This window comes from Gopherus flavomarginatus, chromosome 6 (assembly GCF_025201925.1).
Source record: "Gopherus flavomarginatus isolate rGopFla2 chromosome 6, rGopFla2.mat.asm, whole genome shotgun sequence".
In the NCBI taxonomy this organism is placed as follows: domain Eukaryota; kingdom Metazoa; phylum Chordata; order Testudines; family Testudinidae; genus Gopherus; species Gopherus flavomarginatus.
Genome location: NC_066622.1, coordinates 21,129,289 through 21,417,646, shown reverse-complemented (window position 1 = coordinate 21,417,646; position 288,358 = coordinate 21,129,289). Strand labels below are relative to the sequence as shown.

Below are 288,358 nucleotides of genomic sequence, written 5' to 3'. Positions count from 1 at the left end.
ATAGTTTAGAGGAATATTTAATACAAAAAAATTAAAAGTCAGAAACATACTGCTAGGATTGCCCATAACCCCACCATAGAACAAGCCCACCCAACAGTCACAACTCCTCCTTGGATCAACCTCGCTGCATCTCCAACTCACCTCTGCCCAAAAACCCAGAGGAAAAAAATGCATGTAAAATTGGGTCATTAAGTCCAGCTGAACCTGGAAGGATGAGAAGAATAATCTGCTGATATTGTATAAGGATGTGCTGTTTAGAGAAGAGTCAATGAAAAGAGGGAAGTGGCTTTCATACTGCCAAGCAACACTCGGATAGATTTTTCATAAAACCTTCACGGATCCAGCCGTTCCTTTCAGGCTGCTCCAAAAGGAGAGAGAGATTGTAACAGGAGCAGAGCAGAATGTGAACTGGCTCAGGGTCCCAGTTTCTCCTCTGTTTCTTGCTTGTTTGAGAGGAGATGAGGCTGTTATTTCACCCCGTTTTTGTGGAGCAGCTTACTCCTTCCATACCCTCAGCTCTGGTCAATGAGTGGGAGACCAAGCCTGGGCTCCTCTAGATCTCTGCTCTTCTCTAGACTCTCCATACACACTTGTTTGCTGTGGAGCCCCTGCCTCCCTTCTGTGGCTAGAGTCCCAGTCTGAGCAGGATCACACATGGAAGCCATGTGGAGGGAGCTGTAATCCTCTGTGAGGCTGAGTCAGGGCTGTGAGAATCTAGCCCTTGGTGGACAAAGACCCATTCTCATGATCATGGTGTCGGGGTTATGGCAGAGGAGGGAAAGGAAGCCGAAGGGAATGCACGAGAAGAGAGGCGAGTAGATGGCTACCTGGTTAGACAAGGACGATGGAGTAACTGGGTGGAGCTGCGGCTATCAGAGGGGTGACTGGTCACTGGATTTAGAGATGGAGAGGACTGCTGGGCTGTGAAGGTGATAAAGAGGAGAGCTGGAACACTTTTGCATTGTATGAGCAGTTCAGCTTGGCATTCACGTTTCAGATGAACTTAACCAGTGTGACATATCCAAACAAAGTGTCCATTAAAACTCTGTTTATTGTGCCCAACTGAGCACATACCCCTCAAAACAAAGAATCAATGCAGAAAACATGAACTTCATGGACACAGGAGCCAAGGGCCCACATTGCATGGGATGCTCAGTATAAAAAACTCAGTAACCTGTTGACAAATACCATCCCTGATCTTGGAAACATTCTGTACAGTGCAGAATGTTCTCAACCCTGTCTTCAGCGCAACTCAGTAGGGTCTTTATACAGAAAGTAAATGACGAAGAGAAATCACTCACTGTGCTTCAGCAGACCTGAGGCCTAGTCAACATACAGTTCTTAAATGAGAAGGCCTGTTTTCAAACAGCACAATGTGGTTACCTCAACATACTTGGCACCAGAAGGGATTGGAATTGAAGGCGTTTGGTGGTTTTGGAGAAACAAATGAGCCCTTATTTTACAAAATATATTTCTTTTTAGTGTTTGTTTTGTTTTTTCAAATAGCAAACTCTCCTTCCCTCACCCCCGTTTTTGGGATGTTATGTCTGGAATGCATGGATTCCAAGGGTTTGTTTTCTTCCCTTTTCTACTCCTTCGGAATTTCATCCTCAGCTGCTTTTTTCATCAGAGGGATTTGCAAGACATTTTCTTTTTGTACGTCTTGTTTTTCTGTATGTGAATACACATTCTGGTGTACTGTTTATCAGAGATGCTTGCTCCCCCTGAACCCCAAGCACACACATTGCTTATGAGAAAAATAAACCCATTTTGTTCTGCGCTAGTTTACCCTCATATTAACATCTTACTATACTGGTTTCTTGTACATCATATTTATTTGCCTGAATGAGATTCAAGAACCCCCAGACAGGGAGTGGGTCTTCTATGTGTTTATAGAGGCATGTAATACATAGTAAATAAATCATATTTAATAACAATAAAGATTCTACTGGCAGGTTGGAACTGGTGCTTCTGTTTATTCAGCCCTATTTTAGCATAAAAGGAGATGCAGAAATAAGGAGATGTAGCCACAAATTGAACTGATTTTCTGGTTTTGGTATGTGTTTTCCCTACTCATTTGCTCTATATTACATTGGCCCCCATTCACTACCCAGTCATATGACCAGCATTGAAGAAAGCCAGATCCTTTTCATTTGGGAATTGCTGATAGTATCCAAGTTTTGATTCAAGAGTCAATCTGCCCAAGAGTGACATGTCTCTTTCCTAATCAGGTTTTATATACAGTATATTATATATACACATACATACACACGTGCACACACACAGATCTACACAACCGCCTGGCATCTATATGTGGCTTTGCTTCAGTGTTGCTTAAGTGAGGTTGCCATGAAGCTGGAACACAACCCAGCCCAAATGTGTCCACATCCAACCATTCCACCCCGGTCTCACATTTATACAGTATACCTCCTGCCCTGCTTATTGTAAGTTTCTCCTGGCTGGTTTCCCAGACTATCCCTTGCTTCTGGCAAGATAATTGTACAAGTCTGATATGCTGTCACCAGAGTCCTTAGCTACAGTATATGCTGCTCTTAATATAATCAGGGATTTGGAAGCTGGCAGAGAAGGAAGTGTTGTTCCATAGGAGTTAATTCTGTTTGATGTTCCAAAAATCACACACTTTAAAACTGTAACTCCAAGATGATCAGTCTATGTATTAAATAGAACTGGTCAAAAAATGGGGTTTTTGCCCCAGCAGAAACATAAACTTTTTGTCAAAAACCCCAAAATATTTATTTCTGGCAACTCAAAAGCAAACAATTGGGCTGTTTGGGTTTTTGACAGAAAATGGAGAAATTGAGGCGTAAACACACTTTGCAGAAAATGTTTTTAGCTGGATACCCAATGTTCCACCAAAAAAAAGTTTTGATGGAAAATGTTTGTCTGGCTCTAGTATTAAATTATCTGACCCAATCAAGCATCATCAAAAGGAGAGAGACGTATTGTCTTTCAGGTATAGATTCCTCTGTCCCTACTCCCCTTTTCGTAAATATCTTTTTAATGTAATAATAAGAGATGAGATGTGTCATAAACAGATAGCTAAGGGTTAATGTCTCTTTCACCTGGAAAGGAGTAACCTGAAATACCTGACCAGAGGACCAATCAGGAAACAAGACTTTTTCAAATCTGGGTGGAGGGAAGTTTGTGTGTGAGTTCTTTGTTCTTTGTCTTGTGTCTGACCCTCTCGGCTCTGAGAGTGATTTTTCTGTCTCCTGCCTTTCTAATCTTCTGTTTCCCAGTTGTAAGTATAAAGAGATAAGACAGTAGGTTTATATTGTTTGTTTTTTTGTATTTACATGTGTGTAGTTGCTGGAATGTGTTAAATTGTATTCTTTGTGGATAAGGCTGTTTATTCATTTTTCTTTTAAGCAATTGACCCTGTATTTGTCACCTTAATACAGAGAGACCATTTTCATGTATTTTTCTTTCTTTTATAAAGCTTTCTTTTTTAGACCTGTTGGAGTTTTTCTTTAGTGGGAATTCCAGGGAATTAAGTCTGCAACTCACCAGGTAATTGGTGGGAGGAAGAAGTCAGGGGGAAAATCTCTTTGTGTTAGATTTACTAAGCCTGACTTTGCATACCCTCTGGGTGAATAGGGAAGTACTTGTGTTTCCAGGACTGGAAACGGGGAGGGTGGAGTCCCTCTGTTTAGCTTCACGGAGCTTGCTTCTGTGTATCTCTCCAGGAACCCAGGGAGGGAACACCTGGAAAGGAGAAGGGTGGGGGGAAATGGTTTATTCCCCTTTGTTGTAAGACTCAAGGAATTTGGGTCTTTGGGGTCCCCAGGGAAGGTTTTGTGGGGGACCAGAGTGCCCCAAAACACTCTAATTTTTTGGGTGGTGGCAGCTTTACCAGGTCCAAGCTGGTAACTAAGCTTGGACGTTTTCATGCTAACACCCATATTTTGGACGCTAAGGTCCAAATCTGGGAAATATGTTATGACAAGATGTCACCAATAAAATGCCATGCAATGACATGATAGAGCTGCTCTACCATCACGCTACTAGGAAATCACATTGCATGTCCTTCACGAGGCGGATCCCCTCTTATTGCAAAACAACTTCCACTTTTCTAAGGAAAGGTTCCCCAGAGCTGGAGTGTTGTCATCCAGTTAGGAATATTCACTGGGCCAGATTTTTATCTTTGTACCATCTGTGTAACTTGGAGTCACTCTATTGAAAACAGTGGTGTGACTCTGGGTTTTTACCAATATCATTAAGATCAGATTCTGGTTTACTGTCCTATACTGCACTGTATTGCTTCAGGTCAATAATTGTCCAAATGACCTTGAATCCAAGTTTGAGAAGTATCCATTTTCTCTTTGTATTGGGACAAAGGCAGGGAGAGGAAGGATGGTCTTGTGGTGATGGCACAGACCTGGAATTAAAAATCTGAGTTCTACTGCCACACAGGGTGCCTCTGTGACCTGGGGCATGTTACTTTAGCTCTGTGCCTCAGGTCTCTACCTATATAATGGGGATGAGAATATTTCCTTTTTTAACCAATCTTTGTCTGTCCTGTCTATTTAGATTGTAAGCAATTAGGACCAGAGGCTGTCTCTGTTAAAGAGATTGTACAATACCTAGCAAAATGGAGCCTGATCTCAGTGGGAGCCTCTAGACACTACTGTAGTACAAGTAAATTACAATAATCCCATTGGTCCCCTGAACCTAGAAACTTAGCCACATCCAAAACCTTTCTGTTTACAGAAGAGCAGAGAGGACAGGGAGCTGCAGACGGGAATTTGAGAAAGTTTGACAGAGGGAGGCTTACAATGGTGAGGAGGACCCGCAACACCTGTGCCAGCACTGCTTCTGTCTCCTCCACCTGCGCCTGTAGCCAGACAGAGCACCAAAGCATGGATGCTTTTACCCAGATTCTGGTGTGGGTTTGCAAAGACTGTAATTTGCAGTTTCCACTTCCTGATATCCAGGCTGGGGGTGGCATCCAATGTGAAAGGTGCCTACTGGTGGAATCTCTCAGGCAGCAGGTGGGAGAGCTACAGGAGGAGGTGGCTAGGCTGAGGAACATCCATATCCATGAGCAATTCTTGGACAGTATCCATGTGGAGACAGCTGACGTAGCTGTCCCAGTTGACAGGACTACTGACACACCAGTGGAGGAGGAGATGCCTCAGGGTGTATCTGACACACCAGTGGAGGAGGAGGCTTAGGGTGGACACAGCCAGCTTGTTACTTCTAGCAGCAGGCAGTGCTCCACCCCTGCTGCAAACCCTCCTGCTGTGGTAAAAGATAACTCTTATGCTCTTCTTGATACAGGAGAGAAGGAATCACCCCCAGCAGTTAAGGAGGGGAAGCCTCGTACCCCTAAGGCTGGGAGGTCTGCTGCCACCACTGATAAGAAACGTAGGGTAGTGGTGGTTGGAGACTCTCTGCTGAGGAGGACGGAGACACCCATCTGTCACCCTGACCGTTCATCCCGGGAGGTATGCTGCCTGCCAGGGGCCCGTATCCGAGATGTTACAGAGGCATTGTCGAGGATTATCCGGCCTTCTGACTACTACCCCATGCTACTCATCCATGTGGGCACAAATGATACTGCGAGGTGTGACACTGAGCAGATCAAGAGTGACTACAGGGCTCTGGGAGTACGGGTTAAGGAGTTTGGAGCGCAGGTGGTATTCTCTTCGATTCTTCCTGTTGAAGGTAGGGGCCCGGGCAGAGACAGATGCATTGTGGAGGCGAATGCCTGGCTGCGAAGATGGTGTCGCCAGGAGGGCTTTGGCTTCCTTGACCACGGGATGCTATTCGAGGAAGGACTGCTAGGCACAGATGGCGTTCACCTTTCGAAGAGGGGAAAGGCCTTATTTGCGCACAGACTGGCTAACCTAGTACGGAGGGCTTTAAACTAGGTTCGACAGGGACAGGTGAGCAAACCCCACAGGTAAGTAGGGAACAAGACCTGGGAGATGGGCTGGAAACAGGAGGGAGCACGGGCTATAATGGCAGTGAGGAAGGAGGGTCAGGGCAAACCTGGGAGGCAAGATCAAACCAGTATCTTAGATGCCTATATACAAATTCAAGAAGTATGGGTAATAAGCAGGAAGAACTGGAAGTGCTAATAAATAAATACAACTATGACATTGTCGGCATTACTGAAACTTGGTGGGATAATACACACGACTGGAATGTTGGTGTGGATGGGTATAGTTTGCTCAGAAAGGATAGACAGGGGAAAAAGGGAGGAGGTGTTGCCTTATATATTAAAAATGTACACACTTGGACTGAGGTGGAGATGGACATAGGAGACGGAAGTGTTGAGAGTCTCTGGGTTAGGCTAAAAGGAGTAAAAAACACAGGTGATGTCGTGCTGGGAGTCTACTACAGGCCACCTAATCAGGTGGAAGAGGTGGATGAGGCTTTTTTCAAACAACTAACAAAATCATCCAAAGCCCAAGATTTGGTGGTGATGGGGGACTTCAACTATCCAGATATATGTTGGGAAAATAACACTGCGGGGCACAGACTCTCCAATAAGTTCCTGGACTGCATTGCAGACAACTTTTTATTTCAGAAAGTTGAAAAAGCTACTAGGGGGGAAGCTGTTCTAGACTTGATTTTAACAAATAGGGAGGAACTTGTTGAGAATTTGAAAGTAGAAGGAAGCTTGGGTGAAAGTGATCATGAAATCATAGAGTTTGCAATTCTAAGGAAGGGTAGAAGGGAGTACAGCAGAATAGAGACAATGGATTTCAGGAAGGTAGATTTTGGTAAGCTCAGAGAGCTGATAGGTAAGGTCCCATGGGAATCAAGACTAAGGGGAAAAACAACTGAGGAGAGTTGGCAGTTTTTCAAAGGGACACTATTAAGGGCCCAAAAGCAAGCTATTCCGATGGTTAGGAAAGATAGAAAATGTGGCAAAAGACCACCTTGGCTTAACCACGAGATCTTGCGTGACCTACAAAATAAAAAGGCGTCATATAAAAAATGGAAACTAGGTCAGATTACAAAGGATGAATATAGGCAAATAACACAGGAATGCAGAGGAAAGATTAGAAAGGCAAAGGCACAAAATGAACTCAAACTAGCTATGGGAATAAAGGGAAACAAGAAGACTTTTTATCAATACATTAGAAGCAAGAGGAAGACCAAGGACAGGGTAGGCCCACTGCTCAGTGAGGAGGGGGAAACAGTAACGGGAGACTTGGAAATGGCAGAGATGCTTAATGACTTCTTTGTTTCAGTCTTCACTGAGAAGTCTGAAGTAATGTCTAATATAGTGAATGCTTACGGGAAAAGGGTAGGTTTAGAAGATAAAATAAAAAAAGAGCAAGTAAAAAATCACTTAGAAAAGTTAGATGCCTGCAAGTCACCAGGGCCTGATGAAATGCATCCTAGAATACTCAAGGAGTTAATAGAAGAGGTATCTGAGCCTCTAGCTATTATCTTTGGGAAATCATGGGAGACGGGGGATATTCCAGAAGACTGGAAGGGGGCAAATATAGTGCCCATCTATAAAAAGGGAAATAAAAACAACCCAGGAAACTACAGACCAGTTAGTTTAACTTCTGTGCCAGGGAAGATAATGGAGCAGGTAATTAAAGAAATCATCTGCAAACACTTGGAAGGTAGTAAGGTGATAGGGAATAGCCAGCATGGATTTGTAAAGAACAAATCGTGTCAAACTAATCTGATAGCGTTCTTTGATAGGATAACGAGCCTTGTGGATAAGGGAGAAGCGGTGGATGTGATATACCTAGACTTTAGTAAGGCATTTGATACGGTCTTGCATGATATTCTTATAGATAAACTAGGAAAGTACAATTTAGATAGGGCTACTATAAAGTGGGTGCATAACTGGCTGGATAACCGTACTCAGAGAGTAGTTGTTAATGGCTCCCAATCCTGCTGGAAAGGTAAAACAAGTGGGGTTCCGCAGGGGTCTGTTTTGGGACCGGTTCTGTTCAATATCTTCATCAACGATTTAGATGTTGGCATAGAAAGTACACTTATTAAGTTTGTGGACGATACCAAACTGGGAGGGATTGCAACTGCTTTGGAGGACAGGGTCAAAATTCAAAATGATCTGGACAAATTGGAGAAATGGTCTGAGGTAAACAGGATGAAGTTCAATAAAGATAAATGCAAAGTGCTCCACTTAGGAAGGAACAATCAGTTTCACACATACAGAATGGGAGGAGACTGTCTAGGAAGGAGTATGGCAGAAAGAGATCTAGGGGTCATAGTAGACCACAAGCTTAATATGAGTCAACAGTGTGATACTGTTGCAAAAAAAGCAAACGTGATTCTAGGATGCATTAACAGGTGTGTTGTAAACAAGACACGAGAAGTCATTCTTCCGCTTTACTCTGCGCTGGTCAGGCCTCAGCTGGAGTATTGTGTCCAGTTCAGGGCACCGCATTTCAAGAAAGATGTGGAGAAATTTGAGAGGGTCCAGAGAAGAGCAACAAGAATGATTAAAGGTCTTGAGAACATGACCTATGAAGGAAGGCTGAAGGAATTGGGTTTGTTTAGTTTGGAAAAGAGAAGACTGAGAGGGGACATGATAGCAGTTTTCAGGTATCTAAAAGGGTGTCATCAGGAGGAGGGAGAAAACTTGTTCACCTTAGCCTCCAATGATAGAACAAGAAGCAATGGGCTTAAACTGCAGCAAGGGAGATTTAGGTTGGACATTAGGAAAAAGTTTCTAACTGTCAGGGTAGTTAAACACTGGAATAGATTGCCTAGGGAAGTTGTGGAATCTCCATCTCTGGAGATATTTAAGAGTAGGTTAGATAAATGTCTATTAGGGATTGTCTAGACAATATTTGGTCCTGCCATGAGGGCAGGGGACTGGACTCGATGACCTCTCGAGGTCCCTTCCAGTCCTAGAGTCTATGAATCTATGAATCTATGAATCCTTAGCACAGGTATTATCTCTAACATGCATAGTGGCTAGCACAACAGGGACCCAAATGTACTTTGTGCTACTGTAATACAAATAATAAAAGCACGGAAAGCATAACATCGTGCTGGGCCTCTTGTGTGTTCCTACAGGCTGAATATCATGCAATGTCTGAAAAATTACAGATAAGAAGTTCAATACATAAATGCCACGAGGGTTAGCTCAATTAAAGAATCCCATATATTTCAGTAGGTTCTGAGGCAGGAGTCAGCAACATTTCAGAAGTGGTGTGCCAAGTCTTCATTTATTCACTCTGATTTAAGGTTTCGTGTGCCAGTAATACATTTTAACGTTTTAGGTCTCTTTCTATAAGTCAATTATATATAACTAAACTATTGTTGTATGTAAAGTAAATAAGTTTTTTAAATGTTTAAGAAGCTTCATTTAAAATTAAATTAAAATGCAGAGCCCCCCAGACCGGTAGCCAGGACCCGGGCAGTGTGAGTGCCACTGAAAATCAGCTTGTGTGCTGCCTTCGGCACACGTGCAATAGGTTGCCTACCCCTGTTCTGAGGTATCTGAACTTTTGCTCTAAATCTCTTCCCATGCTGAGATTGTGAGCGCACTTCTTGTGATCTTTGCTTTGGCCCTGTAAGGCAATCTCAAAGCACTGACCTTCCTTCGTTATATCACTCCTTTACAGTACACCTGTCCTTCCGTACACCTGTCCTTCCATACAGGACAGATTATTGACTTGGAGCATCTTCCAGATCACAATCAAAGCGTTTGGGATGATGTCACTATACCAAAGCGGGTTGTTAACTGCTATCCAAGCCCCAGATCCTGTTACAGACTTGTAATCCGGAGATCAGCGTTAATTCTTGTCTAGAACAGATGCACACTGGAGCAAGACGAATTGCTTTCCTATAAATATTAAAAGAAGGCGTTTAACTGGGTTCTCTGCTGTAGCGGTCTCTAATTCTGAGCTACGAAGGAGAAAGTTATCAATTATTCATGTGGTCAAAGAAAGCAAGTGAGCGTCAGACTGTTCAGTAACAAAAGCATGAACTGAATGTGATTTAACCCTGTCCCGAAGGACGTATATTAAACACTACGGGCCAAATTCTGGTCTCAGTTGTGTCAGGGACTTCAGTGGAATTACTTTAGATGCACAACAATCTAACAGGGCAGAATGCAGCCCAAACACATACTCAACATCAGTATTTCTGTTTCCTAGATAGTTTCGTTCTTTTTCATATCTTTGGCCGTTGGACAGAACATGTGAGGTTTATTAAGTGTTGTATGGCAAAGCTGATTCATTGAATGCACGCTTGGAAATTTCTTGCTGACACTACTGTAACCTCAAAGCATTTAGGAGAACATTTTTTGCTTGTGTGTCAGAAAAACAAAACACAAATATTCCGTTAAAACATTTGTAGTGTGGGAGGGGAAAAAATCTAAATATTCCCTGCAATGCTGGAAGCCCAAAGAACAGCATTGTGTTAACGGAGAGATCCAGAAATGCAAATTAAACTGACCAGTCCAGCATCAATGCCCAGGCAGAGCGCAGTACAAACAAACAGGATAAATGACCAACAATGTGAGAGTATAACATTAACGTGTAGAGCTGGGGTAGGCAACCTATGGCACGCGTGCCGAAGGCGGCACACGAGCTGATTTTCAGTGGCACTCGCACTGTCCGGGCCCTGGCCACCAGTCTGAGGGGCTCTGCATTTTAATTTAATTTTAAATGCAGCTTCTTAAACATTTAAAAAATCTTATTTACTTTACATACAACAATAGTTTAGTTATATATTATAGACTTACAGAAAGAGACCTTCTACAAACTTTAAAATGTATTACTGGCCAGCAAAACCTTAACTTAAAGTGAATAAATGAAGACTCAGCGTACCTTTCCAAAAGCTTGCCGACTCCTGGTGTAAAGTATTCTCATTTTCCTAAATTGCGTGATTTATATGGCTAAGGAAAGTATTTCAGCAGTCCATGTAGTTTTAACTTTCCTATGTTCTTTTAACATGGATATTGAGTGTCATCTTTGTTGCCTCAATAGCCACATGCCTGGTCCTGTCTTCTGTGCCAGCAATATAGCTCTCTCTCTTATACGTCACATGCAATGGAATATAGAATTGAAATAACCATTTATGTTGCATCTTTTAGGATATGCACTGTCATAGTAGGAGCACGGGAAGCACTTTACCAGTCTGGGAGTTCCCCTATACGCTAAGGAGCGCACAAATGGATCCATCCCCTTAAGGAGTACAACCTACTCTCACAGTGTGGTTGGTCACTTGTGATGGCTGGTGCAGGAGAAAGGGAGTCATATTTCTGTCTATGCTCCCTACTCCCCTCCCCACCCATTCTAAGACCCTGTGACCCCTCTGGGCAGTAGTTAGAGAGCAGGGAGTTCTTATGCAGGACATGCAGGAGAGCTAGTGAAGGTGTCTTGTCTTCCCCCACACTGTACCCTTGTAATCTAGCTCATAAATGTATTAACTGAGTTGAAATGGCACAAGAAGGATCTAAGTCCATTTGACATTAAGATCACAAGATGAAAAGATTTAGAGGACATCAGTTTTTATTGTCTTTATGGTTTTCTGCCCATGACCTGTGTTAAGACAACCTAAAGACTTCTCCTGAATGTCTTCTAAACCCAAGCTTATTTGAGGATAAATTATTATAGAACATGCCAGCTCTATTCAACTGGGAAGGAGATGTAGAGAATCTCAGCACAGAAGAATGCACACAAAGGAAATCAGTTCTCCTCTACCCTCCTCCACTAACATCAGTTTTCACAGTCATGAGCAGAAGTGCTTATGGGGAAGAACACATGTGCTGGGCTAGTGGGGGAGCAGGGAGACGAATGACCACAGAGTGATTTATGATGTATTAGCCTTTTGCCTCTGGAGATCTTTTTGGAAAGTTGAAAATATCCACACATGAAATGAGTTTGGAAAGCTCTCAGCCTAGTTACTAGTTAGTGCCTGACACTAGAGATGCAGAGCATATCCAGGGTACTGCTGAAATCAATGGGAGTTGGTACTTAGCAGCTCTCCAGACATGCCCTGCACATGGCAAGACTGCTCTTACAAGGGCAAGTTATGAAACAACTCCCATAGAGTTTTCTGCTAAGGTGCTGGACTATTAGTGGGTGTTGAAGCCAAGGTAGTATCTCTGATTTCCATGGCAAAGTTTGCCCAGTACTGAATTCTACTCTCTGTGACTTCAGTGAAACTTCCTTGATTTGAATGCATTTGCCATTCACACACGCAAAAAATGTGTCAGCCTTCAAACACTCACTCCCGCCACACACACCTTCCCACTCTGCTGTGCAAGGTATATTCCTACCATATGCTTCTATTGATCTCTGAGCATCAGGTAGCTGAAGGAATCTACCTTAGTATATCTAGGTAATAACCAATACTATTACTCCTATCTAATTCTTATAAAATGCTTTTCACCATAAATCTCAAAGCACCTTACAAAAGAAGGTCTCATAATCCCCATTTTACAGTTAGGGAAGCTGAAGTACTAAAATGAGGTGATGTGGCTGCCCAAGTTCGCAGAGTTGGAATAGAATCCAGGTTCCCAGCTCCTCCCCTCATGTCCTACTCCCTTGCTACTGGGGATGGGGGAGACAAAAGAAGATTAAAAACAGAGCACTAGAGGCAATTAAGTGCTGGATTCTCTGCTGATGTAACTCCACTGAGACCAGTGGTTAGCCCACAGAAAAACTGACCCAAAATTGAATAGGGAGAATATTTTTATAAATGAAAGTGAGACTTTATCCACATTAACACTGAGTACTAGAGATGAGCCAGATTAGTGTTTGGATTTGATCCACACTTTTCTAAAATTCAGGAAAGTTTGGATCTGTGGGTATGGTTTGAGCCCAAACTCTGCGTGGAACTTGTCTACATGAGGTCTTCACTCTGAAGTTATTGAGACATAACTAGGGTGTGAATTCAAAAGCACAATAGCTCTTCTGTGTTAACTCTCTATGTGGACCCTTATTCTGCACTAAGCTAGCGTGGAAGAGCTATTCAGCTGTTCTAGTCTGCAGTAGTTATTCCAGGCTTTTCCCTCACAAACAGACAAGCCCTTAGAAGAATGTCACCATCAGAAAAGAATATATAACAGGATGTGTAGCCTACAAACAGTTAATCAGCCTTCGTAAGGCAATTAGGCTGGAGCAAGGAGAGGACTCTGCTTAGAAAAGAAGTTCTGCAGCAGATGTCACAGACGGTTTGTAGGTAGGTAGGTAGTGGCCAATCAGTATTTTATTTTGGTTTGAAAGTGTTGAGGGTTTTTCTATTTTGATTTGTTTGTCATTTCTTTCCAGAGGTTGAATCAAACCCAGCTCTGTAGCCATTTGTCGATTATGCAAGGAGCCCATTTACAACCCAAGATGGTTTTCATTAGAGGTAACATACAGTTCTTTCTTAGGCAGAGACAGGCATGAAAACAAGATTTAAGCTGCTCTGGGATGTTTGAAGACTACAGCGCTTCAACTGTGGGATTCTAGAACTAAGAAGTGGACAGACCACACTTAGCTCCTGTATGGATGTACATGTGTAGGAAAAGGTGCAAGGAGTCGACCCCCCCATATAGGGGCCAGACACAATCATGGTCTTTGGCCTGGCCTGAACACAACAATTATAGGGCAGGCTAGTACCTCTCACAGTCTGAGCCAACCCAAAGGAGTAGCCAGTTGTGGAGGACAGCACAAGGTACAGCCTCTTGACAGGTGGTGCAACAGCTGCACTCCCCTGGCTTGCCAGGTAGCTCCAGGAGGTACTGTGCTTTCTGGAGGCATAGTGCCTCCTAACATTCCCCTGGGCTCTGCAACTCTCACTACCCCCAAAGCACATGTGTCTATAAAACAAATCAGGGCCCATATACAGCACAACAATATCTCTCCACCCTATGGTTGCCAATTCTGGTTGGCATTCTTGGCCGTTTCATCACATGACATAATATTTAATTAAAGATTAATCTTTAATTCCTGGAGACTCCAGGAAAATCCTGGAGGGTTGGTAACCCTACACTGAGGCTTTATCTCTTTGGCAATTTCAGTTGAAGATTTATTTTCTCCCTTGTCTCTGCCTCTCTCCTATTGGTGCTATTTAAGGTTCCAGTCCTGCAAATAATTATGCTCATTTCAAATGCACTGCAAACTAAGTCCAGGTCTGTGGGACCCAACCTTGTGGGCTTAGAAACACCAAGCCTGTGCTTCCACACTGCATTGTAAACCTGGGTTTACAATTGCTGGACCTGGGTCTCACAGCTGTGCTAATGCACCCATACTGCACTATGCAGACTAGCTTGACCTGCACCCACACAGCAAAATGACAGGGCTTGCACCTCAGTCACAGTGGGACTCAGGCTCTGAACCAGCCCCCTAGCAACGTACTAGGACCCAGGTTCTGAGCATTTGCTGACCTGAGTCAGACTGATTTGTGTGTGAACAGAAGAGGTGGCTTGGGCTCAAACCTGAGTCAGAGCCCAGGCATAGTGTGCAATAGACACATACCCTATGGGACACCACATAGCAGTAACTACATATGTGAAGGCCACCATTTTGACTGACACAGAATAGAGTTATAGCTCAGGCTGTAGAGACTTAGGCTTCTGGGCCCCTCGGGTGCTGAAAGCATAAGTCTCTGCAGGTTGAACTCTAGAGCTAGGTTCTCAAGTCAAGTGGGTGAAGCACAGAGAAGAACACAGAACAAGGCTTAGAAGGATTGGATTGGTACTGGTAAATGTTAATTTCATCATACATATGCAAATAGGAGAGAAAAATATTCTCATCCATGATCATAAAAATTTACAGATAGGCACAGAAAGAAAAATGCTGCTTGAGAACGTATTTAGTGTTAATGTAAAGCTATTTACTTTGTGTATTTTGACATGTGATCTTGACCCCTCCTCTCCCAGCAAAGCTGTGAAAATGTACATTGATAAAATGAATAATTAAAAACACTTAAAAATAAACATTGATCTTATCTGTCGAAATTATTTTAAAAAATCAAATTGTGCCAAGGCTACGCATAACCCACTGTCACTGACCAGTGGGTTACATGTGTGTGAGAGTAACCACTGGCCTTATCAAGCCCTAACTCTGTAAAGCACTTTAGGATCCAGCTTGCCTAACACATGCAGTGCTCAATCCTGCATTCATTTTCCACCTCCCCTCCCAAACTCCTACTGATTTCAGCGGGGGTTTTGGGAGCAAGGAGAATGTAAGTTTGTGCCCTAAAATTGTATGTTTATTTCTAAACACTAAGATCCTCAGTTGTCTAATGTTGCTGGAGTGTTACGTCTGGGCTTTCACCTCCTTAAATACAGAGAGTCCTAATTTGAAAACACAGCAATCCACTGAACCAAGGTCATTAGTTTACAGGCTGTGTGTTCAGCCACTGAGCTGAAGATGATTTCTTGTGGCTTAAGACCAGCACATATTTGTGCTTTACCCACAGACCATACACAGTGCATTCCTGTAGCTCTCTTGGAGGGGTTGGACAAAGCAAGGGCTGGAAATCAGAACATGGGAATTGCAGCGTCCTGAATACAGACAAGATTCTTCTTGAAGAGGACCTATGCTAAGTAGCATAACACAGTATTTGTGAAAGTCCTGAACCCAGTCATTTCTATTGTTTACTACCATACTACGCGTGTAAGCCCCAACCGCTTTGTTCTCAGGGGTGAGATGGTGGAAATGCCTAGATCAGACAGACAGATGATAGCTTTTTCTTTCACCCTTACCTCCCACTTTGGTTTCTTGTCTTGTTGGTGGATAATAATAGGTGAGAGACAGGAACAGAGAATAGGATTCTGAAAGTGACATGCTTGCCAACAGTTCAGCTGAGTAAGGATGCCATTGTGGCTCTCTGAAAAATCAAATTATCTGGAAGAACTCCTGTTAAGATTATATTAATCAACAGCATGAAGGAAAAAAATGAACAGGAGACTCTGGCAGAAGCTGTCTGGGACGTTACCAATTATAGTTGCTTCTTCCTCCTGGAAGCCAATAGCATTCATGTTAGCTAACCTCCATTGCTGTATTTCTAATAGCCCAACATGCGATTACTGTGATAGCTGGCTGAATAATTTAAAAATATACACACATGAATAGTCCACTGGATGAAGGACAGGGAAAAAATTCAAAATGTTCTCTGCTGAATATTATTTGGCTACCTGTAGAACAAGTTAAATTATGGAAAAACATTTATGCAACAAACAAGTGCCCAAATCCTGAAGATCACTCTGAATTCATCTGAAATTATCCACAACAAATCAACCAACTCCAATTATTATGTTTACTTCAAAATAAAGTCAGCATTTTGCTCCATATCTATGTGTCATACATGTTCTCAGTTGGCCAGATCCTCAGCTAGTATAAATTGTCACATGTCCATTGATATCAATGTCACTAAAGAAGTGTCAGAATTTTATGCATCTCCACTTGAAAATAGGACCTAGAGCAAGGGGTCACATCCGCCCTACTCTTCCCATATTGGTAGATGGGAGGGGAGTCCAGGAAGGTAGTTGGGTGGAGGGGCCAAGAACCATTTACCTAGAGCGATCTATACCAATCGGTTTATTCCTCTTTGGGAAAGATGATTTTCGGAAATACATGGAAGGTCTGGAGTACGGCCGTAAAGCCATTCACCCAGTCTTACACTGAAATGTTTATTGCGACTTTCGCCCTGGGCATATCGGTCAGTCAATTCCATTAGGTCACTTCTGACTTCCCCATCTCATAACACAAGAGTAACAGACACTTACTCAATGAAACTAAAAGGCAAGACATTTAAAACTGATAAGATTTATTTTTTAAATATACACAGTGCATAACTAATCTGGAGGACTCACCACCACAAGATACCATTGAAGCAAAGAGACTGGCAGGAATCAGAGAAACATTAGACATTTATATGGCTATTAAGAATAACAACCACAGCGGCACTAGCTAGGATAAACATTTATGAGGGATATCAGCCCCCAGGCTTCAGGACATAAGCCAACCGTTAACTGCCAGGGATTAAGAAGAAACATCCCCCAAAGTATGTTACGGTACAGTCGTCTGTTATAAGGATTTTACACCTTCCTCTGAAGCATCTGGTACTCAGCACTGCTGAGAGTGGGATACTTAAATTGATGGACAACTGCTGTGATCAGAAATGGCAATTCCTTTATCCTTATGTTCCTAGCAAGAGCTTTACTGAGTGCTCTTTACTGCTACACATGTTGTATGTGCAGTTTCCATCAGACGCTACCAGGTATCCTCTGTAAGAGGCTCTACTCCATTACAAACTATAGTCTTAAAATAGTCAATCATAACATTTGCGGTATGTTGGCAACCACTACATTCTGGCAGTAAACTTAGGACGACTATTGGCAAAAACAGGACACCTGTTGTCAGTATACTGCTGAACATGATAGTTTTAACATTGGAAAAACTTGGAACGCCTCCATGCAAACCTATTTAATGCCAAATTAACATCCCAGCCAGCCAATAACTGTGAACTGAGGTAAATTTTCAAAATATTCTTTAACCACTAATTTGGAGCTAGATGTAAATAGTTTAGACAGGGCTATGGGTGCACAACAGCATGTCTGAACTTTGCAAAAATTGTGTAATCTAAAAATAGAAACTGAAAGACACCCAATGGCTGCAAGCAATCGCGCGCTTCTGAGGGAAGCCCCATCGGCTACAATGAATGACTGAAAGGAAATTATCAGAATCACTTAGTGAAGCAGATGGAAGGAAGTCAGTAAATGCACATTGGAGAATGAATACAAGGCTTTAAAGCACATGCTACTAACATTAAGCCTAATAAACAACTGGCAATAGTGGGAATTGCATTGTACATGGTCAGATATGCTTAGTTCCAATCTGTAAAGTGAGCAGCATTTGGCAATCTGCTACATGACCTTTTTAGAAACTAGTACCATGAATCTTTCTGCGTGTTGAGTCAACATGATGATGGTTCAAAAATGACTCCAAACTGAAGCCAAAGAAAATGAATCCATGAGACGCTCTGTAGAGTGAGTCAAATTTTGCAGCAAGGTATTATATTAATTACTTTAGGGAGAGGGCACTTGAAGAACAGAGCTTGGCCAAAAGCAGGAATAACCTGATCTATGAGGAAAGGTTAAAAAAAACTGGGCATGTTTAGTCTTGAGAAAAGAAGACTGATAACAATCTTCAAATATGTTAAAAGCTATTATAAAGAGGACAGTGATCAACGGGTCTCCATGCCCACTGCAGGTAGGACAAGAAGTAATGGGCTTAGTTTGCAGCAAGGGAAATTTAGGTTAGATATTAGGAAAATCTCTCTAACTCTAAGGGTAGTTAAGTTCTGGAATAGGCTTCCAAGGGAGCCATGTATCCCCTTAATTGGAGGTTTTTAAAACAGGTTGGACAAACACCTGTCAGGGATAGTCTAGACCAGGGGTGGGCAACCTTTCAGAAGTGGTGTGCAGAGTGTTCATTTATTCACTCTAATTTAAGGTTTCGCGTGCCAGTAATACATTTTAATGTTTTAGACGGTTTCTTTCTATAAGTCTATAATATATAACTAAACTATTGTTGTATGTAAAGTAAATAAGGGTTTTAAAATGTTTAAGCTTCATTTAAAATTAAATTAAAATGCAGAGGCCCCAGGACTGGTGGCCAGGACCCAGGCAGTGTGAGTGCCACTGAAAATCAGTTCGCGCGCTGCCTTTGGCTCATGTGCCATAGGTTGCCTACCCCCGGTCTAGACTAACCAACAGTCCTGGTTTCTCAGATTACAATACTGTGGATACATTATTACTTGGGGCATTATCTTTTGCTATAAATATACGTCAGAATATACATATAATATGCTACTACACATCACATACACTATTTCACATAAGAAAATGATCAATTTTATTACTTTTTTCTTAGAAATATGTGGGGGTTGAAATGTGTTAGAGAACTAAGGCCCTCATTTGATGATGTACTGAAGCACACGCAAATGCCTAGCTTTAAGCACATGTATAATCTCATAATGACTGTCATGCTATGAAGCAGTGACTGAAAAAATTTGGGGTTGGTGGTGGATAATCAGCTGAACATGAGCTCCCAGCGTGACACTGTGGACAAAAGCACCAATGCGATCATGGGATGCATAAATCGGAATTTCAAGTAGGAGTGTATGACATTGCACCCCATAATTCTTTATGGAAATATGCTTATGAATGTGTATATGACATAACTGGAATGTGTTTTATGCTACATATGCCATGTAACATATCTCTGTAAAGGTTATGAGCTACTGAATATATTCATCCTATCTGTATGCATGTGTCATTTTTGTACTCAAAGTTATGAATATTGGCTGTGTATTTGCTTGATTTTAAGTAGCCTTAGTAAAGCATTTGGTCAGCTTCTTGAGAAAGGAATATGCAAATTAATTGCCCAATAAAGAAACACTTAATGAACAATGGATCTTGGAAAACTCCAATCCACATAAGTCTTCCTGGAGACATTCAAGATAGCATGTGGGCAATGGCTGATGCCTGTAAAAACTGAGTCTTGCATGGATATGTGACTTGCCCATGTGACTCCAAAACTGCATCTGGGAGCTGGACTTTGCATAGGAGAGAGGAGAGAGTGTCCACCCACAAGAGAAAGTCTATTTAAACCCCTGGGAGACTCTTCCATTTCGTCTTCAGCTGGCTCAAGAGATAGCCTCTCCACTCCAAAGGACACCTGAAAGAAACTAGGACAAAGGACAGTAACTACAGGGGGTGTGAGTGATTGCTGGACCCAGAGTAGAAGAAGACTAGTCTGTACAAGGAAGCTCACTGGAATTTCTCGGAGGGTGAGATTTTATCTGTATTCAGTTTTATTACTGTATTAGGCATAGACTTGCGTGTTTTATTTTGCTGGGTAATTCATTTTGTTCTGTCTGTCATCACTTGGAACCACTTAAATCCTACTTTTTGTATTTAATAAAATCACTTGTTACTTATTAATTAACCCAGAGTATGTATTAATATTGGGGGGGGGCAGCAAACAGCTGTGCATCTCTCTCTATCAGTGTTATAGAGGGCAAACAATTTATGAGTTTAGCCTGTATAAGCTTTATACAGAGTAAAATTGATTTATTTGGGGTTTGGACTCCACTGGGAGCTGGGCATCTGAGTGTTAAAGACAGGAACATTTCTTAAGCTGCTTTCAGTTGAGTCTGCCGTTTGTGGGACGCAGTTCAGACCTGGGTCTGTGTTTGTAGCCAGCAAGCATGTCTGACACAATCAGGCAGGGTTCTGGAGTCCCAAGCTGTCAGGGAAAGCAGGGGCAGAAGTAGTCTTGGCACATCAGTTGGCAGCCCCAAGGAGGTTTCTGTGATCCAACCCGTCACAGAGTGTAGCAGTTATTTTACCTCTGTATTTGGCACCCGTGCAACTGCTGCTGGAATACTGCATCCAGGTCTGGTGCCCACAATCCAAGCAGGATGTTGATAAATTGGAGAGGGCTCAGAGAAAAGCCACAAGAATGATTAAAGGACTAGACAACATGCCTTATAGTGACAGACTGAAATAGCTTAATCGATTTAGCTTCACAAAGAGAAGGTTAGGCGATAACTTGATAACAGTCTATAAGTATCTACAGGGGGACTAAATATTTAATAATGGGTTCTTCAGTCTAGCAGACAAAGGTATAACATGATCCAATGGCTGGAAGTTGAAGCTACACAAATTCAGACCAGAAATGAGTAATTTTTTTAAACGGTCAGAGCAAGTACTTTGTTCCAATTGTTAATAAGGGTCATGGTGGATTCTCCATCACAGACAATTTTTAAATCAAGATTGGGTGTTTTTTTCAAACATCTCTCAAGGAATTATTTTGGGGAAGTTGTCTGGCTTGTTATACAAGGGGTCAGACACAATGGTCCCTTCTGGCCTTGGAATCTATGGATCTACTTTGCCGAGTCGGGGTCTTAATTTTTGAAAAAGTGTGTGATTGATAGGACTGGATTGAGCAAGGCATACTGCTGAGTATGTGCTAAGCACACCTCCCACACACCACTCTGCCAATACATCTCATTCCAGCCCTGCAGAACAGCCTGCTAGTAAGCCTGGATGCCTGGATCTATCAAACAGAGGGCACCAGTCATGCTAAATTGTGATCTGCTCAGTGGTTGTTTGGTGATATGCACCGGTTAAGTAGGATGACAGCCATCAAACTTTCTCACTTCAGACTCAAGTTTGGGACTTCAAACCAGGCCTTCTGTAATACTTACCCCTCACATTTTGCCATATTTAGAATTTCACAGATGGTTATGAAAAGCCTGCGGCATGCATGGTATAAAATATGATGCCATGCCACTGTCATGAACAATATGGAGACCCCCATTAATTAAACAGTGTCATCCCACAGTACTCTATTGATGAGTAGATGTAGAGCTTGATAAGATTAGACATTGACCTCACCCTAGACTAGGGCTGTGCGAAGAGAGGACTTCTGGTCAGCACAAGTATGCAAACCCCAGCTCCACATCCACTGGAAAGGAGATAACCTGGCAACATAGAGGCTTTTAAGCCTGATTCAACCCTACAGTTGTATGTCCCAACTGGAGTCACTGCTTACAACAAAAGTTACAGGACAGGTTTTGTTTTTAGTTAATTGAGTTTAACATCATCCTTGTCCTAGTTATTAATTTTATGGGTTGCCTTTGTTTTATAATTAACATCTCTCAACTATTCCAGACCAAGTCAGCAAAAACTTTAATCCGCAAGTCATCCATATAATGCACAATGCCAATTGTCTGGTTTAATTCTTCACTACATCTATTACCCTGTCCATCACTGATGAAAGGTGATCTTGCCCTATCCCCTTTGTTCTTCTTGCTGCTTTAGGCTCTGTCATACTACATTATGTTCAACGACATACTGGGTCCAGTGTCAATAGAAAACACACTAATGTTTATTTTGGAATAGAGAAGATAGATGTGATGTTCACAATTCTTGTGCATCCATGATCTCAAAGCGAAGCATTACTAGCCTAGCAGCCTGGATTTTAAATACTGTTACAGCTGGTAGCTGGACAGAAGGAATAGGAGGGCAGAAGAGGAGGAAAATACATTCTTCTCCATTTAGACTCATAGACTCATAGACTTTAAGGTCAGAAGGGACCATTATGATCATCTAGTCTGACTTCCTGCACAATGCAGGCCACAGAATCTCACCCACCCACTCCTGTAACAAACCCCTAACCTATGTCTGAGTTACTGAAGTCTTCAAATTGTGGTTTGAAGACCTCAAGATGCAGAGAATCCTCCAGCAAGTGACCCGTGCCCCACGCTGCAGAGGAAGGCGAAAAAACCTCCAGGGCCTCTGCCAATCTGCCCTGGAGGAAAATTCCTTCCCGATCCCAAATATGGCGATCAGCTAAACCCTGAGCATGTGGGCAAGAGTCTCCAGCCAGCACCCAGTTGTAGGTGACATTTTGGAACAGTAGGCCTGATTCTAAACTAGATTACCCTGGTAGAGTAATTTGGATCCAATGGCGTTACCTCTACTTTTATACCAGCGTGAGATCAGAATCTGACTCAACAAATTTACCCCAGTGTCAAACCTGTGTGAGAGAGATCAGAATATGGCCTAGTCATCTTAGTGTGGGATTCAGCTTGATCGCTCCTCAACTTTAACCATGTCTCCTTGCTTTTTTTAAATCTTATCTCTTAATATATTAATTTTCCATTCAGTGTTTTGGTTGACTTAGCTCCCTTATGTGTAGTAATAATGTGTTAATGGACAGTCGAGACAAAGCTATTCAGAACTCTAACCTAGTATCTGCTGCATTCTGTCTTAGCATAGCTGTTGTAGGATGAATTTGATATAGAGGGTTGTGTTTCTTAATCCTAACCTGCCACTCAGGAGCCACATTGTGATCTGAGTTTGCGTCAGTAAAAAGCTAGAAAAACAATTGGTTTCATTAGAGTGACTCCAAATCTACATCGGTGTTGCTGAGCAGAATTTGATCCTAGAGTTGTAGATTATGCAAACATCCAAAGCAAATAATAGGTTCTCACAAGTCTTCAAGCTGTTCAGCTATTCTGATACATTAATAAAAATTTGAGCACAAGAACCTTAACTCAAGAGATGCATGATGAATGTGGGATAGTGACTAAGGTGGAGAGATAACACAGAAACTAAGAAAGAAACTGGGTAAAAGCTATCAGAGGGGTGGCCGTGTTAGTCTGGATCTGTAAAAGCAGCAAAGAGTCCTGCGGCACCTTATAGACTAACGGATGTATTGGAGCATGAGCTTTCGTGGGTGAATACCCACTTCGTTGGGTGAAAGCTGAATCTCACAGGTGGCAGCTAGATGCTCTGAGCAGACTTAGCCCATTATTGAAGTTCTCCAACTCCTGGCTGATGTCTTATGTGTTTTCTAGCTACTGCCAAATGAGAATCCTCAATTCTCTGTGGGCAGTTGATTTACCTCCTAGGATAAAGGACAGTCTTAAAATGATCAAGTCAACGAGAACTGTGGTAATCCTACTTCAAAGGGTATCACTCTTGCACCGGTCAGTGTGCATTATGCATTCTCCTCTGTGCCTGATCCACAGAGGATGCAGGCTGGTTCACAGTTTACTGTTTAAGCTAAGCCTCAACCTCACAAGCTGTGGAGATTCATGCTTTTGACTCTGGAGGTCCTCAGTTCAGTACCTAGTATGTCAGGCAAGATTGCAGTCGCCGGATGTTTCTTATTTTCCACCTTTTCTTAGGGCTGATCTCACCCTCAAATCCAACTGTAACGTCTGCCAGCTGGAAGAGACACAATCACAGGTAGATACCAATTGGGAGACTGACGCTTCCATGGGTAAGTCTACATTGCAGTAAAACACTCTCTGCTGGTCCATGGTAGCTGACTTGGGATCGCTGGGCTTGAGCTATGAGGCTATGAAATTGCACTGTACACTTCTGGGCTCAAGCTGGAGCCTGGGCTCTGAGACCCTGCAATGAGGGAGAGTCCCTGAGCCCAAACATCTACACTGCAATTTTATAGCCTGAGCCAGTGAACCTGTGTCAGCTGACACAGGCCAGCTGTAGATGTTTTATTGCAGTGTAGACATGTTCTATAAGGCCCAAGGAGCTTATTTAATAATACTGGATATTTCATGAGAACAATAGCGAAGACAGGTGAAAGGATATAGGGCCCGCTTCTCCTCTCACACCAATTTTACACTATTCATTCAGTCCCTGGGCCTCTGAGTCAGAGATTCAGTTCTATGTCTGATATTAGAATTAGTGTTAGACAACTTATGTAACCATGACATTTTAAGTGGACAAGACACTTCCTATTTGAGCTTTTAATCAGTAACTTTATAGACTTTTCTTTGTGCTTTCCTTTTTTGGACACAGTTGCCTGTTGACATTATCTCATTCTGTTTCCATGACCTAAAACTTAAAAAAAAAGATATATAAACACCACAAGTCTCTGCGTAATCTTTTGTAGGAAAAAAATGGATGGAATTAAAACTTCTCTAACATGGCACATTCATTTCTTGTCCATTTTATTACAAGAAACAGATTTCCTGAACATAAAAATGTCCACAATTAATTGTTGGCATTCATCACACAAAAAGGGCAGAGTGTGATCTTGGTTATATTCATGTAAGACCAAAATAAGTCAATTTATTTCCATGGAGTTACTTGGAATTGTCACCACCATAACCAAGAGCAGAGTCTGTCCCAAGATGTACTCCTTTCAGTTAAGTGTGCAGTGCTCTTGTTTAAATATTTCTCAAAACTGTATACTGAGCTTCATGGGAATAGTTACAATATGACGAATGTATATGTAAACCCAAACGGGAACATCTAAGATGATCTCCCAAATATTACAATGTGTTCACTATGCATAAAGATTTCAGTAAAAGATCCATTCAGCAAATCTTAACATTTCCCATAAACAAAGGAACAGACACTGTACTGAGCAGAAGCTACACATTGTGATTTGTGGCATTTCTCCATAGTTCCATCCACTTCTGCCAATCGTTACATGGGCCTTGGGTGCGCAGTTACTCCTAGAAACACGACTATCCACTTGGTTTGCAAGTGAGGAATTCTCCACTGTGCTGTGTATTTTTTACTTCCCACCCTAGACCACCCCTAAAGTGAAGGGGCACAACTAACATCCCAAACTAAATGGCCAATCTTTCATCTGAGTCCTCTCAACTCACCCTTATTTCATCAGAGCTAACAATATCACTAGCCTGCCTGTTGTTCAGACCTGTAACCTAGCAGCATCTTACTCTCCCCTCCTCCCTTGCCTCACATGTCCAAATCTTACCAGTTCTTCCTCCCTAACATTTCTAAAACCCAGCCTTTTTTTTCTGTCCATGCTGCAAAACCCTCGTCTAGGTCCTCATCCTCATACCCCATATTCACCACCACTACCACTTCCTCTCTACTTTAATGCACACACACCAAGTCCATAAAAAAATGCAGTAGCTGAGATCATCTTCCAAGTCTGATCAGATTTCCATCACCCCTCTTCTATGAATGTCTCTACTGGCTCCCCTTTTGCTACTACATCACTGCCAAGCTTCTAGTCCTTACCACAACTCTGCCCATTCATACTCATCGCTGATTGTGCTGTCCTCCCCTGCCCTCTGCTCCACTAATACCACCAACCCTGGCCACTGTTTCTCTACTTGTCTCACAATCATAGAATCACACAGAGTTCAAAGGGACCACAAAGGTCATTCTAGCATAGCCCCTGCCAGGATATTCAGGATTTGTTGTGTCTAAACCATCCATGACAGATGGCTATCCAGCCTCCTTTTGAAAACCTCCAGTGAAGGTGGTTCTGTGACCTGCCTAAGCTGTCTGTTCCATTGTCCTATTGTTCTTACAGTTAGGGAGTTTTTCCTGAGATTTAATCTAAATCTGCTATGCTGTGGTTTGAATCCATTGCCTTTTATCCTGCTTTTTACTGTTTCCCATGCTACTTCTCAATAACACCCTCCCTGAACTAATGCATAAGGCCATTTTACCCTCCTTTAAATCTCTCTGCACACTTTTGCCATGAAGCATAAATAAAAATCAGCTTACGACGGATGGTTAGGTTATGCACCACTGTGGGATAACGGATAGTCATTCATATAATACAGGAAAAGTAAACTGTAGTTTTTCAGATCATTTATATATTTTATATCACCTGTATATTTTGCAAGTGGTCTTAGATTGTAAAATCTCTGTGGAAAGGATCTGGTCTAGCTATGCATTTACTGCAGCAAACAGAGAAAGGTCCCCATTTGTGGCTGGGACCTTTGAGTGATACTATAAAACAAACAATACTACCATCCCTGTGACGGACGGACATTCCCTCCACTGCAATCTTACTCACCATTCTAGACTGTTATCTTGGAAGAACCAAACCTGCAGCACCACCCACAGGTTGAATACCCTCAACTTTCATGCCAGCTAATGGATTTGAAGGCATTTAGAATCCATGCTATAGGAGATGCTCAATGCCTTCGGCTTTTTTTTTCTTTTTCTTTTTTATAATTTTGACAGTATCAATATTTAATTTTTAACCATTTTTTAAATTTTTATCAATTTAAAATTTTACTGTTGTGGGAAATTGTGAGGAAGGCAAGCAATTAGGAAGGGGATGGGTTTCAGACAATCATTTAATGCCAGTAGACGTCGCGATTCAAAAAGTTAATGCTTTAAAATGGTTACAAAAAACCAAACCATCAATATCACATGTCAAAATATACAAAGTAAATAGCCTTAATGTAACAAGTTCTCAAGCAGCATTTTTCTTACTTTGCCTAGTTGTAAATTTCAGCAAACATTGATGGAAATTTTTTTTGTCAGTTTGTGTCTGTACAGTGAAATCAATGTTTATTGACATTTATCAGTAAAAATCTAATCTTTGCAAGCCTATTTATATTTATCACGGGCCTGATTTTGCTCTCATTTACACCAGTTTTACATCCATGTATTGTCTCTGACTTCAGCGGACCTGCTTCAGATTCCCACTTCCACTGTAAGTGAATGGTGAACCAGGCCCTATATTTTTAATACATTATGAGTTACTGAGTCTGATCCTGCTTCCAGAGTGTGTGTGTGTGTGTGTGTGTGTATAAAAAAAATGGGAAAGAAAGGCTTCTGACAATTTAGGCATTGTTTTCATTATTATACACTGAATCATGGAATTTTATACATAGAAAATTATATAATATTGCATAGTTACTACTGACTCGTCTCATTGTTTGATGATTTTACATGTAAACACTGCATGTGAAAAACTATACTTCTAGTTTAGGTGCAAAATAATCCTGGGATTCCCTACAAATCTGGGAATTATTAATAATGCAAAAGTGTACATTTCTCTTTCTATTCCTCTGGACAGGAAAGGCACCATAGTTCATCACAAAGCAGCCATTGGCAATACACACAGGCAATATTTAGAGCTTTCTCAGCTTCTGTGAACTAATCTTGTATTGAGCAAAGTCAACACATAAACATCTGTGCGAAAGGTACCATAACATGGGCAGTAAACCTTGGCATTCCTCACCGGCAGCAGCCTCTTAATTCACTCTTCTTCATTAACAGATAAGAGACCAGTCCTTTGTGATCGGAGAGTTGTTTGCGACATATTTAAAGAAGCTTTCAGACTGTTCACTTAGAACTAGACACAAAACTGCTGTAAATTCTGACTTAAAAAAACAAACCAAAAATTAATACAGTGGAATCAAGTATTTAAGGACTGAGGATCAAATTTTGGCCTCAGACTGGTACAAATCTAGAATCATCCAGCTGAAGTCAGCAAAACTGAGATCAGAATTTGGCCCAGAGTCAACAGATCAGTAACGAGCCAAATTCATTATCACACTCTTTCCCTGCATGCCTGTGTATTAAAGGAAGAGAAAGATTTTGTTTAAAAGTACATTTCAGCCTGTCTAAAAGTACATTCTGTAATTTTGACAAAAATACTAATGCGCATTAAAAAGCTCCACAAATTCAATAATATTTTTGCTTGGAAATGGATTTAGAAATGAATGTGTTTTCTAATGCAGTACTCCTCAGCTCTGAATTAGAGCAAACATCTTCAAAGAGTAAATGGTGTCTTCCCTCCCCATGGTCTATTCAGTCTTCAGTTAAGAGCCTCTGCAAGGAAGAGAATTGTATTTGCCATATTGGACACGTGTCCTCTAAGAATTGGATTGAATGGAGTAGCTCGTTTCACACAGACATGCAAACAGTAAAGAGTTTAGAAGGTTCGATGCCGAATGTGATTCTGGGGTGTGAATGCTTCTTTATTTGGCCTCTTTTCTGGAATCTCTTATGTTATCAAAGGAATCTACAGTTTCATCCCTGGCTGCTGAGAGTTCCTTGTATCGAAGCATGGCACACAACAATGAGTTATTTAACTGTGAGCTTTATAGATCATGTCTGAAATGTATGGATAGTACACAGCACTGACTAAACTACCAAAGAGCTGCCCCTGGCATGCACAACACAAAAACACTGCAACAGACGCTCTGAGAAACAGTCTCTTATTTTGTTGTTTCATAGTTCTAGACAAGAACCACGGAAGGATGTCACAAAGACATCACATGTGCAATCAGAGATTCAGCTACACCTGCATGTATCTGGAGTGATTCCATTAAAGTTAATGGAGTGACTCTGGATTTACACCAGAATACCTAAGTTCAGAATCCAGCCCTAATCATCTAGTCATTGAGTTGAGATCATTGACACTAAAGTTACTTCACAGAGCTCAGGCCTTAACATAGGTGTAAATTACATTTATATTCACTTTATGGCCCTTTTAAGTTGCCAGAATGGTGTCAAATGCCCTTTTTGTAAATGAGAATCAGGCCCTAATAAAGCCAATTTTTGCTGCCTCATCGCAGCACACTTCATGTTTATGGGTATTTTTTAGGCACTTAGCTGCATGGGAGGAAAATATTTGCTAGTAGTTTCTACCACTCCATATGGCTTTCTCTGACTCAGTGGGCTCTCAAAATGCACAAATATTTTCCAATAAACAACTAACTAGTTCAAACTGCAGTCTGCTGAGAGTAAGAGGCTGAACGTAGACTATTTATAATGCCTTTTAAAAAAAATAGTGCCGCGTATACAAGACTCATGAACGCACTATGACAAATAGCAATTTAGGCAGCTAGAAGTATAATAATTCTTTTCCTTTAGGTTTTAAAATGCAGACAGCCTTAAACCAGATGGTAAAACATAACATTAAGCTTGTGGTTTTAAGAATTCTGAGAATACAGCTGAACTATACAACACATGGTTATCTCTTTGTATCTTACTAGTGTAGTACTTTAGAGAGGACACTGACCCACAGATTTGACTGTATTTGGAAATATATCTTGAGTATTAGACTTCCAGCACACAAATGGGTGATTATAAACACATCTTCCACATGCTTGTATCCAGGTCAATGAAAAGAGACGTTCCCACCATGGACTTCTGTTGGCAAACTACCAAGGGCTTTTCCTTAATTGGCCAAATTTCTTTTCTCTCTCTCTCTCACACACACACTTCCCAGCTGTGGAGGGAGAATAATTATAAACCCAGAAGAAAAACAGCCTGAAAGGAATCATACCATGGGCAAAATATCTCTGGGAGTAAATGGGCAAAATTCAACTGAAGTCAAATGACCTCTGTCCATTTACACCAGCTGCTGATGGGGTAGCAACAGTCTTACCCATAGAAGCTCTCGGTGACTAGGATCCAGAGGGTGGATGGACCATTATGTATAGGGGAGTCTCAAAGCTCTGGTTGGAAGCTGATTTCAAGGTTTGCTCCATCATGAGGAGTTCGAATTTTATCTCCAGGATTTTATGGGATCTCCTTTTAAATAAAGGGCAGATTTTACCTGTTGAGGGTATATGGGTATCCCTTAGCATGCAACACACGGTGTCTGTTGCTAACTAGGAAGGATTCCTGATAGGAAGAATTATGTTTAAAGTCTGGGGATCCCGGCATATCCCCAGTAATAAGAGTCCAAAACAACCCCAGCAATGAGGAAAAACATAAAACAAGGGAGAAAGAACTAACTAAAACTATGAAACTACTGTCTACTAAACACAGTAAAGTGGGCTCTGTCTCAGTCCGAAGGCAGTTGAGAAGGAACCAAGAGTGGTTCACCCATGCAGCCCAGTGTGTGCTCTCCATGGGACGCAAGGGATGAAGGTGGCACCAACACTACTTCTGCTTCCTCTTCCTCCAGGCATTTTGTGACTAGTCAAAATGTTTGGTGTCCAATTTATGAATAGTTCCAGGTTGACTAAGACTGCACTTTTTGTTGAATAAACTATTCATCTGAAAAAATGTCACCAAGCTCCAGCCTGCAGTGCACACATGAGAGAAAATTAAGGGTTGAGGAGAAACTAAGAATTGCCTCACTCTTTTTAGTTGAAGTCAAACTCTTGGAGTTCCTACAAGAGTATGTTTTGCAGCTTGTTGCCTTTGTAGTTCACATCTGATGGCAACAGCTCCCTATGCGAATGCAAGGGTTCTGTGCATTAAATATACAAATTACAATGATCATATCAATGGGCTTTAAGAAGAAAACATTCAATTATGCAAGCAAATATCTTGATGCTATTGAAGCACACTGCACAACAATTACTGAATTATGGCTTATATAATATGCAGCATACCTTGCAGAACTCAAGGGGTAGTATTTGCTGCACAGGTTCCTGACCTCTCCTGTAAGTATATTCCTGCATTTGTTTGCTTTTACGATGGCTATCCAAAACTGTGGACTAGTAACAGCCAGTATACTTGCATTTCTAAGAGGTGCAAAGATCCAAAATCTTCAGTACACCAAGATGTATTGCCTATTGCTTTTTTATGAAAGGGTTAATTTTCCATTTTTCTGGTCACTTTCCTCATTTTCTTTAGGGAGCTGAGGTTTCAGTTTTAATCCATTTCTACCTCTAATTAGGGCTGGTCAATATTTTTCCATTCAAATTGCTTTTCAGTAGAAAACTGGGTCTTTGACTAAATGAAATTTTTCACAAAAAGTGCCTGCTTTTCACTAAAAATTTCAAGTTTTCAAATCAAAAACTGAAAACTGGGTTTTCAAACAAAAATGGGGTGGGGTGGGGTTGACAGTCTAAATGGTGTGTGTATGGGTTTCGGGAGAAATTGGAAATCGTATTTTAAAAGAAACCAGTGAAATTCTACAAAGACTTAGTCTCCTGTCCATCTCCCCTTAACTCAGAAAAAACAAGTTCTCTTTATAATGGTGGTATTTTCTGAAGAAAAATATGTTTTGAGAAGGCTAAATTAGTTTTTCAGCAAGTCACATTCATTTATCTTTGTCTATACAAAACCACAACAGGGCTTAAATATGAGCTGCCAGTTGACTGAAGGGATTGTTCCTGCTAAAGTTCCTTTGTGTTCAGTTTCTTCCCATAACTGTAGTGTTTGTTAGGCATTATCATTCAGAGGGGAGAAGGGAGTAGAAAGGGAAGGAAGGGCCCTTTTGTTTACTTGATCTTCCAGCACACACACAACCTTAACAAATAACTAGAATTAAGGAGAGTAAAAGAAAACCATCTTGGACTCTCCCAGTACAGCCTGTAGTTTCATTTAATGCTTGAAGTCTTTGACAGGACATGGGCCCAAACCAAAACTCCCTATCTAAGCATCGCCCAGATTTGGGGAATGGATCCACAATATTGCCAACCCTCATGATTTTAATCACAGCTATCATGAGATTCACTCACTGTTCATAGACTCATTAAATATCGGTGTTGGAAGGGACCTCAGGAGGTCATCTGTTGGGTGCCTCCTTGTGGCTGAGTCTGGAGATTAGCTCTACTCTAGTCTGATGCACCTTTTCTTGCACCCCATGACTCCCCCGCCCCCTCTTTCTCTGGGACTCAGGTGCTCCCTCCTCCTGACTCCACCCTCCAGCCAGGTCACTGTACAGTCCTCCCCTTCCAGTGTATAAAAGTCCCAGTGGATCAGTTGCCCTCATGCCACTTCACACAGTCTTCCAGTCCAGGGCCCCCTTGTGTGCCACTTTCTGAGCAGCAGGTAGGGGAACCTGGGCCCACCCACTACTCCAAGTTCCAGCCCAGGGATCTTATGTCTAGCAACTATGGTCTGCTTGCTCCCAGATCCTGTTGCTAGTTCCATAGACTCCTTCTGACTTTCCTTCTCTGTCTTCTGGTCCCCTCCTCTAAGTATTTTGGCCCAAACACTCTCCTCCCAAGGAGTAACGGGAGGCTACTCTGTTCTTTGGCATCTTGTCAGATTCTGTAGTCCCAAACACACCTCCCTTCTCCCAAGGAGTGACTGAAGACCACTTACCCTGCAGCACTCTTCTATTCTCAGCTTTCTGCCTTTGTACAGGCCCAACCTGCTCCTTCCCAGCTGGGTTCTATCGTCACTTAGTGCTTGTCCTTCAAGCCTAAATCTCCTCTCAGGTGCAGCCTACCAGGTTGATTGACCTAATTTATCCTGCTGTGCCTTGTGTGGAGTGGGCACCCCATCACAGCAGGTCTTGTGATATTTGGCATTTTTCTTAAAGTCCCAGCTACTGGAGTCATGTGATTGCACGAATATCTCAGATTTCATTAAAATAAAAAAAAGTAAGTTTCTAGCTCTCAGGGTTGAAGAGAAAAGAATGAAATGTGACCGCAATATATCTTAATGGTTCAAAACCCAAAAGGCAAATAAAGAGAACCCAAAATATTTCTTCTTAAAAATCAGAGTTTTAAAAAAATCTCATGATTTGAGGGGGATGCTGACTCATGATTTTTGAACATTTAGGGTTAGCACTACTAGATTCAGACTCAGAAATAGGAAGGACAGATTCCAGATTCCAGACTGTGATTTGTGCTTTTCTGCTCAACTAAGTTCCGATTGTTACCTCATCTTTCCAGCTCACTCCCACCACATTTGTCTCTTTTGCCCTCCTATTGTGTCTTATCTGACATGTAGATTGTGAGCTCTCTGGGGCAAGAACAGTCTTTGTTTCTTATCTCTACAAGACCAAGCACAATGGGATCTTGATCTTTGATTGAGGTTCCTAGGTGCTACTGAAATAAATAAATTGTAAATTATTACAGAATCTAGTCAGGATGAAACAAGTGACATTCTGTAGACTCCTGTAAATAGTCTTCAGAGTTTCATAGAGAATTATGTCCCTGCTGCATAACTCCAATGAAATTCTATTTTATGGATGGCCTATCAAAGCTGGAAGATCTGAGCACCCCTAAACAGTGGGGAACTTCAGATCCATACCTGAATACTATGTCTTGGACTCATGTCTGTTACAAGAAAAGTAGTTAAACTTGGAAACAGATGGTATTTTGGCTCCACAAAACTGATAGTTTTTAAACAAAATTAGTTTGGAATTTCCCCAAACTAAATTTTCTTGAAATATTTTTTCCATTAATTGAAAGCCACTGTTTTCCAAGGAAAGTTTAATTAACCCCCCATGTGTTTTCTCATTTATTGGAAAGGTATGCTAAGCAAACAAAAACCCTCATCTCACAGTCATGCTCATCCCACTGCTGTTAGGGCTATCAGGGAATTAGAATGAGGAGTTTGTACTTTGTGCAGTTGGTTGATTAAATCTATGAAGTAGCCCAGAACTTGCTTTTTGACGCAACCATACTTTGGCATTTTCAAGCTCTAGTCTTAAATCTAGATGCCACAATATCAAGAGTTCAAGTATCGGAGGGGTAGCTGTGTTAGTCTGGATCTCTAAAAGCAGCAAAGAGTCCTGTGGCACCTTATAGACTAACAGACGTATTGGAGTATGAGCTTTCGTGGGTGAATACCCACTTCGTCAGATGCATATAGTGGAAATTTCCAGAGGCAGGTATAAATATGCAAGCAAGAATCAGGCTAGAGATAAAGAGGTTAGTTCAATCAGGGAGAATGAGGCCCTCTTCTAGCAGTTGAGGTGTGAACACCAAGGGAGGAGAAACTGCTTTTGTATTTGGCTAGCCATTCCCAGTCTTTGTTTAATCCTGAGTTGAAGAGGGTTCTGATTTTGGGAAAATATGTTATTCCATCTCTAAATGAAATCTTTGACAGCAATGGTCAGACTGAAGAAAGGAGTCTACTACTTCTGGTGGTGTTCACCTCCTTATGGTCCTTCTAAACCATAGGTATACTTCTGAAAAGCTCTGGATTGTGCCAAAGTGGAATGTTACTTTCAAACCCAAATCCCTGGTGACTACACCTCCAGACATCCCTTTATACCCCCTCTGTACAGTTATTTACACTGGTTAAAACATAGAAGGACTGCAGAGAGAAGATTATCTCCTAATTCCCGAGGATTCAGATTTGTCTAGCAGTGAGGGAGGAGAGTTTGTAAGTGAAGGATTAGTCTACATCAAAGCACTGCACTACTGGCCCTTGCATACAGCAGACCTGGGAAGTTTACTGCCTACCAGCTGTGCTATTCACAGATCAGGTGCCAGCTCATGCCAAGGTCCCCATGTCTGAAGTGGACACTAATAGATACATAGCTGGAATTTGTCTGGCTCACAAGTCCGGCGATATTGATAAAATGGGAATTAGAATGATAAGAAAATGTTTTGTGTTAGACTCTGTTGAATGCTTGTGAGTTGTTGCATACATTAATCTTACTTGTAATATCTGTGTTCCATATGGCAATGTAATATTTGAGCAGTTATGAGCATCTGTGACTGAATTGCCATGCCGGGAAGGGACATTAACAAGTGTGAAGAGCTGCTTTTCTACAAAAATTGTCATGTCCCTCCTGAAAGAGGAGACCCATTGATACAAGATAGTCAGATCTTACAATAGGATGCTCCCAACATCTGGACTGAGAAACCATCAACTAAGGACTAAAGACATTTATTGCTGTCCTGCTCTCCTCTCAGTGAAGATGAGTCAGGCAAGTGGACTCCTCCCATAAGCTGAGTTTGCAGCTCAGAGCACACAGCAGGAGGGGGATAAAAGCCCCAAACCAAAGGAACTAAGGATCTCTGTGCTGCTTGGACTCTGTGGGGGCAAAGATTTTTACCCATAAGAGACCCCTGTGACGCTGCACCCCATAAGGCTTTATGGAAATATGCTTATGAATGTATATATGACATAACTGGAATATGTTTTATGCTACATATGCCATGTAACATATCTCTGTAAAGGTTATGATCTACTGAATATATTAATCCTATTTGTATACATGCATCATTGTTGTATTCGAAGTTATGAATATTGGCTGTGTACTTGCTTGATTTCTAAATAGCCTTAGTAAAGCATTTGCTCAGCTTCTTGAGAAAGGAATGTGCAAATTAAGTGCCCAATCAAGAAACTCTTAAAGAAAAATGAATCTTGGAAGGCTCCAATCCACATTAGAAGTCTATCTGAGGACATTTAGGGTAGCATGTAAACAATGGCTGCTGCCTTTAAAAACTGAGTCAAGCATGGACATTGGACTTGCCCATGTGACTCCAAAACTCCATCCTGCAGCTGGGCTTTGCATAGAAGAGAGGAGGGGGTGTCCACCCACAAGAGAAAATGTCTATTTAAACCCCCAGGAGACCCCTCCATTTAGTCTTCAGCTGGCTCAGGAGATAGCCTCTCCACCCCAAAGGACACCTGAAAGAAACTAGGACAAAGGACAGTAACTACAGGGGGTGAGAGTGATTGCTGGACCCAAACTAGAAGAAGACTAGTCTGTAAAAGGAAGCTTACTGGAACTTCTCGGAGGGTGAGATTTTATCTGTATTCAGTTTTATTACTGTATTAGGCATAGACTTGCGTGTTTATTTTATTTTGCTTGGTAATTCACTTTGATCTGTCTGTTACTTTGAAACCACTTAAATCCTACTTTCTGTATTTAATACAATCACTTTTTACTTATTAATTAACCCAGAGTATGTATTAATACTGGGGGGGGAGGAGGAAGGCAAAGGGTTATACATATCTCTCTATCAGTGTTATAGAGGGCAAACAATTTATGAGTTTACCCTGTATAAGCTTTATCCAGGGTAAAATGGATTTATTTGGGGTTTGGACCCCATTGGGGGTTGGGCACCTGAGTGTTAAAAACAGAAACAGTTCTTAAGCTGCTTTTAGTTTAAGCCTACAGCTGTTAGGGGACATGATTCAGACCTAGGTCTGGGTTTGCAGCAGGCTAGCAGTTCTGGCTCAAACCAGGCAGGGCACTGAAGTCTCAAGCTGTCAGGACAAGAAAGCAGAGGCAGAAGTAGTCTTGGCACATCTGCTGGTAGCCCCCAGGAGGTTTCTGTGATCCAACCCATCACAACCCCCAACTGCCTGAGCTAGCCCTAAAGAACAAATACAGCCGGCTGGTTATGGAGACCAAAATTACCTATTGAAACCTAAGACTGTAACTCATTTGTGTATCTATGTTTCCTTGCTTTAACCTTGTAAATAACTCTCTAACTTCCTTTTCCAATTTCATAAATCTTCACAGAGTTTACTACAGGACTGGCTACAAGCAGTGTCTTTGGTGTGAGATCTAAGTGCAATTGACCTGGGGTAAGTGACCGGTTTTTGCAATTAGGAGTAACCTGACTATTGCTGTGATTCTTGGTGTAAGGAGCCATCTACTACAGAGATGTGCTCACCTGCATGGCAAGACAGAAGGGACTGGCTGTGATTCTGTTACGGCTGTTGAAGTGCCTGAGGAGTTTGTATTTGGTGCAATTGGTTCGTGAAATCTAAGGCTTGGTCTATTCTACATACTTACTTCGGTATAACTACGTGGCTTAGGGGTGTGAAAAATCCATACCCCTGAATGATGTAGTTATACTGACCTGAACCCCCTGCATAGACAGCGCTATGTCAGCAGGAGAGCTTCTCCTGCCTATTCCAGAGGTGGAAGTAGAGCGTCTTCACATGACATGCTTCAGCAGCGCAGTTGTGCTAATGTCCCTTTGTAGTGTAGACCTGCCCAAAGTTTAGAACTCAACCAATTTCCAGGTTGTGCCCTGGTTTTTAACTGTCTGCCCTGAGGCTGGTACTCAGGCTCTTGCATCACTGTTGTGAACATGACACCATCCTTTGAAGGATGCTCTGGAATATGTATCTTTAATTTTGTGGCCATCCCTTTAAACCCAATTCTTTCACTGTAGATCTGGATTTACTTAAAGTTATTGGGCTGGATCATGAATGTCTTAACTCAGACAAATCTCTCCCTGACTGGAATGGCAGCTTTCCCTGAGTGATGATGGCAGGATCAGCCCTGTTGAATGGGATAATACTACACACATTGCCCATGCATTTCCAGTTATGGGCTTCAGGAATTCTCTCAATCTTATTTCCTCCAGACATGGTAATCTGTACTGTGAAGACATGCTCGTCTTTCCAGGCTAGCAAGACCCAAACAAGAAGGATACAGCCCTTTTTCACGATTCTGCTTACCTTAATATCATTCATTCTATAGGACTTCAACAGAAGACAGTGGACCAAGGTTGGGGCCACCTAAGATTTATCACTATGTTGCAAATCGTGACCATTTGGAACTTAATGATGACAGTGGGGATAGAAGTTAATTAATTCCTCCTCCTCCTCCTCAAATAAAGATCAATACCACAAGAGCTAAGGAAGAATCTTCTCCAGCTGTTAGCAGCCCAGAACCAATGACAAAAAGCTGAGCAGTGCGAATTCACTGCAGTACTGCCAGTGGCAAATAAATACATAAAGGGTTCATTAAAATACATTTTAAAGATGAGTTCATTGTTCTCAGAGCTTTATAAACCAGACTCTTAAAGTGTCAGTCTCTGAATGGGCCCAGGTAAGATTAGAATTCCGAGGATGATAAACATTTGCTCAAGGGGAGAATTAGATTTCAGATATTAGCAAAAATTAATATCTGGTCACAAGTTAGCTTAGAGGAAGAATCAGTTTAACATTATACAGTATATGGTGAGATTACACAGCAAAGATCAGCTGAAAAGAATTATATTTATAATAACTTGTACATATACATTCATATCTTTCACCCCAAATGATCTCAGATGGCTTTCACAAGCTTTCCCTACACAGGAATCACACCGATTGCTGAAGTGCAGCCACCTCTGGGGGTGAAAAAGGGCAGAGAACAACAGAGACCACCACCTCTAGATTGCAACACGTCGCAGGAAGTGACGAAAACTCCATCCATCCCACAGAAAGAACTGAGGAAGGAAGAATGTAACCGTACGAAGAATCATTTGGCCCGGGCACTGGGGTTAGTGATTGAGAGTGGTCAGATCACTGTCCATGTCTACACTATAGGGACTATAATGGCACAGATATGGCACTGTAGCTATACTGACTTATCCCACAGTGTTGATGTTGCTGTAGAAGCACCACCTCCCCAAATGACAGGAGCTAGGTCGACGAAGGCATTTTTTCATCAACCTAGCTATGTCTACACTTGCTGTTAGGGCAGCGGGGCTCTGGTTGTCTTAAAAAAAGAAACGATTTTGCATCAGCAAAACTGCATTCTGAGCAAGGGTTCTGGCTGACACCATCCCTGCCGATCCTTAAGCAAGTGAGTTCTGCCTTCCTAAACCTCTTACTTAACATTAATTTCCTGGTGGTCTAGCTACCAGCAGAGCAAGATAGATATAAGGAGTTTAAAGTCTTAAGTTTAACAAGGCAGGAAGCATTTTGCTTTCCACCTAGATGTGTCTTTGTTGAGCCACATAGTTGTTTCCCATCCCAGCATGCCCTGGCTATGGGCTCCCTTTCTCCACCACCCTCATGTTAAGCGGATTTCTTCTGAATATTCTTCTTTAATCTGACAGCCAAATAGTGACTTACTCTGTCACTCGCTGCTTACAAAGATACAGAGACAACTTGTGTATTCATAAGTTCATGGAACAGAAACATTGAGCTTTGTAACAGCTACCTCAGATGACATTATCTGGGGGGAGGGAGGTGTGACATTGCACTCTATATGATTTTAGGAAAGTATGCTGATGAGTATGAATATAATGTAACTGGAATATGCTTCATGCAAAAGGTCTCTTGTAAGGTAACATTACAAAGCTTATAATCTACTGAGCGTGGTCATCCTATTTGTATAAATGTATCACTCTTGTATCTGAAACTAGAAATATAAGTATAACCCTGAGGGCCTATTGTAATTAGGCAAAGTGTGGGCCATTAATGGTGGTTTGGAATCTTGATGGCTCCCATCAACCAGGACAATTGACTGCAGATGGCTCTGTTTTACTTGTAAGTTTTCCTGTATAGGTGTGTGCTGGCAAGTGGGTAATGAAGTCTTACAGTGACATGTGATCGTGTCACCTGAACTGGAATCCATCTTTAACCTGGTGCTTTTCCATTGAGAAGGAGGGGGTGGGAACCCAGAGGGACAAAGGATTCCTACCTTATGCAAAAGATATATAAGTGGGTGGAACAGAGCCAAGGGAAGCCATCATGAGAAATCCCCTAGCTACCACCTGAGCTGGAACAAGGGCTGTACCAGGGGAAAGGATTGTGCCCAGACTAGGAAAGCATACAGTCTGGGAAATAAACTTACTGAAACATCCTGAGGGTGAGATTTTATCTTTATTCAGTTTTTATTACTGTATTAGACTTAGATTTTCATGTTTCATTTTATTTTATTTGGTAATTCACTTTGTTCTGTCTGCTATTATGTGGAACCACTTAAATCCTACTTTCTATATTTAATAAAATCACTTTTTATTTATTAATTAACCCAGAGTATGTATTAATACCGGGGGGGGGGGAGAACAGCTGTGCATATCTCAGTGTCAGGGATATAGAGGACAAACAATTAATGAGTTTACCCTGTCTAAGCTTTATACAGACATGCTGGTCTTTCCAGGTTAGCAAGACCCAAACAAGCTTTATACAGAGTAAAACGGATTTATATTGGGGGTTTGGACCCCCCTGTGAGTTGGGCATCTGAGTGTTAAAAACAGGAACACTTCTGTAAGTTGCTTTCAGTTCAGTCTGCAGCTTTGGGGCACATGGCTGAGACCCTGGGTCTGTGTTGGAGTGGACTGGCGTGTCTGGCTCAGCAAGATGGGGTACAGGAGTCCCAAGCTGTCAGGGAAAGCTTGGGCAGAAGCAGTCTTGACACATCAGTTGGCAGTTCCCAAGGGGGTTTCTGTGATCCAGCCCATAACAGGAGGTAAAATGTTCTTCTGAGAATTAACCTCAATGGCCACTAAAATAATAATTCTGTGAAGAACTAGCCTTTGTGCACATCACTGCCCTCTACTGGATGGAATTAGAACTGCTCATCTTTGTGTTTTACGCCCTATGTTGCTAACAGCTAGTACAGATTCTCCTACAGTGTAAGCGGTACGAATGCTTGTGCTTTTGGAACCAGATGAGCATGTTCTGCATTTGTGGTTGCTATGAAATTCCAAGGGACCACAGAATGAAGAAGAGTAACAATTGTTGAAGTTCCCAGGTGGGTACAGATGTTAGCCTTATTGTCTACCATAGGCTGATATGCAAATCCAGTATAACTGCAGAAAATATAAATCCTGGATTTGGTATAATTACACAATAAAAAGCTCTTTGGAAAAAGAAATGATCTAACTACTGTGTGGGGAAGTGTAGTTTATGGGGGCTCCATTGAAAAGACCATCTTCAGAGGACTCCCACAAGGTCCAATACTTGGTCCTCCATCCTGTTGCTATCCCTGATTTCTCTCTTGGTCACTTTATCTCTTCTACTAACTTTAGCTCCCACTTTTAATGCATGAAGAAACAAAATTCACAGCCAAGCAGCAGAGTAAACACCTCAGAACATATGAATACCTTGGATCATGCTTCTAGCCACAGACGCTCACTGCATGATGTGTGACCATTATAACCCCTACTGAAGGGCCAGCCATCAGCAGGGAACTCCAGCATAGGAAGGGAATAAAAGTCAATTCCATGTGTTCACATACTTTCTAACTCGTTTCTGTCTGCTCATGTTTGGCTAGCTCAACCTGTCTTCTCTCTCCTCTCTCTCTCGCACGCACACCTCAGCCCAGTCTTCACGCTCACATTGTTTCCAAGTTTAAAATAGAGCTGGTTGGAAACCTCATTTTTTGTTTGTTTTTCCAGTTGCAAAAGTTAATCATAACTGACATTTTTCTGTGGATAATACCTCTTCCAATCAAACCCCATTTCTGATGGGAAACTTTGTCAAAAATTTCTACTAGCTCTAGCTTAAAAAAAAAAGTTACCTTTGTCTGTCCATCTACATATGGATTTTGTTTTATTTTTACAGGGTACAAATACAAAGGAGGAAAAAAAGAGAAGAAACGAATACCCAGGATAAATACTTTGCATGGTTTCCTGAGAGTTTCACAACTCTCAGTATGCACACACTTCATCTCAAAATGTCAACCTGGGAATAGAACTCAGATCCCAAAGCACAGGTTCTTATCACTTGAGCTAAAGGAGAATCTCCATTAGCAGTTAGCAGCATAGGGCCTATGATACATAATGGAGCAATTATGTCTCCAATCAATAGAGGGCAATCTTACACACCCCTTCCAATTGTTAACGCTATAATTACAGATTTACAGGATAAAGTTATTGGAGGCCATGTCTTGCAATTTTATCATGAGTCTTGTTATATCTGGTGTTCTTTTTAAAGCCCCAGCTTACGGAGTCAAGTGATTAGGTGAGAAGCTCAATACATTTCCAGCCTTTGTGGTTGAGGAGAAAAGCTTGAAAATGTGATCTGACAGCACCTTAAAGGCTCAAAAACTAGAAGGCAAACAAAAATAACCCCAGGTGCATTATTTTTAAAAAAATCTCATGATTAAGCCACTCGTGATTTTGGTGGGGCCTGACTCATGGCTTTGGAACACCTGGGATTGGTAATATTGGATAACTGTAAATTATAATATATAATTTTGATAGATAATTACTTCTCCTCTTCAATCAGGTCTATTTGCCTTGAACCCTCTTGTTTTTACACTCTTTGGGCAGGCAAATAGAAGCCCATTACTTTACACTGGTGCGCATGTAGAGTCAACTAACCTGGACTGGTTAAGCAACATCCAGCACAGGAAGAAGTTCCCCATGCCCTAAATGCAAATGCTAGCTGCAATAATCATCCCACTGAGAAGATTAGCATCCAGCTACTCAGTTACTACTGATCACACAGGAACACAATTGATCCAGCCTTAAGGTACATAGGAGGTGGAAAGTCTAATTCAGTAGTTTCCAACCTGTGGTCCGTGGACACCTGGTGTTCCACAGACTATGTCTAAGGCCTGGTTTACACTGGGGAGGGAGCAGGGGGTCGATGTAAGATATGCAACTTCAGCTACAGGACTAGTGTAGCTGAAGTCGACGTATCTTACTTTGACTTAACTCCCATCCTCATGGCATGGGATCGACAGCCGCGGCTCCCCTGTTGACTCCGCTACCACCGCTCGCCCTGGTGGAGTTCTGGAGTCGACAAAGCGTGTTCAGGGATCGATATATCGCGTCTAGATGAGACATGATATATCGATTCCTGAAAGATCTATCGCTACCCGCCGATCCGGCGGGTAGTCTGGATGTACCCTAAGATTGCCAAAGGGATCTGCACCTCCATTTCAAATTTTTTAGGGGTCCGCAAATGAAAGGATGAAAACCACTGGTCTAACTGGTTAAGTCCATCGAGCGTCTGGCTAATAATTGGGAATCAAACATTTCTGCAACTCCAGAGTTTTTATGGTTTTGCTGCCTGTTAGTGAGCACAGCCAGAAAGTGGAGGGAACAGGAACAGGATCGCCCATCTCAAGCAGATGTGGGAGAGACGGAACTGCAATAAATAAAGAAAAATACACAAACAATGACAGGCATGTTGGTTTCCAAGTTATGCTGAAATCCAAGCGTGACACGTTGTCATACACAGACAAACATGTCGTTGGCAGCTGGGCTGCCAATCATATGCAGAGGGACAACTAACGCCAACCACAGCAGCATTGACCAGGCTCACAATCCCATGCAGATATGACCAGGATATGTCCCCGCACATGGGGTTGTCAATACCTTACAAAGACAGTTCTGATTTTTAAATGTTCTGGGGGCTGGGGCCCTGCACTCCTAATCCTTGTTCCCTTCACAAGCTTCACTCCAGGCCGTAGTCCTACTCTTGATGAGGCCTGGACCCACAAAGGGAATAATTCTCCTCTGCTGGACAGGGAGAAAGGAAGCAGGGTGTTTTGAAGGTATGAGTGCTAAGTATTATAAAGCACAACAGTCTTGTGAAATCATGTAATCCCAAAGGGAGAGTGACTCTGGGCTGTGCAGCAGAGACATTGTGTAGGCTAGCACCTAGGAATAGGGTGACCATATTTCCCAAAAGGAAAACAGGACACCCCCAGCCGCTCGCCCAAGGCCACACACACCCCAGTGGGGCTGGCCCTAAGTGCTCATCCTCCCACTGTGCCCCGCGAGGCTGTTGCTGGAACGCTACCCCTCCCATGCCCAGCCTACCCCCGCCCCGCCCTTGTGAGGGTGGCATCTCCACTCGCCCCTGTATGTTCCTCCACACTGCACCCCACTTTTCTAACACAAGTGGGCAGTTGTCCCATTTGCTCTTGCCAACTGAACAAGTCAGCAAGATCTAATGGAACAAATGCCCACTTTTGCAATAAATAAATAAATAAATAAGTCAGGACTGCTGGGACAGGCCTTAAAAAACAGACTGTCCTGGCCAAAACAAGACATATGGTCACTCTACCTAGGAAACAAATGTTGATTCACCTTCTCTATCAGTAACAAAGAGGTGGGTTTTACAGTGGCAATTAAGGCCCAAATTCTATCCTTCCCTCATTAGTTACAGCAACAAAATCTTTCTCCTCAAGACATTAACAGCAAGTTCCCACCAAACCTCAATTTCTTCCTCCAGTTTCCCAGAAACATACAATAGGATTTGCCATACAACATGAGAACACTGGTCTCTCTCGCCCTGCATCTTGCCTCCGAAAGAGTCCAATATCTGATGCTTCAGAGGAAGGTGAAACATGAATTTAGCCACACTCTCCAGTTGATAGGAATGTGTCTTAGAGAGGTCAATTTTAATGCTGCATGTTTATCTTTCTTTTCAGTTATCTATGTCGTTCATCTGAGGGCTCTCTAAGGTTTGGCAGGAGAAGAAATATCATAGGAATTAGAGAGGGAAAGTTCTCCTCAGGTCACCCAAACCCCTAGATAAGGCAGGATTGTTCCCAATATCCTACTCCCCAGTGCCACATCCAGTTCCACAGAGACAGGCCTGAACCATATCCCCCACATGCGTGTACCTCTAAACTTTGAGGAAGATCAGATCTGGATCCCAACTTTGTGGTCTGGGCCCAGCCTAGTTTAAAATGATTCAGTTGGATAGGATTACCACCATATTCCTTCAGGAGATATAATACCCTCCTGGAATTCACTGCTAGGATTCTTTTCTGGATAGTCATCCTTAATTTCTCTTACTCAATTATATCACATTAATTCAATGTATACTTCTTAGATATCCCTTGAACAAACTCTCTTCCCTCCCTGATGCTAAGATACTTTAGCATACCTGTAGATAGTCATACATATTTCTTTGCCCACCATCCCCCTAACCAGTGACAGATTAAGGCAGAATCTCTGGATTCTTTGGGGTCAGGACCCCCAGAGGCAGAACAGGCAGCAACATTGACTGGTCTGAGGCTACTGGAATGGGCTGGGACACATCATTACCAGCAAGATCAAGGACTCAGGAGTGGAAGAAAACAAGCACCTCCTCCTATGGGAGTGGAAGAAAGTCTTTCTAAGGGGAAAGGAAGAGTCAAAGGGCCAATTTAAGAAAGTTTGTCCCCTCTGGAGTCAATGGAGTCGCTCCTACTTCAACAAGACTGAATTCAGCCCTGAGAGTCTAAGGAAGCAGTGGCCAGAAAGAAGAGTTCAGACTGGGGTTTGTAGGGCTGCAAAGCTCCCTGCCTTGCACTGTTATATCCCCAGCAACCCCATCTCCCTAATGGCCAGTGCCTGCACTTTGCTTTTGCTCTGAGGGCGATGGGCATTGCCAGCAGTTACCGGGAACCACAGCTCCCTTCTTCTAAGCAAGCACATTTATTCTTAAGACAAAAACTTTACAGAGCAAACATATAAAAAATAATAAAAATTCCTAGACACATGCTAAACATTTACCAGGGAGCACCCATCAGTCTTACGGGGCCCTAGTAGGTCACAGTCTTCCCAACCCTGCCACAAAGGTTGGGGCCCTCCTTGGACAGAAGGTCCCATCTGTTTGCTAGATCCAACACAAGCCCTGTGGCAGTTTAAATGCAGCCCTTTTATACCAAAATCCCTTTCTTTGTCTGTTGGTCTATGAACTTTGAACCAGTTCCTCAGGGGGTAGTACCTTTCCAGACCTGCTTACACTTCCAGTGACTAGTCTTAGTCACCTCCCACCGTTTTTACTTCCTGGAGAAGCTGCGGTAATCCTCGCCCTGGAGTTACAACAATCCCTGGCTCACAATGATACATCGAAACCATTCAAGCACTTAACACAATATAGTCCCCAAAGATTTTGCATGCAGTTGCAATACCTGGCATAGTAACGTAGGTCATTATTGTTCACAATACTGAGCAATTATAGAGCACCTCATCTTTTCAAAGCGCTTTACAAACAGTAGCTCCATAGGGTCAAGCCCTATGCAGCCTGAATAAAGGGTCTGTGCATTGCAAAAGACTGAATGTCCCATTGCTAGTGGTTGCTACTCAGCCTCAGGAATGCAGCAGCCCGTGTGGCCATCCTGCCCAGTGTGGAAGGGATTCTCCGGTGGATTTGCTACTCCAAAGCAATGCAGGGAATGATGGGTCCCTTCAGCTTCACGGGTACACAAGGTGGCAAGAATTCCCCATGTGAGCTCCCCATGGCTTGGCTCCCTTCCCACACTGAAGCCACTCTTGTTCTATCCTCTGCATCTGTGGAGGGATGGGAGAGGAGGCATGATCTAGCAGACAATGCAGAAGCTGCTGTGGTCATTTTTTCTGAACTGAAAGCAATTAGAGCCATTCCCCTCTGGTGTGAGAATTTGATCCATGAGTCATTTGTAGGTTGTCACCATCCCTTAATACCAATGGAGCAGAATATTAGGCTGAAAGGGTTTGGGGCTGGGACACCATCCTTTAATCTTCAACCCAGATTAATCTCTGTCCTGAGCCAGTTGAAAGTCTCTGCCACAGGCAGGAGAACTCCGATTTCTCTAACTCTGCCATGCAGAACATGACGAGCTTTCAACTGGGAGGTGCGACAAGATATTAATGTGGCTTGCTTTGCAGAAGAAGTGAGCATCCACAGCTCCTGTTGACGTCACTAGGGGCTGTCCATGCCCAGAAGCTATGAAAAAAATCAGGCCACAGGTGTCGTCTGTACATTAGGAGGTGCTGTAGTGGTCAACCCTTGACCTGAAAGACTGCATATTGGGTTTTCCATTGCAGGAGATGAAGACAGATAGACAGAATGATGCGTTCCATACAGATTTTTGCATAAACAATGGGGTGGGAAACACTATTATGTTATCTAACACATCTCTTTGGTTCTCCTCCCACACCGATTTCTATTGTCTTTTTAAATTGTTATAGACAAATTGAAACAAATCTCATAGCACAGTTACAAACAGTCCAAGGTTACCTGGAAGGAACTGAGAATAAAACAAATTGACCTTATTAGTGCCACTCTGCTGAAATTAACACAATACCATATTTACTGCTGCTCCTAGAGGTAACAAGTTAAGCAAATAGCTCATTGGATTTCTCAACCATTGGTTGCACATTATTGTTTGAACTTATTTGGCTGACAAATGCCACTTTTATATTATGGTGATCAAGCAAAGTCACAGTGACATCTGCCTTCTACACATTGTGGCTTGCCACAGTTTTATTTGCTGGGTCATTATAACCCTATACTTCCTGCTTTGCTCATTGCACTATAGCAGGCCTGCACAACATGTGGCTCGCAGAGGCACACTGTGCAGCCCGCGGCGGGATTCAAAAGGCTCTGAGCTGCACGCAGTGGCGGGGAGCCCAGAGCTCTTTAAATCCCAGCCGCAGCCACGATTCAAAGAGCTCTGGGCTGCTCGCAGCGGTGGGGAGCCCAGAGCCATTTAAATCTCAGCCGCGGCCAGGATTCATAGGGCTCTGGGCTGCCCGCAGCGGTGGGGAGCCCAGAGCCATTTAAATCTCAGCCGCAGCCAGGATTCAAAAGGCTCTGAGCTGCCCACAGCCGCGGGGAGCCCAGAGTCCTTTAAATCCCAGCCCCAGCCGCGATTCATAGGGCTCTGGGCTGCTCGCAGTGGCAGGGAGCTCAGAGCTCTTTAAATCCGAGCCGCGGCCGGGATTCAAAAGGCTCTGGGCTGCCCACAGTGGTGGGGAGCTCAGAGCCATTTAAATCTCAGCCGCAGCCGGGATTCATAGGGCTCTGGGCTGCCCGCAGCCGCAGAGAGCACAGAGCCCTTTAAATCTCAGCCACCAGGGCCGGCTTTAGGCCAATTCATCCAATTCCCCTGAATCAGCCCACCCCTAAGAGGACCACATGCCCAAGCCCCAGTACGGTGTACCGGCAAAAGCCAGTGTGCTGTAGTGGGGTGACCCAGCTTCCCCAGGGGGCAATTTAAAAGGCCTGTGGCTCCCAGGCCCTTTAAATTGCCACCAGAGCACCACTGCTGGAGCCCTGGGGTAGGGCTGTGGGGCTATTTAAAAAGTTCGGGGTTCCCATCGCTTCCACAGCCCCGGCCCTTTAAATAGCCACCAGAGCCCCACCACTTCCCCAGGGATCCTGTGGCTATTTAAAGGGCTGGGGTGGTAGAAGAAGGGGAGCCCCAGGCCCTTTAAATACCTCCAGAGCCCTGGGGTAGCGGGGGGCTTTGGGGGCTACTTAAAGGGCCAGGGCTCCAGCTGCCTCTGCCGCCCCAGTCCTTAAATAGCAGCTGAAGCCACATCGCTTCCGTAGGGCTCCCTCGGCTATTTAAAGGGCTGGAGAGGTAGAAGCAGGGGAGCCGCGGGCTCTTTAAATAGCCCCCAGAGCCCTGGGGTAGCGGGGGGGGGGTCCTCCAGATGCCTTTGCTGCCCTGGTCCTTTAAATAGCCCCCGGAGTCCCACCACTTCCCCAGGGCTCCTGCAGCTATTTACAGGGCTGGGGCAGTGGAAGCAGGGGAGCCCCAGGCCCTTTAAATAGCTCCTGAGCCACGGGCTACTACTGCTACCCTGGTGGGGGAGGCAGGAGGAGGGGGCACTCACCATACAGGATGGGCTGTACCCCCTGTACCTGCACCAGTTGCCCGCACCCAACCCCTGCCACACCTCCTGCCTTGCCTGCACCAGTTCCTGTCTGCAGCCAGCCCTGCACCCGCTGCCCACAGCCAGCCCGTCTCCAGCCAGCCTCTCACCCCCTGCCTTGCCTTCAGCCCTGCACCAACCCGTCTCCAGCCAGCCCTGCACCCCCTTCCCTGTCTCCAGCCAACCCCTGCCGCACCCCCCTGCCTGAAGCCAGCCAGTCCTGCACTTCTTTGTCTCCAGCCCTGCAAACCCATGCCGCACTCCCCCTGTGGTCCTGCCTGAAGCCAGCCAACCCATCCCTCACGCCGTCTCCAGTCTGCCCCACACCCCTTGCCCTGCCTGCAGCCAGACCCTACCTCCAGCCACCTCCCGCCACCTCCAGCCAGCCCCATATGCACTGGTGCCCTGTAGTTCCCAGGGAAGTAACCCTGCACACCTGCTTCAATGAGGTGGGCAGGGAGCAGCTGGAACCCACACATGCACCCTAGCACACCCTCAGGGAGTGGCAGAGCTCATTTCTAGTTCAGACACATCTTTTTAAAAAAGAACTTTAGGTAGGGTTAACATACATCTGTACTTTCCCGGACATGTCAGGCTTTTTGGATCTTAAATCGCCATCCAAGAGGAAAATACGGACATATAGAAACCCTACTGGTACAAAAAATACATACTGTGGCAGAACTTTTTATAGGGAACCGGTAGCTAAGAAATGAAAGGCTTTTTTTTTACATGTGTTTTTTTTTCAGTCATCCCTGCCGGGGCCCCGCCGAAAATGTTTGAATTGGGCCCCCCACTTCCTAAAGCCGGCCCTGCCAGCTGCGGACGGGATTCAAAGGGCTCTGAGCTGCCCGCAGAGATTCTCGGCTGCAGCTGAGATTTAAAGGGCTCAGGGCTCCCCACCGCCACGGGCAGCCCAGGGCCCTTTGAATCTCGGCAGCGGCTCCAGTAGATGCTCTGGGGCTGGGATTTAAAGGGCTCGGGCTCCCCTCAGGAGCAGGAGCTCTGGGCCCTTTAAATCCCTGCCCCAGCCCCACAAAGCTCCGGGTTCCCGCAGCCGCTGGAGCCCCAGGCCCTTTAATTTGACCCAGAGGGCTCCCAGCCAGCTCTTCAGCTGGGAGCCCCTGGTTGATTTAAAATCAAATATCACCTCCCCACTCCCAACCTTCCTTTTTGGCCCACAGCTGTTTTGGTGGGGTGGCACTGGGAAAGGAGGGTTTGTTTCTGCAGGGCTGGGCGGTGCTGGGGCGGAGTGTTTCCGCTGGGCCGGGGGGGGGCGTGTTTCTGCGGGGCCGGGGGGTTTCGGCCCTCAGCAGTTTTCTTTGGAGTAATGAGGCCCTCACCGCTTTACAAGTTGTGCAGGCCTGCACTATAGGTTGATATTGGTTACTTAGCTAATCAGTTGAGTTTTAGTCCAGATTTATATCACTATAACCCAGATCAGAATCTGGATGTACATCTTCAAAATATGCATTTGTGTGAATGTAATGCTTCTGAAAGGTACAGGATTGACAGCTCCTGAGACTGAAGTCATCCATTTACACAACAAACATGTTCAGCCTTGGTAGCACTCCATTATCCCCAACTGACATGCCTTTGACTTCAGTGGGTTTTGGATCAGGTCCTGCAGGCCCTGTCTTCACTGGGGGTGAGGGGAAAGGTGTTTGTTTATCATGTGTTAGCTAACACATGGTAATTAGTATGAGGTACAGCCTAGTGGAGGCAAGGTAGTTTGTAGTTTGCATAGTGTGACCCTACACCCCATATTTTTCATTGAGATATGCTTATGATATGAATATGGCATAACTAAGGTATGTTTTATGCTAGATGGGTCATGTGAGATTAGGGTGACCAGATGTCCCAATTTTATAGGGATAGTCCCGATATTCAGGACTTTTTCTTCTATAGGCGCCTATTACCCTCCACCTTCTGTGCCGATTTTTCGTACTCTCTATCTGATCACCCTATGTGAGATATCATTGGAAAGGTAATGATTTATTGAATGTGATTATTCAATTTGTATGCATGTATCATTTCTGTACCAGAAGACTACCATTAACTATGTAACAATTACAACTGTGTTTTCACCTGGGGAATGATCACCAGACAGTAAGCATTCAGCCTGGAATGGGCCATTAGGGAGAACAACAGGATACTAATCACCCTCCTTCCTGAGAAGTTTTCTGAGATGCTGCTTTGACACTGCAGGGTCAGGTGATCATGTTACCTGGTACTGGACACCATCTTGGACTTCTAGTGTTTTTCCATTAAGAGGGGGTATGGGGTCAAACTGGGAAACAAAGGATTCCTGCCATATGCAAATCCTATTTAAGACTGGGGAGGGAATTAATCTTGGCTTTTCTCCACTGCCGCCTCCACTACCTCAGAAGGTAGACTGCTGAAAATTCCTGAAGAAACAAAGGAATTAAGATTGGGGACAGGGCAGGGGCAGGGGTAGGGGTAGGAGCTGAGCCCACATGAGAAAGGTCAGCCTGTGAAAGGAATACCTGAAAATTTAAGCTGAAAGCAGTACAGTTTATCTTCAAGAAACTCTGCAACCTACATAAAACAACATTTGGGGTGAGAATTTTCTACTATTAACCAGTTAATTTAGTGGGTTAAACTTAGTTTGCATGTTTTGTTTTATTTGCTTAATAATCTGCGTTGATATGTTTGCTCTCCCTTATAATCACTTAAAATCTACCTTTAGTAGTTAATAAACTTGTTTGTTATTTATTCTAACTGCAATTCATAACTGAGGGAAGGGCAAAAAACTGTGCATATCTTCCTCCGCATTGAGGGAGGGAGCGAATTTCATGAGCATATGCTGCACAGATCTCTGTACAGAGCAAGACAATATAATTTGGCGTTTCCATCCCAAAGGAGGTGTGCACTTGAGTGCTGGGCAATCCCCGGGCTGAGTCTTCCCACCCAGAGCTGATCTCAGTGTCTGTGTCTTTCTGCAGCTGGGTGTGTCCCTACCTGCATGTGCTGGAGGAGGCTTGAGGGCCTGGCACAGCAGGACAGGGTGAGGGAGCCCAGGCTGGTGGAACGGGTGGGCTCAGTGGGACCCCAGATATCAGGTGGCACCCCAGAGTGGGGGGGGGGGCAACCCATCACACAAACAATTTGGCAGGTCAAGTTAAAGACTACGAGGGGGCCTAGAGTTTCACCTGACTTGCTAACGCATGTTAGAACTGCAAACCGCCTTTGTCTTCACCAGGATTTTATTATGAGTTAATTACCACATTAGCACTCATATGGTAAACACCCTACAATACTAACACAGCACTCTATTAAAAATAGACTTGTATTTTATAGCTCTCATAGTTGCATCAGCTGCTGTTAGGGTTGTGTCATGATCATCCGGCCAACAAATTTACCCTAATTGTGAGCTCAGTTGTAAAAATGCATAAGATGTCACAATAATCTATAATAACAAATGTTTATGGGAAAAAGTACAAAAGGGAGACTGGATTAGTCTAAACAAAAAGTCCTACTGATGTAACTCATGACCCTTAAGATCATGCTTGGTAAAAAGCAGATGTGGAACTGGGAATTATTTAACCAAAATTGGTGTGTCAGCTATTAGGCCTAATGGACAAAATAATGAGGGGATGGGGTATTCCACACATCACTCCCTTTTTGGGTCCTTGAAGAAAGTCTTGGGAGGTGGGGTGTAACACAGAAGAACAGATGGAGGCTACTGAAGCAAGCTTCACCAACATGGCTGCCACCTCCCACTGTGTCTTAGGACCCTGGACCTTCTTCATCTTAATCCTGAGGAGTGTCCTGACCAGAGAGAGAGAGAGATCCAGATGACATTGTTACCCCTAACAGCTCCCACTGAATCTCAAATACCTCTGGAGATTAAACGGGATTGGACTTTAACAGCAGCAGCAGCGACAACTGCTCCAGCCCATCTCATCTAACTTCTTTTCCCCAAAAAGGACAGTTATTACCACCTTTGATACCATCTGAAACTGTCAGACAAGGAGTTTTTCCTTTTAAGACTCTTTCCAGCTAAAGGGAACGGGAACAAGGGTTGTTGTTAAAATGAAAGACTTATTTAATACTTCACATTTCAAATGTGTTAACTGTTTTTCTTTTTCTGTATGTTTAATAAAAGGTTAAAAGGATTTTTAAGGGTGTGTTTGCCACAGTACTAAGCAGTCTGAGGTCTCTCTATCTGAAACCCCCGACTTTGTTTAACGCAGTTTTATGTTGGACAGCAACTGGTTTGTGTTAACACTGTTTGCCCATTTATTCCATCTAAATTAATACAACAGTTGCTGTACCACTTTCAGTTTAACTCCCTTTTTGCTTGTCTATATTTTCTTCAAAAGTCTCCTATTTAGCTGAAACTTCCCAGAACTAGTCTCCACTCCAAGGTGATATTTTTTCCTAGTGTGAACCTAAGATCCTTGGGTGAAATCTTGGCCTCCATTGAAGTTAATAGGACTTTTGCCATTAATTTCAATGGTGGCCCAGGATTTCACGCCTGAAATATGAGAAAGCTAAGCCCTCACTCAACACCCCTTGAAGTCTGAGGGATTTGAGAGTGCTCAGCACCAGGGAGTAGGTATGCAGCACTTAGCAGGACTGGACTCTAGTTATGCAACTCCATAATGCTGCAGGCAATTCCAAAACTAAAATCCTAAGGGAAAATTTCAACTGCACATGCAAGTAAGCACGTATTAATTGTTACATTTCCCCCTCCCACCCCCCACCAGAGTTTATCACTCCTTCGTTGCTTATAAACACCTAGCCTCTTGTTAAGTTTGAAGATTTAAAATTCAGATGTTTGAGTTTTATGCCAGGGAGTTAGAATATTTACACAGAGACACTTTTCTGTATCATTTTCCTGCACTTGACTCATAAATAGCTGAACATCTCACCTCAGACTTTTTTCTAGAAAATGACACAACCTTGAAACTGGGAAGTTCTAACCCAATTGGAGAATTTTTGAGAAAATAGGGTCAAGTAATAAAGGAGTTAACATGGGAGTGGAGTTGCAACCCTAACTATAGCTATTGCCACTGTGAAATCTATAAATACATTTCCGTTTGTAATGGAGTGCTGTGTTCTCGTAGGTCTGCATTATAGAATCAAATATTAGGGCCTGATCCTGAAAATCCTGATGCACAGGAACAGTCTCTTATTCACAGAAGTGCTATTAACTTTACTCACATAAATAAGGTTATACAAATTCAGGTGCTGATTTACTAACCTTTACAGTACACTGGGCGTTTGGAATATGCTTAATCGGCATTGTTCATGATGATTTAAAATACTGTCCTGTATTCAGGGCCAGCTCCAGGCACCAGTGAAGGAAGCGGGTGCCTGGGGTGGCCAATGGAAAGCGGCAGCAGTGTGTCCATTGTTGGGGCGGCAGGTCCGGAGCGGTAGTGGCGGCACTTTGATGGCAGCTCAATCGGCCCACTCCAGATCGGCGGCAATTTGGCAGTGGCTCCTTCACTCACTGTCTTGCTTCTCGGTGACATTTCGGTGGAAGCTCGATCGGAGTTTTTTTTTCCGCCGCTTGGGGCGGCAAAAAAGCTGGAGCTGGCACTGCCTGTATTAAGGTGATTGGCCTTACTTCATAGCTTAAGAGATGTCTGAACTGTCCACAAGACCTTACAGCATGTGCTCTTCTGCATCTTTATTGCACAAGCAAACGTTGTGAAATAGGAATGACTACAATGGTTAAAGCAGCAAAGAGTCCTGTGGCACCTTATAGACTAACAGACGTTTTGGAGCATGAGCTTTCGTGGGTGAATACCCACTTAGTCTACTTAACCATTGTATCAGAGGGGTAGCCGTGTTAGTCTGGATCTGTAAAAGCAGCAAAGAATCCTGTGGCACCTTATAGACTAACAGACGTTTTGGAGCATGAGCTTTCGTGGGTGAATACCCACTTCGTCAGATGCATGTAGACAAAGTGGGTATTCACCCACGAAAGCTCATGCTCCAAAACATCTGTTAGTCTATAAGGTGCCACAGGATTCTTTGCTGCTTTTACAGATCCAGACTAACACGGCTACCCCTCTGATACAATGGTTAAGTAGACTATAGAACAGTACATACACTATTCAAATACCAGAAGCAACCTGCTATTTGCTTCCTGGTACGGGCTTATTTTACTATGAGCAGACAATACTTATTTTACTATGAGCAGACAATACATTTATGCTACATAATTTACATTTTGAAAAGGCTGTTAAAAATGTGTTGGTACTCTACAGAGCAAGTTACCGGTATATGATTTATCCCAAACTATGTTAGTTGTGAAACGATCACAGAACAAGGGTCTGGTATTGGTAATTTAATCCCAAAATGATGAACATAGATCAAAACCCCCGCTCCTATTTGAGCTGTGTTCCCAGTCTGGCTAGTGGCTCAACAAGGCAGTGGTGCACTGATTTATTAAGGGAAAAATTAAGACTGTGGGTCAGATCTTTAGCTGGCAGAAGAAGGTACAGGTCCAGTGAAATCAAGGTAGCTACATTGATTTAAACTAGCCAAGGATCTAGCCCTATATTTGCAAATGGAAAGCAGAACAAGGAATTTAACTCTCACCACATTAATGCTTCAGTGCCATGGTGAAATCTAGGCCCCACTGTCCTCAGTGGTTAAGTAAAACAATTTATCACCCTCCTCTTCATAACAACTTTTTATGTACTTGAAGACTGTTTTCATATCCCTCTTCAGTCTTCTCTTCTCCAGACTAAACAAAACTAGTTTTCTCAATCTTTCCTCATAGATCACGTTTTCTAGAGCTTTAATCATTTTTGTTGCTCTTCGCTGGACTTTCTCCAATTTGTCCAAATCTTTCCCGAAGTGTAGTGCGCAGAATTAGATGCAATACTTCAGCTGAGGCCTAATCAGCACTGAGTAGAGTGGAAGAATTACTTCTTGTGTCTTGCTTACAAAACTCCTGCTAAACCATCCCAGAATGATGTTTGCTTTTTTTTGCAACAGTGTTACATTATTGGTGCATATTTAGTTTGTGATCCACTGTAACCTCCGATCCTTTCCTGCACCATAGGTGCTGCCTCCGTGGGTGCTCCAGGGCAGGAGCACCCATGGAGAAAAATTAGTGGATGGTCTGCACCCACCAGCAGCCAAGCTCCCCACTCCTCGCCTCCTTCTCCCCGCCATCCAGTGTGCCGTGTCCCTGCTCCTCACCCTCCCTCCCAGCACTTCCCGCAGACCTGTCATCTATCAGCTGTTTGGCAGCACATACGACTTTCTGGGAGGGAGCGAGGAGGAGCGGGGACACAGCACACTTAGGGGAGAAGGCAGAGAAGAGATGGGGCAGGGTGGGGACTTGGGGGAAAGGGATGGAATGGGGGCAGGCAGGGGGCAGTGCAGGGGAGGGGAGGGGATCTAGCACTCACCGTGAACAAGGGAAGTCGGCACCTATGTCCTGCACTACTCCTTCCTAGGAGTCATTTCCCATTCTGTATCTGTGCAACAGATTATTTCTTCCTACGTGTAATACTTTGCATTTGTCCTTATTGAACTTCATCCTATTTACTTCACACCATTTTCCATTTTGTCAAGATCATTTTGAATTTTAATCCTGTCCTCCAAAGCGCTTCCAGTCCCTTCCAGCTTGATATCATCTGCACACTTTATAAACGAGTAATTTCTATGCCATTATCCAAATCATTTAAGATATTCAATAGAACCAACAGAACCCCACTCAACATGCCCTTCCAGCTTGATTGTGAACCATTGATAACTACTCTGAGTATGCTTTTCCAATCAACTGTGCAGCCATCTTAAAAATAGGTTGATCAAGGCTCTATTTCTCTAGTTTGTTCCTGAGAAGGTCATGTGAGACAGCATCAAAGTCTACTAAAGTCAAGATATATCACACCTACTGCTTTCCCCCTACCCACAAGGCTTGTTACCCGGTCAAAGAAGAATATTAGGTTGGTTTTCAGGGTGACCATACGCAGGGGCATCTCTAGGGGCATGCGGGGCATGGGACATAGAAGCCAAGTTTCTATCTGCTGGGGGGTGCTTCCCCCCAGCTTTGCCCCAGCCCCGCCCCCATTCCACTCCTTCCCCCAAGGCCCCACCCTGCCTCTTCCCTACCCAGTTATGTTCTGACCATACATTCCATTTTGGCCAGGACAGTCCCTTTTTTAGGCACTGACCTGGCCGTCCTGACTTTTTTGAGAAAACTGGGCCTTTGTCCCATTTGCTCTTGCCAACTCATCATCAGTCGGCAAGCGCAAATGGGACAAAGGCCCAGTTTTCTCAAAAAAGTGGGGTGGGACCCCTAGCGGGGCGGAGAGGAATATGCAGTGGATAGGCTAATGGCAACGCCAGCCCTGTGCTGGAGGGAGGGCTAGGGACAGCGACTCAGGCTGGCCAGCCTGCCCCACATGCAGAGAGGGAGAGGGGGGTCTCAGGTGGCTCTGCATGTGGGCGGGCGGTGGGTGGGTGGGCTCAAACCACCAGCCCCGCATGGAAGGGGAGCTCAGAACATCCCCATGTGTATGGGGGAAGGGGGCCGCAGCCAGGTGGTGGCAGAGAACGGGCTTGGAGGACCAGCCCCACATGCAGGTGGGCAGCTGGAAGGGGACTAGGATCAGCCCCCTGTGCAGGCAGGTGGGGGGGTCAGGGGTGGGCAGCGGGGGGGTGGGGAGGGGAGAGCTCTGGCAAACCCCAGGCACCAGTGAGGTCTCGGAGAGAGACCTCAGGCTGGCCATGGGCGGGCGGAAGGCAGAGAGGGCTCAGGCAGCCCTGTGCACAGTGGGGCTGGAGCTGACCCTGGAGGGAGGGGGACCTCAGCATGGCCCCACTCCAGTGGGAGGAAGGGCGGCCTTGGGCTGGCCCTGCAGAGGAGTGGGGGGGTCTCAGGCCGGCCCAGGGGTGTCCTGTTTTCCCTCTGAGAAAATATGGTCACCCTATTGGTTTGACATGATTTGTTCTCGTCAAATCCATGTTGACTATTATTTATCACCTAATTTTCTTCTAGGTGCAATTCCCAGATACCATTGCGATAGGCACAATAGAAACAGATTAGATACAGTGCTGGAAAGGCACAGAATTTTGGAAAGGCTTTTTCTTTTACAGGCCACTCCAATTTATGCTGGTTTGCTACAATAAAAGGAAACGTCCCAGTAGGAATCACTGAAAGAGAGCAATAGACTAACTACTAGATGCATGGTTTACAGGGGCACGATCAGCGTCAGCTTTACCGCCACCTCTTCGTGCTTCGGCAGCAATTCAGCAGCAGGTCCTTCCCTTCCAGAGGGACTGAGGGACCCGCCACCAAATTGCCACCGAAGAGCTGGACCTGCCGCCCCTTTCCGTTGGCCACCCCAAGCACCTGCTTGCTGCGCTGCTCCCTGGAGCCGGTGCTGATGGTTTATTAAGGGAGACCTGGGGCAACTGGGAGAAGCAGATGCACAATAAAACAGACCAAGTCTGTAGGCACATCATTGCTTTTCCTCCACTTTCAGTTCCACACAGCTCCAAGATTCAGGACTCACACACATTGACCCCCGTGGAGCAGGCATTTCAGACTACAACATATAGGTGACAGTCTGGGCTATCCTCTGACTGATCTATGTGATTGGTTTTCCTGGAATATCTGTCATGAGGGTAAACCTAGTCAAAAGCTATAAACAGCCCTAATAAATTAATACACAAGTATCTGCTGAGCAGTTCTCCAAGAGCCACATCCAGCAGGAATCAGGAGACATCTTCTTCTTGAATGTACCATTACACTTGTTTGTTCTTAGCAGCTTAAAATGGACTCCTATTGACCAGAGACCCTGGATTTATGGCTAATCACTGCTTTTTGTCCTATGACTGCAGATGTGTTAACAGGCCACTCTACCCTGATAGATCCTTTAAACATGTGCTAACTATTTATGCTAGACAATCTGTTCCACCTCCCATTTAGCTGTGATGCTCAGAATCGTTCCGAAACCTAAAGAAGAGTGTGTGTGTCTGGAAAGCTTGTCTCTCTCACCAACAGAAGTTGATCCAATAAAAGATATTGCCTCACTCACCTTGTCTCTCTAATATCTGGGGACCGACAGGGCAACAACTACACTTCATGTCTCCCCTTCTTGTCATTTGTGAGCCCAGATTTTAGGAACAAGTGTGTAGAGGGGAATGGCAGGAAATCTATTCGGTGGAGGCAAAGTAGCTGGGGCTGGTTGAATTATGTATTTCAGATTAATTTGACTTTTTTCTGTTTGCAAATTGCTTGCAAATGGGTTCATATTTATGCGAATGTCTTATCCGTAAGGAGCTGCCAAATCATTTGGACAAACGGTTTCCAGCCTACAGGGTGTTCATGGACTGTTCATTTGTGATGTGTGGCTAGCCACCTAACTCATGTTTATTCTCCCTGACAGCATGGCAAACTCTTTAAGAAGAATAGAGAATAAAAAATAAAGAGAACAGTGAATACTCTTCTGTGAACAGCTATCCTTGTGTATATAGAATATTCTAATTATATGGAAAACAAGCACTGTTCTCCAGCCATCCATGGAAACAAACACTCATTTGCAAATAGTGGAGGAAGAAAGGTGTTCATACAGTGCCTAGCGCAATGGTCAATGATTAGGGCTTTCATTTCCCATAATGGCCTGACCTGGCCTTCCATCACACTCCCAATACTGGGAAGTTTGCCTGGGGCTCTGAACTTTGCAACCAAGGGCTAGCTCAGTGGTTTGAGCATTGGCCTGCTAAACCCATGGGTTGGGAGCTCAATCCTTGAGAGAGCCACTTAGGGATCTGGGGCAAAATCAGTACTTGCTCCTCCTAGTGAAGGCAGGGGGCTAGACTTGATGACCTTTCAGGGTCTCTTCCAGTTCTAGGAGATAGATAAATATATCTATCTATGTTGGGGAGAGATAGTTCAGTGGTTTGAGCATTGGCCTGCTAAACCCAGGGTTGTGAGTTCAGTCCACAAGGGGGCCATTGAGGGAACTGGGGTAAAAATCTGCCTGGGGATGGGTCTGGCTTTGAGCAGGGAGTTGGACTAGATGACCTCCCTGAGGTCCTTTCCAACCCTGATAGTCTATGATTCTATATTTAACCAAGTCCCCTCTCTAATCCCCAGAGTGTCAATCCTGTGACTATTCAATGGTTCTAGAACTCACTTAATTTAAAACCAAATACAATGTGATTCATCCAGCATTGCTGGAAAAGAATACAACCAACTAATTAAATCACATACCAAAGAGTACAACATTAAAAAGGATATCAGACAGTTTGGGATGCTGTCAGTTTAAGCCTGTAATCACCACTCTGTCTGTTAGTCACCATGTACAGCACAGTCTTTGGAGATTCAAGAATTCCTGCTGAACTACATAATAGAGGGCTAGTTCAAAGATCACATGGCAGAACAGACTCAGAATCTAAGTGGCCTTTTTTGTTTTGTTTTGTCTTGTCATTTGCAGCTTTAGGATCAGCTTGCAGAATTAGAGCTCAAGCATGCAGCATTTCTCTGCCCAGGAAGCCCATTCTCTCTTAAGCAAGTCATTCTTTTATATATTATGTATATACTCACACATCATATTTAATTTTAAAAGCATTTCAGCCACTTCAATGGAGAGCAGTTGCAGTTGATTTCAGATTTTCATATATTTGGTTCAGAGGTCATCTTGGCAGGCCTCTTTATTAGCTCTCCAATCCACATTCACCTCAGGGACATATTATTTCACTGGAGTGTTGGGGAATTATGTACATAAGCCTCCAGTGCATCAGGAGGAGTTTGAACAGGACTCCATAAGGAATAATAAAGTTAATTACTTCATCAAATTAAAAATTAATTTTTCCAAAGAGTAACTGTCATCGAGACCTGCACCTGCACTTGTAACTCTTTCATTTCCAATCAATACCTTACAGAAAGATTCAGGATGTGGCAAGAGTGGGGAACCCTACAGTTCAGGAAAGGATCCACAGTAAAACACATCAGACTGTTAAAACCTGAATTTATGAATGCTCAGGAATATTCTTGGCTTTTGTTCACCAAAGCTGCAATCCTGCAAACACTCGTGCACATGCTTAACTTTACTATCATGAGTAGTCCTGCTAATTTCAATAGGACTGCTCAGAGATGTAAGACTACACAAAAGAATAAATGGACACAAATCAGACGTCAAGAATTATAACATTCAAAAACCAGTCAGAGAACACTTCAACCTTCCTGATCACTTGATTACAGATCTCAAAGTCACAATACTCCAACAAAAATACTTCAAAAACAGACTCCAATGAGAAACTGCTGAATTGGAATTAATTTGCAAACTTGACACCATTAAATTAGGCTTGAATAAAGACTCGGAGTGGATGAGTCATTACACAAAGTAAAACTATTTCCTATGCTTATTTTGCCCCTACTGTTACTCATACCTCCTTGTCAACTGTTGGAAATGGACCATCCTGATTAACACTACAAAAGTTTTTTTTCTCCTGCTGAGAATAGCCCACCTTAACTGATTACTCTCTTTACAGTTAGAATGGCAACACCCATTTTTCATGTCTTCTGTGTATATATATCTTCCTACTGTATTTTCCACTGCATGCATCCCATGAAGTGGGTTTTAGCCCACAAAAGCTTATGCTCAAATAAATTTGTTGGTCTGTAAGGTGCCACAAGTACTGCTCGTTCTTTTTGCTAAGACTAAGTGTATTCATGTTTGTTAATCAGGGCCTAAGTTCACATTCTACCACTCTTACTCCGGTTGAGTAGAACTTTATTCCACAAGAAATCCCACTGAAGTCGATGACACCAGACAAAGTGAGGTCAGACATAACTGGAGTAAAGGTGGTAGAAAACAGACAGTCATGTAGTAGCTTCGGAATTCTAGGTTAAAACTCTAACAGCGACATCCCTCTTCATCATAAATATTATTAGGGGATTCTGACAGGGAGCAGCCTAGCGAGTGAGATCCTGTAGGAATCAGGTAAGACTCCTGTCATGAAGTTCAACAATCTACCATATATACCAACAGCAAGCCAAAATCTGAACTCAGGCATTTCTAAATTGGGCTGGTTGCTAATCTGCTGCTGAAACTTTTTAAACAGGAAATTGGGGTTTTGCCAAAACGAATGTTTTTGCAGGAAGTGTTTCTTTTCTTTGAAAAACTCAAAATTTTCATTGGAAAGCCAAATACCTGAAAAATGAAAAGTTTTTTTGTTTGTTTGGGTTTTTTTGTTTTTTTTTTTTTAAACAAAATGTCAATGATTTCTGTAGAATCCCCACCTTCACCTCCATGTTTGCCCAACTTTGCTTTCAAGGAAGATTTTGAGAGGCTGCTTTGCATGCTGCTGTAAGTAGCATGCAAAGTGAACTTGTCAATATCATGAAACCTATAGGCTGGGAAAACAGAACTCCATTTACATGCCACACACATGTAAACTCATGCACATGCTTGCACTCTCTCTCCCTCACACACATCACTCTCTGCTTATGGGTTATTGCTATGGAGTTCAAAGCTCTAAAAGTTGCAAAGATCATTAGATGCCTAACCATCTATACTTAATCAGAATGAAACCATCCTATTCACAGGGACATTCCCTTTTTCCTAAGAAGAACAAATGGAACGTTGATTGTGTTTCAGCATGCACCCCGAAGTTTGGTGAAAGGAATAACAGGTTTGTCCTGAAGAAAGACAACATGCTCATGGAAGTTTTAATGCATTTGTATGTGCAATTCTTTTCTGGATGTAGCCAAACACACACTCTTTGACCCACAAATGCTCATCAACACTTGCCTCTTGGCTAGTCATTAAAGATAGTCATTGAGTCCCATATTAATATGAAAATCATACCATGGTATAATTTCTCTTGTTGCATCCATCACGGGCCTGTCAAGTGGTCGCCTTAAAGTGGCAAGGTCTGTTATAAAGTAACATGCGTAAGGTGCATGCAAAAGGCAGCATTCTAGAGTTTGTGGCAACATGTAACATCTCTTGTTCAGGGGTTATGTGCTTGAAGACAAATGGGGAGGAGCTTTCTTACAGATCACCAAGCCTCCATTCTCACCTGCATGCACCAATGGAGGAAAGGAAAATCTGATTCTCAGTGGCAGATCCCACACATCAAGGTTATATGGGGGGGAAGGTGCTCCCGACAGCAATTCCTCCTTAGTAAAGGAGTGAAGGGAGTTGGAGTAGAAAGGGCTAAGATTTTTCAGAACTAAATAGTTATTCTAAGCGGCTCAGCTTTGGGTGTCCAGCAGAGAAATCTTAAAGATGCCTCGTTTTCAACATGTAAGTGCTCCCCACTTTTTCAAAATCAGGCTCCGTTAAGGTGTCTCAGGTTGGGCACCCAAAATCACCAGTTCCTTCTGAAAAGCTCTCTCCAGAATTCAGAGGTTGTATTCCCAACTCTGCAACTGATTCGCTGTGTAACCTTGGACAACTATTTGAGCCTCTCTCTGCCTTAGGTTCCCCAGCTGTACAATGAGAATGATAATACTTGTTTGCTGGAGTGGAAAGGAATTTTTTTTATGTTTTGCACAAGATTTTCCCCCATTCTGTTTTATGCAAGACTCCAAAATGTTTCATAATCCAGATCTACCCAGAAGCATCAGGCTTTCAGAAACGCAGGCATATAAAATTTCACATGGGCACACCAAACCACCTCAATTTTTGTTTCCATGACCACAAGGAGGAAATGCATTTTTTTAAAAAAGCATCGTCCCAGTATTGAGAAAGGAAGGATAGTCCGAGGTTAGAGCACTAGCCCAGGACTCAAGAGGCCCAGATAAAAGTCCCTGCTCCAGAATTTCTGTGCGACCTTGAACGAGTCTTTTAGCCTCTCTGTGCCTTAGTTGTTCCATCTATAAAATGTGATAATAGCATTGTCCTGCCATGTAGCAGCATTGTGAGGATAAACACATTAAAGACTGTGAGGTGCACAGATACTATGGTGATGCAGGCCAAACAAGAACCTAAAGTAGGTGGTATTAACAAGGCCAAATGACATGCAGTCTCAGCACACAGCAATCAATTTTCACATGACAAAGCTACATATAAATCCAGCGAAGGGGGATTCTGAACCAAAAGGCTCATCACTGGGATGCTCCCCCAGGCTTTCCAAAACTGTGAAGGACCCAAGCAGACACTTTATGCTCCTCCATCCATCCAATACACCCTGTGACAAACCCTGGCCCAACAAAGCAAGCACTTAATACCAGGCACTATACAAATAAACATTATATTAACAAGCTTCTCTCCACACTACCTGGTGTCTTCTTGCAGGGAACGATGGTTGGCCAGTATGTCCTCCAGCATCTTTGGTGGAAGGGCAGCCTTCTCCTCTGACATGAAATTTCTCCAGTGTAAACAAGAGCAGAATCAGAGCCTAGATCCTTGAGAGTAGTAGCTAGAAAAACGTCAGGCATTCAGGTTTCTTTCCTAGCTAGTTCAGAGACAGCAGATAACTCTTTCTGAGAAAATGGCTTCCGATGACTCTCCTCACCACAGGAGTTGCATTCAGCCAATCAAGGAAATTGTATCAACATCATGTGATGGGTGTGATCATTCAATTCCTAACCATCCCTAGTCAAAATTTAAAAAAAAAAAAATCATTGGCACAAAATGTTCACAGTCTTCAGAAGTGTGGTGAGATGGTGCTATGTTCTGGGAATTAGCATGGGCTGCAGGAATTAAGCTATGTGGCTGTGAATTCCATTGCTGCATCTGCTTTAGATCATAGGAGAAGTCCTTTCTGGCTTTCTGATCTACAAACACTAAATCACCTAAAGTGAGAATTCATTGCACATTTTGAAAAATTGCTCCACTTTTGTGACTGCTCAGTAAGCTCAAATGCAGCAGAGCTGATCGAAACTCAGAATTTCCATTTTCAATATCCTAGAAAAATGATTCCAAGCTAACACAAGGATAATGAAAACAGCTGCTCCTCTGATTCATACACTTATCTTATTGTCTAGATCAAAGTTTCCCTTGGATATCTGTTTCATTCCCACACAAACAGGCGACTCTTTCATCTAACAAAGAAGATAAGATGGTTCACTCAGTACAAAGTAGCAGCTGCCATAAACAATTTTAAAAATAAGATAAATAAAAATAACAGAATATTTCAACTAATATATTATGTTATATTATGACGTGCCAATAAGTAGTGCATATTATTATTATTACTGATGGCATGAAATAACGTAAAAATAATAAAAATATATACAAATGAAAAAACAAAAAATTTCAAAAACTTGAAACAAAATTTCAAAATGTTCCAAAATTTTCCAAAACATTTTTTTTATTTCCAACAGGAAATTTTTCCAACAGGAAATTTAATCAAAATTTCAGTTTCATTGAAATAGCTTTTCCTGATGAAAAAAAATATTTTTACAAAAAACTTCTGACCAGTGTCAAAAATCAGGCAAAATTTCAATGAAAAACACATTTTTGCTACAAGTATTTGCTTAGCTCTAATATTTATCTCCCTGATGATAAGCTCACCACGAGCCTTCACTAATGTTTACTTATTAAACTACTTTGAAATCTTTGGGGAAAAGGAACTATAGAAATGCAAAGTGCTATTAGTTCTGATTTATCACACTGCCTTAAAAATTGAGCTCAAATAATTTTTCAGGCTAAAAGGGGGACAAGACAGTTTCCAAACTCACTACATCTCTCATGTTCCAGATGGTGAATGAAAATCCCAGGCGAGTGATTAAATTGCCAGCAGCAAGTGTAGAAAACAAGCCTAAACACATGAGTATATCCGAAAGAATTCAGAGCAGGAACTGGGCAGCAGGCACAGAGATTTCACTGGAATAGAGAATGCAAGGTTATTTCTGAGCATGGTATTAGAGACTTCAAGGCCTCAGTTCCGCAGAGAGCTCTCAGGTGGACCTCTGCACCCTTTTGAATTGCCCCTGACTTCAGCGAGGGCCACCCACATGGACTCTTGTGGATGTCATTAATACAGTTTTTGGCCTCCTAGATTTCAGGATGACAGAGAATGCAGGGCTGGTTGTAGGTAGCAGCCCCAGAGACTTTGGTGTAATGGAGAATGGAGCACTGTTTCTGAGCAATGACCCCTTGAATTTCAGAGGGTTGTTTAACATTCAGTGTGCACAGTTCAAGCAAGTGATATAAGTTGTGTAATGTCACTGCAAATCCATGAGTCATTGAACTTCTTTAGGTCCTGCTGGTAGTACTGATAAAGTTGCCAAACCATCAGTCCATCTCTGCCTCTTTTCCCCCTTCCCAGATTATGAATGCAAAAAGAATATATTTTACAAAAGTTGTTGATAAAAAGAGTAAAGATAAAGCTATATCCTAGAAAAAAAACAGGGTCCCATCCTTTTTCTTTGTCATTCAATACCAGGCATCTTTCTGGAACACCAAAGTGAGTGGTGCCAATTTCTGAAAATGTATTTAGAGCCAGTGGAAAGTGTTGGCATATTTGATGTCCCATAAAGGTAGGCAGAGTCTACTTATAACTGAAGACCTTCCCCCTTAGTTGAGGGCAGGACAACAGGACCATCAGTTAATTCTGGAGGGGGTTGGGGGTGGGAAATGAAAAGGACAGGAGCAGATCATAGGCATCAAATGAAGGAACTGGATGGGGATGCTGAGCAGAGAATTTAGACAGTGCTCACTGTTCTGAGAAGAAATTCACCCAAGGAGGCAGTGGATGCCAGACAGAAGAACTCCGCCTTGGTACGTGAAATGAGTAGGGGCCAAAAGTAGCCACAGAGGACCTCCAAACTGAGCTTCCTCCTCCTGGGCTAATGTGTGGCCATCTTAGCCATTGCCAGAAAGTGGCTGACAAGGAAATTCCACTTCTCTGTGGAGCCACAGACAGGGAGTGCATAAAGGAAGAGATGTAGGGAGAAGTGCAATCGAAACCTCAGCAGGAGCTTCTGGAGAAGCTGAAAGATGGTTTGCGCCCTGATGCACGGGGAGGTAGGTGAGTGCTAGAGTCTCCCTCTTGATGCAGGAAGAGTAGTTGTCAGGGGGACCCTGTGAACCATGCCAACACCATGCCCATGCTCACCATTCCGTGGTGAAAGATGTCACATGGACAGCCTCAGAGACTGACGTTCTCTGCCTATTTACTGGACACGCAGAACGCAGACACAGGCAGCACATGCTTTTTAAACATGCTACCCTCCTAATGCATTACAGTGGTAACCTGGGGAAACAGATATGGCTGGGCTAACAGGGTTACTCACCCACACATGCCACACAAGCTACCAAATGGCTGCCAGATGGTAATGCAGTTTCTATTAACTTGTGCTGGGTTTGAACCTGGGAGCTGAAAGGTTCTCTATCCCACTACCAATTCCACAAGCCAGACAGCTCCCAAAAAATTCCACTGTCCCAATGGTTTCACTTTTTTTTTTAATGGTTTGAATTTAAATTTGATGATGGCCCATCTTTCCAATGAGACAGCACTGCCTGTGTTAGCCAAGGTAAATGCAACTAGTTATGTGAACAACTACAGCAAATCTTACTGTAAGGGGATTTCAGAGGGATGGTGCATGAGCAGACATCACTAAAAGGTGATCGATCTCTCCTATTTCTTATGGTATTTCTAATGCACTGATAGCACCTGCACAGTGCTTCCATAATAGAGTCATAGAATCAGGGTTGGAAGGGACTGCAAGGGTCTTCTAGTCTAACCCCCTGCCAAGATGCAGGAGTTGTTGTATCTAAACCATCCAAGGCAGATGGCTCCAGCCTCCTTTGGAAACCCTCCAATGAAGGAGCTTCCCCCTACTCCCCTCCTAGGTCGTCTGTTCCATTGTCCTACTGTTCTTACCATTAGGAAGTTTCTCCTGAGATTTAATCTAAATCTGCTGTGCTGTAGTTTGAATCCATTGCTTCTTGTCCTGCCCTCTGTGGCAAAAGAGAACAACTTTTCTCCATCTTTTTTATGGCAGCCTTTCAAGTATTTGAAAACCACTATCATGTCCCCCCTTAATCTCCTCTTTTCCAAACTAAACATATCAGCTCCTTCAGCCTCAGCTCAGATGACTTGCATTCCATCTCTCTGGTCATCTTTGTCACTCACCTCTGGATCCTTTCCAGTTTCCCTACATCCTTTCTATACATTGGTGACCAAAACTGAACACAGTACTCCAGCTGAGGCCTAACCAGTGCTGAGTAGAGCAGTACTGTCACTCCTGTGGCTTGCATGCTATGTCTGTGTTAATGCAACCTAAAATTGCATTTGCTTTTTTTGCAACAGCAACTCATTGCTGACTCATGGTGAGGTTGTGATCCACCACAACTCCCAGATCCTTCTCAGTAGTACTGCTGGCCAGTCAGTTCCCCCTCATTCTGTATTTGTGCATTTGGGTTTTTTCCCTCTAAGTGTAGCACCTTACATTTGTCTTTGATGAATTTAATTTTGTTGTCTATAGCCCAGTTCTCCAATTAATCAAGATCCCTCTGAATTTTAGCTCTACCCTCCAAAGTATTGGCAACTTCCCCCAGCTTTGTGTCATCTGTAAACTTGATCCATATGCTCTCTACATCTACATCCAGGCCATTAATAGAGGTTAAACAAGACTGCCCCATAATAGATCCCCATGGAACCTCAGGATCTCAAAGTGCATTAGAGGCAATTAATCAGTTTATTTTCACTGCACTCCTACAATGTTGGAAAGCAGTATTGCTATGCCCATTTTACAGATTAAAAGAAACTGAGGCATAGAGGTGGTGGCAGTGCTAGGAACAAAACCCAGTCCTTCTGCTTCCTAATGTTGTGCCTTAACCACTAGACTCTCCTGCCTTCTGCCAACACCTCATCTGCTGGATAGAATAATACAGAAAACACTTTGACCAGGGTTGCTTGCTTAGCAATAAGTTTCCAGCTGTTGGTGACTATGGGTATGGTTACACTTGCAGCTGTACAGCACTGCCCTGGGAGCGCTCCCGCGGCAGCGCTTTGAAGTGCGAGTGTGGTCGTGACGCCAGCACTGGGAGAGAGCTCTCCCAGTGCTGCAGGTACTCCACCTCCCCGTAGGGATTAGCCTACAGCAGTGAGAGCCGCGCTCACAGCTCTGGGGCAATGTTTACACTGGCACTTTACAGAGCTGTAACTTGCTGCGCTCGGGGGGGGGGGTGTTTTTCCACACCTCTGAGTGAGAAAATTGCAGCTCTGTAAAGCGCCAGTGTAGCCAAGGCCTTTATGTTTAGTCTACGCCATCAACATTCCAAGGTGAATCTGCTTTGCTAGAATGTAAAATTTAGTCACACACACTAAGTTCTTGATCGGATAGGCCTATTAGGTATTACACTGGGGGCTTTGTTCAGAGGGTGTGGAGGAAACGTAGTTCAACCTGTTGTTAACTGAGCAAAAGGTCCTTTGAACTGTAGTTACCCCTTGGCACAGACATCTGATCTGGCAATCTTAATTGTTTATCTTTGATTATATATATAAAAAATGTGCAGTTGAGTCACTGTGAGCTAACAAATTTTGTCAAAGACGCAGATAAACAGCTCCGGCATACACAGAAGTGCACCTACAGCTCTCTACCAGGAGAAAAACAGGTGAGATCAGCAGGACAGCCTTTCCTATCCAACCAGTCATTCATCCATTCGTGCCATCGCAATCCTTTTACTTTTAAGAGGTTTTTCACACTGCGAGGGGGAGATGAGTCAGATTACAGATATGAGGACCAATCTCTGGGAGAGGGGAAGAAGGTTAGGCTTGGCAAATTTGCAGCCCAAATGGAAAATCTTTGCAAATGTAACCAGTTCCTCTTGGCCCAATAGCAAGACATGATCCTGGGATCATCAGCAGTAAAAGCATGGGTCTCTGCCACCTAAGGTAAAGGAGTAATTACATGGCCTAGCTGGTAGCAGTAGCAGATTCATGAATCTCTTAGGTGAACCAGACGCTGGAAGGCGATGAAGACCCACTTCCAGGAGCATGGGTTGCATATTTCCCTCAGCCTGCAACGCTTATCCCATGTGTCTGTGATCTCCTGGAGTTGAAGTCCCATATTAGTTGTACTCCTTGTATCCTCTTCAACAGAGCATGGGGATTGAACTCAGGACCTTCTGTGGTTAAAAGCACACACCTCTACTGCCTGAGGTAGGTTATATCACACAGACGCTTCAGCGTTCAGTTTATGGAATCTGGCACATGAAACCCCCAGTTCTGTTCACAATGATTGGGAGTAAAACCAGCCCAGGATGGAAGGTGGAGAAAAAGAAGAAGATGTGTGACCACAAAGGGTTCAGTGCAAATCCCAGTTTTTGGAATCAGCCCTTTGAGGTTCACCCACCTGTACATTGAATAATCCCTGGCCTGTGAATATGTTCCTGTTTTCAAGATTTGAAAGCTGCACCGATGAAACAGAAAAACACGAGAGAGAAAAATGACATAGTTCGGTGAGCTCTTCTAAGAGTATTCTTGAGTATTTGTCGTCATTTTTAGGCTGATTTAGCAAAGAGGTAAGGCCAGATTCTGATCTCCTTTACATCGGCATAAATCTGGACTGACTCCACTGAAGTCAATTGAATTCCACCAGATTTACGCTGGTGTAATTGCGGTCAGAGCCAGGACCAATGTTCTCTACTTTTCTAGTAGACATTTTGAATGACAAGCCACAGAACAAATTAAATCAGTGGGTTTGGGGCTCATCAGTCAAAGTCATGCATATTTATAACGGCAGCTTGCTGAAACCTGGCTCTGCCTCCTTACATTACAGTAAGTTGTATGCACTGACAAAATTTTTCTTCTTTCAAAATGCTTATTAAGCAGATGTTTCACAGAAATAGAGACAATTCCTTCAGCCTCTTTAACAGCTGTGGCCAGCATTCAGAGAAGAGGCCCTGTATTCCTACTGCCATGCAGCCAAGGCCTTATGCAACTTGATTTTAATTGCCTTTTGGGATTCTGTCTTGCCAGCTCGAGTAAGTGGCAGCCATCCCTTTCCGTGTGGATAGAATCAGCCTTTGTAAGATATCAAGTTGTTTTTCCTGGGGTTCAGCTCTTTAGGAACTATTTATTTTTCCTTTTTAAAATTGTTTATTGTGCTGTGATGTCCAAGTACCTCCAAACACAGGCTCTCTCGCCATCCACTAAGCTCCACCGAAGCTTGCACCTTGTCAGTGCTTCGACTTGGAGGCAAACTAGCTCTGCCTCAATAGGAGCACAGAGCTTTCGTTTATTCCTTCATTTAGGGCTGCCATTTTTCCCAATTCCAGCCCACATCCTCCCCACCTAACACTGTGCCTGCATGCACGCTAGATACTCCGAGACTGATTGATAGACAGGACCTTAGCAACTCCATTTCTGGAGCTAAACCATCATTCTTTGACCATCAGGAGAGACGTCATGCAGAATTCTACAGAACATTCTGTCCACTGAGCTTGCACACCCAAGTTCTGAAATTAACAGAGGTCCCTATAACTCCATTCACCATTTGTTAGGTAACGCAAAGGCCTTCTGGAGCTGGAACATTTCACATGTGGTTTTATCCTGGGGTTCCTGGAAGTAATAGATCACCTAGAGAGGACATGCAATAGCTGACATCAAAGCACCCAGAACTAATTCACTGATCTTTAAACTAGGAGGGGCTGGAAAAAACGTAGGGGTAAAAAACACTTCTGTATTCTCAGTGAGGAGCAGTAGGGTTGAATTAAACTTCTGGAGCCTGCACATAGATCTCTTTAGGGTGGATTGTCCTTGAAGTGGCCATCACAAAGGCAGATCTAGGAACCAGAACAAGGACTGTGTGATGTTCAGAATAACAGTACATGATCTCATTTTGCAAACTTGCATACAGGAGTCATAAAATGTTGAAGGAAATAATAATTCTTTGCCCTTCCATTGCACCTCTCTTCTGAGGATCTCAAAGCACTTTGCAAGTTGAAAGGACCAGATTCTGATGTTTTTACTAACGCTGCTGAGTAGCACCTTACTCCATGAGTAGCCCCATTGACTTAATGGAGCAAGATAATACTCAGCATAAGTAAGAGGATCAGAATCTGGCCTTTGCTAATTGCGTCACAACACTTCTGTGCAGCAGGTCAGTATTTTTAGTTTTATGGCAGACTATGCAAAAAACCCTTGTCATCATCGTTTTCTTTCTTCCTTTTAGTCTTCATATCCACATTCCAATATACCATCAAAACAGAAATATGTAATAATGTCAACGTGTTAATTAAAAAATACTGAAGATTGACGTGTTTACTAAAGTAAAATGGGAATCTCTTAGTATGATACTATATAACCTTAGGCTCCGATCCTGCAAACTGCCACAGTCAGGGTGGACCCTTGGACCCACGCAGATCCCCATTAAGGGCATTTTACTTCAATTTAAAGATAGTAAAAGCTTTGGCCACATCTTGCAATTAGATGCACACAGGCAGATCAGATTGCAGGAATGGGACCTAAGGCTCTTGATCCTGCTTGCTGTTCTCTACACCCATATGGAATTCATGGAAGCACCATCTGTGTTAGATCCATTTTACCAGTGGGTAAACTGAGACATGGAGCAATTAAGTGTAAAGGAAGCTTTTGGTTGTGATTACATAAAGGTCATCAACAGAACTTGGAAACACCACTCCAAATTAGTAGTTTCCCCTTAGTCTGAAATACTCCCAGCCTCCCATTAGTAACATGGTGCAAATGTTCACAAGGATATCCCTGAGTACATTTGTCATTAACAAAGATTTCCTGGTGCAGAGAGACTCAGTTAAACAATAATTGCAATTGCTAAAGGTTGCCGGATAATTCACCTATTGCAGGAGCTGCATGGGACAGCACACATGAGACACCAAAATCCATTGTTAATTAACCTAAAGTAGCAAAGATTGTGTCCTTTAAGACTATTTCATTGAAAAAATCTATCTAACAGAGGAGACAAATAGATTGATCTGGCTCATATCCTAGGAGATCTGCAGGATTTGGGGATGGAACCCCCTCCTCTATGAAGCTGACCCATTCCCCATGGAGGAATTCTAAGGGGAACCTCACTCATACAGTTTCCCTCCCCATAGGCCTGCCATCTGTGGCCTCCACCTCTCCATCTTCTTCCTCTTATTATTTATTTATTAAGTGCTGACAATAGGCTTAGTCTCAAAGGAAGTCACGGTCATAGAAAGACTACCCAAATCAGACAGCCAGGGACTTTGATTTAGAGGATGTCTAAAGGGCAGTGATGTCCAACCCACAGCCTGTTCACTGGATCCAGTCTGCATGCCATATTCTGATGCTCCAGAATCTAAGATTTTGGGGTTTTTTTTTTAAATAAGTTCTTAGCACTCAGGGCTGCAGAGATTACCATTCAACTGCCAGCCAGGTGCAACCACAGCAGTGATGTCAGCCTTAGACTGCAAACGACCTGAAATAACGACTCAGAGCAGAGAACTTCCTTTTCCTCTATGAATCTGACTGGACGATCAACTGTAAAGTTGACACATCAGTGTTAACATTAACTACTTTGCCATTTCTCATTTCTGCACATGGAATGGGGAGAGGGGGTGAAAGGGAAGCAAGATGGATTGGAACTTGGGAAGTGCAACAGGGAAGGAAATGCAGAAAAAGGAAAGGTGGAGACTCATAATGACAGAAGAAGGGGAGAGAAACGAGAAAGGAGGATGGGAAAGGAAGAGAAATAAAAGGCAGGAATAGTGGTCGCCTTAAGGGGAGTAGATTTTCTCACTGAGTAATGAATGCAATAACTAAGCATTTTGTTACTACAAAAAGGCCATATTCAATGGGACCTGATCTCTTGATCTACATCAGTAGGCATTCCATTGCGATTTGTGGGCAGCACGTAGTACTGTGGCCCATAGACCAAAACTAAACATAGAATTCGGAGCTTGTCCAAAGAAGGAATTTGACACCCCTGATGCAGAGTGTAGGATGGTGGTTGTTTGGGTGGATGGCGGCATTTGTGTTGACATGGATTATTGTTGGTGAACTTCATGAAGGAAGTTGGTGTGACAGAGTGGGACAAGGCTCTATCAGTTGTGAACTGCATTTTGTACTGCACCCTCCGTCTTGGCTTGTGACCTTCACCGTGACCTTCATTTCACAGTGTAACCTACACTATTGGATTAGAACATCTATTTTGTATCAGGGGGCTGGCACCCTAGTTGAAGGACTATGGCTGAGAAGCCATCATGGAGCAATCTAGGGTCATCAGCTTTGATTGTCTTTCAACTACCAGCCCATTGCCATGGGACAATGGACTCTCTACACAAAAGCCTGATTGAGGGAAGGGGCTAGGATTTTCCAGCTGGAGCTCATGGACAAAGAGGGACAGATTATTTAAGGTGGGGGGGAATGACAGAGGAGTTTCTGAACAAGGGGGCCATACACTACCACGTGCCAGAAAACCAGGCTATAAAGAGAGCGAAGGCAGGAGGGCTCTGCCTTTCCAGAGTCACTGCCAAGACCTCGAATTCAGGGAAGGGGTGAGATCAGACTGGGAGGCTGCATCTCAGAACTTGGTTATTTTGCAAAGATCTGTAACTCTCTAGTGCTTTTTGAGTAAAGTGCCTGTGGTGAGAAATTATTTTGCTAACAGTGTTCCTTGCTTGTTTGCCACATTGTAACTGAAGTGGTTAATCAAGAAGCTCGGTGTTCCTCCAGGGAGGTGGAAGCCGGGATGAGCGTGTATGAGTAACTGGAGGCTCAGTGGGGCTGGGACACTCGTTTCAGGGTTCAAGGAAGCTGGGCTATGGAGCTCCATGTCCCAAAGAAAGGTGGAAGACGTGGAGTCCGCACCTGCACCTCAGAGACCCAGAGCAAGGAACAGAGGCCTGACTCCATCCAGATACAGAGGGTTTAGAAGCATGTGGGATCTAGAGGTTGAGTCCACTCATAACGGACTGGTGGCCACCCAAAGAGGGGGACTGGGAGAAGTTCTGACGTGTAGGTTTTAAGGAGGATCTGAATTTACAGCTTCACTATTAGACTATGATGTAGCCAGGATACATGTGGGTTTAGAATCCTGAAACAGGAATAAAAGTCACAGAAGTGAAGCTTTTATTGACTAAAAACTTTCGAGGGGTAAACTTTGTAGAAGGGATCATTTTATGACCAACCATTTGTACCTCAAATGATAAGGGTCATAATGCAATGTCATGCCTCTGTTCACCTGCAGAGGAGTAAAAGGGTCCAGAAGTAAAATATCCCCCTACGTATGTCACTGCACAGTTGGTTTTTCACCTACCTCTGAAGAACCAGGTATTGGTCACTACTGGAAGCTGGATGCTGGCCTGGGAGGACAATGATGTGTGTGGTACAATAAAGCCTTCAGTCAGCTCTGATCAAGCTGTTTGAGGCAGGGACTGTCTTTTTGTTCCATGTTTTTACAGCACTTAACACAATGGAGGCCTGGGCCATGACTGGGACTTCTAGGTGCTACTGCAATACAAGTAAATAATTGTACATGTTATTATCATGACAATGTCAGACCTGACAGTTCTGGAAGTAGGTATACCAGTTGAAAGTAGGTATAGGTCTGTCGCATCTTACGCTGGGGCTCATTCCGCAGTCAGCGCATAAAGCGAAAATCGCGTATAGTCAAAATTACATTGAGGGTATGGCTACATTTGGAATTTCAAAGCGCTGCCGCGGCAGTGCTTTGAAGTGTGAGTGTAGTCAGAGCAGCAGCTCTGGGAGAGAGCTCTCCCAGCGCTGCATGTAAACCACATCCCTTACGGGTGTAGCGTGCAGCGCTGGGAGCCGTGCTCCCAGCACTGCTACCCTGATTACACTGACGCTTTACAGCGCTGTATCTTGCAGCGCTCAGGGGGGTGTTTTTTCACACCCCAGTTGCAGCGCTGTAAAGTGTGAGTGTAGCCAAGCCCTCAGTGTAATGGTGGGCAGAATCACCCGCACTACAGGTACAGTATTAAAATTGTTATTTTTCTCTTTTTTTGTTTTGTTTTTGCTGACCGTGCAAAGCTGAAATCACGCATGTTAAATCCGCGTTAGATGCGATAGACCTGTATACCAGTCTTTGAGAAGTTAAAGCCCTCTTTCCTATGAACTGAAAGAGGGTACCTCCAGTTCCTTAGGGACATGGGAGTCTAATTAAGGGTAGCCTGTGACTTTTAAAAATCTTTCAGTGAGCACTGCAGAAGAGCTGTGGGCAGTGAAGGAAAAAGGCTTCTCCTAGGTGAAGAAGAACTGTTTTTTCCCCGTAAGGGAAATCTTGGGTCTATTTCTGTTTGGTGAGAGGGCCTTGGATCCCTGCATAGTAAGGCCCAGAATGGATTAGAAAGGGTGGCTGGTGATTGGTAGCCAGCACAGGTTGAGGCAGTATTCCAATGGGAATTAAGAAATGTACTTTTTGGGGGTTTTGTTTAAAGAAGCCCTCTCAGCTTACCCTGTAAATATTGTAAATAAATCAAAGTGAAGAATTAAACCTCTACAGTAAGACTGATTTAGCCTAGGCCCCTCCAATGCCAGAGGGAGAAATGCTGAGCCCTGATGTGATAAAAGAGGTCTGTTTTTAAATATTTTTAATAATAATAATTAATAAGGAACAAACTGAGCTGGAAACATTTTCCAATGCTTTTTATCCTGGCCATTTTTTTTCCTTATTCTTACAGTAGGGCTTGTCTACTCTGCCTTGCAGTTTGGACAACAGAGATGTGAATAGTAGTAAGCACCAAAGTGCTGCACTGGAACTCCTCCATGTGGACAAGGCAGATGTGAACTTAAAGGTTCCTGGTGCATGTTCATGAAGTTCTCTTCAAACAGGATTACATGTGTGTGAACTAGGAAACGCTGAGTTCCCATCCACATGGGTCAGGCACAACACACCACTTTAGCATGCCCTGCTATTTATACCCCCATAGTCTGAACGGCACAGGTAGGTAGGCCTAGCCTTAGTTCCTTTACTGGCAGCAAGTGCAGACTGGTATGACTTCATCCAGGAATTCTTGCTCCTGTGGGTTTGTCTCTGACGGTGGCTCTGGGGAAGAATTCCAATTAACACAGCACCTGGAAGTCTCAGGCAATAACCCTAAGTCATAAGCCAAAGAGTGCTGCTAAAATGCTGAATGAGAGGTATGGAGTCCTCTCATCAATACATAGCAACTAAAACCATAGCTCCCCTAGACGTTGACAAAGAATGCTTTGAAGCACCAGTGCAGCCCTGGGAGCTGTTTCACAGCAAGAATCCTCATTTCTATGTTGATCGTTAATCAAGCATTCCAGTTGCAGTTGGATCTTGCTGCTTGGTTTCAGCTTACAGATGAAGAGAGCCATTCTGAAGAACAACACCCGCTGTCCAATTGCTTGACACAATCCCAATATTAAGTCAGACTGTTTATTAGCCAAGGACAGAACTTGGTCTCTTGGTGCCAAAAAATTATATTTTGAACTCTCGCGCAAGCAGATTTAGGGTCAGACGTCTAGCTGATATATTTAGAAATGACTTTCCACGGACTCCAGTTACAGTGAATCACTGTGTCCAGCGTTAATGAACTTAGAAAATTATTGTTTTGAGGATGATTGCGCTGACAATTTTAACATGGGTTTGTTTGTTTTTTTCTGTTCGCCTTTGGAAATTTCACAATCATCAGTTAGCCAAACTCCAAGTCTGAGCTGGGTATCTTGCAACACTGATTTATCAGTGTCATTGAAAAACAAATCCCTACAGCGTCATACCTTTCATTGATCCACCATATTGGATTCAATTCAAGCCTACAGTCTGTTACATAAGACCCAAGAAAAGTAAAAGCCTTGTTGATTTATACTAATCCCAAATCATTGTTTGGCTGCATATAACCCACTGACTCAGCTAGAATTCCAACTGGGGGCTTTAGATGTACACCGCTACCTCAATATAACGCCACCCAATATAACACAAATTTGGATATAAAGCGGTAAAGCAGTGCTCTGGGGGTGCAGGGCTGCGCACTCTGGTGGATCAAAGCAAGTTCAATATAACGCGGTTTCACTTATAATGCAATAAGATTTTTTGGCTCCCAGGACAGCGTTATATCGCGGTAGAGGTGTATTACACCCCTTTCATACCTCTTCAGCCTGCAGCACAGGCTGGGGATAAAGCCACAATCTAACCCTAAAAATGTAGTAACTCCATTGTCTTCCTTGGAATTGCTCTGGATTTACATCAGCAAACCTGTGCTCAGAAACTGGCATATATGTATCTGGGCATTCTGGCATGTTTGCATGGTGTCACATCCATTCACAGTGCTGTATACAATATTCTTATTATGAGACAATAATACACATCACTGTTTACAAGCATCTGTATGCATAAGCCTTCATCAAAGTGTCTCATGCTTATTAAGTATACAGAAGGTAAGATAAGGTGCTGAGTGCACTACCCTGATCTGGAAAAGCACTTAATCATGTACTTAACTTTAAGCACACACACGGTATCATTGATCTCAGTGGGACTCTCACATGTTTCAAGTTAAGCATATGCATAAGCATTTTTCTGGATCCAGGCCAGCATACTCAGCACATTACTGGATCAAAGCCTATGTGCATTGGACAGAATTTGTTCCCCCTGAAGACCAGTGGAAGCTTTTCCCACTGACTTCAATGGGATCTGTCATAATTTAGGCTCACCTAAGGGTTCATTTAGGCACCCAATTTTTCAATTGCGCTGCAAATTCCAGGTAGGAGAATCATGACGGCACCATTAAAAGACTTGTATCTGGCTTTTAAAGTGTGACTTCTGCAGCAGATAAAACTTGAAAAAAGGGACATGTAAGCTAGAAGAAATGGCCTCAGATGGTATTTCCCAACATTCTTTGCTAGTATATTTATGATTTATTTTAAAATAAGAATGGTCTTCGTTCACAGTGCAGTTTCTTCCCCTGCTGAATCTGGGATGTAAGTCCTAGGGCTCGGTTCTCTTATACACCCAAACTCCACTTGGTGTGGAGTTGGAAGTCCACTAGGGAGCCAGTGATATTTCACTGATTCTTTGCTGGCCCAAGCCTTGTATGAGTTATGCCACAGGCATATGGTACTTAGGTGGTTTTTGTCTTTGTTTCCAGTTACTGTGCCAGTGGAGAGCTAACCATCCTCGTTGTCTTAATTTACAATGGCGTACAATTGAGATAGCACAAACAGGATCATAATTCCAGATGAGGAATCAGATGCAAGATCAGATTAACACCCAAGCAACAGGAATCCTGTTTAAATGCAGAACGTCCCTAAATAAGACAATATAAAGGAAGAACAAACTGACATGTATGAGAAACTACATTCAAACAGATGGTTCTTTCTTACAGCTGTATTTAAAGCTCCAGCACTGAGATTTTTAAAGAGACTCCATATGGGCCTAACAACTCACCTCCTTCCTCTTTTTTGGGAGAGTGAGGTGCTAACTCGAATTTCTGGAACTTCTACTTCATTTCCTGGAAACAAGCCTTCGGTCACGTGATATTGTTTTGCTACTCTAGGAATTCCAGCTCCTTGTTTGGACAGATTGTAAACAAGGAAACCTGACACCTTGAGGACAAAATGAGGGAGAGAACAAGATGTCCCTAGACAAATATTGGAGAGTGCTCAAACATGTAGTGTTTTTTATTTTTATATACTATAATTTCTTACCCAGCACCACTAAATGCTATACAGAGAAAGTCAATCATAAACAAAGGGAGGAGATTTTAAAGTAGGGAACAGGGCCTGATAGTTAGCCCAGTCTTAAATGTGTCTCTGTCTCTGCAATTTTGTGGGTGAAGTTTTGAACCTATAGTTATTTCCAGGCACAGTTTTGCTACTGAAGGACCTGATTTGTGGGTGCAGGCAGGTTCCGTACACAGGCAGGTAAATGAGCACCCGCAATCTGCTGTACAAAACCAACAGCCAGTTTTTAAACAATCTGGCCCTTAAAGAATGGAAATGACTTGGTGGCTTTGGGAGAGGATGGGGGGCTGTTCCAGATAGATGGGGTAGCACAACTGAAAGAGAAATTCCCGATTTTGGAGATTCCTAGGAAGGGTACAGGGAGGAGGGCATAACTGAAGAAGTTGAGTATGCACAGGCCAATCAAAGGGGAAGGATGGAGATTTTGTAGTGGTAGAAACTGGGGGAGTGAATCCCTAGGAAGTTTTAAAAACTAAGAGGGCGGTTTTGAATTCAGCCCTTCTGCACCATGTCCGCTGCAGTGGGGGAGATATTTCTGAGCTATTTGCTCATATTTCTTTGCCGTGATAGAGTGGGTTTGAAATTATAATCCAATCTGTTAGGTACAGTATGCATAGGACAGCGGTGCAGAAGATGAGATGCTACCTCTCGTGGTTAGATACTGTCAGCTTTTAAAAACGTGTCCTCCCCAGATATGTTTGTTCTTCATATTCTCTCTATTCTTGGCAAACACAGATGAAATTTACCCTTAGCCTCAAGGCTCCCACTATGAATAGTGGACACAGAAGCAAGCAGGGCTCTAGCTCTGCACATTAGAATCACTGGGACCCTTGAGCAAAAATAAGATCGTAACCCTAAACTAAGCCCTATCATTAACCTTAACTGGGACCCTCATGTACACTAATTCTACACTGATTCTAATCCAATCTGTAACCCTAAACCGAGCACAGCTTATTGGCAGCCTCACAGCAGCTGGGAGAATAAAATAGCTTAAGGGCCATGAGCAGAAGGAAAACAGTGGACTGAGCGGGTTCCCCTATCAACCCCTGAGAGACGTAAATAATGAGGAGGTTTCCAGATCCCCTGGGCACCAGAACCAGCTGATCCTGTCAAGAATAAGGAGGAAGTGCACACCCTCTAGCAGGAGGAACTGACTGATCACCAACCCGGACTGAGTGAACCCTGGCACAACATTTCTCCTGGCCAAAGGGGGCACTGTTGCAGCAACACACCAGCCTCACACCTAGTCAAACAATGGGTCCTAAAATGTGTATTTCACGCTCCAAAATAGAAGCTTGGAGTTAACAAGCTTTTGCCCATCAAATTTGTCCTTTTGAAAACTGCTGAATTTTGCACCCTCCACCAATTTTCTTTTCCCAGGATAAACAATGTAGCTCTAGTTCATTTACTTCCTTTTTAAGGGCATATGCTTCACAGATAATGTTAGGAGGAGCATGAACAACTCTGGCAACAGGGCCTAGTATTTAAAAGCCAGATCCAAAGCCCAGTGAAGTCACTGGAAGGATTCCCTTTGACTTCAGTAGGTTTTGGATCAGGCCCTAAATGTTGCAGTGGGACCAGAAAGAGAAGCTCATACACAGAGTTGGGAAGGAAATGGTTCTCTCATCCAATGAGAGTTGAGACTTTCCCATCCCAAATTAGGACAAAAAGTCAAAATCGCAAAATTTTTTGCAAACTGATCATCCAAAATATTTTTTCAGATTGGGTCCATTGTAACGTTCTATTTCAATTTGGACCTCTAAAAATATCATCAATTTTTCAAATATTTCAAAAAATATTTTGAAAAATATTTTTCATATTTCAAAATGAAAAGTCATTTCAAACAAAAAAATGAATTTCATTTTGAAAATGTCAAAGCAGAATGTTATGACAATTTCAAGACTTTTTTTTTCTAAGAAATGTCTAATTGGGAGATTTGAATTCTTGGGGAGATACATAATAATGATTGTTCTTCTAGGATGCCTGATGCTCTGCCAGCTCTTGTTTCAAGTTGCACAGCTGGAGGCAGGGCCGGCGATTCCATTAGGTGACCCTAGGGTGCCAGGATTCAGGGGGCGGCATTTTATGCGCTCTGCATGGGGCGCACAGGAGCTTCCAGTTCCACTCCCGTTGCGCTGCTAAAGAAAGACCTTCTGCCGATGTGCCGCAGAAAACAGCTGCAGGCAATTGAGTAGCTCAGTGACCGCTGCTGTTGCCTGCGGCATTTCAGCGGAGGGTCCTTCTTCGGCGGCGTGATGGGAGTGGAACCAGAAGCTCCCATGCGCCCTGTGGGGAGTGCACAAAATGCCGGCCCTTGAATTCTGCCTAGGGAGCCAGAAATCCTGGCGCCACTCCTGGCTGGAGGGTCTCCATTAGGTCTCCATCCACTTATGTGAATAAATGCATCAACAAACAGAGCACCTTTTCATCTTTGGCTTTCCAGAGCCCTTCACAAATTCTGCAAAATGGAGCCCGCAAGGGGATACTGAAGTGCTGATTTCTCCATGAAGATGACAGAGAACACAACTACAATTTTGCAGCAGATACCCTCTCAGTTCCCTGTTTCAAACAGCTTCCACTTGGGACCTTGATATTCTATTTTGGCGGTTTTGTAAGAAAATGGAATGGGGCAACATAATCCACCCATTTATATACATACTGAAACCTTGCAAAACATTTCACGTAACACCAGTCTTGAATCTAAACATAAAAGTTTAAAGATTTTACCACCTAAACTGAGAATAAGCCTATATACACGGTTTTGTGCACTCAGCTGCAACAAAGCACTTTCTCTGCTGGAGTCTTGCAAACCGGTTGTTACTGTTGCAAGATACAGCTGAAATGGGTGCTATGAGGTGACATAGCTAGGTCTGACAGTGCAACCCCATTGGAGGTCTGTAAACGATTCTGCAGTTTGTGATACAATCCTCTGATCTGGACTCCACTTAAATGAAGCCAAGGACAAAGTTCAAGGGTAAACCAATAACCCTTGGGTTTTTTTATGTAGAGAAGCAATTCCTTACAGCACCTTCTAGAGTTGATTCACCCAGTCATTCTCTCTCTCCTTAGGCCAATTGCCATGTTTCCTTTTCCCTCACAGCAGCACGAGCCATTTATACATACTTCAGACAAATCTGCATTCCCCCTACTAAGCCCACGTCCAGACTAACCCGCGGCATCGGCGGGTTAAAATCGATTGCTCGGGGATCGATATATCGCGTCTAGTCTGGATGCGATATATCGATCCCCGAGCGCGCTTACATCGATTCCGGAACTCCATCAACCCGAACGGAGTTCCGGAAGAGCCGCGGACATCGATGCCGCGCCGTCTGGACGGGTGAGTACCTCGATTTTAGAAATTCGACTTCAGCTACATTATTCACGTAGCTGAAGTTGCGTATCTAAAATCGATTTTAATACCCTAGTCTGGACGTGGCCTAAGTCATTCTGTTGTCTCCTTCCCTCAGCCAGGTGCAAAGCCCAGGACAATCTCCTCTCCGGCACCTGCCCTAAATTCCTTTGCAATGCCACCTGAGGACGGTGGTCGTAGGGGTCTGGGTGATGTAGTGTCCTGGGTTGAAATTGGGGAAGCAGTTAGGCTAATCATGGACGATCTATGTTCAGTACTCGAATATGGCACCCATCACCACAGTAGCTGAGCCCCTTGCAAGCTGTTTTTTCATGTATTTATCTTCACAATACCCTGGGGGAGGCAGGAAGTGCCATTTTACACCTGAGGAATACAAAGACTATACGACTTACCAAGGTCACACAGGAAGTCTGTGGCACAGCAGGGAACTGAACGCTGCTCCCCCAAGTCCCAGGCTAATCTATCGCTTCACCAAGTTTCCTCTCCAAGGAGCTGCACTAATTAACCCCCCACTGCTCTCAGTCAGAAAAAGGATGCTCACACGCCACCATATGCAGCACTGGAGCAGGGGCCTGGACTAGGCCTGTAGGTGACACTGCAATATAAAGAACATCACACTCAGGGATGTGTGCAGGAATTTACACCTGATCGCTTTTGGAAGGGCACTTTAGAGAAGCAGCTGTGCGCTACGTCAACGGTCGGAGCTGGTTCCAGGGCCTGAGCGTGGCTGGGGCTGGATCAGTGGTTAGGCTGGATCAGCGGGCATGCTCCTGATCACACTGATATTTCAACTTGTCCCTGGCACTGGGAGCCCCCAAATACCAGGTGGCTGTAGCTTTAACAGCGTTATCCAAACAGGCTCTGCTTATGCAGGACACAGATCTTACCAGAATAGTCCCAGCAAGTAATGGTAGGCTTCATTGCAGATGCTGCCCCATCCCAGAAATTCACAACACAGTGAAACTGGGCTTGCTTTACTGAAATCTAACAGGAAGCTAATTACCTGACTTGGCTGAGAACACTTCTGAACATACTTCATTGAATCTGCACTCAGTGCCATCCAGCCTGAGTCCACGTAAAGCAGCCTTCTTGGTGTGCTCCTTTGTTTAGTGTTATAAATTGGATTGGCCCAGAAAGCGGCTTACCAGGGCTTGAAAACACCACTTACAGTGCAGAACAGTCCCCTACTACACTGAAACGCCTGGCGAAGGAAAACACCACTCATGTCTGTCAGTATCGATGCATTGTGTGTTCTAGTAGTTAGAGTGCTAGACAGAGAAGCAACACTTGCATTCATTCCTAGTTCTGCCGCTGACCAGCTATGGAGCTCTTATAAAATTACTTTCCTTCTCTGTGCCACTCGTTCACCATCTGTAAAATGGGGCTGATGATGATTATTACTACACCTCTACCTCGATATAACGCTGTCCTCGGGAGCCAAAAAATCGTACCAGGTTATAGGTGAAACCGCATTATAGCGAACTTGCTTTGATCCACTGGAGTGTGCAGCCCTGCCTCCCCGGAGCGCTGCTTACGGCGTTTTATCCAAATTCGTGTTATATCGGGTCACGTTATATTGAAGTAGAGGTGTAGTACCTTGCAAACAGAAGGGCTGTGAGGCGTAATGCTTGAATATTTGGAAAGTGCTTTGAGATCTGTGATGAAAGATGCTAGAAAGCTGCAAAGGATTATTATTATTACTTATAATATAGTCCAAAGTTTCAGCTATCCACTCCGAAACTCCAATGGGGCTAAGATAACATACGTATGACTGTTTGGGCTCAGACTGTGTTTTAAATCTCTGTATTCTCTCAGGTGGTTGTAACAGCCAGAGACACTTCAAATGACGATTAAAGAAGCCCCATGTTCTGGAGTAACTTGGCCACATGCTAAGTTTCTTCCTACCTCCCACGAGTTAATTGATGCATGAGGGTTACTCTCTCTTGTGATTATTTTACCCTAGTTAATATAACTATGAATGTTTTCATTATTCATACCGTATGATTTCCAGCTCATCATTCAATCTTTGGTTTCAATCTTTGCTCATCAAAGCTGCATTTAAACTGAGATTAGCCCATTTGAAATCTGTTCGCTGCCGTCATTTCCCTTGCTACATATATTTATTTATTCCTAGCTGTATTCTTTTTGGGTAGCCTTGCCAGGTAGTTTTGATTAGTAACATATTGTTCATGCATCACTGTCATGTAGCCAGCAAAGGCCCAAAGATGCCGTAGAACATACAAACCAAGCCATTGTACGATTGTGAAATGAACTTCTCTGAATGGCAGCATGAGCTTTTCATGTCTAAAATCTTTCTCCGTGTAGTTCTATCTGAGCCTGTTTGACCTCTGTTTGGAATACATACTACTTACCCTGACAAAGGTACAGGGCCTTCTGATCTCACGTGAAGGAAGCCAAATGACCATACTGGAAAATAAATGTACAGAATTCACTTTTTTTCTGAAGCATTAAGAAAAACACTAGAAGGTTTTAGGAAGGAAATACCCTTTGCTCAGCTAAAGCTCTCTTAGCAGATTCTTCTCAGGCAAAGTGGAATGCTAGGTTAGGGGGATAGGAATAGAACTGAATAGTCATTGAAGCAAAGAGAGAGATAATGACTGTAATCTGGTGGTTTGAGTACACACCTGGGTGGGAAAATACCTGGATTTCAATCCCCACTCCAAAGAATATTTAATTATTTATACAAATTGGATCAGCTTGAACAGGAGAGATTGAGGGAGACTCACTTTACAACACCCAGTAATCTGAGGGCTAGAGTACTCACCTGGGATGTGGGAAACCCAACTTTCAAAATGGGGATTCGAACCTGAATGAGTGGTATTGGGCATAAGGAGACCATTTGTACCCCTTCTAATTTTGCAAATGGCACCTTGTGAATGCAACCATTCAGGAAATGTCAAGTAGTTTGTTTTAACATTTCTGGTTTTCTTCTTTTTTCATTTTAACTGAAACAATTAGCCAGTATTGTCACAAATTCACAAAAATTACAAAATCTGCATTTTTCAGTGAAAAAAAGTTTCAGCTGAAAAATGTCACCCATCTCTAGATAGGAATGAACTGAAGGAGATGAGAGGGCCAAATTTTCAAAGTTAGGGACCTAGAGTTGCATGCTTTCAGTGTGATTGCAAATATTCAGTGTGCATGTACAAATCAGATATTTTCACAAGAACATAGACCATTTATTGTCCAGCTGGCTGTGTGCACACACAAAAACCTGATTTGTATACATACACACATAGCATTTGCAAGCATAAGTTCACTGCATGCAAATACGCATATGCAATTGAGTGCTTAGCTTTGGAAATCTGACCCAATGTATATGTGGAGTTGGCCAGTTCAGCTGATTACATGTTCAACATAGATAATAAATCAGGATCATTGCTCAATGCCCACAGGGGCTCTGACTAGAAAGAGAAAGGGAAGATAGCATCAAATTGCAGGCACGCATTTGTGTGTAATATTTCACAAAGACAGAAGTATTATGCAGTTTACTGGCTTCCCCTGAGTAGCGTTTTGTCATCTAGTTGCTCAAGAGTCAAAGGAAAATTCCAATAAAGCTGATTAAGCCTCTAAAGTTCCTGCCTTAAATATAGACAAATAAAAAACAAAAAGGCACTATTGGGAAAGCTGAAATGTGAATTGCTATTGTGACAAAGTTCCTCCTCTACCTTGGTGGGTCCTGCACTTCTTGGCAGATTTGCTCACCTCAGTGATCTTCCCCACAGTCCGGATCAACTCCTCCTGTGTCTGAACAGGAGTTGGGAGGTTTAGGGGGAACCTGGGCCCACCCTTTACTCCGGGTTCCAGCCCAGGGCCCTGTGGATTGCAGCTGTCTATAGTGCCTCCTGTAACAGCTGCATGACAGCTACAACTCCCTGGCCTACTTCCCCTTGGCCTCCTCCAAACACCTTCTTTATCCTCACCACAGGACCTTCTTCCTGGTGTCTGATAATGCTTGTACTCCTTAGTCCTCCAGCAGCGCACCCTTTCCCTTTCCCTCTCCCTCTCAGCTCCTTGTGCCTCTTGCTCCCAGCTCCTCACAGGCACTTCCTCTCCTCTGGCTCCTCCTCACCTGACTGGAGTGAGCTCCTTTTTAAACCCAGGTGCCCTGATTAGCCTGCCTTGATTGGCTGCAGGTGATCTAATCAGCCTGTCTGCTTTAATTGGTTCTAGCAGGTTTCTGATTACTCTAGTGCAGCCCCTGCTCTGGTCACTCAGGGAACAGAAAACTACTCATCCAGTGACCAGTATATTTGCCCTCTACCAGACTCCTGTATTCCACTGGCCTGGGTCTGTCACACTATGAATAATATCTAACAAAAGAAAATACACGGTGATTTTTAAAAATTGATCAGAGGCCATTGGAAAAGGTTTCTATGGGAATCTGCATGGCAAGTAGGATAACCATGAGAGAAATCATTAAGTCCTAAACTCAGATAAAGTTCCATTTTGGGGTAGGAGGGTAGCTGGGACAAGAACTAATGAGCTTTATCTGCAGGAAGGGAGATTTAGGTTAGATCTTAGGAAAAAAATCTAACTATACGGGTAATTAAACTCTGGAATTGCTTCCAAGGGAGGTTGTGGAAACCCTTTTATGGAGATTTTTAAGATCAGGCTGGACAAACACCTGTCAGGGATGGTCTAGATTTATTTTGTCCTGTCTCAGTGCAAGGGGATGGACTTGATGACTTCTCAAGGTCCCTTCTAGCCCTGCATTTCCATGATTCTATTACTTCAACCCAGGAGTCCTGATTCCCAGTCCCTTGTTCTAAGAGACCACCTATTTTCCCTATGTGGTAACAGTGACCTATTTCCTTTGTTCTGCACGCTCACAGGATCTCTGTTGTCTGTGATGGTTTGCAGTTAGGGGCCATGACTGACATTTTGCTCCTGGCTGGAGTTAACTATGAAGTAAAAAACCCAGCTGGCTAATTTGCCAAGTCTGAGAGCTATGGGAAGATACCTTGTCCACCATCTCACTGCCAGACCTATTTCTGGTCTTCCTTTTATAAAACCCAGTTAAAGGTGATGTGCTGTGTGTGGCTCTTTGATGAAGTCCTCCCCCTTTCCTTTGACAAAGAGTCAGAGAGGGCCAGACCACATCTTCACTTATTGGTGGGGTGGAAATGGAGGACAGAATTTGGCTCAGCTTGTTTTCCACATGTTTCATCAAAAGAGCAATGCCTCATATGTACATTTCCCTGTGTCACCACTAGACCTCCTACACACAGTCCTCTGTGGTTTTAAACAAAGAGAGAAAGAGATAGGGTCCAATCTTGCATGGTCTTGAGCTCTTACATGCATGTTAGGACCCAGAGACAGAGGGTCAGATTCTGCTCAAAAGTCAATGATGCTATTCTAGATTTACAGTGATGCAAGAAATCGAATCTGACCCAGGAGGGAGGGAGAGGTGAACTCCATGGCTGTTTATGATAAACCGTAAAGTTTGTTTCCTTTATGTGATTCCTCCTCAGCAGGGCTTGATCACTGGAGCTCATTGTTCCAGTACAGGCCGTGATTCACAATGTTACAACAGGGCTGAGTTTTTAATTACCTATCATTACAATCGGAACTTTTTTTTTCCAATTTGGATCAGAAATATGTTTTCTTGGGAGTATTATATTTTATAACATCAGTTCGTCACTGTTTATTAGATTCATCATCTAGAGACTAAGGTAATATCATCTCTGATTGCTTAAACACAGCCATAGAAAGAAACATTTCCAAACAGAAAACGGAATGGGCAGCAAAAAAAAAAAGTGGGAATTTTTTATGTCTTGATCCTCACTACCTTGAAAGGAGGAGAGACTGCTTTATTTTTAATAGGTAGGATCCTCAGCTGGAAAAATTGATGGCATTCTATGAAAGTCCAACTCCACTCCACTGGAGCTATACCCATTTACCCTAGCTGAAACTCTGGAGCAACATTTCTTTCTTGAAAACTCTCTTAAAAAAATAGGTACAGTAGAATTTAGTGAACAGGGACACCTGCCTGGACTGAGAAACCCAGATACTGGAGGCTTGAACTTAATCTTATTGAAATCAGTAGCAAAATCCAGTGGTGCTGAAACAGTTTGTGTAGTGGGGGTGCTGAGAGCCATTGTACCAAACTGTAAACCCTTGATATAATGGAAACCACTGCAAGTCAGGCGGTGCTGCGGCACCCCCAGAATCCCTAGTTCCAGTACCGATGGCAAAATCTAATTGGCTTCAATAGTTCAGTAGTGTAAAATCTGGTTCTAGTTGTGCCTAGGCATGATGGTGATTTGTGGCCTATAAACACGATAGCTAGATAGCTAGATAGATCCCTAACAACAGAATTTGTGATTTAGATTGTAAGTTCTTTGGGGCAGGGACTTTGCTTTCCAATTTGCTTCTATAATGCCTCACCCATTTGGAGCACTTATAAAATAATAACTTTTTATAAAAGTTTATAAAAATAATAACTTATAACAACAACCAGCGTCAGGCAATCAGAGAATAATAGAATAATAGAATATCAGGGTTGGAAGGGACCTCAGAAGATCATCTAGTCAAATCCTCGGCTCAAAGAAGGACCAATCCCCAACTAAATCATCCCAGTCAGGGCTTTGTCAAGCCTGATCTTAAAAACCTCTAAGGAAGGAGATTCCACCAGCTCCCTCGGTAACCCATTCCAGTGCTTCATCGCCCTCCTAGTGAAAAAGTTTTTTCTAATATCCAACCTAAACCTACCTCACTGCAACTTGAGACCATTACTCCTTGTTCTCTCATCTGCTACCACTGAGAACAGTCTAGATCCATCCTTTTTGGAACCCCCCTTCAGGTAGTTGAAAGCAGCTACCAAATCCCCCCTCATTCTTCCTTCCGCAGACTAAACAATCTCAGTTCCCTCAGCCTCTCCTCATAAGTCATGTGCTCCAGCCCCCTAATCATTTTTGTTGCCCTTCTCTGGACTCTTTCCAATTTTTCCACATCCTTCTTGTAGTGTAGGGCCCAAAACTGGACACCGTACTCCAGATGAGGTCTCACCAATGTCAAATAAAGCGGAATGATCACCTCCCTCGATCTGCTGGCAATGCCCCTACTTATACAGCCCAAAATGCTGTTAGCCTTCTTGACAACAAGGGCATACTGTCGACTCATATCCAGCTTCTCATCCGCTGTAACCCCTAGGTCCTTTTCTGCAGAACTGCTGCCTTGCCATTCGGTCCCTAGTCTGTAGCAGTGCATGGGATTCTTCCATCCTAAGTGCAGTACTCTGCACTTGTCCTTGTTGAACCTCATCGGATTTCTTTTGGCCCAATCTTCTAATTTGTCTAGGTCCCTCTGTATCCTATCCCTACCCTTCAGCATATCTATCACTCCTCCCAGTTTAGTGTCATCTGCAAACTTGCTGAGGGTTCAGTCCATGCCATCCTCCAGATCATTATCTATCATCCAATCAGGGCTACCACCCTCAGAGCCAACGTTCCGGGGCACCAAATCCCCATTTGTGTTTATTTGTTGTTTTGCTTGTGCCTTTTGTGGGAGAGAAGGGCAGGTGGACACTGAAAATGTTTTCCTCTTTGGGTGATAAGGCCAGCCCTGGTAACAACTCATAGCAAACTCCTCAGGAAGTATTAAGGGAAACTTCTACCCTCTCACCCCCAAATAGTCCAAATGAATTGTGCACAGATTTGTAAGGTCTGAATCTCCTCTCGCACCGCTGTTAACAGGAGCAGCTCCAATGAAATCAATGGGTCTACAATCTATTTGGCCAAAGCCTGAGGTCTTTTTCCAGCAAAACTTCCACTGAAGTCAATGGGAGTTTTGCCTGAATACAAACAGAATGAAAACTGATCCTGAGAAGTGAGCAATCCTTACTCTGTGAGTAGGTCCATTGTCTTCAACCATGTTTTGCATGTGGGTTAAGGACTAGTCATGTGAGGAAGTGTTGCAAGATCAGGCCCTGGAACTTGGTTCTTGGAGGGCCTGATCCAAAGCCCATTGGATTCAGACGGGAATATTCCCCTTGACCTAAGGGGCTTTGGATCAGGTTCTAATTGCTCTGTTATTGTATCTGTTTGTATAATTAAAACACAAATGTAGTTGTCCTATACTACATGAAACAAATGGCTACACAAATACATTTTTTTAAAGTTAATATAAAGAACAATTTCATGGCCTTTGTCCTATCAGGCCCTTTAAAAATTGCATTTTTTTTATTCCTTCTCAAGATCACATAGAAATTAAAAATATCAGTTCACATCCATTCCTATTATCCAGCACGAGGACCCATAAATGGATTTATGCTTATTAAGCATACTCCATGAAACTAGTTTACAGCAATATATGGGCTAGAAACTTTAATTCTTTCAGACAAACTGAATGCTTAAGATCACAAGCCATTTAAAAAGATCTTTGATTGTGTTTAATCCATTTTTAATACAACTATTTGTCTGCCTTGAATTGTGTGGTTTATAGAATAAGATACTTTAGAGACAGAAAAAAGGCTATTAGAGTATCTACTTAATCTCTCTTTGCAAGAGTCTATTCTTCAGTACCTTGATCCAATCTAATTTGAAAAATGTCTCAGAATATGAGGTTTCCCATTTCCACCATTTCCCTTATGGGAATATTCTACAGTGTAATAGAAATCACTATTAGGAAACTACCTGATATTTAAGCTTAAATTTTCCATTGGTTAGTCTTACCCTATTACTCTTAATTGTTCCACTTGTAGCACCCTAAGTCCACTTTCTCTCTCTCTCTCTGATGTTTACAGACTTCAAATATTTGCAGATGGTTAGAATGTCCTGCCTTAGTCATTGCTTCTCCAAGCTCCCCTCTGTTTATTGATAAGGATGTAGTGCACTCCTCCTCCACTACTTCCTCCAGTCTGAGGAACCATCCTACAGGGCACAAAGCTTTGTCAACAAAAGAGAAAGAAAAAGCAACAGAGTGAGAGAGGGTTGTTAGGTCAGATCAGTGGCCAAGACAAACACTCATGCTCACACTAGGGAATTGTTTGCATTCAGTTTCTTTTATGGATGATTTTTCCCTTCTGCCCTTTTGCCCCCATCAGCTGTTCTATTCCCTTCTCCTTGTTTGACCAAAAGCACAGACGAGGATGCAAGGGCAACCAACCAAGACCCTCAAGCGCTGGTTTGGAGCTGGAGTCTGCTCCTATTCTGTCATGTGTTTCCTTCCACTTTCTTGCAAAAGCCCCCAGTATGTCATGGGCATAGCATGGTTGGGTCTGAGGAGAATGAATGTGTTTATTAGATGCCTAGCTACATGCTCCCCTCTTTGGCTCCTACTTGGTAGCTGTGAAATGGGGTCTTTCCTTAATGCAGGATCAGGCTGCCCTGTGCTCGTTCTCCAGCTCACCCCCTTTTTTATCCTGCACTTAGTACATGCAAACACTTCTCCCATGTTAAGGCTCAGTGCTCTCCTGGGGACAGAAGGTGAAATGATAGCCTCATTTAAGTCAATGGCAAAACAACCATTGACTTCAACTGGGACAGGATTTCAGGTAGAATTACTGTTCTTCAGAGGCAGTGAGGGATTAAAAGTGTGCCACATGAATGCTCTGGTTAAAGTGAAAGACTTGCTAAGCAGATATAAGGTCCAAACACAAAAGTTACAGAGGGTCAATGTTCCAGTTCAGTGAAGTGTGGCAACAGTTCCAAGACAATGAATTGCTTAAAGAAACTAAGCAGCTATCAGTGTGCACTGTCAAGAGCCTAAGGCTGAGATTTTCAAAGATAAGGGATTTGGACACCTCATTCCCATTCATTTTTGTTTGGAATCAGGCATCCAACTCCTCTTGGTGGGCTTCAAACTCACAACCTAAGAAAGCAATAGCCATGCTCCAAGCACAGTGCGGGCTGGTGCCCAAGATCTCCTGATGGATGGCACTGCTGTGGAAACTCGACTCCTGGAGACAAATCCATTCTGAAGTCAATGGAGTTACACCAGGGATAAATTTGGCCTCCTGTATTATGCAAGCACTCATGGATTAGTGGCATACTGGTAAACACAGGCTGTGATGGTGACGCAATAGGTGGTATTTCTACATGGGAGAACCAGGCACAGGAACTGACTTGAGCCCAAGGTGTGGCAGTCAATGTGCAAAGCTATTAACTTGTGCAGAAGAAGCCAAAAGCAGGGAAGTCAATAATATAGTAAGTTTATATAATCAATAAGTGACAGGAAGAAGGAATCTGATACAATGAGAAAAACTTCTCTTTTTTTCTCATAACACAAAAATAGGGGTCACCAAATGAAATGAATAGGCAGCAGATTTAAAACAAACAAAAGGAACTATTTCTTCACACAATACATAGTCAACCTATGGAACTCTTTACCAGAGGATGTTGTGAAGGCCAAGACTATAACAGGGTTCAGAAAAGAACTAGATAAATTCATAGATAGGTCCATCAATGGCTATTAGCCAGGATGGGCAGGGATGGTGACCCTAGGCTCTGTTTGCCAGAAGCTGGGAATGGGCAACAGGGCATGGATCACTTGATGATTACCTGTTCTGTTCAGTACCTCGGGGGCACCTGGCATTGGCCACTGTCGGTAGACAGGATACTGAGCTAGATGGACCTTTGGTCTGACCCAGTATGGCCATTCTTACATTCTTATATTCTCTACGCCCTCTGGCTGATTAGGAGTTGGCTGTGGAAGGAACTGGAGCAGTTGTGATGACAGCAGCACAACAGTTCCAGCTGGGTGTGAACAAGACAACTGTGTGCACAAATTAAGCATACAATTTCATGCATAGTTTTGTGCAGACAATTGCACCTGTACAGTTAACATTAGACTTATATCGTGCATCAAACTGTTTCATTTTATCAACCATTTAACCACATTTTAAATGCATGTGACACAGAGGACAATAGCCAGCAAGCTAATTTCCTTAAAGTTTCCTAAACTTTAGCAGTTGTGCCACATGAGACAGCCTTTTCCTTTTTTTCATTCTCCCTAACCCCTCACCTAGGGAGGATTCACTTCTCAGACACCACAGTCCAGTCCTCAGGCATTGGCCAACCATCCTGCCCTCTGTATGGAGATGCAACGACTGTAGGCAGTGCCTACAAAAGGATGCAATGAAATCATAGATCTCACCAAGACCACTGCAATGTAAATTGTCAGCTGAGCCTCTATCCAGCCTCTACTCCACTGGACTATGCACTAAACTGTGCACACACTTACTTACATCTGCTCTTTGCAGATGGAAAAACCTGTTAAAAATTCCAACCCTTGTAAGCACCCTTTAAATAGTCTAACAGCTGTGCACAAACAAGCCTCTGCCTTGCACCCACACTCTGGCCCCACTCCAGTACGTGCAAGCTGGTGCTAGCATGTTTAAAGGGTGCAAGCAAGTATTAATGCAAATGCAGATGTTTGCAACTGCAAAGTGTGGGTGCAAGTTGATACAACTGCAACTCATGGAAAATTCCACACAAAATGGCTCTACATTGATTTGATTCTGAATTCCTAGGAAGGAAAGTTCTTAACACACAGGGATCAGAGGTGCAAAGGTCAGCTCTAGATCCATATCTGAATTTTCCAAGTTCAGGGTGTTTGGATCCAGTTCTGGCAGAGTTGGACATGCTGTTTTGTTCAGGCTGAAGATGTGGATTCCTATCCAGCATGTCACTAACCCCTGTCTGAAGCTTTCAAGTTGCTGAGACTCACCAGGACCCATGCCCCTGCCTTACAGCCGAGCCAGCAAACAACTGTCCCCGCAATAATACGGCAGCGAGAGGATATGAAATGTGGCCTGTCATCTGTACAAGGTATTTCATCAGTAACCAGATGGTTCAGAAATGTGCTTAACAGCAAAATTGTGTAAGGGCAAGAAAAGTGAAGGCAAAGAGCAAGTGTGGCAATCTCCCCTCTCCCCACCCCCGAGATAATAAAGGGAATGAAGAATGGAAAGGGGAGCTGCCATTCAGTTCAGATTATGGAACCAAGCAAGCAAAGGCCCTATCACAGGCTGTTCCTTTATTACGTTATTTACTGTTGACTGGCTGATCTGGCTGATTATATATTGTAAAGAGAGTGTAAAGTTTCATGTGTGTTGTTTCCCTTGTTTCTGGAACTGCTATCACTAGATAAAATTGTGTTTTATGATACTTTTATCAGGAGCAGTACTTTCCTTAATTCAGAGTAGTTTCTGCAAAACAACAGCAGCCTCCAGTGCGCAAAGCCAGGGAACTTGTGCAGAGCGTGGATTTAATTAACTACAGAGCCAATTTTCAGTCTAACTGAAGCTAGTCTCCTGTGTCATTAAACCCAATGAGGTCTACTCTGCTCTCCACACTGAAGCCCAAGTAATGTGCATGGTGTCTTCTCCATGACCAGCTGAAAAACCCATTTCATTTGCACCCATCCACTGTACTTTTACTAGGGTGGATGGGCACAACAAAAGCTGACAGTGGTTTGCTCAGGTGGACAATGAGTGATTTGTTTTCAGTATCTTATCTGTGGTGTTTCGGTTAAGATATATGTTGTGCCTCACACAGAATGGATGCAAGCAATCTGGCTGCATAGACAGGGACGGCTCTAGGTATTTTGCCGCCCCAAGCACGGCAGACAGGCTGCCTTCAGCGGCTTGCCTGCGGGAGGTCCCCAATCCTGTGGATTCAGCGGCATGCCTGCAGGAGGTCATTGAAGCGACAGGCAGAGCGACCCCCGTGGCTTGCCGCCCCAGGCACCCGCTTGGTGTGCTGGTGCCTGGAGCCGTCCCTGTGCATAGATCCTCACCCTGAGAGTGAATTAGCTTCATGGCACCCTTTGTGAAAAATCCATGTCACTGTTGTTGTGTCTCTAATGTTCCCCGCTGCATCTGATTATCATGGGAGTCTCTTAGATATTTGGGATTTATATCAAACTCCATAACATCCAGGTGCTGATGAGATTGTTTCTCATAAGAAGTAGCCTGTGCACTGATATATGTGGACAGAACAAGGCAGAATTCCAGCCTTCCCTTTGAATACCTTAGATATGGTCTCAGGTTACAGCTTTCTGTAATGTTGCATCCCCGTCATTTAAAAAATAGAATGTCTGTGAGCAGAATGCTGATGGAAGGTGCTAGAATGAGTGAGTTGGAGTCTGAACTCCTCTATTGAGCCACAGAACAGGCAATGGCAATGCGATGTGCCTCAGCCCTGACCTGTATGGACTCTCTTTAGGCCTAAAAGAGGAATTCACTCTATTCAACCCTTGGCCTCTCTACTGGGACTGCCAGCAAAGAATCAATTAGAATTAACTGTGTTGGTGGTTTTTGTGAGGAGGACACAAGTCCACTTGGAATTGGAGCGAGACCCATCAAGAGGAAATTGGCCCTGTTCTGAGTTTTCAAAGAAGATTTCAGGGCTTTGACTTTGGCACCTTTCACCAGCCCCACCAGTCAGTTTGAATAGTGTGTAAATAACCAGTCACCTAATAAGGTGCTGCCTGGAGTGAGTAATGGGTTGTGAAGCAGGTAAAGCAGGTGCTAAACATTTGCCCCAAGAAGAAGACTGAGATCAACACATCACGTGATGCTGTGATATTTTATGTCCCATTGCCCGGCAATGCCATACACCTCCTCAATGGCAGCTCACTGGGTCCCTTGGTTTCTCTATTAGCAAAGGCTTTCATGTTTGTTATTCTCAGGCTGGCAGCATCTCTGCTGGTTAACTGAGTAACCTACCTCTAATTAAAGATTAAAATAATTAAGAGCTAGCTCAGAGATTTGGAAACAAGATACGAAGTTTTTCTCCTCTAGGTAACTGTTGTCAATCCAGATCGGGTCAGTAGGAAGTGAAGTCGTTACCACCTGACAGCTGCTCAGTGACCCCTCTGTGAATTGAGATTGGTCATCTCAGTCCAGTTCCTAATGGAAAGGAGTCCATGTCATGGAAACCACAATTGTGTGTGACATTAACAGGCGCCCTTGTCTGTGATCTCAGCAATGAGGCCCATCACTCATCAGGGCAGAAAAACTGATCTTCAGAAGGTAGGTCCCTCTGCACTGGAAATGAGGCACATCATTATTATTCACCTAGCACCCATATGAAAGGTGTTATACAGACTGATTTGAAGACAGAGCCCCTGCTCATTAGAGCTTATACTTTATACAGACATATAGAAATGGACATGGGAAGAAACAAAAAACAACAGGCACCCATCTGCAGGAGGTGTTCTGGGGATACGTGCCTGTGCTAGACCTGTTCTGTGGCTCCAGAAAAGATTCCCGGGCTTGAATTGGGCACCTTTCCCCAGCACCATCATTCAGTTTTAATATTGTAATAACCAATCGCCTACAAAGGGGCTTCCTGGGGACATTTAGAGTCCCTTGTGGATAATAGGTTTTAAAGCAGATGAGGGAGAGCGTGGGTGTTCCCCCCAATGAAAAATGAATAATTATATAACTAAGTCTCTTTGCTTTCTAATGCAATACATATTGGGAACCTTGCATATGGACTACAGTGTGTGCATTGTTCCATGTCAGCAGATAAATAATTCACCATCTGAAGACTTGGAAGCTTTTTCTTGCAGCTCAGGATTATTGTTTCACTTGACGCTGGAAGCTAGCTCCCTTTCTTTCCCTTCTTCCCAGGAGAATGTGGTCACTTTGCACCTTGAGTGGTATGCAGGCCAGTGCTCCACCAAGCTTGCCTGGCCATCAACGTGTGCATCTGCCAGAGTTATATGAAGAGCTGATTTCATCTGGACTTAATTGTATTTTGGTTTTTTTGTATTTTGCTTCACAGTGGTTTTACAGCTGTTGCCTTTTGAGCTTTTTCCAACCTAATTTAAAAGCTAAGGCTAACTTAGGGCCAAATATGTGTGTGTGAGGGGGTTATTTTTGTTGTTTTAATCACAGAGTGGATGTGTGTGAAAACACATCTGACAGGGATGTCTCTGTGTGGTGTCCTTTCAGAGTCTGTTCCAGCCAAATGAAGAAATCAATAAACTCCTCTTGGAAGAGAGAAACCAAAACCAAATCCCCAGATCTGAAGATCATCAAATTCTGGAGAAGCCTGGTGATGCCAAGATGGTCCTTTTTCTGTTCTTTGGTATTTCAGGGAAGTAGCAGAATCAATGCAGACCTCCAGTAGGAGTGGCAATATCTTAGTGTAAGAATATATGTGGCTCCAATATCTTTAATATCAAAAGACTAAGGGTCTGAGCCAAATCCTACTGAATTTATATAAAGTTTTTCCTTTGACTTCCAATGGCTTTGGATCAGGCCCTAAAACTTTATGTTAAAAGTCAAATGTGAAACGTGGAATAAACCACATGGCCCTGAACCTGCACCATTCAAATCAATGGGCACTTTGCCAGTGACTTCAATGAGTATTGAGCCCTGTATCTGTAGCCTTCCGTTTCAAAAAGGTATCGACATCTACATCAGAGCTGTCCAAAGGGGCTGAAAGAGAAGGGTGTAGGTTGTGCATGTACCCATGTTCCACATCAAGTAGACCAGCAAAGATGTAGGTGCTGCACAATAGGCAGGGCAAATAATTGCAATCTTGAAATAGACTCAAACTGCAACATTTTGATCAAAAGTTAAGGGAATTCCTTTGGCGCATATTAAAGATGGAGGGCCAAATGCTCAGCTGGAGTAAATTGGTGCAGCTGCATTGAAGTTAATGGGGCTACGCTGCTGATTTACACCAGCTGAAGATCTATCCATTAATGCATTTGCAAAAGTAGGTGCTGGATCCAGGACTGAGTTCTAATGCCTCACATTTTGGGTTGCAGGGAGTGGGGTGTGTCCTTCATACCTGGAGTTTTGTTTTCTGCCCATCTCTAATGCAAATCTGATACTTGGAAACACAATGAGTGAAAGTACATATTTTGAGGGAGAAATTTATGAGCCCACCGTTTGTAAATTCAGTCCATCCAGCAAATGTATGTTTCACTAGTGCAACAAAGAGGGCATACATGTTCTTTGCACAATTAATTTGTGTACTTTGTGATTAATGAACTATTAGATTGCTAAATCACACAGTGGGTGTCACTCATTTTGTTTAAGAAGAAGAATATGAATTAGAAGGTATTTCATTTTTACAGTGTTGAGGCTCTGAAACCAAACATCTGGGTAATATTATGCAACAATTGCATTAAAACACACATTAAATTTCCAACAGTTCCAGGCCTTGTTTGTCTGAAAATTGACTTGGACCACAGACACTTATCAACAGAGGCCCAAACAAATTTCAGCACAAGCTTTATTTTTTTGCTGACTGAAAATCAAGGTCTTCTAGGGCTGCAGTTGCTGAGGCAACAAAAAGGAGAACATTAAATGATCAACATGAAGGCCAAAGCTATCAGAGTTGGAATGACCAAAAGTTAATATTTAACTTGAACCTGCTATTTGTTTAAAAACCTTTAGCTCAATTTATGTTACCAATTGCCTGGTGGAGCTACTTCAAAAATAACTGTGGACTATAGAAATTTTCATAGAAGTTCAGACCATAGGTCCATATATTTGGGTATCCTGTCTCTGATAGCAGTCAAAACCACCATAATGGGCAATTTTGCAATAACATGCGTATGTGGGAAGTTTTTCCTCTAATCCTATGTGTCTGATGGTCAGTTTATATCTTTAAGCATGAGCAATGATATTGTTTGCCCTAATTAATATAACTGTGGATGATATTTTTAGTATCTATCAAAATGTCTAATTCTTTTTAAATTTTATCACGCTCTGTCATGCGGCAATGAATTCCAGAGATTAATTACTCTATGCACTGAGCCCAGAAGACATGGAACAGATGGTGGATGAGTTTGATGGAGGTCAGGGTATATGGAAATGGACTAGAACTAAAGATGGAGCAGAATGAAATGACCCACCTACCTCCAGTGCAGTCAGGTGTTTTCCTCAAATGCCATCTTCAACCAGTGCTGTCTCAAAGATCTGGCAGTTCGCTGCCTTCCCAAACTCCATGCCGTTTTTTTCACCCAAGGAAGTGCCACCTCTGAAAAGCCAGTAGGAACATAGTAGCTTTGCCACTTAACAAGCCTATTGCTAGTTTAAAGGTGGGGTAAGGAGGGTCACAACTGAGCTACCTGGACAGATCTGCAGCTAGTGTATATCAGTCACTGAGGTCAATGACGCATTGAAATCGAAGGAGCTATGCTGCTTTACATCTGGTCCCCTATTTCTTTTAGGATATCTATCTCTTCTCGAGCTGATTCACCCCATTGCTTAATGAAAATATCCAGGAGGAAAACTGCCCATTTCTACTCCCAAGCCTATCAGAAAAGTCTCACCCAGCCCAAGAAAACATTCTTCAAAAGGTCTGATTTTCTGTGTACCACCATCTGGCACTAAACATTCATTCTGTCTGGTGATTTATTGATCCATACTGGAAATCATCAGAATAGCTATGCACCATCACGGAGACAATGCATTCATTTCTAGCATACATTAGCACAGACTTTCCTTGGGGAGTGGTGAGATGTTGCCACTCCATTTCAAGTTTCCCAATCCCTCTGAAGATTTCAGTTCAATGGAAATATGACAGTTGTCTGCCTTGTGACTCTGACTAAGTGTCAACAGACCCTGGGCAAAAACTGTTGGGTCTCTGAGGCTGTTGCCCACTCACATCACTCCACTGAATCATGTCCAATTCTTATTGTCCTTGTCATCTTCCTGTTTTCCTCCCTCTGTTCACCAAACCCAGAGGAAACTGGAGATAAAACTGCGTTCAGTCATTTCAACATGGGACAAAGATTTTGAGCATTAAGTCTCTGCAAAAAAATAAAAATATAAAATCATATGCAACAGCGCTGTGACACACAATTGTGAGGCCCAGCCATGTTATAAAATGATCCTTTCCTGTCAATGCATATAGAAGAAAACCTACCCTGCATGTTACAAATATGTGAAGGAACCCTGGTTTAACCATGTTTATTTTCCACTGCCCCCTAACATGGGCTTAGATTGTGCTAGGGTGTATGCCTTCATGCATGGAGCTCACCTTTCCATCTGGAAGGACATATGTGCTGTTTCTTTAAAACTTTAGCAGGAAGTCAGTTGGGAGGAGCTGGGAAGGTGACAGAGGAAGTCCTGAATTCCCTGGAATCTTTTAGGGCATATGGGTGGAGCTGCCACCAAGGATCTGATCCTAAGGATTTGACTCAATTATTTTTGTCTGAGCAAAATATAACTGGAGCTGCCATATAGGAAAAAAAAGGGTATGTGCACAATAAAATTGCTGAGTTTGGTTTGCCTTTATTGATGGAGTTATAGTGTTCATAGATCTGTGGATTGCAAAAGTTTCACAAATTTCAACATAAATCATTATTTGCCTAAAAATGCTATTTCCTCTTTGTTGTTTGTTAGCCTCCCGTTCAGCATGTTTCAGTAACCTGATCAAGGAGCAAAAATAATATCATTTGACTTGGATACCACCACTAACAGACACTGAATAGTTCAAGTCAGTGCCCTGATAATTATTCATTCAAACTATTTGGCAAATATAAAGACATTCAAAGAAAATGTGAATGACTTGCCAACCCCAAAGGGGGAAATCTCATAACTAAACACTATTTGTAACTAATAGGTCTACGAGTTCCAGGTCTGAGTGAGGGCTTCGGGATTGGGGAAAATCTATATCTATACATAATATATTCAAGATTCATTCACCCACCGCTGACTACTGCTACTCTGGGATTAAGAACAAGAGGTGTTTAACAGTGCACAGAAAAGTTATGCTGCACTTTAAGACTATTTCAATGGACTCCCATTCAATAAGACTTCTACATCATAAACACAGGAGACAATCATTATTATACATGCTGCTAATTACTTTCTGTGGGAAAGGGGGTGCATGGACACATCCCCTCATCCATCTAGCTGTCTTGCTTTCTAAGCAAATGCACCATCTTCATCACCATAATATTTGAATGCCAGCTCTTAGGCTTCCCTTCTCAGGGACCTTAAATGAGGCTTATTTTAAGCACTCAGCATGCTCTTTCCAGAGTCTCCTTCCATGCGTTCTTTACATCTTCACCACAATAGTAGGAACCTGTCACAAAGGGAAAGAAATGATCAAAAAATACATCTGTAATAGGTATGATGCTGGCAGACCAGGTGCCAGTCTATTCCAGAGCCCCAGGCCAATTCTCTTGTGTATTAGTATAGATCAAAGTGATTGTTAAATTTGTAAGTGTATATTTGTTGTTTAAATTTCATGAAAACTAGTGGGATGTTACTTACATTGCTTCCACTTATCTGTATCCCATTTTATAATGTAGCAGCAAGCACTGACATTGTGGATACCCCAGTGTGATGGGTTCGGTCACAGAGACCCCCTTGGGACTGTCACCTGATGTGCTGAGACTACCTCTCAGCCTGTTTTCCCTGCCAGCTTGGGTCTTCAGAAGCCTGGCTTGTCGAGCCACACACATCAGTCTGCTCCAACACAGACCCCGGGGTCTGAACCACATGCCCCAAAGCTGCAGATTTAACTGAAAACAACTTAAGATCCTGTCTTTAGCAACCAGACACCTAGCTCCCAATGGGATCCAAACCTCAAATAATCCGTTTTACTCTGTATAAAGCTTATACAGGATAAACTCACAAATTGTCTGCCCTCTATAACACTGATAGAGAGATATGCACAGCTGTTTGCTCCCCCAGGTATTAATTACTTACTCTGAGTTAATTAATGAGCAAAAGTGATTTTATTAAATATAAAAAGTAGGATTTAGGTGTTTCCAATAGTAACAGACAGAACCAAGTAAGTTATCAAGCAAAATAAAACAAAACACGCAAGTCTAAGCCTAATATGGTATGAAACTGAATACACGTAAATCTCACCCTCAGAGGTGTTCCCATAAGCTTTTTTCACAGACTAGACTCCTTCCTAGTCTGGGATGAATTCTTTCCCCTAGTACAGTCCTTGTTCCAGCTGAGTGGTAGCTAGGGGATTTCTCATAACTGCAGCCCCTTTTGTTCTATTCCACCCCCTTTTAAAGCTCTGGCACAAGACAGGAATCCTTTTTCTCTCTTTGGGTTCCCACCCCTCCTTCTAAATGGAAAAGCACCAGGTTAAAGATGGATTCCAGTACCAGGTGACATGGTCACATATCCTGTGAGCCCTGCTTCATTCCTCCAGGACTGGCCCGCACATATGCAGTGGAGACTTGCAAGAAAAGAGAGCCATTTACCACCAGTTGTCCTAGTTGATGAGCTCCATCAAGATTCAAAGCCACCATTAATGGCCCACACTTTTCATAGTTACAATAGGAGTTCAGAGTAACACTTCATATTTCTAGCTTCAGATACAAGAATGATACATTCATACAAATAGGACAAACACACTCAGTAGATTGTAAGTTTTGTAATATTCCAATTACATTATAATTACACTCATAAGCATATTTCCATAAACATAGAGAGTGCAACGTCACACCCTGTAATCAAATAACCCATCAAATAACAAAGAAGCTTTGTGGAATGCAAATGAAGAACTTTAACAGAAAAGTGCTAATTTCAAAGAAAGCAATCATTGTGTGTGATGATCGGAGGTCAAAGACTGTAACTGCATTCCTTACTCTCTGTCATCAAAGGAAGAGCCCATATGGGTAGTGTCACTGTCTGCTTGGTTTCTGGGAGAAGCAGCTATAAGTATGGATTCAAGGACAGAGCCTGCATCTCTGGACTGTTTGGATTCTTATAGGGAAGTGTACCAGATGCAAAGTGGAGATCTCCAGAGACAATCTGGGTATCCCGAGAAGACTTTTGGGAAACTGGCAGCTTATTACATCACTGTCACCATTTTGAATTACAAACTGTGGCTCACTTGTGCATATATTTTATCTGCTTTAATCCCTCAATCACTCTCATTTCCTTTTCTAAACTAATACACTTTTAGTTAGTTTACTATAGAATTGGCTTCCATCATTGTCTTTTGTGTAAGATCTAGAGTACCAATTGATCTGGGGAAAGTGACTGGTCTCTTGGGATGGTCTCTTGGGACTGGAAGCAATCTAAATGTAATGTGATTTTTGGTATAAGTGACCTCTTATCACAAAGTCCAGATTGTCTGGGTGGCAAGATGGACTGGAGAGTCTAAGAGGACTGTCTGTGACTCCATGGTAAGATTGGTATAGTGATCATGGTGTTCACACTTGTTACTGGCTTGGTGAAATCTAATTATAGATCAGACCACCAGTTTAGGGTGTCTGTCCTGTTTTCTGACAGTCTGCCCTGAGGTAAGCACTCATGGTCACAAGCCACTCTAGACGCCTGACAACAAGTTGGAAATGTTTACCTGAAACACCTCTGCTTTTTTAGCTGGTGTTAATCTTTCTGGAAAAAGATAAAGAGGGTTTTGCTGACTCAGTGAGGCAGGTGGCTCTAATAACACCTGGATATAAGGAAGTGACTTTTTGGAGAGAGGAGACTAGGGTACATCTGAGCAAGGCACCCTAGGAGCAGTGAAGCCTGAAAAGAAAGTCTGAGCTGAACTTTGCTGTTGTGTTATCTTCTTGCTATTTTCTAAAGCCAAGCCCCAGAGACGGAAATCAGTTTGGACTTACACTGCTTGGTCTGTTGGTGTGAGCAGGTACCTTTCCCAGCCTGGTCTACAATCTTTAAAACCACCCCTAAAAGCCTAAATTTAACTGCAAAAAAGTCATTTCCCTACGTGCTTTGTAAACTGAAGCTCTGAAAGTGAGCAGCAACAGTAGTTCACTGCTCTGACACGTGCTCCCACCTCTCCCTGCCTTCCTAAGGCAGCACTTGTTCAGCAAACACAAATATGTTTGCGGTGGAAACTGTGCACTTGAGCTGCCACACACAGTGCTCTGCTAAGTGTTTTTACATACACACACACACAGATCCTTGATCCAACATAGAAATATAGGTTCATATGCATTTGTTTATTAAAGACAAAGGGCTGACTATATTAGCCGACTGTCTTCTTGGTCTGATTTATCCATTTATTTTTAGATCTGTGGACAGATGACACATTAATTAGCAGTATCTGCGGTGGCTACTGTAATTCATCTACACTACACACAAAGCCTGATCTGCCAACGTGCTGAGCACCCTCCAAAGACAATGGGCGGTCTGAGTGCTCAACACCTGCTAGGATTGGGCCCAGCTCGACTGACTTCAATGGTGTGAGTCCTGATTGACAGAAGGGTAAATCAGCAGCGAATCAGGTCCAGCAGGACGATGGGCCATGACTACGCAGAGGGAATCACGCCTTTAATTTGTCATCTTGAGAGATCTGAATTATAGCCTACTTGGTCCGTTTTTATAACATTTTTCAGAAACCAGAAAAAGCTCACGCTAAGTCAGTGCCCTATTTTTAGCCTCAGGGTGGTAGAAAAAGACTCTCGCTTCACTATATACTAGATTCTGTAAAAAGCGACAAAGCGTCCTGTGGCACCTTATAGACTAACAGACGCATTGGAGCATGAGCTTTAGTGGGTAGTTAGTCTATAAGGGCTGGTCTACACTGGGGGGATGGGGGTTTGATGTAAGATAAGCAACTTCAGCTAGGGGAATAGCGTAGCTGAAGTCGACATATCTTATTTCGACTTAACTCCCATCCTCTCGGTGCCGAATCAATGGCCGTGGCTCCTGCCATCTACTCCACTACTGCTGCTCACTCTGGTAGAGTTCCGGAGTTGACGGGTAGCGCGTTCGGGTATCGATATATCACGTCTAGACGAGACGCGATATATTGATCCCCGATAAATCGATCACTACCTGCCGATCCGGTGGGTGGTCTGGATGTACCCTAAGATGCCTCAGGATTCTTTGTTGCTTTTTACAGATCCAGACTAACACAGCTACCCCTCTGATACTAGATTTTGTGTAAGCCCATCTTCTTATTACCCAGGGGAAATTGGGAAGTGAAATAACAATTCTGCTCTCACAGATATCAGTCCATGCAATACTCCTACAGCCAAAACACCATAGTCTTTGCCAAATGTGATAGAAGATTTTTCTTTATATGAAAGTTGCTGAGCACTGCACTACCCATTCTGTCCCCTTCATGTTGCTCCCAACTGAAGAGCGTTAAATGTACAATTCTAATCAAACATAACCTAGGAGTCTGAGGGATTAATTTATGAGGAAGGATCACAACAAAAGGAACTAAATATGTATAACTGCTCTAATGATGTCTAAGAGGTGGGATACAACAACAGAGCTCCTGGCTGCTTACCTTAGGGCTTCTAGGCACTATGATAATACAAATATTAAATCACAATAATAATCTCACAGAAATGTTCACAACAGTAGGAGTGTAAACACTGGATCCTTAGCTAACTCTGGTTTGGGTAACTACATTTTGATTCCTTGAATTTCCTCCATAGATAGAGCCAGCTATTTCAAACATGTGCACGTGTACTCTGTCTGATGCATTGACTCTCCACTTTCTATTCTGACCTCTCCCGCTTCCCCACAACAGAGACACCGACCTCTTCCCAGACTAGAATAGTATATACTGTTAACAAAAGGAAATGAAAAGCGTAACCCACATGAACATACCATATGCCAAACAACACCCATGAACTGGATATAGTATGCGTTGCTTCCTATCCTAAACTATTGTGCAGTGTTGTCATGCACTGTTATAAAACAACTGTCATGTTCGATCCAACAGAAGGCTGCCTGTCAGCAGATGGCATGGCACTTCCCATGTCCTTTAGGATGAAGGGCACAGTATGAACAAACAATATTGTTGTTATTGTTATTATACTATTACATGGTTGCTGTAAACAAATCTAGTTGGGAATTGCAGCCAAATAAGCATAAATGCCAATAAAACAAAAACATTACATACATCTCATCTGGAAGTTATTTTTATTTTTATTTATGTTGTTGCATTTTGTCATGGTGATGTTTGGCCTGTAAGTAGGAAAATCTGGACCCTGACATGTACTAGAAATCTCTCCTGTTCAGAGGCCCCAGACTTTTATTCCACTCTTATAGTTTTGTTTATGACTTTCAGCACATGTGGTTGGACAGAGCTGTGCCTGGGGTTCTGCACTTTATATAACCAGTATTTTTTTTCCAGCAGAAAATAATTGATGCTTGTATTTTAAAAAGAATGAAATAAAAACACATGGAAAACATTTCACTTTTATAGCAATATAGATCAGGCCACAGAGAGATGTGCAAATAACCCCCCAGTGCCCCCAAATAATCTAATATGCTAAGTCACATTTTGTGCCCAATAACCCCTAGAAGTTGTTGCTGTAAGCTGACAACTGCTGGAGTACCTGCCCTCCCCTCTGGTGATCAAACACTTGTGTAGATTTCCAACCTCACTTATTTCCATTGGGTCCCTTCTTTGCTTTGCTCTTCACACACAGTGTAAGGCCACTGAGCTAACTCAAAAACTTGCATATCAAAGAACATTTTCCAGCTGTAGGACTCCACTCCCTTTTCTTCAGAGACTGAGTTTTATTTCTTCAGAAGAAAAATACTGAATATAAGTTCACCATGTCATCTCTGTCCTTTCCCCTTGACCCACTGGCTTCTGTGTGAGCCTATCTACTCCCTGTAGGATTACACTCTGCAGACCATCTGTCTGGGAGGCTCATATAAACAGAATTCTTTCCCCTGAGCCAGAGACTCCTATATGATCATCATTATCCACCCCCCCCCCCCCCCCTACAGAATTCCCTCTTCTACTGAGCTACCTGCTGGCTTTTATGAGAATGATGAATCTTCAAACTATCAGCTGATCTCTGGCCTCATTGCCTCAGCTGGGAGGCAGCTGATTCATCACAGGTGGGGTTGGGTCAAGCAGCCCTTAAAGAGTCAGCCTTGTGGTACAAGACCATAACCTGAAGCCTTGAATGGGAGTTTTGCTTGAGTAAGAACTAAGGGTGAAATCCTGTCCCCCCCTTAAAGTCAATGGGAGCTTTGCCATTGACTACACTAAAGCTCATATTTTATCCTGAATAGAAATTTTAGTATGTGCCCTACACACATATGCCCTGAGTGAGATGGTCTCCAAAATGTGCCCCTTCTATCAAGTGCAGGGCTGTGGTCTAGCAGAATAATTATGGGCTGGGTGTTAAGAGACCTGGGTTCTGTTTCTAACTCAACCTAGGATTCAAAGAGCACCCCATGCACACCACTGCATTTGTTTCCTTGTTTGTACAATGGAGGACAATATCACTTGAACAGCATATGTGTGAATTAGGGAAAGCAAGAAGGGACTGTGTACTACAGCCTACATGTGAAAGCTAATTAGGACCCTGACTATCTGCAGCAGCACCTGAAGCTGATTGTGGTGCTGGAGTTTCCTTTCCACTAGTAACTAAGGTGTTTTTCACACAGGTAGCAATAATCTTCAGTTATACTGTTCTCTTCTTGCTGCCAGAAAACCCTAGAGCACTTAGCTGACTTTGAGCTATTTTTTAGTCCAATTGTACTTATTCAGTGTATGCAAATGGCCTTGATAGACTCTTCATTGCTGAGCTCTGTGGAATTTTCTTAGCAACGTGAGTCAGCTTCATTGATCCATTGAAGACAAATTTCTTTTGCCATGTTGTTGCCCTGAGAGGTTGTTGCCACACGGCTGAGAATGGGATATTTGAAGAGATGTGAAAATTTTCTATAGAACTATTTCTGCTTTCAGCAAAAATTTTCTATGAAATTTTTCATGGGGGGTGAAAAATCAATTTTTTTTTTGGTTCCTGAAAACTGATCATTTTTCAGTTTTTTGACCGTCCTCCCTCCCTGAAATGTTCCACACAGAGAGACATTATCCCTGGAAACCTTCATATTGTCAAAAAAAACCACAATCTTGCAAACAAACAAATGAAACCATCCTGATTTGATGGAAAATTTTTGACCAGTGAAAGACCTTCGACTCCAAGGACAGAGAATGAGTGGGAAGAGCACTGGAGGAGAGAAGTACCTTCCTCAGGCACAAGGGCTGCTGTTAACGTTAGATGCACCAGTGTTTACAACCTCCTCCATTCTAGGGACCTGTGTTAGATGGAATCCTGATGTTGCCTAATGGAGTTTGTGGAGACAACTACTGTGAGGAGAAGTATGATCTTGTGTTTGAGACACTGAACTGGGGCTCAGGAGTTCTGACTTCAGTTCCTGGTTCTACCTGTGCAAGGCACTCAATTCCCCAGCTGTAAAGTGGGGATAATAAAAATTCCTTTGACTGTCTTGTCCAGTGATATTGTAAGCAGTCTGGAACTAGCTCTTGCTATGCACACATCAAGCACTTAGCAAAATAATGCCCCAGTTTCTAAGTACTACTGAAATAGAAAAAATAATAATACTCATGATAGGTAAGAGAGGCAGAATCTGGCCCTAAGTAGCATCTCTCTCTAGACACCAATTGGTTATTTATTGACCCAATAAACCTGCCTTAAAAATGCAATTAGAATTGTTCACAACAAAGGATGGAATTTGTTAATTTTAACACAATTTATGTAGTTACAGAGATTAAATGGAAGATCAGACTAACCACCAGAAACTGACGCCAGTGAAATCCTCTGTACTAGCTTTCAAAACGGGAACTCTTACTCAAGCAAAATGTTTGTGTTAATAGATAACAACTTAGCCCACAGACATAGTGAATGAATGACCAATGCTGGTGTTTTCTGGGGGCAGAGGGTTGGGGTTTTTGTAAAGAAAAGTATGTGTGGGCACTTGCAAGCAGCAGAAAGTATCAAAGATGAAGAGTGAGAATAGCAGCTGTAAGGAATAGAAGGGAAAAGAGAGTTATGATTCCAGTGTTAGCTAAGATAAACCTTTGAGGGTCACGGCCACATTCACTCGTTCGCATGTAGGATTAAAGATTAAACTATTGCTGCTGTATGGTGCAATGTACATTCTAAATCAAGGGCCAGATTCATTCCTTGAATAGGCACTGGTATAGGAATGGAGGGAAGTTAGTTGGTGTGTCCTCTGTTCGAGGACTGTGGGGGCCAATGCAGCCCGTAGCATAAGGCAGAGAAGCCCTCGGGCCGGTCCAAACTTGAGCTCCTCTTGCAATGGCCATTATGAGCTACTTGGTGGGCTCAGAATTGCCAGGGATCAGGACAACCCTGGCTACTCCCTGTCTTTCCCCCAGGCCTCCTTGAAATGCCCCTCTGCTCCTCAGATTCCTGCAGAGGTAGCAGAGTTGGTCCTGCAATATATGGGAGGGACAGTTCTTAGATGAGTTATGCCTTTCCTAGGCTCCTTTGTGCCACAGGGCTAGAATGAACGGGGCCCCAAATAGTCCACGTGTGGATATAGTTAATGCAGCTTTTTCCATCCACGCAACTGGGAATGTGGCCATAGCTCACATTTGGTAACTTTGTCATATCATGGTAATATATAGTGCAGACCTCTAGCCGAACTCAAAGAACAAAAAGTTCTATTCCTGTCACTCTCTGTTTTGCCTGAGACAATTGTATTTATAAGATCAGAGAGGAGTTAAAAAAACACCAAGTGATTTTTAAGAAGTACAGGCTAGTGGCTAAGGCACAGGCCTGGGGCAGGGAATCAGGACACTTGGGAGCAAATTCCTATGTCTGCCGCTGGCTTTCTCTGTGATCATGGGGCAGTCATTTAAACTCTGTCTCTGAGTTTCTTCCATTTCTAAAATCGAGACAGTTCTTATTCTGCAGAAGGTCTGCAAGGCTTAATTCATTCCTATCTGTAAAGCACACTTTGATTCTGAGATGAAACATGCTAGAGAAGTGCCACTCACTATTTTTTATTATTATTATTATTATTATTATTATTAATTTAGATTAAGTGATTTGTTCCACTGAGATTAAATGAAACTGCAGGAGCAAATTGGAGAAGATGACTTCAGGGTTCTCAGGATTCACAGTACTCCACCTGCCATGGTGCTCCAGCAGATATCAAGTTTCAAGCCTTATTCCATCAGGACCAACTCCACTTTGCTGATCATCCTCTGAGGCATCACATGATTTCTATCAGCTTGGAAGCCACAGTCTTATCTGAATTAAACATTTTGTGGGTATCACATATGTCATACACCCATGCTTTACCTACAGGACACTTCCAGCTACAATGTGTTTGCGGTCACCATTGGCTCACACAACCAGGGAGACCATGAGTAGCTCATAGCCAAAGAAACCCATGAACTCTCAAGGAGAAATGTGTTATTTGTGAACAGAAAAACGATTCCAGATGGCAAGTGAATGACCCAGCTCAAGTTGGTTCATTCATTCCCGAGACAAGAAGAGGAAGAGTTTACTAGATATACGTGTCAGCTACATATTACAGACGCTCTTTTCTGATAGAAAAAAGCCCCTCACCCCTCTTTTTCCATTAAACTTTCCTGGGTAGCACTGAAATCAACAAAGAAACCTCAGCAGGTGACCTTCCCCTCCACCTTTCAGCATGCTGCTGGGACTCCCACTTCAAAACTCATAAGGAACTGATTATGGACTTCATGGTAGGGGGCAGATGTTTCATCATTTGCTTCTGGAAGACAAAATGATCGTTCACCTCTTCCATTTCAGAGACCATTTACAGAAAATCCAGTACAGGCAGGTGTAATTTACATCTCCACACACCGGATAGGTTCCATATCCTGGGCAGGAATTCACCATGTAGAATCATCACTGTCTCTCAGGTTTTCCAGTGGGGCAGCTTAAACCCTATTGGATGCTCCCTGCCTGAAACAACCAGCGAGGGGAACTTCTGAACCAGTGCACACCACAGCTCACATGCTATGACGCCTGCTCTGTCTAACACAGCCCCCTTTCCAAACAGTGCTGACCCCATTATGGCCATTCTCTGGCATAACTGAATTTGCAAATGCTTTACCCCCAGCTGGATTATCTGCCAGTGGGGACCTTCCCTGTGAATGAATCTAATTTTTGCTCTCCAAGGTCTGGGACATGCTGTCTCTGGAAAAATAACACAAATCAGAGAAAACACAAAGTGGGTAACTACCTGGCTGCCATTTTTAGAATTATCAGAAGAAGCCAGCTCTCCAGCAGCCAAACCCGGCCTTCATGGCACTCTTGCACTTATTGGAGACTGGTTTATAAAATGCCTGGAGTCTTTTCAGCGCAACAGCCCACAGCTTCTCTTTCCAATCAGAACATTATATTAACTCTGAGAGCCCAATCTAATACCCAGTGACGTCAATGAAGGCTGCAGCTGCCTAGCACTTTTGAAAATCATGCCTCTCTTATGTAGGTGCCTATCCAGAGATTTAGGAACCTCACGTTAGGCACCTAGGTTTGAAAATTTTGGCCGGAATATTTTGAGAGGTAAAATAATAGGAGTTTATGCTTTTACTTAGCTGCGTTGCTGGTATGTGCTCAGACACTATGTCAAGGGGTGTGCTAAAAACTCCATGATAGTAATGTCTATGTCACATTTCATCTAAGGAGCTCAAAGCACACATTAGTTAAGCTTCATACTATATAGGTGGGGCAGACAAATTATTCTCATTTAACACTAGGGGAAACTGAGGCACCGTGCAGTTAAATGACTTCCCTGAGGTCACACAAGGAGGCAGTTGCAACATCAGGAAGAGACCTATGTTGTCCTTTCATCCAATCCCCCATTTCTAACCACTAGATTTTTCTCCCTGTTGGGGTCTAATCTAGTTTTCCTGTGATGGTTCCACCAAGGACCCTCTTGCAGTGCTATATAATAGTAATGCAGGGATACCTTTTGCTGTATAAATGGGATCCAATCCTCTGTGCATATTGGAGGAGGCAGAATATCTCCCTGTTAACATACCTCTTGCTCTCCTTTCTTTCCAGGTCCGATTCATCTCTCATTCATACCAGTTTCAGAACTGTGATAACTCCGCTGACATCCATGGAGCAGTTATTCCTTAGTTGCCTTGTCGTAAGTGAGAGGAAAATCAGGCCCTGTGTCTTCCAGTCTTTCAAAGAGTTAACTTGTCATTCACATATTTCATTTCTGTTTTACATAATACTTTGGCTTGCAGAGCTAAGCAGAAAGATGCAACCCTGCCCTCTGCTCCAGCTGGCTGGAACCTTCTCGGATGTTGTTTGAAACTATAGGACGCCTTACTAATGTTGTTGTAAACCATAGGAAGCTTTACGAATGACCCCATTTTAGCAGAATGCAGGCCAAGACATACACATTCCTTAGTAGAATAAAATTAAGGGCAGGATAGGTACACTGATGAAAGCTCTCAGCAGCATGCTTGTCTCGGTGCCAAGGAGCTCATTTAGCCCTATCTAGAGAAAAGAGGGGCCACCTTAATTGGGTTCATGTCAGCTTCACCACAAAAAAGTGAGATCACAATATAGGCTTGGGAAAGTATTATTGTAACAGATTAAGGACCCACTCTGGCTCCCATGAAAAGCAATGGGAAGATTCCCATTAACTTCCATGGCAGATGGATCAGGCCTTATGGGCACGATCCAGCTCGGTGCTAAGCAGCTTCTGTGAGTTACTAAGTGCCCACAACTCACAGTGAAGTCAGTGTGCCTCGGCACCAATCAGGCCTGTGCTCCTTACAAGGGCCACATCAATGGTATTTCTAAATAAAAGAACAACTGGTATTTTACTACAATGTGTAATGCTCAGTGAACCAAACAGGAAAGATTTAATAGGTGCTGTTACATGGGAGAAGGAAAACTACATCCCTGTTCACATCTTTGCTATTTCTCGCAAACGGGACGGCAGGATCAGCGAGCTGGAGGCACCAAGTGCCCGTGTTATCAAACACAAAGGCTTACATAACAGCAAGGAGGTCACTGTAGTCATTAACTTCGGCTCAGTGCCAGGTACTTTGTTCTGAAGTCACCTGCTTGTTTGGTTTAAATGTATAAGTGGTATGTTAGAAAAGAAGTAATGTTCCAACCTCCTCCTACCACCAACCCTGTAGATCAGGAAATCCCAGGGGAAGGAAGCAGAAAGACTGCAACAATCCTTGGTATGCGACAGTCCCCACAGCAATAAGAAAAAAATATACACAAATATTGAAATCCTCACCAGGGGTCAGTTCTGCCACCCTTAATCACATGAGTCAGCCCATTGAAGCTAGTGGATTGATGCATATGGATATTGACCATGCCAAATCAGAGCCTGAGACCAGGCCTGATTCTCCCACTACTTGGGTGTAAATTGGGAGTAATTCTGCTGAAGCCAATGGAGTTACACTGGTATAAAACTGATATAAGCAACAAGAGAGCCAGACCCAGTGAGTTTGGCCTGGCTAAGTAGTGAGCCACAACATCAGGATCTTGGCAAACTGGTTATTTTTCTCTCCTTGGCATCTTTTCCCATTGTAATAATTATCAGTACAACCTAACTTTATCTGGTGCCCTGTTCTGACCTTCTCTTATCTGATGTCCCGCCCTTAAGTTCTTTTACTCTTTGGCTTCTGTAATCTAATGTATGTTATCTACATGTGGTCCGCTCCAGTGGGTAGACAATAGGACTAAGTTTCATGACTTCTTGTTTCTATTCCCAACTCTACCTCAGCCTTGCTGTGTGATCTTGGACAAGTCACTAAACCATTCTAAGCTTCCATTTAGTCAAAGGTAAAATAGACATATGTCAAGCATGTTAATGTCAACATCCGTTTATTGTTATGGCTATGCCCCACCTGCATTTGACTTTATCAGACTTCATTTCTTACCTTCTATCATTTAATAGGTTTTTTTCTGCTAAACTCTGAAGAAATTAAGATGACAGCAACCAAAAATGGCCATTAAAATATTTTAGAGACGCATACAAACCTTGGGATCATGATAATCATCTTATAGATTTATGGTAGGGTCAATATGTAATTTATTCATATTTCTAGGCTGCAACTATAGATGACTGAAGTCAATAGAAATTAAGCGTGTGCATAAAGGTTAGGTGTTTCAGTGTTTTGCTGAATAGAGATGCTTTGTTGAATAAGGGACATAGTGAAGGTGTCTCCAGTTATGGTCCCAATCCACTTAAGAATGTAAGTATATGTTTAAATTCAAGCCTATAGGTAGTCCTAGTATCTTCGACTCAGGTATCTAAAGTTAAATACGTGCATAAGTGCATTACTGGATCAGGGCCTATGTCCACGGTAGGTGGATGTATGCAAGTAAGTCTAAGTAAAATTCAAAAACTTCATTTGGAATTTTCAAAAATTGTCCAATTTTCATGATAAACCCCTGAAACATTATAAACTTTCACTCAACAATGGCATGACTTGCATCGCATAAAAGGCCCTATTTTTGAGCAAAAATTCAATTTTTTCTAATTTTTTTGGGGCAGATATTAGTTTTCCTAACAATCAGGCACATTTTTGAATGTATACACTTTTTTTTTTAAAGGGGGTAAATGCCATTTAATGGAAAACAAAATATTCCAGGTTGCAACAGGACCCAGACTAGGATTAAAAAAATGTTCACTTTTGCTCTGTTCTAATAGTAAGTTTTTTTAATAACTCCAGTTAGCTTTAAATACAGTACCTTCTACTGCAGTGGCATAAGAATTTCTGCTTCCAATTCATTTTAGAGTAGATTGCAAAGTTATATTCATATCAGAACTACAAGGAAGATGGGGATGAGATTGTGGTGTTTGTTAATATAAAGTAACTGGTTTAATATATAACATCTGTAAAGAGAGGAGATGGGAAAGGTGAATGTTTACTATTAAAAGCCTGCACGCAACCAGCAGTCTAGTGTTTTTAGGACTATGATCTTGCCACATTTTATGAGTTAACAACACACACTGGAGAACGGAACCCAGTTTGACACATTCCTGAGCTATGTTGTTGGTCATGCAAGGATTCTGTAAGATCACCATCAAAGTTACAGAAAGACTTGGGTCATATGTCAGTCTGTTTTGGTGGAGTAACCTGTGGGTCAGGAAAATAATATACACTGTCCCTAAATGCTTGTTAGCCTGGTATTGGACATTGCTAGGGATATGTTTCTGGACTATGTGGACCGCTGGTCTGACCCCGTACAGCAGTTTCTGCATAGATGCAGACACAATGCTGACAGGAAATACATCATTGATTTCCTCCTCAAATGGTGAAAAGACAGACTCCAGGCAGTACAGATGTCCTCCTGTGCAGAGCGTGAGAGCAGTATATGTTATGCCCCAATTCTGTGAAAGAGGAGTAGAAAGCAGGACAGAATTTGTCTTCCTCCCCAGACCCACAGAGGGCTTTCAGATCTCATGTACCATTCTGTTGGATATGGGGCTTTCACAAGAAAATCAGACCAAAATGAATTAGCAATTAAATCTGTGTTATGTCATGCAGGATCTTCCTACTGGTTGCTTAATTTCACAGTCTAGCCCTATGACTATTATTACTACTAATCATCTCTGGTTCTTCTTTAGCACCTTTCATCTTAGCATCTTATAAACATAATAAAATCCCTGCAGTATTTCTGTGGTGTATCATTATGCCCATTTTATAGATGAGGAAACTGAGGCATAGAGTGGTTCAGTATTTTGCCCTGGGTCACACAGTGAACTATTGACAGAGCCACAACTAGAACCCTGCAGCCCCGAGTCCTTATTTTACACACTAACCATTAGACCTCACTGCCTTGAGCCTGTTAGCTTTTCATTCGTTAATCACATTTGCACTGCAAACATATTCCATGGCAGTCAGATACCACAGAGGTAGGGTGACCAGATAGCAACTGTGAGAAAACGGGACAGGGGGTGGGGAGTAATAGGTGCCTATACACAAAAAAGTCCCCAAAAATGGGACTGTCCCTTTAAAAACGGACATCTGGTCACCGTACGCAGAGGGCACCACACTGACTGACAGGCATGGCATGAAAACTTAAATAGAATAGAAGGGGGAACAGAAACGTCTCAGGACCCCCAATAATTTCTGAGCTCTGATCCCTGCTGAATATTGGTTCTATGCCTGTCACATGAAGCAGAGCAAACATCCCTACAGTTAACTTTGGGTCTATCAGGATCACAAAAGCTTCTGAAGTTAACTGTGGCCCAGCTCCAGCCTCACTCCTTCACTCCATACCTAAGAAGTTATGCTGAGGGGAAATAAAACTCCAGAACTAATTTCTTCTCTCAAACATGATTGGGGAAAAATCATTTCAAAAGGGATTTAAAATTTCCATTTTCATTTTATTGTCAAAGTAAATATATTTTATGAAGAACAAAAGAAAAATATACAGAATTGTAACTTATGTACACTGGCTTTATAGATATTTTTGTTTCCAATTTACACAAATTTTGATATGTTATTAAAAGATATTTTATACAGATATGCATCTATGTACAGTTTTATTTACATACATTCATAGGATGTGAGATAAACCAGTCAACAAAAGATAGTTCATTTATATTAATTTCTAGAGGACAAAAGGAATGCATTCCTAAAATAAGGTCGTTTATGCTCTATTGTTCTTACATACAGTATGTTCTCCACTTCTACCTACTAATGTGAGAATTGCAGTGTTTTATTTCCCATTTGGCTGACAAGAAGACCAACAGATGCCATCTGTGAGTGGAAAGGAAATGCAATATCCTTTATATAATCGTCTCTGATTTTTTTAATTCTGTTGTATTCTAAAGATTCCTACAATCAGCAGAGTTAAAAAAACAAAACAAGAAACACAGACATAATATGGTTGCTGCTACCATCTGATTATTGTTTAAAATTCCCTTCTTAGCCACTTAGGTGGCTACCATATGCATTTGTTTCTACTGGCTACTGTTCCCACCCATTCACACCCCAGCTGTGTGGAGCTCTGACATGGCTGTTAATAATACAACAACACTTTGCTCTTAAAGATCTCCATCAGCTAAGGATCTCAAAGTGCTTTTACAAACATTAATTACATCTCACAATCTCTCCTGGGTGGGATATAAGTGTTATTATCCTCATTGTACAGATGGGGGAACCAAGCTATGAAGAGTTTCAGGGCCCAACCCTGCTAGGCATTTGCTGAAGTTAGGGGGAGTTAAAGATGCCCACCCAGCACCTTTCAGGATTGGTGCTTGCCCGATGTCACACCATGAGATGACAGCAGAGCCAGCAATAGAAACTAGGAGTCCTGACATCCAGTCGCCCCTGCTCTAACCACTTGACAACACTCCTGATAATGAAGAGGATAGTTTCAGCCAGAGCCAAGGTGTAATCACTGTTTCCTTAAATATGTGGGCATCTCCCTTATGCTCAACACATTGACTACATAAGATGGAAGGCATGCAGGCAGTTTACGCTGATCCATAGTGAAAGGCCTTCATTCCAGCCCATTTACTCTGGCCTGAGTGTTTGGGTTTTTTGTTTTAAAGACATTGTCAGTTCCAGTTTCCGGGTGCAGATTTGCCGACCAAGTTATGAATGGCAAGAACCACTGCAGGATGGTGTGTTAGCGAAATCAGGGACACCAAATCCAATCCCACTACTCCCCACCTCCCAACTGTTCCTCCTCCTCCTTTTGCCTGCCCCCGCAAATCCTTGGCTCAGGCGACTGAAAAACAAAGGAGCTGTTTTCATTTCAAAAGGAATTTACTGTTTCCAAACTGGACAAATAGACCAGCTTAATAAAAACTCACAATGAATGGCCCTGTACATGAGCAAAGCCCTCAGGAATGCCAGGACTATAATTAACTAGCAGCAAGTAGTCCATAAATTTGCCTTGTGCAGCAGAAAACAGCTAAAAATAAAACACTGTAATTTCCAAAAAGCAGCAGCAGCAAAGGGAAAGATAGAAGGAAATGAAAATAAAATAAAATAAAATAATAATAATAATATTAATAAAAAACCCACCCCACCCTCCCGCAAAAGAACTTTGTTCTCAAATCATGTTTGTAGGACACAAAACATTCAGAGGGGTAGTGTGAAGTAACAGCGCTGACTGTTCTATGGAGACAAATAAATTATCGCAAGAAATATAGTGAGCAAAGTGCTGTTGTCGGCTGTTCTGGGATGGATGGGTGGCAAGGGGTAGGCGGGACCAATCAGTTCACTGAGCGCACAGAGCGGTTGCTTCTAGGGAACCGGTGCACCTTGATGTGTTTGGATAAGTGGTCACTTCGAGCAAATTTCTTCTCGCAGACAGGACACTGGTAAGGTTTCACTCCTGAGTGGGAGCGTCTGTGCCGGGAGAGCTCATCTGATCTGGAGAACCTGCAAGCAGAGGTTTAGAAAAGAAAAACTTCTTCAGATTTTTGCTGCTAATTCTTTAATGTCATTGTTACTTTTCCATGGCCCACACTGCATGTATGGAACTTCATGGCAGCGGCTGGGACAGAACTCAAGTCCTCCTGCTGCGGAAGCCCAAACACTTAAGCTAAAGGAGAATCTGTCAGCAGTATAAGGCCCATGACTTACAGCGGAGCAGTTCTCATTCTAGCCAGCAGAGAGCAGCAGTAACACACTACCCACTTCATTGCATCATTCTTTTGTGCTCATGCAAATTAGAACTGATAGCACTGACTGGAGACAGGCCCTAAACGGGTTACCGGTGTATAAGATTTACCCTAATCCCTGACTACACATACACACAACCCAGCTATTGCATCATCACGACTGACCTGCAGCACCCTGTGCTATTCCAATCCCAAACCTCACAAAGCTCTGCCAATGCACATCAACTCTAACCCACAGCATCTTCCTTAAACTCCAGTTCTGGGCATCTCCTGAGCAGAGACCACCTCTAATACTCCAAAGCTAAGGCTTCTGCCAGTCTCACATTGGCATGCTCAGAATGCTGGAGGAACAGCAATATCCTCAATCATGACTAGTTTGTGAGACTGTGGCCAGATACTATGTGAGGGACTACCCAGGCAGAGTCAGCCATACTTACTCTGAAGCCACTTGGCTTATTAAATTGACCTAAGAATTTGGCCTTTCTTCTTCTCTCCCAAATGATTAAATAAAGGGCTATTAATGTCTCACTGTCAATTCCTGCTCACAGTTATACTGGAGTAAATCCAGAATGACTCCACTGACCACACTGCAGCTACTCCGGATTTACACTGGTACAAATGGAGATAAGGATTTGGCCCTCGGTTACCAAAATTAGATTCCCCAATATAATTTTATTTTTAGACATCTCCCACCCGCAACTGCCAAGGAACAGTCCCCAAATAGCCGTTGTGAATCTCAAAGGCCCACTTTAAACTCAGATAAACTAGCTAATCCTTGGGACAGAGCAGCTGGGTTGGTGCTATTTCTGGGAGCCCAAGCGTTAACAATGTTGTGCTAGGACAGTTCCTTCTGGATGCATGCAGAACTGCTGTCCAACAAAGGAAGATGAGTGTGAGTTGCCAGAACACTAACAAAGAGTGGTACAGAAAAAGAGTTCTCAAGAAACGGTATCAGCTGTTTATTTACAATAAATACATGAAGTAGTGAGGGTTTGCTGAATAAATAGGGGAAAGGACCTGTGGGAAAACGTGCATTTGGGGAACAAAAACATCACACCACCACTTATGTAAATATACTATATTTCTGGAGGGGAAATAAAGAGCACCATTTCAGGTGGAAAGAGACTTTACAGCTCACACTCTAAACCCTTCATGCAAGAAAATACATAAAAATTGCAGCTAGAGATGATCCCATGCTACCAGTTGATGGTCAAGATCCAAACTTTGCTAACATTTGATGTGTTTGGATTTAGGAAATTTTTTTTTATTCTAAGTTTTTATTCCACTGTCCACTACAGAGTGGATAGTTTAGATTTTGTTACAGATCCAAACTTTCCGAAAGTTCTTGAGTGTTGTGATCTAGGGCTGAATTTGGGCCCATCTGCACCCGCAACCACTTCTCTCACACTGCTAGCCCTTGCCAGCAGTGGGTACCCAGCCATGACCAGAGCCTGGAACACTGACATGACCATGAACTGCTCGTGAAACTCCTTCATGGGGCTGGCCCTGATGCAGTGTCCTTAAAGGAATTATCTTTAAGAACCATGAGTTCATAAGACTCAAACTTTTCAGAGCAACTCAACAAGCGAGAAAAGGATGGGCAGCATACACTGCACAGAACTTCGCCAAGATATCACAGTGGCAAGTTGACAGAAATGGGATCAGACATATTAGACAAGGAACTGATTTGTTTGCCAGGGAAGGTAGTCACTTTCTCAGATGAAAGAGAAATCCACCTCAGGAGAGAGGTCTTTGAGACACAAACACAGAGCAATCCTCATGGCAGAGGCAGGAGCTGGAAGATGCAGGGCTGCATCATCCAGGTGTCTGTGTTGTCAATATCATTATAAAACACAAGGAACAGTGGGATGGAGGGACCTGAAACAAACTCAGAGCAGGACAACTGCAATGGGTCTCTGGCAATTGCACCAAGGGAGAGGGGAGGGAGTCATATGTCGCAGATGTGTGTGTTACGTGAGCCTTGGAAGCTAATGTGAGTTAATATGATAAAAATACACTTAGCCTCATAACGAAGCCCTTAGTTGAAGAGGTAAGAATGTTGCAATGCTGTTACCCAGCATTCATGGAAAGATCACCTTACCAGGCCCACAGAAATAAACCCCCCTCTCTCTCCCTGTGTTTACAAAAAAAAAACCAACCCAAAAGTTGAAACAGGAAAGCTGGTAGAATTCTATTGCCTGCAATACGCAGAGATTGGGCTAAATGATCGTAAAGGTCCCATTTCGCCTTACAGTCTAAAAAAATTGATGGAATTCCAAATTCAAGCAGGTAGCAAATGCAAAAGAGGCGCCACTTCCGAATAACCAGCCCAAATGTTATGATGCCAGCACCTAAGAAATGACAGCTCCTCCCAGATAAAGACAGAGGCCGTTTGGAAATCTCACACAAACACAAGGAGCCAAATTCACCCCTCTTGTAATTCCACTGCCCTGGATGGAGATGGGCCAAGGATGAACGTAGCCCCATAAGTGCATAATGACACTGAGTTTGTTGCCTTCCTTCCACTCTACCTGCAGGCTTCAGTCAGGGAACTGAATCACACTATTTCGACAGACTATCAACTTCGGCTCATGGGAGACCTGTCTTGTAGGGGAGTGACTGAATCTTGTTAGAATTCTCACTTCAGGAACAGGTGAGAGTATTTTCCACCTGAGGTATTTATTTCAAAGGCTGCCAGGGACTTGGGAGGGTCAGCCCTTCATAGTTTCCCTCTGAATTCAGAAATAAAGTAACCCCGCAGTTTGTGTAACTGGCATTTACTACAATGTTGTTTAAAAAACTCTGGAACCCAGAGAAGAAGGAGATTCAGAGAGCACAATTATGATCATCTAGTCTGACCGCCTCCACATTCCAGTTTCATCAGTTAACTAGAAGGTTCCTAATAAAGTAGCTTCTTTCTGTTGCCTTTTAAATTTCACTGTGTGCCCTGGCTCTTCTTCGTCTTGTATTATAGGAAAGGAAGCATCCAACTAGCCCTTTCTGTACCACTCCTATGAAACAGGCAGGGGCAGTGCCCACAACACGGCCTCAATCCCAAGAGCTACTGGGGTACACACAATAAAGAACAATAATGGCCCACATTGTGACTGCAAGATCCAAACACAGAGGTTCTTCAGGCACATCTCCCTTTCCCATGCAGAAGAAAGGCTCAACCATTTTCACAGCGCCTTTCCCCGTCCTCAAGACCCTGCAGAAGCCTCTATGCCATTCTGGGGATGCCAGCTAGGGCAGGGGGTTGAGACTGAGCAAGTTTGAGGGAAGAGGGGCTGGAATATGGTAGAGGGATGGGGAAACAACACATTGGATGAGGGCCAGAGCAGAAGCACAGGGTCTCTGTGTGGATGTCCCTGGCCTCCTGGGGTGTCCTTGGGGATCCATGAAGCTTGGGCTTGAGACTTGTGGCCTTTTAAGTTGAAAGAAAAAGCCTCCTACCTAACAGGATGCTGTGAGGGATCTATCTCTGCGAGGGAATCCTCATAGGGATCTCCTCCCCCCATCCACCTCCTGCTTGGGTTACATGACCTGGACTTTCTTTGTGTCCTGTAACGCACTGTGTGCTCAGGAAATACACAGCCTCATACAGTAAGCTTCCTTTAACACAGCCACATCTTTATACAGTGCAGAGGGGCCTTGGCATAAATGATAATCAGCCCCAAGAATCTTATCCCAATTTGGGGCCATTGTGGTGCCCTGAGCAGTCAACTCCAGCAACTTGCCTATACTATATCATTGCCAAGATCATCTTCCTGAGAAGTTACAGTCAACTCAGACTCATCAGCATGGTTTACAAGCTCTTTAAACTCTTCCTTCCAAAGTGCAGTAGCTTGCATCTGTCTTCACCAAATTTCCCAAATAAGAGACTGAAATTCAGGTGTGAGTTTCATGGTTTTGCCTTTCTCAGAAGCAGCAGGCAGTAGCCACTGACCTAGACGAACCTAAGGTGTAACCTGGTCTGACATGGATCAATGCTCTGACCGGTACAACAGGATACTGGACTAAATGGGTCACTGGCAGTTTCTGTACTCTGCTGTTTGCATACTGCCTAAGACTGAAAAGAGCAGCTCTCGCTTTCTGTGACCGAGGGGCAAAAGTTAGTAGTGGGTCAGCTTCAGAAAGGAACTTGGGAATCCCACGCTGTATGCGGCTTGCAAAAGCTTATCCTTGCCCATCACTTTGTTTTGCTACACTTAAAGATTACATAGAGTTGGTTGGGAGTTTTAGTTTAGCTCTTCTGCCCATACAGGAAGAAGGAAAAGCTTCTCCCCTGCCATCCCACCCATAGCTAAACACTATGACTCAAATTATACCAAGCAATATTCTTCTAAATTGCTATTTTCCATGAACTCTGATTTTAAATTCATTTTGTTGAAAAAGAACTACACCATACACACACGGAAAAGAACATGGAAGAAACCAGCAGCAGCATCTCAGTGCATAAATTCATTTGGGATGATATAATACTAAGAACAGACTCCAGATGTACTTGACTGAGTCACGTGAGCTCACAGCTCTCCCTGAACTTCTGGAAAAGGTAAACATGCTTTACTGATGAAAGGGGCCTGTGTAATTCAGTGCTCACTTGGGTCTGGCTATGGTATGTCACTGCAGCTCTGACTTTGATGTCTGAGAAGAACACATGGGAGTGCTGGAATCTCAAGCTTATTCTAAAAGATTTGTGACAGAGGGAAACAGCCCCTTCGAAAGTCTGCCCCCTCCTTGGTCTATGTTAGTGATGGGCCCCAGCTGAAAAATTTCAAACTGGGATCAGAACTCATTCAAAGTTATGGGGCATTTTGGAACCGGGGTTCTGGCTTATGCTCTCAATCATGCTAAATGCAAAGATGCAATCACAATGACGGGTTTGGAAAAACATCCAACTGCCAGAAACAAGCCTTTTTGGTATGGAAGTTATTTAATCCCTAACCTCCACTGGGCTTCTTCCCATAAAGAGTTGTGGCTGTCCAAGCAGTTTACTCTTTAAATTACAGGTTCTAGATGCACTCACCATCTGGATCAGTACTTCTCTTTACATGCCCTTCCATTGCCCTTGTGGCACTTTCGATAGGCACCATTCACACTAGGCTTTAACCCTTGTAAGGCTGTGACATACAGAGGCTAAACTCACCCTGGGTGTCACGCCATGGAAGGCATCCAAGAGAACATTAGACTATATTGCTGCATATATATTCCTAATCATTCACCTTTGACCGACATTCTGGAAAATACCAGTGTTCTCATAAGATACATCCACAAAAGAACAATTCACAAACAGACTCCTGAGGTCTGATCTTGGACTGCTGAAATCAATGGGGAATCAGAGAGGCAGAATCAGAGCCCTGGTAAGTCACCTTCTGACTTCAAATATGCCTGGGTCAGGACCATTGTCACTGGTGGTTAGCTGAATACTGCAAATCAATTTCCCACAAACATTCATTCAGCTTTTTAAAGGAATTAAATCTTAGCCACATTTCAAGCCTTTGTTTTGTTCCTTTTCTGTGAAAATTTGGACAATTAAGTTTCACTAGCATCGTGGCTCATGGAAAGCAAGCGTTAAGTTTGCACACATGCTAGTGAAAAGCAAATCTTAAATATGCTCCTTGCAAGCACCGACACTAAAAGCCAGATAGAAAGGACTATGCTCATCTAATGAGAGAATGGAAAAATGCCATGTGATTTATGCGACCAATCACAACTGAGCGACACAGTCAAATTTCAGTTCATTTTGAATCGCAAGGCTGGAAGTAAACAAAGCTTGTGAAAAATTTCATTGGTAGCAAATAAATTAAGGAAAATTGCAATCTGCTTGTGGAACCTCCATGAATTAGAAAAGGGAGGAAACTGATCACGGGAAGTATTAGTTACAAATGATCCACTCAGCCCTAGTGGCAATGGGGAAACCTCAGTGTATCAGTTTGACGAAAGGGACAAGACTCAGACTAGTTCAGATCTTTTCCTTTCAAACAAATTCATCCATGCCTAGTGATCCCATATCTCGCATACCTGCATTTTCATTCATGTCTCTCCTGTTATCTCTTCAGTTCACAATGAGCGTGATACATTTCCTAACCACACATTGCTCACCAAAGCACTACAGGATGTTTTTCCTTTTGCCAAGTCTTTCGAATATTTTTGGTATAATTTAACAGGAGAGATTTGAGATGATGTTTGGTTTTCATCACAGAGTATGAAGTTTCATTGCTAGTGTTAAGAAACTGGCTAGGTTCCAGAGCGGATTGAAAACTGGAGAAGGGGTTTCCATGGGAAATTTCAACTTTTTAATCACAAAAGAAATATTTGTCAGTTTCCAGTATTCCAACAAATAATCAAAACTTTTGAGGAAAGCTGACACATTCGGTGTAAATTTTTACTTATTCAAAAACTCAATTTTCCATTGATGAAAAGTTTTGACAGAAAATTTTTAACCAGCCCTTCTGATTGTTTTCACTGATTGCTTTTGAAATGTACAGCACTCAGGAGCACATCTGGATGGGCACTAATATACATTTCTAAACCAGAACATAAAATAAACATAGATTAAATTTGAGTAGCATATCCTACAATGAGAGCGCATTCCCAAGCTAGTATTTTATTCTGGAAATTACAAAATTGCTTATAATGTTTTAAAATTTTATTAGGGTCTTATTAAGCATATATGTCATTCATAGCCCTTCATTGATTGTATTTGACCTCCATGTAGCTGAATCTACAAATACATACAACCATGTAGTATTAGTGATGAAGTGACTATGTTCCAATGACCTAATTAGCTTTGTGTATCCTAGTTTACATCAATGGTACACTGGAGATGGTATGCTGCAATGGGACCAATGAATATACAAAGCAATGCCTGCAGTAGCAAATCTAATCTGGCCATTATGAAATGAAATACCAGTCACTGGGGTATTTTTTTAGACTTTTGTACAGTTAATGTCAACAGTAATGCTATGCTATTCAACGCAACAAAGTCCCTGGATTATCTAACATTAAGAGAAGTGGTTTTAATTTTAAAACCAACCAAACAGGTTTCAGAGAACAGCAAAATGGTGTATAAATAAACTTGGTTCAAACCTGTTTGGCTGGCATATTATGTCAAGTGAATGATATGTTTATTGGATACAGAGTATAGTGACTGCATCCTAGTACTGACCTCCATCCACAACCGGGCCACGTGCATGCAAAAGGTTTTTCTCCTGTGTGTCTCCTCAGATGAGCTTTCAAATGGCTGCTTTTAGTGTACATCTTGGTACAGCCAGGGAAAGAACATTTGTGCATTTTAATGAGTTCTGCCGCAGGGTTCTTTTGAAATTTCTGGCCCATGATGATCCCCGTTTGACCCTGGATCATGCCTCCTGGCCCAATAGGCTTTGCAGCAATAGGGACTGGAGCTATGCGGACAAATTTAGAGGACAAGTTCAAATTGGATGACTGAACGATCTGTGGCACAAGTGCAAATGTCTGTCCTTGAATGTTGACTAGGAGCTGTGCAATTTTAATATTCTCTTGTGCTGGTCCTTGTGAACTAGGGCTTGTATTTGACTCTTGTTTGATCTGTACAGGCTGAATTTGGAGCATGACAGGTATCCCTCCCTCCAGGGATAGAGCTCCATTTGAAACGTCGCTACCTTCTGTTGAGCTACTTGATTGTTCACTTTTACTTTCTTTTAAATTAACGCTAGCTATCAGATGGTCTTTTTGCTGGACTGAAGCAACAGAAACTTGGCTGCAAGCTCTCAAATCCTTGGTCTCACTTTTAGGCCCTTCCTTGAGATCCAACTCCATGTTTTCTTCCAGAAACTCCTCAATCTCCTCAAGTGTGGGCTGAAATGGTCCAGAATCTTCCATATCCACTGCGAACTCAGGCAATCTGATATACTCCTCTTTCACTACTGGCTGAAGTCTCCTTTTGTCCCACCAAGAAGCAGGGGTGTTCCCCAAGGAAGCCTGGGACAGTAGATAGTCTAAAATACTATCTTGACTTTCAGCGCTAGATGTGCTTCCATAGCTAGAGCTGAGAACCTGGGAATCAGGGCTGGAACAAGAGCAAAAGCTTGAAGAATCGCTGTCATCTTCTGATACAGGTGAGGGCAGCATCTGATACGACCTCCCACCAGCCATCATGTCCCCAAAGTATCCAACAGGGGATCTTGTGGATGAAAAATATTCATCAGCAGGAAGCAAGTGATCCACCATTCCTGGATAATCTATTACGGATATCCCACCAGCATATACCACACAGGGAAAGTTCAAGCGAAAGGCTGAATATAGGGAACAAAAATATTGACAGTTAGAAGCCAGGTTTAATCATTCACCTTCATGCACTAGAAGGCCTACAAATCTCTCTAGCTCAAATGAGAGTCAATGGCATGCAGTTTCACTGGGAACACATGTTGCTACATGCTTTCATATTGCTATATTACCCCCAAAGGATTCTGAGTGCCTTGGCATTTTCCAAGGTTGCACCACATGTTTGCAAAAGAATTCTTTCAGAAATCATTTCACAACTATGTGTTCCTTAGATTTCAGTGTCTTCTCAGACTATTACTGGCAAGAGGATATAAATTTATAATCTTTTGCCTGACAATGAAACAGAAAGCCAAAGAAGGGAATGAAATAAAAAAAAAGTGTTGAAATCTTTACCACCCAAAAAGCAAATAAAAATAAAGTTTACAACTTGGGTCCACAAAAGAACACAATCCTTTTCTTATCTTATAGCTTTCCATTGACTTTATTATTAACTTTCTCTGTTATTCAAATATAGCTAATCAGCATAATGCAAGGACCAATCTGCCAGGAGCCAAAAATATTTATTGTGCTTCAGCATTTACTAGTAAGATTTTCCTTTCCAGATGTAATGAATCAGTTTGCTAATGTCATTATCACCTGCATCACCCTTAATAAGACTAGCACCATGCTGAGCTAATTACCATGTGCTGGCAGGCCAGCTGATTGTGCTAGTGTCACCTCATCACTCCACGCTGCTTGTCACTTGGATACACAGCCTTGAGATGATCTAAACATGGTGCCAACTTCTAAACTGGGAACTTGGAACAAAGCTCTTGCGTAGGATTTCAACTCATTGTGACTACAGCAAGTGACTGCATTTTGTTATATTCTGAACACACGCAATTTAGTAGGGCCAACGGGCCTGATCCTTCAACCTCTTACTCACTTGAGCATTCTGGTTGAAGTCAGTGGGACTACTCACTTAAATAAAGAACTACAGGCTCAGATGCTTATTTTGCAGTTCTCTCTTAGGCGAAACTCCCTGTGAAAGTAAATACAATTCCTGCAGCCCTCAATTCAAGCACAGCAATCTTACTGGGCGTTTTGTCTGAGAAAACACTGCTTAACAGCTGCATGATATAACCCTTAAGGAGTTAAAATGAAGATGTGCAGACTCTGCTGAACACTGGCCCTGGGTCCTCTGCTCTGCTCAAGGTGACTGACTGAAAACTGAGCTGCATATGTACACCATAAAGCACGCCTCTCTGTGGAAGGTACGTGGATTGCAGAGATAGATAGCATTTGATCTGTCAATAAGGGTGTATTTGAGAGTGAGAGAGAGGCAATCAGAAGGCATGTGACCTAGCATGAAGGAAATGCCAGTCAAGCTTCTTGCACACTCTCATTTTCCACAGGCTCTGTTGCTGTGCTAGAGACACTTTGCCATGAATAGTCAATAGTGTCCAGTTTTTGGAAGGGCGGGAGACGTTTATTATTACTCCAGGGCACCTATGCTGTCTGATCTGCAAATTGCCTCTGTCCTGTAGGAGGAAATAAAAATAAATCTGTGCACTCAATCTATAGCTGATGCAGTGCACAACAACCTTCACAAGCTCCATCAGCATCAGTCTATTAACGTTCCACAGGAAGTAGAAGTAAAAACCACACTTCTTAAAGCTACAGCTTCCTTATTTATGTTTATGTGTGGAGGACGGCAGTGGTCATTTCGGAGAAAGGGGAATTAAAAGCCAAGTTGTACATTTTCCTGGTTTGCACCCACTGTCAGTCATCTGTTCCTGCAAACTGATAATGAAATGCTCACATGTGCTCAAAGTGAGGAAGTTCAAACACAGGTTAGTGTCCATGTTCTGTGACCTTAGCCTATAATCATTTCTAATGGTAAAAGTGATTGCCAACATACCTGAAATATGCCTAGGGGATTAGGAGTCAGATTTTGATCTCAGTGCAAATTCAGTTACTCCAACAGAAGTCAGTGGAGCTGACCAGTGAACAGAGATCAGAATCTTGCTCTGTGAATCTTTTATTGCTTCCAAAAAGGGTTCTCTGATTAATGTCTTGCTTGCCTCAAAAGCAGAGATAACCACAGTTTAATGTGGGGCAGAAGGGAGGGTGCACTCTCATATAGCAGATGGCTTCAAATCCTGCCTATTCCCGTTTTGCTCAAGCTCTAACCTCTCACTGCTGTTGCTGTGACCACAAAGATTTTGCACAGAAGACATTTGTACTAAAGAGAGATTGGCTGGTGGGTGTGTGTGTGTGTGTGTGTGTGTGTGAGAGAGTGTGTATCAGAGTGACAGCAAACTTAGCATAGAAAACAAAGTTTTTTTGTAAAGATTTCTTAAATGTCCATTTCAATCTGGAAGCCATTCTTGCTCCCACTGAAATCAATGACAAAATGTCCATACTACTTGCCAATCTAAAGAGCAAAAGACCCTCAGTACCTTGGCTAAAGATATGGCCCAAGCCAGACATTTGAAAAGAAACAAGAACCAGTTAGGCTAATACAAAATAATGATTATATCATAAATTTAACATTTATATACAGCTTTTGCATCCATAAGCATTCCAAAACAATTTATAAAAGAGGCTTCTCATAGATAGATTATAGACTTTAAGGTCAGAAGGGATCATTATGATCATCTAGTCTGATCTCCTGCACAATGCAGGCCACAGAATCTTACCCATCCACTTCTATAACAAACCCCTAACCTATGTCTGAGTTACTGAAGTCTTCAAATTGTGGTTTGAAGACCTCAAGCTGCAGAGAATCCTCCAGCAAGTGACCCATGCCCTATGCTGCAGATGAAGGCAAAAAACCTCCAGGGCCTCTGCCAATCTGCCCTGAAGGAAAATTCCTTCCCGACTCCAAATATGGCAATCAGCTAAACCCTGAGCATGTGGGCAAGACTCACCTGCCGGCACCCAGGAAAGAATTCTCTGCAGTAACTCAGATCCCATCCCACTGGGCATACTTACCTGCTGATAATCAAAGATCGATTGCCAAAGTTAATTGCCAAAATTAGGTTATCCCATCATACCATCCCTTCCATAAACTTATTAAGCTTAGTCTTAAAGCCAGGTATGTCTTTTGCCCCCACTACTCCCCTTGGAAGGCTGTTCTCTTCTTATGCCATTGAAATGCAGCCACCTCTAGGGTGAAATGTAGCAGCTGATTTAACAGTGCACAGCAGCATTATGGTCTCCAAGTTTCAAAAGAGTTCTCAGCTTTGTTTGCTTGCATGTTATGTCAGAGTCACATTGTTCTGTTTAACAGTTGTCTGTTTAGTGACTGGCTAATAAAAGGATGGAACACATATGCCCCTGTACAGCAATGTTTCAGAGTAACAATTACAGGAGTCAAGGCCTCAGAGACTTGCTGAAAGATAGGTAGAAATTTAGCTGCCTGTTATTCCTGGTGATGTTTACAACATCATAGGAAATACCATATCACACAACTGATAACACCAACAGAATATTTTGCCAATTGGTGCTTGCTAAGCAGCTGTGGATATGCTGACAACCATTTTCCAGGGAAATCACTTTTCTCTGAGGATTAAAAATGTGTAAGGGCCTGATCCTGCTTCAACTGGGCCATAACATGGACTATAAAGTGACTCTGAAACACTGTGGGCCTTCAATTTCAAAGAAATCAGGAGCCAGTTAACATATAAAGGCATTTTTAAAATAGAAAAACCCATTAGCAGCCTGCAAGCTGCATTACTGAAATGAGTTCTCCAAAGTAATTTTCCTGGTACAGAGCCTCTTTATAGCACATTTTACAATACAGAGTAGTCATGCCAAGGATTACCTCTGCGAGGTGCACTAAAGAGAGGATGCATTTGATACAGCATGATATGGTGAGAGCTACTTTTAAAGGGGTGGTGTTAGGGGACAGCCTGAGGGTTATCTACATTAGCATCTGAAGAAGTGGGTTTTTTTACCCAGGAAACCTTATGCCCAAATAAATCTGTTAGTTTTTAAAGTGCCACCAGATTCCTTGTTGTTTTTTGAGCGTTATTAGGAAGCTCAGAAGAATGCTTTCCAGCTCGCATGGTTTCCTCATTCCAAAGCTTGCAAACGCCCCAGAACCCTTTTGGAGAAAGCAGGCTTTTGAAAAGCTCTTCCACTTTCCCCTGCCTTCTTAAAGAGGAAACGCTTTCATCTACAGCAACCGCTGCAGCGCTGGGGAAACAATAACCCGCTGCCTCGCTCGCATACACATGCTGATCACACATTCGTTCCAGGCATTTCTATGCTAATTTCTCATTAGTGAATGGATCCCCTGCAACTCACTCGGTGCACGGGGCAGAAAGCGGGGATGCTGCATTTCAGAGCCCCTCGGCCTTGCCAGGCTGTGAGTCAGCCCAGGATTTGGGGTTTCCTTTGCACTCAAGGCTGAAGATCCTGGCTGTGTTTAGCCCACCTGGCGGGGCTAAGGAACCCAGTGCATTGCTACTGCTCCCCCCTCCTTTCCTCAGCCCCAGAGCTCAGCTTGACCGAGAGTAACCCTGCCTCGCTGCTTCTCCTGTCAACATTACCATAACAGCCTGCGAGCAGAGCACACGCAGCCTCCTCCTCCTGCTCCCCACCAGCGCCTGCTCCAGCAGCCCCGGCCGGGCGGGCTGCAGGCAGAGGGGCACGCGCCTCCCAGCGCGCCAGGGGGAGATGGGCTTCACCTTTGCAGCCCGATGCCCTCCTGTGGGGTGGGGGCGGGGTGTGTGTCTCCCTTTCGCTCCTGTCCGGAGCCACAAAACAACCGACCTCTGCAATCCGCATCCATGCATCGCAACGCCGGGTGCGGCCACCCCCGTGCAAAGAAAAGTGTGTGTGTGTGTGTGTGTGTGTTGGGGGAGGGGGCTTTAACCATCTACGCGTTATCCTTCTGCAAAGAGCTAGTCCTCCGCGTCTAGGGTGGGGGTGTAAAGGGAGGGCAGCTCTCTTAATGCCGGGACGCAGGAGGAGCCCGCACTGCATCGGCAGAGAGTGCCAGGCTCCTGGCTTTGAGAGAGGGGGGATTCCCGGCTCCTGTCTTGCAACTGAAGGAGGTCTCAGCGCCGGGCAGAGAAATGTCCCTTCTCTGCCAGTCCGGCCAATATATGGTTGTAAACATCGCCCCGGCTCCTGCCCGACCCCAGCAGAACGAGGAGCCCGTGTAAATACAGCCAGCTTGTGGGGTCTTATCTTCCAGAGTCCATTGGGACTAGATGGCACGAAGGAGCCCCCTACCCACACACCCCTTGGCACGGCACTTCAACAAGTCCGGATCTCCTCCTTCCCCCTCCCCAGAGCGTCTCTCCAGCACGTCCGCCCCCCAGCCACCCCGGATCTCCTTCCCTTGACCCCGGGGCTCCACGCGCCCCGGCGGGTAGCGCTAACCCGGCCAGCAGCCCCATGCGGGCAGGGCGCTCTACGCTACGGGACACCGTCCTGCCCCCGCCCTGCGGGTGAGAAACGTGTCTGCTCCTTACCTGAACTTTTCTGCACAGACACACACACCAAAAAAAAAAAAAAAAAAAACACCAAAAAACACCTCAGATCAAAGGCAAGCAATATCCCAGCGGGCAGCAGCTCCTCGTGGCATTCAGAACCAGCGCAACACCCCAGCAATCTATCACCAAACCCCACAGCGCTCCTAAGGAGGGGGCCTGGCCGCTTGGTAAACGTTGTCCTTGAACACTGCCTGGAGGCAGGGTCCCGATTTGCAACAGCAGTGGCAGGGCTGCTGATGTGTCCTTTAGCTCCCCTAGCGTAGTACTATATCCCCGTCACATGACTGCCAGGGAGGCGATCACACTGAAGGCAGGGGAAGGCTTGAAAGAGGCTCGACCAAAGCCGCTCACATCATTGGCCAAAGCAGAAGCAAAGGGGCTGGCCGGAGGGTTTTGTCGTCAATGGAAGCATCTGGCACCCTATCCTCTCTCTGCTTCTGCCTTCCCCTCCGCCTCCTCTCCCTCTCCTGCCTGCCCCTCCTGTTCTGTATCACAGCCAACCAAGCTCAGGCAGGAAGGTTTGGCTGCTTCCCTGCTTACTCTATCTCTGAGCCATGACAGTGGAGATCATGTGAATGAGAGAGAGAAATATATTTTGAGGATTGCAAAACCTGGAAGAAACCACATGGAGAATTCTTTCTCTAACAGGGCTCGGTTTGGGTTGGTGGGGGTGTGTAGGAAGATGGTCGGAGTGGTACTGTAGTCTGCATTTCCCTTTCTTTAAGTCTTGCCTTCTCTGTCCTTGGTTTCTGATGGGCCCCGGGGTGCTGCTGTTCGGAAAGGGGGCAGGACAAACATGTGCTGAACCCGATTCAATTCTTTTCAACAAAATGTCGACCCGTTTTTAGCAAAGGTGTTTTAACACTGGGGAAAGGACCATGTCAACATTTCAAATGATTAATCACAGCAACAAATAATCTCAATTATTTGCATTAAATATCACCGATATCAAAGCCCAACTGTGTTGTTCTGTGCTGTGGAAACACATACCAAGGGACAGTCACTGCCCCCAATGAGCTTATCTCCTAAATAGACAAGGCAGGAAAAAGGATCTGAGAAGGAAGCTTGATTATCCCTGTTTGACAGATGGGGAAACCAAGGCACAGAGAGATTAAGCCACTTGCTCAAGGTGGAACAGAAAGTCTGTGGTAGAGGTAGGATTTAAAGCCAGATCTCCTGAGTCCCAGCCTTAACTACCAGACCATCCTTCCATTCAATTGTTTTTAAGTACCTGCCAATAATCTGCTCAGCCTTGTGTCAGGCACAAAATACAGACAGTCCCTACTTTGAAGAGGTTATAGCTTAAATAAGACAACACAGACACAGAACAAAGAGAACACAGTGGGAAATTGCTCTTGCTGACTCATTTCTTGGAAGCATCTCAGAAGGAGCATATGAATGGACATAGGATAAAGGTTTGGTGCACAATTGCTGGGAAGATATCCTAATCAGAGGGATGGGGTAGAAGATGACATGGAGCCAGCTGTATGTAGGGGTGGGTGGGTGGATAATGCACAGAGGCTGGCATCATTAGGGGAGAGGAGAGGGCAAGGTATGATGTGATAAAAAATCAGGTCAGAGAGGAGTGGAGCTATGCAGAACCTAGAAGCCGAAGGTGAAGATAAGAAGATTAAACTTGTGGCAAAAACAGGTGGGGAGGGGAGCTAGAAGGATTCAAAGGAAGAGTTTTAAAGAATACATATTTTTGTTACTAATACGATTATAACACATTGTTAAAAGTGAAAAAAATCAATTTTTTTTCATAATTTATGATTAGTTTTCCTTCTGCTTGGTTTGGTTTAGTTTTTTTGCATGTCACCAGTTTATCCATGAAACTAAACTGAAGTCTTTCGTTTTTCAGCTGTTCTGCACACGTACGTCTGTGTTTCAGTTTCCAACATTGCAGGGGTAGGATTAAATTAAAAAAAGAAACGTGTTTTCATTGGGAAAAAAGAATACACACAGACATACACACATATACACATTTCAATGAATAGTACATACACACACACACAGACACACACACACACTTGATATATGTTAGATATATGTGAAAATATCAAGGGCTAAATGCAATGGAGTTACACCAGCCAAGAATCTGGCCTCAAATATTTTTATCCACATTAGACTTTGCAAATTCCCTACTTCATTGTTTACTTTAAATTCAGGTGCTATACTGCTTGAGAATGGGTGAAATACACCACCATGCAAAGGGAACAAGAACAACGCTTTTGCACCATGTTCCAAGACCTCAAAATAGGATCCACGTGGGACTTAAATAGGACTCCTGCGGACCCCACTGCACAGATGTGAAATTCACACACACTGTAATTAATATCTTAGGAACAACCAAAATCAAGTGTTCTTTATTACAGCCTTAATTTTAGCATTATTATGACTGAAATATAAGAATGGGGATGCATTAGAGGACTTTCAGGACTGTTCTCCACATTCTAAAGATGATTCTTTTATTTTATTAACAGATCCATTCTTTTATAACAGCAACCTTATAAACCTTATGCTACAGCATTAATAGAAATACACTCTGTATACACACAAACACACAATTATAAATTGGCCTATAGAAGTCCCTAAAGTTGTATTGATGAGACCTGCTACCTGGCACTTTCTTCAACTTAGTGCTACTGATCACATATTGTGGTTGATGCTTTTCTACATTGTCTTCCTTTTCTGTCTTATCACTTGGTAGTGTTAGTTAAAAGCTTTCATTATCTCATGTTTAGGTCCAAACTTTTCTTCTTACGTTTATATACACAATCTGTTACAGTATTTAGTTGTCCTGTCAAACCTCTACACAATATCATGCTTTTCTCCTTCTTCCTCCTATTTATTTTCCTTACTTTAATATCTTGATTTTGAGTTTAATTTTGACACTTGTTGAAGGGGTTTCTTGATTCCTTAGGATTCAAAATGTTCTCAAGCTATCAGGTTTGATGGCAGGCGATGACCCTCTTCCAGCAAATTTCAGAAAGTTCTACCAGACTTCTAAGTAGTTACATATATATTTTTGCTTGTCTCTTGCAGATCTCTGACTTGATAAGAGAGTGTTTCTAGTTCCAGAATTTCCCGCACTTTTTGATGCCAGTTAATAGTTTTAGGGGAATCACTCCTCTTCCATCACCTTGTAGGAGTAATTCTAGTGGCAGCCAGGAGATGAGTGATCAGTTCTTTATGACTTTTATAAGATGCAGGATTTTCAGGACAATTTAATAAAAATACTAAGGGGTTTTCTGACAGCTAACAGCAAGTTCTCTTTTACGACTTTCCAAAATGTCTTAATTTGTGGGCACGTCTAACATACCTGGAGAAATCCCTCAATTTCATTACATGCTCTGCAGAATTTGCCTGTCCTTGTACTATAAATTCATTTAAATTTTATGGGGAATTAAGTACCATTGATACAGAATTTTAATGTAATTTTTGATTAATGTGTTTGTTGAGGTGTAGGGACTATAGCTCCATTTGTTCTCCCATTCCTCAGTTTTGGTGTCTATGCTACATCAACTTTCCAACTTTTCATGAACATAATTATTTCCTCTAAGTAACAGCTAGAGATTACTTTGTATAGAACAGAAAATAAGCCTGTATGTAGAATCGATAGAGTGAGTAATTTTTCAAATTCTATCTATTTTGGTTTGCCTTGGTGGAGGGAGGTTGAAAAATGTCTGTTGCAGAACTGATATAATAGAATTTTGGTGTCTTTTGCAAGTTTTATTTCAGCAAGTAATATAAATATTTTCTCTCTAAACAGTTGGCTGAATTTTGATATAGCTGTAAATTCTCAAATGTCAAAATTTCCCAGGCTTTTAGTGGGGTTACATTTTATATTATCTACTATGGATATTAGAGGTGATGGGTATGGGCTTGGCTTTCTAAAGAAGCTATCCAAAGTTTCTATTGTTGCTTTAATTAGAGTGGCTATATGTTCATTTTGGCCTTTAGGGTTTCTTTATACAAGGGATTATATGGAGTTTGACTCCTTTATAGACTCATAGAATTGTAGGACTAGAAAAGACCTTTAGAGGTCATCTAGTCCAGTTGCCTGCACTCAAGGTAGGACTATGTAATTTGTTCCTGTACTTAACTACGCTGACAGTTAGGAAGTTTTTCCATCTTCCTTCTTTTGCATTTGTCCTTATTGAATTTCATCCTGTTTACTTCAGACCATTTCTCCAGTTTGTCCAGACCATTTCTCCAGTTTGTCCAGATCATTTTGAATTTTAATCCCATCCTCCAAAGCACATGTAATTGCACATAAATACTATAAATAATTGCACACTTTTAATAAATATTTTCTGACACTGGGTGAAATTCACCACTGTGTAGAGAGCCAGACTTCCACCTAAATGGAATTTAAGTGGTTCATAGGTCTTGTGCTTGCCCTCTGTGCAGGTGTCAATTTCATACTTGTTTTAATGTATTAGGCCTGGAACCTTCTGTTCTTCTTTAAATAAAACTCCCCCTGAAGTCAATACGAGTTTTGCCTGAGTAGTGACTAAGATTGGACCTTTAGTCTGTCTTGATGATAATGAGACAAATCCACCACTGCAGTAAACCTGTGCAACTCAACTGAAGTTCACAGTGATTTGGACTTAATGAGAGCATCTGATTTTAGCCAAAGGGCAGAAACCAACACAGAATCGTGCCCATTCCTTGTGAACAGAAATATGTGACTAGCGTAAAGGTAAATCCAATGTGAAGTAAAAAGACAGGTGTGATGTTTCTGTATACATGCAATAGCTGTTCCACTACGCAAACATCACGGATCAGTTATGTTTCCCTCCGCACCTCCATAGCACAATGGGGAATGACAAGAAAACAGGTAACAGTCATGATCACTGCACCTGGGACTTGGGTTTGGATGATCTTTGATTGAAAAGATTATTGGTTTTGCTATTCTCTCACCTTTTTTTCAAATGTAGATTTTATTTGGCAAATTTCCTCATTTCATCCCTTCCTCCCTGGAGTGTCACAGTCTTTGGTGATCAGTTTGGCATAAATGCCTAGACAAACATATAGCCCTGGTCTACACTGGTGAGGGATCAATCTAAGTTACGCAACTTCAGCTTCGTGAATAACATAGCTGAAGTAGACATACTTAGTTTGACTTACCGCGGTGAAGACACCACGGTAAGTTGACTGCTGCCACTCCCCTATGGACTCTGCTTTTGCCTCTTGCAGTGCTGGAGTACAGGAGTCGATGGGAGAGCACTGGGGGGGTTGATTTATCACATCTTGGCTAGATGCGATAAATCGATCCCCACTGGATCGATCACTACCTGCTGATCTGGCGGGTAGTGAAGACATACCCACAGACAGACACACACGATAGGATAACATGTTCTAAAAGTTAATCTGTGATCTACATTTCCTCAGTGCTAATGTATCACAGAATCATGGAAGTAGAGTTTGAACTTTTTTTTAAAAGGATTGGTGCGGTTTTCTGGCCTCTTCCCTGCAATCGGTGCTTAATTTGTAACGAAAGAGGTGCCAGGGCTCACCTCAAGCAATTAGGTGCTGGGACTCAAGCAATTTTTTTTACATTCATAACTGATGCAGCAAGCCCTGAAGTGCTGGGGATATGAACTGTCAACCTTAGAGGTACTGGGGCTCAGCCCTGGCAAACCCTGGCATAAGTTAAGCACTGCCTGCAGTCAGGAGTTGTCCTTGTAGTGTGAATTTTTCGGCTGTGTCTGCATATTGCTAAATATGCCAATTTGTATGTGGACTGCTTTTCTTCTTTCTTTCAACAGGTTTACCATGCATGTGTGTGAGCTGTGAGTATTCTCGAAGTATTGCGTTACAATCACCAACTTTCCAGTTTTGGGGGGACTGGAGAGGATGGTCTTTGAACTCGAACAATGGTCTACCAGAGAGGTCACTGTTCAGCAAGGTAGTTTCCTTGGATTTCTGGTCCTGGTCTACTCAGCCAAGTGTTGCTAGCACAGCTGTGTTGGCTCGGGCTGTGAACAAAACCCACATCCCCTAGCCAACAGAGCTACGCCGGTAAATCCCTGGTGTAGATGCAACTATGTTGACACAAGGGCTTCCATAGATAATGCATTTTGGGGAGATAGTAAAGCCATTCTGCATGCTTACTCTGAGTCTAAAGTAGGAGGCCTTGACAGCCAACGTTTTGTAGTGTAGACAAATTCTAAAGGTTGCGCATTTTGCTTCTGCCATATTCCCAGCCCCAGCTGCTTCCCACTTGCCAATGCAGCAAATGCCTAAAAAGCAATTGAAGCAAATGGCCATTTAGTGGAACAAAGGGTCCTCATGCTGGATCAATTACCCACACATTTATGAATCACAGCCGCTTTTTCCATGACAAAAGCACAAAACAATCAGGCTGAAAAATGTTCAGATTTTATTTGGAACTTTTGTAACTTAAAAGTTCCCAAATCAATACTTTCTATGTTCTGCAAAATAAATAGGTCTCCCCAGCTGAGATCTTGTGGATCATTTTTCAGCACCAAGACATATTTTTTTTTTCAATCCTGGAACCTAGCTGTAAAGTGGATTAATAATGGAAAACTGTTTAGCCCTCCAGCACAGCAATGATGTTGTGATCACATTAATTTGCAGTCCTTGAACGTTAGCAGATAAGAACTGCAAGTCCTCTTAGTGCTACAGTAATATTGACACAAATAATATGTTTATTTTCTGCTGCAGTATTGCAGTACAAGGTGGAAATAGCAACAGTAACTGCAGGGCCAAATTTCTTTGGCCTCACAAGGGCATCAATGCTGCAGGGGCAGCATTCTATTATTTTATTTTATTTTGCTGGTTTGGAAATGATGTTGCCTTTTGGAGTCTGAGTCACAGGCCCAGAGGGAGACATGAAGGAAGAAGCCCATTTCAGCTTGTTATATTGGCGCCCTCTGGAAAATCAAAGAGGCTTGGGAGCTGGGCAAAGGTTCTTCGTTTCCCAAATGCTTTGTTTATTCAGATGCTGAAAGAGACAATCGGAGCAAAATGTCCAGATGCTATTTTTTCCTGGGTGTACATTAGGCACAGTTCTGCTCCCGTATCTGCATGCACAAAAACCTTCCTTTGCTTCAATGTGAGTTCCATAGGTGTGTCTGAGAACAAAATTGGGTCCTTATGCCTTCTCTGTGACATGGATCCATTTCTAAAGCAATGGCGGAAATGTTCTGACACTGGCGCTGTTGAATTGAACTTGAAGTGATGTCAAACTGAGCCTGAACTCTTTGAGCTTTTGGTTCCCAAGCAGCACTAGAACCATTTCTCCATGTACCTGGTAAGGCCCAATGCAAGAGGGAACCAAAAAAGCAGAACTAACAGTTAATAGACCAGCCCCGGTCAGAACAATCCTTTGTGAAAATGAGCTCAGGAGTGGATGTAAGAGTTGCAAACTCATTTGCAACCACTTTAGGGGGATTTTTCTACAATGCCTACATCAACTAACTAACTCTATTGTGTTGAGGAAAGCCGAGTAGACTGAAAGATGTGAAAGAACAATCTCATGTTCAGTAGTGAGTCTGTAATAAGCTGTGCTTCCCTGCCCTCTCCTGGATAGAATATGCCAGACCTAGTCACGCGTGTTTAGGGTCCCTTTGGGGTAGTTGGGGGAATTGTTTCTTTTTGCAAACTGGGAAGAGGCCAGTGGATTTGGAAACACAGTTTACTGGACTGAGCAGTCATGACTGCACTGCGTCCATTCTGCATTGCCAACACTGGGCTTGGTATTAAGTGGGAAACTGATTTTCCTGGACTTCCCAAGAAAGTTTAAATATTTTCAAGAAAGAGCTGCCTGTCTGGCTGTTCTTTGTGGACTCACATTAAAGTGAGGAATGGTAAGAATAACTCCAGGGGTTGCCAAATAAGGTGCAGAGTGTCTCACCTCACCACCAATGCAATTCCAGTCCAAGATGCAAAAAGCATTGGTCCAGTTTATGTGCCACATCTGGTCAAAAAACAGCATTCCAACTGACACTGATTAGCCCTAGCCTCAGTGGAGAGGCCAAACACTGGATGGACAAGGAAACTGAATTCCTCGCTCACCTGGAGATCTGACCTCTCCTGGTCAGGGTTGAAGCTAAAGTGTGAAGCAGAATTGGAAGCTGTACTGAATCTCTTAGGATGGTCATCTAAACAGGAGGAATAGGCCTGAATTGCAAAGTCTTGAACCTCCTCAGAACTCAGCACGTTCAGATCTGATGCTTTTGCTTCAGAGCCTCCTCTAAGAGACAGAGAACTTTGGTCTTCAGGACTGTTAACCCACTGGGCAATCAATTCACTGAAAACAACTGAATAACTCAGGGGGACTGATTTCATACTTTATTGGAGTAATTTATTGTTTATTATTACTGCAATTCCTCTTAGAATTAATGTGGTTTATTTCATCATTACTTTTTTGAGCACTAAGCATGCATTCACTACTCTGTGAATAGTGTTACTAGTAAACTTCTGCTGCTAACATGGTAATGAGAGCAAAAGACCACAAACCCTTAGTGGGCCTATTGGTGAGTCTTTGGAAAATCCATTTGAGTGGCTAGAGCAGTAAGACATGCCCAGGTATCAGTGGTGCCTGAGACAAGTGACCTTTCTTCTTGCAGCTGAAATGTTGTATGCAGTGTTGCTGTAGCCATGTTGGTCCCAGGATATTAGAGACAAGGTGGGTGAGGCAATATTTTTTACTGGATCGACTTCTGTGTAAGCTCAAAAGTTTCTCTGTCTCACCGGTAGAAGCTGGTCTAGTAACTGATATGTTGTTCAGTACCAAAGACAAGCAAGAGCCAAATCCTTCACCTTGTGGATGGGCACCGGGCAAGTGCTCTATCACAGTTCTTTCCTCTACATTGTGTGAAGACGTAGCACTAGGAGGGAGACAGAAAGAATAGCTGGTAGAACATCAACTATGCAGACTCACTGGCCAACCTCCCTGCCATGGACAGGAAGGTAGGACAGGAGCCAGACACTGGTTCTCCCCAGGAGAACCACAGGAGCCATTCGTTTTCCCCAACGTCAGAGGAGAGGTCCCTTGCTTCTCCAAGCCCTGCACAAATCCCATTTACTAAGCTTTGTGCCTGGGTCAGGATTTGGGAGACAGCTCTATCCCTGTTTCTCACCAACCTCTTGAAAGTCAGAAGTCATGCGATCAACTTCAGACTGTCACATATCACTGTCAAGTGCCCACTGACTTATTTTGATGGCGGGCTACCGGCTCTCCATCTGGCTCATGATGATGCCATTAAACGCCTGGGCACATTGTGCATATTCCTTCATGGATTTCTCAAGAAAGCAAGAACTGCTTTTCTGGCTGGCAGTTCTTTGTGGATTCACATTCATGTGAGGAATGGACCAGATAACTTCTGATCATATCAAAGCAACAACATTATACACAGCAATTTCAGGCTGCTTTTGAAATAGAAAGAAGAATCCTGCCTCATTGCTGGGGTTAAAAACAATGTTTCTGCTCATCACAGAAATAAAATTAAATGAATGATGAGCTATAACTCTAATGAGACTAATGCCCTCGCTTGTTTTTTAAAGTTAATTCTTCATATACATTTTTTCTGCTCTGTTGTATATCTGTCAAGACTCCGTGCTCCTGGGGGATTAATTATGCGTTCAGCAGTCATTCTGAAGCCCAGTTTTAGTATTTGGCAAGACCAATTCGTCCAGACTAGCTTGCAAAATAATACCTTGTTTCAGAACAGCACCACTGGCTGGGGTTTCTGCCCAATTTTCTTCATATTGGATAGTCTTTTACTGAGCTGCTATTCAGAGGTGATTGCCCATCACAGAGTGGATATTTTCAGTAGAATATTTTAAAAAAATCCTAGGAGATTTTTTTATTTAAAAATACATTGTGATATAATCCTGTATTCCAAACTTCCCCCCTCCCCACACACACACTTACTAGCCTTTAGTAGGAACTGAGTCAATCCATAAAGTACAGATTCAGATCACCTGGATCCATTCTTGTCCAAAGGTCAGTGGTGTTCACATCCAGTGTTTTCAAGTCAATTATTAGACTTACTGTGGAGTTTGAGGTTCAGATAATTATCAGTTCAACTCAGAATTTGAGGGTTTTCCAATCAGACAGGTTGTTTTGGGACAAGTTCCAACTTATGATGAACGTCATGAACCACGAATAAGCAATTTTCTTTGCTGTACTTACCCCCTGGGCAAAAATTCTACCCTTTGATGGCATTCTTGTAGTGCCTCTGTAATCAGTGGGACTCCACAGGTGTAACTGAGAGCTAAATTCTCCAGGAGACATTGCTAGAGAGGGAGTGGCTATGGTCTGGGGATCAGAGAACGTGGCTGGGAATGAAGCATTTTCGTTTCCATTCCCAGATTCCGTTCCCCCTAATTCTGTTGTAACGTATTGTGTCATTTTGGGCAAGCCACGTCACTTCTCTGTGCCTCAGGTTCCCCCATCTGTAAACTGGTATAAACTAATTTGGAATAAAATATTCTTATTCCAGAATAGGCGCATCTACAGAGAGCTAATCAGGAATAGTTGATCTGTTTTAAATTCACACCTTATCTTATTCTGGATACATTTTCATGTGTAGACAAACCCACAGAAATACCAACACAATTGGTACTAATCAGCAATCTTCCTAGCAGTCTCAGCAGGAAGCCCATTATAAGGATATAAGGGCCAGATACAAAGTCTGGATCTCAGTCCAAATTTCCCCGGTGTTCACACTGGTCAGTTTTGAGGATTTGGCTCAGTGCTGTTTCCAGGGTTTTTGTAACCTGTGTTTTAACACTAAACTGTTAAACTGATTCTTTAAAACACACAAAACATTAGTAGATTTGCTTTACACTCTTCTGTGTGTGCCCTTTTTGCATTTCTCTTACCTTGGGCAATGAAAACAGACTAAACATTTTCATTTTTGTTTCTAATCAACTTCTAGTCAATTTATGCTTCTGATTCTCATGCACTACCACAGTGCTGCCATGTTCAGAGTACATGGACTGCTGGGGAGTGTTTATATCTGTTTAAAGAAAAATATGCTTTCCATAGAAATTTAACTCTTAGAAACTTTCTGACTGGTCTTAGGATTTGTAAAGGCAGTTTCTAAATTTGTGACCCAGATTTGAACTGTCAGTGTCCTTGTAAGAAGTAGCTGTGAAACAGCTGGGCATTCTGGGTGCTGATATGCAAATGAGAAACACCAAGCTTCTGTTTCTATATTCAAAACTGCCAAAATGCAACGTGGACTAGAGTAGACAAATATTCAACAGACTGTGGGACAGAATCAGATGCAGTATTTTTATTGGTAGAGGGCTATAATCAGCCCTGCTTTATACCTGGGTTTGGCAGGTGTAAAGCAGGGGATGGCATGGCTGTGAAAGGCCAGCAGAGGGTGGCATTGGTTGACGTGCTGGTAGGACTAATGTGGTCCATTAACACACCAATTCATTGCATCCACTTCTAGCAGCACATATTGGCAAGGCTCCTGGTTAGCTACAGCTCCTGCCCTGGCATCATTTCTCAGGGAGGGTGATGACAGAAACACCAGCTCTCCTCTGCATGGTCAGGAGATGTCTCTCCACTGATGTCAGAAGGTGTCCCTCTCTTTCCTGTGCCACCAGGGATGATCTTCCCTCTAGAAAACAGTGACTTTTGGCTGTTGCCTCACTTTTAATCAAAACTTTTCATAACTGCCAATTCACAACTGTTGCTTATAACCTTATACTCTTTCTTTGTCACCATGACCCTCAGCAGAGCATAACCAGCATCGACTGTTTTGAGCTGCTCATTAGGAGACAACATAATTTTGCTCCTCAGACCACTCACAAGGAAATGAGTCTAGAGTCTGTCTCCGGGAGCTTACTAGCCCTGGTGATTTACAGATCACCATCACTCAAGCCATTTGCTGCCCTTCAACGATTATCACACTAGCCTGGGGCACAGTCTCAACCCCAAGCCAAGAAAAGGCTGCAATATCTCTGGATTTTTATATCAACTGCTGCCCCAGCAGCAGCTGTCCAGGCTGAAGTCAGATTATGTTCTTTTTAAAGAGCAATTTCCATCCACTTTCAATCACAGGTTTCATGACCTCTGGAGCAGCTGGAATTTGCAGGAGATGGCCAATCATGTAAGCAGATATCCTTCCACTCACAAAGCAACATGAGCTACCCGCGCTGCCATTTGGTAACCTATTAATTGTGCTGCTTGGATCAAACTGTCATGGGCTGATTTCTGTTGTGCAGCAGCAGCCACCATCAGCCCAGAGACCTTAGCTCTGCCAGTGTTGAAATGATGTGCAATGTTGCAGGTTTTGACGTCATTCTGGCAGGATGAAGCTCAGCCGTTTGTCCAAATCGGGGATTGCACACAGTGCCCTGGAGAGCTGAGATATTGTGCCAAGAGGGGATGTTAAAAGAAAGTTCACTGGAGAAGCAGGTTCAGGGAGAACCTGAACAATGTCTGGTGGCGTCTCTTACACAGTGGGAGACATACCTGGCCACCACATCTGTTGATATATTGACTCTCACTAGCTGGAGAGGACAGGTGTGACTTTGACCACTTGCACAGTAAAAAAAAAAAAAGATATTAATAATTCACATTTACATAGTGTCTGCCTTGCCAAGCTAACCCAAGAGCTTTACACAAAAAATAATACACATTAAAAGGCCGAGTCCTGAAAAATGCTGAGCACCTACAAGGTCCACTGACTTCAGCAAGAGGTAAAGGCACTCCAGTACCCCTTTGGAGGTGCTCAGCACCTTGTCCGCTCAGCCCTTTAATGAATAGAAACATTTGAGCTTAAGACAGCAAATAAAGCCAAAACCAAGACACTGTGCCAAAAACTCCCTTGAATAAAGAACTTCTTAATACCTGCAGTAAATGGAGAGCTTCGTGGTCATCCTTAGCTGTACATGGAAGGAGCACTCTACGGGTGCAGGGACAAAGTCCCCACTTGCCCCAGGGAAGACAGCTTGCTGGACCCAGGAAGGGGACCAGGTTTGTAACCTCTTTGGGGCAGGGACCATCTTTTTGGGTGTGTGTGTGTGTGTGTACAGTGCCTAGTGCAATGGAATACTGGTGCGTGACTAGGGCTCTTAGACACTACAGTAATACAAATAATAATAATTCAAATGCCTTGACAATGGACCAATTTATAGACACTCTACTGGACTCAGACTTGCAGATCCGCAAAAGGAGGCCAGAGATACTGTGAGTGGCTATGAAAACTGCCACCCAGCTTGACTCATTCCTTGCAGCAGAGCACCAGAAGAGGAAGCAGCAGCAGCAAGGAAGATGGAAGATGATTGCCGTGAGCCCTCCCAGTACAGCGCTGTATCTAATACATATGGTAAGAGGGGGGCTCGAATGTGGTTTGTGACATTTTTGAATGATTAGGAAAAGTGTTACATTTGGTTTATAAAACAAGGGAAATTGGCAATAATACAAAAATGAAGGAAGCAGTTTGGTTAAATGCTGATGCTTTGAAAAAAATGACCATAAAAAGACTATTATAAATTTAAGGCAGGCCAAGACAGAGCATCACAGTGTCTAGTCTCCCAATTTGGAAAAGGGGGAGGAGACACCAGCTGAAGGGGCACAGCTTGGAGGTACAAGGATCAGCTCCACATTTTTTTTTTAAAGTCTAGACAGTTAAACAATAATGAGAGTCTGCCTCTTAAGTGTGCAATAGGACCTATGAAATGCATGGGAACCGTGGACACTGGCTCCAACAGAACCGTTATTAAACCAGACATGCTGCAAAGGCTGAGGAATAAGAGATCCAAAACTGACCCAACTAGTCAGTCACCAAAGGGAGAAGTGCACGCCTCAAATTTTGGGAAAAATGAGTTTGAAAACTAGACCTCTGGAATTTGAGCAAGAAGTCTGGAGAGCCAATATAGTGGATGAATTAATAATTGGTTTGGGTTTTGTCATGGTTAATGTACTATATAATGTGTAATACATGTCAGCAACAGGAGCCATTGGGTCCAGGTCAGGAGGATCAGGGTTACTCATACTTGAAGGGACAGAAAGGCGCAGAGCCTGGAATTGTATTGAAAAGAGAGAAAGATGGGGAAGGTTCTGGTTGCGATGGGAGGAAGAAGAGGACAGGACCTGGAGAAGAAGCAGAGGAGAGAAGAAAACAGTGGAAGACTTAGATGAAGCATCCAAATCAAACCTGTCACACACATCCCAAGAAAGGGGACAGGAGAAAGGAGTCTACAGCTAGGTAGAGACATTGGTCTCTTCCAGTTTGGCAAGTCCTATGTACCTCTGGTCCAGTACTTTGCCTCTAGCAGTGGTCGAATTTGGATGCTTTAGGGGAAAATCTTTGTTAGCATCCCAGTTCCAAGCCCAGTACAACACTTGTGGGTGTTTTGTTCCTGTTGGTATAGCTACAGAACTGTAGCGGGGAAGACAGTCTATTTATAAGCATATCTGATGTCAACAAAATTGTTTCTATAGATTGTACATCAAGTACGCAAGAAAATACTCTGGCTGAGAGGAATGAATTAGCACAGGTTATAGAAGCAGCATATTCTTAATTCAATACATCTGGTTAAGGACAGCAGCTGGCCCTCTGCCCAGACCTTCTCACAAACTCTCTGAAAGCCAAGCAGATCCCTTTACTAACAACGTGAGAAGGAAGGTTTGAAAATGTTGTTTTTAAAGGGCCTGACTTATTAGCTGGAAAATTCTAAAAAAGACGTTGAAAAAAGGTCCAAAGCTCTATTCATAGAGGTCTTACAATGCTCTTTCAGATATATGCTTTGTATATTAATGGAACATCTAAACGGTTAACTCTCCCTATCAAATGATTACACGAGCTAGCCAGAACACAGATTGTTAGCAAAAAGTAACTGAGAACGTACAAAAGACATGTTATTCCCATGAATGTTCTAGCTTGCACCTGTTCTTTTTAATTTTTCTGAGTCTGGTTTTGTCTTAGACTGCTATTCTGATTCCTGTCACTCCTTGGAAAGGTTTCTTTTGTTTAACAGAAGTGAAACGTTGTTGTGTATTGTTATTTGCTGTGGCATTTGTGTTATTTGTTTACCCATGAGGTGGCAGCAGACATCTTAAATCTGGGTTCTCTATTAAAAGAAAAATAATAATGCAAGAATTTTCTTACTGACCTGCAACTGGCGTTCCTTTAATTATCTGAGAATCTATTTATCATCCCCCTCACCGCTACCCTTCTCACAAGACCTTCTGATGGCTGGATGTTTAAATTACATGCAGATTTACAATTTATGAACCACTAAAATGAGAATAAATAAGCCCTTCCAGTCTGCCAAGTCTCAACCGCGGCCTTAAATTCCCCACTTACTGAAAATTTCCCCAGATATTAAGCAGCATTCAAGTCTTGTAATTACAGGTATATGAGCCACCTAATCATTTAGGGGAAAGCAGGTGGTGCATTACAGCAGCAAATAGCTCTTGTAGCAATTATTCCTCTTTTATCTCTGAGCAGGGCATTGACCCACTGTACAAACCGCAGGTAGGAAAACCACAGGCAAAGCAACCTTAAATGTAATATTTACCTAAGAGGAGACATTTCACTGGTAAACAAGCTAAAAGATCTGCTGACATCTTGGTACATAGAATTACGTGCATCCAAACAGATGAGGGCCTGGATTGAATAAGGGATTAGGCATCGGAGGTGAAGCCTTTTGAGCAGTCCCTAGTTGGGGGTAATGAATAGGTAATAAATGAAAGCTCTTACCATTTGACACCTGTTGGGTGGCCCAGGTGAAGTGAGTTAGCAGTGTCCATGCATTTCCTAGCATGTAAGTGGGATTCCATTGCAACTAAACAGCTACTGAAGTCAGTGGGAAACCTGCACACAACACCCTGCTCCAGCATACAGACTTCAATGGGCAAGTCACTTGATCTCCCTGCACCTCAGTTTCCCAGGGCCACCCAGAGGATTCAGGGAGCCTGGGGTATTCAGCGGCGGGGGGCTCCCGCTTTGGCGGTAATTCAGCGGCGGGGGGCCCCTGGTTCGGCAGTAATTCGGCGGCGAAGACCCGGAGCAGAAGCAGTTTCTCCATCAGTGTCAAATGGAGATAACAGTACTGGCATAAGTCACAGGGTTGTTCTAAGATGAGATTGTGAGGTATTCAGATATTACAGTAAGAGGAGCCATTTTAATCAGTTAGATCGATCAAATGTGTTCATGCCATTGGAATGGGATACCCTAGTGCAACTGTATGGATGTGCACGGGGGCATGTTAGCTACTGCACCCCACTGACTGCTCTTAAGTTATTTCCCATTGGCTACCCTGGGGATATGATACAAATGGCTTGAGAATGCAGGTAGCTCCCTGAAGAAAGGGGTCAACGGGGTTGCAACAGATCAGATGTAACAATAACAGCTGTTTGTTTTTCTCCCTCCTCCTCCCTCTTTCTCCATGGGAGCAGAAAAGATCTAAAACCAGAACCTATTTTTTCTTTTATGTCTTCTTAGGGAACAGCATGACTGATTATTTCAGTTTGTTAGCTTTTCCAGACCCAATCCTGCAAGTTCTACATGTGTGTCACTCCCATTGAGATTCATGGGAATTCCAAGGATGAAGCCTGGAAGAGTGGGACTTATCAGAACAAAAACCCTTTTAGGACAGATTCTGCAGGTCCTGTGCAAAATAATTATTCCCTGCAAATGAACTGGAATAACAGACATGACTAGGGTAGTCTCATCTACCTCATCTTTGTGGCTCTCTCTAGAATAGGCCAAACCAAAATCCTGATTCCAAATACACTTGAACTTTTAGGGAAACGTAGATATGGATCTAAACTTTGTTTGGGGCCCAGGTGTAGCTAGAAACTTAAAAATGGCATTGCAATTGAACAATGTCATTTATAAAAAACAATCTAACAGTGAACATTATGGTCCCAATCCAAATCCCATTCAACACTACGGGAAACATTCCATTGTCTACAATGGGCTTTGGGTCAGGCCCTGTATATTGCTGCTAAGTGTGCTGTAGTCGGTAGTCCAGTCTGTAACTGATTAATCCAGGCCCGGAGTTCAGGAGACCCTATATATTGACACTAGACAGCATAGGCTGTGTTAGTCAGGAGCTAGAGAGAACCACAATGTTTGTCTGCGTCCAACAGCCTCAGTAAAGAATACAGTTTATATTCATAACAGTGGAGTCTTTTCTTCCACAAGGGACACTACATGAAGCATTAAGTTTGAAAAACCATTGTGGAAGTGGGTCATTGTTGCCATCTGGACTCATAAGGTGTTGAAAATTTAAGCCTTTTAGTGAGAAAGGGAATGCAACTGATTTGATTATGTCAAGGTGAAAAAAAACCAATAGCTCAGCACAGACCACTCCTATCAGAGTAACTACAGCCAGTGCTCACAAAAGCCACCATAGAAAAGCCACTAGTTTGTCAGTTGTTAGATTCTCTGCTGGAGTTTTGGCAGGTGACAGTTTCCAGTTTAATCAATCAGTTGCAAAAATAAAATGAAATCCCTTATGGGTAGGGCCCTACCAAATTCACGGCCATGAAACCCGCGTCACAGACCATGAAATCTGGTCTGTGTGTGCTTTTGCCCTATACTATACAGATTTCACAGGAGAGACCAGGGTTTCTCAAATTGGGGGTCCTGACCCAAAAGGGAGTTGGGGTCCAGGGGGGGTCGCAAGATTTTAGGGGGATTGCGGTATTTACATCTGTGCTGCCTTCAGAGCTGTGTGCCAGGTGCCCAGCTCTGATGGCAGCACCCCACCAGCAGCAGTGCAGAAGTAAGAGTGGCAATACCATACCATGTAACCGTTACTTCTGCGCTGCTGCCTTCGAAACTGGGCAGCCGGAGAGTGGTGGCTGCTGACTGAGAGCCCAGCTCTGCTTTCAGTGCTGGGCTCCCAGCCAGCAGCCACCGCTCTCCAGATGCCCAGCTCTGAAGGCAGCACCACCATCAGCAGCAGCGCAGAAGTAAGGGTAGCAGTACTGGAACCCCCACTACAATAAACTTGCAACTCCCCTCTCCCAACTCCTTTTTCGGTCAGGGCTGCTGCAATTACAACACTGTGAAGTTTCAGATTAAAATAGCTGAAATAATGAAATTTAAAATTTTTTAAATCCTATGACAGTGAAAGTGACCAAAATGGACCATGAATTTGGTAGGGCTCTACTTATTGGGGACCATCCTGGTGGGGAGCAATGTCAAAAGAGACTCCTTTTGTTTTCAGGCTACAATGCTGCATACTGAATCAAGGTTCTTTTATTGAATCACCCTGCTAGCAGGAATTAAAACTCTGCTCACAGGATCTTGATGGCCTCTTCAAAACTGCTTACACAATTTATCACTTGGGAAAACTTAACCATTAACATTCAGCAGATGGAACAGGATTTTCTTTGCACTGATCGTGTTTAACCCTCATTCATAACATACAAGGTGAAATTCAAACACAGGTGCAATGAGAAACCAAGAGTGAGAAATGTGGGTCCTTCAACCAAATCCCTTTCTCTCCAGCAACTGAAAAGCAACTTCTGATGACATCCTGTGGCACGCTTTGGTAGTGCAGTTGTTCCAAGGTTCCCTGAAATCAGCCTCCCCTTTTGCAACTGATGCAGGTTCCCTGCAGTAAGAGGATGCTCAGCTGGGAGCAGTGAGACAGTAAGCAGCAATTGGTGCTAAGTTGAGGGAGCAGGGGTGTCCAACACGCGAAAAGAGTCACATCAGGATTCTAGAAATGGCAGCCTGCTGTAAACATGAGACATCCCAACCTTCCTCCACCACAGGGCTTTTCTGGAGAGCAAGAGGATTCTTTTGTCCTGCGAAGATCACCCACTCATCCTATATTTCAAGCCACACCCCCTCTGAGAGCTTGACTCAAAGCCCATCGAATCAATGAGAGATTTCTGGCTATGGGTCAGGCCCTTGGTGCCTAACGTTCTGTGACCCATATGCAAGAAACTTTAACTACTAAGAAGCATTTCATAAGAGAGACAGGATTTGTTGGCAACCATTACTCAAAGGCTCATATGATTGTGTACTGTGAATAAAGCTTTGTTTAAAAAAAAAATAATGGGAGGGATTCTGTTCCCTACTCTAGTCCCACAATGCAATAGCACCCTAGTAGCCAAAAACAACCTCCTCCGCCCCTCAAGGAATGGGGGGGAGGGGTGTATTCTGGCATAGGTACAGCATAGGACCACCCTAGCCAGCTTTATCCTGGCCCCTCTGCAAGTCCTGCTACATGGGATGTAGCCCATAATGCAGAGCAGTATGTGAGTTCTGCCCACAATCAGTCCTTGGGAGGCTACAAATTTTTTTTTTTTTTTTTTTTTTTTTTTTTTTTTTTTTAAAAACAGTGCCCGTTACTCTACTGTATATTAGAGGTTGCTCATGCTCTGGAATTCAGAGCCTCCTGGAGGTGCAGCACAGAATATCAGCTTGTAGGTTCTCCTTTCTTAATGTTTTTAAGCTTATTAATATCAGGTCTTGATTTCCCTCTTTGGCTATTTCAGGTTGTACAGCACCAAATCCAGCAGAGAATATAAAGCTGAACGGATCAGAGAGAAAATACTCAACTGCCTTGAAGTATTTCTGTGCCATTCTCTGCTTGTCATTTGGATTGTATTTTAGTCCTTTCCTGTTGTCTAGTGCATATTCAGTTATTTTATAATATCTAAAGTAAAATAAATAAATAATGGAGACCCTTGAGAGAGTTAAACGGAATGGTGGAGAATGATGAACAGTGAGCTGAACAGTGTACTTGATGCATGCCAGCTTCCTGGTATAAATATATATTACTGTGCAGTCTTATGTTTCTGTCTACAAAGATACTTATATGGCTCCCATCTCTTATAGTATTTCTCAGCCAGCAATTTAAAAACATTTTGCCAGTATCAATTAACTAACTCTCACATCACCCCAGTTATGATGGTAAGTATTAATTACCCCCATTTTATAGGTGAGGAGACTGAGGCACAGAGAAATCAAGTGACTTGTCCAAGATCACATAATAAGCCGACGACAAAGACAGACCTAGAACTCCAAATCATTCCATTCCAATCCCATGTTCTTGCCATGCCTTAAGAACCCTTGTGCTGTAACAAGTCTCCTCCTATCACATCTATTAGATGAATAATGACATCTTACTAAAAGTGAATCTTACCTCACTGACACCTGGGCTTCTGCTCTCACGAAACATAGAACAAGGAAACAGTACTGATGACCCTTATGTCAAACAGGTAACAAAATTCTAGACATGGTACCTCGATGTCACACTATGGAACCCTGAAACTAACAAGCTACACCACCAGTCAGTAGCACAGACCACTTTATAAAGCAGGTTTTCCCCATGATGTGCACATGTAATTTATTCCATTCATTAACAGAGTTAATAGCTGCTCACAGTAGACCCCCCTAGTATCCTTCTGGCCTTAAAAATCTATGAATCTATGTGCCCTCAAAGAAAAGCATAACATAAACACCTGCAGAGTTTACAGGAAGTGAGTGATGAGCCAAAAATATTTCATGAACAGCTGCCTACTTTCTCTCTATCGGATAGTGCAATGATCAGTTTTTAAATCATGTGTGTTCTAGTATTAAGTAATGAACGTTTAACAAGGTTGCATGGAAGGGACGCATAGCTATAGAGTTTATATCATTCACTATGAGAAATGACTCCATATATTAGAGCTATAGCTGTCCTAATCTCCTAGGTTCCGATGTTAATACACTTCAGTGATGTCTATTCATACCACTTCTACTCTGTATCTGCAGTTCCATTATAAATCCTTACTTCCAAAGGCTATTTACATTTACAGCAGTGGCTGTGGTTCGCTGCTGCAGGCCAATGGGACGTACTGGCCACCACTTCCAGCAGCTCCCATTGGCCTGGAACCGCAATCGGCCAAACCTGCGGATGCAGCAGTTAAACAAATCGGCCCGGCCCGCCAGGGGCTTTCCCTGCACAAGCGGCGGAACAAGTTTGAGAACCACTGATTTAGAGAATTGCATTTGCAGTAAAATTTGTTCCTTGATTTTTTTAAATATGCAAAATGATTTTTCAATTTCTCTCCTGATTCAAACCTCCTACTGCAACTGGGAAATTTTCAACTAAAGGATTCCTTTACAGAAACACAAGATTATCCCGTACTTTTTTTTGCCAAATGCCGAAGTATTTGTTTGGAGTAAAGAGAAGTTTCCTCTTTTATAAGCAACATCCTCCTCTTGCAAGAATTATTGAGAGAGACTATACAGCTCAGTGAGTCCCATATCTTAGTAATCCACAATGGGAAATAACACATGTGACAAGTAAATAGGAGTTTGCTCTTTTTTAAAAACAAATCCTGTTATTTGTTATGTTGCATGACTTACTCAGGTGGGTAAAGCCTTCTAGAAATCTACTGTAACAGAGAAATTCCTGTTTTAGAAAGCTCAACTGCTAATCCCTAATCAGTTCATCTGCAAATTTGACACCATCAGCTCAGGATTAAACAAAGACTGTGAATGGCTTGCCAATTACAAAACCAGTTTCTCCTCCCTTGGTTTTCACACCTCAACTGCTAGAACAGGGCCTCATCCTCCCTGATTGAACTACCTCATTATCTCTAGCTTGCCTGCCCGTGGAAATTTCCACTACATGCATCTGACGAAGTGGATATTCACCCACGAAAGCTCATGCTCCAAAACGTCTGTTAGTCTATAAGGTGCCACAGGATTCTTTGCTGCTTTTGCTAATCCCTAGAACACAAAAGAAGCACACTGATATATCTGGAACAGATATTTTTCCCTTTGGGCATAACAAAGAGAAAATAAGGGGGTTTGATGCCTTCCCCCATGCCCCAAAATCATACTTTTCCAATACACCTTTATAAATGTATGATATAATATTTTGCTCTAATACAGCACCTTTCAGCTGATGAGTCCTTTACAACTGTTAGTTTAGTAAGCCACACAACACCCTTCTGAGGTGACTAAATTTAACTCTCCATATTTTACAGCTGGGGAAAGTGGAAACTGAGCTCCAAAGAGGTCAAGTGACTTGCTCACAATCACACAGCCAGAAAATTGCAGTCAGATTTAGAAGCCTGGATGGAGGCCCTCCTCTAGCCTCTTAGATACACTGTCCCTGTGTATATTTGTAGAGATACGGTTAAATTCTTCCCACTAAAAATAAGACATAGAAATGCATAATTAGCAATATCCCTCATTTGCATATGAAAATAGTCCCTAGGCTGTTATTATCCAGGGGAAGAAGAACCTCCGCAAAATCAGCAGAAAGAAACCTCCAACGAATCCTGCCAAACACAGTTGCATATCACGTGCAGCCCCTTGGCTGGCTCATGTGCAAGAGACCCGCAATTGCAACTAACTGCAATTTCACACTCAAGACATCTCCAAAAGCAGCTACAATGCATTTTTCTTGAAACTTGTAGCCGATTTACGCGCTACTTCTACCAACTGCCTAGTCATGCACAATACCTTAATTGCAACTCAACTGCCCCTCCCGCCGGTTTATTTGCTTACGTTGCAAAGACTAGAACTACTACCACCCACACTCCTGTAAGTACAACCGCTTCCCTCCCCATCATTCTGGAATAGCGCACTGAAGTGACGCAGCCCTTCGTTCCTTTATGACGTAAACGGTTGCCGGGCAACAGGAGAGAAGGCTTCCTTGACAACATAAACAAAGAGCGGAGAACAAAAGAAGCCGCGGAGCTAACAAAGTCTGCAAGGTTCTGTGCCACTCTTCCAGGTGCACGGCTCTGCCCGGCTGCAATTGACCAAGGCTGCTGTCAGAGAGGGTAGGGTGCTCATTTGGGTGAGAAGCCAAAGAAGGGAGGTACAATTTTTATTGCGTTTTCCCCTCCTACGTTGTTTAACAGCAAATACAGCTTTTCACTGAGACAGAAAGTTGGAGGCATTGATATGTTTCGCTAGGAAATGCCATGCACTGATGATTTTCCTATGTGTGGGTGAGTGTGTCTGCATATGTGTGTTCTGTTGGAAGCCAGGGAAACCTAACCCGTCTGCTTCTAAATTACTTGCTGCTGGCTCAAGACTTGAGCCCATCTAGGGCTCTGGGAACTTGGAAACGAACCTACATTTCATCTTATTAATTCTATTTTTAGACTGATTGTGTATGTTTCATTCAGCATTTTTCTGCACTGCACCTTAATGCTAGGGAAATGTGGCATATAAATTTAACAGTAAACTAAAAATGGTCATTCCTTATCAACTGACTTTCACACCAGTGGGTGGCGGTTTTGGCCCCTGGAATTATTAAAATGTCAAAGGTCATGAAAGATACACCAAATGATTTTAATACCATTTTTCCATTATGAATCTTAATAATGAATCCTATTACCACTTATGTAACATTATACATTATTTCCAAAGTGCTGTGCAAACAATCTATAATAAGATTTATAAAAGAAAAAATGGTATCCACACCTTAGGAACGGGGTTAAAGAAGGACCCTGATTATTGTTGGCCGTTTTTGACCTGAGGAGCTAGTGGAAGTGTGTAGCCCTGGAGATGTTCCAGTTGGGAACAGAAATTGGTGATAGGCATTTCTTTGATGCAGTTTTGTTTATTTACAAAGTCCTCCTGTCTCTCTGAATGCAGAGGGAATCCAACAGTGGGAAACAGCTTCTTCTCACAGCACCAAGACCATTATTTTCAGCCTGCACCCGTGACCCAAGGTTTCTTCCAGGGTCAGATACTTCACTTTCAGCTGCTCCTTCTATCTGTCTCCATGTTCTGCCTTCCCTCTCTCTCATACCTGGTCACAGTACCCAGTGGGTCCCTTCCCGTTGTGGTGTTAGTTTCTGGGCAGATTCTTTTAGCTCTTTTTTTAGGAGTGGGCCCTGAAGTGCTTCCTACAACTATCTCAAGTGATGGGTGTGTTCACACCCATTCTCAAATAGGCTTATGAGCCATACATTCATCAGTCTTTCTCAGTGTAACACTATATTATGAAGCACCTTTATCTCAAAGAATGTCACAGATAAATCGTTACTGCATACATATATAGCCCTACAAGGTGCTGAGTGCGCCCCACTCTCATACATTTCAATGGGAATTGAGAGTGCTCAGCATCAGGGCAAACGGCACTTTGCATTCTGTAGTAGCAAAGCTCTGGATCGTAAATATCCAAGTGAGCATTGAGGGGTTTGCACCTGTAGGTGTTTGCTTTGCTTGCCCAGTTGCCATGCGTGACCAAGATATTTCTTACAGCATGCACCAGATGCTGGATTACACAGCCACCACCCAAGTTGGGATCTGTTTAGGGCTCACAAGATAAACAGGGTTAGCCCTTCAGAAAACCCAGATACTGCAGGAAGGGTGATTTTTAAGGAAACTTTCTTCTTTCTGAGCTGGTGCTAACCCAGTGACACTCATGGTTTGGACCTGATGCAGAAGGAGAGTGAAAGCCAGTTCTGGGATGTGGGAAGCTTCGTGGAAAGGGGAGGTGGAGAACACTTTTTGTACAGGAGGTGGGAGGTTGTTCTAAGCATAGGTGGCAATGCAAATGAAACTGCTTAAAATAGAGCCTTAAAACTAGTGCAAAAGGCAGTCGATATTTTCTCCTCTCTTTTATGCCAGCGCATGTCTGGAGTGATCCTACCGACTCGAGTGGAATTACACCAGTGCAACTGATTCCCATCTGAACTTGTCCTAAGGAGTCACCTTCCAAATGAGGGAGGCATGGCATTGTGTCTGTTGATCGTGGGTTAATTTTGATAATAAACTGCAGTTGTTATTCTCTCTGTACATTACAGATTAGTGTGTTGTGATAAATATGCTTTCCCCCAGGTTCTACAGCAGAAAATATAAAACTCAACCAACTGCCTATCTAAACCTTTCCCTAAAATTCATCAGAACAGAATTCGTACAGCATGTCTGTGCTGTCCTGTACACGTTCGACTGGGTCCCAGGAAACGTCCAGCTCTGGAGCCATTTCCAGTAAGAATTTTAGTTCATAATTTGTTGCTTGCAAAGCACAAACCTAATGATGAAATGCGGTGTTGGCTGGAGCACTCAGAAGCGTGATGTGTGGGGATTTTCCTGTCTTTAAGGGAAGACAGAGACTCTAAGGCTTATTACTAACAAACCACTATGTTCTATTTTGTCCCTCCTTTTCCAAAAGTAGTATACATCGTTAAAGCCATGTCTGCGTTACAAAATTATGTCGACCTAACTTACAGCAGCATACAACCAGTGCAGCTGTTAAATCGCTTGGGGGTATGCACACTTGGCTCCCTGTGTCAGCAGTGCAGTTTCTCACCAGGAATGCTTGTGTATTGTTAGTGTGGGGCACTGTTAGACAGCTCCTGAAAGCGAGTAACAGTTGATGTAAGCAACGCAGTGTCTACATTGAGACGGCATCGACCTATTTTAAGTGAAGACACTTCCACAGCTAGGTCACCGCAAGGCAGCAAACCAGCCTAACCATGTAGTGTAGACCATGTAGTGTACTGAGTGTGGCTCTCTGTCCCCCTCTTGTGGCTGGATCACACAGAAGTTTGAGTTTTCTTCAGGTGTTGGCTAAGAGCTGAATTTGCTAGTTAAGGTAGTAGCAGCGCAAGCTTTTAGCTCTAGAGGCCAGGGGGTTCACTGCCCACTATCAAGGACTCATGTTACTCCACCTTTTCAATGTAAGAAGTCTGCCCAACCGTCTGCTGGGAGTGGGACAGTGAGGGGTTTGAAATAGAGGATATTACAGAGTGACAAATGCTTTCTTTTTGCTTTCTTATGGAGACTTGATATTCGTTCTCTCTTTGCTATATTCTTTAATCTAAAATAAAACTAATCTAGACTGCAAGTGAGTGTTTTGCTCTTTGGATGTAGGAAACACAACACCAAAACCAACCTGTTCAAATTCCGATTAAGCATTCTGGTATAGTCCAACAGGCATTTCCCATCCTAAGTAGTCATGTAATTGGAAGTACCACTATGGGGCATTTAAAACATTTTATACTAAGTTCCGCTGTCAGCTACTCATATAAATCCAAAATAACTGTACTGTTGTCAATGGAGTTATTTAGATTTGTATTGCTGATGGCAAAATTTTCACCTATAGGCCTTATCCAAACCCCATAGAAGTCCATCGAAATGCTCCTGTTGACTTAAAAGGGGTTCAGCTCAGGCCCTATATGTGCACTGCACATATTACTATATTACAGAAAGGAACCCTAGATTATGGATGTACTGGTTCCTTAAGACAGGCAGGTATGGTACCGTTCCTCCGTCAGAAGGCCTGGGTTATAATTTCATTAAAATGTAGCAAAAGGAGTTAACGGTTGAGCGCTGTAATCAATCTTCATTCACATTACAAAGTCACCCCAAGATTCAGCGCAAGATGTGAGAAATAGCCCCTCTCTGATCAGAAAGTGGCCTTGATTTGACAACAGGGTATTGTGTTAATTTCCCTTTGGAAAAGCCCTACTGTCAATGTTTGAAAAACATGCTCAACCCAAGCATCCTGCAGAAGATAGGAAGAAGCTTTACTGCTGCATCTTTCAATGAGAAATTAAAAGGCAGCAAAAGCCTCCTTTCTGATGTCTGTGAAAGCAGGGAAATACCAAGAGTTGGGGATTAAGTCTATGGATTCAAGTATTTCCCTGCTTTCTTACCAGTGTTGCTTACTACTATTGATTTATTGATGGCTGCGTATTGATTTGTATTGAACCAGAGGCTAGGACATTACCTCAGCAAACAGTGCCAACCTCTGGGATTCCCTTTACCAACTCTACAGTGGAAACAAAGTCTCCACTTTCAGGTAAGGTCCTGATATTCTTTTCAGCTCTTAATTGTTAACCATGGGCCAAATCTACAGGCGGTTATTCAGATTCTTGTGCAACCTTTAGTCTGGCAGGTTCTAATGGCTTCAAGGGGAGCTTTAGCTGAGTAAAACATTGAGTAAGGCCTTCAGGAATTGGCCCAATGGAACTGGATGAGAGAGCGAGGTGGGTGTGGGTGAATAGTAAAATCTCTGCTCTGTCAACCAGGGCCGGCTCCAAGTTTTTTGTTGCCCCAAGCAAAAAACATTTCCTGAGTCCCCCAAGCCCCACCCCAACTCCGCCCCTTCCCCACCCCATTCCAACCCCTTCCCCAAATCCCTGGCCCCGCCTCCTCCCCCAGGCGCGCCGCATTTCCCCTCCTACCCTTCCCTCCCAGGCTTGCCTCAGGAGAGCAGGTAGAGTGGAGGTGAGCTACGGTGGGGAGGGCCGCAGGAAGTAACCGGGGGGGGTAGAGGAACCACTCCCCCCCAGCTCACCTCCGCCTCCTCCCCCAAGCGCACCACCACCCCAACTCCCCCCTCCTCCCCGCGCCCCCCAGCGCTGCAGCTCACCTCTGCTCCACCTGCTCCCCTGAGCATGCCACCCCCACTCTGCTTCTCCCCTCCCCAGGCTTGCTGCCAAACAGCTGATTCACATGGCAAGCCTGGGAGGAAGAGGGGAGAAGCAAAGTGGCGGCACGCTCGGGGGAGTAGGCGGCAGTGGAGGAGAGGTGAGCTGTGGGGGAAGCGGTTCCTCTGCCCCCCCCCGGGTTACTTTCTGCAGCCCTTCCTGCGCTCCCCCCCTACAGCTCACCTCCACTCAGGGCCGGCTCCTGGCTTTTTGCGCCCCAAGCAAAAAAAAAAAAAAAAAAAAAAGAGCCCGAGTGTTGCCCCTTGGAAAGTGCCGTCCCAAGCACATGCTTGGAGCGCTGGTGCCTAGAGCCAGCCCTGCTGTCAGCACAATCTCCCCAGAAGATCAACAGTTGCAAATGTGCCAATTCCCAAAACTATACCCAGTAGGGCCCATCAATAGTGATCTCTGATAGAGTGAAATTCCTTTAGTATGGCCAAATCCTGAGGCCCTTACTCAAGGCAAAACATCTGTTGAAAACGATCAGTAAGGACAGTAAAACCTCAGGACAAAACACAGTCTTTGGCCCATCGTGAACAGTTTACGCTTAAAATGCCTGTCTCCAGTAGCAAAAGGCCAGGTTATACATTGACTGTGTCCCTTTAAAATATGTTGGATAGTGCTGAGGTAACTCAAATCAAAACATAGCCCATGAATTTTATATTTTGAAATTGTCCCTTTTACCTCTGCCCACACTGAGGCTCTGCTAATCGAGTTCTGTTTCTTGCTGTGTGCATAGATGATGATGAGTTTCAGCTGAGGAAAAACCCATTTAAAATCCCTTCAGATATTGATATCTTCTTACTGAGAGACAAGGAAAGAGAACGGGCTAAGGCGGTATGTATAACAACTAAGGCAAAAGCAAAGAGGTTTGCAGTGCATTTGAAAGAGGATGGCAGCCTTAACAAAACTTCTTGTATGAAAGAATATTACAGGCCAGATTCTGAGCTGGTGTAAATCAGAGTAGCGCCATTGAAGACAATGGAGCCAGGTTGATTAACAGCAGCTGAGAATCGGGGCAGGTATTTGAAGATTATTTTTATTGCTTTTCTGTTTCTTTCCTTCTATAGAATGGTGGATTTTCCATTCCTGTGGGAGGCTCCTGAAATTACTTATTTCTGTAGCGCCTTGACTTGGAGATGCCCTCCCAAGGTCCCTTCCAGTCCTAGAATCTATGAATCTATTAATACATTTAAAATCTAGCAGGGGAGGAGATTTAGCAACAGTAGCACATGGCTGGGTGTAAGCTTGAAGGAATGAGATGAATTGTTTGGGTCGCTCCAAGGCAGTGTCACGAGGAGTAATAGGATGAAATTGAGCAAATTTAAATATCAGAAAAGCTTCCTAATCGGGAGATCAGTTAGATTGTGAAGTAATCTCTTGAATCATTTGAAGACTGTACTGGACAAAGTACTTGACTAGGAGAACTTGTCTACATAACTGAAGTCTCCCCCTAGGAACGTGAGCGAAAGAAGACCCTGAAAGTCCACGAGAAGATGACCTATTCCACTATGATGAATGCCAAGCAGTCGGGGTTCAAGAAGGAGCTCCAGAAGGAGGAGGAAGCAGAGGATAGAGAACTGGCAGCAGAAGCACAAAGACTGAAAGCTCTCCAAGAAAGTATCTCTTGGAAGATAGCAGTCACCAAAGGTAGAGAACTTGCTAGACTTAACATCCCATCAGGCTCCACGAGGGACTGTAACAAAGAAGGGTTGAGAGTTGCAGGTATTCTTGTTCTCTTCAGAAGCAGCTTGTAGTTGAGTTCCTCTAGCATGCAGGCATCACAGTCATCTATCATACCTTGCCAATATCCATGCATCTCTGATCTCTCCCATATGTATGTACATAAAGGCTTATATCTGGCACACACAGAAATATTACAACACAGTGGACCAGATTCTGCCTTATCTTACACTCCATGCAAAAAGTTGTCATCAGTGGTGTTGCGTGAGGTGCGAGTCATGGCAGAGCTTGGTCTGGGGCTCCCAAGGCTCTAGCTTATGCTGTGGGTCAATGAGATATTTCCATTCCACCATGATCCAGCAAGTTATATTTGTCTGCATTTAGGGCCAAATCTTGATCCCATGAAAGTCAATAGGAGTTTTGCCATTAATGCAATGATTTAGATTTGGCCCTTATGGAGGCCTGACACTCCACTCTGTAATACCAGTTTCATGCAGGTGTAACCCCATTAAAATCAGTATGAAACTAGTGTCACAGATTGGAGAACCAGTCCAGGAATTCCACGTTAGTATCCTTAGTACTTCCTCGTTGCTAAAATACATGCACAAACTTTTACCTCTGCCAGTAAAATTCTCCTTTGCTTTTGCGTGCTTCGCAATCCATTTTTTTCGCTTTAACACTAACTGCAGTGATGGGCACAAACCTGACTAACAAAGACCGAAAACCACAAAGGTTCAGAGCTCTGCTCTTTAAAGCAATTCATTATCTAGTTCTCCCAACTTCAGAAATTATTCTGATTCAACCCTGTGACTCCATCCAAGTGCCAGAAGCCTCCTGATTTTTTTCTCCTTTTCCTAATCAGGGACAAAGTTTGTTCACTTTCTGTTACCATTCCACTTCCTGTTTTTTTTCCCCCTCCAGCAGACAGACACCCAGCGCGAGCTGACTCGATTCTGTACCCACCTGTTTAGGCCTCAAGTGCAGACGCCAAGGCCCATTCCAATGAGTTCTCCCTACTAAATGCGGTTTTGCATATACGCCTCCTTTTGTTGGGTCACTGTGTTTTGCCTTGACTACTTGTTCCACTCCCCAGCTTGCACGACTTTGTCTCATGCTTTCAGACCAGCAAGTGGAAAAAGAGACGCTCCATGAATACATAGACAAGAAGCGACAGATGTTTCTGCTGCAGGTATTTGGCTTTGGTTTACGAATGTGATTCATGTAAAAACTATTTTGAGCTTCTTCCTTGTGTGTTGTTTTATATGCAGCGTGGCTAGTGGTTAGAGCAGGGAAGTGCTAATCAGGCCTCATTAGCTGAATGTGTTGGTATTGCGGTTAAGGCACTGGAGAGGGGCTCAGGATATCTGGCTCTATCACAGATTTACTAGGTGATCTTACATAAATCGCTTAATCTACCTTTGCCTCAGTTCCTCATCTGTAAAATGAGGATAATACTTCCTTCCTGCACAAGGCTGTTATGAGGATAAATTCATTAATGATTGTGATGTGCTTGGACACTATGGTGATGATGACAGTGTAAGTGTGTGGACAGATTAGACCTGATTCACAAATACAACTCCTATCTTATGCCAACATAACTCAGTTGAAATCAGTGGTATTATCTAGTGGTTAGAGCAGGGACGGGGGTTATAGGATTCCTGGGTTCTATTTTTAGCTTCATCCCTGACTTGCTCTGTGAATCATTAAGTCTCTCCCTGCCTCAGCCCACCCATCAGCACATGGGGGTCAAAGTGCTTTGAGATCCTCAGGGAGAAGGCACCGCTGCCGTGTGAAGCCATGTGTATGTTTGTGGCTGATGTAACAATGGTTGCAGCAGCCAGAAAACCAGGCTAAACCAGAATTCTAAGGACACCAAGCGGAGTGAGGAGGTAGCATGAGTCATCGTGTTGCCCTTTTGGGTTGATTTCAGTATGCTGTGGCAATAAAGAGAGATGAAATTCAGAAGCTGGAAAACTTAGCAGCAGAAGAGGAAGCAAAACTGGAAAAGGCTGAACAGTACCTGGAGAAGGACGCCGCCATGTTTGACGAGTTCCTGAAGGAGAACGATAAAAACTCTGCTCAGGCGCTGAAAACGTAACGCAAGTGGTGGGGGCAACATGTAGACTCTTTGGCATGGACATGAGGGGGCTCCACTGCCATGGTCCCTGCCACACACACAGTGTTCCCAGGAGCATCATTGGACGTTCTGCACGTGGCAAGGCTGCAGGTTTATGCCCCTGTCTCCGGGAACATCTGTTTGAGTACCCATGCTAGAGGTTACACACAGACCCTCTGAATCCAGACTTCCCTTTGCAGAGTTCTAAAACTGATTAGCATGCAGGCTCACGGCCCAGTCAAGCAACACCATTGGCTAAAGCCAAGTTTGAGTCCAAGGGGGGATTCACCACCCTGTGAAGGTTGTTTCCACTGCTGCCTTGCATAGGGGTGGACACCTGGAGTAGGGCTGAGGGGAAATTCCTCAAACAGCTGCTGAGTGTGCCCCCCTCCAGCCAGCAGCACCTCCTGCTTTAGTCAATGGGGCGACCATCCTGCCCATTGATAAGGGTTGTAGTGGAACAGTGCCACTATAGTCTAATCCCCAGGCAAAGGTCCTGCCCTCCGGGACCTCTAAGGGAATCTGTAAGTGAAGGCGTGATTGTAGCACAGGGAGGCCTAGCCATGGTAGCTTTAATCCACCTAGCACAAGTAACAATGGTAGTATAGATCTGGCAGCATGGGCCTTTAACACTGGCTAGCAAGAAGAATACAAGCATGCCAGGATCCCTGGATATGTGCCCTTGTTGCTATCCTGTGCCTCCATGTCTCAAGAACTACTGTTATCCTCCGTTTTCTGAGTCCAGTATTGCAATATAATAATTGCTTACATGGATCTACATGCCTACAGTGTCACTGGTAACTCGAAGTCTGGGTGGAACACTTGGTTCTAATCCCCTTGTTTCAGACGTTAGGAAATAGTGTCTGAGTAGAATTTTTTTTTTTAAGTTTGAAATTACAATGGGAAATGGGGGAGGAGATGGGGTTTTCTACCATCTCTCTTCATAGCAAACCTGAACATTCCTTTTGACCTGAAATTCTTTAACCCCATTCACTCATCCCCCCTCACTCCCAACCCCGGCTCTGGTCTTGGCTCAAAGGTGACTTGGTTTGTTCATACTTCCAGTGAGCTGGGTGAAATGAGTTTGATGTCAGTCCAGTAGACCGGGAGTATCACAAAAGCAGTGTCAGAGCAGAGAGTCAGCAGAGTACATTTTCAGATAGAGCAGACGGAAATCTTTATTATATCTGTTTCCTCTGTTCTAGACACTTCACCACCACCTCACTACAACTCCAGTTCTATGCACGTTTGCAATCTTATTTTTATGCATTCTTCCCTAGTGCTGAAAAAGAAACCAAAGCAAAGATAGAGAAAATAATCGAGATCCGAGAGCTTACTGCACAAATGATGAGCATTCAAAGGTAACGATCACCCAGCGAACAGTGTCATTGAATAGCTTGAACCTTTAACAGACCTTATGGAGCTGCATCCTCTAGGCTGCTGCCTTTAAAAGTTTGTGCTGTCAGTGTCATCTGAAGCCAAACTGTCATGAGACAGTAGCTGTGTAATGGAACAATGCAACTTCATGTTGCAATGTTGTCACATTGTAATGCAATCCGATAACATTGAGCTGATTGCGCCACCCTCCTCATGCTAAAAATAAAAAAAACTTTAGGGGCCTTAAATGTTCTTGTATGAGTGGCAGGTTACCCCAGCCATATACTTAGTCAGGTTCCTCCGATAATCTCAGGGAGAATTATCAAAACTGAGCCAAATTCAGTCCTGGTGTAAGTGGGTGCAATCCATACTGATGTACCAGTTTATGGCACTGTTGAATTTCACCCTCAAGCCTTGGAGTATGACACAGACAGGAAAGGTTGGGCTTCTCAAATGACAGCACTAAAGCTTGGTCATCAAGTAACTAGCTTTTTTATTAAACTTCGATAGCGCCCTCTGATAACACGGACAGGGTTTTAGAGAAGACTTGGGATTGTCTCTGGGGGCACTGGCTTTACTTTAAAATGCTGGGACTGTGCTCACTGATGCTGGTTTAAATCTGAAGTAACTCTTTTGACTTCACTGGAGTGTCAAGATGTTTGCATGGCAGTTGCTCAATTATCATGATGCTATTTCAATAGCACTACTTCAGGTTTACTTCAGCATCGCTGAGAGCAGAACGTGGCCAAGTTAGGAATATAAAAGGGATTCCTCCATATTATATCTACCACAACCTGATATTTTGGTTTTTTTGCAGGTTCTTCTATGGAGGGCATTGTTTGACCATTCCCAAGGTTAGACTGTTGCACAAAGCCCTACATAGTTGACGGGAACTCCCAGGAGACTCTTGGAGCTTATTTATGTTTTTTTTTAAAACAGACCTAGTGTGAATGCACACTGCAAAATGTGCACAATATCATGACTAATGTGCATGCCCAATTACTTCAATTATGTATGTAAATTGGGTGTTGTTAAACAAATGATCAGGCATTTGCTGAACTGGCCATTGACATGCCATTACACAGCATGCATGTAACTGTATATACAGTACAAATTTTGTGTACATTCATATTCAGAAAACGTAGCCTTCATCTCCAAAGACAGAAGGAAAATCTGCTCTCCCATTTACCTTACTTGTTGCATCATCTTGGAATAGATGGATCTTATGTTCTTATGGATAGTAGATGAACGTCTTGCACTGTCTGTGAAACTAGAGAGCTTTGGTATAATAGCTAGAGGAGGGTATAGCTAGGCAGAGTATGAGCAACGGCATTTGAAATGGATCTAAAACGTCCAAAAGATTGGGTCTGACCATATCTAGGTTTTGGTCTGTCCCCATCTCTAGTATTGACTCACTTAAATCTGAGGTTTCAAAGATATTATTATGGTATTTTTCATGGAATATACGTTGCAGGGAACAAGCCTGACCTTGGCACAGGGAAGATGATCCAATAAGTTTCTCTATCTCTAATGTGTATGAAGCTATGGTTTTCCTCACTGAGGGAGAGATTAGAGAGTCCTCCAAACACCTAATTTCTCACTCCCCTCATTACTCTCTCCATCCTCAGAGATCTTAAGCCCAGCAAAGGATGACTGGATGTAGCTCATTAATACACTACTCCATCTTTCAGCCAGAAAGGTTCCCTTCCCCCAAACCTTCAAGACTAAGCTTGCTACCTTGGCATTCCCAGCCCGGCCACCCTGGCAACGCAGAATGTGAACTGGATCTTCTGATCTCTCATGTGGCAGCACTCTTAATGGGCCATTAAGCCAGTCCTGATCTTGTTTATAATCCCCGTCCTGGGAGCCTGTAACAGGAAATCTTTCCTAAGTGAAAGATGTTCTCCTCCTATGAGCCCTGTATTGTAGGGGCTGGCATTGATTCTCAGCTGACAGCTCTAGATTGTGTCCCACAGTTTCCTCAGGGAGCCTTTACAGGTGCCTAATCTGAGTGGTGATTTCAGAACTGATTCAATGGAGGAAGTGACACAGGCTGTCTCCCTAACCATGTGCTGTGCCAGCCTAACTTTTTTTTCTTTTTTTTTGGCTATCGGATTTCAAATAGTCTCCTCATGATTTCTGCAAGCCATTAAAGTGTGCTTCTGCTCTGTAGAAAAGGCATTGCAGGGTTCCATGCCTTGTCTCTGGTTTTTGAACGATATCTGCTCAACTTGCCAACAGCCAGCCCTGCAAACCTGGCGGGGTTCTCAGAGTCAGACTGGGTTCTTTCGATCTCATCCATCATCTCCACTACAACTAAAGATGCTACAGGCCAAATTAGGCCCTTGAGGACACCTGTGTATTACAGGTGCCTTCACTGGACTCTCATAGGAACAGAGATTGAAGTAGGGGTGAGATGGGACTGGAGGAGTGAAGACCTTCTCTTCTACTAAAAGCAGAGGAGAGCTCCTCTCTTCTCATTAGCTTCAAGGGGCAGGGCTTCTCCATAGCTCCCTCTTCTCCTTGGCTGGAGTGTTGAGAGTTCCCCCTCCTGTATCAATGTACTCTGACCTCCTGTGCAGGGATAGTGGATCAGAACAGAGTGAACCATTCTGTTGAGGATGCACAAGAAGAAATATGTGGATGCTAGCTCATGCCCTCTTAGCTGTGCAGGTCTAACAGCAGTTAAAAACTTGTTGGCCTTGAGTCTGCAACTCAGACTTTGAATGCATACAGGGAGTGGGTCTATGGAGCGAGACAGTGCCATATTGAAATAGTTGCTGTCAGAATAGAGCTGCATTTCAGGACAGAAGTTCTTCAGAATGATGCTTTTAACTGTGCTATTAAACCCAGTGCAACCTGTTTGCTCCTCTGTCGTAGTGAGATATCCAGGTTTGAAGACACTTTGAAGGAGTACAAGAAGTACAAGAACTTCCTCTACCAGCTCTCTCCAAAAGAGTGGAGGGAAGAGTATGAAAAAAAGCAGATGAAGACAAAGGAAATGAAAATGTCCTCTGAAGTGAAAGAAGAAAAAATCTCTGTCTCTCCCATCACGCCCAAGGGTAAGTTCTCCCAAGAAGAGTTTCTGGCCATTCCTCACTGTGTGCAGCCTCCCCTTCTAAGGATATGTTCCTCTTGTGTTCAGGCCAGGATTCAACACCCCGAACCAGATGTGGCAAGTTGCCTTATCTTGGCTATACAGGACGTCAGAGTGTTGATTTTTCTTCAGGAGGGCCTGATTTGAGGGCCCCAAGCCAAATTACACAGAGAAGGGAATCCCTCAGGCCAGGCAAAAGCCCCTCAAAGCAAAACTTGAAATCCCAGCAGACAAGTCGACAGTAAGTATGAGACCTGGTGAAGGCGATGGATGTAAATATAGGAGAGCTGTCAGTCAGATGACAGTAGCTACAGGTATGCGTGAGTATTATTTACCTTCTGTGTTTTTAGGAAAAGCATCCGGTTAATGCATTTGGCTCTCTTATTAGAATAAGTCAAAATGCTCAGAGGGCCAGATTCTCAGTTGCTGTAAACTAGCATAGCCTCGTTGATCTCCATAGACGTGCACCAACGTACAGCAGCTGAGCACTTGGCTAAAGTGTTTGTTTCCTCAGGCCGTCACCCAGTGGTATTCTAGGACAAAAGGCATTTGTCCCACAATAAAACTTCCTTCTGGGAGGTGTTGCTCCCCACCAAATTGCCATTGCATACTGTGGAACATTGAACCAATGCACCCATTGGCATCTGTTCTCCCTGGGAATGGAGTTTCACTAGGTCTGACTTCATTGTAAGAGGGCTCCACTGTATCTACTTGTCATGTGCATTATAATCATGACTAATTAAAGATGTAATCAATGTATGCTGGGAGGCAGGTGGAATAATGCTTCCTGTACCAGGTGTGGCCATGGGTTCCCCGTAACCACAGCGACTTAGACGCAGAGAGGCAGGGAAGAGGAGGAGGGAGTATAGGCAAGGCCAGCTTCACCACACAGGCAAAGGAGGCAGTTGCCTGGGGCAGCAAAGTGTTTGCTACCTGTTTGCGTGGGTAACTGGAGATTATTTGCCGGTCTGCCTAAGGGAAGAGAACCTCACTAACAGTAGTTTTCTTGCGAAATTGTTGTTTTGAGGGCAGCTCCATTTTCCTCCAGTTGAAGAGTATTCTGGTCACCCAATTTTGGTATCCCTACAATAAGCAGCACTTAAATGAGTTCTCCCCCTGAAATCAAATGGAACGACTTGCCTGACTCTGCTGTTCAGCACATAGTGGCTGCAGAAGTGGGACTTTAGAATATTACCTTTAGCAACAGACCTGATCCCCAGAGTTGGGATCTGGATCCATTTGTAAAATTCCCCAAAGGGAGTGATCTGATGGGGAGTTTTGGAGCTGCCCTGTCGTGGCATGAAGAGGACATGGAAGAGAGTGCATGGAGCAGGAGCAGCAGCAGCATAGGCTGATGAGCAGAATCTGCTGCTGGCATCAGTCCAATGTCTCTCACCCTGTTGCTCTTCATTATGCACTTGGGACTGATTCCTCGCTGGAGCAGTGAAATATACCGCTGCACTGTGCATTAATGGCCCTGGGGGTCCTGCTTAGGAATATGTTACTCTGCCATGCCTTCAACTTGCCCACTTTCTCTCCTGTGCGCAGGGTATAGGGAACAGGGATGTACACTCTGCAGACGGCTCCAGCAGTGTGGAAACCGCTCTGCCTAGGAGCACTGCTGCAACCAGCCTGTATGGAGCACACATGCAGAACCACTCCAGATCATGCATTGTGCGGTTCCACAGGCCACTGGATCAAGCCCTTGATTCAACCCATTATAGAGAGCAGGGCTCAGCTGCTGAATACACATCCACAGCTGGGTCTCAGACTCCGCTAAAGGTCGGGGGTGTTCAGAATCAGTGGTTTTGGTTTAAGACTACCTGTTGCAATACCAGTGGAAATGGCTCTGCAACGAAGCCCAGAAAGGCTGAGAATGGCAGTCCTTCGGGGACAGGGACCATCTTTTTGTTCTGTTTGTACAACAGCTAGTGTAATGGGGCCTGGTACATGTCTTGGGTTCCTAGGTTATAAAACAAACAACAGCCTAGAAAGAACCCAGCCCTGCAAATATTAATATTTAAAATCAGACAGGTAACGTGCAAAAGAAATATAAATTGCCAGCTATTTACTGCTACAACCAGAGGTGGTTTGCAGCTGTTATTAACTTAGCAAGTGCACTAGGAGTCTGGCTACTAGCTACCAAGATCTCCTTTAACATGGCTTAAGCAATCATTTCTGTAAGTGCCTGTCACCGGAAATACCTTTTCAGGAGCATTGCCGCCCTAGCAATGGAGGAGAAGGCGAGTACAACATTCTCTGACAATGAGGACGAAGATGAGGTCAGTAGCCTTGTGTTGAACTACTCAGATATTATACCTGTCTTCTCATTCCATCTGTGGCTTGTTTTGCTGATTTCCCATACCTTCCAACCATTAGTTGATGAACTGCGGAGTTCCTGTATCTAATTATTACAACACTGCATGCTTATTTTATTTTAGGATATCTTAGTGATGAGTGTAATAGAAATATCTGAACCAAGGGAATAATTTATTTCCTTTGCCTTTAGCAGACCCAGGATCAACTCAGTTTGCCACCAGTCATACTATGTGTTTAAGATTTTTGTTATTATAAAGTGATTTTTTTAGTCCAAAATTGAACTTTTGTAAAGAGACATTTTTAATAACTGTAAATAGAGGTGGTGGTTGTTCTTAAATTTCAACATCTGTTCCCCATGCTATTTACAATGCAGCAAACCCAAACAAAAACAGCATAGATGCTAGCTCATGGGAGACAAAAATGAAACTGACCAATGACAGAGCAGAGTAAAATGTAGAGAAGTAAATTCGCAGCATAAATGGTGTATGTTAGATTTTTCAAATCTTATATTTTCCTAATCCCCATCACTAAAACAGGCAAGGATTCAAAAACAGAAGCCTGCTCTTGACAGGTGTCCATTTAAAGCCAACATTTTCAAAGTTGCAATAGCTGCAGTTACATGTGGGAACTGAATATTGCACAAATGACTGTTCAGCCATCTAAATGGCCATTTGTGCCTGCAGTTGTAGTAACTGCCCCACCACGGCATGTGTGCAATTGCACACTTGTGTCTATGTATGTAAGCCTCCACCTTTTAAAAAAATCTGTCCCATCACCCATTCATTCTAACTTAGAACACAGCGTCGGCGTGCAATTTAAGTACTAACAATGTTGACGGTTGCTGAACGAAAAGGTACTTTCAAACTTATGTTTTGATGCCAACTATGATATTCGCTGCCCAGACTTGTTGCAAGCAGAACGTCTGTACAGAGCAGCACATCACTACATTTGCATAAAGGATGTTACACCGCAGTAGGGTTGCACAGAGCCCAGACGAACCTCAGCTGAATAAATGAGATGTGTGTGATGTTTCCCTCCCTCTTTAAAAATAAAATGAAATGCTGTGTGGAAAGTATCTAGGGAGCCAGCAGCAGACCAAATGTGCACCATTAACAGCTGCCCGTTTAGACTTAGGATACCAAATCCCATCAACCCCTTAGTATTTTGCCCCAGCAGGTTTGTTAGTGGCTGCAGCTACCCTTTACTTACCTTGTTGCTGACAACATGCCCGGCTTCATCCTAAAATGGATCTAAAATTCAGCTACTTCTGTTCAGGTTCTCACGCTGCCCTCCTCGCCACAGTGATGTGACTGGCATTTGTCATGTGCGATTCTCACTCTCCCCCTGCCCCCCACACAGTTCTGTCTCCAAGGAGAAAATCATATGAGGTTTTCTTTTCATCTGAGGGCAGCAAGCTGCCCAGGGTATATGGTCCCAAGAGGTATTAGGAGCCAAGAGCAGAGTCTGTTCCAACTTCAGCTATCACTGGTGTAAGGAACCCTGCATGATAGATATGCTCACTGTTCCTCAGCTTCAGTCATGACCTCTCATCGTCTAGGACCAATTATGGCTGGTTTCAAGCAGCTTATTGGTAGTAGCTGTCTTTAAATCTTTTACTTTCCTAACCTTCATCCCTGCAGACATTAGGAGCAATAATTAGAGGGTGAAGGGCCGTAAAGGACCTTCCAGTCCCTCATGGCAGGGAGGTGAAGACAGGGAATGTTGAGAGAGGAATATAATGGGTTCTTACTGGGACATAGTGGCTTCTTACCTGGTCCAATGTCAAACTATGTAAGCCTGAGATTCACCTCAGCTTGATACCTCATTTCCCCATCTCTTCAGGCACTTTAGTGCTTTGACATTTTGGTGATTTAAGTAGGTGGATCTTCCAGCCAAAGCAAAAAGTCCTTCCTTTGTGGGGTAAACAAAGACCAGACAAAATGAAGAGACCCAGAATCTTTCACCCAGTCTCCATACTGGGTCACAGCCTTCCCTAGTGCTCTGCACACATTTTACCTTATTTGCGGTTCTCCTCTGGGCCACAACTTCCTTCCTCTGTTTGCAGCAGTTTCCACATCACCTCCAGCTGGAACAATGGGGGAGCCCAGACCCTTCCACTAGACTGGGTTCCATCCCTGGGACCTTATACCAGCATCTGCCCTCAACCCTGCTTCGCTCTTCCTAGGCCCCTTCCTTCTTCTGCCAAACTGCTGCTCTTCCCAGGTCTCTCCAACCCACTGCTTTGGTCCTCTGTGAAGGACCTCCAGCTCAGGTCTTGCCTCAGCTTGGTCACTCTCCCACTGAGGGGGTTGTATACACACATTTGTATCGGTTTAGTTACTCCTTGCATGGACACTTACTCTGGTTTCAGAGTGGCTTATTTCAACATAAATCTGTTCCCAATCGACTACACTAAATCACAGTAAGAGTGTCCACAGAACTTGTGGCACTGGTTTAATAAAACTTTAAAAAAACAAAAAAAAAACAAAACACATCTCCTGTTAAACCAGAGCAACCATGGATGGAGACAAGCCCAGGCTGAAGGCTGGTTCATGTATAGCAGGTCCTACTTTCAGCCTGCACTCACGGAACCCCTCCCAGTCACATGATCCAGGTGGGAAATTACGACTCCTGGACCTTAAAAGGGGATGAGCCCTGGAACTGGGCAGGCTGGGCCAGCTCCTGCCTTAAAGGAACACGCTGCCCTATTACGGAGAGAAGAGCCATGAGGAGATTTCAGATATCAGAATCAAACTGCATATAGATGCTAGGAGACCCAATCTTGTCATGGGCACTCCCTCCTTGTAACACCAGCTCTGTCATGCCCACAGCCCCCTTAATTCCCCATCAGCCTGATGAACCAGGGCCTGTTTGGGGCTATGGAGGAGACATGTAAACTCCTAGGGTGAGGGAGTGAATAGAAAGTGAACCATGTAGAAAGGCAGTAAGAAGTCTTGCTGACTGACCAAGGGCATTGATGGCTTGGGGTGAGGGGCAGGGGGCGGTGTCTGTAAGCTGTCTGGCTGTTCACACAATTCTAGAGCAATGCTGCTTGCAGACATTAGGAAGTACAACCCAACCCATGCAATACGAACAAAACAGCCTGGAGTCAGGTCCACAAATGCATGCCTTTTTCAGCCCAACACTGCTGCTAAAGCAATCCTCCTATGCAATGACAACTTCGTCCCCCCATTCCTCAAATCCCGTCTTTGGCACTGTGTCCCTTATAGCTTCAAATTCATCCCCCTCCTCGGATTAACCCTGCTCCTGCTGATATATCTCCACCCGTGCTCTACCCAGTCCTTAATTCCTCCTTCCATCATTTGGTCTCATTCCCAGCTTTGTGCCTTCCTTCTACGATGCTGAACCTTATCGCTGAAACACTTCCCTTATGCACTTCCAACCAGATCGCTCTCCTTCAAAGCCCTCTATAAAATTCAACACGCCGAGGGACTCTGTCTCCCATCTTCCCACCATGAATAATCTGCACACCCTCTCTCTCTCCTGAGCAACAGACCCATGTCTTGCTTTTGTTCATTTAGAATGTAAGTTCTTTAGGACAGATGACACATCTTGTGTAACAAGCTATGTAATAACTATATATTAACATTATGAAGTGTAGGCCAAACTTCAGCACTCAAATAATAATAAACTGGTAAATTAGAGTCACCAAGCGAGATGGATGCACATTCATATTCTGTATTTCCCATCTCAGGAGCCGGAGTTATATTTTACTGATCCCCAGCAACTGCTGCACATTTTCACTGAGCTAGAAGAACAGAACCTGTCCCTAATTCAGAATTCCCAGGAGACTGAGGAAACCTTGGATGAGCTCCAGCATACTCTCACCACTACACGAAGTAAAATGTAAGTGTCTGAAAGAGGCTGCATACATTCTAGCATTAGAATGCCTGGGGGCTCCCCTGCCACAGATCATAGCATTGACCATGGTAAAGTGATGTATCAGCCATGCAGTACAGGATGGAAGAGTCTCTCCTACAGTTGGTTAATCAGATGAACTGGATTCACTGCATTGCCTTCTAACCACGGGATTGGAGGGGGGTGTTACTGGGGCATTGGTCTGTCTGTGTGCTGCCACTGAGGAGGTCTGAGTTGGTCATTTGGTCCCCAGTTCACAGAGGGCTAGGGAATTGGTGTGCTAGGCTCCTGAAAGGAAAGGTGAGGAAGTAAGCCTTATTTCACTCCTGATCATTCACCAAGTGTTGCTACTATTTAAAGCACAAAAGCTTCTGTATAGCATTGCATAGAGAACTTCCACCCAGGAATAAACTACAGCATCTGTGATAATTCCAGCAAGAATCCTCTCTAGTGGAAGCCAACAGGCAATCAAAGTGTAAAGTCTTTAACTTACAGGAAACCACACAGAGATTTTATTCCTCTGCACATGTCTGTCTTGCATATTTAGATTGTAAGCTCTTCAGGGCAGGGACTCTCTACTACTCTGTGTTTATTCGGTGCCAAGTGCAATAGGGCACCCCTCTCCGCTGGCCCTTAGACACTACTGCACTAAACATTACTAATAATAATCCAATGGTTTAGATGTATATTAGCATTTTGTTTTTTAAGTAGGAATCTTTCTATTTTGACATATTGAAACTTTTCACCATTTAATTAACTCCCACCCCCAATTCACAGAAAATACTATGGCAGAGACCTGGAGTTCTCTCTAGCTCTTGGAAAGAAATTTCAACTGAATGCATTTATTAGCCAGTCTCCTTATAGAGGAAAGTGATGTCACAAAGTTCAGGCTCCACTTGATGTTTGGAGGAGTTACAGCCACTGTTTGCAAAAATGCTGGAAGAAATCAGTGTCTAAGAAAGATCCTTTTCTCCTGGATTAGGGACCGTGAGATAAAGCAGCTGAAGCAGCTTGCAGCCACACTCAAAGCCTCCATAATCAAAGAAGAGGAGACAGCCGCAGACCTGGAACTGAAGGCACGAGTCTTTTCCTTTGGCGAGTACAAGGCAGATGTGCAGGTATGTGCATAGAGCAAGACCCTAAGCAAGCGAGAGACTGGCAGGGAGATGTCTAAGAGTAGCATGTTGTGCTTCTTCCCATGATGACTTTAGCTTGTGACCAAACAGAGGACTTCAGTGGTAAAAGTGACAGGATCCCTGGGGTGCAGCCTGGGACTGTTTTTCCTCACCCCACTGGATACTGCAGTCCTTAATATATAGGTTTGTTCCTTAAACCTGAACCAGTCTCCTCTGTTGGAGTCTTGAGTGCGTCCTTGTTGATTGCAGCATAAATGGGGGCAGGAGAAAGGCCCAGCATGTGGCCACTGCATTCTGGCATGGCTGTGGGGAATTGCTGAATCCCCAGGCAAGGCTGAACAGTTCCCCTGGTGTGGCCTTATGCAGGTGAGTCATTGAATTGTAGCTCCCCTGCTGGACCATGGCTGTTGAGGGGGTTTTTGACATCCACCCAGGCACTGGTTACCACCTCTGGAGAGATAGTATATGGGCGATTCCCAAAGCCACAGCATATTTTAGTGACAACCATACAACACAATCTCATAACTTCATATGCCTTAATTATAGATAGATAGAACAGACTTTCAGCAGATCATAACCTTCACCCGATGCACGTAAAGCATGCCATGTGAGGTAAGATCATGATTATATATAAATGAGGAATATGGAAGTTACAGGGTGCTCCCCCAAGGTACAGAATGTCACAGTGCGGTTTTAGCATCCTTCCTTTCCCTGTACAAAACCCTACACGTAATGGAGCTAGATGCTGAAAGTATCAAAATGTGAGATGAGACACTGAGTTCTGTGGAGGGAATTGAAATGTTAATTTCAACTTTTTGACTGGGTTTAAGCAGATGACGCTGGGCAGGTCCTCAGGAGCTGTGACAGTTTACCACAGCCGAGGACTGCCCCCTTGCCTTGTCTCCAGGACAAAATGTTGGTGAGCCTGAACAAAAAGGTGACGGAGGTCTATCGACGTTGCATTGGAGAAAATGAGGCCAACCTGGGAACCCTGCAGATGCTAACAGTCATAGAACACCAACTCGATGACTTATTGGAGTGTCTGGAGAGAGTCCCTCAAGCAAAGATAGAGCAAGCAGAGAAAGCCAAAGAAAAAGAACGGAGGATGAGGTAAGAGGAAGTTCTGCTCTGGCTGTGGTGCGACCCGTTTCGGGGAGATCACTCCACCATTTCAATTTTTAACGTTTCTCAAACTCCAAAAGATAAAAAAAGAAGCCAGTGGAACTGCTTGCATATGTCAGTGCATCAGGAAGAAATGGCCGGTATATTAAAAAGCCCATGTTATCAATACCTAATTAATACCCAAAATTCTCATAAGAAACTGATCAGGCAGAAGAAACTCCTTGCTGTAGTTAAATCTGTTTTTTTATATTGTTCATTCTTGCTAAGATAGTATGCTAAAAGATAGCAGGGCACGTGTGGAAACCCGAGCTTATTCTCCAGTACAGTATTTGGAAATTTGACTACACTGGCATGTTTTAAATTGAAATTTTTGCCTCTGCAAAGCCCCAAAATGCTAACCCCCATTAGCAGAAAATACCATACTGCTCCCACTACATCTGTGCTCTAAGATTAGATGTACTTTCATTGACGACTTGAGAAGCTGAACAGATGATAGTTTACATCCTAAGAAGTGAGCCAGTGATCAGACTGTGTGATCACTGTCTGGGTCAGATCTGCAGGAAGAAACTTGAAGTGGCAGAAAGAGTTCTGTAACAAAAACATGACTCCTCCCCACCCCATCTCCTTCCTCAGAATTCTAAAAAAGGTCATTATGCCACTTTGTGAGTGCTATTTAGAACAAAAGCACATGCGCGCGCGCGCACACACACACACACACACACCACCCCCAAACAAAAAACCACACACCACTGCAGAAAAGGAAAATGCCAGGAAATGAAGTTACCCTAAATGAAAGAGTTTAAAATTAGAGCAGCGTTTTGAGCACACACTGGCTTCTCAGTTGTAGTGGCTATACAAGAGAAGAAACCTTCTGCACTTAATCAGCCAGGACAGTTTGTCATTGCAGATTATTTTTGTATTACCACTTACCCTCCATGCTTTTCGTGCATAGAAAAACACAGTGGATCAGATTCGCCATTGCCCTGCCACTTTGTGTAGTCATTTACACCAGGGCAAAAACAGGCACAACCCCCTCCCAGGCTGATCTGATAGCATTTTATACTCACTTTGCACTGGTGCGAGGACACAACGTGCCAGGTAAGTATCGTTACCCCACAAACGCCATTAGCCCTATTTTACAGAGCGTAAGTAACTTGCTGAAGGTGACATGCACAAAAAGTCAGTGACAGATCCAGAAATAGAAGTACAATCTCCTCTGTTCAGTTCACTGCTGCTATGTCTCCACTCAGAAGTGAAATAGGTTTTTTTAGAGTAAAGGGGAGGGTGTTGGGGGAGAAAAATTGCACTTTAGAATTCCCTTGAGAAGAACTAAATGGAGCAGGTGCTGTATCACAAAACTTTCACCTCTTGTGGATTTATCCTTCCTTACTGAAAATCGGGGTCAAAAAAATATCCTGCTTGGCAGAGTCCATCATTTTAACTCCTATTTTGCTCAATTGTTCTGAAAGGATGAGGGACGAAAAAGTGAGACAACAGAGGCAGTTGCAGGAGGAGAGGTTGCAACGGGCACTGGCAAGGGCGCAAGCGGATATAAAGAAAAAGGTAACCTTAGCAATTCCTGGTAATACTTGGCACTTGTGCTGCACCGTTCAATGGAAAATCTCAGTGCACTTAGACATTAAAGATCTGGAGTGAGCTCCGCACCCCTGCTGAAACCCCTCACAATGGCTAAGTGGGCCAGAGAAGTGTAAAGGGACCCTAGTATCCCTGTATCCATCTGGGAGCCCCAGTACAAGAACTACAAGAGACAGCCACAGGCTCCCTTGCGAGGGCCCCTCAGAAGCACTGGAAGGGATGTGGTTGCACTGCTGCAGTATGCAACACTGGATTCTGGGCAGCCCTGGGAGGCTGCCCTATCTTAAGTAGGCCTCCAGGACTTAGTTACACCTGGAGCCACTCTAATCCCTGGAGTAGCCCAGGACTGGGGGACACCACTGTGGCCTAAAGACACCTTAGCCCCACTTCTCCTCCTGGGCTGAGTTCTGTACTGCACTGTAGAAGCATAGGACAGAATCTTAACCCCCCCCCATTCACAAGCAGTAAGTAGCCACTGCTTCCACTAGCCTCTGTTTAAGTTATGTCTGCTTGCTACCGGTGAAGAATCTAGCCATACACTTCTCAATGCAGCTGCACACCAAGCAAGTGATTGTATCCATGTTACAGATGAGTAAATTGATACAGAGTGCCAGTGTGACTTGCCTAAGGTCAAACAGGAAATCAGTGGCAGAGTGGGGAATAAAACACAGGCAGTCTGAGTCCAAACCACTTTCTCCAACCAGTGGAGAACAGATTCTCTACATGTCTCACTACCTATTTCTTTTACCATTTGAAGTATGGCATCGCCATGATGGGATAGCTATTTCAGTTGGACTATTTTGAATATGAAGGCTGCAGTGCAGTGCCTTTGTACAAACCTAGCCACTAGATAATCTGCAATGGCATATACAGACTGCCTTGAGCCACCAGGAGCTGTCTTACTGAAAGAATTGGGGGACACACTCTAGTTTTTCTAAAAGGGTTTATGGGAGCTTCTATCTACAGAAGTAACACTAGAGGGACAGTTACATTTCCTAAAAAGAGTAGCATAAGTTTGCAATATAAACATTGCTAGTGACCAGCATTTGCACCCAACCTATTCTTCTGTCACCACCATTGCTGTGCCTGCATTTTGTTTTGCTGCAGACCGGCAGAAAGCTGATGTTCCGCTCTGAGCCTGTGCCAATCAAAGAGAAAGAAGATGAGGATCAAGGCCTGATTGATCAAGAGAAGGAAGAAGCTCTCTATTACTTTACTTAAGACCCAAATAAGACTGGAAATTAAAAAGGACAGCACCAATGAGATGCAAAGACATTGTACCAACCTGACCAGAGAACGTTTTGCTTTGGGGATCTTAGAATTATACACAATTTTTTCAATGAATTAAACAGAAATCTCCCATTTTGTCTTGCTAACCCTTGCCCCCCAGGAGAGTGGTTTGTTTCACTGGAGCCTGTGGTGTGAGTCAACAACTATTTTGGCACTGCTTTAAATGAAAAACGGAATTCTGTGGCACCTTAAAAACTAACAGATATATTGGAGCATAAGCTTTCGTGAGTGAATACCCACTTTGTCAGACGCATTCACCCACAAAAGCTCATGCTCCAATACATCTGTTCGTCTTTAAGGTGCCACAGGACTCTTTGTTGCTTTTTACAGATCCAGACTAACAGGGCTCCCCCTCTGATACTTTAAATGAGTGTTTACCTAGAAAAATAAACTCAACTCTCTCCCCCATTTTGCCCCTAGGCCAGTTGTTAACAACAGGATTCTTCAGAGAATTGAAGTCAGTAGTAAGATCTCTGGAATCTTAGGAAATCACATTCATTACACAGGTGGATGACATCTTCAGTTACAGCAGGACAAAGCTAGGTTCCAGACAAATGTTTGTCACAAACCCCCAGCCTATGCAAACAAAAGGAACACCCTGCCAGGAACAGGAGTTTCAGTACAGGCTCCACGCTGACTATTGAACATACAAGATTCAAGAGGAAAGGCTAAGCACTGCAGATGAAAAGCTGTTCAGCATTAGTTTTAAAGCCAACAGCATATACCTGTGCATCAACAAAAGATTACTCATATCAAGAACAAACCCAATGCCGAAGTGACCATAAAAAAAGCTTTATTAATCCTTTTGCACCAGCAGTTCTTCGGATGTCCATTGCCAGCAATGGACTTCAAGCCGATTAACCTGAGTCTCGGCCCCAAGCAGTTAGCAATTTACATTCATATACAAAGCCAAGTGAGGTACGTTTTCAGAAGTAGAAACAAATGCAGTTTTAAGTCCCATAAAAATAAATTGGGTTTCTTCACCATTTTCTTAATTTAAGAACAACTGGTATGGTTCCATGAGGATCAAGAGGAGTCTGGCATTCAGGGTGACAGCTTCCAGGGACAGAATTAGCGACTGCTCTAAAGCAAGACCCAGTAGTCTGTTCAACAGTGCTGTGCTCCTGCAGATAACTCGTAAGCCCCTTTAACCTTTCCACATTGGACTCCATGATCAAACAAAACAGCAGTCCCCACAACAAGTGCGTGAAATCTCCTCACTGACTCACTCTGGCTTGTAGACCTCATCCGAGGCAGGCTAGAGATCCCTCGGGCGTAAGCATAGGAATATCCAATGCTCAAATTGTTTAGCCACCACAGACAGAAAAACAAACAACATTAGTTCAACCAGAGGATAAAATACTGCCTGCAAATCAGAGTTTGAAGTGAAAATAGCCTGTATACTGCTTTCAAGTCTCAGAAACCAAAAAGTATTAATCTGGACATATACATCGTTCAAAAGGCACAGGAAGTAAAAGCATTTCTGAACAACCTCAGGTGAATTCAACAACAGTATAACTAAATAAATAAATATGTGCAATATTAGGAAGATCGCAATGTTCTCCTGCATGACATCTTATTTGTAAAAAATATATACACATACGTGCATACATACAACTCATTGAGAATAAAAAAACCACACCCTTTTATCAAAGTCCTATACATAATTTTATAGGCATTCAATACATCACCATAAACATTTAAATTACTACCTTAAAATTTAATAACCAAAAGGTGTTTTTTTCCATTGAGAATTTACAGAACCCTATGCTTATTCAGTTCAGTTAAGTACAGTACATACAGCTATTCTTCTAGAAACCACAATTTTTCAAATGAGGCAATTCTTCCTAGTTAACAATACTTTTCCTCTCCCTCTAAAAAACTCTTGACAACTGGACACTGTGCTCACTAGATATTCTAGATTTTAATGAGGATCCAGTGGTAACAGAATATATAATTCTAAAAGACAGTGGCTAATTATGAGTAACTTGGTAACACTTTTTGTATTATAAAGACATAATGAAGGTGCTTTGAATTAAGTGGCTGTCAAACGTTCCACCAAAATAGGGACTGTTAAGACAGACCTAACTTGTCAAATGCTGTTGGAACATTAGCTAATTGCTTATGGAGAATATAGTTCTCTAACAAAGATTTCTTTTTTCAAGTCTTGCTGGAAGAATTCAGCTAAATATTATCCAGGATGAATGAGAGAGGGAAGCTCAACATAGGCATCAAAACTCATTCACAATTCATATTTGATCTATATTTTGCTATCCAAGGGACTTTTAATTAATTTCTTCTCCCTGCTTTCTGGGCACTATCCTACTTTCCTACCATGCCTTGTAAAATATTTTATCGCAATTTGCTGTCAATATATAAGATGGCTGAAATAAGTTTGGGAAAAAATGTTTCAGGTGGTTTTTTCTCATTCCGTATTATCCATGTCAAGGAGGAAAAGTTTAAAAGTCACATGAAAAATTAAGTTTGTATTTGTTCATTAGCGGTGAAATATTTGTTTTCTTGTGATAACAGGAAAATCAGTATCCTGGTTAGACATTTAATAGCTATGGCACTTTTCTACAATGGGATTTCAGCAAATCTGCCCCCAGCATCTTTGACCACAAGACAGAAAGAATATCTTACACAGATATGTTAAGTAGGATTTGCTGATTTTTTTTATTATTCTATTTTCATGTAACTGACACTAAGTGTGTGATCATAATCATGTACTCCTGCTTTTCATATTTTCCTTGAGAAACTGGAACACAGCTACATTTGCTTTGTCAAGCTAGGACTGCACCATTCTGTTTTCAAATTAATACTCCTAACAATCATTCCAGGTCCTGTAAATTTATTGTGCTTCCCGTGAACTGAGAGTTATCAGAACCTGCATCATCTTCTGTGGAGTTGTGTGGTTCCTGTCAAAACAAAGTAAACAAAAAAAGTTTGGAATTCAGACAAAGCTTTCACCCCATTATGTTTTCATTGCTTGTAACACACAATCCCTTTTTGTAATATTTCTTTACCTTCAAACTTAATTCAAGCTTTGCAAACAGGGGCCGCTAACAGGGAGTTTCGAGAGGGAGTTTGGAAAGGGAGTGGGAAGGGGGCGAGGTACATTTGCTATTCTTTAAAACCTTTAACCTAAACTATAATCAAATTTTCTTGATTTAAACGAAAACCCTATCATTAACCTAGATAGCTGAAGGAGAGAATGCAGGCAGAAGCCCAGCAGCAGAGTGGGGGCTATCCAGTTTATTATGCTGAGTGCAGCATGTATGATTACCTGCCCTGTGGGTGGGCGGCAGGTGCAAACAGTGATAAGTTTTTTAAGTGCTTGTACACAAATGCTAGAAGTTTAAATAATAGGATGGGTGAACTAGAGTGCCTTGTGATAAAGGAGGATATTGATATAATAGGCATCACAAAAGTGGTGGTGTGGGGACAATCAATGGGACACAATCAATCATTCCGGGGTACAAAATATATCAGAAGGACAGAACAGGTCACGGGGCGGGGGCAAGAATTGGCACTAGATGTGAAAGAAAATGTAGAATCAAATGAAGTAAAAAAGTCCTGAGTGGAGCCCAGGATCTGGTCCAAGGGGTAACTAACTATAACAGGACCACTTGGAAATACTGACCATAATATAATAACATTTAACATTCCTGTGGTGGGAAGAACATCTCAACAGCCCAACACTGTGGCATTTAATTTCAGAAAGGGGAACTATGCAAAAATGAGGAGGTTAGTTAAACAGAAATTAGAAGATACAGTGACTAGAGTGAAATCCCTGCAAGCTGCATGGACCTTTTCAAAGACACCATAATAGAGGCCCAACTTAAATGTATACCCAAATTAAAAAACACAGTAAAACAACTAAGAAAGAGACACTGGCTTAACAACCATGTGAAAGAAGCAGTGAGAGATAAAAAGGCATCTTTTAAAAAGTGGAAGTCAAATCCTAGTGAGGTAAATAGAAAGGAGCATAAACACTGCCAAATTACATTTTTACACTTAATAAGAAAAACCAAAAAGGAGTTTGAAGAACAGCTAGCCAAAAACTCAAAAGGTAATAAAATGTTTTTTTAAATACATCGGAAGCAGGAAGCCAGCTAAAGAACCAGTGGGGCCCTTGGACGATCGTTATACAAAAGGAGCACTTAAAGACGATAAAGTAATTGCGGAGAAACTAAATGAATTCTTTGCTTTAGTCTTCACGACAGAGGATGTTAGGGGGATTCCCAAACCTGAGCCATCCTTTGTAGGTGACAAATCTGAGGCATTGTCACAGATTGCAGTGTCTCTAGAGGAGGTTTTGGAATTAATTGATAAACTTAACAAGTCACCAGGACTAGATGGCATTCACCCAAGAGTTCTGAAAGAACTCAAATATGAAATTGTGGAACTACAACTCTACTCCGATATAATGCTGTCCTCGGGAGCCAAAAAAATCTTACCGAATTATAGGTGAAGCCACATTATATCGACCTTGCTTTGATCCACCAGAGCACACAGCCCCGACACCCCGAAGCACTGCTTTACTGCATTATATCCCAATTCGTGTTGTATCAGGTCGCGTTATATCGGGGTAGAGGTGTATTAACTATGGTTTGTAACCTGTCCTTTAAAATCAGCTTCTGTACTCAATGACTGGAAGATAGCTAATGTAACACCAATATTTAAAAAGGGTTCTAGAGGTGATCCTGGCAATTATAGACTGGTAAGTCTAACGTCAGTACTGGGAAAATTAGTTGCAACAATAGTAAAGAATAAAATTGTCAGATATATAGAAGAACATAACTTGTTGAGCAAAAGTCAACATGGTTTCTGTAAAGGGAAATCATGTCTTACTAATCTATTAGACTTCTTTGAAGGGGTCAACAAACATGTCCACAGGATCCCCGTTGTCCACATAGTGTACTTAGATTTCCAGAAAGCCTCTGACAAGGTTCCTCACTAAAGGCTCTTACTTAAATTAAGTTGTCATGAGATAAGAGGGAAGATCCTTTCATGGACTGAGAACTGGTTAAAAGACACGGAATAAAGGGTAGGAATAAATGGTAAATTTTCAGAATGGAGAGGGGTAACTAGTGGTTTTCTCCAAGGGTCAGTCCTAGGACCAATCTATTCAACTTAACTCATAAATGATCTGGAGCAAGGGGTAAACAGTGAGGTGGCAAAGTTTGCAGATGATACTAAACAGCTCAAGATCGTTAAGACCAAAGCAGACTGTGAAAAAACTTCAAAAATCTCACAAAACTAAATGGCAAATGAAATTTAATGTGGATAAATGTAAAGTAATGCACACTGGAAAAAATAACCCCAACTATACATACAATATGATGGGGGCTAATTTAGCTACAACTAATTAGGAAAGAAATCTTAGAGTCATCGTGAATAGTTCTCTGAAGACGTCCACGCAGTGTGCAATGGCAATCAAAAAAGCAAACAGGATGTTAGGAATCATTCAAAAAGGGATAGAGAATAAGATAGAGAATATCTCGTTGCCCTTGTATAAATCCATGGTACACCCACATCTTGAATCCTGTGTACAGATGTGATCTCCTCATCTCAAAAGAGATATACTGGCATTAGAATAGGTTGAGAGAAGGGCAACTAAAATAATTAGGGGTTTGGAACAGGTCCTATAGGAGGAGAGATTAAAGAGGCTAGGACTTTTCAGCTTGGAAAAGAGGAGACTAAGGGAGGATATGGTAGAGGTATATAAAATCATGAGTGGTGTGGAGAAAGTGAATAAGGAAAAGTTATTTACTTGTTCTCATAATATAAGAGCCTAGAGGCCACCAAATGAAATTAATAGGCAGTACGTTTAAAACAAATAAAAGGAAGTTCTTCTTCACGCAGAGCACAGTCCATCTGTGGAACTCCTTGCCTGAGGAGGTTGTGAAGGCTAGGACTATAAACAGGGTTTAAAAGAGAACTAGATACAGTCATGGAGAGATTACCTGTTAGGTTCACTCCCTCTGGGGCACCTGGCACTGGCCGCTGTCGGTAGACAGGATACTGGGCTGGATGGACCTTTGGTCTGACCCAGTATGGCCGTTCTTATGTTCTAAGATTATGCCAAGAAACCAAATGCACTGAACACTTCACAGTAAATTTAAAGTTGCCCCACTCCGGGTTTGCAAACTGATTTAGCTGGACTGCTAACAACATTTCATTAAAATGCTGATGGGGTAGGGATGGATCCTGACTATTGTTCACAAAAGAAACAAAATAATTGACAAATTTAAAAAATATTGTTTCCCTTCACATTAACCCTTCAGAATTTGAAATTATCCAACTCCCTTTCTGTACCCACCATTTTATTACAGGGTTGTTCAAGACACGGATATTTCTGGGAAGAAGGTATATAAACCACTTTTGTTTCTACTGGAAAGGGTATTAATTGGCTCAAATACTGTGTTGCAATTAACTTGGCAAATGGAAAGCTCCATAACAATCATAAAAAAAAGTGATCTATTTCTCTCCACTAAGATGTTAGCACTTGGTTCTCAGTTATGGAGCTGTTCATGTTCACGGACAAACAGCTTGTCAGAATAGTAGATATTAGGAGTATCCTGAATAGGTAGCAAGACAGTTTTCAGCTGTCTTTGCACATGATGCTTTTGGGATGCAAGTGGCATTTGGTGGAGCTGCACTGCAGTACAGTGGTAAGAGACATTCCAAAAGTGAATGAATTTAGATCCACACTACTGTCCAAAGATGATTTTCAATGCACAGGGTAGCAGAGTGTCTCCTTCCCTTCAGTGGTTTTCTTGCACCCTTTTACTAGTGCAGGGGTATTTTCCATGTCCCAGCTGTCACTAAAGGTACTTCTCTGGTAGTAGCCCAAGTTGCTAGAGGGGTTATGTTTCTGGTAGTTGCCATTAGATTGTGTCTGTTTAAAAATATCACTCCATGTTGCTGCTGGAGTTATTTGAATCCCAATCACTATGGAAGAGTAGGATCTATGAATGTCTTCACTTTCCTTTTGGGAACTACCACTTGGCCTCAATCTGTAATTGTTTGACAGTTCTAGTTTGACAGTTCACATTTTAAAAACTGAGCACCTGATTTTCAGAAAACGCTCAGCATCCAGCAGAGCTTCCACTCAGGCACCTATATAAGTCGTCGTGTTTTCAGGAGCACTTGGCAAGCAACAGCCCTCCTATTACTAATGGAAGCAGACTGGTGCAGAGTACTTTTGAAAATCTGGTCACATCATATTTAGGGTGCCTAAATCAGAGCAGAGTTTTTTGAAAATCCAGCCCCACAACTGTAAGTGCAGAGCACGTTTGAAAAATCTGGCTCCAGGTCTTCCCGGCCACTTATCATAACAGTCATGGAACATCTTTCTTGATGTTACCCTTTGGGGCAAAAGTAAATAGCATCTCCAACATGGAGCAAAACAAAAAATGGGGGCTGGGGGTGTGGTGGGGAGAGCAACCTCCTACAGCATCTCTGCAATGCCCACGGCAAACCTCTTGTGGTCACAGAACTACAGCCTGTGAAATTAAACTTTGGTCTGAAAGTAGAGTACTTCTGTAGTGCAGGATAGCGAAAGTGTTGGTGCAAAATTGTTTTCATTGCATCTAACTTGTCAACTGAAATCAGAATTCTAAGGTGCTGTACCTGAAGGATATGAACAGGTAAGTCCACTGTAAGTTGAGAATGTGATGAGGAAGATTGAGAGCTGAGCTGAAAGGGCAAGTCTCCCTCTCCTGGGGGATCATCCTGTGAAGGGAAAAACATAATGTAAACATACGAATTCCAAGTGTCTCCTACTTTCACATAGCAAGCTTCACGCTCACTACTACAATAAATAAAATAAAATAAAACAAAAACAAAACAAACCAGGAAAGGCGAAGAGTGCCTTATTGGCTAAGACCTTACAAGAGTAGTATCTAAGGCACCCCAGCTCTGAAGGCTGATGAGGCCTAAGAAATGTTTCCAGTGGTTTCATGGAAGTTGAACCAATCCCCCTAGTACTCAGTCACATGTGACAACTGCAGATTGCAAGATGTTTTCTCAAGAACTTTACTACTCAAACTATGTGTTCACTCCAAGGCCATTATGCTGCCCAAGTGGTGGTCCTGGGGCACCCCATGTGAAGGGGGAAAAGAAGAATAGCTCTGCATGTGGCTCACCCCATACTAAGAGTAGGTGAGCTGAACATCCTCACTCTGCCTCCTGGAAACCAAACACCTCCAGGTCTGGCCAACAGCTTGCTGCTCCCCGGTGAGATATTAGCATGTGAGGTAGAAGCTCATCTGACACTGCCTCTTAGAAAACCCTATCTTTTCAATTGCTTATAACTGCCAGACTTTAACCATCTGGGCTGAATTTTCCATACTGATTTTTTTTTTGGGGGGGGGGGGGGAGGCGGGAGGAGGGGGGAAGGGAATTCAGCCAGAAGGGGATGGCTGTTTCCAAAAATGAGACCAGGGGAAAATACTTTGCTTTGCCCATGTTAAAAAATGTTGGCAACCTTTGCTTTGAAGAGCTCCAGTGACCCTGAGCTTAGGAGAAGGTAGCTGAACTTAGGCAAAGGAGGGGCCTTGTGCATCCGTCATGTGACTTTTGCTGTTCCTATAAAAATCTGTCCAAATTTGATCTTTTTAAGAGACTCTCAATTCACATATGCTCAGTAGAGACTTGCTAGAGATTCACATTTTATTCTGTGAGGACTCCATCCTCTGTAAGCATCCTCCAGCCCTGCAAGCTGCTGAACAGGGTCTTCCCTGCAACTGTAGTTCCAGCTGCTCTAGGCTGAATTCATGTCTCTTCTCTGCTTTCAATGCCCTCTCTAGCAGCACGGAGGAGAAAACCACCTAAGTCCTATGCAGATGAGACAAGACCCTGCCCTGAAAGGAGGTGGGGGGAGGAGTGGGGAGAGAAGAGTGTGTGTGTGTGTGTGTGTGTGTGTGTGTGTGTGTGTGTGTGTGTGTGTGTGTGTGTGTGTGTGTGTGTGAGAGAGAGAGAGAGAGAGAGAGAGAGAGAGAGAGAGAGAGTCAGTCAGTCAAAGGGAGCTAGCATAGAAACTGGGATTGACAGCCAGGGAGCCAAGGAAAGAAGTGGGGGGAGGGGAGTGAAGAGGATGACTGGGAGCAGTGGGTGGGACGGGAGAACTGGATCTGACCAGGAACCCCAGTACAGGGGAGAATTGAAACTGGCTGGGCAGAGACTGGGACAAGGAACATTAAGGTAAGAACGATCATTCTGGGTCAGACCAAACGTCTATCTAGCTCCACATCCTGTCTTCCGACAGTGGCCAATCCCAGGAGCCCCAGAGGGAACGATTCATCCATCCCGTCACCTATTCCCAGCTTCTGGCAAACAGAGGCTAGGCACAGCATCCCTGCCCATCTTGGCTAATAGCCATTGTGACTAGAGGCCATAGAAGGGGGGGGGGGAAGGGTTGAAGAGAGAAAGATATCAGACAAGAAGCTGGGAAAGAGGAACTGGGACTGAATGGGGGAGAAGAATGGGACTGGGCCAGAAACAGTTTAGAGGGGAAGGGGCAGAAAGGCTCAGGCTTGGGAGAACCTACCAGAAGGCTCTGTGCCCACTAGAGAACACTCCCCTCCAGAGCCTGGAATGGAATCCAAGACTTGCAAGTCTCACCATTAGTCTACTGCTAGCAAATATATGATTCCCTCAGGCAAGGTGTCTCATCCCACCCAGTGCTGATCCATGCAGATCATTACAACCTACAACTGCTATCAGTTTGTTATTTCAAGTGGTAGAGGTCTGTGGCATGGATCTAAAGGCACCAACAATGCTGCTGATGACCAGAGTCACTAGGACGACACATGATGGAATCTGGTTTTTCAGTCTGCTTTTTAAAAAAAGCTTAGGGAAGTCACACATAAAAGTTACATTAGAAGAACATTAAGGCTGCAAAGTCAGGCATTCAAAAATTACAATCTGCCAGGATTAAGACCCCCTGTGCAACTTATTCTGAAACACCTTCCACCCCCTCGTGCCATGAGAACATACTATTTCCCCTCCCCCTCCAGAACTCCAGCCTCATTCAGTGCATAGAAAGGCCAGTGCTCACTCAGCGAGCAGCTATTCAATATTGTTTTCTCCTCATGGTACAGTGCATGGCCCATGCCTCACTTACAGCACATCAAATCAAATCCTGTTCTGAAGACAGAATTAAGAGTTTTCTCACAGGCAACCTTAATATACTTCTAAAAAACGGTTACTTACCTTCTCGTAACTGTTGTTCTTCGAGATGGGTTGCTCACGTCCATTCCATTCTAGGTGCGTGCGCACCGTGGGCACAGTCTTCGGAAAGTTTTTCTCCTAGAAGCACCCACTGGGTTGGCCGTGGAGCCTTCTGGAGTGGTGCCTCCATGGCAGTGAATATATGATCATGCCAACCCAGCACCTCCTCACTTCCTTCTTCCCTACTACTCTGACAGAAGGGAAGGCGGGTGGGTTTGAAATGGATATGAGCAACACATTTCAAAGAACAACGGTTATGAGGTCAGTAACCATTTTTTTCCTTCCAGTGCTTGCTCATATCGATTCCAAATTAGGTGACTCACAACCCTTACCTAGGCAGTGGGGTCAGAGTTATGGAGTCGCTGACTGATGCACAGCCCTGCCGAATGCTGCATCGTCTCTGGCGTGCTGGGTGATGGTGTAATGAGAAATGGAGGTGTGGATCGAGGACCACATCGCTGCTTGGCAGATTTCTTGTACAGGGACCCAGGCCAGGAATACCACCGAGGAGGCCTGCGCCCTTATGGAATGTGCCGCTAGTGCTGGAGCAGGGACTTCAGCTAGCTTGTAGCACATCCAGATGCAGGATGTGATCCACGACGAAATCCTCCGAGATGAGACCAGGAGCCTTTTCATCCAATCTGCCACAAACAGCTGGTGAGAGTTACAAAATGGCTTCGTGCGCTCGATGTAAAAGGCTAGTGCCCGGCTAGTGCCAGCTGAACATGCAGTGTGTGAAGCCTCTGTTCCTGGCTACTCGTATGAGGCTTAAGGCAGTTAGAAAAATGTCCTAGTTGGAATGGAATTAGGACACAACCTTTGGACGAAAGACTGGGTGAGGCCTAAGCTGCACCTTGTCCTTGAAGAAAAAAAAAAACTAGGGAGGGTCGGAGGTGAGGGCCTTTAGCTCTGAAACACTCCTCACCAAAGTAATGGCGACTAGGAAGGCCACCTTCCACGACAGGTCTAGGAGTGAACGAGTCGCCAGCAGTTCAAATGGGGGACCCATCAGCTTGTAAAGGACCTGGTTGAGGTCCCATGCCAGGATCTCCTGTCTAACCTGTGGGTACAGTTGCGCCAGGTCCTTGAGGAAACAGCCAATCATGGGGTTGGCGAAGACGGAGCGCCCAGCCGCTCCCAGATGGAATGCGGAAATAGCTGCCAGGTGCCCCATGATGGATAATGCTGCCAGACTCTGCTGTTTCAAGTGCAGTAGGTATTTGAGGATAAGCGGTATGGGCACCTGCAGCGTGGGGTGTCCGGCTCTGAGCGCACGAGGTTGCGAACCTTTTCCACTTGGCCAGGTAGGTGGCCTTGGTGGATGGCTTCCTGCTACCAAGCAAGACCTCCCTAACCTGCTCAGAGCACATGAGGTCCATGGGGTTTAGCCATGAAGTGAAGGGACTGAAGATCGAGGTGGTGAAGGCGACCATGGTCCTAGGTAATCAGGTCTGGGACAAGGGGTAATGTGATCAGGGCATCCATCGACAGCTCCAGCAGCATGGTGTACCAGTATTGACGAGGCCACACCAGCGCCACCAGTATGACCTCTGCCTTGTCTCTGCAGACACTGAGCAGGACCTTGTGCGTGAGTGAGAACGGGGGAAACGCGTACAGCAGATGATCCATCCAGGGGAGGAGAAATGCTTCAGAGAGAACCCAGGTTGTGGTTCTGGAAAAAGCAGAATCATGGCCATTTTCTGTTGCTTCACATGGCAAAGAGGTCGATTTGGGGAGCTCCCCACCTCTGGAAAATACTGTGCATCCTGTCGGTCTGGATGGATAGGCCACTCATGGTTGTGGAAGGATCTGCTGAGGTACTCCACCAACTCGTTCTGGGAACCTAGGAGGTAAGACGCTTCCAGGTGAACAGAGTGGGCTATGCAGAACTACCGCAACTGGAGGCCTTCCCGACACAGTGGAGAGGAATGGGCTCCACTCTGCATGTTTATGTAAAACATCACAATTGTGTTGTCTGTCATGACTCCCACACAATGTCCCTGCAGATGAGCTTGGAAGGTTTGGCATGCTCATCGGACCGCTTTCAGCTCCTTGATGTTGATGTGGAGTGAATGTTCGTCTTGGGACTACAGGCTCTGCATCTGAAGGTTTCCTAGGTGTGCGCCCCAACCCAGCACTGACGCTTCCGTTACCAGGGACAGAGAGGGCTGGGCTTTGTGGAAGGGGACTCCCTCGCACACTGTCTGCAGGTTGAGCCACCAACAGAGGGACTTGAGGACCTGCACCAGGAGGGTGACCGGAGTCCAGACTATCATGCGCCAGGCGATAGGCTGACGCGAGCCAAGCATGGAGAGGTCTGAGTTGCATTTTGGTGTGCTGTACCACATATGTCCCAGACACATGTGACCAAGTAACTTCAGGCAGCCCCTTGCTGCGGTGGTGGGATACTGTCTAAGGACCTGTATGATGTCTGTCATTGCTTGGAAGCAAGCCTCTGGCAGGAATGTCCTGGCCCGGCTCGAGTCCAACACTGCCCCGATAAACTCTGTCCTTTGAGTTGGTACCAGGGTCAACTTGCACTCATTGAGGAAAAGACCCAGCCTGTCGAAGGTGGATCTCACAAAACGGACCTTTGCGTCCACCTCGTCCCCGAAGCATCCCCCAGTTGTTCAGGTAAGGATACACCTGTACCTGCCTCCAACGGAGGAGGGCGGCCATGACATGCAGTTGATAAACACTTGGGGGCTGTGGACAGATTGAATGGGAGGGCTGTAAACTGGTAACTTAGGAAGCATCTGTGGGAAAGTTGTATCAATATGTGGAAGTACACATCCTTGAGGTCAAGGGCGGCATACCAGTCTCCCAGATCCAGAAAAGGGATAATTGTGTTCAGGGACATCAAGTGAAACGTCAGCTTTTTAATGAAGCAACTGAGGCCTCTCAGGTTGAGGATGGGTCTGAGGCCCCCACTTTGCTTTGAGGATTAAGAAATAGTGAGAGTAGAATCCCCTGCCCCAAAGCTTCTGAGGAACCTCCTCCACTGTCCCTGCAGCGAGAAGCATATGGACCTCCTGCACGAGGAGATGCTTGTGACAAGGGACCCTGAAGCGGGATGGGGAAGGAAGTGGGGGCAGGCAGAATATTCCACTTCTACTGTGTGAAGGACCCAGCAATCTGATGTTATTTGTGACCAAGCATGGTAGAAGTAGGATAGACAGTTCAGGAAACAGGGCTGAGGATCCAGTTCGTCAGCTGGTACGTCATCCCTGGGTGTACCTTCAGAAGGCCTTCTTCGAGCCTGAAGCAGCGCCCGCCTAGCCCTGGTTGGACAGGGGCTGGGAAGGCTTACGCCTGCTGTTCCTGCCATGTTTCCTAGAGAATTCCTCCCTAGGACATCAAGGATAGGGATGCTATACAGGCTACGGCTTAAAATGCTTTCTCTGGGTGGCCAGGATAGGCACCTCAGAGATTTCAGCATAGCCCCAGAATCTTTAAGGTTATGCACCCTGGAGTCAGTTTGCTCCACAAAACAGGCCCACCCCATCAAATGGCAGGTCCTGCAGGGTATGTTGCACCTCACGTGGGAGCCCCGAGGCCTGGAGGCTTGCCTTATGACAATCCCAGAGGACAAGGTATGTGCTGCCAAGTATGCAGCGTCCAGTGAAGGGTGTAAAGAGGTCCATGCCACTGCGTTGACCTATTCAGCAATAGTCCTGAACTCCTCACTGGACTCCGCGGCACTAGCTCTTTGAACTTCACCATGGAGTTCCAGGAATTGAAGTTGTATCTGCTCAGGATTGCCTGTTGGTTGGCAATTCTGAGTTGGAGTCCCCTGGTCGAGAAGATCTTTTGGCCGAACAGGTCTAGCTGCTTAGAGTCCTTGGATTTTGGGGTAGGACCCTACTGCCCGTGTCTCATGTTCATTTACTGCAGCCACCACCAACAAGCAGGGCTACAGGTGCATGTCAAGATATTCATACCTCTTAGCGGGGACAAAATACTTCCTCTCGACTTCCTTTGCAGGCAGAGGAATGGAGGCAGGGGTCTGCCACTGGGTCTTTGTGTTGGCCTGTACAGTTCTGATGAGGGGCAGAGCCACCCTCGATGGACCTTCTGGGGCCAGGATGTCCACCCTCTGGTCCTCCACCTCCACCACCTCCTCAGCCTGCAGGCCCATGTTACACACAAGTCCTGGTGGGCAGTGATTGTCTATATGGTGCAGTCCCAAAGCGGAGGTCCCCGCCACCGCTTCCTCCAGGGAAGACAACAATGACGCCAGTGGGGGTACAGGGTTCTCATGGCACTCCAGGTCCCTGGGGACATCCTGCACAGCCACTCCTTCCCCAGGGTCCATGCTGGTGGCGGGAGCAGGCTCCAGAGGTGGTGGAGTGGTCTGTACTGAGGTCACCTCAGAACCCCGAGGGGTGGGGCAACTCATCAATGCTGCAGGTAACTGACTCTGACACCACTGAGTGGGAGCCCTTGGAGAGGGTGCCCTGGTGGTATGCCCACGGGGTCCAGAATGGCCACTGTACTTGCCATGGACCTGCACCCACATCCCGATGCCTACAGTCCGATTTGTGTCTCCGCCAAAGACAAAGACCTGGAACGCTAAGGCCAGGGCGGTGCTGATCGGAGCTGTGCCTGTGATTGGTGCCAGGAACCTGGGGAGAGGTTGCAGCGAGGTGAAGTGCCAGTGAGGAGAAGAGTGGTGCCATGAGCGGTGCTGGGAGCAGGACCTGCCGGGGACTGGTGCTGCAAGTCAGAGCGATGCCATGGAAATGCAGCTGATTAAATCAACATCATGGGCTTGCCTCGAGAAAGTGTTGCACGCTGCAGTACCAGAGGCTTCTCCTGACTGCCTGGGGACTGTGGCGCCATCATGGCACTTAAGTCCCTCGCAGCCTCGAAGATGTCCGGGGTGGATGGCAACTAGATGTCCACCACCACCAGGCCCACAGAGTCCACAAGCACCAGATCTGATGTCCTGCCTTGCAGGGCCGAAGTTGTCAGTGCCGTCTCCTGGGCTGTCGGTACTGGGTGCTTCTCCTCAGGAAGCACACCAGTGGCACTTTCAAAGGCAGCTGTCCTCAGCGCCAGAGATCAACTCCTGTCCTGCTTGCAGCACTGCTTCTGTGGTACCGCGGAATGGGAGCAGTGTCATGCTGCCTCCACCAGCCTCGGTGCCAGGGAATCCCAGTGCCAAGGGTCTCTATGCCCAGAGTCCTTCCTTGCCAACACTTCGTGGATGGAGGCCTGTGCATTCCACATGGAGGAGCTCAGCGCCGGATCCTACCAGGCCAAAGCTGGTTGAGGATGAAGAGCTGCCCCCATCAGGAGCTGCTTCAGGTGACAGTCTCGCTCCTTTTTCGTCCTGGAATGAAACCCTTTACAGATCTTGCACCGATCAATTTTGTGTGCCTCCCCCAGACACACAAGACAAGAGTTGTGGGGGTCGCTCATTGTCATGGGCTTATGGCAGGATCTACAGGGTTTAAACCTTGGGATTGAGGCATGCCTTGAGCCTCATGGGGAACAGGAAAGTTGGGGGGGGGAGGGGAAAGAACTCCCACTCCTACACCAATTACTACAACTAACTACAATTAATGCTACCAGACTACAAAACGACAACTACTATGAGAAACAAGAAGCACTTGCAATAGCAAACCACTGCAGTTCCAATGACCATCACTGGCGATAAGAAGGAACTGAGGCGGCGCCAGGTCAGCAGGGTCATATATTCACCGCCATTGATATGAGCAAGCACTCCAAGAATAATGTAATTTGTGTGTGTTATTACTGGATACAGTGAAGGGCAGATCAGCATCTTTCCTTCCTAGCTCCAACTCCTGGGGCTGTTCTCACTCCTGAACAGTGTTTCCTCAAGGCCCCTCTCCAGTACGGCTACTCTTGTGGCTTTTTAGTGCTGCCTGCAAGGCTTCTGCCATGCCGCTTCACGCTGCCTGTGTTCTTAACTCTCAGTCTCCTCATCACCTTAGCTGTGTCTAACCCTCCCCCCACCCCCAACATGTGTACGAATAAGGGGAATATTTAGAGAAGAGTTTTAATTTATACTACAGCATTCATTTTCCATGATCAGCTAAGGTCCCCCCATAAAGTGGCTCTCTAAGGAAGCCATTTGAACCCGCCCTCTTCACTCCAATTACTTTTGTAATGATTTTTAAGATGCTTGGAAAAACAGTTCTATTACTGGCAATAAGTGTGTGAAGGGACACTCACTCTGAGGAGAAAAAAAATGCCCTTTTTGGGCAACAGTCTTAAAAACAGATCAGCAATATATTACTCATCAAGTACCTTGGTATCATGCAACAATCACAATATTAATACAGGAGAAGACTATATCTGATTTGAAAGGACAGTCAGATTCTTCTGTGTGAACTGGCAAATCATTAGAGAACTGGGCAGACTGTTTTATTCATGTGTTCTTACTTGAAGTAGTTGAATTTGCACATACTGTGCGCCAGTTGCTGGATCCCTTATTGTAAGGCCTCCATTTGGCAAAACAATGTTGCTACACAATCGATTGCCATGACTGGTAGATGAGAAGCTGGTAGGACTCACTTTACCACCTTTGCCTTTCCTCTGGCCGGAATTTGATGCTGCTGAAATAAAGTTATTTTATTAATTATGTTGGAACGTCTGATTCTCTGGTAAGTTTCTCCGTAGGACTTGTCAAATTACACCTGAAAACATCCTGTCTCCTTTTATTATTAACCAACTATAACAGTTAAAGTAGTTAGGCTCAAAAGGTAGAGATTGTAAAATTTTATGTAGCCTATATTTTCTTTTTTTCTGTTTAAAATTTCAGTTAAAGGTTTCTTTGAATTTAAATATTTCCCTGCATATTTCTCAATATAGACATCACATTACCCAGGAGAACAAGAAAATACTATGATTAAAAGTAACATTCTTCATTGTTCGTGCTGAATAAGATGCCAAAAGAAAATTAAAAAGCACAATTTGGGGATAATATACATCAGATCTTTTCAATTATCAGGTGTTTGTGTTTTGGTTTTTTTACTTTGAATGTCAACAGGTAAACATTTTTAAACTAGGACTTTCAACTTTTGAGTGTCCATTTAAATTCTGTTAATGCATTTTAAGATGCAAGACTTGTCTGAAATACTATATAGAAGTTTATTACTCTATACCGGGGGAAATGTGTGCATGGGAGGGAAACAAAAAGAGGAACTGATTCATTGTCTCTGAAAGTAAATGGTAGTCACTAAGTAACTGGTAGGTGACATGTTAGACATGAAACAAGGAATCCTGTTTAAGAAGGTAACTGGGAATTTTCTAGTTCTGTTTTACAGAACAGCGGCAAATTCAATCAAGTCTTCTTTCAAGCTAGGATATCACCAAGCATGCATTTTGGACAAGCTGCCATAATTACAGATCACTTCATAAAAACAGACAAAAAGAAGGCTAGTCCTCTATTTCCTAGACAAGACAGTATTTTTTAAAAGAAGAGAAAGTGCATACATGCATAGTGTATAAAGCAAGAGACATGATAATGTTTAATTTGGAAGTGTAATCCTTTGCTTACCTTGAGATATAACTAAAAACAACTGTCACCTTGATTTTCAGAGATAGGAGGCAACAAGAAACGTAAGGAAAAAAATTGTTTAGTGTGATGTTCCTCTCCCCCTGAGGGCAGCAGCAACTCAAATAGCTGTCTCTTGTTGTTTTGTTATTTTTTCTGGGCAAGTTTAGCAAGTCATGGAATACATTTGACCTAACAAAGCAACAGTGCACATCAACAGCTATGAGTTCCACTGTAGTTTAAGAGGAAGAAAACAAACGGGATAGTTATGTAAACTAGGGCCCCAAGTTTGTGTTTTATAAAAATCTGCTACAGGAGATTGAAGGTTAATAGAAAGGTTTCAATCAAAAAAAAAAAAAAAAAAAAAAGTCAAATAAATTCCCCTACTGTGCTTGCAAGCTAACACTAAAGCACTGTGATAGTGCATGACCTAGAGGTGAAACTGACTAGTCTGTTTTCATTCATTGTCCATGTTGAGTAAAATGAAATGAAAAGAGTGGACAAAAAGCACAAATAGCAAATTAGATTTTTAAAATTATTTTGGTTTTAATAAATTAAGGATAATCCTCTGATTAGAGAAAGTAAATGATACTGAGGGTGAGGGAAGGGGGAGTTTAAAATATAACTTTAACCTACCAGGGTCCCTTTAACAGAAAGGGAAAACCCAAGTGTGAGGTTTTTTAAACTCTCAATGGATTTTAAACTCCATGCAAGAAGACTATCTTAATTATCTACAAAAAGCACACCTCACTCAGATTTTGTTGCTGATTACAATAAGTTTATCTATTTGAAAGAGATATACTCTGACTTCATTGCATGTTAGTTGATTCAGCAAGGCAAATGCCTCCTCACCTGTGCTGCTCCCATTCCCTTTCTGTTTTCTCTTCTTGGCTAGCTGAATGGCTCTGTAGTCTGTCCTTGCAGATCCCCCGCTCTCCTAATCAAACAAGAGATATGTTTTACACATTTGAAACAACAAATTAAGCTAATGTAGCCAGGCTAACGAATTACTTATTGCTCATAATATTAATCTAACACTGGTTGATTGGGATTTAAAATAAGTTAAGTTTTTCAAACGGTAGCAGTCAAAACTCTGATCGGTCCCCTGCATATCTCTCAGGTTAAATACACTACCATGTTTATCAGCATTTTCAATAAGGTCATGGTGATAAGGGAAACATTTTATACTCAAAATAAACAGTTATCTTTACACAGTACTGGAAAGGGAACGGTTTCCCAGAAGCGGCATTAAAGATAGATATGGGAACAAAGACCGAGAATAAAACAATTTCAGTTACTTTCCATCCCCAAACCCTTCCCTGAAACTAATATACACAGGACATACCGTATATTCCCCTCCTTATGCTTTCTTGTTAGTCCCACTTCACCCTTGGGGGTTAATTTTGAACTTTTTTTTTTTTTTTTTTTTTTTTTAAACTTTGAACATGATCCTCCCTCCCCCACCCTCACAATTCAGGCCTTTTAAAGAATTTTTCACCATGTTGAATCCATGTCTAACAACATATTTAGTCAATACAGAGTTCTACAGCCTTCATGAAAAAACCCCATGTAATTGGGTAAATCTGTATGAAAGGTCTGCCCATAAGTTGCAAGCAGCAATGGAGTATCCTCAAAGTTAAGGTGCTTCAGTCATCTGGGGACAACTGAATATAGTTACTGCATACCAAAAATGAGCTGCAAGTCACTGTGCTAAGATCCATTTCTTTCTGAGCACTGTAGCTTCCTGGAGGGTTGGAGAACACAAACTGTGTCACCACTTTACTGCCTTCCTGTTGACCAACAACATCCGAGCTAGGAAGCAAATTTTGTTCAGCTTTAGTTGGTGTCAGTAACTCAGGTCCATTGCTTCCACCAAGGCTGCTGGAAGGAGTCAAAGTGGTAGTGTCTATCGTTAGATTACTGCTGGATGTCAAACTATGCAGGTCTTGACTGGAATTCTTCACTGATAAAGATGCTAGCGAACCCAAGGCTTCTGCATTTACAGTCTGTACATCATCCAGATTTGAAGTACTTTGCTGTAAAACTGTAGCAGTGGTTCCCATCAAGAGAGAACTGTCCAGGCTATGTGGAATATCACTACTTGCCACCAATATCAAAGGGTCAACTGTTTGACCAAGGGAATTGCTATTGACAGAAAGGTTTCCAGCAAGCGTAGAGCCTACGGAAGCAACATCAATGGTGACAATTCCAGAGTTTACTAAAGCCATATCTGTTGCAATCCCAGAATTGTTACCAGACACACTGGAGAAAAGGGACACAAGGTCTATGTTGCTGAGGTCATTTTGTCCTGGACTGGTGAGTTCACTACTAGGCGTGAGGGAACTAGTTGCTTCAAGCTGGGTTAAGAGATCTGAAATATAATACATGTATTAAACTTGTTGAAAATGCAACAGACAAATGATAAAGAAAAGGAAGTTGCGTGCCACTACCTATAGCTCCAGGGGTACAACACTCAAATGTGGGAATACACAGAAGCCCCAGAGACACACACTAACAACTAATAGAACATATGGATACTTTTTCCAGAACAGGTAAGATGCCAACAGAACTCTTAAGTTTACATAGACTGCAAATAAATGAAGCAACATTACTGACCTCAGAAACTGTGCGGTTTGTAAGCAACACACTTGTACCAGACACCATGAGAATTTAATAGGGAAGAAAAAACACTGCACACAAAGCGTCTGAAGATAGAGTATCCTTAAAATTATAGGTTAAATATTTCCTAAATTAAACCCACTTTTCTAAACCAGAATTAGAGAGGAAAACAAGCTTATTAAAACAAAAATTCATCTTTATAGTAATAATAAATAATAATATTAATAGAAGATATACCAATCTCTTAGAACTGGAAGGGACCTTGAAAGGTCATCAAGTCCAGCCCCCTGCCTTCAATACCAGGACCAAGTACTGATTTTTACCCCAGATCCCTAGGTGGTCCCCTCAAGGATTGAACTCACAACCCTGGGTTTAGCAGGACAATGCTCAAACCACTGAGCTATCCCGCCTCCTCAATCAGAAGAAAAATACACCTCTACCCCGATATAACGCTGTCCTCAGGAGTCAAAAAATCTTACCGTGTTATAGGTGAAACCGTGTTATATCAAACTTGCTTTGATCCGCCAGAGCGCGCAGCCCCACCCTCCTGGAGTGCTGCTTTACTGCATTATATCCAAATTTGTGTTATATCAGGTTGTGTTACATCGGGGTAGAAGTATAGTTTCAATCAAGTATTAGTTTCCTGTGTAACGTATCCTCCTCTCATTCTTACCAAAAATATTGTACAGAAGTGTCTCATCTGTGTATATATATTTAGAACACTGAAACAATTATTCTCTTTACTATTCACTATGCTATCAATGTGGGACTCTGAGATCTGTCTTATTTTGCTTCAATTAGTTGTCTAGATAAAAGTAGGATGAATTTTTAAGTTTGCCACATCACTGAAAGACAAAATTACTTTAACGTTTACTAACGTTCCACTGTGACGAAGAATCTCATACAACAATTATACAGTAACATTATTTGTTTGTACTGCTGGACAACACAGTTCCTTTCAGCACAGGAATTTCTACATACACTTATACTCTCCAAAATACCCTCAACGTGGTCCATGAGACAAGTTAGGACTTAAGAGTATTTTGGTTTTAAGTCCTCATTATCAGGTTTTAGAAAGAATATATTGAAAAATCTTCAAGAGCAAGATCTGCTTTAATTCAAGATGTTACTGACTTCTAGAAACAACAAGTCAAGCCCTAGTCACAGCTCCCACTGAAGATTTTATATCATATACATATACAGAAAGAAAAAATCCTGGCCCAACTGAAGTCAGAGTCTTGCTGTTGACTTCAATGAGGCCAGGATTTCATCCCCCGTTTTTGCCTGATATACATAGTGTTTAGGCTTCCCTTTGCCCCAGCCATATTTTGAGGCTAAACTATTATACCTGGACTGAAGTTGTGCTGTTTGACCATGTGAGTCTTCATACTGTGCTTGGAAGTGAACAATTTATTACAACTGGACACTGGGCAACGGGTCTTCGATGAATCCACATCTTGAAGATGTTTCTTGGAGTGAATATACAAACTGCTGCGTGCAGAGAATTTTGCACAACAACCTGCAACATGATACACAGCATATTACAGGATCTTTCTTAGTTTTAACTTAAAAGAAGTATTTAGAATTCCCTGGTAAACATCTCAAAGTTACCTAAATAAAATGTTCTAGTTAGTTAACTTGCAGCACTTGAGCATGGATGCCATACATAAATACATAAAGTTGAAGAAAGCAGCACAAAGTAAAGAAGCAGAGTTTCAAAGGAGCAGAAGAAATGCCATACCAGAGCAGACCACTGATGCATCTAGTCCAGCATCCTGTTTCCAAGAGCAGCAAAAAATCCAAACGATTTAGTGAAAAGTGTCATGAAGGCACCTTAAATAGAAGCATTTGATAATGGCCACTGGTGAAATCATAAAGGAGGAGGAAATGCTTCCTGACAACCACAGGACAAAACACATTTTGTTTTATGCCATGAAGTGTAAGTATCAACGTTCCTTGTTCAGCCAGGAAGTTGGGTAAATGGTCTTGTGTCTATTTATACCACACTTATCTAAACCCTTTTAAAAATCCCACTAGAGATTGTGCCTCAATGATTTCCAGTAGCAGCTGGATCCACAAATCTTTTGCTTGTATTCATTTTAAAACCATGGGTCTTATTTGTAAGCTCCCCATATACCTTTAGCCACTTAATTACCCCTTAATGGATATTTGCAGTTCTGCAGAGACCTTTTTGCTGGAAGAGGCAACCCAAGGTGACCACCAGTACTGGAAAGATAAATTTACTACAGAGTTATAGAAAAAGGCCATTATAACTCTTCTGCATAATTTCTAGCCCTGTTAAATATGACCAACCAGCCTATTAGATTCATCTGAACATCAATCGGATGCTGAGCAGACATCTTCATTTTATCATTGCTTGTGATTCTTCCCTCCTGCAGCCACACACACATCAAAATAATTTTTCACAAGCAGTTTATCCATAGGGAACAATTAATCAACTGAAAAGATAAACAGTGTCTAGGCAGTATCACATAGTCTTAAATCTAAAGGAGGTGTTGATTTCCTTCTATCACTAACTGATAAGAAAAATCAAGTGACAACGATCTGCTAGCCATTTCCCCTGTCTCCTCCATGTCTGGGACAATATGGTTTATTCAATTAGATGTTCTTTAAAAAAATAAGCTATAAAAAAGTTTAAAAAAAGTAAAATAGGACTTTAAATACCCAAGGCTCCAGTCCTTTAGTGAGCCTTGACTGGGCAGGACCCTGCACCTACCAAAGTAACAGCTCTAGTAACAGCACACAGGACCATAAACAAACCGTACCTTCCACTGGACATTCAAATGGTTTTGTGCCTAGGTGAGTTATACTATGGCCTTTCAAGTGTTCTGCTCTTGTGAAGGATTTCCCACAGCCTTCTACTGGACATGTAAACCTCCTGTCATCTTCATGTTTCCTACAAAAAAGGGAGATTACTATTCCCAAACTTAAGTTCACTACATGCTCATTTCTAGCATCAATTACAACCACTCTGATTTTAAAACTCACTCTTAAAACAATTATCTGCATTAGAACACGTTTAGCCAATGTAAAGAACTGACAAGTAAGCCATGTGTTGGATTTTGGTGGGGTTTTGCTTTTAAGCATAACTTTTTTTTTTTTTGTTTTTGTTTTTTTGTTTTTTACCTTTTATGTCTTAGTAGCTTGGACATGCTGGTGAAAGACCAGCCACAACCTTCAGAATCACAGATAAAAGGCCTTTCACCTGAAAAAACAAAACAAAAAACATTTAATCATATAGTAACGAAAATACATGCTGATATTGTGAAGTCTCAAAAAAGTTTAAGGGACATCTACACTACAACCCAATTCTCCCCTCCCCCTGCAGCAATGAGTCTCTGAGCCTGGGCCAACTGACTCAAGCTCATACTGTAGGGGCTAAAAATAGCAGTGCAGACATTCCCACTCCGGCTGGAGCCTGGGTTCGGAGACCCTCCCCAGGTTTCGCTGCCGAGTGGGAATGTCCGCATGGCTATTTTTAGCCCTGTAGAGCAAGCCTAAGTCAGCTGTTTTGGACTCAGACTCACTGCAATGTTTTTCCCCCCCTGTGGAGACATACCCTCAGTTATTTTAAAAAGTTAAAAGAAACTAAAATATCATTTTACAGTTATCAAACAAGTTTCCTTATCTACTAGCCATGTCCTGAAGTGGATCTGCATGGGCAGACCCTTGAGTTCCCATGGAACCCGAAGGATCTATGTAGCTGGATCTATTCACCCGCATGGATGCCAACTGTAGGAGATGGCCCTACATTAATTTGGACAACCAGATTTTTCTAAAACCCAGTTTGCTTTTCACTGTTTATGTAATAGTTTGTGAGAATGTGTTTTTCCCCATTTCACTCAGTTATATTTTGCTGTCCAAACTAACAGGCAGTCCACTTGAAAAAAAGTCAGTAAAATCCACTTTTCCCTGAAGATGTGTTTTACCAACCATTGTTGTAAACACTACAAATTACTAAAATATTTCTCTACTCTTGCAGTTTGTTCTACGCAAGTGATAGCACTTGGTCTACAGTCAATTGCCTTCTGTTTCCATAATCTTTCACACGGTAACAGAGAGGGAAAAAAATGGTAGAAGACAATAAAGTGTGATCGTAAAGCCACAAAAAATGTCAGAAGGACAGAGGAAAAGGTATAGAACAACTTTTAATTTAAAGTTTCTTTTTAAATTGACAAGATGAAGTTGACTGTCACTTATAAATCAGAGACATTTGTTCAGAATCATTTTCAGGTTCTCACTCTTTCAACTCTTGGTCACAAACATTTAAGGAGTGTTTCTATTGACATTTTATCAAAATCTTATTGGCATTAGGTTTGTACAGACTGCTTTTATAAATTGCTAAAGCTTGAGGCTGCATTTGACCCAATATCGCTTTATATATTCAACTATCCCAATTTATGAACTACCCTTCTGAATACCTGTGTGACTTCTCATGTGGATTTTCAGTCGGCAGGCTTTGTCATACTGCTTGCTACAACCAGGGAAAGAGCAGGAGAACTGTTCTTGCTCTCTGAAGTGGGCTCGATTATGAGAAAATAATGCACTAACTGTGATAAAGGTTCTCTCACAACCTAAGGAAAGAGTGGAACATCATCAGCTTAGTGTGACACACAAAATAGGCAAATTAAACTCTATACCAGTGGTACTCAAACTTTTGTATTGGTGACCTCTTTCACACAGTAAGCCTGTGAGTGTGACTCCCCCTTTGTAAATTAAGAACACTTGTTTTAAAATTAAAACACATTTAACAATATTATAAATGCTGGAGACAAAGTGGGGCTTGCAGGCGGATGCTGACAGCCTGTGACCCTTTCAGGGGTCACTCACAACCTCCAGTTTGAGAACCCCTGCTCTATACCATACTTCAGGGTTTGCAACTATGGGTTGAAACTGAATATCCACCTAGATATGGTATGTTTTGGGCACAAAGAAAAGCAGAACTAGTGCAATTTAAGATGGCAGACTGATATACATCAGATTAGAAGACAGCAGTGAGGACACTGCTCACAGATTAAAAAATTGTTCTACTATTGTACATTGATCAAAGCACTATGTAAGTCTAATGGAGATATGCTGAGTGGTATCTTTTTCCTTTCTGCTGTTATTCAATCAGCAAACTCTGAGGGATCTCTCGCTGATAAGGGACAGAAGATGGAAATCAAAAGATTCCAACTGTCCGTCCCAGACATCAGGGTAAAACAGAAGTGTGTTAGCACAAGCTAGAGATGATCAACAGGCAAGATAAGCATTGTATCAAACCTACAAAACAGGCTAAAGAAGGGACTCCAGGTTAGCCACCCTTACATATAAATATACCATCTGACCCCAAAGAAACATTGCAGCATGGTAGTGCTCAAGTATGTACCTCACCTACATTTAATCATCAAAAATACCTATGATTTAGATTATTTGAAAAGATTGCTTTGCAGGCTGTGAGGATATTGATTTGTTCATGACAGGGCTAGAAACAGAACCTCCTTCAATCACCAATGGACGAGACATATTCATATATTATTTGAAGTTACCAGAATAGTGCATAGGATACACCTCTTAAGGGATCCGAACAAGATCAGCACCGCTTGATGTTTAATTAGGGAGCCACGTGACAGGACTGATTGATGAACAATTCCAGGGGTCTAAAAGGGGACGTCTGCCTCTTGGGTCAGAACTGTGACACCCCCGCCTCCAGCAAGGCAGTTGCTCTATGAAGTCTCCCCACACAAACCAGCTCTCCTCCCTGTTCCAAAGAGGCAGGTGACCCCCAGTGGTCCCACGAACGCTCTAATTCATTCCTCGCCCCTTTTCTCCCAGGCAGGCTCCCTAGTCTGTCTCACAAGGTCCATGATCATAGATGGGGCTGGGGCGTCCCCAGACCAGTTTCCCCCGGAAGGGTCGCCGGCCTGGGCGTGGGACTGTGCCAGTGCGTAGGCACTAAGCGCACCCCCACCCCCAGTAAGGTCCGAGAGGAAGGGCGAGGCCGAGGCCAGCCAGAGATGAGGATTACCGGGGAACTCGCAGCGGTAGGGCCGGTCGGGCTCCAGGTGGCTCCGCCGCTGGTGCGCTCCGAGACGCGCGGCGCTGGGGAAGCGCTGCCCGCAGGCCTCGCACTTGTGCGCCGCCTCCTGCTCGTGTGCCCGGCCGTGCGCCCGCAGGTTGTAGACCGTGGTGAAGCGCTTGCTGCAGCCGGGCGCGGCGCAGGCGAAGGGCCGCAGCTTGTCGTGCGAGTGCAGATGGCGCCGCAGCTTGTAGGCGGTGGCGAAGGACCAGGCGCAGCCGGGCACTGGGCAGCCGAAGGGCCGCGCCGCCCGCCCGCCGCCGCCCGGCCCGGGCCCCCCGTGAGCCGCCTGCCGGTGCAGCCGCACCTGCTGCTTGCGGGAGAAGGTCTCGGTGCAGCGGGGCTCGGGGCAGTGATAGACCAGCAGCGCCCGGGAACCCCCCGAGGCCGGGCCCGGGACCTCCCCGCCCGCCGCCTCCCCCTCCGAGCTGGGGGGCTCGGCTCGGCCGGGCAGCGGCGATGGGGCTTGAGGGGCGGCCGGCTCCGGAGCGGCCCCGGCTGGAGCAGGCGGCCCCGGCTCGGCGGCGCCCGGCCCCAGGGTCAGGACCCCGTTCTCGATCCGCACCAGCAGGCTCTGGTTGTTGATGGTGATGGTGCCGGAGAAGGCGCTGGGACCCGAGCCTGCCTGCCCCGCACCCTCCACCCCCGGCCGGGGCGGCGCAGCAGACGCGCCCGGACCCGGCGACGGGGGCATCAGCGGCGGCGGCGGGGCCGGCCCGGGAGCCCCCTCCTGCTCCCCGCGGGGAGGCTCGGTGCGGCCGCTCTCCCCGCCGCCCGGCCCGGCCCCTGGCTCCGCCGCGCCCCGCACCAGGTTGAAGACGAGCAGGAGGCCGTCGCTGTCGGGGCCGGGCGCCGGGGGGGGCTCGGGGGCGGCGCTGCGGCCCGGCTCCTGCTTCTCCTCCAGCAGCATCAGCGGGAAGCTCATGTACAGGCCCGAGGCGGCGGCGGCCGGGTCCCACTCGGGGGGCGGCGGCGGCGGCTCCGGCTCCCGCTGGGGCAGGCGGCCGGCGGGCGCGGCGCTCGATACCGCGGCGCCGCCGCCATGTTGGGTGTCGGGCCGAGCCCGGGCCGCCTCCACCGCGGGCAGCCCCTGCGTTTCCATCTTGGGGGTCCCTGTAGCAGCGGCTGAAACCGGAGCCGCGGGGCGGGGCCGGCCCGGGCGGGAGGCGGGGAAAACCCGGAACAGAGAATCCAGAGCGGAGCCGGGCGAGGCGCGGGGGAAAACGCGGCACCTGGATCCCGCTGGTGTTACGGAAGGGAGGAAGGGCTCCCTGGAGCGCTGGGGCTGGAGCGGAGCCCGGGTCGGGAGCGTGGAGCGCAGGGTCCAAAGCAAAACCCCACGGCTGGCGGCACGTCCCTATTGCCACCCCTGCCTCATCACCAATCCCAAACAGGGCCGCCGAGCAGGGTCGCCCAGAGGATTCAGGGGTTCTGGGGCCAGGGCCGGCTTTAGGAAGTGCGGGGCCCAATTCGAATACCCGGCGGCGGTCCGGGTCTTCGGCGCCACTGAAGGACCCGCCAGCGAAGACCCAGAACTACTGAAGGACCCTCCACCGAAGTGCTGCCAGAGACCCGAACCGCCGCTGTGTGAGTACAAATTAAAAAATGAGGCACTCTTCTTTAGGGCGCGGGGCCCGATTCGGGGGAATTGGGGAAATCGGCCTAAAGCCAGCCCTGCCTGGGGCAAAGTGGGGGAGCTGGGGCGCTTGTACTCACCCACCGGCGGTCCAGGTCTTCAGCAGCATTTCGGCAGCAGGAGCCCCTTCACTTGTTCTGTGTCTTCGACAGCACTGAAGGACTCCCCGCTGCGGAAAGCCGTCGAAGGCCCAGACCGCCGCCAGACCAGGGCTCGCGGGGCCCTGAGAGCGGGTTCGGGCCCCGGTGAAAATCATTTTTGGGGCCCCCCCCAGCAAGGGCAAACTGGCTAAACAGGGCCTGGGAAGCTGGATCCCGGGCCCCCGTCCGGACCGCAGGGCACCGGTAATTTGTACCGGCTTCCCTCCCACTCTCATCAGCCCTGATCCCAAAACCTGAGCTTGGTTTACATCTCGTGGGGATCGAGAAATAACTTGCATGGGTTGGTCTGTGAGATTTAACCTCCCCCCGCCTGCTGGTCTTGGCAAGGTCACTGCTACCGGTTCTCCTCTAACCCCGGGGGTTGGGGAGCTGCCCTGCCATTCTAACCTCACTCTTCTCACTGCCTTGGCCCCTTCCCAGTGCCAGCCTCTCACATTCTCCCTTGGTTCTCCCCAAGATTCCTGTCCACCACCTACTCTCTGCACTCCCTGCCTCTTCCAATTCCCACTCCTTCTCCCTTGCTTCTCTCAGCTCCCTTTCTGCACCCACATTCTCCTGTCTCCTCCCACACCCCAAACTCCCCAATCCCCCCTTTGTTTGCCATCTTTCCTCCACATTCCCCAGCACATGCCTCAGTCTTCCTCCTGCGCAAGGAACCTATCTGACCCTGCTATTTCTTCATATTCCCCAATTCCCCCTCTGATAACGTCCTGCTGCCCCCTCCATCCCCAGCACATCCTCTGCTCTTCCTTCTGACCCCCCATATTCCCATCTCCCCCTCCCAGGCTCCTTTTCACAATCTCCTACAGTATCTTAACTTCAGTTCCATTGAAAACAATGACCATCTTTATTAGGGGTAGGCACACTTCCTTATGCAAAGTCTGTAGGAAAACATTGACTATCTTGCCTGATGCTTCAGTCCTGTTGAAACTGATGGAAGATGGTAACCCTTTGGAACAAGGGCAAAAATTAAAGAGAAACCTGTAGTTCATGAGGTTAAAACACAGAAAATATCACAAGGCTCACAACAAAATCATGAGCGCGAGCAACTCTGAAAAAAATGTTTCTTCTAGCTCTCAGGGTTGTGAAGTGACCCTGCCAATCCAAATGGGAACCGAGTGTAACTAATGCTGTGTTGTCTGCCTAACTCTATAAACAGCCAGAAACAAGACTCAGCACAATTTTTGTATTGCTTTTAACTATATATCCAGTTGAAAACATTATACGTATATCAAAGGTGATTATTCTGGTATTAGCTTATGCTCCTTATGCTTATGGGAATAAGCTATCAACCAGTTTAAGGCATCTCTCTATATTATGTTCCCACTCTGGGTTGTACCGCTTTAACTATTTAGTAATTTATTACACACACTCTAATCAAAATAGTTAAATCGGTAGGCCTGAGAGATGTGACTGCTCCAGTCCTTGGTTCAAAGCATAAGGATGTCATTCTAAAAAGCCTAATTTTGACAATGAACATGTCATCATAAACTTTCATTGCTGATCTGTTTATGGGTCAGTATGAACCCCACTGGTGATGGGAAAAGCAGAGCAAAGGAAGGAGGAAAGATACAAAGACAAGAAAGAGGGAAAGAAACAGAAAGAAGCTTGAGGAGGGAGGAGAAACAAATAGGGGCCTAAAAAGGAGAGCAAATTCTCCCACTGAGAGATGCTGAAATCAGTTTGCGATCCTTGATGTTTGTGCAAAAACCTCTCCTTGATATCAGAGACAGAGCTGCTGTGACTTGAGGGTATTATGTAGTCTAAAATGTATGCTCCAGCCCATAGACCATAACTGAAAATGGAATTTAGCCCTTCTGTTTCCCTTCCTGCTACCTCCATATAAAAATAAACTATATCATGTTTCAGGCAAAAAGGGCAAATTAACTACAATTTAGATTTCAGAGTGGTGGCTGTGTTAGTCTGTATTAGCAAAAACAACAAAGAGTCCTTGTGGCATCTTAGAGACTAACAAATGTATTTAAATTTAGTCTCTAAGGTGCCACAAGGACTCCTTGTTGTTTTTACAATTTAATGTTAATGGTAGTCTGAGAAACAGCCAGTAGATGGTGCTATAGCTCTAGCCCAACAGTTCCATTTTGAATTTATTTTAAAAATTACTTTAATTTCTCCTCACAGTATAATTTTGTATTTAATCTTGAGCACCAAGGCTCATTTCTTTATGTGGAGCCCTTATTCACTGATAATAGTATCAACACACATTCAGGTATTAACAAGTTCCTATTATTTGCCAATGCCTCCTGTAGTGTATTAATATGGGTGTGTAATAGGAATAAGGGCATGTAGGTTTCAACTCAGGCTAGTCTTATGCAGTGTATGAGTGTAGAGACACAAAGAGACCCCTTTCCATAACATGCTTGTGCAAAAGAGAAGCCACAATATCAGTCCTCCTGATACACAAGACCTATAGGTTGTGGAGACACAGCACTAGAAACCCCAGAAGCAAGCTGGCCATTGCCTTCAGTTCCTGGAGAAATTATCTCTGAGTTACTCATACTTTCCCTGTAGTAGGGAACTTTGCAGTGCCCCATCACTGCAGGGGCTGGCAATCTAATTGTTTTGGATGCCCTCTGGTGGTAATTCTTATTACCGTTTTTCTTTGCTTAGGAAATGCATCTTGGATAGCATGTAGCCTGGGGAATTCTTCGCAACAAATTGGGAGTATCTATGTTTGGAGAGTGAGAAATGAAAGCATGATAAATTGTTAGCAAAATTCTTGGCCTCTGTCATTGCTAAGGAAGAAAACCAAACCAAAAATCCCTCATGTGTGCAACACACCAGAGAGATGCTATGAAAGCTCTATGGAATTATGGAACCACAAAGCTCACCAATCTAAACGAAATACCAATTCAGCTACAGTGATAGATATAAAAACTGAAGCCCCAGATTAATTAATCTTCCTCAAGTTGTTAATTTAAGTCCTGTAGCCATAACTGTGCATAAGCTTTTTCAGAACATGCAGCTTTGTCTTTCCCATGCCAGGAGAAGGACGTGAAGACACTGTTTGTAGTTAAGGAAGGACTTTCACAATGGGGCAAGTTTCATAAAGGACATTGCTACAGCAATTCATTTACTGTGTCAGTCATTGCATGGGTGTCTTTTATTATGACTACATATGTGTTTGAATAAGCGCACTCTCCCCCTCACAGCTTCTCCTCCCCCTCACAGGTTTCTCCAACAGTGAAGTCATCATCCCAGACATGACATCAGTCTCCCCACAGAAGGGGGTTAAGGAATCACACCTTCAGAATTCTGGCTTCTCTGCAAGACAAGGTTCAGATAAGCACAGAAAAAAACAAACAAACCACCTTTGCCCTAGACTTGCATATGGCTTCAGCATGCTCTTTATCAGCTACTGCTTCATCCCAGTGGTGGGTAATGGGAAACCTGTTTCCTTTACCTCTCTGGCAAGGGTATCATGAGGCTCAATTCGTTCACATTTGTAAAATGCCTTGAGATTCTCATCTGAAAGGGCTATACATGTACAAAATACATCACAATTAGTAAAAAGGGCACGGGGCGTACCTAAATATGAATTACTCATGGGTTCATTTAAGTCCTTTCATTACTGTTCCATCAGCCATCTTGCATTGCTCATGCTAATTAGTAAATAGACAAGTCTAACTAAAACTAATTGCAAGAAGGTCTGATCCTCAACCAATAAATCTTGTATGGAGATTATGTTTGGGTTCTGTTGTTTGTCGACATATGGCCTGGTCCTGCAAACGCTTACTCCCAGATGTATGTGTGCTCCCATTGACTCTGGTAGGAATAAGCATGGGGGAGTTTGCAGAATCAGGCCCAGATCATAAAAGCCTTGAGTTTGGAACCATGTCTCTTTTTGTCTGTTATAGTATACTGAGCACACTACCAGAACATAACTGGTATGAAATAATGAAAATGAATCTAACATATTCATAACAAAGATTTCCTCAGTATAAGGCAGCCTTTTCCCTCAGTTGATTTTCACATGAGGATTAGGTTAAATTTATATCAAAAATTCTTTCCGTAAAAAGAACTGATTTATTTGCTGGGCATTTATTTATTCATGACAAAACAGTCGCCCAATGCCATTAAACTGAGAAAAATATCTTTGAAGTCAAAAGGTAGTAATGATTTTGTAAGAGGCAGCTATCAAGATGTTAACATTGGGCCCAATTCAACTCTTGTTTAAATCAATTGGAGTACTTTGGAAATAATTATGTATATAGGACAAAGCACAGATTGGCAACTTTGGCTGATACCTACTTAAGTTGTGGATATGTAAATTGGCAATTGTTCTTCTGTAATATGTAGCAATTTGACCACTATTTGCACTTCCCAGGACATTTGGTTAACGTGTGTATTTACAGCTGTATATTGTATAACTACAGACTAGTCAGCCTCACCTCTCTCCCTGGAAAAATCATGGAGCAGGTGCTCAAGGAATCCATTCTGAAGCATTTGGAGGAGAGGAAGGTGATCAGGAACAGTCAACGTGGATTCACCATAGCAAGTCATGCCTGACCAACCTGATTGCCTTCTATGATGAGATAACTGGCTGTGTGGATATGGGGAAAGTGGTGGTCGTGATATACCTTGACTTTAGCAAAGCTTTTGATATGGTCTTCCACAATATTCTTGCCAGCAAGTTAAAAAAGTATGGATTGGATGATTGGACTATAAGGTGGATAGAAAGCTGGCTAGATCATCAGACTCAATGGGTACTGATCAATGGTTCGATGTCCAGTTGGCAGCTGGTATCAAACGGAGTGCCGCAGTGGTCGGTCCTGGGGCCAGTTTTGTTGAAAAGATTGCACCATCAGCAAGTTCGCGGATGACACTAAGCTGGTGGGGGGAGAGGTAGATATGCTGGAGGGTTGGGATAGGGTCCAGAGTGACCTAAACAAATTGGAGGATTGGGCCAAAAGAAATTTTATGAGGTTCAAAAAGGACAAGTGCAGAGTACTGCACTTAGGATGGAAGAATCCCATGCACTGCTACAGGCTGGAGATCGACTGGCTAAGCAGCAGTTCTGCAGAAAAGGACCTAGGGGTTATAGAGGACGAGAAGTTGGGTATGAGTCAACAGTGTGCCCTGGTTGCCAAGAAGGCAAATGGCAATTTGGAGCATTTTCAGAGATCGAGGGAAGTGATTATTCCCCTCTATTCAGCACTGGTGAGGCCACACCTGAAGTTTTGGGCCCCCCACTACAGAAAAGATGTGAACAAATTGGAGAGAGTGTCCAGCTGAGGACAACAAAAATGATTAGGGGGCTAGGGCACGTGACTTATGAGGAGAGGCTGAGGGAAAAGGGCTTATTTAGTCTGCAGAAGAGAAAAGAGTAAGGGGGGATTTGATAGCAGCCTTCAACTACCTGAAGCGAGGTTCCAAAGAGGATGGAGCTAGGCTGTTCTCAGTGGTGGCAGATGACAGAACAAGGAGCAATGGTCTCAAGTTGCAGTGAGAGAAGTCTAGGTTGGATATTAGGAAAAACTATTTCACTACGAGGGTAGGGAAGCACTGGAATGGATTACCTAGGGAAGTGGTGGAATCTCCATCCTTCGAGGTTTTTAAGGCCCAGATTGACAAAGCCCTGGCTGGGTTGATTTAGTTAGGGTTGGACAAGATGACCTCCTGAGGCCTCTTCTAACCCTAATCTTCTATGATTCTATGATTATACATCTGTAAATAGTATGGTATGTGATCAGGAGAAAAATTATCATCTTGAATGAGAGCCTGCTGTACTTTACAATGGCACCTGAGACACTAATAGGGTGCAGAGAGTTGGCATTCACCTGGTTTATTGTACATTAGCCTCAAAGGAGAAAGGGAAAGTAAGATATGGTCTTAAACAGTACATATAACTTCCCCAAAAGAACACTTCCAATCACTGGGAACCCACAGAGAATGGTATGATAAATCTTTGTTTGAAGAACATGGTAGTCCCAACAAAGGTCCATCATGGCTGAAAAGGAACTGAGTTGAATCTAAACTCAACATTGCAGGCAGATCAATCATAGGAAATACAAAAGTCACATCTAGATTGAGGAATTAATGGCATCCCATAAAAATAAACTCATTTATATATATATAGATATATAAATCAACCTTTCGGTCAAAGTCACTGATAATTAGAACAAAACATTATTACATAACTTTAATGGCTAGGATTAGGATGCAAGGAGCAAAGCTTCTTCCAATTACATCAGGCTACATCAAATCCTTTGTCAGCATGTTTTTTGGTGGGCATGGGAGAGGAGAGGAAAGGGAATCTATATTTGACTCTACAGAATTACTGTGTGAAAGGAAGCCCATCCTGTCTAGGAGCTTAGGTTTTGCTGCAGATTAATGTTGGTTATATGAAAGAAAACTACTGGATGATTTTCAAACAATTTTAAATATGGTCTTAATTTTTTGTACTATTTTGAGCCTATCATACAGCAATAGTGTTCACTGTAGCTGGAGAAGAAGCCCATAGAGATAATGCTCTAAAAATCCAAGTCTGTCTTGAAAGACACAAAAGGGACTAGAGTTTAGGATTCAGAGTTTCTAAGGCCAAGTCTACACTGGCATAGCTATGCTGGCATCACCTTCTAGTGTAGATGCAGCCTATGCTAATAGAAGGAGTTATTCTGTTGGCCTAGGAACACTACTTCCCCGAATGACGTTAGCTACATTGACATAAGCCCTCCTTAATCAACATAGCTGCATCCATGCTGTGAGTTATGTCATCATGATTATGTTTGTTGGGATATGTGTGTTTATTGTTCACACCCCTGACCAATGTAGCTATGCTGATAGAACTTCAAGTATAGACCAGACCAAAAGGTCTCCATCAATCTAAGTAGTGGCTTCATTTGCTCAGATAATGGAGAGAGCTGTTAGGAAAGAGCAAATCTGTCACAGTCCTTCCGATGGATGGGTGTATGCACAGGGTCAAACTCAATGGAATTGCACCACTTTGGACCGGCATTGAATTTCGCCCACACAACAACTCACAAAACTGTTTTACACATTTTCCTGGCCTTGATGTTAACTTTATTGAAATGATTTAGTGCTTACCACCCTTGTTCTTTTCCAGTCACTGTTCCTGGCATTGCTTTCTGTTCAATTAAAGAGACTCCCTGTTCTGTCTTTTGTGCAAAACTCAGGTGCAGGTAGATGCACTAAAAATTCCTTTGTTTCATAGTAAATATAAAATTTCTTGTCTATATACAGGAAAACAGAATAGTTTGGCTTCAGCACATGTGACTTTAATACCCAAAGTCAGCTTAAGAATATTTGCCACAAACATGTTTTCACACCCAAGTCTTACAGTAATTTGACAAGTCTTTTTTTATTTATAATTTGGAGATCAGCAAGTCCTAGTTTTTGGCTGCGGAACTAGTTGGGAGTACTCATAGATAAGCTGAACTTAAACTGCATTCCAACAGCACAGAAGAAATGCAGCTGGCAAAGGGAGACCATCTTGTGTGTGGGTTTGTGAGGTAGTTATATGGCCCATTGTTTCTGGTGCAATATTCCAGCTATCAAGCCAAGGACAAACAATTCAGTATCCATCACTTTACTAATACATATACTGATGCATATAAAAAAAAACATGTTAAAAGAATGTCAAAGGTGAAAAATCAAATATTCAAAAGTTAGGAAATGCCAGAATTAAGGTTACTGTTCAATTTTATTTGTCCTCTTTTGGCCTTAACTGTTAAACATATTGGCCTTGATCCTGATATGACGTTGATCAGATCTTTGTAGTTAAACCACATTAAAAGCAAGATAGTAATAGGTTTAATCTCTTACCAAAAGCTATTGCCAGGACACAGTTTCACAAAATATCTCTTATGCTTTTAGCAAAATGGCTGCCATCTACACAAGGATCAGAAATGCCAGCTGCAATTATGGATAAGTCAATTTACTCAGTACAAAGTCCCTCTTGCCTTTGAATTTTCAGTCTGTGAGGCTGAAGGGAATGGACAGGAATTGCTTTGGAACAACATACCACGTGTTGGTACAGTCAGATTGCAGGCAACGACACTTGCAAGCTAAGGTATAAGGATTTGGGTGCCGAGTAGCAACAGGAGTGACAAAGACTGACAATATATCTTCAACATGGAGAAATGAAGCTACATATCAGGTTATATCTGGAGGACACAATTTAAATATAAAAGTTAAGCAATTAATGGCTGCAGATATTTTATGCCAGGACAAAAGCAGGGTTAGTCAGATTCTTTTTTCCTAACTGTGAGTCAAAGAAGGGCAGTATCCATGTTTCTGCAAGGTATATATCTTTCCTCTGCCTTGCAGCTCCTGGATAGTCAGAGTATGTAGATAGTGTGCTTCCTTTCCAAAGCATTGTGAGAGTGTTGTTATCCCCACTTTACATGTGGAGAAACTGAGGCACAGAATACTATATCCAGCCTTGGCATAAACAGGCCCCGTCCAGCCAAAGCCAAAGGGAGATGAACATGTTTATAACAGCAGAATTTACCTCACAAAAGATATGAAGTGGTTTGCCTAAGGCAGTGAAGTGAGAAAGTGGCAGAACCAGGTAGAACTGAGAACTCCTGATCCCTAACTCCATACTCAACCCACTTGACCAGTGACACTCAGACTGAGGCTCCTGAGACACAAGTGGCTCTTTAATGTGTCTCCTGTGACTCTTTGCAGCACAATATTAAAGCTCTGTGTGACTTAATTATCAGCCAATCTAAGTTATTAACCAATCAGGATGCTTTTACTATGTTATTAACCAATTGTAGTTGATTAAAACAACAATACTTCGTCAGGAAAAAACAACAAGGAGTTCTTGTGGCACCTTAGACACTAACAAATGTATTTGGACATAAGCTTTCATGGACCAGAACCCACTTTATCAGCTGCGTGGAGTGGAAAATACAGGAACAAGTATAAATACATACATGGAGTGGAAAATACATGATGTATTTATACCTACTCCTGTATTTTCCACTCCATGCATCTGATGAAGTGGGTTCTAGTCCACGAAAGCTTATGCCCAAATACATTTGTTAGTCTCTAAGGTGCCACAAGGACTCCTGATTGTTTTTGCTGATACAGACTAACACGGCTACCACTCTGAAACCTATCACTTGGTCAGTCATTTTGCTGTGACAATAATATATACATATAAAAATAGCAAATGAAACAATGAATTCACACTACTGTGGCTCTTTAGGGTAATGTTGATCACTAATTTGGCTACTGAACCACTGAGGTCTGAGTATCCCTGCACTAGACCAAGGAACCTCTCAGATTTCTGAACAGTCAGACAGGAATGGATTTTTTTTAAATGTAGCTTAATTAGTTAGGCTCTGATTCCAATATCCTTATTCACACTGAATAGTATCTTACTGCAGGAGTAGACTCAATTAAGTCAATGGAAAAATTCCCAATGATTTCAGTGGAGTTTAGATCAGACCTTAAATGTAGGAAGCCTCAGCATTACCCTGGTAATGATGAAGGAAAAGAACTGCTCACATAGGAGACACACTTGCAAAGCATTTATTATCTTACCAGAGAGTGAGGTTGGGTAACAAGAAAGCAACTTCAAAATGTGTCTGAAAGGAGCATAATGAATTCAGAATGCAATTAACGATGCAGGGCTTGCTCCAAAATGCTTTCATCTACCACCGTGTGTGGGAGAGTCACCTTTAATTTACCAGTCTCCTCCATTGCTTGGCAGATTGTTTCATAGGCATGACTGTTTCCCGACCAACAGCGTCTAGCTACCTGTCAGATCACAAACGACGTGAAAGTAAATGGATGTACAAATGCAACTGGATCTCTCCACATCTCACCTCTCCCCATACACGCGCACACAATTTAATGATAACAAATCTATCAAACCCATGCTAGTTCCCAGTTTCTTTACCAATGTAAGAAATCATTTGCTCTCTTTCACCCTAAGGATTTTTTAAAAAAGGTTTTGGATGGTCTTGATGCATTTTAGTACAGTTGAAAATTAGAGGCGGATAGCCCTGGCTAGAGCAAGGCACATTGTAAAAAGATGCTTTGCAAAAATCCCTCACAAGGAAAAATTAATGCATCTCAATCCAGATCTGCAAAACTAGCTGCTGTTTCAGACCTAGGTCTGTCTTAAAACAATCACTGATTTTATCATGGGACAAATAGTTACATGGAAGGATGTTGAGATCACTGCACATATTTTCAAATTGAACCCCGGTAAGATTTGAAACCAAGGGGCCAAACTCTCTGCTGGAGTATATGGGCTAAGCTCCACTGAAGTAAATGGAATAGAAGCCATTTACACCAGCGGAGAATTCAGCCCATAGCCTCTAGAACTGGAAGGCTCAGAATGTCTGTGGCAAAGTTATGCCCAAACCACAGCACCAGATCAAACCCCCCCTAGAACTTTAAAAGAAATGCTAAGATTCAGATTCAGATTTATTTGTAAAATAGGTTTGAGGAAGAACAACAGATCCAAATCTCCCTGAACTTTGGAGAAGGTCAGACATAGATCTGAACTTGCTGGTGAGTATTGGCCTGTTAAACCCAGGGCTGTGAGTTCAATCCTTTATGGATCTGGGGCAAAAATCTGTCTGGGGATTGGTCCTGCTTTGAGCAGGGGGTTGGACTAGATGACCTCCTGAGGTCCCTTCCAACCCTGATATTCTATGATCATCATGAGTATATTGGTGCTATATAACTATTCTCAGTTATTAATTTATTATATCACGTATCCATTATGTCATTTAACACAAGCATCACCGGCCAAATCTTCAGCTCCTTACTCAGTATTTACACAGGCACAATCCTATGTGCAATGGCCCTAGAAATATTATTGCATTATGCATTACAAATCAGTGTTTGAAGTATCTGGTCAGACTCGAAGTGTTAAAATAGGCAGATGCTTAAGGTCCCAGTTCAGCAAAGTACTTAAGCATGTGATCAATTTAGAACTAATACATTTTGAGGATTATAAAAAAAAAAAAGAACTACTAGTCAATGTCCCCTGCATATATAGGATTATTCCTGGCAGTATATTTTCATGTGTACTGTCCAATTTCTTTCCATTTTTGGATGTAGGAATAGAGACAATATTCTAAGATTGTCTTTTTTAAACAGCGCACTGAGAAGTTGTGCTATTGCATGCAATAAATCACACTGCAAGTAAATCTTCTACCAGACTGTTGTTTTATAGGCTGTCTCTGATAAATTATGCTTGTTAAGCAGCGGCCTCCATTACTCAAGTCTAGAGATTAATTTAATCTTCATCCTTCTTCCTCAATGATTTATCTATTCTATCAGATCTGGTACAGGGAGTGCATGTGGATAGTTCCTCCTACTGTTTTTTGTACCTCATTCTCCGGAGAGAACCCATTTTCAGATCTAATGCAAGGAAGGAAACCATCTTCACCAAATTCTTTTGAGAAATAAAACAAAATAGATCACACCAGAATTTGCATGCAATAGCCTCAGTTGGTCTGAGACACATCAAGTAATTATGAATAGGCAAAGTCTTCCTAAAATGCAACAAATTTTGTCCTTTATAATTTTGCTTTATGTAATATGCCACTGTGAGGAGTTGTCTACAGAAATTGAACCCAAGGCATGTGGATCTAAAAAGCATGAGCTCTAAATTACCACCTCTAGTAGCACAGGCATGGGAGTTGAGTCATAAACCTATATTGGTCTCAGCACTAAAGGAGGACAATCACTCTGTGTTAGTATGTGTCACACTCTCCCTCAGGCCAAGGAAACTCAGCCCAAGCTCATGGTCCATTGCAGTTCAAATAAAGAAACTGATTTGAGTTTGCATATAACTAGCACTTAGTACTAAACTCTAGACTGAGGGACATGTGGCACATATACAAGAATAAAAGTGGCCACAGGTGCCTAATGTAAAGGTATCTTGGGGTTCCTCCTTTTCCCACTGACAATACTGGAAAAACTCTCATTGATATAAATTGAAGATAAACAGGCCTTTTATGCTTTGGGAATTCAGTGGGAGTTGAGGGTGCTCTTGACCTCCCAGGATAAGGTCCCAAAAGCCCTACATTATTGGGTCTTTTTTTTAGGGTCTGACCCCAAAGCCCATTGAAGTTGACTAAAGTTAATAGAAAGACTCCTGCTGACTTCAATGGGGTTTGGATCAGGGCCATAAATAGTACATATCAGAGAATAGTTAGCAGAGTTAGTTACTCTGCCTATTTCATGGTACAGCTTGCATACTCCTGGGATACCAAGCATTTTTTATGTCTTGAAGAAGAAAAGCAATATTTCAAGTCAAAACAGAAGACAGATTTTGCTTACTCCATTGGAAACATCCCAGCTGAGCATTATCTTAGCTTGTTCTTCAGCCTCTCCTGATCCATCTAGAACAAGGCCAAATCCTCCATTTATCACTTCGCCCCTTTAAAATATAAGTATTTACATTTTTAAAATCTTTTTTTTTTAAATTATACAAACCAAACCTATAAGGTATCCCTCCAGTCAGAGGCACTGGGGGAAAGAGAAAATCTAAATTAGGCCTGTATAATATTGCTGAAATTGGATACAGGATGCAGTCAGTGAGTCTTTGTACTTAAAAGATGGAAAGCTAGCAGTACAAGGAACCAAAGTCCTAGTGTAGAAAAGGGTAGGAAGCCCATTCTGTACTTTCCCACACTACCAGCCAGCAAACCCATTTCTGACCCAAGTGGCAGTGCCAGAAGCTAAGCCTGCTATAAGTCTCCTGAGGACAGTATGTTCCACACAGCACTTGCTTTATTAAAACAAAACAAACAAAAAAAACCCAAATACAGAAATGCCAGCATTCCTGATGATTAAAGAGCTAAAGTCACGGGGCTTCTTAAAGGTTAAGCCTTTCACCTTTGCTACATTCAGGTCTAGCATTCAGATAGTACGGTGATGGGGGTCCTGTTGGTATCTAGATAGACAGACCGACCTATTAATTCTCCCATAATCAGAGTGTCACAGCTAAATAAAAGTTGGAACAGTTTGTTTAGCATAAAGCGTTAAAATATATTTCAAGGTGAACACCTGTCCAGTCATATGGAGGAAAGGACTGAATAAAGCACTGGATTTATGGCCTATGGCCAATCTATAACTAAGGCAGCGAGTTTGTCACAGATTCTGTGACTTTCCAGGACCTCGGTGACTTCTGCAGTGGCCCGTGTGGCTGGCCACCTGAGCAGCTCGGGCAACTGCTGAGCCAGCTGCTGCTGGGGCAGTCTCAGCAGCAGGAGTTTGGGTGCATGTCAGAAGGGGTTCAGGGCTGAGGGTTGGGGTGTGGGAGGGGGTGAGGGCTCTGGGCAGTGCTTACCTTGGGGGACTCTCCAGAAGTGGCAACATGTCCTTCCCTCAGCTCCTAGCTCTGTGTGCTGCCTCCGCCTGCAGGCACTACCCCCACAGCTCCCATTGCGGAGCCAGCGCCTGGGGTAGGGGCAGCACATGGAGCTAAGGGAGGGACACATCACCGCTTCTAGGGAGACACAAGGAGCCAGGTAGGGAGCCTGCCAGCCCTGCCAGTACCCCCCAGAGCACCTGCGGCGCTCCCAGATCTCCCCCCCCCCCCGAGTACCCACTGCACCACCCAGGCTGCCCCCCCCCGAGCACCCACGGCATCCCCTGGGCTGCCCCCCCCACAAGCATCCACAGCACCCCCCAGGCTGCCCCCCTGAGCACCCACGGCATCCCCTGGGCTTCCCCCCTCACAAGTATCCACAGAACCCCCAGGCTGCCCCCTCTCCAAGATTTAGTCAGGGGTATATAGTACAAGTCATGAACAGGTCAGGGGCTGTGTATTTTTGTTTATGCCTGTGACCTGTCCATGATTTTTACTAAAAATACCCATGCCTTATCTATAACCCCACAGCTACTTCCTTCGCCATCCCCCTTTCCCCTCTGTTCTTTTCCTCCCTATGACTGGAGGGATGTTAACGGGCCACTTCACCTTGAATCGTCCCTTGCATGTTAACTACTTATGCTAAACAATCAGTTCCACCTTGCATTTAGCTGTGACACTCTGAGTATGTTTCCCAGCCCTGAAGAAACCCACTGTGTAAGGTTGAAAGCTTCTCTCTCACCAACAGAAGTTGGTCCAATAAAATACATTACCTCACCCATTTTGTCTTTGGTCCACTGAGTGTGACTGACAACTTAGCCAGAATTCTGCTCTCAATTACACCCATGTAAACCCAAAGTAACTCCTGTTAATTTCAATGCAGTTACTCCAGTGTAAATGAGATCAGGACCTGGTTTTCAGATCAGCCCACTACTAATATAGGACAGTAAGAAAATTAGATCTCTAGGGTTTTTTTCTTTTGTTTTGTAAAAGATTCTCTTTGGCAAAACACTTGCAGAGATATTCTTTTTAGTGACAAAAGATCCCCTTTGAGCCCAACATCTCAAAGATAATTCTTTGAAGCATGGAGGTGAAGGGCTAGATTCCTGATCTTAAAAATCCAGAGCAACTCCACTGATTTCAGTGGAATTACTCCAATGTACATCCAGAATAGCAAGCTAGAATCTGGCCTACCATCTAAAAAGACACCCCAAACAAGTCATGTTTGTTAGGATGGCTTTTCCAACAAAACCTCTCACTTTTAAAGGAGAGTACTCTGCCTTCATTAGCATTGGGTAATATTTTCAAGTAATTAAAGAAACATGTGACATTTTGACCTAAGCTACCTCCTATAATTTCCAGATGCCTCCTTGTAAGGTGATCAAAGAAAACCAGACCCCTCTCACAATCAAGATGTCACACTGTCAACTGTGTAGTTCAATGCTTAAATTACCTCTGCTTTTTTGTCACTACAGGTTACACAGACCTCATGCTAATATATATTCTTGTGCAAATGAACAGACCTCGAGAAATCAATGACATTCAGTTGCTATAATTATGGCCAAGCTTGAGTTATTCTGTACCCACATCAACAGTGCATGTGACGCAGATCCAGCTAAATACATTCAAATCCTGCTTTTCTGTTCGTGTTACAAGGTTATAACTTAGTGAATCAAAATGGAGGAAAGACATTCCTTGAGCCGCATAGGAAGAAGCATCAGATTTGTCAACAAAACAAAACATCTACCGAGGAGGCTGGCTGCCAAATAAATTGTGATCCTCATTTCTGAATTCTCCAAACAGCAACATTCCAATTTCAAGTTGATTTCTTTCTAACATATGTATATACATACACTCCTTTATCCAGTTATCAGGGAAATGAAAGAAGAAAAATAAATCTCACAGACGAAAAGCCTACATCGACTGAGATCAAGGAGATGAGGTGGCTAATTTTCACCATGTGCAAGGAGATTTCTACATTGCAGAGCCAGCTGACTTCTCACGTCTCCAGTGGTCTTAACAATGCAACACAGGTTCTCAGTTGCTGAAGTGCCACATTGCTGGATGAAAACGGAGGACCAAAGAGCATCTGGCTCCGTAGGGCAAGGAAAGCAAATATATTTGTAATAGCTGGGGACTGTCTCTTTTAAAGAAAAACTTCCATATTATCCCTCCCTTTCTTCCAAAAAGCAAATGCAAGGAGGATGCAGCTCCAGCTAGACTGGGTGGTAGCCAGTTAAACAGAACAGAACCACTGCAATGCCAAGGCTTTTAGAAAGCTCTCCGGACTGCAGCATCTAATAACATGACATTGTTATGACATCTGTGTCTCAGCATAGTGGCTTATTAAGACTTGTGCAAGGACAGGCCCAATTTTCAACTCCAACATTCTGTGTGGAAACCAAACTCTTTCATCACACAGGGCCAAGTCTACCCCCATGAGTAAAGTGAGCAAGAATGAGCCAGTCAGGTACTGAACCAAAACCCAACCCCAAATCATCCAGGGCAATTGGTAGGCTGGGTTACCAGTACCTGCCTTTCCATGAGTATTTGGATTCCTATAAAGTTCCATTTGCTAATTTTCTGATTAATTTTGCAAGCACCCCCTTTGTATTACATTCTGACACAGATCCTACTCACTGGTGTAAATCCACTTAAGCCAGTGGAGTTACTCCAGATTTACATTAGTGTAATTGAGATCCCAATCTGGCCCATGCGCTCTTCAAGCAAAAGTAGGACTAGATTTCCAAAGTGGGGTCCACCATGGGTTATATAGGAGTCTGTCCCTTGAGTCAGGGCCAGAACAGTGTTCTGCACTTTTGCTACACAGAGGATGCCATTTTGTTCTCAAAATGGTGTCCTCCAAACAGTGTGAGAGGTCACACTGGTGGAGGTATTCCCAGGCTGGCAGAGGCATTCCAATAGTACCCTTCGGGACCACATCCTCCCTGTGAGGGTTTAGAAGTACTTTTTTTGCCACAGATGTCAAGACTTGCGTCACTTATACAAGACAGGAAAGTAATACCCCCATTTAGGAGAAACAGAAATACAGATAAAAATGAAGTGTAAAGGCCCTATAACAACATGAAACTGATGTATAAAAAATGAAAGGGGCCCAATGCCTTTAGTCAGATGCCAAAGGCAGATGCAGATGCAGAAAAAAAATTGGGAACTACTGGACTGGATAGTCTTTTCTATCATTTGAATTTTGAACAGTCACAATCAATGCATAGAATAAATAATTCCTAAAGATATTAATCAAATAAATGTAAATAACAAATACATTCATGGACATCGTGATCTTTTGGCAGATTTTCCAGCAGCTGATGAAAAAGGCTAAATTCAGCACAGAAATGACTCATTATGAATTATTCACTCAGGATCTTGTTGTTTTCCATCTCTACAGCCTACGGTTGAGATTATCAGATCAGTTTAGGGGATTTAGAGACATATCCTCCATTATAATTAGCGGACATTATGGATGAAATCCTGGCTCTACTGAAGTCAATGGCAAAACACTAATTGACTTCAACAAGGCCAGGATTTCACCCTGTGTGTCTGACTCTCTCAAGACTATGGCCCCGATTCTGATCTCACCCAGGTTTAAGTCAGCAATAACTCCATTGAAATCACTAGAGTCAGAATAATGCAGACAGAATGATCTGACCAACCAGGATGGGAGATTGTTTTAGCTCCAATTAACAAGGCCAGATAATAGTCAGTGCCTCTGTGAATAACATCTGTTGCAAGCTCTTTAACTCTGGTTCTCTGTACAGCTGTTCTGTAACATATTGGAAGGAGAGTGGGTTCTTTACAACATTTAACAGCAAAAATTGTGCCCCTTTCAGCAACATGCTGTTCCACTGGACAATATCCTGGAGACAATGCAACCAGCCGAAGCCTCAGTAACTTCATGCCCCTCACACTACATTTTTAGCTGTAGTTTCCAAACTTACTGGCGTATGTTAGACTTGCGGTCTTGGTGATCAGCATTTCCTATGGCAATACACTTTCCTGCCCTTAAAGTCATGTGCTTGACTGAGATTTCATCTAAGCTAGCAGCCTACTGCAGTGGCCTAGGAGGAAAAGGGACATTTAGTGAAACGTCAGACAGAGCTTGGGAAAAACAAGTGGCAGTACTGCAGTATTATCATTTTTCTTGCACAGATTTGAAATCCTTGATCAGACATCCCTATACTACCGGCAACCACCTTAAACTTGTGTACTAGAGGGTCAATCAGAAAATGCTGTCACGTTTAATGCCCTACAGCTCCTCACCTCACTCACCCAAGCAATACCATGGGACTGCTTGGATGGGTAGGGCAAGCCAAACTTAATGGTATGGATGATGATGTAATTTTATTAGTGTTATTAATAATCAATAATAAACCCAGTAGATTTATGTAACAACTGTACACCCAGAATATTCAAGTGCACAAGTTTTGTAGTACGTTGTTTGCAGATGGGCCCAGTTGGCCCTAAATACCTCCTTCTAGCTGTGTTTGCTGGAAGCTCATGCCACGAACATGGAGATTCATGGAAAGAGGACATTTTTTTGCTATATTTTGAGGGAAACTATTTTTAAACACTGTTAAAAACTAAATTTTCTGCTTCTAATAAATGAGCCAAAGGATGCCTAAACAAACAGCCCAGGCTTAAATTCTGCTTGAAGCTACACCAGTGTGAACCTGACATTGCAGTTAATGGAGTGACTCCAGATTTACATTGGTGTAACTGAAAACAGAATGCAGCCCCCTAACAATAATAGAAAAGCTGTAACAAATTGCTATATCATACCAGAAGAATCTGTCTCTCTACTGCAACATTTACAGAGCACCCATCATCACAGTATGTAGAGTCCCATCCAGCAACGCACTTAAGCATGTGCTTAACTTTAAGCTCTTGAGCAGTCCAACTGGAGTCAGTGGGATTTCTCACATGTTAAAGTGCTTTGCTGGATCCAGGCCTAGGTGAAGAGCCATGATTTAGTTCAGTATATTTTTTTCTGGCATTGTTTAACATGAGAAGGCATGAAGCTCTAACAACACACTCATGTGTGCCCAGGTAGAAGGAAGGACTTTTTTCCAGATTGTAAGTGGTGATCATCCTATGCCCTGAAACAGGAAGATTGATAATCATTAGTTTGTTCTTCCAACTTCTGTCTTTTATTAATGTAAATCTACTAGAAGTGAGTAATCTGAACCATCCTTGACTAGTTTGAACAATCATACAAATCAAAGCAAAAAAGCACCCTCTAGGCATTTCGATCCATGGTGCTTAGATTACATGATAAAAGACATCTTAGACAGCAGCTATATTGTGATCTGAGTTCAGTGTCAGTCCAGAGTAAATTTTTAGTGGAGTTACTGTGGATTTACACTGGCGTAACCAAGATCAGAATGTGACCTCTGAGAATTGTCTTGAAAATATACATCCCCATCTCTCTATATGGCAATCATCTTGTTCTGCTTCTCACTTTAAAAATCCCTGCAGGTTCAGCATGTAATGCAACAAGAGGGCTGTTGTTTAAACCAGTCCTTGCATTGCTGCTGCATGCTTTATCCTGCCAGGCATGAGCAAGGGAAGAGGAGTGAAGAACTGAACGAAGAAGGACGGAAAATGTTTGCTGGCACCTGAGCTGTTTTGTATCAATAACCTTTTGTCGCACTTTAGCACATGGGCATGTTATATTGGGGTCCTAAGGTCACATTTAAATGCAGCTTAAGGGGAAACCTAAACACAATCCATCCACTAACACTCTGGTTCTTCATGTGTGAAGACAATGTTGGAAGTGGGGTCTGTTCAAAAAGACTAAGCCAGTCTGTCCTTGTTTGGCAAATTAAGTTTCCCAAATAGTGCTATGGCCAATGTCTAAAACACTTTTTCTTGACATACGGACATTAATTAAAAAGCGTCACACGACACCACACGTCAACCTATAATATACCCTTTGAGCCTCCCCTCCCCAAATCTCCATTGTTCCCATGAACATGGCCTTTCACTGCCGCAGTAGCATACGCTGACTCTTCTTTCTTTCTCACTCTCTCTCTCTCTCTCTCTCTCTCTCTCACACACACACACACACACACACACACACACGTCAACTGGATGGAACTACTCTTCCCTTCAAACAAGATCAAGTTCTCCTTACCAGCCAACTCCACCACCATTGTGTAAGGAAACCCAAGTGGCTCCTCTAACTGCATCTCCTACAAAATTCTGTACCGCCATATCTAGGAAGAAGGAAATGATTTATTGCAGCACCAGAATGCTTCACTTATTTCATGTAATTGTTGTTGTTACTTCACTGCTTTTTCTCCCACTTGGGGAGGGCAAAGGGAAGAGACGATTTTTTCCATCCTTTTTCTTTCCACACAGGAGGAAACACATGCCAGTATCACAAAATGCTCTGCTTTCTCAGGATTGTAGTACTCTCTATACACTGCTAAAGTGGAGATCTAAAATGAGAGGCCTATGCAAGAGGAATTGTAGAAAACTAGAAAATAAGGAAATAAAGGTATGTCTACACTTCAATCGCTACGGCAGCGCAGCCAATGGGAGGGTTTCTTCTGTCGGCATAGGTAATACACCTCCCCAAGAGGTGGTAGCTAGGTTGACGGTATAATTCTTCTGTTGACCTAGCGCTGTCTACGCTGGAGATTAGGTCTGCTTAACTATGTTGCTTAGGGGTGTGGATTTTTCACACCCCTCAGGGACATAGCTAGGCCGACGTAAGTTCCCAGTCCTAAGACTTTACTGGAATAGATAAGACTTTGCAGAGACGTGGCACTTTTCATGGTAGGAACATAATTTAATTATAACCCTCAGTTCTAAATCAAAGTTGGGTGGGTATTGTCATTTCCATTCGCAAACAGAGAAACTGAGGCACAGAAGTTAAGGCCCCAATTTAAAAAAAAATGTCCAATAATTCTGGATGCCTTAGTTATGGGGTCTTACACTGGGCACCCTTCAGCACAGGCATCCAAAATTAGTTGATGCTTTTGAAAACCTAGACACAAAGTGGAAGAGACAAGGAGTAGAAATCAGGAGTTCCCGATTACCAAACTCATGCTCAGACCACCAGATCACAGCTCTCGGTTATGCGCAGGGAACAAGCAAAAAGTCTTGTGCATCAAGTAAGCCTTACGTTGAGATTTTCCATGAAACTTAAGTCGTGTGAAGGCTTTGCCCTGAACCTCTGTACAAGAGTGAATTTAATCCTTAATGCAGTGGTTCCCAAACTTGTTCCGCCACTTGTGAGGGAAAAGCCCTGGCGGGCCAGGCCAGTTTGTGTACCTGCTGTGTCCCTCGACCCACGCCGCTTCCAAGAGCTCCCATTGGCCTGGAGCAGTGAACCACGGCCACTGGGAGCTGTGATCGGCCGAACCTGCGGACACGGCAGGTAAACAAACCAGCCTGGCCCGCCAGGGGCTCTCCCTGCACAAGCGGTGGAACAAATTTGGGAACCACTGCATTAATGCTTAGAAGTTACCTAGAATATTTATTTCTTTAAAAATCACAATTTAAAGAGGCAGAAAAATAAATTAGAGACCTGATTTTCAGTGCACAGCTTCCTCTGAAATGCACATAAACACAGTTTACACATTAGCCCATGCAATACGGGGCACTAACACTTGCATATCCAAATCTAAAATTTCAGCTTTGCATGTAAATTGTAGTACATTGAAGTATACACAGAAGTGTGCACGTGTGGAAGAAATGATGGGCTGGACCCCAGTGAAAACAAGACCCTATGATTTTTGATTCAGGAACAACAGAGCAAGTGCTTTGATTTTATGAGTTCAAAATCAACCCAAAGAAACAAACACACACATCCCTAGAACCACATTTGCAATGTTGCATGTACTGCATATTCAGGGTCAGAACTAGCTAATGCAGCCACTGATCCATGTCAAAACCCTGTCAAAAAGCTTTCATTATGGTATCATCTTGTCTGCCATAATGTCACTTTAATAACCCAGTTAACATAATAATAACTTTGTCAGATGGCATTGAGGACAAAAGGGATGAGTGTACACTCAACATAAAAACTTCCATTCCCTTCTCAGGCAAATGGCTGAGCAGAGTCAAGGTTAGGAGGGAACCATGGCAAGCAGATTAATGCTGCAATAATTTGCAAGCCCTCTGCTTTGGAAAAGGTCACTAACTGAGCGAACGACAGCATTGAAAGACACTTTCCTCAACAGCATCTGCCTGGGCTGCCGTGACCTTGATTGCCAGGCTGAAGTGTTTAATGCAAAACCAAAACAGGTGGGCCAAAATTACAGAAAATCCCAATGTTCAGTAATAAGAGGACTTCAAATGGGTCAGGTCAGATAAACTACCATATACTGCAGTATTGGGGGGAGGGGGAGAAATGAAGAGACCTAAAATGTTCCCCAGCTCTCTCTCAGAGCTTGTCATTAGGAGCTAGGGATTGATCTACACACCACTGAAAACTATAGAAAGACTCCCATTGATTCCAATGGGCTTTGGAGGAGATCTTTCAAGGGGGTCCATATAAGTCAAGAAAACAATTTTATTAAACAGTGATAAATAAACTGCACTCTTAAAAAATGAGCCTCCATTTCAAACTGGAATCCTCAGCTATCCTACAAGTTAGTCAAATTTTGCAACTCTGGGAACCTGCTAGTAATACTTTGTCCTTATATCTCTGTAGCACCTTGCATCTAAGGACCTCAAAGCACTTCACCATCAGCAATTCATGACATCTTGCAACACCCCTCGGGTACACAAATTATTATTCTTATTCCCATTTTATGATCGGAAAATTGAGGCAGAGAGAGATTTACCTCAACATTTTGGAAAGTGTGCACTGATTTGAGTGCCTGCATTTTTGTGTGCCTAATCTGAAATACTTTGGGCTTGTTTTTCAGAAGTGCTGAGCATCTGCATTTTCCCCAGGTGCTCAGCACTCTGCAAATTAGGTTCTAGGGCTCCCAAAATTAAAGGCCCTTTTGGAAAAGGGAACCTGAATGACTTAGCCAAGGTCATTCTGCAGCTTGGTGGCAAAGCTTGGGACCTAATCCAGAACTCCTGATATTCACTGCTGTGCATCAACTATCAGCCCATGTTCCCTGATGACAAGGGCTGTCTCATAGAATCTGAACTGTATTTTCTTGTTAATGCACAGAGTAAAATGAACAGGTTGTGTCAGTATTAATTTTGTACAAAGCATTTTTGTACACACAGGGCCTGATTCTGATCTTGCTTATACTGTACTAGGTTAATACTTCTGTAACTCCATGGAGGGTTCCTTTGATTTACACAGGTGCAAGATCAAAATCAGGTATAAAATTCATATAATCATAGACTTTAAGGTCAGAAGGGACCATTATGATCATCTAGTCTGACCTCCTGCACAACGCAGGCCACAGAATCTCACCCATCCACTCTTGTATCAAGCCTGTGTGGGTGGGTGAGATTCTGTGGCCTGCACTGTGCAGGAGGTCAGATGAGATCATCATAATGGTCCCTACTGATCTTAAAGTCTATGATTATATGAACTTTATACCTGATTTTGATCTTGCACCTGTGTAAATCAAAGGACTCCCTCCATGGAGTTCCATCAGCTGGGGCAGATTCTACTCTCTGATTACACCAGTGTAAATCAAGAATAATGTCAGTGACTTTTGTAGCATTAGTCTAGATTTATATTGGTGTTACCAAGGGCCCTTCTACTTTAACTAGTTCTATGCTAATTTCTGTATCATAATTACATCCCACAAAGCTGCCATGTCAAGATAACAGGAAATCCGATTAATTGGGATGAAAGGGTTAAACAAAACCCATTTAAAATGTTCTATAAAATTAATTTCTTGTTTTAAGCCATTTCTTTTGCTTGCCTAGACAGATGCATCTCAGCTGCTCTGCTGACCTGCACAAAAGGCTGATCCATCATAAATGTTTGAGGTCTCTCTGTAAGGACTGTCGGTGCCACTCACATCGTGGTGATCTCGACTCAGGACAACCGGTGCCTACAAAAAACCAAGGACAAGGAAGTGGAATCCTACACAGACTGTCAACTCTGTCATTCAAAGTCTGTTTTTTTGCAGATTTCACTCTCTGCCTTATTGACTTACCATCTCATTTCAAATCTCATCTAAAAAGAACTCGTTACTCCCCACCCTAATCCTCTTAATTTCCTTCTCCCTCTGCCATCAATTTTTATTGTAACTGGTAAAGAAATGCTGACTTTGTGTGTGTGAAATCTGGTGGAGAAAATCACCATCATTTCACACCCACAGATGAAGAGCCTTTTTTGAGAGCTCTTCATGAAAATTGTATTTTCACACTAAAAAAAAAATGCAAAATGTTGCAAGCAATTGATCTGAATTGACTGTTACCTGACGTTTTAAAGACTTTGTGGACTGGTTAATCCTCATGCGAAATAGAACAACAAAAAACAGGGCAAAGCCAAATTTCTTCATGAATTTGCAACACTTTTGAAAATGTGAAATTAAGTATAATATTTGAGACTATGAGAGATTACACAAATATTTTTGAAAAGTTCCACATTTCATTTTATAATTTAACTCGAACTTTATCATTTAGTACAACTGTATTTGTAACTCTACAGCATTTAAGGAAACTGTTTTTATGAAAGATGCTATCAAAAATGAGAGACTAGTCCTGTGAACCTCACTCACTGAGTATTCTTTATTCATATAATACTATTGACTGCAGTGGTACTGCCTGTGCGATCAAAGCTTTGTGAGATCAGGCCCTTAGCTTGTCTTGTATTGTTTTCACTGATTCTTAACCACAGATCGCAACATATATGTGTAACTTAAACATCACTATAGATTGTGAGCTGTTTGGGGTGTTTGTACAGCACCTAGCACAATGGAGTCTGGGTCCACATCGGAGGTTCCTAGGTTCTACAGGAATATTAATAATAAATAATAGAGCTGGGTAGAAACTGAAATTTCCATTCCACAGGAAATTCCAAAACAATTAAAGTTGTTGAGAAGTGGAACAAGAAATGAAATTTTGAAATTTCTCTTAGAACAATCATTCCAAAATTTCATTTAGAAAAAAGTCAAAATGTCATTTCATTCTGACCTTTTGGAAATGTTTCCGAGGCTCCCTGAGCTGGTCCCAGCCATGGCAGCCCACCAGATGGGGAGCCCAGCAGCTCAGAGAACTTGAAACCATGGGCACCCTGGCTCTGCCAGACAAGCTGCCTTAGTGCCAGTAGCATGGAAGACCTGGGAGCCTGGGCTGCTGAGGAGCAGTGAGCCTGGAAGCTTGGGCAGGCTGGCATGGAGCCAGGCAGGTAAGCTGGCAGGAGCCTGGTCTCCATCGGAATTTTGTCAAAATAGACATGTTCCCCTGGAACATTTCAATGTTGTCAAATGGGCAATTTCCAGTGGAAACTGTTCCACCAGAATATTTCCAATCAGTGCTAATAAATAATAAACTACAAATAAGGGAACATTGAAACTTAACAGCTTCCTACAGCTCAGATAAATCTTTCTTGGCTGGCAGATATCTAGTCCAGCTGATAGGGCCTGATTCTCCTCTCATTTATGCCAGTTTTACACCACAGTAACTCCATGGACTTGGCTCGATCTGGAGTCAGTTTGCTCGCTCTGCTCTGTGCTGTCAGCAAATTATGAAGTAACTTCAAGGGCACCTCTATGTCCAGCTCATGAAAATGTCTGAGAAGAGGAATGGAGATTCTGAAAAAGGTGAAAAAGATACAGAACAAAATCTGAAGGGCATGGAAGCCTGCACTTGTCATTCATAGCTCCGAGGGCTTGGTTTGTCTGGCCAGGTTTAGTTTTTAAGATGAGCTTGAAATTATATTCATTTTGAATCCTGAGACAATCAACAGTATTTGAAATATGTTAATAAACATTTTCTGAGTAACAAAAACCAGACATTGCTCCACTGATATTCATTATAAGCCTTACATGAATTTGCTTCTTTGAAAATGATGATAATTCAGCTCTGATCCTGGAAAGACAGAAACACGTGATTTAACATCTTCGGGCCTGACTCCAAGTGCACTTACACAAGTGTGAATCTGGAGCAACACCAATGAAGTTACACTGGCGTAAAACCTGTCTGAGAGGAGAACTGGGCCCTTAGATTTTCTGAGCACCAAAAAAATATAAAAGATGGGTCTGAATCTCTGGATCTGAACGGCTCTCTGATTTGGGGGGTTGGCAATCAGACCCTTGAGGCTCAGAACCCTCTCTAAAACAAACACATGGGCTGATTATGTTATTCTGTTGCACAGAAAAACATGCATGCCAGGCCCCAGCATACTAAAATACAGGGAGCAAAATGCCACCACAGCATGCATCATTTAAACACCTTTCATGAGCATAAAAGCAAGAATTCAATTTTGTTAACCAGAGGCTTCTATACCACATAGTTCTGCTGTAGTATAAAAGCCTTTATTATGCATGTACTATCTGAGCCCAACCATGAGTCCCAGCTTCTTTGCAATAACACATGTGTATTATCTACAGCAGTGCCTAGGATCTAGGTCCCACAGTGCTACATTGCTGTACAATCATATACAAGGCCCACAGAGACCTTAGGAAAATCCCAATATGTACAAATTCCTGTGCACGTACTACATTTCAACAGGGCAGATTCTGCCTCCATTTCTCACACTGACTAATATCTTACTCCTGCAGTAAGGTTCCACCCAGCATGCACAAAGGTGGCAGTATCAGAGGCTATGTTGGTTTCTCTTAATTTTTCACTAGCACATGAAGTGTGAGTGAATGCCGACTGTATGATGGCCATACACAACACCAGGCAGATTTTTTATCTGGGGATTAAGTGTGGTATCTATGCAAACATTCTCTAGGTCAGACTCTCCTCTCATTGAATATGTCCCAGTGAAACAGAGAAGAGAATTTGGCTTGACATTTTGTAATATACCTTTTTATTACCATTGGTTGAACCGTTCTCCTTCTCCCATCCCACCCTGATCTCAGCTACTAAACACAATTACCATGCTGCATTGAGTGGGAAAAGCCATACCTTAATCCTTTTTTCAGCAATGGCTCGATTAATAGCCACCGCAATAGCCACACGACCCTTCTGATCAGAGTACAAGATTCTAGCTTGGGAGCCAACTACCTGGAAAATGAAAATGCCACAGTGATAAGGTTCCTCTGCAACCGGCTTATCTCCAGGCCCCAGGGGTAGACTTGGCCCCCTCCACTGGAGAAAGCATGGAGTATTAATTTGTAAACAATCAGCTTCCAGAAATAAGAAATTAACCCCCCCCCCATTGAACTGAGTTTTATCTACACTCACACAATGCGATTTATTTTTCTAATTAGCTGCTACAGTTCAGTAAATCCCACTTTTTAAATCGACCTCATTGTCAGGCCCACAATCCCCTTATCAACAGATGAGAAGCAGAGACTGGAACTGCTGGTGGTGGCAGTGGGCTGGAAGGGAGGAGAAATAGGGAGACAAAGATCATCAGACATCTGTCTCCCATAGCTATGCACCCATCCACCCCTTACTTTGTGGTCTTTAGTCTGGCTTCCAGCTGGAGGGGGCATGCTTGAATCCTGAAGTGCCTGCGGTTAACTGCCTGTGGTGCTTAACTGTGCTTTAAAAATCGAGAGTCCATCTAATATGCAATGCCACAGGAGGAAATAGCCCTTTCCCCCCCTTCTCCTGAAAAAAGGGTTACAGGACTAGAACAGCAGTCCTGAAGGGGAGAACCCAGGACAGGACAGCTCCTTCAAGGTCAGATATCAGGAGCGGAGCTCATGGGAAGCTGGGTATGAATAAACTGTATTGTGAGCCTAAGTTGCCTTGTTGAAAAATAGAGATGGACTCAAGCCACAAAAGTTGGCTCTAGACCCAGTTTTCGAACATCTCAAAGTTGAGAGGGTGAGGTGTTGGTTTGGTTCATTATGAAGATGGAGCCATTCACAACGTTTGGATCTGGAGCTAAGATCAGATTTCAAACACCCCTGGGTGGAAAGAGCAGTGTTTGGAGACAGAGTTTGCACTGGGACCCATTCTTGCTTTTTGATCTGGCCGTGTGTGAAAGAGGCTGTGCATTTACCAAGCTGTGCTTCCCGGCTTCCTGAATCCAGTGGATATTGTCATGGTATTGCTGCTTCACAGATGCACTGACTGGAAGAGAAACCAAGAAAGCAAACAGTTTAGAAAAATAAATGCAACATGCTCTAAATATTATGGAATTCAAAAACAGCTCCAGGGGTCAAATCCTACTCTTATCATAGGTGCAACAGAGGAATATAGGAACGACCATACTGGATCAGACCAGCAGCCCATCTAGTGGCCAGCTCCAGTTACTTTAGAACAGGGTTTCTCAAAGAGGGGTCGCCACTTCTGTAGGGAAAGCCCCTGGCGGGCTAGGCCAGTGTGTTTACCTGCCCCGTCCGCAGGTCCGGCCAATCGCGGCTCCCACTGGCCGCAGATCGCTGCTCCAGGCCAATGGGAGCTGCTGGAATCGGCGGCCAGTAAGTCTCTCAGCCTGCACCGCTTCCAGCAGCTCCCATTGGCCCAGAGCAGCGATCCACAGCCAGTGGGAGCCACGATCGGCTGGACCTGAGGAGAGGCAGGTAAACACACCAGCCCCACCTGCCAAAGGCTTTCCCTACACAAGTGGTGACCCCCGTTTGAGAAACCCTGCTTTAGAAGAAGATGCAAGAAATTCTGCAGTAGGCGGGTGTAGGACGAGCTGTTCCAGATAATCTGAAGCGCTCTTCCAAATCCATAATGGATTGGTTTAAACCCAGACACATGAGGGTTTCCAACACTTTTGTTCACATTAACTATAACAACTCTGGATATTCTCGTTGTGCCTATAAATCATAGAATCATAGAAGATTAGGGTTGGAAGGGACCTCAGGAGGTCATCTAGTCCAACCCCCTGCTCAAAGCAGGACCAATCCCCATTTTTACCCCAGTTCCCTAAATGGCCCCTTCAAGGATCTTGCTAAATTATTGGCCTGAGCAACATGCAGTGGCAATTAGTTCCAACATCTAATTCCACACTGGGTGAAAGAGTATTTCCTTCTAGCAATCTGAACTTCCAGCAATGGAACCTCTAAGGGAGTTGCTTATGTGCATCTGAAAACATAATCTGGTACAATGGTTTTAACCACTAGGACACATTCTCTCATTTACATCTATGTAACTCCATTTAAGTCACTGGGCTCAACTGAGCAGCAACAGAAATGAAAGGGTGAGTTACATATGGAGAGTAAGTTGGTCAGAAAATGAGTGTAAATGGCAAAGAAGTGTAGCATGCATCAGTCTGGCATGGGGTGTGTGTGTTGTAATACAAATCTAACGTTGATGAGACTGAAGGTAACTGTAGTAGGTAAGCGACTAACAAGAGAGGGAAGGTGTAAAATAAAGTAGAGGCTGCTTTATTTTGCACCTTCCTTTTAGGTGTTTTTGCTGTTATATCTTTCCTTCTGCCCCTGGGTAAGTACAGTACAAGAATTTGCACATCCACTGAATGCCCAATCAGTACATGTTACACTATACAGCTCACACCCATTTCCTCACCAACTTACAACGGGCATGTAACTTATACAATTATATCCATCAGCACTGAATTTGGCCCAAAGACTTTCATGAGGTCTGAAACCGACCCCAGAGAGGGCTTCATGGGGGTAAGTGAGGAGTATTGAGACTACTGTGTCTTTTCACAAGGCGCACATTCAGGCAAATATGCACAGCCGAACTAGAAACTGAGGAAAGAGCTGGTTATTGAAGATCAGGTTTAATATATTGCTAAAGAGAAATGTAAAATATGTTCATTTCTGCATAGGAAAGATACATGACTGCAGGCCTGCACTAGCAGTAAGATAGAAGCAAGATTGTTTTAATGATTCTGTAACGAAGCGTCAGTGCTTTATGCGTTGGTTCTGAGCGCCTCTAAATTATACAGCAGGTATTAATATTTCAGCTCTTATCATCACAAGGAATAAAGGCTGAAACATCTGCTTGAATCATCCTTTCCTAGAAGACTTGTATTGAACTATAAAACCGTTACAGAAACATCCTGTAGATATGACAGCCTTAAGATACTTTTAAAGTTTTACAAGGGCTTATAAAAATTATTCTGCAGAATTTAATAGAGAATGAGATCCTTTCGATGGTTTTAAAACAATATCCCATAGAGTATAATTTTCTATTCAGTCCAGGGTTTCACATAAACCTATAGAAAGGATCTCATTCTCTATTGAAAACTATAGGCTTTTTCCTTAAGAGGAGCTAGTTGAGAAAACTGCTGTCATTCAGCTAAGGCTATGGGGACATACGACAACTAAATAAATCTGACCTTTCTACAGAACCCAAGACATGATCAGGCTCCCTTTTCTAAATTTTGGTGTGTCCAGTGTTGAATTTTCTGTTAGTTCTGTGAGGGTGGAGGATAGTGTCCTTTCATTAAATCTCACCTCCTGGAATTGAAAGTATTGACGCTCCTTCTTGAGCAGCTGTGGCTCAACCTTGGACTAACTCCACGCATCTCTCATTTGTTAAACTGTTGCCTACTGTCTCTCTCAGGAATATGTTCCTAAATCAGACAGGCTACTGTGTTGCTTCTGGTATTTCACAGATACTGGTCTTTATTTAGGCTTTAAAGCACATTCTGATCTTATAAAAATAATCCTCATCAGCAAGGAAGTTGATTCTCTGTCCTCGTTTGTTTAAATTTATTTTTTGCTGTCCAACCCTGCCAAATTATGATAAGAGTAGTGAGCAAATTCCTCATTTAAATTAGTTATTACTATCTCACTGCCATTTGGGCCTTGATCCAAAGAAGTCAAGTTCCCCAATGTGTGTCACAAGTGTTTTGCAGGTCAAGCGTGAAAATATACACAATAATACACAGTAATATGCAAAGTCCCTAGAGGATTTTAAACCATTCTCCTCCTGTGTTGTGGGTTCACCGATTTTAAACAGCAAAATCATCTCCTCAAAAAAGGAAGAATGATTAAAATTGGAGATGAGTCCCAACTGAAAGTCTTGATCTGAATTTGAAATTCCCCACAGTTCAGGCTGTTGGGCTCCCATCTTTTGGTTCAACCTTTTGCATTCTGTAACATTCAAATCTGGGTTTAGTTTTTGAATATGACTGATGTTAGGGGATGGCCAGATGCAGGATTTTGGTTTAGGCTATGTATATATTTACAATGGCTGAACAGCAAATAGAATAGTCGAGAACATGGGAGGTCAAACTGGAATCCATGAAAGGCTGTGTTTATTAGGTGCATTTTCCATCCCAAGTTCAGTTTTAATTTCTCTCTGAATTCCTCTGACCATTGCTCTGCCAAGCACAACAGAAAATCCAATAACAGAGTTACCCCCAAGTCTGCTTCCATCTGCTGGGTTTTAAAATACCATTTTTATATCAATGTAAAAATACAAATAGCATTCCAGTACCTTTGCTCCTTGTAAGAGGTGCTTTCCCATATCCTTTCCATGCATTACTCTGTGTGTGTGTGTGTGTGTGTGTGTATACACACACACACACATACACACACACCACTCATATGCATATACTTACACAATATTCAATTAATTTTGTATATACACAGTGTGAAACATTCAAATGTCATGTGTCGGCTCATTCTGGGATGGAAAAAATGACTGGAGAATGAATCACATGCCCGATAAGTTGTTGTGTATTTATGCTGCCCTAGTACACAATACAGCACCACAGTTGCCAACTTTCATGCGGTAAATAAGCACCTCAACTTGCACAATAAGACAAAAATCAAACTAATCCCATTTCAAAACAAGGCCAAAACAAGCCAATCCCTAAGAACTCCAACACTCTGTGACTAGATCCCCCCGGGGTGCAGGCTGAGACTGTGGGTGGGTCCACTGTGCACCCCTGACTCTCTTCCCCCCTTGCCTCTGCTTGCCCCTTGCCCCTGCTTGCTTGAAGCTGATCAAAAAAAAGCAGCAGCAAGCTACAAGCCAAAAACTAGCTAACAAGCAACTCACAAGCCGATTAAGCCAAAAACAAGCCCAAATTCTGCAGGTTTTTTTCACAGATTTTGGCACGTCTGTACAGCACCAGATCTCACTCCATTTTGACAAGCATGATGGGCCAGATTTTTAAAAAATACTCAGTACCCAGCAGCACTCACTGTATATAATGGGAGCTCCTGGGTATGGACCACTTTTGAAAATCTGACAACTATTTTGATGCATGTAATTCACACAGAACACAGTATCGAAAAACATCCCACACTAAGATGGTGCCGAGTGCCCTCCACTCCCACGGAAGTCAATGAGAACTGAGGGCATTCAGCATCTTGGAGGACTGGGCCCTTATTAGTAACTCAGACTTGTGAAGGCTGGATAAGGCCATAACGCTGGGTGTATGTTAGGGGAAGATAACAGTTTAGTTCCTCTAACAAGGCCTATTACACCATGTTTAAGCATGTGTGAAATATAAACTATAGAAGGTTGGCACATCATTTCCCCAGAAATGCTACTTTTTATCTCCACAAGAGTCTAACGATTTTGGAAGGAGTCAGAGGCCTCCTGATTCACATTTTTCTGGCTACATCCTAATGGTAGTGTTCATGCACAAAGCAAAAACATTAAAAGAGAAAAAAGAAATGAAACCTTAGATTCTGATGTCCTTAAAAATGGCATTGATTTATAATCCTTCCTCTTACAGACTGTCTTAACAGCATAGTGCCAGGAGGCTGGCCTTGGCAGCTTTTAATGACAACAGTGTGTTCTGGAGAAAAGCAAAGCTGAAAATATAATACTTTGATCTAGGGTCAAGAGAATGGGGTAGGCAGTTTTTAGGGTTAGGAGCTCAAGTCACTGGGGCGGGGTAGTGTGGAAGCAGTGGGGGGTAGTCTAGATATAGAGGAGCAGGATATTCAAAAGCTGGGTGAAACTTAAGGGGATGATTCTGCTTTCTGCTTAGTGCGAATCAGGACAGAGACAGGATTCATCAATAAGGTCAAGCTTTTGTCATGCATATTCTTAGTAAAAGTCATGGGATAGGTCATGGGCAATAATGCAGAAATCACGGAAGCCCATGACCTGTCCTTGACTTTTACTAAAAATATCCATGACAAAATAGGAAGCTTAGCTCGGGGTCCCCCTGCCTCTGGTGCTCTGGGGTCCCCCTGCCACCTGCAGTGGCTCGGAGCTCTGGGGTTTCCCCGCTGCCCACAGCAGCTCAGAGCTCCGGGTTACCCTACTCACGGCCGGGGGACCATGCAGCTCCCGGCCACCATGGACTGAAGTCACAGAGGACACGGGAAGTCATGGATTCCGTGATTTCCACAACCTCCATGAAAAAATAGTAGCCTTATTCATCAGAAGTTAGATTACTAGCCTGAGACATGGGTTCAAGTCCCTGCTCTGCCACAGACTTAACTTGGACAAGTACAAGTTCTGTACTTCAGATCCTCATCTGTAAATAGGGATCAACAGTACTGCCCCATGTCTGGGGTGTTGTAGGGGTAAACACATTCATAGATTGTGAGGTGCTCAGATATTACAGTGCAGGGGGACCAGATAAGTACTATGGATAGATAGACTGACTTTGTATAAAAGTGACAGTAGAATCAGGCCCAATATTTTCAAAAATAGCTGCCAATTGTACAGGCCTGTATGGGAAAACAATGGGAAAAAATTATTTGCCACCAAAACTGCAACCACGGATCAGGTAGTGAGGATTCCAAATGGGTGGAAGGGCAGGTGCAGATAACTGAGGTCAAATTTAATTCTAACCACAAAGTTGCACCCACAAAACTGGAGATCAGCTTGAGGCCCAGACAGAAATTAAACTACTGGCTTAAATGCATTTTTTGTTTTTCTGCAACAAACACATCCCAGTGAGGACTTACCTGGACCATTTTCTTTAATACATTTAATGCTCACGAAAGGTGCCAGGTGGACAACTTTAGACAACAATGTTGTGTGCATTTATCCTAATAACAGGTATGGTATAGCTAGCAGATGTACAGGGCTCCCTAAAACTGTCCCACCCATGGGCCTCACATACAACCTGGTGCAACCACCTGGGGGTAAAGAGGTACATCAGCATCCCTGGCCTCTATTTCAGTTCATAAAACCCCAAAGGTGCCCATCCCCTAAAGCTGTGGGCGCCATGACACAAATGACATCACACAATATCATTCATGTTCCACGCAAGGAACTAACCCTTCAGGACAAAGCAGTAGCACTTCCCTACCTCACTGCAGTCCAGTTCACAAATGCCTCAAAGCCACTCCTGCATGCCCAGAAGATTAACATATTCGGGGATAGGCAGACCAAGGAGGGAAGTGAATTCTAGTGTCGAAGGGCCCTCTTAGTGAGTGCCCTGCCAGCAGCTCCCTCTCAGTTAAATTGAGGGAACTGCCTCCAGCTTGAGCACCTTTGATGACTTTAACTGCATCATCACATATGCTGGGTGAGAGGTGGTCTTTTAAGCAGACTGTTCTCAAGCTATTTCTGGCTTTAAGACCAACCTCCTGAATTCTACAGACAGCCAGTGCAGCTCCCAGAGCACTGGTGTCATATACTCTTGACATGAAAGCTTACTTAATAAGCAGGCTATTTCATTCTACCCAAACTTTAGCCTCCAGTTCTTAAGGCCTAGCCCCAGGTCGAGTGTATTACTGGGCTAATTGGCTAGAGCACTAGACTCAGGAGACCTGTATCTTATTTCTGGCTCTGCCACTGGCCTGCTGGGTGACCACTGGCAAGCCATGTCACCGCACTGTGTCTCAGTTTCCCCTTCTGTAAAATGAGGATAATACTATTGCCCTCCTTTGTGAAGCATTTTGAGTTCTACTGTCAAAAACTCTTAATGAGAACTAGGTGTTACTACTATTATTATTAGCTGAATCTCAAGCTGACAAAGGTCTGGATAGATACAGCAAAATCCATACCATAGCAGATGGGAAATAGTGCTCTTAGTCACAGCTGCAGTTTACGCATCTAATAGCAGCCCTGGGCTCCATAAACCCCCTAAATAGTGCTTGTAAGTCATAAAGATTGGCTGCATTCCTTGCTGACTTTAATACCTATGCGGAGCAGACAAGAGCTTGGTTTTTTTGATCTTGCCTGAAAGACACAGTAAACTCCTTTGATTGCACCCCATTCTTCACAAAACTTGCACTTTTTATGACAGAAAAAGAGTTGATATCCTACCTCCCTGATGTATAGCATCTTGGAGCACTGATGTGGCGATTAAGTCAGTGGTAGCCAGATCCTGTGGGTCACCTGAAGTACAAACCCAACGGAATGGTCCAAATCCCAGGGAAAAAATGTCTCTGGGAAGAGAACATGTTTCATTAAGAGATAGTTGAAATTCCTGTCTGATTTATCCTGGCAGTTAGCAATGCTTTTCTTTCATTAACTGAAGATGGAAGAATTCTAAATATTTCAAACAAACTAATCTAAACAGAAAGCACTTGGGACCATTATTCCAGAATTTAAACAATGCTGTCTCACCAAGACATCAGCTGGTGCGGGGGGGAAATCACAAGCACGCTTGAGTGCTCACAGCCTTTGATAGAAAACTCAAGGCAGTTTATCAAACAGGGGTGTTCCCCAGTTGACCACAGGTCCATTCATAAAACAAGATCTTGGAGGCCTGGCTCTCTCCTTCCTTACACCAGGGTACCTGATTAACACCAGTGTGACAGGAGCACCCAGCTCCTCGTTTTAATGTCCACAGATGAACCTGTAATCATTTACAGAGTGAGGGCTTGATTCAGCCTCTCTCTTGCACCCTTGTCTAGTCATTTACAGCTATGGAAAGTGAATGCAAAGTGGGCGTAAATGTACCCATCCATGGAAGAGAGTGGAGAAGTCTGATTTGGAAGCATTCTACCTTACATTGCACTTAGCAGGCCATAGGATCTGGCCCTTTCTGCTCCCATTGTGCTTAGACTGGCCCCTCGTCTGGTATTACACCAGGCAGTCCTGCTTTTCTAGGGTTTGTTCTCTATCCATACTCAGACAAAACTGGATGTGGTTTTACCCGATAAGGATGCCCTTTTGAAGAGCATGCTGCTTAGTCCCCGCCGGGGTGACCTGGCACGTGAGTGGGGGCGGAGTGGTGCGCTCTTAAAAATGGCTCCCCCTGTGTGGTGTGACCTCGCATGCACCATGCATCCAAGGTCATATCGCTAGTGGTGGAGTGGCATGCCCTTAAAAATGGCAATCTCCATGCAGCGTGCACCTCACATGGGGGGCGGAGCAGCACACTCTTAAAAATGGCATCCCTCATCTGGTATTGGACAAAACCATATCCAGTTTTGTCTGAGTACTGGCTAGGGGACAAACCCTAGAAAAGCAGGACTGTCCAGTATACTACCAGATGACTCATAGACTCATAGGTCAGAAGGGACCAATCTGATCATCTAGTATGACCTCCTGCACAAGGCAGGCCACAGAACCCCACCCATCCAATTTTATAACAACCCCTATCCCAGGACCGAGTTATTGAAATCCTCAAAATTGGTTTGAAGACCTCAAGCTGCAGAGAAACCACCAGCAAGCGACCCGTGCCCCACGCTGCAGGGGAAGGCGAAAAACCTCCAGGGCCCCTGCCAATCTGCCCTGGAGGAAAATTCCTTCCCGACCCCAAATATGGCGATCAGCTAAACCCTGAGCATGTGGGCAAGACTCACCAGCCAGCACCCAAGAAGGAATTCTGTGCAGTAACTCAGTTCCCATTCCATCCAACATCTCCCCGCAGACCATTGAGCAGACCTATCTGGTGGTAATCCAAGATCAATTGCCCAAATTAACGATCCTATCATAACATCCCCTCCATATACTTATCAAGCTTTGTCTTAAAGCCAGGAAAGTCTTTTGCCCCCACTACTTCCCTCGGAAGGCTGTTCCAGAACTTCACTCCCCTAATGGTTAGAAACCTTCGTCTAATTTCAAGTCTAAACTTCCTAATATCCAGTTTATACCCATTCGTCCTTGTGCTTACATTAGTACTAAACTTAAATAATTTCTCTCCCTCCCTAACGTTAACCCCCCTGATATATTTATATAGAGCAAGCATATCCCCCCGCAGCCTTCTTTTGGCCAGGCTAAACAAGCCAAGCTCTTTGAGTCTCCTTTCATAAGGCAGTTTTTCCATTCCTCGGATCATCCTTGTAGCCCGTCTCTGAACCTGTTCCAGTTTGAATTCATCCTTCTTGAACATGGGACACCAGAACTGCACACAGTATTCCAGATGGGGTCTCACCAACGCCTTGTATAACGGTACTAACACCTCCTTATCCTTGCAGGAAATACCCCGCCTGATGCATCCCAAAATCGCATTTGCTTTTTTAACAGCCGTATCACATTGGCGACTCATAGTCATCCTGTGATCAACCAGTACCCCAAGGTCCTTCTCCTCCTCCGTCGCTTCCAACTGATGCGCCCCCAACGTATATCCAAAATTCTTATTATTAATTCCTAAATGCATAACCTTGCACTTTTCACTATTGTATTTCATCCTATTTCTATTACTCCAGTTTACAAGGTGGTTCAGATCTTCCTGAATAGTATCCCTGTCCTTCTCTGTGTTAGCAATACCCCCCAGCTTTGTGTCATCCGCAAACTTTATTAGCACATTCCCGCTCTTTGTGCCAAGGTCAGTAATAAAAAGGTTAAATAAGATCGGTCCCAAAACCGATCCTTGAGGGACTCCACTAGTGACCTCCTTCCAGCCTGACAGTTCACCTTTCAATACGACCCTCTGGAGTCTCCCCTTTAACCAGTTCCTTATCCACCTTACAACTTTCATATTCATTCCCATCTTTTCCAATTTGACTAACAGTTCCCCGTGCGGAACCGTGTCGAACGCCTTACTGAAATCTAGGTAAATTATATCTACCGCATTTCCTTTATCTAAGTAATCCGTCATCTTCTCAAAGAAGGAGATCAGATTGGTTTGACACGATCTACCTTTACTAAATCTGTGTTGCAATTCGTCCCAATTACCATTGACCTCTATGTCCTTAACTACTTTCTCCCTTAAAATTTTTTCCAAGACTTTACATACTACAGACGTCAAGCTAACAGGCCTATAATTACCCGGATCACTTTTATTCCCTTTCTTAAAAATAGGAACTACATTAGCAATCCTCCAGCCTGAGCAGAAAGAGTCAAATTTGGATGTGTGGCCAAGGTCATGCCAGAGGGGAAAGGTCACGCCAGCAGGGGCAGGCTCATGCCATTCCTGGAAGTACTGGTATGTCTAGTATTCTGGGAATGCATGATTGGCCACCCTAATTGTGCCGCTAATCCAAAAGAAGTCAGTCTCGCTCCAGGATAGTGAGAGGTGGCAAATCCATGTATACAGCCGTATATCATCAGGGCACCACTACAATGACAACTCTGCTTTCTACATATATATAAATGTCTTCCAGAATTACTGAGCTGTTAAGGGCCAAGTCCTGCTTGCCTTAGTGCATATGAGTTGTCCCCATAGGCCTGATTCTAATATCACACTGATGTATAACAGGAGTAACCACAGGGAAGTCAACAGAGTCCATAGGCCAGACTCTTGGCCTTGTTCCAGTTGTTTTACATTACTCCAGCATACACACATTCTTCCTAGCCATGCTGGGCACTGCTCCAGTGCAAATGAGCACGTGGCCCACACAATGGTAATACTAGTGCAAGTGACATAGAATCAAGACATGATGGGATGTCTTAGATAATTCTTTGCTGAAGGCCCCTCCCCATCACCAGAATTTTACTCTTCAATGGGCCTAGGCAAGGTTTGGCCCTGTAAGTGGGGTCTCCAAGTTAACATATTTTTTGGGTATTCTCCTAAAAAGCAGCCTCGCTTATGATTCTGCTTCTACAGTAAATGGAAATAGCTCTTTTCCCCAAGTTATCTATTCCTTCCAACATACCCCATAATGTGCTGAACATAGGAAGGGTATCGGAATTCAATTTTATTGGCTCCTCTTTTCTCGACATCAGCACCTGCAAAAGGATTTTAAATGCACATTAGTTGATGAGAAGAACAGCTACAAACGGGCCAGACTGTACCCTTGAGTTCATGCATGACTGCATCCCTGCCTGCACAGGTCTTCCCCTGCCACACCGAAAAAGGGGGTCAGACCTCTGCTTGATGGTACCTTCCTTTTCCTAGATCTCACTCAGGGGTGCTGTGTGAAAGGAGGGGTGGGGACTGGGTGGACCTGGGGAGGGTGGTGGGCAGCAGAGGATCTTCTTTAAAGGAATGATGGAGGCAGCTGTGGCCAAGGCAGTCCTCCACTGGAGCTGCTCTGCCAGAAAGCTGGATGCGCAGAGGGAACAGGGTCCCCAGAATCAACTTTCAGACAAAATGCTTCTGCATGGAAGGCCAGGGCCTCCTGTATATATTGGGGATTGTGGAAAGTCACACAGCTCATACCTTGAGGGTGAGCAACCACCTCCTAAATTGAAAAAGGCAGGAGAAATCTATAGGAAGACCTCTGTGATTTCTTCCCCCTTTCTATGGGATTTCCCACAAGAGAAGCAATACAGGTTGCTCTAAATTAAACCAGAGCAGAGAAGCAAACTGACACAGCTGGCCCACCTTGGCTTCTCTCCGCCTTAGAAACACTATGCTCTCCTGGGACTTAACATTTCAGGCTCCAAGAGAAATTCTCTTAAAATCTCTCACCATCTCTTCTATTTGTTTTAAATGTTTTTGTTAGAAGAAACAAAACTGGGAATAAATGAGTGGCAACAACAGATGAATGCAATCAAACAAATTAATGATATTCACCGGGTCCTGTATTTTGCAGAAGCCACCTCCCAAGACATCCTCAAAGCCAACCCTACTGCTTTCTTTTCCTTATTTTTTTTTAATTGCTCATTTTTTATTTTCTAGTTTTAAAATGTCAGCTTGTAAAAGAAAAGAAAATACCCTGCCAAATCCTGCATCACCAACAGGGCAGGCTTAAAAAGTGACCCGAAGCCCTTAGGGTGAGATTTTGTGCTGCACCACAAAACTCACGGCCCGAGGGGAAGGAGTGAAGGCACTTTTGTGCCCTTCCAATTCTAGACTGCTCTGTGGGCAGAACCTGCCCCAGCCAGGCTTGTATCTCAGGAGGGGAAGTGCAAAGGTGGGCTAGCCATGTGCCTACCACCAGCTCTGTAACACAGAGCAGCTTAGAATGTTTGTCCCACCCTTAGCCATGCCTCTTAAACCTGGGGGACCTCATAGATCAGCATATGACTGGTCAGTACAGTGCGTGAATCAGAGAAATTTTTCCCTGGCTGGCCAAGGGACTTTTACAGCCACTGTACATTGAGCAGGGGCCACAGTAGAAGGGAGAGTCCCCTCCCCGAACATTTTAAGTGGTCTAAACATGTTCCTTGTTCATATATTTTAAACAACCATTCTGCAGGGAGATGTCTTGGCAGCTTTTTCATTTCGATAGTTTAAAGATGCAATGGACTAAAAATAGAATTTCTGAGGCTGCCTCCTTAGCAGGACCGGCGCTAGGGGTTTTAGCGCCCTAGGCGGACGGCAATTTCGCCGCCCCGGGCCCTGGTCCCACGGCTCTGGTGGAGCTGCTGCAGTGGTGCCTGCGGAGGGTCCGTTGGTCTGCAGCTCCGGTGGAGCTGCCGCAGTGGTGCCTGCGGGAGGTCCACCGGAGCCGCGGGAGCAGCCGACCATCCGCAGACACGACTGCAGCAGCTCCACCGGAGCCGCCTGCTGCTCCCTCCGGCAAAATGCTGCCCACCAATAATCCTGGTGCCCTAGGCGATTGCCTAGGCCGCCTAAATGGAAGAGCTGGCCCTGCTCCTTAGACATTTTCTCTTACAAAATGATTAACGTGAAAATTGCTAGTGCTTTAAATGTTGATGCCCTACCATTCACAAAACCTAGTTTGAAGATCAGGTGAAGGAAATATATTGGGTCAGATGCTCAGCGGGTGTAATCTGGCATAGCTCCGTGGAGCTAGACTGATTTACACCAGTTAAGGATCTGAAGCAATATATTCTACCCCTAAAGAAAGCAGATGTCTGCTACGTTTTCTTTGTACTTTCAGTTTGTCTGGTCTGCATCCTGGCAAGCTGCAAGGGTCTGTTTGCAATGCTAAGAAGGCTTTAGAAGATTCTCTTGTAAATCTCTGGCGGGCTTGAGTTTAAGGGCAACAGAGCCATCTGGAACTGTAACATTTGCCACCTGCTCCTGTCCAGGATGGAGAGGGGCATTAAATTAAAAATAAGTGTTGTGAGGGGCGGGATGTAGAAGGGAATTATAATCCTAGGCCCTGATCCTGCAAACACCTCCACATAGGCAGGTTCCTGCACCAGTGGGGCTCTGCATAGGAATCCACTCACACAGAGGCAGCTGTAGGATTAGGACCTTATTTTGAAAATTGCAGACTAGGATGCTCCATTGTGTAGAATGGAGGTATGAGTATCCAAATTGGTACCCTCTGTTCATTTGCTGGCGCAAGTTGTGCCAACAGAATGGAGGTTTGTCTTTAGAAAGCTTGGCCGCTGGAGTCCATCATCTGTGCCCAACATTGGGTGCAAAGTTGTGGATGTGAAATTAGAGGACACTTTAAAAATGCGTATTTAATTTTTCTCCTTTGAGGAAAGACTGAGACTTTGCTTCTCATCGACCCCCTCAAAAAAGTCAGTGCTGTTACTTTAAAAACAAAGGGCCAGCTTTTCAGTGGTGCTAAGCACCCACTTCTCCCACTGACTTGACTTGGAACTGTGGGGGCTCAGCACCTCTGAAAATCAGAAACAAACACTACAGAATAAAGCCCAATACCACTAGCCTGCATGAGAAAAAGAATGGAACTAATTTAACGTCCAGGTAGGACTGACTCTGACTGATAGAACAGGTCTTCCAAATCGATTGTAACAAAGGTAATGAACTATATTTTACCTGCCGGAAAGGAGAGAAGTGCCCTTGTTACGTCTAGGAAAGCCAGCATCTACTCACCAGCTCTCTGAGCTTCCAAGAGAAAAGCATTGCCATAGTCCCAAAAAAACATGCCCTTATCAGACAGCCTGTTTATAGCAGCCACTTGTCTCCTCAGACTGAAAATAAAAAGGCAGAAAGTTAGCTCTGAGATTCATTCACTTATATAAAAGATTAATGTCAGGAACACCCTAGCATTGCTAATATGGCCTGGGCAGTGAAAAGGTGGGGAGAGTGAGATAGATGACTTTGAAAGACTCAAGATCAACTCATGTTCTAAGCCACCAGACACCAAATAAAAATACTTTCCACTTCTGTAGCACCTGTTTCCCCAAGCTCTCCAAATGCTTTACAAATATTAAGTGAACCTCACAACACCACTGTGAGGTAGGTAAGTAACACGGGAGTCACCTCATCCAGCTCAGAAATGCAGCCATCTCTGGGGTGGAACACAACAGCTGTTCAACAGCACACAGCAATACTGCCCGACAGCTCAGGAGAGGAAGTGAAGAATAGTATCTTAACTAGCTGAAACTACAGAGATGAATTCAGAGAAGCAGAATGTGGTTATTGTACCTGAATAGGAATTTGGCTAACACAGTCCGGTTATCACCCACACCATTATGAAAACTGCCAGTGGATCTTTAATGACCACAAGTGATCAGGAGCTTGGTTTTATGGGTTATCCAGAGGAGACCTCCTGTCTCAGCACCATACCTGCTAACAACAACCTGCGACACAGGTTAAGAGCCAGGGTGAAGAGTGTCACCTACTAAATTAACAACAGTGCTTCCCAAAGGTCTCCCGTCCAAATAGCAAGCCGACACAGCTTCTGAGATCTGACAGGAAAAATTGCAGAAGGTGATACTGCTAGAGACTGCCTCTTAGCACAGAGCTGGCAGTTTCCAGTGATAAAGTAAACCAACTAAAGGCCAAGTAACTTCAGATCGTTATATAATGTGAGCAACTCCTATCACTGCCTCCTCCCTATTTCTGGAACAGAGATCTAAACATTTCAGGCAGCAAGAGAGCTGCCACTGCTAATCTTTGTAACCTCATTCTTTAATTCCTAGTGCTGGTGGTTATAGACTGAAAAACCCCGGCAACTGGCAAAGGCTCAAAATCAATACAGCTGGGGCTCTTAAATTTGTAATGGTCTCAGAAATACAGTCCTCCTCCAGCAAAGTCATTTGCTAACTTGGTTTTAGATCAAAAATCAGGAAGCTAATGAAACTGCTTCAGCCCTCTCTGACCACTTCCTTGGAGATCTTTGCAATTCTCTGCTCCTTTTCTTTTTCCCTTCAAAGCACGCACAAGGTCTGGGCTATTTTGAACTGGCTGCAGTTTCCACTTGTTTCTTGGACTACAGTAGAATCACAAAAAACAGAGATTAAAAAGACCCCAGTAGATAATTTTCCTCTTGCTTTCACTGGTATAAGTCATGAGTGAAGACAATGGAATTAAATTGCTAATTAAGAAGAGAATCAGGCCCCAGGTCTATTCTCGAGAATACCTTTTTCACTGCTTGTTTTCACAGCTCCTGATTCTAATCTCACTTGCTATGGTGTAAATCAGAAATCAACAGAATTACACCAGTGCATAACCAATGAGATTAGGGTCCCTAAGTTATTCTGCATCTTACGAAAAGGTCCTGCTGGAAATTAGCTTTGCTGTTACACACAGCATCGCCCTCAGAACAGCATCTAAAATGAAGACCTGGGAGACTCAAATCATTATTTTTGGCCCCTGGGCCAAAGCCAAACTGATGACAAACACAAATTCTAGCCTCTGATGTTAAAAACCGCTTCAGCAGGAGTGTTTCCAAGAGGAAGGAGAACAACAGGGGTGAAGAGTGATAGCACTCAGAGCCAAAGAACCTCTGTAACTGCAAGCACCTGCTGGGTTTTAGTGAAGAACAGTAGCACTGTTCCCTGTTCCTACCCAATTAGTGAAACTACTAGCAAGCCTGGAAAGGATACAGAATAAAGGTGTTGTTGATTTTCTGCTCTCGATGTTTAACAACAACTAACTCACATGCTAGGTACCCTTACATAGGCTACAAACCCCAATAAATTCTAGAAATAGATCCAAGAAGATATTTTCAGACCTTAGTTCATATACAACAGGGAATGACCCTGCAATGGCAGGTAGAGGGACTAAATGTGACAGACCATTTCCCTCTCTAGAATCTGTGAGGTCAATTCTATATCAGTTACACTGGTGTGAAAGCAGTCATGCCACAGGAGCTAAGAGTTCAACCAGTGTGACTTCAATGGCATTACTACAGATTTACACTGAGAGAGCTGAGAGCGGAGTCTGACCCACTGATTCTATGAACCCTACTATGGGGAAGAAAAGAATCTGGTCACTGGAGAAGCAAAATAAACACTGAGCCTAGAAATGGTTAGCCACAAAACCTGCATAATCAAGGTTGGATGTTTTTCTAAGAGATCTGCTCTCGAAATTATTTTGTGGAAGTTCTATGGCCTGTGTTATGCAGGAGGTCAGACGAGATGATCACAGTGGGTGGCCCCTTCTAGCCTTGGAATCTATGAATCTGTAATTGTTTACCTTTCTTGCACAAGAGTACGGAACCTCCCTGGATTGGTAGACATGAGCTGGTTTGCCTCCTCAAAGCTGAGCTGCACGGGGTAGTACCCTCCACTGAACGGATTGTGACAAGAGGTTTGGTCAGATCCAAGATCAACTAGCTGTTCTCCTGTTGTATCAAGTTCATAGACAAGCCTCTCCCTAGGGATAGGAAAGACAATATATAGACTGCTTGTCTGGTGGCTGCCATCACAAACATCACCTCATAGTTATATTCCTTGTGAGCACCAACAGCACCAATTAGGAGTTCTCAGGAATATCCCTAAAGATTATTTTAAAATATTACAAGGATATCCTGGATTGGCAATGTCTGTTTGTGGATGCCTGATATAAGTATAAATAATGCTTGTCATTGATTTCAATGGGCTTTGGATCATGCCACAAAAGCAGCAAATTTTCTATTCTCAATACTCTGATTACCAAGGGATTGTCTTTCATTAAGATACTATTCTCTAGTTTCTGATTACCGACAAATTATTTTATTAGGACACCACTCTGTGTTTTGTTACCTTTGTTCTTTCTTTCCAAAGCCAAAGCTATCCATTTGTGCCTAAAAGGGGTACTTTGGTCGGCAAAATGTAATTCCCAATTTGGACACCAGCTTTACCTCCACAAGTCAAGATGCAGCTTCAATGGTTGGTTTGAAGGACAATTCCCTTTATCCACAAGCTTGGACATTGTTCCAGGCTAACTAACACAGAAAAGTGCCATCTGCCATCTGGTACTTACCAAAGATCTACCACATTCCCATGGTAGCCCAAACTGAGGGTAATTTTATTCTCTCTTGCATCTCTATAATAGAGTAAAAATGGAAATGGATGAAGAAAATTCATCATCTGGGATAGTTGCAGTTTACAAACTACACATAAACAACCAAAGCAGTCACTCAAAAGAACAGAGAAATGTATATGTGGATTCCAACAGCAAGACAGGTTATGAACACTATCAGCCTAAACCTGCAAGAGGATCCCTATGCTGCAGAGGGATTTCTTGAGTAGACTGGGAGTTCTAGGTGCATACGCAATAGAAGATTATACACTGTACCAGGAACTGGACAATGCATGGACGAGCCACTGTTCTTATTCAGACAGACTTTCTGTCTGAAAGAGTTTCAGAGCAAACAGAGCTCAGAGTGTGCTGTTAATACTGAACAGGTTAAGGTGCTGGACAAGCCAAATACCATTCTTTTCACCTAAAAACCTCAACAATATTCTTTAAATCCACATTCCCAATATGGAGATTTTATACTTTCACCTAGCTCATCCTTTTCACACCAGATCCTGTAATGGAGCTATGGAGTAATAACAAGACGGAGAATTCATGAGCTGAATTTCTAAAACATGGGCCTGATTCTCTTCTCATTTACCTCATTTAAAAGCAGAGGTGATATGAGGAGAGATATCCTATAATCCTTCCCCCACATACCCATGTGGGGCATTGCAAGGGCTGCTGCGGTTACTTCAGCCCTTGAGCAGGATTTAACACGTAAGGACAAACACGGCACTTCATGAGTCATACCTCAGCCGAGCAATGCAGTGGTCCAGGCTATCAGTGATTTCCATCAGCCAACCTTGCCTGTAACGTTTCAAAAGTGCAGCTTCATCAACCTGAGACAAATTGCATATTTATTTCAGGACTGTCATCTCACCTACCGAAGAACTTCTCCATTCTCTCTTTAACTCTCAAACGATTCTGGATGAAACACTAATAAATGTACATAACACAACACTTCTGCATTGGCTTCAAGGTGATGGGCTGGGTGATCCAAGAGTTGTTTTTTATTTCTAGCTTCTAATATTCCATCAGTTCTGGTTTCTGTTGTTTCAACCAAGGAATGAAACAAGAGTTGAATCTTTTCTCCAACCACTTCCCAACCCCAGACTTTGTGGTTTTAATAAAATGGGAGCCAGATCACTGCTTAATTAGTAATGAAAGAGATGTCAGAGCTCAAGCAATTTTTTCACTTTCATAAACAATACGGCAAGCCCAGAGGTGCTGGGACTATGAACTGCCAAGCCCAGAGGTGCTAGGGCCCAGCACAAATTAAGCACTGAGACAGATCCAAACCAATCTGGTTTCAGAAAAACAAACTCTTAATGAGAGCTGATTAGGAAATAATATCTTCCCCACAAAAAATTTTAACAACAATTTCTTAATTTCTCTTGGAATTGTTCATGTTTTAACTGAAAAACTGAAAACAAAAAATGTTTCCATTTTCAGATTTTCAATGAAAACCCAAATATTTTCTGCAAAACTTGTAATTTGTCATTTAAAACGGCCGTTTAATCAAAAAGCCATTTTCTGTTGAAAACACAGTGATAGCAATTTTTTCACCAGCTCCAGCCCTGACTAAGGTACGTTTTGCTGAACCAAAACCATCACTGGATTTGGTCTTCTCTTGAGCCGTTTGGAAATTTTCAAAAATCTCAGCTAAAAAGGAAACAAAATGAGCAAAAAATAATTTTCCTTTTTCCAGCCAACTGTCACTTCTATTAAAAAATGGGTCAAAATGGGACCCAAGTATCCAATGCCCTTGTTGTTCTGAACTTTGAGGGTCCAGATAAGATGAATCCCAAATTTGAACCCTGCACCATCATTAGTTTTGGTGTGTTTCTGTGTCTATGTGCACGAGACAGAGACATACACAAATCGAGATACGTACTATGGAGGTTTTGGCAGTGACTCCATATTTAAAGATTAATAGGCAAACACATGCATCTCTAAGGCTTCTTATACAAGTTATGATGTTCCAGACACAATACAGGCTGAAAAACTCATGCAAGCCAATTTTCTGCTGCACCACAGCAACCGATTAAAGCAGCCAGGCTGGTGCGCATGTACACACACACACAATTTTATAATAAACATTTAAACTGCCAAACATTCAGACAGCCCACACTCAACATTTTCTTTCCACCATTTTCAGCCACCAAGCCATTTATATGTAAACAAAAAAAGTTAGATCAAGCCCAAAATACATAATGCCCATCAAAGCTGATGGAAAGCCTCCTCTTGCCCAGTTATTTCAGTGTGTGAAACTTTCCATCAATTCCCATGCCACTGATTAGGCATATCATTAAAAAACCCTGGTTTGGGGCAACACCCGTGGAGCAGCACACTAAGAAGTCAGTTACATAGAGGAGACTGCTTCTCTTTGTATGCTGTTTTAGTACCAGGCAAAACAACAGTGATGGAGAAAAGAATGCAGAATGGTACGTGACAAATAAATGGGTTCTGCTACTACAATTCTAAAAGTCTGAGTGCTGCACTGATTGGACTATCTAAATCCTCTGTGTTATAATATCCTAGATGCTGTATTTCTGACCTATCTTGATAGGATCTTGGATCTCACTTCATAGACCCCACCAACACGCCCAAATAAATTAACTTCCTTTTCATTAGATTCTAGAAAATCTTTTATGCTCTTTGACCAGCAAGTCAACAGTTTTTAAAATGACATCAACCACATGGGCTCACATCATACCTAGTGTACCTCCAGTGGGACTAGTGGAGTTACGCTAGGGATTCTCTTCTCTAACCCTACACCCCTGCGTAATAGGTTGAAGAGGCCCCAGCAAGTAGTTTATGCCCCAAAGTGAAGCTATGAAATATATATATATATTTAAAACAGCTTTCGTTTTTATTCCAACATACCTATGCAGGGTTTGCAACAATTTTGCTAACATATGAATAGCTTTCAGGGAATCAGACCTTAAAAAATGAGACAGAACCAGCAGTAATTCCCCTCCAACCCTGCAACACCGCTCAAAGAGTTGGGTAGGGTGCAGGCATGGAACTAGAGCCAGTGGCCACAAGACTGCAAAGGAGGTTACGCTACAGGCGACCCAGAGATTGGTGCAGAAGAGAATGCCCACTGAAATGATAGGCCAGGCTCTGCATAGTTCTATATGGACTTCCCAGCTGATCCACCGGTTTTACTGGCTGTCAAGGCTGGATCACGGGCAGTCAGATCTAGTGATCAGAGCCAAAGTCCACAGTCAGGAGTCGTTTTGGTCAGGATACCAGGAGATCAGAAGCAGGAGACACACTGGAGATCAGAACCAAGAGTTGGTAACCTGAGTCAGGCCAGGTCAGGAAACAAGGGGGTCAGAGGCAGGAGACACACAGGAGATTAGAACCATGAGTCAGAGGTAATGAGCCAAGGGAGCGAAAGCAGGAGCCACAAGGTACACCGTCCAGAGCAGGGTGGATCCCAGTTGTTCACCCAGCTTCCTGATCCCGTTGCTAGCTTAAGTAGAGCCAGCAGGCCAATCAGCTGCTTTGGGACTCCACCAATAGGATGTCAGAGGCAGAACCTCAAAGTGGAGTTGGGCTTCATGGGTCCAGCAGTTGTCAGCAGGCTGCCAAGTGGAGGGCTGATGCATGGCTCACACTGTGGACCTGGGTTTGAGGCCTGTGAGTCATGACACTGGCTATGTTCTTTTCCCCTTTGAGCTGGCCCAAACTTGTCCCCTTCAGATGACTTAAAATCTTGCTGCTGGAGTCTGGGGCACAGGTTCAATCCTACTGTGGTCTTACCAATGGGAGGGCATTATATGGCACTTAAACCCAGTCTGATGTTATCACTATTGTGAACAATCAGCTCTTTAAAAAACCCCTTTTTAAATGTTCTGTATTGGTAAGCCCTGGCCCTGATCTTGTAGTCTTCACTTAAGCAAAAGTCTCATCCGAATCAACAGTGTCTCAGGCACACTTTATATTAAGGAAATATGTATGATGGGTTAGTAAATGACTAATGAATGGTTTAATAAGTATTTAGTTAATTGTCCTAGAGTCCCATAGGTCAGTGGTTCTCAACCTTTTTGGGCTCAGGACCTAGTTGTAAATGTTTATGGCCTGTTGCAACCCAGTAAATAGTCTGGAAGTGGATGCCCTGGGGTGGTTTTTATTGGGTCCTGCCTCCCCGGGGTGTTGGGTCCTGCCCAGCACTAGGGTTGCCAACTTTCTACTCACACAAAACCGAACACCTTTGCTCCACCCCCTGCCCAGCCCCTCCTACGAGGCCCCACTTCTGTCTCACTCCACCCCTCTCCCTCTGTCACTTGCTCTTCCCACCCTCACTTATTCACTCATTTTCACCAAATTGGCTAAGGGGGGTTGGGTTCGGGAGGGGATGAGGGATCCGGCTGGGGGTGCGGGCTCCGGGGTGGGGCCAGAAATGAGGAGTTCAGGGTGCAGGAAGGGGCTTTGGGCTGGGGAGTGGAGCTGAGGGGTTCGGAGTATGGAAGGGGCTCCAGGCTGGAACAGAGTTGGGGTGAGGGCTCCAGCTGGGGGTGCGGGCTCTGGTGTGGGGCTGGAGATGAGGGATTTGGGGTACAGGAGGGGGCTCTGGGTTGGTGCTGTGGGGTTTGGAATATGGGCGGGGGCTCTGGGCTGGGGCAGGGGTGCGGGGGGGTTAAGGGCTCCAGCTGGGGGTACAGATTTTGGGATGGGTTTGGGGTGCAGGAGAGTGCTCCAGGCAGGGACACAGGTGTTTGGAGGGTAGGAATGGGATCAGGGCTGGGGCTTGGGTGCAGGGGGGGAGGGCTTTAGCTGGGGGTGAGGTCTCTGAGGTAGGGCTGGGGATGAGGGATTTGGGATGCAGGCGGGGGCTTTGGGCTGGGGCCGAGGGGTTTGGAGGGTGGGAGGGGGGTCAGGGCTGTGGCAGGGGGGAGGGGCGCAGGAGGGGGTCAAGGTGCAGGCTCCCAGCAGTGCTGACCTTAAGTAGCTCTCGGAAGCAGTGACATTCCCCCCTCCAGCTCCTACGTGGAGGCGCGGCCAGGTGGCTCTGCACACAGCCCTGTCTGCAGATGCCGCCTCCGCATCTCCCATTGGCCACAGTTCCTGGCCAATGGGAGCTGCAAAGATGGCACTTGGGGTGGTGACAGTATGTGGACCTCCCTGCCTGCTTCTACGTTTAGGTACCAGCTAGGGGACATGCCATTGATTCCAGGAGCCATGCAGAGCTATGGCAGGCAAGGAGCCTGCCTTAGCCCCGCTGGGCCACCAGCCAGACTTTTAACAGCCCAGTCAGCTGTGCTGACCAGAGCTGCCAGGGTCCCTTTTTGACCAGGCATTACCTGGCAATCCTACCCGGCACTCAACCCACAGTGGCAGCTCTGGCAGCTCCTGTGCTGTGGGGCTGGCTGGGCTTGGCTCTCGGCTCTGGGCATTGCAACCTCCAGGGTTTCAGTGCTGCTCAGGTTTGGCCCCGCTCCCTGACTGGACCAAATTTGTGTGAGTGGAGTTGTGACCTGGCTCATGGGGTTGCAGTGCCACTCATTCACATTTGGCCTATCTGGACTCCTGTCATCATGACAGCTGGGCCAAATTCGAGCGGCACTAGGATCCCAGAGGTTGCACTGCCTGGAGCAGGGAGGCAAACCCAGCCAGCCCTATGGGACAGGAGCTGCAATGTGACCCAATTTTGTGTTGAGAAACTCTGACATAGTTCGGTAGGTTTCTTGCTTTTAAACATCTATAACTCCTTCTACTGATGTCAAAAACCACCCATCCACTCTCCCCCTGAGCCAATGCCTCATCAGGCTGGCACAGTTAAGGCACAGTAGCTTAACGGTACAAAAAGGAATGATGTAGCCAGCATCACATCCAATTAATCGGGAACCCATTTTGCAGATGGGTGAACTGGAGGTGCCTTTTCAGTGTCAGATCGAATGAGACTCGAACCCACAACCTTCTACTGATGTGCTTACAGCTATCTATACTATTCATGTCTGTAACATACTTATAATCTCAATTCATTATTTGTTAACTCTTCTGAAATAGTTTATAAATGAACTTTAGTATGAAGTGTGAAATGTGATATTTCCGTCCAAGTAAGAAGGGCAAGATGAGATTCTATAGTGTTGAAAAGTTTGTTAAAAAATTAGAAGGGGGGTAAATTGATCTTTAAGCTCCATTCAGTGGATCAGAATTGTATTTTTATACTTTTGCTGAAGAATAAATGATTATATAATGAAACAGCTCCATTATTCCAGTCTATGCCTGATCTATGTTTATTACATTTTGGAGTATAGATAATTATTTTGATCAATTCTGGTTAGAAACCAAAGAAAACTTTAGAAAACCAGAATCATTATAAGGAGCATCAGAACATAAAAACAACCAAAAAATGCAGGCGCTAAGAGACTTTAATGTTTGTCTTTATTTATATTTCAAATCAGGGTGGATTTTATTTCAGTCTTATGGATACTTACATTTATCAACATTAGAATTCTACTGTTTGGCTTTTAGATGTGCTGCTTATCCATCGTTTTATAAAGTCGATGGGCTCATAACATCCAGTGTGCGGACTGCTAATGCATTAGTGGTCTTTAAGTTACAGATAAAAGCTAGCTAATATTAGCAAAATATCATTAAAAATTGATCTTACTCTAGATGGGAGTAAGAGAAGAAGCTGCGCTGCTACTTGCCCTCATTTTTTAAAAATCTGGGAGGCAGTTGTTAGACAACTTTCCTCTAAGGGATCAAATACATGAGCCATTCTGGCAATCTTTGCTCAGGCAATACTCCTATTGAGCCAAATGATAAATTCCGCCTCCCCCCAGCTGAGGCTGCACATCAGTGGTGTGGTGTGGTGGAAGAGGATATGGCACTGTGGCAATTCCCCAGACAAAATACTTCCCTCTAGGAGTCCTTTACAAATTGGTATAATTTAGAACAGCTCTGAGACTGCTCTAAGTTATGCTGGGAGTGGTGGGGGGAGGAGGGGAGATCAGCCCCTGGTTGCCCACTCCATTCAGCATTTGGGAAAGTGCATCCGGGGACTGAGACAATGGACTTCAGTGCAGGATCAGGGTGTTCGAAGTCCAAATGCAGAAGCGCAGAATGAAGCAGCCCAAAGCTTTGTGTACCAAAATGGAACATTTGAAAGAGAAATTGTATTGACCTTTCATATCTGGTCACTATAATGAAAATCAGGACTTGCTAGGATAAATGCTTGAGACACGTGCTGCCCCAGCGGTCTTTAGCTGATCAGTAAATGCCCTGTGATGGGCCTTGTTGCTTAAGGGAAAGATTTGGTCTTACCTCAGCAATGATCCCCACACATCCAGCAATGACTGCAGCTTTAGCTTGAGCACCACTCATCCCTCCAAGACCAGAGGTGACAAACACCCTCCCAGCCAGGTCCTCCACACCCAAGTAGCGACGACCTGCATTCAGCACTGTTAGCTAACACATAGTACACAACAAAGCAATTATTCATAACTCCTTTCCCTAAAATCCCTAAAATTTAAAGATATTTAACAGGTTTGTTTCTCCATTGTACTTTTGCATTGATTATATACTGTGTCAAGCCTACATTTGTTTACAAGTAGAATTGGTTAAGACATTCTAAGGCAGGGGTGGCCAACCTATGGCTCCGGAGCCACATGGCCCTTCAGAAGTTAATACGCGGCTCCATGTATAGGCACCGACTCCGGGGCTGTAGCTATAGGCGCCAACTTTCCAATGTGCCGGGGGGTGCTCACTGCTCAACCCCTGGCTCTGCCACAGGCCCTCCCCCCACTCCACCCCTTCCCACCCTCTCCCCTGAGCCTGCTGTGCCCTCACTCCTCCCCCCCCCGAACCTCCTGCACACCATGAAACAGCTGATCAGGAGGTGCAGGGAGAGATGAGGAGGTGCTGATTGGTGGGACTGCTGGTGGGTGGGAGGCGCTGGGAACAGGGCAGAGAAGTTGATGGGGGGCTGCTGACGTATTACTGTGGCTCTTTGGCAATGTACATTAGTAAATTCTGGCTCCTTCTCAGGCTCAGGTTGGCTACCCCTGCTCTAAGGTACTGGCGTTTTTAGGAGGGTCAAGTGCTCTTCCCAGCCTTTTGCAAGAATGTAATGCTTGAAACACAATGGAACTGGTTTAAGGGATCATTTACATTCAATATCGGTAGAAACTATTTGAATGGTTAAAGAATAGAACAAGCTGCCGAGCAAGGTTGTAGACTCAACATTCCTGATCCTGAACATATTCAAAAGACATCCAAGTCTTGTGGATGGTTTAGCGGTGCCAGAATCAATCCCGCCATGAGGCCAGGGAACGGAATATATATTAATTAAAGGTTCCTTTCAATCCAAAAGACTCTGTGGATATACTCATGGGTTACAGAATCTGTCCACACAAGTCTTTAGACAGGATTTTGAGAAACTATGCAGGAAGAATCTGGCAGACACAAAATACAGTATTTCAGTACTAAATAAAATGAGGGACCAAGAACATGTTACATTCAATGGAGCAGGTACTAGGACAATACATGTTCAGCCAGTTCACCTGTTATAACTAGAGATGGGCCCAAATTAAAACCTTGGATCCAGATACTCTCAAATTATGGATCTGGATCATGATTCCATCTCTGATTTGAAGAGTTTGGGGAGGAGCTACAGTTCTCTTAATGAGGTGGCAAAACTATTTTCCTTTAGTAGTCAGGAGCATTCTGATAACAACGGTCAGCTCAGCACCCACCGGCAGCCAACTCTCGCAGACAATGTACAGACTCGTCTCCAAATCTCTTACCACAGTTCCATGGACAATTCCCTGTGGTCCAATGTAGCAATAGCTCCCTGCCGTCATCTGTCCATACCTATCAATTGAAATGAGCACAATGATGTCCATTTTATTCAATTTAGAATAAGGTTAAAATTAAAACTGCATTTTCTGTGGCTATGTTATCTGTTGTCATAAAACCTGGTATTATCACGTTTACAATGTACCTGGATCCTGTCTGCATTATGCGTAAGTGATTGACCACCACCACCAAAAAGAGGAAACCGTGTCAATATCTTGCCATTCTTCCATGTGCTGAACTTCAATGGCAGTGTCACCTCAAAAGCCCAACACTGGTTATTTATTGTAATAAGGTCAAATATGGGTATAGAAGCAGCTTTGGGAGTGCACAGCTGCAGCACAAACAAGTAAACCGGAAACATGGCTTTATGTGGGCTAAGCACTCTGGCTGGGACTCCCAGTGGGGATGAAGTGATGTAGATGCTGGATCCCCATTGAAAGTCAATGAAAACTGAGGATAAAATTTTCAAAAGTGATTTAGGATACGTCTACACTGCAAAAAAACAAAACAAAAACAAAAACAAAACAAAACAAAAACACCTCCCTGCAGTGAGCCTCAGAGCCCAGGTCAATTGACTTGGGCTGCTGGGTTTGTGTTGTGGAGCTAAAAAAGAGCAGTGTAGACATTCCCATTTGGGCTGGAGCCTTATCTCTGAAACCAGGTGAGGGGAGAGGGTCTCAGAGCCCGTGCTCTAATCTGAGCAGGAACGTCTACATGGCTATGTCTAGCTTAGCAGCACAAGCCCTGCAATCCTTAGCCAGTTGACTTGGGCTTTGAGACTCGCTGCAGAGAGTTGCTTCAGTTTAGCAGTGTGGATGTGACTTGACTTTCAGTGCAACTTAGCACTTAAATCACGTAAGTGCTTTTGAAAATTTTACCCGAGATTCCTAACTCTCATAGTCCCCTTGAGAATGCAAGCCTCCATGTTCATCCTCTGTATTAACCCCCTTCACCTCTGCTCCTTATTCACGTGCACCTACTTCCTCAAGATTTTCACAGCACTCTAACTGTTAACTGTTAACTCTCACCATGACATGCAAAGACTTGTATAATTGAGTGAACAATCCCCCTGATCCACAAACTGGATGAGCAATGAAAAAATAAAATGTAATCCAATTATTTAATTTCCAAAATATCAAAAATATCATGTCTTGGTCATGACCGAGGCTTTAGACCTTGATTCAGCTGAGTCCTTATACATGTGTTTAACGTTAAGTCCCAGTGTGCTTAAATTGTTTGCTGAGCACAGATGGGATCACTTGTGCTTAAAATTAAGCATGTGTTTAAGTGCTGTGCTGAATCAGGATCTTACCTTAGTAATGGAACACAGTTAAAGTCCATCTACATTAGAAATTTTAACCAAAAGGTAACTGGTACCTGACTCAGGTTTAGCTAATATAAGACTGCAAACCTTTGAAACAAGAGTAATAATAAAGCATATCTTACATTGTAACTCCCATTGCAAACATTTTCTCATATTCATCTCTGGAGGAATAGTTGGGAATAACCTAAAAAGAAAAAAATAAAGCTTTGGAACATAGCAATGGTTCTATTCCATATAGGGCTATGTCTACACTACGAAATTAGGTCAATTTTATAGAAGTTGATTTTTAGAAATCAATTTTATACAGTCGATTGCGTACGTCCACACTAAGTGCATTAAGTCGGCAGAGTGTGTCCTCACTACTGCAGCTAGCATCGACTTACAGAGCAGTGCATTGTGGGTAGCTATCCCACAGTTCCCGCAGTCTTTGCTGCCCATTGGAATTCTGGGTTAAGCTCCCAATGCCTGATGGGGAAAAAACATTGTCATGGGTGGTTTAGGGTACATGTTGTCAGTTGCCCCTCCCTCCATGAAAGTAACGGCAAACAATTGTTTTGTGCCTTTTTTCTTGCGTTACCTGTGCAGATGCCATAGCATGGCAAGCAAGCAGGGAGCCTGCTCAGCTCACCATCACTTGCTGCTATTGTGAACTGGAGGCTTCTGCCTCAGGCTGCACCCCCAGCTGGCAGCACCAGGCAGTCGCACCTATCCTAGCCTACCCCTTGCTCCCATGGCTCCTGAAACCTGGACAGTAGTAAGGAGCAGTTCAATTACAGGCTGAGCAAGCACAGGATAGGTAGAATGTGCCTTTGAACGTTTAAAAGCTTGCTGGCACTGTTGGTCAGATCTCAGAGCAACCAACATCCCCATTGTTATTGCTGCCTGCTGTGTGCGCCATAATATCTGCGAGAGTAAGGGGGAGACGTTTATGGCGGGGTGGGAGGTTGAAACAAATTGTCTGGTGTCCAATTTTGAGCAGCCAGACACCAAGGTGATTAGAAGAGCACAGCAAGGAGTGCTGTGAGGCTTTGAAAACCAGTTTCATGATTGGCCAGGCTTCACTGTGACAGTTGTGTGTGTTTCTCCTTGAAGCAAACCCGCCCCCTTTATTGATTTTAATTCCCTGTAAGCCAACCACCCCCCCTTGAAAATAAAGTAACTATTGTTTTGAAACTATGCATTCTTTCTTTATTATTTAAAAGAAAATTAGATAATGGACAAGGTAGCCCGGGTGGGGTGGGGGAGGAGGGAAGGACAAGGCCACATTCTTTATTGTAGCCACACTAAAAATCAAACTGTTTGAATGACAGTCAGAGAATGGCCAAAGCAACTGAAGGAGTGGAGTGGCTGGGTGCCCAGAGCCTCCCCCCCATGTGTTCTTGGGCGTATGGGTGAGGAGGCTATGGAACATGGGGAGAAGGATAAGCGGTTATACAGTGGATGCAGCGGGGGTCTGTGTTCTTGTTGGCTTTCCTGCAGCTCCAACAGATGCTTCATCATGTCTGTTTGCTCCCTCAACAGATGCTTTATCATGTCCGTTTGTTCCCCCATTAGCCTCAGCATCACGTCCTGCCTCCGCTCTTCGCACTCACTTAATTCTTTCCTGGCCTTTGCCACTGAATGCCTCCATGCATTAAGCTGTGCCCTATCAGTGCGGGTGGACTGCATTAGCTGGGAAAACAAGTCATCGCGAGTTTGTTTTTTTTTGCCTTCTAATCTGTGATAACCTCAGGGATGGAGATGGTGGGGGAGCATAGAAACATTCTATGGTCTACGATTCTGGGGGGACTGCATGGTCACCTGTGCTGCTGAGTTCGTCACACTGATCGAACAGGAAATGAAACTCAAAAATTCCTGGGGCTTTTCCTGTATATCTGGCTAGTGCATCGGAGTTCAAAGTGCTGTCCAGAGTGGTCACAATTGAGCACTCTGGGATAGCTCCCGGAGGCCAATACCATAGATTTGTGTCCACACTACCCCAAATTCAACCCAGCAAGGTCGATTTTAGCGCTACTTCCCTTGTCGGGGAAGAACAGAAGTCGATTTTAAGAGCCCTTTAGGTCGATGGAACGGGGTTGGTTGTATGGACATATTCATTTTTAAATCAACTGAACGTGGCTAAATTCGACCTAACCCTGTAGTGTAGATCAGGGCATAGGCCAAATTCTGCTAGTCTTGCTCATGCCAGTAGTAAATCAATGAACATCAATAGGACTAATCCCAAGGATAAGGCAAGTGGGCTTTGGCTCCATATGTTCTAATATTATGGAAAATGTGATTCACCTGTTATGCAGCCACCTGCTTTCAAATCTTACAGAAGGCAATTACCTGTCCACAAGAGATGGACACTAAATGGCTTAGAAAACTGACAATGGAGCACAGAAACTTTCACCTCTAGGTCACTCATTCAAATCTGCCCTAGGCTGACTCTGATAGAAAAACATGGCCATCTGATGAGGGCAGAATTCTGCCCTTAATTATACCAGTGCAACCTCACTGACCTAGAGAGGGTTGCACTGGAATAAATGAGGGCAGAATTTGGTCTTATGTGTTTTCTTTTATTCATGTAATGATAATCTAATAAGGAATAAATTTTAAAAACAGCCTAAAATGAGGAGAACAGAATGAGAGGATAATACCCACCATGCCATTGGTGATGATTAGTCGAGGTGCATACCGAGGGCTGGGAAAGAGGCCCAAAGGATGACCACTGTACATCACTAAAGTTTGCTCTTCGGTCATCTCAGACAAATAGTGCATCACCAACCAGAACTGAAAATTAAAGCAAAGGAAAACTAGTGAATCTGTTCCCATCTTGCAATGATCTGTCCTCATAGAGCTCTTAAGTTTCTAGTATAAGAACATCTGTATGGATAACATAGTGTATTTATATATAAAAAATCAACCAGAGCTTTTGCTAATTCTTGCTTTTAATAAAGTCTATTAGAAGGACAATGCTAAACACCAAACACATAAATGACTAGTGAGAACATTCTGAATGAGCTCCAGAAAGAATAGCAAAAAAAAAATTGTATTTTTCTCCAGTACAAAACTCAGAAATGACTTGCTAGCACTTAATGCATCATTTTTGGAATTGTCCCAATTTTAACCTGAAGTGAGCCATTTGGTTCTGGCACTTTTCTGAAAATCTTCCCAAGGCCAAATGCTAAAAATTTCTCTTTAAAATAACAGCTATTAAAACACACACAAATGTCATTGATCTCAAGATTTCGAGGTCTCCTATGGCTTCTCACCTTTGAAATAAATATGGATTACAACTGGCACTAGAAGATGACAGAAGTTTTCATCCTAAACAAAAAGCACCTCTTTTCATCATGTTGGTAAAAGAAAATACAGTCCTTGATACATTCAGAAGTAAAACAATATTCCCAACATCATCTGCAAAATTACTCTGGAATTACACTAGAGAGCAGAATTTGTCCCTTAGTCTATAAACTGGCTGCAGAGTTAACTCAAATCCATTATTTTCCAACAGAAAGTTCATATTATTTCCAGTGAATTTTCAAGATGTGGTTATGGACTGAAAATGCACAAAACAATCACATCTTGTTATATTTCATGTACAATCACCATCCTTCTGACTGATTAGCAAGCAATGACTCTCTAAAGCAAGACCATGCTGGCCTTCTCAGCTGAAAAGAATAGCCCAGGTCACAATTTTAACTGTTGAGGCTAGTGGAGCTAAAGTAAGGGAAATTTGGTACCAGAAATGGATTTTTCTTTAGTAATCTACTTGGAAGAAAGAAAGGGGCTGTGCGGATGATACCAGCATTTTCAGGATAAATTTTGCAATGCCTAAAAAAAGCAACAAAAAAAAAAAGCACTCTGATTTCATGACATGAACACAGAGAACAAAGTGTCCCCATTACAACCCAACCATTCATCTGATTGCTACTCTAAGTAACCAGGAACAAAAAAGCATTGTTTGCTCTGCAGTGAAACTCCTGCAGTTCACAGCTCTATCTAATTTGGACAGGACTGCTGGAACTAGAGAAAGAACAGAATGTAACCAAATTTTGTGTTGCTTGCATTTCATCTTGCAGTCTCACATCTGCCCTGAGGCACACCAGCCTCTGACAACACATGCATGCATCTAATTTAACTGGAGGTGCTGTTCACACTAAAATGAGAACAGGGTCTCACAAGTAATTTATAATGAATTTAACCTCAAAAAACCCCTTTGGTGGGGCTAAGGACTACAATCCACATTTTATTGATTCTGAAATCGAGGCACAAGTGACTTGCCCAAGGTCACACATGGAGTTTGTTACAGAACTGGGAATAAAACCCAGGTTTCTCATCTCCCTGACCTGTGCCATAACCACAAGACCATTCATATTCCCTTACCTGTAAGTTAATGTATTTTGTGAAAAACAAAAAAAAGGGACCAAAATGAGAGAAGCTTCAGGAGGGATATATCTGACCCAATGCATTTCTGTCTCAAGGGTATTTTTGTTTGTGAGAGGTACAGGAAGCCTTAGAATAAAGTGCAACATCCTCAGGTGAACTTCGGGACAAATCCAGAGCCAGAATTCCTCCTAGATCTTCCACTCTGTGGGTGGAGACGCATGCCTGATGCTACATCCCTTCCAGGGGATGCAACATATTCCTGCCTGCACACCTGTCCAGCTCTACCAGCAGCAAGGAAGGCCGATACCCCCATCTCCTCCTTTCACTTCTCTGCCCTCTTTGGAGTGTCTTGTGCCTCAGAGGATTCATGGAAGGAGCAGTTTCTGTGCTCACAGCAACTGCATTTGTGCCCTGCTGAGAGGCATGAGAGTTGCTCATTAAATGTTCTTCCACTTCACCCCTGTTGAGTAACTGGACCCAATCTGGTTCTGAATGACTAAACTGCCTTTGTGTAAGACGTAACCGAGTACCCATGCTATTGATGTCAGTGATTTCCTTGAAATATTTTTTCATGTGCAAATTTCAGTGTTCGCAAAGTGTTTGTGTTAGACAACTACACTGCACTGCGTGCCATTACTGGGAAGAACGGGGACAACATATAGTATGGAGAGGCTTGTTCTATGAGTAGAACAATACCTGACACTTCTGAAATCTTCTCATCTTGTTGGGAAAGCAAACTCACACAGACAATGGCCTGAGCAGGGTGTCTGTACATTAGTGGGGAATTGACATTATGTCTCGGGATTATTGAGCTATAGGGCAATGTGGGTGTGTTCTGCAAACCCGGCCTTGACCCCAGGTCTAAGATTTGGACCGGAAGATCCATTAAACATTCCAGTCCCAGAATTTAGACTCAAGCCTTGACCACACCTCTTTATCAAAGGAGATATAATGCAGTGTTACCAAAACTGAAGCTAAACTGGACAAACAAATGGTCGACTAGTACTTGTGACATGTCTTGAGCTGTTCTTTGACATTGTTGGAAACACACTCAAGATTGTGCTTTTTAGGTCATCATTACTAAGTTGCATGTTGTGCGAACTAGTGTACAATTAGTAGAAACAAACAAATATACCCTATCACATATTAGGATGCAGTTTCCCTCTAAAATTATGTGAACAAACCAGAGGTGCATGCAAATGTACAATAGAAAGAAAAGAAATTATCTTAAAATACACAATTATCGTCACAACATTCCTATTTGGCAGCATATGCTCTCCTCACTAAATAAAGCTCTGCACTTCTTTACAGTTCACAACTCAGCATTCATCTACCCAGACAGGATGTTTTGGAATATTACAATGACTGCCAAGAATTCGTCACAAACTCTGCTTAAGCAGAATGGAGTTCCGATGGGTGAAATATGAATCTGATCTACTTTTTCACAAGACCTCTAGTTGCAAATGTATCAATGTCATACCTGAGCCCAGTTGCTGAAGACTTGTCCATTTCCTCCGTAAGTTACAAGCTCCTGGGGAAACTAAAAGAGGCACATTTTCATTATATTAAAACTAGTGCTTCCCTGCAATATTTCAGAGGGATCCCTCTAACAATCCCAAAGATTAATTTAATATTGAATTCAATGCAGTGTTATATTTTTTGCATCAACATTCTCTAGACTTTTGAAATCAGAAAGTATCATAGTAAAGTGACAATTTAAGCAAAATCGGTGGATTGTAATCTCCCCCTTAGAATAAGGGTTATTAATTATTGCCAAATTGTGGGGACCCACATGTCAAATTACAAAAGTTAATCATTGGTTGCTGTTCTTTTAACTAGGCAGGGAAAAGCTCCCTTAAAGACAGTATGAGCGATCTTGCTTCTGAGATGCATGCTGCATTTTCAAAGATGCAGAAAGGGTTAACGTCTACTTTTGGATATATATTGAGGACTTAACGTATTGAGTGCTTAACCCTACTCGCATTAAAGTCAATGACTTCAATGGTAGCGAGATTGGGCCCTGATTAATTTGTTGTGCCCGGAGTTTGGCCTCGCTGTGCTAGTTGCTCTGTAAATATATAGTGAGGGATGGTCCCTTCCTCAAGGAGCTTCCAGTCTAAATAGACAAGGCACAACAAGTGTGTGTAGCAATGAAGCGAAACAAACAAGGAAAGGAAGACAAGTGAAAGCAAAAACATTATTGCTTTACGTGGAAGTGGGCGTGGCAATGGCAAGGGTTCCCATCCAATAGCAGTATGGCTGCTGGAGGAACCGTACTGCTAGGTGGAACGAGAGCCCGCCCTGCCACCCAAATGGTGCCATCTATGTGCACGGCACCTGCCCACATTGATTGGAATGGCGAGGGAGGGGTGTCTCTTGCCTGCAGATCCCCAGTATCCATGGGGTAAGGAGGCATCATCCTTCAAGTTCCACAGCCCCCCAGCCCCCCACAAGAGGGGAGCTATAGCCTCCATGAGGTCATCCTGCTGTGCTTTCTTGACTCACTGGCCTCCACTGTGGGCTTCTTTGATGAAGGAGACAATACTTTTACCATATTTACTGACATATATAAAGGCCTATTAAATTGAACAACCAAAATCCCTCCCCCTCCCCCCAGCCAAACTGAACATCCAGAGTCTCCAGACGCCAGTACTCCAGACTCCCAGAACACCAGAGCCTAATTAATAAAAAAGGTCAATTTTGGCATGCCACACTGTACATACACTCTCCTGCAGATACTGAAAATGGCCTATTTAACTAACCCACATAGAAGCCAGCTCTACAGATGTTACGGAGGAAATTCACCCTTGTGTGGAGGACCAGCACAAGACCTATGCAGCCCTACTTCAATCCCATTTAATCCTATATTGAAGGTTTAAATGGGAATAAGTGGTGCATAAACCTTTCCCAGGTCCTAAAATACTCCATTTATATGTGAGCATATATGGAGGAATTACTTGTAGATTTACTCCTGTTCTGTGAATAATTTCCATCCCTTTATTTCCATGGTAATTACCTGGGCCACTGAGGGATCCAGATTATTCATGATCATGTGCATTATTGCAGCAGCTGATTTGATTTTGCAAGGATATTCCTCTATGGGGTAAGCTCTGAAACAAAACACACACAGACATTAGGGAGGATTTTTCTTAAGCACATGGAAAGAGAAGGCAAAAAACCCAATGAAATATTTAACTGCCACCAAACTTCCCGGAGTTGCAGATATTGATTAATAAGGAAAGAAAAAATAAAACAAAACACAGCCCAAGCCTGAAAAGACTTCTGTAAATTGAGTTAACATATTTCAGATTGATCAGAGCTAATCCAAGAATATTTGCAAATAGTTTTATTCAGCACTTTTCTACCATTCATTGTTAACTCAATTAATCACAAATGGGATCTAACTTTACTGACATAAGCAAGTTCTTATTACTCCTGATAGCCCTGCAGAACCAACACCAAGACAGCTGGATATTTCTGGTGCCCCACCACTCTACCAATTACAGTTATATCTGTGCAACTCTGCACAAGACAATGGGGCTTTACAGGTTTCACTGAAGGCACAGTTTGGCCTGCGCCACCTCTATTATTTTTGCTCATGCTTGAGAAGAAAAGAATCCAGCTTGCTCCTCCGTTCCTAGGTTGAGTTTGCAAGGCTGGCAGTTATGAAAAAAAAAAACCACCCACATTTTCTTTTGATCCAGAAATCACTGAGGCATAATGTACATAGAATCCCACACTGGTATTTCTACAGAGCCACTTTTCAGAGCAAGATCACTCTTCAAGGCTAATTACCGTAATTGTCTAATTGCTACTCTATGCTCTCTTCCCCACCAATTTGTTCTAAGACATCTAATCTTATCTTTGCAGCGTAAGCTATCCAGGGAAAGGTCTGTTTTTTCTTATATGCTTGTACAGAGCACAGCACAATGGGTCTGGGGCCTCTAGCGGTTAACCCAAATCAAATAATACTGATAATATTAGAAAGTGTAACCATTATAAAAAGGTTTCGCTATTTTGCTTCCTCCTATTCCACAGGCAGAAAAATTGTTAAAGCCACTGGAAGGTCATTCTGGCAGGAAAGATAATGTGACATGTTTTACATGCCTAAACTGTCTTTCTTCTATTTGCACAAAGACCCTTGATGGCTGGACTTTCACTTCATACAGAAAAACGTTTAATCTGGAAAGGTTTGGATGAAACCTGCCAGTTATATTCATCAGACACTGGCTGACCAACTTCTGACCCAAGATTGAAAAGGTGTATTGTATAGATTTAGCAGCTATTCTCACCCCTTGTGTGTATTTCCTTTCATTTACCTGTATTCTGTAGGATAAAGAGGAAAATGTCTTGTAGTCACAACTGAACTAGAAGGAAAGTCATTTTTAAAAAATGCATGGGGTTTCATTTGTTTGTGGGAGTAACATAGCAAATACTGGGTGAGTTTAAAATAACTTATTACAACATAAGATTACTGGATACATATATCAAAGTTGAATACACTTTGCACTGAGGTTCAGATAGATGTGATATCATAGATGTGGTTAATTACCCAGACATCTGTTGGGGAAGTAATTCAGCAGGGCACAGATTATTTAACAAGTTCGTGGAATGCATTGGAGACAACTTTTCACTGCAGAAGGTGGAGAAAGTGACTAGGGGAGAAGCTGTTTGAGATTGGATTCTGACAAATAGCAAGGAACAGGTTAGGTGGAAGGCAGCTTGGTTGAAAGTGATCATGAAATGATAAAGTTTGTGATTCTAAGGCAAGGGTGGGCAAACTATGGCCCCGGGGGCCGGATCCGGCCCCTCAGGGCTTTGGATTTGGCCCGCAGGCTTGCCTCCCATTGCGCTGCGGGCCCTGCGCCGCTCTCAGGTGTGTGTGTGGGGGGGGGGCAGAGGGCTCTGTTCGTTGCCCTTGCCTTGAGGCACCGCCCCCCCCCCCACAGCTCCCATTGGCCTGGAACAGGGAACCGCAGCCAACGGGAACTTCGGGGGAGGTACCTGAAAGCACGGCCAGGGCCGCAGCACTTCCTGAAGTGGTGCAGGGCTTGGGACAAGGCAGGCTTGCAGGGAGTCTGCCCTGGCCCCGATGCATGCCACTGCCACCCCAACCCCCTGCCCTGAGCCCCTTGTCACACCCTGCACCCCTGTGCATACCAACTCCTTGCCCTGAGCCCCCTCCTGCACTCTGCACCCCTCCTGCACCCCAACCCCCTTCCCTGAGCCCCTCATACACTCTACACCCCTCCTCTGCCCCAATCCCTTGCCCTGAGCCCCTTCCTGCACACTACACCCCCTCCCATACCCCGCACTCCCTTCCACACCCCATACCCCTGCCCTGGCCCTACATACAATTTCCCCACCCGGATGTGGCCATCAGCCCAAAAAGTTTGCCTGCTCCTGTTCTAAGGAATGGTAGGAGGGAAAACAGCAGAATAAAGACAATGGACTTTAGAAAGGCAGACTTTAGCAAGCTTGGAGAATTGGTAGGTAAGATCCCATGGGAAGCAAGTCTAAAGGAAAAAGGAGTTCAGGAGATTTAGCAGTTTTTTAAAGAGACATTATTAAGGGGACAAGAGCAAACTATTCCAATACGTAGGAAAGATAGGAAGTATAGTAAGAGACCATGCTGACTTAACCAGGAGATCTTCAACGATCTGAAACTCAAAGAGTCATACAAAAAGTAGAAACTAGGTCAATACTGAAGAGTGAATATAAGAACAATACAAGCACGTAGGGAGAAAAAATAGAAAGGCCAAGGGTCAAAATGAGATTAAACTAGTTAGGGACATGAAGTGTAACTAGAAAACATTTGACCAAGACATTAGAAGCAAGAGGAAGACCAAGGACAAGGTAGTCCCATTACTCAATGAGGAGGGAAAGACATTAACAGAAAACGCAGCAATGGCCAAAGTGTTAAATGCCTTCTTTGTTTCAGTTTTCACCAAAAAGATTAGCAATGTAAATGGGATAGGATCTGTGTCTAAAATAGGGAAAGAAGAAGTTAAGTATTACTTAAACAAGTTGGATGTCTGACAAAATACATGGTAGAATATTTAAGGAACTGGCAGAAGAGATCTCTGAGCCATTTACCATTATCTCTGAGAACTCATGGAGGATGGGAGAGATCCCAGAGGACTGGAAAAGGGCAAATATAGTACCTACCTATAAAAATAGGAATATAGACAAACCAGGGCTTTATAGACCAGGCATCTTAACTTCAGTGCCCAGAAAGAGAATACAGCAAATAATCAAACAATCAATTTGTAAGCACCTAGAGGATAATGAGGTGATAAGTAACACTCAACATAGATTTGTCAGGAACAAATCATATTAAACCAATCTAATATGCTTCTTTGACAGGGTAACAAGCATTGTGGATAAGGGGGGAAGCAGTAGATGTGATATATCTTGTCTTTAGTACCATTTTTGATACTGTAAGGAAATATAGCCTAGATGAACCTACTATAAAGTGGTTGCACAACTGGTTGGAAAACCATACTCAGAGAGTAGTTACCAATGGTTCACAGTCAAGCTGAAAGGGCATATCAAGTGGGGTCCCTTAGGGATCTGTCCTGGGTCTGGTTCTATTCAATATCTTCAATGATGTTTTGGACAATGGCATAGAGAGTACACTTAAAAAGCCTGCAACAATACCAAGCTGGGAGGGATTGTAAGTACTTTGGAGGACAGGAATAGAATTCAAAATGATCTGGACAAATTGGAGAAATGGTTTGAAGTAAATAGGATGAAATTCAATAAGGACAAATGCAAAGTACTCCACACAGGAAGGAACCATCAACTGCATAAATACCAAATGGAAAGTGACTGCCTAGGAAGGAGTCCTGCAGAAAAGGATCCAGGGTTATAGTGGATCACAAACTAAATATGAGTCAACAGTGTAACATTGTTTTCAGAAAAAGCGAACATCATTCTGGGATGTATTAGCAGGAGTGTTGTAAGTAAGACACAAGAAATAATTCTTCCACTCTGCTCAGCACTAATAAGGCCTCATCTAGAGTGCTGTGTCCAGTTCTGGGCACCACACTTCAGGAAAGATGTGAACAAATTGGAGAAAGTCCAGAAGAGAGCAACAAAAATGATTAAAGGTCTAGAAAATGTGACCTACAAGGAAGAATTGGAAAAAAAAAGGTTTATTTAGTCTGGAGAAGAGAAGACTGAGGGGGGACATGAAGTACGTAAATGGTTGTTATAAATAGGAGAGTGATATATTGTTCTCCTTATCCACTGAGGACAGGACAAGAAGCAATGGGCTTAAATTGCAGCAAGGGAGATTTAGGTTAGACATTAGGAAAAACTTCCTAACTGTCATGGTAGTTAAGCACTGGAACAAATTACTTAGGGAGGTTGTGGAATCTGTTATTAGAGGTTTTAAAGACCAGTTTACACAACTACCTGTCAGGGATGGTCTAGATAATATTTAGTCCTGCTTCAGTGCAGGGGACTGGTTCCATAAGTAACCATACAATCCCTATTCTTAGATATCTGCTAACACAAAGAATGTTGCTGTGGGAACAAGGATATTAATGAAGCAGAAACACGCTGTCCCACATTCCATAGGGAACACAAATAAACAAAACGAAAACAAAGTGTGCCAGGGGGAAAAGAAAAGACTTTCTATTTCTGAGATTCAAATAAACTGTTATAAAAATGGAAAATGAAAAATAAACAAGTGATAAATAGTATCTAATGCAATCAAAGAATTACTGACGTTAGAGATGGAAATGATCTGATGGGCCATCTAATCCAATCCCAGTCAGGACAAGTTCGTCCCCAACTTTTTAGTGTTCAGTGCTTTGTGCTACCTAGAGGCCAATCCTAAAGTCCTATTCAGACAAAACTCCCAATGTCTTTAGCATGCAGTTTGTCTTAGTTTAGGTCTGCAGGATTTCGCCTCAGTCTCATGCTGAGAGCATGGAGACACAGCTGTTTGCACAAATCTGAGTGCTTTATAGTTACTTGTTTTATTTATTTAGATTTCTGTTAAGATATTAAACATGCCCTTGTTTGACACAAATTAGAACAATTACTCAGATTAGAAACAACAGCTAACACTCCAGCAGGCCCTCAACAAAACTGCTCTGCTCCACAAACCTTTGCCCCTCTCCAAAAGCTTGAATAAATTTATTGCCTCTTACAGCACTCTCCAAATGTCAACAGGCCTAGTATATTTCAGATCAGGATCAGGCAGCAGGTTCCAAAGCTGAGGGCCCCTCATGGAGAATGCTCTACCTCTCTTTTAAATCAAGGGGGATCCAGCTCTGAAGCCTCCCCTATGTGGCATGAAGAGAGAGACAGTCTCTCAAACAGGCAGCTCTAAAGCCACTCAGGGCATTTGACTTCTCCCACTGATTCTCCAATTATTGGCTTCAGCATTCCAACAGTCTATGGATTGAAATCTACAGTCTATAAATAATAACGGAGGAGTTTTGCCAGCCAACAGAATTCAGCTTCAGCACAAGCCGCAGTGCCTATAAGACTTACTCAGAGCTCATATAGCTGAGACTGTACTTTGGATGCTTGTGAAACACTGCAGCCACCTCTGAATGGGGCCTCTGTCAGACTTCAGTGGTGCATAGACCTTGTGCAGTCTCTCTGCACAGGGATGAATTTCACCCCAAGCGTTTTACAAGCATTCCAGGAGCTCGAGCTGATGCTGTAAGAGCCTGAAGTAAATGTCTCCAGAGTAGACCAGCTTTTAAATAAGGAACACAGTATAATGAGCGATAGAGGGGAGGGCCTAGCTAGTGGCCACCGACAAGGGTGCCCAATATTTCCCTTGTTAGACAGTGGAATGCTCACTAATGCCAAGGGGAATTTAACGTGGCTAGAGAGCAATATAGAGCCCGGAGCAGGGCCGGCTCTACCATTTTTGCAGCTCCAAGCGAAAAAAAAAAAAGCCTCTTGGACTGTGCCATCTGAACTGCCGAGGCAAAAAAAACAAAAAAAAACAAACAACAGCTGCCTGGACTGTGCCGCCCCAAGAACGGACAGTATGCCGCCTCTTAGCATGTGCCACCCCAGACACATGCTTCCTCCACTGGTGCCTGGAGCCGCCTCTGGCCCGGAGTATGAAGAATCTCTGTTATGCAGCTTTTGGGGCAGCATTCCAAAACTACGACTGAGGCTTACTATAAACAAAGCTACTGTTTTATAATTACATACAAGACACAATATTTAATAGTTTGATTGATTCATTTCATTAATATGTCTTGACACTGTTTCTAGATGGGCTTAAGTGAGGCCTCACTGGGACATAGGCTTTGGGTTAGCCCTGTGCACACAAGTGAATTTCATATCCAGAGTACAACAAGCGTGTCAGTGGTGACTGACTGCAATTCTGAAAATTCCCCTCCCAACCTTACCTCATCTCAATTTCTGGGCAGAATCTGTACATGTATATGTGGCCATACAGCTTGAGCTCTTCCGCAAATTCCAGCGCCAGCTCTTTATGGACTTCGGGTGGGAAATAACGCAAGGCATTTTGCAAAGCCAGCTGTCAAAAAAAGGGCACGGGTGAAATGAAGGTGACGAGGTGGGTGGTTATCATAACAACATGAGCTTTATGAGATATGATGGGAAACCTGCCCAGATTGTAAGAGTATTCAAGGTTACTGCCCTTAAAAGAATAACAGCCCAAGAAGTACGAAAGCTGAGCATTTCCGATGATGTTTCTTTATCCTAATCCTTGCACAAGCAGAAAAATACTCTGGCTCAGATTCTCTGCTACGCCCAGTCTCCACCAACCACAGCAATAGAGGGAGGGGAGGACAGCAAAGGAGCCATCTGAAGATAACCAGGCAGTAGGGTTCTGGCCACTCTTTTCCTGTTCCCGGCATCCCACTACACTCGGCCAGGAAGGAAGTGGTATAGGGAAACAGCTCTGCTGTCTCTAAACTAGTTGAGGGCTCCTTGAGGCCAGGGGAAGCCTTAACTGTGGGGCTACAGCCAGTTTATGGCCCATTTTCACCTCTGGAGTGGCACAAAGGGCCTAGATTGGCCTAGACAATCTGAGCCTCTAACATATTTATTAAGCAAACCCAACAATATGGAGTAGAACAAGCTTCAGCTCAACTCAAAGGCAGCAACCATGTCTTCAGACTTTTGTCAAAGTTTCATGCACATGGTGCTATGCACAGATGTTCAATAAATAACCATAACACCATGATGGGCAGTATTCCATTCACAGTCTGGTGCAATATCTGGTCTTTTTTATCTTCTCAATGTGCATATATAAATCCCATTAATTTTAGTGTAAGTATGGTATGTAAATCAAGTAAAGATTAGCCATAAATACTCATGTGCCTAGTTCTTCTAAAGATGTTTGCTCATCATTTCTAACCCTTTACAGAAGAAAATATTCACATTTTATTGATCTTTGTTCTTTGCTTCTGTAGGTTAAGTTATGATGGTGGAATTTTTAGGAACAATCCCACAGAGGGAGTGAAAAAACAGTAGACATGAGGCAGTTTCAATTTGTTATGTGCAAAATTTGCCCATGTGCAGAAGGTTTGCTCAGAATAGGACTTTAATGGGATTTAAGTGATGCATAGTTCTTGTTCTAGCTCTCTACATAAAGATCAATTTCACTCAGAGTATACTCATAGCAGGATACCTACACTTGATAGTGGATTCTTGCAGGATCTCTCCCATTAAAAGTAACCACTAGATGTTTGTGAAATCCTCATAATGAAATGTAAATTCAAGGTTCTTCACATTCCTTACAAACTGGAAAATGGACCAATTTTCACAGAAAACCTCGCTAATGTATACATGTTATTTAGGCAAAACCAGGACCAATTTCAATTAAAAATGGATCAGTTTTTGAACAAAAATGCGAAAAAATAAGACTTTTTCAGTAAAGGAAATCACATAAAAATGTGTAAAACATACAGAATTTTGAAATTACTGGAAAATTAATTGTTGGAATGAATAAAGCCATTTCATCCAACATTGTACGTGAGTGAGAGAGATCATACAAAATTATTTTATGTGAAATTTTAAACGCTTAAATAATCACAGGTGGGTGGCATTTTAGGCAAATCACACATATTGTTCCTGATACTTGTCAGGTATTTATTACTGTTCCATCAGTGAGAAAATCAAACTATGAATTGCTAAGGTTATTTAAAGCTATATTTTTGTGGAGTTATTTTATTTTACAGTTGTTTAGCACAGCTAGCCCAAAACAACAGCAATTGCAGGAAGTGGCTGTGGATGTAAGTATTGTTTTCTTTTAAGTCAGTGCTGAACCAATTCTCCATTGTTGTGCTAAGGGGCACTGTGCTGCCAAGGGAGCTATTCAGAAATGACAACAATGCGGTCCTGGCCGCTGGTGGGCACTGAAGATCTCATGGCATGTTCCATAAGAGTAGGGTTTTCACACCTGTGTCAGGGGCAAATTCACATTACATCCTGCTTACCTAAGAGTCTTCCTGCCTAATTTCCAGTTGGATAAGTATTCTCATCACTTTCTATCCCAAGCTATTGCAGAGTGTGTTGCTATGTATTATTATGCGTTTGCTACAATCTTCTCCAGTGGTGGGTGTATCTTCATATTAAACTGATTCTTGCACATGGAATCAAACTCTTCAGGCTGGGCTAAGGCACTGTATTCCCTCTGCCTGCAGAGATGTTGCCCATAGTTTGCAAAGCACATTGGTATCCTTTGAGATGAAAGGTAATAAACATAAGCTATTATCTTTATGTAATGTTTTGTTAAATCATGTAGTCATTATGTATTCCACATTCTGGTCTATTAGAACCATAATGAGGCCAAAGATTTTACAATCTTTAAAAGGCTAATTGCACATAAAGGTCACGAAAAAGGTTTTCCACTTGCATTATAAATGGCAGCACTATCCAAGCTGCTTTCCTGTGAAGATAGTCTCAACTCATATTTAACTTAATAGCTTCATTTGGGTGATTTGTAGGGAGTGGAGATAGAGTTTGCTTTAAGATCTGATGAGATCACATCATCTCACCATGCGGAAGACTCTAGTTTTGGAGAGGGAGGAATATAGCACACATACCCTGCGCTTGCGACACCCTCCAGTGGTTGCATGAGAGAGTCATGGATGCAGATAATTTATAGAGAATGCAAACTGGAACAGTGCCGTATGGGAATAATGGCGCTTAGAACAGTGAAAACCCATGGACTCAACCTAATTATTCTCAGCATAGTCATTATTCTCTGGAGACAAGACACTTTGGCAAAAGCCCTTAAAACTCATACAAAACCCAAGCCTTGGCCCAGTGGCAAATCTCTAGTTGACTTCAACGGGCCACGGTTTGGTCTTTATGGCTTAAAGTTCTCCAGCTAACGCACCACTTGAGCATGCAAGCCTTCCACACACAAAACTCCCTCTGGCTTCAGTGAGCACTAGCATCCATAAGGGCTGCCAGAAGAGACAAGATGATGACTATGTAAGAAAATGTTCCTGGCATAGGTATGCTTGCATTTGAGCACATAGGGTCAGATCCAATTTGAGGTCAACAGAGCTATGACAATTTACACCAGCTGAGAATGTGGCCAATAAAATACAGAGGCTGGAATTTGCCATTTTATCGACAGTACGAAAAGAAAAAAAAATCATTCACTGGATGTAGAAAATGCAAATGATACCCCTCCAGCAGCTAGATAAGCAGTTGTTTTTCAAGAGCATGTTACTAGGGAACACAAAAATCCCAGCTATAATTAATATATGGTAAGATTGGGTGTTTTTGTTAGAATGTCATATCAGCTGCAGTCAGCGATAACTACAATGATTTAATTCTGGAGAATTTCAAATGAGAGGATAAAATTATGCCACACACACTCTTAAAAATAAAATACAATTATCTGGGATAAAATTCTGTGTGTGTGGCAGGGGGCGGGAATGTGTAACAGGAAAAGGGAAAATATTGCAACATTTGGAATTATGGCTGTGTTCTATGTTGAATATCAAGTGCTGGAGGAATGAAAAAGTTATCTTTCTAACCTGGCTAGAATTATTCAATAAATATCCTGCATTATTTGTAGTATAACAGGATTGCTAGAGATATTTTTACCTAATCTACAAATACAGTTTGATAAATTCAAACAGTTTAACATGTAGTAAATACTAGAGCTGGGGAAATGGTGTGAAAACAATTTTGCGAATATCTGCCTGGATTTTTTTGGCTGAGCATATGCCCTATTTGTGTTCTCTTTCCAAGAGCATCCAAGTGACTGCGTTTTGTAATACAAACATTCATGCAAATGAATTCTAAAGTTGCATGCGCTTGTATTTGCAGAAACCAAAGTGAATTCTCAGATGAAAGTATCTATACCAAAAGCGCTTGTATGTGTGTCCAGAGAAGATAAGCAATACCATGTGGCTTATGTGACCAATCACAACTAAGCAGCACATCTTTAATTTTGTATGTTCCTGGCCTCTATATTACTTAAATCTACTAAGTCATCAAAATATGGAGCCTTGGCCTGGACCTTTGAATAGGAGTGAATTTCATCTATAATAAATGCATTTCTGGAAGTCAACATTTTCTTGTGATTATTCTGCAAGCAGAGAAAGAGATGAAGAACCTGTTTTTCAGAGATGCTTGGTAATTATGGCTCCTATTGACTTCATCTCATGCTGCAAGTGCTCAACACCTGTGAAAATCAGGCTTTAACCTCACTTACAATGTATATGAAAGTCAATAGGACTTATGCTCCTAAGTCACTTAGACTTTTTTTTGAAAACCCAACCCTTAATTAATTATTTGTTGAGAGTATTTCAACCCGGTCACCTAAGTACAACATAAGAACTTGACCCAAAGTTTCCTTCTTAGACATGCATGGTGGATCACGCCTAATATTGTGCTCTCATTTTGAAGCACTCCACTAGCAGTTCAATTTTCTTGCTCAATAGAATTCACAAGCCTCATTGTGTTCTAAGCAGAGCATGCCCCTGCTGTCATTTAAATAAAAGTGAATCCTTGCAGTAACTTCAACAGGAACCAGATAGCTATCAATAGATCAACTGTCAACCTCTTTGTTATGGGACTGTCTTGGGAAACCAAGAATATTAGAATATTAGAAATATTTTTAATGGCTTTTCTTTCCTCTCTTCTAAAAGCCAGTATCTGGGTGTGGTTTATATGTCTGGCCTCAGTTTACCCTCATAACAACACTATCAGTACTTTCCATTGGAGGATCTCAAAGCACTTTTCAAACATGAAGATGAAGCCTTATGACCTCCTTGGGAGAGAGGTCACCATTATTGTTCCCATTTTACTGATGGGAAACTGAAGCCCAGAGAAGTGACACTCAAAGTCACCTTGATCTCTTGGTTCCTTGTTCTGTTCTTTAACAATGAGATTAACTTTTCTTTCCTCCCATTTATATTCTTGTATTTGGTGTTTATAAGGCATTTATAGTGGGATTATTCTCTGAAAGTGATTGCAAAAATGAGATTGTGGATTTCACGTGTCGTTCTCTCTCAATAGCATCCAATACAGATGACCTCAGTAGAAATAAAAGTGGATCCTTCTGATTGGCCAGTGTTGTAAACTCCACACAGGCTCTGAAAGTCCACCTGTGTTCTTTATGGCTAATATTTTCCAAAGCAGAAGCCTAGAGTTAGCCTTCTCCTTCCATATGTAGATTTCTAACTCAGCGGCCTGATTTCCAGAAATGCGAATCAACCAGAAGTTTGCACTGAGGTCAAAGGTCCTCTCGCTTCTCCACGGAGGTCAAAAGGAGCTGCTGGGGGCTCAGGCAGCAATTTCACAAAAGAGGCCACTTTAGGAGCTTATTTTTGAAATCCTTGACCCATGCCTATTACAATAGAAATAGTAGCAAAGATACTCCAGTCAAAGCTTCCTGTTTGCAGAATGTTTAGCTTGACAGATGGAAGCGGGAGAACAGAAGGCTTGAGCTTTCTGAGGTGGGGAGGGAAAGACAGAGGATATGGCTGTTTCAAGCACTAGGCCATGAAAGTGGAAGCAAGTGAGCTCAGGAAACTTATAAACAAAATAGGTCCTCAGAAATGGTTTGGTTTATCCAAGGAGATTAAGGAGTGTACGGTAGGGACAATTGTATATCTCGTCAGCAAGCCCCAAGGCATATGGATTTTTCTAAATCTCATTTAAGGGTTTATATTATTACCAGAACCAGAGGCACAAGAAAACGAAACATTGCAATGGCTTAGAATTATTATTGCAAATACAGAAAAACTTAGACTGAAGGGATACAAACATCCTCAGCAAGTATAAGTCGCCATAGCTCCATTGACTCCATGCCAGATGAGATGCTGGACTCATTTTTTCTGTTGCTCATTAACTATTTTTATTAGAAAATAAATGTATTGTGGCATATAAAGAAAAATCTCCAGATAGTCCCAGTATTACACATCACTGGTAAAAGCTGAAATCCTGTCTCAAGGTTTTGAAACCACCTTCTAGAAAGACTATATTTTTTAAGCATGGAAGGCATTTGGGCTTTCGGGTATCAAATAAATACCAGCTGAGACTCTCAACCTGTTAGGAGTTTAAAGGTGGAGGATTAAAAGCCAAATAAATCAGAAAGGAAGCTTTTAAATCTTTAACAAGCCAATAAAAAATTCACAACCAGTCTGCTCTTTTATTAACTGTTATTGATAAGGAGGGGAGAGAAGAGGGTAGGATGCTGGAAACCAGATTGGGACTAAATCAATTTCTACTGAGTTTGTTCCCAGAAAATACTTGAACTGAGGAAATAATGTGGAGTCCATGATCCATACTTTCCTCCTTGTGAGGTTATGGCGGGCAGGAAACTGTACTAGTTTCCATTCATAGAGTACCTGCCTTGTAGGAGAAAAGGGGTGAGGATCTCTCCATGATAAAGCGATGGGGGTTGGCCTGCTAAAAGGTGAATATCTGAAGGTCCATGGAGATCTTGGAACATCTATGGAGATCGTATGCCTCTGCAAAGCAGCTCCACTGATCTCTCTTCCTCCTGGCAGCAGGGCTCCTCCAAGAGCCACGCAGTCATTAATTCCCCCACCTCAATCCCATGGCTGTGCTGTAATAGCCAAGGAGAACATTCCTCAGCAACACAATAGCATTAATTCCTAATTGGATCTCTCATGGTTGTTCCCTTCTTGTTCCAAATGCTCCTGATGTCTCAATCCTTAGAAGCTGGGCTTCCACAGAGTCCCAAGGACTTGAGGAAAGATCTGAGATCTGGATCTCCCCAGATATGCACCTCCACCCCAGCTAGTTTTTAACTATTTTGGTTCCTCCTTGCTTGTGGAAATGGACAGAAAGAATCTGACCTCAAGTGCCAATTCACCACTCACCTAAGCAAGTGTAACACCAAAGAAGTCTATGAATTTGTGCCTACTTTCACCAGCTGTGAATGTGTCACTGTGTGTCTAGCATGGGGGAGCGGGGAAGAGAGGGAACATACAATGTTATATTATTATTGCTATTATTATCTGATGAAACATGGCCTTTCAGACTATTAAGGAATCCACTTGTTGCCTTTGAACATGAAAAACTCCTATTGACTTTTGTTTTAATGTAACCTCTTTACTGTTAAAAAAATTAAATTGCTAATAAGGATTGAGCCTAATGATTATTTAACAGTGCAAGTTACTTAGTCAAACAAACCAAAAAAAAGAGAGAATTGCACAACCGAGAAGAAATCATTAACTCAAACCCTTGAAGTCTGTGCCTTGGCAGAGAACACCATGACGTTTCTGATTAGGCTTTTAAATATATTTCCCCTTGTAACATCTTAAAATGCAAAACCAAAAAGGAATGTATGTGGATGGTTTGTAAACAGGTGTTGATCTTCCATACTTTGCGTTGATCAATTTTGTGGGCTAAGCCTTCTACACATACACTAGGGCAGGGGTGAGGAAACTTTTTGGGCCGAGGACCACATCTGCATGGGAAAATTGTGTGCAGGGCTGGGGCAGGGGGTTGGGGTGCAGGAGGGAGTGCGAGGTATGGGAGGAGGTACGGTGTGCAGGAAGGGGCTCAGGGCCAGGGACTGAGGCAGAAGAGGGGTGCAGAGTGTATGAGGAGGCTCAGGGCAGGGAGTTGGGGTGCACAAGGGTGCAAGGTGCGGCAGGGGACTCAGTGCCATGTGGGGGAAAGCCCGCGGGCCAGATCCAAAGCCCTGAGAGGCTGGATCCAGCCCACGGGCCATAGTTTGCCCACCCCTGCACTAGGGATTTTTTTTTTTAAAGGGGGATACTCAAAATGTCTGGTGAAAAGTGCTGGATTGACAGCTACAGAGCCGAAAGTCCCATTTATCCCCAGAAAGCACCAAAAACTGCTATGCAAGCTTCTCCCACACTGCCCCACCAACGTGTCTCAAACTCTTCTTTGGGGAGAAGCAATGAGGTGGAAAGCAGACAAGTCCCCATGGCGTCATCCGTTAGCTCACAGCTCAGTGATATTAAAGCAACAATTAAACTTATTTAGTGGCCTTGTTCTTTGGCCCCCAAGCCCTATGGAGCATTTGAGGCATTAGCCCTGCTGCTTTGAATGGCTAGAATCTGGTGGGAAGGGAGGATGTGTCTTGCAAACCCCGTGTTACCTTTTCTTCCTGAGCGGTGAGGTTGGGGGTTCTCACAGGCGCGTGAGGTACTCCTTTCGTTCGCCCTCTGTTTCCCGGCAGGGGCTGTAGTGGAAGTCCCCCACAAATTTCCTCCAGGCTAGACATGTCCGTCGGGGAAATAGGAGATGAAGAAAAGGCTGGTTCAAGGGGAATGAGAAGTGCAAAGAGAGGTGTGTGAGCACCTGGGTTGTGCAACAGCTAGGAGATCACCTCAGAGAGAACAGCCTAGCCTGTGGCTTTTGCAAACATGCCTCCCAGATTCTGAGGACAGACACCGCAGGTGACACACCTCCTCACACTGTGAAATCCCATTGGTTCTTCCTCCCTCTAATAACGAATCATTTACCATTTTCCTCTTTAATCTCTGGATTTTTTTTTTTTGTAGCTGCTCTGCTAACACTTTGGGATACATTTGGCCCAATCCTACATTCTTTGCACACCACAAAGTCACATTGCCTTCAATGCAAAGTAAGGCTGATGGACTTCAAAAGGAGATTTGTCCGAGCAGAGATTCTAGGATATGTGCCTTTACCCATCTATAATCTCATAACTGAATACTGGGAGCTTTCTCTTATACATCGCTGGATAGTACTGTACCTCACTCCTGACCATTACACTAATTGAATCTATTTCCCCATGTTAAAATATCCTCACAGCTTCTATGGGTCATCTCGATTATCACTTCAAAGGTTTTTTTCTCTCTCCTGCTGATGATAGCTCATCTCAATTGATTGGCCTCTTACAGTTGGTATGGCTACTCCCACCTTTTCATGTTCTCTGTATGTATAAATATCTTCTTTCTTTGTGTTCCATTCTATGCATCCGATGAACTGAGTTTTAGCCCATGAAAGCTTATGCTCACATAAATTAATTAGTCTCTAAGGTGCCACAAGTACTCCTGTTCTTTTTGCAGATGGCTGCTACTCTAAAATCACTCCTGACCAGTTTCCCTTTCTGTTAACAGCTGTAACCCATAATAGCAGTAAAGATGCCACCCCAAATAGGTTCCTGTTATTATATGTTCCTGAATTTTAACAGATTTAAACTGAAAACATATCAGTCTATTCAATATTGCTACTGATTTTGCTGTGCTACATAACAACAGCAGGGAGAAAATAAACTCTCTCTTTTACCTGGCTTTTATACACCATGATCAACAACAACTAGCGTTGCTAAGGATCTTCCCATTCAAACATCACAAACAAATATGCTTCCTGTGACTTTCCTCTGAACACGAAACATGAACTTTACTCTCACCTTTGAGCCTTTGTTTAAATTGTGCAGCAGCTTTTTGGCCCTTGTTGCATTCACAAAGCCACAGCCTATGTCTGTGCTGACATCCACTGGGAGAATTGCCTGAGTAAGGACTCTGGGATTGAGCCCATAACCTGGAAAGAAAAGAGAGAGAAAATAATATAATGAACAGGTGTGAAATGGGAACATTTCAGACTTAAGGTCCATTGTCCTATGAAGTGTAAAAGGGTGAAATCAGTAGGGTTCTTAAGAAATTAAATAATGTTCTATAGAAATTGTTCTGAAAACCTATAGCATTTAAAAGAGAACGATGCCTTCCCTTATAGGTTTCCTTGAACAATCCTATAGAATCCTACAACAGGGATATTATTGGCTATTAAATTTGATGGAAGGGTTGGAAAATGTATAGAAAGGTTATTATTTTTTGCTATTAAATTCTATTGGACTTTTCCATGAGTGGCAGATGAAATTTAATTTTGATAAATGCAAAGTAATGCACATTGGAAAGCATAATCCCAACTATACATATAAAATGATGGGGTCTAAATTAGCTGTTACCACTCAAGAAAGATCTTAGAATCGTGGTGGATAGTTCTCTGAAAACATCCACTCAATGTGCAGCAGCAGTCAAAAAGCAAACAAAATACTGGGTATTAGTTAAGAAAGGGATAGAAAATAGGACAGAAAATATCGTGTTGCCTCTGTATAAATCCATGGTACGCCCATATCTTGAATACTGTGTGCAGATGCGGTTGCCCCATCTCAAAAAAGATATATTGGAATTGGAAAAGGTTCAGAAAAGGGCAACAAAAATGATTTAAGGGTATGGAACGATTTCCGTATGAAGAGAGATTAATAAGACTGGGACTTTTCAGCTTGGAAAAGAAAAGGCTAAGGGAAGATATGATTGAGGTCTATAAAATCATGACTGGTGTAGAGAAAGCAGATAAGGAAGTGTTGTTTACTACTTCTCATAACACAAGAACTAGGGGTCACCAAATGAAATTAATAGGCAGCAGGTTTAAAACAAATAAAAGGAAGTATTTCTACACACAATACACAGTCAACCGGTGGAACTCCTTGCCAGAGGATGTTGTGAAGGCCAAGACAATAACAAGGTTAAAAAAAGAACTGGATAAATTCATGGAGGATAGGTCCATCAATGGCTATAAGCCAGGATGGGCAGGGATGGTGTCCCTAGCCTCTGTTTGCCTGAAGCTGGGAATGAGCGACAGGGATGGATCACTTGATGATTACCTGTTCTGTTCATTCCTCTGGGGCACCTGGCACTGGCCACTGTCGGAAGACAGGATACTGGGCTAGATCGACCTTTGGTCTAACAGTGTTAAATGCTGATAACAACACATTATGAACAAAGGCTTTCCATTAATGTTATATGGAGCTTGATCCGTGAGGTATTGCACATCCTCTGCTCCCACTGAACCCTACCAGTCTGAGTCCTAGGATAGTATTCTCATGGTTTATAATAGGTGACTGGAGTATTTTGCATAACTATTATGCATCATTCTAGCAGTTTTAAAAGAAGGAGGGGAAACAAAAATATACAAATAACCTTCTCCCCCCCCTTCCCTAGGTTTCCCAGTGTAACACACATTCTTTATTTCTGATTTTAGGCTCTGATCCTGCAAACACTCAGGCAAGTGAGTTGCCTCTCTCATGTTTAGATTCCCATTGGGCCTGCTTCTGTCTCAGGAGTGCAGTTTAACTCAAGGGTAACTCCCCAGAAGCCCAGGAAGTGACACCGACACAAGGTAGGTTTAAGAAAGACAAGAGTCAGGCCATGTTAGTCACCTGAAAAAAAGTCAGGCAGGGCTGTGTTTGCAGGATCGGGCCTAAAATCAGAAATAAAGAGTGTGTGTTACACTGGGAAACCTAGGGAAGGGGGGGGGAGAAGGTTATTTGTATATTCTATGTTCTATGATCTGAACAACTTACACCTGTGCCAGCCCTCATGGAGACAAACGAGCTCGAAACCTGGTGCCATGCACTGCTTATGTGGCTCTGCTTGCAAACTCCGGGCTAGAGCCTGGGGGTTCTTTGGTGCAGGGACTGTCCCGTTTTGTGCCTTGCACAGAGCAGGACACACACACATATAACACATCTCGTCTGGCAGGTTGGCCTAGCAGATCCGTTGCAATTTGTTTTGAAATCCCCTCCTACCCTCTGAGCTCACTGCTCCCTCCTTGCTCTGGATGCTATTTGCTCCCCGCTGTCTCTGTGTTTCTCTAGCTTGCTTGCTAGCATACATATACCTGCCCCTGGAAATTTCCACTACATGCATCTGAGGAAGTGGGTATTCACCCACGAAAGCTCATGCTCCAAAACGTCTGTTAGTCTATAAGGTGCCACAGGATTCTTTGCTGCTTTTACAGATCCAGACTAACACGGCTACCCCTCTGATATCTGTCTGGTTGGTAACCTGCAGCAGGCAGGTGTAATTTGCCAGGCTGCCTGATAGAGGGCGCTGCAGAGGCGAGAGCCGAGCAGCTGGCGGGAGGGATCCCCCCGCCCCCGGTCTCACATGCCGGGTATTTAATTTAAAGGCACAGGAGCAAAGTCGGGGCGCGCCTGAGTTGAAAGTGACAAGCCTGCTCTAACCTCTCCCCGCACCCAGCCTGGCTCCTGGAGGAGGCAGATGCGGCTGGCAAACAAATAAAACATGCATCTGAAGCAAGGATCAGCCACAAGCCCAGAGGAAGGGGTGTGGAAACGACCCCCCCACACCGCCGCAAAAAACATATAAAGAACAGGAAGACGATCACATGTTATAATAATCCCCTTTGCAGCCAGACAGGACCGGAGGGCAGAGCTGGCCAGTTAGGACGGAGGGATGTGCTAGCAGCTGAAGGGAGACAGAGAGAAAACTTGAAGATAACTAAATAGCACAACGAGGGGGCGAACCCCCTGTCCAGATAGCAAAAGGGAGGATCTC

The 288,358-nt window shown here is 43.4% G+C and overlaps 4 protein-coding genes across 7 annotated transcripts; 1 reads left to right on the top strand and 3 right to left on the bottom strand.

The window, feature by feature from the left end:
• Positions 1–117,820: 117,820 nt before the first annotated feature.
• KLF15 (KLF transcription factor 15) lies at positions 117,821–132,439 on the bottom strand. The gene is made up of 3 exons (XM_050960571.1): positions 132,149–132,439; positions 125,584–126,691; positions 117,821–118,173 (listed from the first exon to the last, which is right to left on the bottom strand). Exons 2-3 carry the CDS (start codon positions 126,624–126,626, stop codon positions 118,005–118,007), a joined length of 1,212 nt encoding a protein of 403 aa, XP_050816528.1. The 5' UTR covers positions 126,627–126,691; positions 132,149–132,439; the 3' UTR covers positions 117,821–118,004.
• Positions 132,440–154,786: 22,347 nt separating this feature from the next.
• CFAP100 (cilia and flagella associated protein 100) lies at positions 154,787–179,835 on the top strand. Of its 2 annotated transcripts, XM_050960562.1 has the most exons (17): positions 154,787–155,093; positions 156,727–156,864; positions 156,994–157,086; positions 158,816–158,902; positions 160,273–160,370; positions 160,991–161,183; positions 162,338–162,405; positions 163,147–163,310; positions 164,613–164,693; positions 167,590–167,771; positions 167,855–168,047; positions 170,019–170,088; positions 173,841–173,992; positions 174,987–175,122; positions 176,048–176,250; positions 177,732–177,825; positions 178,966–179,835. In XM_050960562.1, exons 3-17 carry the CDS (start codon positions 157,020–157,022, stop codon positions 179,077–179,079), a joined length of 1,902 nt encoding a protein of 633 aa, XP_050816519.1. In that variant the 5' UTR covers positions 154,787–155,093; positions 156,727–156,864; positions 156,994–157,019; the 3' UTR covers positions 179,080–179,835. The 2 variants fall into 2 exon arrangements, with proteins under 2 accessions (XP_050816519.1, XP_050816520.1); XM_050960563.1 differs by lacking the exon at positions 156,727–156,864 and having other exon boundaries at positions 154,787–154,960; positions 156,937–157,086.
• An 89-nt stretch (positions 179,836–179,924) lies between these two features.
• On the bottom strand, positions 179,925–206,712 carry ZXDC (ZXD family zinc finger C). Its single transcript, XM_050960557.1, is given in 12 exon segments — positions 179,925–182,066; positions 186,787–186,888; positions 195,799–195,971; positions 197,765–197,849; positions 198,598–199,283; positions 200,880–201,050; positions 202,318–202,448; positions 202,679–202,757; positions 203,974–204,126; positions 205,560–206,333; positions 206,336–206,396; positions 206,398–206,712. Coding segments are annotated over 12 exon segments (2,817 nt in total). The 3' UTR covers positions 179,925–181,979.
• A 10,235-nt stretch (positions 206,713–216,947) lies between these two features.
• On the bottom strand, positions 216,948–284,376 carry UROC1 (urocanate hydratase 1). Of its 3 annotated transcripts, XM_050960558.1 has the most exons (20): positions 284,131–284,376; positions 275,945–276,075; positions 269,572–269,665; positions 268,036–268,095; positions 264,828–264,956; positions 262,307–262,368; positions 260,809–260,875; positions 259,328–259,471; positions 252,797–252,885; positions 252,008–252,070; positions 251,240–251,419; positions 248,690–248,787; positions 245,643–245,715; positions 241,921–242,042; positions 234,809–234,879; positions 233,761–233,859; positions 230,633–230,732; positions 226,886–226,967; positions 219,702–219,801; positions 216,948–217,157 (listed from the first exon to the last, which is right to left on the bottom strand). In XM_050960558.1, exons 1-20 carry the CDS (start codon positions 284,254–284,256, stop codon positions 217,017–217,019), a joined length of 2,031 nt encoding a protein of 676 aa, XP_050816515.1. In that variant the 5' UTR covers positions 284,257–284,376; the 3' UTR covers positions 216,948–217,016. The 3 variants fall into 3 exon arrangements, 2 of the variants coding, with proteins under 2 accessions (XP_050816515.1, XP_050816517.1); XM_050960560.1 differs by lacking the exon at positions 259,328–259,471; XR_007775240.1 differs by lacking the exons at positions 216,948–217,157; positions 230,633–230,732 and having other exon boundaries at positions 219,716–219,801.
• Between the last annotated feature and the right edge of the window lie 3,982 nt (positions 284,377–288,358).

Excerpts from the sequence above, each read along its gene's own strand:
- KLF15 (XM_050960571.1), bottom strand. The coding sequence starts at position 126,626 with ATGGTGGATCACTTGCTTCCTGCTGATGAATATTTTTCATCCACAAGA. Across the intron at positions 118,174-125,583 it reads TGGCCCGGTTGTGGATGGAG|GTTCTCCAGATCAGATGAGC; the intron begins GTCAGTACTAGG and ends CTCTGCTTGCAG.
- CFAP100 (XM_050960563.1), top strand. The coding sequence starts at position 157,020 with ATGTCTGTGCTGTCCTGTACACGTTCGACTGGGTCCCAGGAAACGTCC. Across the intron at positions 167,772-167,854 it reads CTCTCCCATCACGCCCAAGG|GCCAGGATTCAACACCCCGA; the intron begins GTAAGTTCTCCC and ends TCTTGTGTTCAG. Across the intron at positions 170,089-173,840 it reads ACAATGAGGACGAAGATGAG|GAGCCGGAGTTATATTTTAC; the intron begins GTCAGTAGCCTT and ends TTCCCATCTCAG.
- UROC1 (XM_050960558.1), bottom strand. The coding sequence starts at position 284,256 with ATGTCTAGCCTGGAGGAAATTTGTGGGGGACTTCCACTACAGCCCCTG. Across the intron at positions 245,716-248,689 it reads CTTGGAAGCTCAGAGAGCTG|GTGCTGATGTCGAGAAAAGA; the intron begins GTGAGTAGATGC and ends ATCCTTTTGCAG. Across the intron at positions 217,158-219,701 it reads GCTGGGATGTTTCCAATGGA|GTAGCTAGACGCTGTTGGTC; the intron begins GTAAGCAAAATC and ends GTGATCTGACAG.